The sequence below is a fragment of the Dama dama genome, chromosome 4, assembly GCF_033118175.1.
Source record: "Dama dama isolate Ldn47 chromosome 4, ASM3311817v1, whole genome shotgun sequence".
NCBI classification, from domain to species: Eukaryota; Metazoa; Chordata; class Mammalia; order Artiodactyla; family Cervidae; genus Dama; species Dama dama.
This window is the reverse complement of record NC_083684.1, coordinates 18402434-18688027: the sequence shown is the minus strand read 5'-3', so window position 1 is coordinate 18688027 and position 285594 is coordinate 18402434. Positions and strand designations below refer to the sequence as shown.

General features: G+C 51.1%; 4 protein-coding genes, 1 long non-coding RNA gene and 1 other non-coding gene across 8 annotated transcripts; 3 read left to right on the top strand and 3 right to left on the bottom strand.

The window, feature by feature from the left end:
- The first annotated feature begins 111292 nt into the window (after positions 1-111292).
- Positions 111293-111364, top strand: TRNAC-GCA (transfer RNA cysteine (anticodon GCA)). Its single transcript has one exon. It is a non-coding gene; the product is annotated as a tRNA-Cys (tRNA).
- Positions 111365-127500: 16136 nt separating this feature from the next.
- On the bottom strand, positions 127501-220946 carry FOXC2 (forkhead box C2). 2 transcript variants are annotated; one of them, XM_061134218.1, is made up of 2 exons: positions 218971-220946; positions 127501-127512 (listed from the first exon to the last, which is right to left on the bottom strand). In XM_061134218.1, the coding sequence occupies exon 1, from the start codon at positions 220654-220656 to the stop codon at positions 219148-219150; it is 1509 nt and encodes a 502-aa protein (XP_060990201.1). In that variant the 5' UTR covers positions 220657-220946; the 3' UTR covers positions 127501-127512; positions 218971-219147. The 2 variants fall into 2 exon arrangements, with proteins under 2 accessions (XP_060990201.1, XP_060990195.1); XM_061134212.1 differs by lacking the exon at positions 127501-127512 and adding an exon at positions 218382-218651.
- On the bottom strand, positions 206808-210122 carry FOXL1 (forkhead box L1). The gene has a single exon (XM_061134204.1). The coding sequence runs from the start codon at positions 209716-209718 to the stop codon at positions 208678-208680; it is 1041 nt and encodes a 346-aa protein (XP_060990187.1). The 5' UTR covers positions 209719-210122; the 3' UTR covers positions 206808-208677.
- On the top strand, positions 212195-212869 carry LOC133050073 (uncharacterized). The gene is made up of 2 exons (XR_009691531.1): positions 212195-212326; positions 212548-212869. It is a non-coding gene; the product is annotated as an uncharacterized LOC133050073 (long non-coding RNA).
- A 7151-nt stretch (positions 220947-228097) lies between the features above and the next one.
- Positions 228098-245924, top strand: MTHFSD (methenyltetrahydrofolate synthetase domain containing). 2 transcript variants are annotated; one of them, XM_061138329.1, is made up of 8 exons: positions 228098-228212; positions 231788-231891; positions 232611-232724; positions 234708-234821; positions 237485-237575; positions 239737-239849; positions 240105-240230; positions 245140-245924. In XM_061138329.1, the coding sequence occupies exons 1-8, from the start codon at positions 228197-228199 to the stop codon at positions 245620-245622; spliced, it is 1161 nt and encodes a 386-aa protein (XP_060994312.1). In that variant the 5' UTR covers positions 228098-228196; the 3' UTR covers positions 245623-245924. The 2 variants fall into 2 exon arrangements, with proteins under 2 accessions (XP_060994312.1, XP_060994313.1); XM_061138330.1 differs by lacking the exon at positions 232611-232724 and adding an exon at positions 232465-232578.
- Positions 245925-258056: 12132 nt separating this feature from the next.
- FOXF1 (forkhead box F1) lies at positions 258057-262045 on the bottom strand. The gene is made up of 2 exons (XM_061138328.1): positions 261058-262045; positions 258057-259621 (listed from the first exon to the last, which is right to left on the bottom strand). Exons 1-2 carry the CDS (start codon positions 262043-262045, stop codon positions 259461-259463), a joined length of 1149 nt encoding a protein of 382 aa, XP_060994311.1. The 3' UTR covers positions 258057-259460.
- Positions 262046-285594: the final 23549 nt, after the last annotated feature.

The following is a 285594-nucleotide window of genomic DNA, read 5'->3' as shown; positions in this document are numbered from 1 at the left end:
CAGGGGCTGCTCTTCCTTGCAGTCGGTGGGCTTCTCACTGCAGGGGCTTCTCTTGTTGTGGCTCACGGGCTCAGGTGGCTCATGGGCTTAGCTGCCCCATTGCACGTGGGGTCTTTCTGGACCAGGGATTGAACCCGTGTCCTCTGCATTGGCAGGCAGGTTCTTAACCACTGAGCCACCAGGGAAGACCTGACAGATAGTATAGCTACTCAGTAAATACTCCAGCGGATCAATGCATAACTTTGCAATGGTTAGTGAAATCACTGAGCAGACTGGTTATTGGAAGCACAGGGCCACTAAGAGAGATCAGCGTTCAGCACAGAGGACAAGCCGCCCGAGAGTCAGGCCACTGGGCGGCCTGCTACCTGTCCCTCTGCTTCCCTCTGTGGGACTCTGCCAGTTACTGAGCCTCACTCCACCTCAGCTAGCACAGAAGTAGAATGGGAACAACAGCAGGGCCACCTGGTGAGATGCTGGGAGAAGTAACTAGAAAGCTGCATGCAGGTTGGTTAGCACCTGGCACGTGGGCCACGCCGCCGATGCTGACAGTTGTTACAACCACTCTTTAGGCTGATGCTGGGCAGAGAGGGGAAGAGACACATCCTTCTGCCGGGTCCGCGTTGTCCTGTCCTCCAGTCGTAACCAGCATTGCTCTCTGTGTCTCCATCTGACTTGGAACCCAGGATGGACGCGTCCCTCACACCAGTGATGGCCACAGACGTCAGACCACGGCGCTTTTAGTCTGCTGCTTAGTCCATGAGCAACGTGGCTTCCATACTTGCTGCAGAGGCCCTCCACTACCCCATGCACCTGCCAGAGCGGGGCTCTGGCCTGGGTTCAGATCCCGAGACTCCGATATCCACGCACAGGCCTGTGTTGACAGAGCGCCCACTGCTTGCTCCATGGCTTGGTCCACCGTCCCCTGTTCCCGGGCGGCTTGGAGGAACCCCCGCCCTCTACCTGGCTGCATCTGGGACTCATTGGTGCCGTCACGACAGTTTGTTTATGTGTAATTTCTGGCTGAGACTTGAAAGTTGAACTACCGCTCCATTCTCTAAACAGCCACTACTGTTATACAAAAAGCAGGCCATCCCCTGGCTTGGATGTCGGACTGAAATATCTCCTCCTGGCACACCTCGTGAGGGAAATCAAAGGGCTCGTTTACTCCCAAGTGGAAACCATGAAGCTCAGGGTCCCACGGGGCTGGCTGGTCATGCAGAGAAGTTCGAGGGTCCACGGGTCTGTTTACAGAGACGTGCACCCCACTGGAAGTGCCAGGTTCTGGAAGCAGGGTCCTCCAGCAGGGGACGGGAACCTCGCGGAAGGCATTGGTCCGCAGTCTCCCATGCAGCGTCAGAGGCCATCCTCCTCCTCTGTCCCCTCGCCCCTTCCTCCAGGGAGGCGCCGGGCCTTCACAGAGAGTTTCCTTTGTTTCTCCCAGGCATGTTTCATGAGGCTGGGAGTTCTCCTGGCCTCTGGCTGCCTCGGTGGGTCGTCAGGTTTCAGGACAAAATTTGGACCGCTGAAGTGCTGATCAGTTCCGGCACAGGGGCGGGGCTGCGGCCCTCGCCCCTGGGAGGCTGGTGCTGCCCGCCCCCCGGCCCGCAGGCGCAGGCCCTGCAAGGCGGCCCCGCCATGGCTGGCTGTCTATCAGAACAGGTCCGGCTGGGGGAGCTCAGACGTGGCCCCCAGCTTGGAATTTGTGCAGTTGTGCCTCCAAGGAGGGGAAGGAAGGGAGGGCCTGGTGGCTGCAGGGCTTCTGTTCCTCCTCACTGGGGACAGGAGGGTCCAGAGGACTTCCATCTGACACCCTGGGGGCTGGGGGGGATGACGAGCACTGGGAAGCCTCACAATAATGTGCAGTCACTTCCGAAATGAGGTCAGGCACCCCTCAGTGCCACCAGCCTCCTGTCTGCTGTGCATCCATGCAGAGTCTAACCCTTCCTACAGGCTGGTGTAAGGTTGCCGCCCTAAGTAAGTGCCCCACACCTCTGGCTTCACACAGCAGAGGTTTAGTCTCTCAGTCTGGAGCCCAGAAGCCCAGGGTCAAGGTGTCGGCAGGCTGCACCCCCTCTGAGGGTCCAGAGGTGGACCCCCTCCCCGCCTTCCTGTGAGCCGGCGCCTGCAGACTCCTTGGCTCGTGCCTGTATCACTCCAGTCTCTCTCTGCCTCTGCTTCACGTGTGCATCTTCCCTGTGAGCCTGTGTCCAGATGGCCCCGTTTTTCAGGACACCAGCCATTGGCCCAATTTCCAGATAAAGTCACGCTCACAGCTTCTGGGGGTCAGGACATGAATGTACCTTTCCAGGGGGCACAGTTCAACTCAGAACAGAGCTAGTCTCTGCAGGGGCCCTTTTTGCTTTGATGTCTCAGTTTTCTCATCTGTAAAATGGGGACAATAGTCCCACCTTCTTCACTGGGCCCATGTGAGGATTCAGTTGATGAGATGGAGAGATGCAGAGTGCCGAGCACGGTGTTGACATGGCAATGAGATGTTAGGCATCCTGTTCCTACTCTGATCATCAGCCACGGGCTCCCAAAACCACCGTGGAAAGAGAGAGGGTCAGGGTCGGGCACGTCGCACACTGCAGTGGTCCCCAATCACTTTTAGAATACAGTCCCTGTGGCCCCCAGGCCTCATCCTGCTCACTGGCCCGGGTGTGTGGGCCTTGGCTTCCTCCCATGTCGCACTGACCACCACCTTGGGACCGTCTCACACCCATCATCCATCCTGCTGCCTGGAATGCCCTTCCCAAGCTCCCTCAGGGCTGGGCTCCTCCCCATCTCCCCGAACTCCCTGTCCAAAGCTGGCATCCCCTCCGGGATCATGCTCAGGCACAGCATCTTGTCATGTGGTTGCCACTTTGCTTTCTTCCCAACATTAGCACAGTCTGTCATTTTATGCAGGTTGTTACCTGAGTGCATCCAGGACACAAACCCCATGAGGGCAGGGACCTTGTTGCTCCCATGGTGTGGCTGGCTCTCCGCAGCCTTGAATGACCCGAGCCCCTTGTCGAAGTGGGTGTTTCATTGCTTGGGGGGGGTTTTCTCTCTGGGGGTCCATGATGAAAAGCGGACCATGAGAGAGCTTTGTGTGGCTCACTCAGGCTTGTGTTTCCTCTTCTGTTTATTTCTACTGAAGGCTTTATTTTGAAAAAATCGTTGGGGCTAGCCATAGAAAAATTGCCAGCTATTACAATGAACTTCCATATGCCCGTTACCCCCTGTCAATTTTTAGCATATTTGCTGTTTCACTGCTTTTCTTACGGTTAACATCATGATCGTTACTCACTTATTTTTGCTGAACTCTTTGAAAGTAACTTGTGGCGTTACTTTTTGTCCCTGAGTGCCACAACACTGGCCTTTAGGAACAGGGATATTATCCTACACACCCACGTGGTCACAGAGCCTTTGGAAACTTTCATGTTCAGATCTTGATCTCTTTAAGAATTTTCCATAGTTTGTTGTGATCCACATAGTCAAAGGCTTTAGCATAGTCAATGAGGCAGATGTTCTTTTGAAATTCTCTTGGTTTTTCTATGATCCAGCAGATGTTGGTAATTTGTTCTCTGGTTCCTCTGCCTTTTCTAAATCTGGCTTGTATATCTGGAAGTTCTCGGTTCACGTACTCTTGAAGCCTAGTGTGAATGATTTTGAGCATTACCTGCTAGCATGTAAAATGAGTGCAATTGTGCAGTAGTTTGAACATTCTTTGGCATTGCCCTTCTTTGGGATTGGAATGAAAGCTGACCTTTTCTAGTCCTGTGGCTACTGCTGAGTTTTCCAAATTTGTTGGCCTATTGAGTGTAGCACTTTAATAGCATCATCTTTCAGGATTTGAAATAGCTCCATGACTTTCACTAGCTTTGTTCTTAGTGTTGTTTTCTAAAGCCCACTTGACTTTACACCCTAGGATGTCTGACTCCAGGTGAGTGATCACATCATCATGGTGTGATGTTTGTATACTTTGCAGAAATACATAACTTATTGAATAAATGCAAAGTAACTGTTTTTCTTCTTCTATGCTAACTCTCTGACTTGGTCTCCATGGCAGTGTTTCTCCACCTTCTTAGATGAATGTCACCTTTGGAGAAACATGCCCCACTCATGGGCTGATTCCTGTGCCCACTCCCCCAAAGGCCTGTGAGACTGTGTTCTCATTAATAATCACAATCCCATCTGAAACTCCAAGACCTGAAGTGTCTTCTCACTGTATTTTCAAGTTCTGTGTAAAAAGCTTTCTACTCATAATTTTTTAATATTGCAAGATGGAGAGATCCTTTCTATTCTATATCACTACCATTGTCGTTTGTGGTTGCCACCCCCCAACAGGGGAGCAAAAGACACCTCTCCCCAGACCATTTCTGACTTAAAGCTTTAGGATGGAGACCCTATTGGGGAAGCACCTGGCCGCAGATGAGTCAACATTGTGGTCACTGTTCTGGAATCTTCACTAGGAGCCTGGTCTCAAGGCCTAAAGAAACCAGTCTCCTTGTAGGTAGGGCATGGCCCCAGATGTCCCGGTGGCTCTGAATCCCATGTCCTCTCCCATGGAAGCAATGCTGACCTGGGGAAAGGAAAAACAGAATACCGAGAGTGCCAGCCACAAAATATGCCCAACTTCAAAGGAAATCATGAGTGTTCTTAAAAAGCAAACAACACAAAAGGCATTTGGGGTGAACCGGGCTGTTTATCTCCATATCCACAATGTGTTTGCTGATAAAGATCTAACTTGGAAACTTTCTTTTGTAGAGATTAGGACTAATTTTCCAGTTAATAATTATAGGTATTAGAAAACTGTCAGCTGATCTGGCTACAAGACAACACAGAAAGTGTTTCCTCTTCATTTTTAGTCATAGTAATAACAGCATCAACCAATTTCAAGCAGGATCAAATAGAATAGCTGATTTGGATTATCCAACATAATGGTCCAATGTGCTAAATTAAGTGTGAAATCTTCTAATTTTATTCAGGCATACAAATAAAGTTTTTATGCCTAACTGCATTTAACAGCATGTTTTCAACTAGCTTTAAATAGCTTTTCAACCTAGTTAAGGAGAGTTTGGAATGCTCTCTTAACATACTCTGGGGCTAGATGCTTGGTTCAAATCTTGCCTTTGCCACTTCCTGCCTGGATCAGCCTCAAGTGTTACTCACTCTCTCTCTGCCCCAGTTTGCTCTACTGAACAAAGGGAATAATGATCATAGTACCCACAATATGGGTTGGGAGGCTAAGTGGGTTAATTTACAATATCTCTTAGTTCAGTTCTTGGCACATGAAAAATATATAGTGGAAGTTAGAGAAGGTGATGGTGGCGATGATGGTGATGGTGGTGATAGTGAAGATGATGGTGATGATAATGGAGGTGATGATGATGATGGTGATGATGGTGATGATGGTGGTGATGATGGTGATGTTGATAATGGTGATGATCATGGTGATGGTGGTGATAGTGAAGATGATGGTGATGATAATGGAGATGATGATGATGATGATGATGGTGATGATGGTGGTGATGATGGTGATGTTGATAATGGTGATGATCATGGTGATGGTGGTGATAGGATGATGGTGATGATAATGGAGATGATGATGGTGGTGATGATGATGGTAATGATGGTGGTGATGATGGTGATGTTGAGAATGGCGATGATCATGGTGATGGTGGTGATAGTGAAGATGATGGTGATGATAATGGAGATGATGATGATGGTGGTGATGATGATGGTAATGATGATGGTGATGTTAATAATGGTGATGATCATGGTGATGGTGGTGATAGTGAGGATGAGGGTGATGATAATGGAGATGATGATGATGGTGGTGATGATGATGGTAATGATGATGGTGATGATGGTGATGTTGATAATGGTGATGATCATGGTGATGGTGGTGATAGTGAAGATGATGCTGATAGTGGTGATGCTGATTTGATGATGGTAGTGATAATGGTGATGATGATGGTGATGATAGTGGTAATGATAAGGGTAATGATGATGGTGATTATGATGGTTATAATGGTGGTGATGATGATGATTCCATTAATGTACACTGAATACTTGACACCTCTGAGTGCCAGACTAGTATAATACATACAGATTTGGTTAATTCTCCTAGAACCGTTATTGTCCCTCTTTTCTGATGAAAATAGAAGAGGTTTAGGAAAGTTAAGAAACAGGGGAGACTCTGGACCCAGGCCTCCCAAATGAATGGGGGTGTGAAGATGGACAGGACATGTTTTCTGCCTCAAGGGGCCCATCCCTTCTCCTTACCATCTGACAAGCAGAAGAGTACACTGTTCTAACACTGACATTGGAGAACAGCAGATGTCATCTGACCCTCAGAGGCACCTGTTCCCTGGTTGGGGCGACACTGTCACATCCATATAGTTAAGGATAAATTGATACTCAGAGAGGTTACGTGGCTCATTCAAGGTCACACAACTGGACTTGAGAGGGCCTCCCGACTTTGATGTTGTGGCTAATGCTGTCCATGGAGCCATGTCTCTTCCTCCCCCGGCTTAGGGGAGCTGCACAGGCCCTGCTTAGCAGGACAATCACAATGACCCAAGAACACAGAGTTGGAATGGCTGCCATGCCTGGCTGAGTTAAGATGACAGCTGGACAACTGGCCCACTTGCTTGGCCTTTATGCAAACATAGTTAGCAGTTGTTTGAAATGGGGCAGAGACCAGACTACAAGCAGAAACAGAGGGGCAGTTACTGTGTAAAAAAAAGAATGCTGGATGGGGAGCTGGGACTGAAGCCAGGGATTCTCCCATTAAGTCGCATGCTGAGCTCAAGGGTCTTGCCCCAGACCACACAGCCAGACTGTGATGGGTCAGACTCATCACAGGCTCATCTGACGGCAAGGTTAATGCTCTGACTTTGAAGGAGACCCATGGCTTGAGGCAGAAAGTCCAGGAAATATATATAAAATGGTCTTATGACCTATGACTGTTAGATGCTGGTGGTTAACATTGGCTCTGGGACGACCAGCTCTATCTACATGTTTGTGTCCTAACTTAAGTCTGTCCACCCACTGATGATTCCCTATTTGGTTTACCTGAGAGGACCAGTTGTCAGCTATCACTTCTAGTCTCTGCTCAAAGCTTTGCTTATTTAACTGAGGGTTGCTGTCCTAAACAGTGGCTCTTAACACATTTTGCCTCCTAAGGCTAATTGTTATTAGTCTTCTCATAATGCCTTTGATTGTCCTATGTGTTCCTTATAAGATCATGTTTTTTTCTGTTATGTATGTGTCTATCCCCACCTCCTCCCTCTCTCTTTCCCTCTCTTCCCCATCCTTCTTCTGCAAAAATTTGGGAGACACTTGTTAAATAAACAAACCAATAGGTGCACATCCCTAGTCTGCAAAGGCGCCATCAACATTAGATTAGTCCTTGACATCTGAGACTCAGATCCACCCAGGTATTGCAGAACCCAATTGTGAAATTGGTTTTGTTTCTTCACTTGGAATGTAACCCATGCTTGTTAAATCAGTGAATCACTGATTCAGTTCTTTCAGAACTGATTCTGAAAGATTTTTGGCTATTCTAACATTCAAACCAACTTCTAAAAATAATAATTTGGTATCCTTAAAGATGATCAAGGATAGAGTTCACATATAAATATTTTTAAAGAGGCAACAAGCTGGCAGTGTTCAAAGACTCTTTGTAGAAGTACAGTGAGGACTCACAGAGCCGTCTGAGTGGTTAGATTCCCTCTTAAGGGCCAACAATTTAGTAACAATAATAATCAAGGGTATTTTTAAAACCATGATTTATTGAGAGTGCATTCTTCATATTTAGTCCATCATGACTTATACAGATCACCCACACTCCTCACAACAGCATACAGACAAGGAAACAGGTTGAAAGCATGCAGAAGTTTGCCCCAAATCAGGCAATCATTGAATGCTAGTGTCAGGATCTGAATGAAGGTGTGTCAGGCTCTGAAATCCAGGCCACATTCAATCTACACTCACATCTGTTATCTGACTGGATGTGTGTCCTCATGAGTGAGATGGTCAGGTGGGGAGGGGTGGTGAGAACACCAATGTGGCTGGAAGGTGGGGGTGCGGTGGGCATGGAGGGGCCAAGGGGAGGAGGTGGAAAGTTATAAAGAGGCCATGGTCTCTGTTCTGCTTATCAAGTCTTTGGGGGAGCCTTGAGAAATATAGGTAATGCAGTCCCACCCCAGATCACTTAACTTACAATATGTGGGGGTGGGACTCCCAAATAAATGTCAGTGTTTTTTCAAAAGTCCCCAAAGGGGTTCTAACGTGTGGCTGGGGGAGGATCCACTGGGGTAGATTGTGAAGGGCTGCACTGGCCACAGTTTTGAGGGTTCCTGACTTAGTCTGTCCTGAGATATGCTTTTGTTTATAACTCTGCTCCCAGGGAATTTCCTTTGTCCCATATCCAGGCTGGAAGCAGGGAGCTGCCACACAGGGTCCAGGCAGGGTGGAGGGCCGGGGGCTGAGTGACACCCGACAATGTCTTCCTGGTCAACTTGAGAAGCAGCATAAACAAACCATGAAACTTAGCTTCTCCTCCGCCTCGGGACTCTTGGTTGGCTGCCACGGAATTGTCAGCCTCTTAGAAAGTGTCTATCTGCTCTCAGAGGCCATGGGAACACAGAAGGCACTCACAGCTCCAGCCCAGAGCCTTCTCCCACTGGAGCCAGCAGCACAGAGCAGCCCACCCCTCGGCCACCTGGTCAACCAGCGGGGCTCTCTGGGAACCCTGGGCCCCAACCTGAAGGCTGCAGCAGGGCAGGGATGGGGTTTGGTCAGAGCTGCGTTAATTTCTTTATGAGTTTCCCTGGGGGTTACAATCAACACGCGAGGGGGAAACCCCACACTTCCAAAGCAGCTGGCTCCTAGACGCTAATCTCAGCAGTTTTCCCCCACAAGCGAACCCACGCCAGGGAGAAGCTCCCCTCTGACACTGAGATCCCCACGGAAATTCAGTTCCCTTAGAACAATAACCCCTTTCCTCTTCCCAGGAATCCCTTTTCCCTAGAAGAGGATTTTCACAGTAAGCCAAGGTGTTCGGGGATCTTGTTAAAGCGTAACTTCATCATTGGACTTGTGGGAAAGTAAAAAACATCCCCAAAATATAAATCTGATTACTAAATATTCACCGTAATGAAATTAAAGAAGCCCTCAAGTATCAGCTCTGTGCTTCCCACGTTAACCCCTGACATTCTACACACTGACATTCAGTGCTTATTTGATTGCAGTGAAACTAGAGCATTCACTGACTTTTGCACAACATGACGGTAAAGGCAGGGAAATACCAAGCATTGCAAGGAATGTTCGTTCCCTCTAGTCTACCAATTCCATCAGTAATATTTTATACCACAGGGAAGTAGCATCAGAATTTTAAACTCAAATGTTCAAGAATGTTGTCTGCATGGTTATCTAAGTGCCAATATCTGGAAAATATCTAAATATTCTAGAACAGGGGTTGGGGGTGCTTTTTCTTAAAGGACCAGATAGTGAATATTTTTGGCTCTGCAGGCCACACGCTTACGATGTCTGTCATAGCTCCTCAGTTCTGCCAGGGTGGCACAAAAATGGCCATAGGCCACACATAGACGAGTGAGTATGACCACGTTCCAAGGAAACTTGATTTACAAAATTGGGTAGCAGCTTCTGTGGTAAAGAACATGCTTATCCGATTCTGAAACAATAGAATACAATAGGCTATTTAACAGCTAAATGAAGAGCCTGTAGAAACTTGGGAACATGTAAATGATGGAATATTAATGTAAAAAGGCAGAAAAGCACATGTTCAGCTGCAATCATAAATACTGTGTGTACAGAAGGGAGAAGGCTGAAAGGAGATGCGTCAATGAAAAGGGAGTGGAGATGGGGGTGATGGGGACCTGTTTTGGCCCGTGTCTGCAGACGTGTCCTGAAATGCCAGGACAGAAGCCCAGGGTGCTGGCCTGTGACCAGCCGGCTTTCGCTTTAGCACATTCACCCACTGCCCTGGACAGATGCCATCACTCGTTCACTCAGCTGTTTGTGAATTTATGTAAAACTGTCTGCTCACAAACTGTGAACTGTCTACTAGTCAGAGTTTCTGACCTGGGAACACGTGAGCAGGTGTGACGAGGGCAGGTGGGCAGGGGCCAGCCTGGGGAGTCCTGCTGACGAGCCCGATCACCCCACTCCACAACTGTAGTCCCCGAAAAGCCATAGGTGGGTCTGAGAACAACCTTCCCGCTGTGCCTTGCAGGGGCTGCAGACCTGGAGGGAGGTGATGGTGGTCTGGGCCCACCTGGGACAAACGGGCCCAAATTAAGGGGGAGAGAGCTGGGCGTGGTCTCCGCCCACCCCACAGAAGGCTGGAGTCTCCGATGAGCACAGGGGGCCCATGATGCCACCTCCGTGCCACCAGCCACCCCTTCCAAGGGCCCCATCTTGCAGACTCTCAGGTTCAGGTCCAGATTCCGTTCAGGTTCAGGTTTACGTCTGAGAACAGGCCAAAGGGCTGCATGTAAAACTCCAGGTGTCCGCCCTGCAGATGTTTCCTGAGCAGTTTGGGAATTTGGGATCGCTCGGAATAGCATTTGCCTGTAAAACTGCCTAAAACCCTGTCCAAATGTCCATAAAGAGTAACCAAATAGCTGTGTGTTGTTAGCTAGTTCTTGTACTTTGAGCTTCCACTTTGGGCATGGATCTAGGGGTTCTGGTCACATTGGGGTGACCTCAGGGGTGCTTTTCGGTCACCTCGAGATCTGGTTTAACCTAAAGCCCACAGTCACTTGGCAGAGTGTCCCCTTCAGTCTTGACAGCTGACCAGGACACATGGGGGAAGCCCCGGGGGCCTTCCTTAGACATTTTCCTTTAGGTAAAGTCCTGAAAGTGTTTCTCAGGGTCCAAGCCGGCTCATAAAAGATTTGCCAAAAGACAGAACAAAGGAGCTTCAGGAGATGGTGCAGTCACCCCCAGGAAGCCTCCCCGGAGCCTGGACAGGCCTTGGTGCTGCTCCTGTTGCGGTAAAGCACACCCAGCACAGAGGCCCCCTCTCCTCCCGTGTGTTTGCTTCAGTGACCATCTCCCCTGATTCTTGGGGACATTTTCACGACTGTTGTTCAGTCGCTAAGTTGTGGGCTCTTTACGACCCCATGGACTGCAGCACACCAGGCTTCCCTGCCCTCCACTATCTCCCAGAGTTTGCTCAAATTCAGGCCCATTGACTTGGGGGTCGACATGCTCTATAGATGTTTCAGAGGCAGGGGTGAGGGTACCGGGGTGACAGGGTGGTCACAGGGAGCGGCCATGAGTGGGAGAAGCTCACCCTCAGGTCACTCGTCCCCTTCCTTGGGCCACTCTTTGGTCCGATTCTTACTGAGTTCCTGCCGTGTGCAGGGCACTGCTCTAGGCCCTGGACAAAATACATGGACATTCCTACCTCCCATAAGCCTGCAGCCTAGCAGAGGGAAGGCCCCACAGACCCATTAACAGGCCTTTTTGTTAATGCTGGCGGGGCAAGCACTCTAGGGAGACCCAGCGAGTGAGGAGGCAGGGCAGGGCAGTGGGCAGGGTGGACAGGGCAGGCCTCTCTGAGCAGTGACACTTGGCAGAGACCTGGGTGAATGGGATGGCCAGCCATACTCTTAAGAGGTGGCCCAGCACGTGCAGGGGTGCTGTGGCAGACAGGTCTCACGCCTCTGAGGACGAGGAGAAGGCCAGTGGGCCTGGAGTGGGGACAGAAGCGTGAGTGCCTCTGAGTTTGCAGCTTTCCAACCTTTTCATGGGTGTGTCCAACTCTTTTATTGTTCAGTTGCTCACTCATGTCCAACTCTGTGACCCATGGATGGCAGCACACCAGGCCTCCCTGTCCATCACCATCTCCTGGAGTTGGCTCAAACTCAAGTCCATTGAGTCGGTGATGCCATCCAACTATCTCATTCTCTTCACCTCCTTCTCCTCCTGCCCCCAATCTTTCCCAGTATTGGGATCTTTTCCAATGAGTCAGCTCTTCACATCAGGTGGACAAAGTATTGGAGCTTCAACTTCAGCATCAGTCATTCCAAAGAATATTCAGAGTTGGTTTCCTTTAGGATTGACTGGCTTGATCTCCTTGCTGTCCAGGGGACTCTGAAGAGTCTTCTCAAGCACCACAAGTCAAAAGCATCAATTCTTCAATGCTCAGCCTTCTTTATGGTCCAAATCTCACATCTGTACATGACTACTGGAAAAACTATAGCTCTGACTATATGGACCTTTGTCGGCAAATTGATGTCTCTGCTTTTAAATATGTTGTCTAGGTTTGTCATAGCTTTTCTTCCAAGGAGCGGGCATCTTTTAATTTCATGGCTGCAGTCACTGTCCGCAGTGATTTTTGAGCCCAAGAGAACAAAGTCTGTCACTATTTCCATTGTTTCCCCATCTATTTGCCATGAAGTGATGGGACTGGATGCCGTGATCTTCGTTTTTTTAAAGTTGAGTTTTAAGCCAACTTTTTCACACTCCTCTTTCCCCCTCATCCAGAGGCTCTTTAGTTCCTCTGTAGCCATGATTTAGTGTCTCTAGGGGAAACGGGGCTCCTCAGGGGCCTCAGTGTCCCCACGTGGAGGGTGGCACCAGGCGCCCCTCCCAGCCTGACTGTGGTCAGGGGGAGCTCCATGGCAACTCCCCTGCCGTGTGCTGAGCCCGTGCCTTCAGGCCGCTCAGGGGGCGCCTGTTCAGAAAGGGGAGCAGCTGCGGGGAAATTTGAGGCTACAATTGTGGGCTCATTTTTCACGGAGATCTGTGATGACAGTCATGGCTCAGGGTCGGGAGCCACAGCCAACGTCCCACCCACGGCTCGCAGCCTGTCTCCACCACTGGGAACCTGAGGATGAAGACGAGGGCACTCCTGGGGGTGGTCCGTGTGCTTGACAGAAGGACAGAGGGGGCCACATGATGGACAAGCCCCCCTTGTCCGTCGGCCCCTCTGCTGCATCCAAGTAGGAAGCAGGAACCCTTGACAGGAGAACCTGAAAGATGAGTCCCCACGGGACCATGCTGACAATCTGCTGGGGGCCTCTAACCCCCAGAAAAGGCCGCAGCCCGACAGGGGCCTCACCCCACGGGTCCCAGGGGCCCCGTCAATCAGGACAGAGGCCGGGGCACAGGGACGGGTCAGGCGGCTTTAGAGAAAGCCCCACATTGTTTTTGAAGGGCAACCTTTTGCATCCTGGGTTTCACCGGCTGTGTGGCCACCCGGCCAGTTTAGCGTTTGCTGGGAGCTAGGGAAGAGAGGAGGGAGGAACAGCCCTCCCGGGTGAAGGTAGCCTGCGGTCATGCCTTGGGGAGCCTAGGGAGGGGAGGGGGCACATTTTTATCCCATATTTGGTGATATGGTGGGCTTCAAGTTCTTCTCGCGCCCTCATTTGTCAGGACTTAATGAGAAACCCCAAAAGGATTTAGAAATTTCCCTTTCCCAAGGACAGGAAATAAATGGGAATGTTCTAGGGAATTAGGGGAAAACCCATCACAGGGAGAGACAGTAGCCTTTGTTGTCTGCTTTTGTGAGCATGTGAGTGTAAGAGTGTGAGTGTATGAGAGTCTGGCTGTAAGGGGGTGAGCGTGCGTAAGGGGTTTAGTGTGTGTAAGGGTGTGTGCGTGTGTAAGAGCAAGGCCCTCACCTCCAGGACTTGTGTGCTGGGCCTTGAGGCCATGAATTCCCTGTCCATCACCAACTCTCAGAGTTTACTCAAACTCATGTCCATTGACTTGGTGATGCCATCCAAACATCTCATTCTCTGTTGTCACCTTCTCCTCCTGCCTTCAGTCTTTCCCAGCATCAGGGTCTTTCCCAATGAGTCAGTTCTTCGCATCAGGTGGCCAAAGTATTGGAGTTTCAGCTTCAGCATCAGTCCTTCCAATGAATATTTAGGACTGATTTCCTTTAGGATGAACTGGTTGGATCTCCTTGCAGTCCAAGGGACTCTCAAGTCTTCTCCAACACCACAGTTCAAAAGCATCAATTGTTTGGCACTCAGCTTTCTTTACAGTCCAACTCTCACATCCATACATGACCACTGGAAAAACCATAGCCTTGACTAGATGGACCTTTGTTGGCAAAGTTATGTCTCTGCTTTTTAATATGCCATCTAGTTTGGTCATAACTTTTCTTCCAAGGAGCAAGCGCCTTTTAATTTCATGGCTGCAGTCACCATCTGCAGTGATTTTGGAGCCCAAAAAAGTGTGAGTGCAGACCAGAGGTGCAGGGGAGGCAGTGCCTCCAGAGGCTCATAGGTCAAGAAGGCTGGAATTCTTGTGTCCAGATCTACTTGGGTTTTCTAGGACCATTCCTGTTACTGGACTCAGATAGAGGACGGGGACACGGGCCCGGTGGGCCAGGTGGGTCCAGCCCTGCAGTGACCATGGCCTGGGCTGAGGGTCAGCTTGGATTTGCAGGTGGAGAGAGTGTCCCCCACCCCATGCAAGGCTGCCCAGTGCTAGAGAGGTGGGCAGGATGGATCCTAGGGGACACGGCTGGAGGGAGGTCAGGGAGAGGGCTGAGCCCTGCTGGGCTCAGACAGATGCTTGAGGGGATCCTGGGGTGGATGAGGAGGCCTGGTCCAGCCGTGGAGCAGGAAGTGGGCCAGCCGGCCTCTGGGGATCCCTGCTACTTCAGGGTCAGGCGTGGACACGGCAGCCTTGGAGGGAAGCTGGAGGGCAGGGAGGGAACCAGGATAGCATGGGGGACAGGCAAGACCACTCTTGCTCCGAGACCATCTGTGGGCCGCTCTGTGGGGACAGGGTGGGTTCACCCGTCCACCATTATGTCCCCAGAACACACAAGCACGTGCAAGGTGGCAGCAGCTTCTGCTGAGTGAGTTTCACGGGGCCGACGTGGCTGATGAGGCAGGAGCCCTCCAGGACGGTGGGCTGCCGAGTGCGCTTCTCCAGCCCACACAGCGGGGACTCGGCCATCCGCCACCCACCATACGTCTCGTGGAGAGAGGGAAGACGAGACGTGCCTCCATCTCCTGCAGATATGGCTCAGGGGCCGCCTCATGCGTCTCGTGGAGAGAGGGAAGACGAGACGTGCCTCCATCTCCTGCAGATATGGCTCAGGGGCCGCCTCCCCGGGACCTTCCGTGGCCGGGGGCGGGGGGGGGGCCCACTTTTGCTTTGCATGCGCTTTGCTTTCCCCTTTTTTAGCAAACTGTTTTTATGTTGTCATCAAAGAGACACAGTTGGCACTCCTGTGTCAATGCAGATAGAGCCCACCCTTAGATCCCATCTCAAGGCTGCAGTCATAGACCAGGACAAATTAACAAAGCAAAACGTGTCTGGCCCGATAGCTGACTGCATGTGCAGTGGAAAAAGCCAAAAATAAACCCTGAGAGTTGATGACCTCCATGCCATCCACGGGCATGGTGCCCAGACGGGGTGCAAGTGGGGGAAGGGGCCATGTCCACACCCTGCATGCAGGGCACTGGCGGGTCCCTGCAGCAGTGAGAAGTGGGTCCCAGAAACTGCCCTCCCTGGGCACCTTGGATCTTGGTGCCCAGGGCAGACTACACGCCTGTCACCAAGGCTTCCAAGTTCCCAGGGGATGCCCATTACCTGCTTCTGTCTGTGTGTCTGAGAACCAACCCATGCGGCAGCCTGCATCTCCCCATTTTATTTTTCTTTTCTTTTTTCCTCACTCAGACGCTCTGCAGGATGAGTTTTGAAATTGACTTTGATCTGGATGATAAGCAGTCACTGTGCCACTGGGTGCATAGGGCATCTGGTGGTTGAGAAGCTTTGTCCTAGTTTCAAGGGACCTAGGAAGGTTGGCACCAGGGAGCTGGCAGTGGCCCTTCCCTCCTGCACGCCTGGCGCCACCTCCCTCCCGACTGCATGGGGACTAACCCTCCTGTCATGTCTTCCGGGATTCCTTTCTTTCTTTTTTTTTTTTAAATTAAATCATGCTTTATCTTCATGAAACTGATGTCTGGAGATGTCAGAGCAGAAGTCAGCTGACTTATCTCTATTTTTTAATAATTTCATTTATTTATTTATGTATTTTTGGTCGTGTTGGGTCTTTTTTGCTGCACAGGCTTTTCTCCGGTTGCGGCGAGCGGGGGCTGCTCTCTAGTTGTGGTGTGCGGGCTTCTTCTTGTGGTGGCTCCTCTTGTTGGGGAGCATGGGCACCCCAGAGGGTGCACAGGCTTAGCCATTCCCCGGCATGTGGGATCTTGCCAGACCAGGAGTCCAACCTGCCCTCCCCTGCATTGGCAGGTGGATTCGTAACCACTTGACCACCAGGGAAGTCCCTTCCATCACTCTTTTGATGAACATTTCTTGGAATCGACTTGGAATTGACACCTTCCTCTTTACCTTTTTACTCACCTTCATCATAAACAATATAATTATTTGTGTTGGTTATGTACTTTTTTCTTAAAGTATATTATTACAAGGACAAACCAGTTAATATGTTGGAGGGCTGGTGGCAGGGGAGGTGGTCCTATTCTGCCCCCCGCCCCCCAGGGGACTCGCCCTGGGGGGTCTCTGCCAGACCTTCGTCTGGAATACGGACTGCCTGAGTGGGCTGAACACTTTGTGGACACACGACCCACACGCAGAAGAGAACCCAGAGCCCCCACCCATGTCCCCAGCGCCACGTGCGTCTCTGCCTGAGAGCTCCACGAGGACTGGGCTCTGGGTCTGTCTGCTCCCTGCAGCATCCTCAGTGACCAGCACGGTGCCTGGCAGGCAGTGGGTCCTCAGTGCGTATCTGCGGAGTGATGTGTGAGTGGGTGAGAGAAGGCGCGCACGGGGCCTCCCCTCCCTCCGGTCTGTCCCTCCCCAGGGCCCAGGCCACATGGCTGCCGTGCGGCGTGACCGTGTCCCCACTGCACAGAGCGTCTTTGTGACCCTTGCCGTCTTTACAGCGCCCTGTGATTGTGTCGCCCCCACCCCCGCCCCGTCCCATGCACCTCCGTCTATTGAAGCCTTGACCCCCACGGTGCTGGGATTTGCCAGTAATTCCACAGTAAGAGGCCAAGGCCCTCATGATGGGGTCAGTGACCTGAGAGAAGAGGAAGAGGACACAGAGAGGAGGCCACTGTCTGTCAACCAGGACGAGAGACCTCCCCAGGACCCAACCTCCAGAACCGTGAGACGCCCTCAGTCTGCAGTCCTTGGTCCTGGCAGCCTGAGCCAAGACCACGACCTCAGGACGGTCTTCAAGGTTGCAGGGCACCCCCACCGACCGTGAACCACACCTGCGCCTCCTTGCCCTTCCTGCTGGACCGTCCGCATCTCCCTGGATGCACCAAGTTCTCTCCTGTCGGCGTTTCCGCAGGCTGCTCCCTCTGCCAGGATGCTCTCCCTCCATTTGTCACCCAGCTCCTTCTGGGCTCAGTTTACCCCTCAGGTGCTCGAGGACGGCCTACTGACCCCATCTCTGCCCACCACCCTCCCCCACACCCCAGGGCACTGAGGGGTCTCCCATCTGTATCAGCAAGATGGGTCAGTGACATCTTAACCCCAGAACCTTGGTGATGTCACACAATGAAGGTTTACCTCTCACTGGCATTCAGAGAAGTTCCTTGGGGCCCTGTCTAGATCACCAGTTAGGGCCCCAGGAGGATGGTGGCTGCACCTGGGCTCAGCGAGCAGTGTCGGGAACTCAGTCCTGACCCAGAGTGCCAGAGATCACTGCTCATGGTCCACTGGCCAGAACTAGCCACCTGGGCTCAGCCTACATGGCAGGGGGAGAGAGGAACATACAAATCCCTCTTGTTGCTCAGAAAAAGAAAATATTAATACAACAGAGTGGTCTCTGCCGTTGCCCATCATAGAATGTTCCCCACGATGTGTAACTGCTGAGTTATTGTCTGCTCATTCCCTGCCTGAGACAGAAGTTCCTCTGGTCCCTGGCTTTCAGCTTTCCCCCTAGTTTTACCCTGGACACCTAGCAGGCCCCCCAGCCTGGAAGGACCGTGAAGGTTTGAGAAGGATCTAGTCAAGACTCGTGGCTGCTGCTCTAAGTGGACACCGGCATCCCCCAGGGACACCCTGATTTCTCAGATGTCCTGTGTTCTGTGCTGACTGCAGTGGGTCTTTTCCTCACTGTCTCCCCTTCGCTTCCCCATCAGTGGACGCTGTCGAGGACCTATGAAATATCCTAAACACATTCCGTCTGTCTTGTCTGTTTTCCATTTTGTGTTTGTGCTGTTTTTTGGTACAATAAACAAGGCAAAAGCAATGAAGTAAACAGCATGAGGTTTAAAGTGTTTTCAACAAGTGAACAATACCTAACTGTTCTGAGAATGTGAATCCTTAGTTTACACTGATAGCTGGAAAACAAAGTATTTGGATGGCAGCCAGTTTTCCAGGGTGAATAAACACCTCGAAAGGGACAAATATTTTTCACAGACTGTCAGTGAAACAGAGGCTCATATGTTTAAAAATAAATACCTAAAAAGGGAAGAAAGAAAATAAAGAGCAAAGAGACCCTGCTAACCTTCAGTTTCCAAATGAGCTAAAAAACAAGTTTTTATAGTTATATTTACTACAGCCAAAGAAACAAAACTCTTTTAACTCCTCTGTACCACTACTCTCAATGAGTTTTTCTAAAATATCACTCTTGATATTGAACAAGGGACTTCACTCTTTAGGTCTTAATTTCCTCATCTGTGAAATGGAGGTAATTATAATTCCTCAGTCACAGCATAATTATGAGAACTAAAGAGGTTAATGTATGCAGAAGGCTCAGACCAGGGCGTGGCATCTGTGACATCCATCCATATAAGTGTTAGTCATCACCATCACCACCACCATCATCTTATCATTATCATCACCATCACTATCGCCATCATTACCATCATCATCATCACCATCATCCCCACCATCATCACCACAATCAACATTCACTATCACCATCATCACCATAGTCATCATCACTATCACCTCATCACCATCACTGTCACCATCTTCACCATCATCCCCACCATCATAACCATCGAAACATTATCACCATCATCACCGTCACCACCATCATCATCATCATTATTACTGGTAGTTACAAACCTCATATGATGAAAGCAGTGAAAACAAGTGTCAGGAACCCATCCTCTGGTTGGTATTAGACAGTGGTCATCCAGTGGGATGCAAGCTCGACTGCTGAGCATAGATCTGAAATGTGAGTATATTGCAGTTTTTTTTGGCTATCACCCCAGTAAGTCACAGGCATACATGTCCACACACTTAATATACCCATGCACTTGACTCCTTTCTGAATATTCTCTGTACTAGTACTGTGAGGAAGGCGACATAAAGGCAGCTGCTTGACTGGATAGTTATCAAGAATTCACAAATTGGCAGAATGCTTCTTCTTGACCCACCATTGCCAGGGCTGCAGAAGCACATACTCCAGAATGTTAGCAGGGGTCACCCCTGGGAGCAGCATTAGAAGTAGGCTGCCTGCAGGTCCCTAGTTTGTGCCTGGTTTCCCCAAGTGTCATTGTTCGCAATGCCCCAGTTATGAAGTATATGATCACTGTCATTTTAGTGGTTTCTGATCTTCTTCTTGCTCATCTGTATTTTCTAAGCTTTCAAAAGGAAATTTTTGTTGTTGTTGTTCAGTCTCTGTCATGTCCAAGTCTTTGCAACCCCGTGGACTGCAGCATGCCAGGCTTCTCTGTTCTTTACCAACTCCTAGAGCTTGCTCAAACTTATGTCTGTTGAGTCAGTGATACCACTCAACCATCTCATCTTCTGCATTCCTTTCTCCTCCTGCCTTCAGTTTTTCCCAGCATCAGGAGCTTTTCTAACAAGTCAGCTCTTTGCATCAGGTGGCCAAAATATCGGAACTTCAGTTTCAGCATCAGTCTTTCCAATTCAGGATTGAGTTCCTTTAGGATTGATTGGTTTGATCTCCTTGCAGCCCAAGGGACTCTCAAGAGTCTTCTCCAACACCACAGTTCAAAAGCATCAATCCTTTGGCACTCAGCTTTCTTTATGGTCCAACTCTAACATCTGTACATGACTACTGGAAAACCATAGTTTTGACTAGATGGACCTTTGTTGGCAAAGTGATGTCTCTGCTTTTAAATATGTTGTCTAGGTTTGTCATAGCTTTTCTTCCAAGGAGCGGACATCTTTTAATTTCATGGCTGCAGTGATTTTGGAGCCCAAGAGAACAAAGTCTGTCACTATTTCCATTGTTTCCACATCTATTTGCCATGAAGTGATAGGACTAGATGCCATGATGTTCATTTTTTGAATGTTGAGTTTTAAGCCAGCTTTTTCACTCTCCTCTTTCACTTTCATCAAGAGGCTCTTTAGTTCTTCTTCGCTTTCTTCCATAAGGGTGGTATCCTCTGCATAGCTGAGGTTATTGATGTGTCTTCCAGCAATCTTGATTCCAGTTTGTGCTTCATCCAGCCCAGCATTTCATATGATGTACTCTTCTTATAAGTTAAATAAACAGGGTGGAAATATAGAGCCTTAACATACTCCTTTCCCAATTTGGAACCAGTCCATTGTTCCATGTCTGTTTATAACTTGCTTCTTGACCTGCATACAGGTTTCTCAGGAGGCAGGTAAGGTGGTCTGGTATTCCCATCTCTTTAAGAATTTTCCAGTTTGTTGTAATCCACACAGTCAGAGTCTTTAGCATAGTCAGTGAAGCAGAAGAAGATGTTTTTATGGAATTTTCTTGCTTTTTCTATGATCCAGTGGATGTTGGCAATTTGGTCTCTGGTTCCTCTTTTAACCAGAAAAGTCATTCCTGATTAGGAACTTCTGGTTCCTTCCCCTGCCTTTTCTAAATCCAGCTTGAACATCTGGAAGTTCTTACTTCACATACTGTTGAAGCCTAGCTTGGAGAATCTTGAACATTACTTTGCTAGTATGTGAGATGAGTGCAATTGTGGGGTAGTTTGAACATTCTCTGGTATTTCTTTTCTTTGGGGTTGGAATGAAAACTGACCTTTTCTAGTCCTGTGACCACTGCTGAGTTTTCCAAATTTGCTGACATATCGAGTGCAGCACTTTGACAGCATCATCTTTTAGGATTTGAAATAGCTCAACGTTTGTAATTAAAAAGTAGAACAGTACCAGTGACAAGGCACCAACAAGGTGCCACCTTCCCCAGAGATGGTTTCCTGCTCCCCTAGCATGAATCTCTCCAGGCAGAATCTTCTCCAGCCTGTCCATAGCAGGCTGGTGTTAAATATTAGCTACCAAGCAGGAAGCTGACCAGCCCCACCCCCAGCTCTTTGTGTAAAGATGATCCTACTAGTGTTGGTGGAAACTGAAGCACTCCTACGGTAGACATAACACAGAGACCTCCTCCAGATTGTGGTCCCCTTTGGTGGGGAGCGTAAGGCAGGGCTTGCACAGGAGAACTTGGGCTGGCTCCGTCAGCTTGGTGCTTCTACCCGGCAACATCTCTCTATATGGAAACGGAAAAATATTAACTCAGGAACCCATGCCCATTACTGAATCGCTGTGTCTGCAACTTTATGCTCATTAGAGTTTTAATAAACTCCTGCCTGTTTTTATAGGGATTTTTTTCCACCACCTTTGAACTACTTGAAAACAATAAAGTGCCCTCTTCACACAGGTTGGCCCAATGGGAAGACTGACCTTATTTCCACTCTCCTCCTGAGAGTGACGACGCAGCTCCACGAGCCAGGGACGCTGTGATCGGATGAGAGATGGACTTCAGCCTCTATGGTGACCCCCGGAAGAGGAAGCAACTGGACGTTTCCTCTGCACATTGTCTTTTGCAAAGATACAAGTAAGGAATATTTGTCCTGGATTGTTTTTCCTTCTTTGAATGCCAGAAAAACTTGCTAAGTTCAAGGGAAATAGAGGGGGGAAAAATACCTGCATTATTAAGTTTTAATGGATAATGGTGGGTCTTTGGTCAAAGACCCACGTCTTCCGTGGCCATGACTATTTTCACACCTAGAGGCCTGAGCACACTTTGGGGTACAGGTTTCAGATAAGCCGACTCTTGGGGCTGACACGTTGAGTGCTCCCCATTCCCTGGGTGCACCTGTGCATCACAAGTGCCCTCACTGTTGCCGGAACGCTCGTCCTGCCTCTTCCCTGAGGTTGGACTTCGTCAGGAACTTCTGGAGACACCTTCCCTGATCGCCCCGCGTGGCACTCTGTTTCATCACCTGCTTTTCCTGCTTGTTTACCTGTTGATTTTCTGTTTTCCCACCTGGAGTGTAAACCCCATGAGGGCACGGATTTGTCATTGTAGTTTTGTTTCTGAATGAAAGAAATGGTAGGTTATAGTGTAAAATGCTCCCATTCTTAAAGGCACAGTGTTCCATGCATTGCAGGGGACCAGGCTGGGTAGTCTCTAAGTCCCCTTCTGGTTTTGTGATCCCAACATTCAGGTCCCAGGTCTCATTGAAAACCTCTTTTCTCCCTCCTTCTGAACAGAATCCACAGTACTAGACTCAAATCCACCTCCCTCAGATAACCTCTCCTCACCCTCTCTGATCCTGCATCTGGTGCTCAAACATATATGGAGCACCACTGCGTGCCATGCTGGGCTGCAGGGTCTTCGTGAACAGTGTGGTCTCGACACACAGGCCGCCCCCGTGGAGCAAAGCACAGGTGTAGGGAGTGAGGGCCTCTCGGAGCAGTGTGGGTTAGGACTTCCCTCCCGTCACTGGCTCCTGTTCTAGACTGAGGGAGGGTCTTGTGAATGGTACCCAAACCATCCTGGTGCTCATTTCCCCAAGCCATCTCTGTGTTTAAGACACTGTCCTTCATTCCAACTGCAGCCCTACAGAGCATCTCCCAGGCCAGAAACTACTATGTGGGGCTTTCTCTGCTTCAGATAAAATCACGCTGCCCTATGACAATTCCATCCAGCACGGGGGTGAGGAAAATTGCTGAGTCACAGCTGCCTTCAGAGGGGGCTGACAAGCAGGCAAAAGGTAGATGTTTTGGAAGAAAGAGCCCTGTTAACAAAATGAGGGAGGAAACATCCCTGTTATTTATTTCTTAGATTCGTAGTCCTTGTCACCAAGGGTGCTAACAATATTGCATAGAAATATTAGATATTCTGAAATCAAGGCCTAATACCCTGCCAGACAGACCCAGCTTCTGACTAGTCCATCATGCACACTCACACACAAGCACTCACATACTCACACACACACTCCCACACTTATCCAAGCTGTTATACACACACACACACACACACGCACACACTCCAAGAGATATTATCAACCTAAGTCATCACCCCCCATCTTTTTTCAATCTCTGAAAAGCTGCATTTACCAAAATAAGCAAAACATGTGAGGTATGGAATCCACCTTGTTGAAGGCCTGGGTTTTATTGGTCACCCGGTAAATCAAAACACATGGAAAAGTGCTACATTTAGGAACACGCTGCGACTGTATTACCCCTCATCTTACTGGTTCATCTCTAATCGGAACCAGCTGGCAATAAAGACGCGAGTTCATGGGAATCCACCCTTTGTTGAAAGTGGGGCCGGGTGGATGCTGGAAGCCGATGAGCACAATGAAAACAGCTGTAATTGACTCTTGAGGTCAGGCCCTGGGTAGAACTCGGGGACAGAGGTGACGCTACAGCTGGTGCATAAAATGCTGGACTCCTGGTTACCTGTAACTGTGTATAGAGGATCCAGAGAGGATGGCCCCACTTAGGAGGCTCCCTGCCCCCCCACCCCTGCCAGTGTCTGCCCCCACCAACCTGGCTCAGGCAGCTCTGGTATCTCGTAGTTACTCTGGGCTGCTTGTTGACAGTGGTCACCATAGTGGTAATGATGGCGCTCATGATGGTGGTGATGATGATAACGATGATGGCAGTGGTGGGACGACCATGGTGGTGGTGACTATGGTGGGATGATGCTGTTAATGGTGATGATGGTGATGACGATGGTGGTGGTGGTGATGGTGACAATGGTGATGACAGTGATGGGATGACCATAGTGGTGGTGACTATGGTGGGATGATGCTGTTAATGGTGATGATGGTGATGATGATGGTGGTGATGGTGGGGTTGATGGTGGTGACAGTGATGGTGACAATGGTGATGACAGTGATGGTGGCACCAGTCAGGAACTGCAGACAGGCTGCCCAAAGCACGTGGAATATCTCCACATCAAAGCGCTGTAGTGTTAATTCTGTGAGCCTTGTAACCTTGACAGCACTAATCGAACTCTTTCCTTTTTTCCTTGTGATTTATCTGTTTTAAACACTCTTTCCCCCAAACAAGGAAACTGACTTCTGGATTCTAGAAATGGAACATGCACACGTGCGACCCCAACTCCCCTTCCTGTTGCTAATCAGCTCAGGGCTCCACCCTTTGGAAAATGGTGATGTATTAGGAGGGTCTGTAGGATATTTTTAGCACCTGACACCATCCTATCTCTTCCTCTCCCTGCAGGCTTGTGTGATGTGTACTGTTTAATCAACACACTTTAGTTAATTGTACAGACAGATTTTTTTGACAAGTCTGCTAATGCTTTGAGATCTGCAGGGGGTTTAGCATCAGGGTTGGGACTGTCCGTCTAGACCTAGACCAGGGCACACACCGTACACATGGGCTGCCCTTCCTCCTGGGCCCAGGGCAGGCCTCAGTGACAGTCTCACAAAAAAATCTGCATCTCATTTCTTGACACAGGATGTCTGGGATTCAGTACCAATTGCTGGAAGCTGGTGAGATGAAATTGATCTGTCATCCCTAGAGATGTTGTAATAAAAATAACACCAGGTCTTTTCATTTCATACTTAATCCCTTGGCTCCCACTGGCCCCATAGTGAAAGTCAGGGGCTGATTAGAATGCACCACATTTCTGCATCATGAACATAGGAGGATTTAACCGTTTTGGTGGTCAGCACTCTGAACCCTGCTCATTAAATCTGCCTAGGAGAACTACTGTTTGGGATCATACGTCAGACTCACTTCTCTCTGGTGGTAAAGATGGTGACACTGTTTGCACAGACTGGCCTTGAGGTCCCTACATGTGCCCTGCTCACAGCTCCTAGCCAAGGGAATGACCTCCCCAGAGCACTGCCCTTCCCTGGCACCGGCGACACTCTACTTTGCTGTTGGATGTGAGCTCTGCAAGGGCAGGGCCTTAGTCTGCCTGGCTCCCTGCCACACTGCCTTGCCTGGATAGTGCCAGGTGTGTAGAAGATGCTCAGTATTTTTATAGAATCAGTGAATGAATGACCTAGGCCAAAGGGTGGTGTTCCCTCAGGGAATGCATCCACCCGCAGTGTCCCCTGGCCGGCTCCCTGCATGTGGAAAGAAGAGCCAGGTGGAGAAGCCAGCCTATGTTTCTAGGAAGAGATGAGTGGTTTTTCTCTCATTTTCACCCTTGTGACCATGGGAGCCCCTTCTGATGAGCCGCCTGCTAATGGAGGCGGAGCCGCGGACACCAGGGCACCAAGGGACTACAGGAAGCCTTTCCCGTCACGTTTGCACTCTGCGTCCATGTTGAGGAGACCGGGGGCGGGAAGGGGGTGATGAGCATGTGCCTGGGGTCTGAGTTGCTCTTGTGGCATTTTCCTCCCTGCCGGGCTCAGTGATGACCGGGCTGGAACTCCTGTCTTTTCTGGTTCCACCTTTGGCACAGTCTCTGGACCCAACTCTGTGACAACCTGGAAAGGCACACATGGAGCGCTGCGTGTCCTGGAGGTGACACAGCAGGGACGTGGGGTCTGGGACCTGCGAGGGAAGAACACAGTCAGGTGCAGCCATGTCTCCAGCTGATGAACCACACTGGCCCTGCTTTACAATCTACTTGGAAAGACTCTCCAGGGAGCCTGAGAACAGAGTTTCCTTGATGAGTCTGGTGGGTCCCAAAACTGAACTTGGCTCGTTAAATGTTCTCTCAAGTGACGTGGACTGTATTCTCTCGACAAGGACATACTGGAGAATTTCCTTCGAGGAAATATCTTAGAGGACCCATGTCGCTGGGGGAGTTTAGAGAGAGAATGGGTCCCCCCAGGAGTTCTAATGAATGGAAACTGTCTTTCCCACACCTCCTACCTGAGCTTCCGGAGGCATCACATGAGTCACGACAAAGAACTCAGGCCACAGTTTTGGAATGAATTACAAGACTGAGATTTTTCTTGCCTTCATAAAAGACCCAACCTCTCTCCCCTTATGCCTGCGCTTCCCTCCAGATACATGCTTTAATACCATGGTCCCCAGAGGGATGGTGGGGCTGTGGTCCCAGCTCATGCAGGCCTTCTGTGGGGAAGGCAGGGTCATAATGAAGATAGTGCAAACCAAAGTCATGTTCTGGATATCCAAGGAGTCCCAACTCCCAACTACCTCCCTGCTTTCTTTCTAAGAGGACTTAAGATGCCCAGCTAAAAGACCACTGTATCCAGCTTCCCTTCACCACCCCGTTCACTAACAGTGAGTGTTCAGGGCTGATGGAGAGTGGGTGGTGCTAATGTAGCTCTGGAGTCAGTGTGGCTGCACCCACAGCTGAGGGTGTCTGCTGTGAAGCCTGCTTCCAATCTCAGCGCAGCCAGGAGGCAGAACTCAGGACAGGTTATTCTCAGGGCTTCAAAGTTTCCTTTCTGCCAAGTAGTAGAAGTTCCTAGCACAGCAGATCCAAAGGTCAGATGGTGATGATGATATCTTATTATCACCATGACTTATTATCACTATTATGGATAACAAAGCAACTTCATCTGCAGTCTGAATGTTTCTGGAAGTCACATAAGAGTGTGTCCTCACCTTAAATCGAGGAAGATGCTAAAGAGAAACCCATTGCCTGACCCCAATCTGTGCAGTCCAGGAAGCAAATGAAAAGAGTAGTCTGGTTGTTCCAGAAAGGAGGTGGGGCCCCGGGAGCTGTGAGAGATGCCAGGGCTTGGAAGTTGTGAGGCATCCCCATCTAACTGGGTTGATGCATCTTACCCAGCACATGATGTGCACACACCTGCCACCTGGCCGTCCTTTCTCCTGAAATGTCCTTTACCCTCTCTGCTGAATCACACTCCAGGGTTAAAGGAGGAACAAGGGCATCTAGCTGTCATCATGCCTAGACAGTGGTTTATTCAGTCCTCAAAATAACTCTACAAAGCAGCAAAGTGGGCACTGTTTCCTCCGTTTTATAGATGAAGAAAATAAAGGTCAGAGAAGGGAATTCTTTGCTCAAGGTTGTCCAACCAACCATCAGTAGCTACTACAGCTTCTTCTCATGGGCTCCTTGAGGCACCTCAGGGCTCCCTGGATCCCAGGTTGAAAACCACTGCCCGAGCCACTCTCTTGTGGGTCCTCCCAGTGAGCCGTGTGGTTATTTATACGACTCTGGTCACCCTTTGTGGTCCTGAGGTGGTGAGAAGTGGATGGAATTCAGCATGCGCTGTACCGGTGGGGCTCACCAGGTGCTTTGACAGCAAGATGTTTTCTTTCTTAACTCTGGAAATGGCTGGTCTCCCCAACAGGCACATTTTTGCCCACCCACGAAGGCTGAGGCCTAAAATTCTCCCGATTAACAAGCCCCTGCAGGCGCAGCACACAGCGGAGTGGGCAGCCGCTCGGAGCCTGATGAGCTCTTTCTGCTGGTGCGTCCAGAGGGGCAGCTTGGCTCGGAGTTCACCATGAGAGCATCAACAGGAAACAGAGCCGGGGCCCCTGCTGTCCTGGGTGGGACAGGTCCCTGCCTTCCTCCAGGTCTGGCTCGGCTTCACCAGTGGAATCAAAATGGAATGCGGAATATAATTACACTGGCCACGCTAGCAGCTGAGAAACTCATGGGTTTGCTTACATGTGCACAAAATGAAATCTCGGCTCACGAGCAGGAGTTTTATGATTATTAAATGTGAATTGGCGGAAGGTTTGGCAGCTCTCTGGTCTCAGGTGTGGAGCTAGAAGTTGACTCAGAGTCCCAAGTGGTGGCTCCTCACTTGTCCTTGTCTGTCACTGGTGTTGCCCGTCTGCCTGGAGGAAGAGGTCCCCTCCCGAGGCAGGAGGGTGCAGAGGAGATACTGGCAAGGAGCCAGTGGAGGTGGCGCTCAAGCTCCCCCTACGCCCAAGTGTAGGTGGAGCCAGGCGTTGACCAAACCAGAGACTTCAAAGCAGGGTCGCCCTAAGTCCTGGAGCTCCAGGAGAAGATGGGAAGATGCACACGCAGAAAGTAGCCAGACCCAACTTCCTGGTGTCCCCTAACTCTCCAAGCCCAAGCTTTGAGAGGGGAGGGAGGTAGGACAGATGGCATTTATCTGAACTGATGTCCCCTGACTCCCCAAGCCCATGCTTTGAGAGGGCAGGGTGGTGGGACAGATGGCATTTATCTGAACTGCCGTTGTATCAGGGCACCAGTTACCACACCTCCATGAGCTTGAGAAGCACCTGGGAAACTGTTTATAGAGCGTGTGTCCATCTCCCAGCTCTATACAGGTGAGCACCTCCCGCCCAGACTCCAAGTCATTTGCACTGAAAAGGGTCAGGAGTCCGTTCACAACACGTGGCCTTTCTGATGTGACTGTGGGTGAGTCACTGTGGGAGACAAATTCCAGAGCAGTAGTTCTCAGACCCCTGTCCCTCAGGATCCCTGAGGGAGGTCGTGTTAGAGCCCCGGCTGCCAGACCCTCCCTGCAGCTTCTGATGCGTGGTTCACGGCTGGAGCTCTAGAATCCGCTCCTCTAACAAGTTCCCTGGCAAGGCCCTGCTGCTGCTCCTGGGACTCCACTTTGAGAACTAGTCTTTTCCTGTCTTGGGGAAAAAAAAAAAAAAAACTCAGCTTGGTCATGTCAGTGGTCTAAGGAGAGGAAACCAAGCCTTGCTCATCTTTTCTTCCCCAGCACAGCAGGCTCACGCTTGGCTAATCAAATGCACCTGGAGATCTTTTAGAACGTTCCAGTGATGTTCTTTTTCTTTTTACTGAGATGCGTTTGGTGTACGATATTACAGAGTTTCAGATTGTACAACACAGTGATTCACAATACTTACGAATATACTCCACTTACAGTTATAAAACTTGACTATATTCCCTGCGCTGCACAACATGTCCTTGTAGCTTATTTACTTTGTACGTAGGCATGTCTATCTCAGTCTGCGCCCCGTATCTTGTCCCTCTCCTTTACCTCTCCCCACTTGTGACCACTTGTTTGTTCTCTATATCTGCAATGTCGTGGCCATCTAAGTCTGAGATGGAAAAGAATTTCCAGACACAGAGCATTTCAGAGGGGAGTGAGTTTATTAAGAGCAAGGAGCAGAGATAATGAAGGTGCTGCAAACACAGTGGGCCGACCTCCTGACAGACCAGGGAAAGTCAGTGCTTTTTGTGGGTTAGCAACGAATTTTTATAACCTCAAGACAAAGAAAAGTCCTGCTAGAAGGCTGGCATTAGGTGATTGGTTAGGGCACTATAGGATGACTACTGGAAAGTGCTTTTTTTGCCTAATTTAGGGTCAAGAAATCTGCTGGTGATGATCAAGGGGACTTTGGCAGTGGTTACAAAGGGGCTCAGTCAGCTTCGGTGACCTTGGTTCTGGGCTCCATGTCTGTGGCTTGGGGCAGGACTCCACATGCGGGTTTGTTTCTTTTTTGTTATATTCACTAGTTTGTTTTATTTTTTGAGATTTCACATACAAGTGGTAGCAAATGGTATGTGTTTTTCTCTTTCTGACTTACTTAGTGTGATCATCTCTAGTTGCATCCATGCTGCTGCAAATGGCATCCTTTTTTTCTTTTTTATGACTGAGTGGTACTTCATTGTGTATATGTAGCACGTCTTATTTATCCATTCATCTGTCATAGGGCCACACTTAGGTTTCCTTTTATTTTTATTGTGAACAGTGCTGCTGTGAATACATGCATTGGAGTGCACATATCTTTTTGAGTTAGTGTTTTTTTTTTTCTTCAGATAAATTACCTAGGAGTGGAATTGCTAGGTAGTTCTATTTTTAGTTTTTGGAGGAACCCTGACGATACTGCAATCTGGGGTGGGGTCCTGGCAAGTTGGCCTCCTCCAGGTGCAGCCAGGGCTTAGAACCCTCACCCCCGCTCCTTAGCACAGAGCAGGCAACCAGTTTCCATCTCCACATTAGTATCTGCTGAGCGCCCATAGCGTGCTTTCATTCAACAGTTACCAAGTGCCCGTTGTCTTCCAAATGCTGTGTCAGAGGCAGTGGGAACGAAAGAAAAAGGTATATCTGTCTGGTCTCCAGCAGCTCGCAGCCCACTGGAGGGGACAGACGTGAGTCACAGGCGTGCGTCATAGGCAGGAGCTACAGGCCACAAGGCAGAGAATCCTCTTCACTGGAGTTGGAGCAGGGCATGGAAACTTCCAAAGAGGGTAGACTCTAAGCCTGGTCCTGATACATGGCGAGGGAGAAGGCCAGCACGCTCACTCTGGCGGACGGGACAGTCTTCAGTGTCAGCTCCGGAGGCCGCACAGAGCCGTCAGGGAAGCCTGAACAGAGCGGCGTGGAAGGAGGACAGAGAACAAGAAACGAGGTCAGCTGAGGAGCATGGAGATTAGAAGTGAGCTGCCTTTGGAGCATCGGGCTGTAATTCATTGTCCCCCAGTGAGAGAAGGAGGTCTGGCCATCAGCCCCATGCTGCCATGTGGTGGGAGATGTTCTCTCGCATCCCAGTGGGAAGCACAGCCCTTTGAGTCTGCGCTCCTTTAAAAAGCACGGATTCTCATTTCTTCCCATGTGCTTTTGGTGCCAGGATTCCTGCTAGAGCCCCAGCGTCTGTCTCCTTCCAGGAGCAGGAAGGCAGGGTGGGAGATGGGCTGCTTGCTGGGAGAGGGGCCCCTGGACCAGCCTCTGCTGGTCATCCCTGGGTCCCTTCTCACTCTGCGCCTACAAAGTGATGGGTAGAAAATCCGAAGACCAGTCTAGCCCTGACTTTAGAAAGTTGTCTCCTGCCGAACAAGTGAGCCCGCGGAGAAGAACAGGAAGAACACCTGCAGAACCCCCTGGCTCCCTCTGATGCCTGCCTCCCTGCCTGCATTGTGCTCTCACCGAGCCCAGTCCCCGCATGTTTTGGGCCAAGCCCAGGACTCCACAGAGCAAGGTGCTGGCACTTCCCGCCAGGGCGCATTCCATCAGTCACCTCCCCAACCTCCAGCCAAGAGAGAGAGCACCCCAGGTCACCAGTCCCTGAAGAGAAATGGTTTATTCAACCGTGTTTCGGAAATTAAAACCAGGGCCTCACTCTTGTGTTTGGCACATCTGATGGGAAAAGTCAGACATGAAAGAAAGAACAGGAGCATCTTGGGTGTGGAGCTCTCAGGAGCGGCTGGGGATGGAACAGCTGAGCCAAGCCTTGCTGGTCTCCTCCGCTCCTGGACCCCGAATCCCAGAGCAGGGGTGCTGGGTGGTGCCCAGGCCAGCGCCCCCATCCTCCAGGTGGAGGTGCGGGAGTGGGCGGGGACGGGTACAGTGAAGGGAGTTGTGGTTTTGACTGTGGCTGCAATGACCGTGTGATGAATTGTCCAGACTGAAGAGGAGCTTGTGATGACTCCACTGGGACATGGGTGTGAACCAGAGCTGCCCAGGGCAAGCAGGACCCACCAGAAGGAGCGGAAGGAACCGGGGATGCTTAGGCAAAGAAAAGATAAAGTGGCGGAGGCATAAAGCCTGCATTTTACGGAGACTGAGCACCTGATATGAAATCCTGGCACCATCACTAACCACCTGTGTGACTTCAGACAATGCCGTAACTTCTCTGAGCCTTGCTTCACTGGGACAGTGGATGATGGTGCCTGCCCCTCTGGACTGCTGGCCAGAGGAGTTAGGATGCAAGAGGCCTGGTGTTTATTTGTTGCTCAGTCGGCTTGGTGCTCAGTAGGCAGTGGCCCTGGGCACCTCTCCCAACCCCACTAGTCCTCACTCTCCCCTGCTGTGGGGTGAGATGAACTTCCCTCCTGGTTAGTCCTCAGGGTAACTGGGACGAACAAATGAGACAACTGATGTGGAAGGCTTGGAAAACCATGGGTGAGCCAGGCTGTGTGAGGAGCAGACCCACAAGAAGGGAACCAGAATAAAATGCTCCTAGGACGTGTGGCCCCTCGAGGATAAACTTCACCTCTGAGGGGAGATGCAGATGACATAACCAGAGAGATAAACAACCAGTTGCCCCATTCTTTTGGTCGGGTGGCCATGCCATAAGTAAGCAAAGGACCCTCTGTCCCCCCAGCAATGATTATCTCCCATACTTCCCCTTTCAGCCTGTGATTTTGGGTGGGTTGACCCCCACCTCCTAGCTCCAGGCCTGGTCAATTAAAACATTCTGCTACTTGGGCTGTAGTCATTGGTGCAAATACTGGCCAGAGGTCCAAGCAGAGCAGCAAGACCCAGTTCCAGGGCTTCAGTTAGAGCTGTTGACAGAGGCCCCTCTTCCACCAAGGTGTCTGAGAAGAAGAGTCTCGGGCCTGCAGCCACCATCTGGCTCACCCTGAAAATGGAACCCACACAGAGGAAAGCAGGGCTGAGAGCTGACAAGGTCTGAGCGGGAGCCTGCTTCCTGTGTTTGCGTGCCTGGATCCAGCCCTACCTGAGTCTCAGAACTGGAGTTTGCCATTAGGCAAACCGATGTTCCTTTCCTCTTTAGGTAAGTTTCTGCCGCTTGCGATCGATGAAAACTAGATGCAGCTGATGAGAAGCAGAGATGTGCAGAAACAGTGAAGGCTTCCTGAGTAGAACGCTTCATCCACCTTCTGTCTGGTGGCCCTCGGGCTCATCCGGTGCCCTCCTCTGTCTCTGCTGCCTTGTCTCACGGGCTGGCCAGCATCTGCAGGCTGACTCCCAGCTGGCTCGGCCAACAACGGCCCTGGGAGACAATCAGAGACAGGGAGGGGGAAGCTGGGGGGAGTTGCCTCCTCCCTCCCTGCCTCAGGTAGCAGCTCCTCTCCCTCCTTCACCATCCCCGCTGTCTGCCGGGCACCCCATCCCTCAGGCCTTAGCCTTGGGATGCTGGAGGCTCCTGCTCTTGTTCATCCTTGGTGGCCTCACCATTCCCTGCTTGACTTCCTCCCAGTCCCTTGACTTGTATTAAGTTCTCTCTGTCTTTGGTATTCAGAGCTTCTGCTTCTCTCCTGCTTGGACCCTAAGTGACACTAATGGCAGATCTATCTCCTCTTGTGTCCTGGCAGTAGAGAGGACGGGGACATCCAAGGAACTGGAATAAGTTCAGAGCTACCGGAGGTGAGGGGTGAGGCTGGGCTGGATCCACAGGGCCTAGCGAACCATGTGGAGGGGCATGGCTGTGGGTGGGGCAGCAGGGGCCCCTGGTGCTTTTTAGGATGGATTAGGGTGGTGTGGTGTGCGGAGGCCGTCCCCGGGGGGGGAGGCATGGGACTCGCACGCCCCTGTGGACTCTAGGCCACATCCTGAGACGAGGATATGGCTTCTGCAGGCGAGCACGTGCCAGGGGCCCAGAGAAATGCGATCTGGGACTTCCAGGAGCTGCCGCTCCCTGCCCGCACATTTCAAAGGCTGATCTCTTCGGGGGCTCCTCTTGCCCAAGTGAAATGGAATACTGTATGAGGGCTTGGGCATAGAGGGGCGAGGACTCCAGGAGCCAGCAAGGCGGAGGGGCCGGGGGGCTTCAGCAAAGCCGACAACAAAGAGCCCAGTGACCCAGCGAAGCCTGAAGCAGCCCAGACATGAAAGGAATATGCTGGAAAAATTAACTCAGTGTTTGCTTTGGGAACCAGTCTGACGGCTCTTAATCCAGTGGGCGTGTGTGCACTGCAGCTCACGGGACGCCCCAGATCCCGGCGGGGTGACAAAGGGCCGTTTGTGAGGTTCGCGTCCACCCCTCGGAGGGTGCCTGCTGCCTGGTCCCCGCCCAGCCTCCAAGCAGCAGCCCTGCCGTCGGGGCCCAGCCTCCCCTGGCGGCCGCTCCAGGCTGGCCGCTCGCTGGTGTTTCCTTTTCTTGCCTCCTTGATGTTCCCGCTTTAGAAAGACGAATGGCGTGGAGTCGTCGCCAGGTCCCAAGGCTGGAATGCATGGAGGGTCTGTCTTCTTAACAGTGCATCTGTCTGATGGAGCAGACAAGAAAAAGTCGCCCTCGGCTCCTGGACGGAGGGTGTGGGGTGGAGAGGGGGCCGCCCCCTGCAGGGAGGGGTGACCCTCTTCCTGTGAAGGATGTCCAGGGGAGTCACATGTGCACACACGGGCAGACAGGTCTCGGACCAGAATTTGATTAGATGTGCTTGAAAAGAAATCCTGTTTTAAATTCCTTCCCTCTTGTTTTAACTAGACGAGCCCCAGGGAGAGGGAATCGGTGGCCAAAACTCAGACAAACCAACGAAGTGACTGCTGAGGTTCTTGAGCTCCCTAAGGCTTGGGTCCTGCCATCCCAGGGGGAGTTAAATGACCCTGGAGGGCCCTGCTGACCACGTGGTTTCACCTAAACCACTGGATTTAGAAGTGAGCCCGTGCTAGGTATTGACCCACAGGCACGCTGTCTGCAAAGCCGTCACCTAAGTGGTCCAGTCTCAAGACAGGCAGTCATCAGAGAAGCTGAGTCCAGCAACTAGAGCAAATTTACAAGTAACCCAAGGTTCTAACTCACTTATCAACCACAAGAAGGGCGTCCCTGGACCTACTCAATCGATTCTTACACCTCCTTTTGCTGTTCCCTCCTGTCCCTTCACGTCACTGCCACTCCCTGATTCTCTCCTAAAACAGAGACAAGACCCACCGCTCTTTGCTCTTGTGACTGAAGTGGCAGTCTGGGAAGTCGGGGTCCTCTTTAAGGGTGAGGCCGGCTGAGTGCAGAGCCCCTCTTCTTGGGTGATGGGTGTGGGGGGGCAGCTCTTGGGTGACGGTAATGACCACTCTGGAGTTTCTCTGTCATCGATTGTAAAAGAGGGTGTAGGTGGGCAGAGCCCCTGCCTGTGCTCCATTCCCCGGGGACACCCCTTTAGGCAGCCATCAGCCGAGGTGGACCCTCAACCCGCCCTTCAGTCTAACATCCTGTGTGACCCCCTTGGTCTCTTGTCTCCAGCCCAGCAGGACACTCCCTGGTCCCCCCTCTTGCCCACAGGTCCCCACACCCCAGAGCCCTCCTTCCATCCCCACCCCCCTCTGCCAGCACCAGCGTGCACACGTTCCAGCTCTTCCTTTCTTCTTAGAAGCCTGGATGTCAGTATCACAGAGTCACTGGACACTCCCTGGGCTTCCTTCTTGTGAAGAAAGAAGAACCTCTGTCTACTTAAGTCACTTTCATTTCAGGGCTTTATTACCAGCAGCTGCACACAATTCTAACTGAGAAGATCAGTTATGACTATTACCTTAATACAAAAATAATATTTGCAACAGCGCCTATCCCCCGTCTGTCCACGTGGTCCAAAGTGAGAGTGGCGGATGTGGCAGGCACTTACACACATCCCCTGTGCAGCCCCGTACCCCGTTCTACCTTCTGTTGGCATGACCCCAACTCCAGACCCCAATGCGCTCGTCGCCTGGTTCAGAGTGGTGTTCAGCCTGGCTTGGAGACTGAGCCCTGGCAGTGACCTGGTCCTCACGTGCACTTGGCTGCTATTGGACCAAGTGACCTTGCACCTGTTTTGGGACCTATTTGGACCTCCTTGTCACCCTTGAGGTTTCACAGTCAGAGAAAGTTGAGGTCACATCGTGACTGTGTCGTTCACTTGTTATTTGAACTTGGGGAAGCCACTTAACTTCTTTAGTTTCTGCGACCGCAAAAGCTTCTCTCCAGCCCAGCATTTGTAAAACAGAAATAGTGGAGGTGCCCAGACCTGGCGCCCTCCCCAGCCCTGGAGACCACAGTCTGAGACCCAGCTGTCAGCAGGGCCGGTCCCTTCGGGGTCAAGAGGGAGAGTGTGTTCCAGGCCTTTGTCCTGTCTTGTGGTGGTGTTCAACCTGTCTACACATCGTCTCCCCCATGCATGTCTATGAGTCCAAATTCCCCCTTTTTATAAGGACCCCTGCCAGGTTGAACTGGGGCCCACCTAGCAACTCCATCTGAACTTGATCATCCTCAAAGATGCTCTTTCCAAATAAGGTCACAGTCATTGGTGCAAAGGGCAAAGACTCCCAACATATTTGCAGACTCAGTTCAATCATGAGTTGACTGAGAAAATTCATGTTAAGAAAGCCCTTTCCTGCAGCATCTGCAAAGGCTCACTGTTAGCGTGCTCACGGTTGCTGGGTTGGGTTTTGTAGCTGTCTTTCTGTTTCATGAAGCACAGACCAGGTTCCCCCGGTTTACAGAGACTAGAATGGAAAGGCTGACCCATTCTGCTAATTCAGCTCTGGGCGTCTAATGGATGATGGTGGCAAACCCCATCAATGCGCTCAGGTCATCCTTGGATTTCAACTGGCAGACTGGGAGCCTGAGCTGACCTCCTCATGGCCACTAGCTGGACAGATAGGAGACCTAGCCAAGGGGCCAAAAGTTTCAAATCTCTCTGAATTCCTCCAGCCTTGAGATTGGATTTTACCACAGAATGAAATCCATTCAAAGGCATCTTCATTTTCCATATAACTTGCCAGCTGCAGAGAGGCAAGGCAGAAAGAGTGGCTGGAAATTTCAGCTCCGCCCTCCCACTCCTGCCTCTCTGGAAATGGGTCCCTCGTCTTCTCTTACTCTCCTCTCCTCCTATCTGTGAGCAAGAGATGAAAACAGTCACTGCTTCCAGCCATCCCCTCTGCTCTGAGGTTGGGCGCTGCCTGTGAGGGGACGCAGGATTCCCGGGAGTGGACGCAGCAGGTGGCTGTTCAGCTGCTGGTGGGTGAGTGGGCAACTGTCCTTGTACATGTGAGCAGAGAGGGGCCCTGAGAACAGGCTCACTCCAAGTCTAGCAGGCCAAACTTCTTCCAACATCCTCGATAAGGAAATCATCTTCCAATGAAGCAATCTCCAAATAGCTGAGCGGTGACCTAAAAAATTAGCACTCATAGGAAATGGGAAACACATCCGCCTCTGAGTAATTGGTTCTTTTTTCATATATGAGCTGAATCTGTGTGAAATTCCTTCCCCCCAATTATAAATAGAAACCAACGTGCTTTTCGGTTGGGCTTTTCTTTTTTTTTTTTTTTATGAGGTTTTTTCCCACAGACAAAAGGGATTTTCACTTTCAGGAGGAACGATTGCCAAGGGCAAGAGGCTTTTAGATAGAGGTGGGCCGGGGCCACCAGCCTCCGTCCTGTCCTCCGGTCTGACACCCTGGGCTGTTCCCTTCCTTAGACGGGAGCACCGATAGGCAGGAGGTGGAGGGTGGGATTCCAGCCGCGGCTCTCCCCGGCTGGCGGGGTGAGCCCACGGGCCGCCTTTGCCCACCTGTGCCAGTTTGCTCAGCTGACGCTGGTACTCTGAGTCAGGAGCGGCATGGCCTTTGCGCTCTGGATGCTGCGAGATACGCAGACAGGGAAAGCCATCCCGGCTCTCAGAAGCCTGGAGGGAAAAGGTCAGAGTTGAGAGGAGGAGACCGGAGGAGGCGCCTTGTCCTGGAGAGGCGCCGGGGGCTCTGCCACCACCAGGCAAGGGAGACCAACTTGAGGTAGCACGTTTCCTGGGATCTGCCCAAGAGACTGAAAACCCTCCCACACAGATCCTCTGCGTGGACGCCTCCCCTGCAGTTCCAATGCCAGAACCGAACAGTCTGAATTTGGAAAACCTCCACTGGCGACAGCATCTGCCCTTAAGTGACTGCTCAGTCATTCACAGGAGAACTGTTTGAAGATGCAGAGCAGCCCCAAACCTGTGGGGAGATAACAGGGTGTAGGGTGCAGTCACCCTATTAATCTTCCTGAGACCCACAAAGGTGCTGAGTTCTACATGCATCTTTCCCAGGGCTCCAAATCAGGGGCTGGGGACCTGAAATGATCTCATTTAGAATTGTCGCCAGCAGGCTGGTGTCCCCAGGAGACATGTCGGAGGCCACAGGCTGGTGGCCTCTGGGAAGCCCTGCTGGCGCATTTTGCTCAGTGACTTTAAACATCCGGTCTTCCCTGTGTCCTCCGTGGGGAGCAAAGTGACACCCGAGTCCCTCCTGTTTCTTTCCTCTGGGCCCCCTGCCTGCCTCCAGAGGCATTTGCGCTGACAACCTGCCAAATCAGCACCCTTGGAAGTGCTTGTAGGAAGAGCAGGAGCAGCCGAGCCAGGCTCCCCGGATTGCCGGCCCCACACCCACCCACCCACTCACTCATTCAACAAGCAGTGGCGGGGCCACGCTTGCTACCGCATGGATCAGTTAACAGCTGTGGTGAAGTGGCACATTCTCCAGAGAAACAGAACCGGTAGGAGAGTTTATGTAAAATATAAACATGTACACCTATGTATGTTAATCCTAGGAATTGGTTATGGAGGCCGAGAGGTCCTCTGGTCTGCTGTCTGCCAGCTGGGGACCCAGGAAATCCAGGGGTGTGATTCAGTTCGAGTCTGGAGGCCTGAGAATTGGGGGTTTCTGGGGTGGAGGCTGATGGTGTATTTCACCACCTGAGTCCAAAAGCCGGGGAACAGGGAGTGTCTGAGGGCAGGAGAGTTGGATGTCGCAGGTCGAACAGAGAGATGGAATTTGCCCTCTGCCTTGTTTATGTTCTGCTCCGGCCTCACCAGGTGAAAGGTGCCCCCCCCTTGGTGAAGCTGGCCTCTTCATTCAGCCCACGAGTCAAGTGCTGGTCTCACCTGGAAGCACCTCCCAGACACATCCTGACACAATGTGTTATAGCCCCCTGGGCATGCCTGAGCCCACATAGAACCAGCCGTCCCCGGGAGTGGGACCCTGGGGCATCTAAGGGCTCTGTAGCACTTGGCATCCGATCTTGTCCCTTAGCTGCGTTTCCCGAGCACTTTCTCTGGGGCTGGCCCTGGGTTATGTCTTCAGGTTCTCATGTAGTATCCAGAGTACCCAGGGGGTGGGGCACGATTATAGGACCCAGTTTACAGACTGGGAAGCTGAGACTCTGCTATGTCTCATCTCTTATCCCAGCGTCTGCAGCCAGAAAAGACAGAAAGTAGATTCCAAGTCACCACCTGTGACTGCCCCTGCCCAGTGTGGAGCAGAACAGTAATGCTCAAGGAGGTGACATCAGTGTTGCTCGATGTCCCCATGTAAGACCCCTGGGTGGCAGCACTGTCCTCTCCTGCCTGAGGGTATTCTTGTGGGAACTGTGTGAAAGGATGCCCAGGAAAGGCATTCCCAAGCAAGGCACAGATGGAAGGACCCATCAGTATTACCAATGTCGTTGCCATCGTTAATGATGGTGAAAGCATCCCCAATGTGGCTCCTTAAAACATGAACATAACGGTGACTGGGAACATCTCCAGACAGCCTTCAGGTACCCCAGCTATGAGTTCAGATGGGAAAATCTGAACTCCAGCTACGCGTCCATCTGATGAATCAGATTCTCAAGGCTCCTGTGGAAAAGCAGGTTTATACTCAGCACGTTGCCCCTGGATTCCATAGTGACGTCGGGCAAGATGCTTAAGCTCCTGCACTTTGGTGCGTCCCCCTGGGCACTTGAGAAGCATTTGGAGTAGATCATTCTTGAGTGCCCGGCCAGCTTCGATAATCTGTAATAGCTGATCCTGCAGCCCCGAGCTCTCCCCCGCTGTACCCCTGCCCCCTTGCTGAGCCCTCACCCCATCTCTGAAGCACCTGGGAATGCCTCACTCCCAGGAACTGACCTGTGAGGCTGAGCACTTGTCACCACCGTGGTCACCAAGGCGAACCAGCCTGTCCATCCTGCCCAAAGCAGCACAAAGGGCAAAAGCACACATTCTAAGTGGGACTCTTCCTCACGAAAGGGTTGCCAAGTCTCCGTAAATGCAGCTCCTTCTTTCCTGACCCTCTGCCCTTCTTCAAAAGAGCCTTTAAACCTTTAGAAAACATGCGGTTTCACTTTCAACTGTATCCGAGCTTAAAGCATGTTATTTTGGCTCCAGGACAGAGCTCCGGGTGGGAGGCGTCGACTTCATAGATTTGAGCCGGGGAATATTAATGAGCGGACGGGCTGCAGAGGGCCCCCACAACTGCCATCCCACCGTCAGAGCCTTGTTAGTTCAGCTGGAGTCCCTGACAGGCTCCGAGCCTGAGCTCGGCGGCCGGAGCATCACATCTCAGTCTGACCCCCAGTGACCTCTGGTTGGTCTGAAGTTACAGGTTTTCTGGGCTCCAACAGTATACAGTTTAGGGGTCCTTCTCTAAGAAAATTATTTCAAAATCTGAACACAAAGGCAGTTACAATAGTATTCAGAAAAGAAACGGCAGAGTTTAAAAAACCTGGAAAATGGACAGACTCCACTAAATACACAAATTAAAGTAATACTTTTACTAATTAGCTGCCTGAACCACATCTATAACACTTTCTTTCCCTGCGTTTTTTTTGGGGGGGGGAGGGGCTGCATATACTTTGATCTCCTTTTCGAATGACATGAATTTGGCCGCCTCAATTTCTATAGAGAGAACAGAAAGATAGCTTAGTGTTCCCTCTGACGTCTTTGATTGAGATTTGCTTTTGTGTGCATGTGCTTGTTGGTAGCTCAGGAAAAAAAGTCTTTCAGTTTCACAATACATAATTATGCTTCTACCTGGCCCATAGATACCAATTGCAACAGTTGTGTGTGGAAAATTTTTCAGCCTATGGTCAAATTTGGGGGAAAATTCTATTTAATTTCTTTCAGATAGGACCTGTTTTCACCATTTCAAGTTTTCTTGGAAAATTAGCACTGCTTTTATTTGTGAATTTCATGCTGTCTTCCTCAATGTCAATTGTTTTGTGTCAAACTATCCAGTAATTTAAATCTTTTTCCAATGTATTTACATGATTCGCTTCTCCATGTTTGTTAGGTTTTCAAACCATCCAAGTGCTTCTTCATTGCTTGTATCTGAAATTGACCCCTTCTTAATTAATTAGTATTTTATTATGATCTGGACATTTTCAGTTACAATTCACTTCCCAAGCCAGAATGTTTATCTCTTTCATTGCACATTCTGTTACTATCTTCTCACAATTTGTCTCTTGATTCTTTAATAATGAAATTTAAAGGTGACAAAAGAAGATACCTTTCAGATACATCCATAATTTCTCACTTGTTTCCTTGGAGTATTCCAAAGCACCTTTCTAAACTCCATTTATGATGGCATACTCAAACTCTATCAAATATGCCATTGCCACCAAAAATGGTTTAAAAATGATTTAAAAGGTGATAGCATGTACGTCACTACATGTGCTGCTCTTCACGGAAGTGGATTTCCATTTTGACCTTGAGTCTGAGAGAATCGAATCCGCCTTTTACAACTGCATGCAGTTTGGAGGAATTTTCCACAGACCAGCAGCTGGCTCCGTGCCTCCTGAACTCACAGTTCTCCATAGGCCTCACGGGCCATGTTCATCCCCCTGCACCTTCACATCGTGACATGGGACAGTCAGCACCGGAAGCAGTGCCCCCACCAGAACAGCTGAGTGTCCTGACTGTGCCAGAGCGACGGCTCCACAGCTGTCCATCCTCCACGAGCCAGCTGCCCTCAGCCACTCCAAGCCTGCGGACGCCGCCCAGCAGCAGCGAGAGCAAGAGGGCAAGCCAGAGGGAGGGAAGCAGAAGTCCTCGCCAATTACAATGAGAGTATCTTGCTTCTACAAATTTTCCCCTAACCCATGGTCTTGGGGACTCATTGGCAGAGTCCAATGCACGTTCAGGCCCCAAAGCTTAAACTGCAGCAGCATCATGATGAATCCACCTCTGTGTGGCCCTGGATCCCATGAGGTGCACACTCAGGGATCCGACTGGCAAGTGGGTTGTGCCCCAGGCCCGATTCCAAGTCACAGGGTCAAAGCCCTGCTTGATCCACATCTGAGTCTCTTGGACCTGCTTCATCCCTTCCTTTTGCAGTCACAGCCGGGCCACCGGTTCACGTCTCAACTCCTGTTACTAACTTGCCCTGACCACTGTCTAACAGGAACCCCTGTTCCCTGTTGTCAGATGAGGTCAGCCTTTTTCAAGTGCCACAACCACCACAGAGGCAACAGTAGCACCCCTGGAGTTATTCAGTGCCCAGCCTGTACAACCAGACATGGCACTCTTGCCCCTCTTCCCAACCTGTCCTCCCTTTTGTGGTTGGAGTGACCTTTCTGAGATAGAAACCAATCACACTACCTGCTTACAAAAGGCCGCCAGGCATCAACACTACCCTTGCCCTGAAGCCTAAACTTTGTATGGAGGAATCCAGGCCCTGACCTGCTAACAAGCCACATCTCTCACCACCCTCCCAATGCTACTCAAAGAGGCCCCTGCAGACCCTCACCCCCTGCCTCTTCTGACAGATTCCAGCTCATCCTGCAGCCCGTCACCTCCTCCAGGAAACCTTGCCCGACTTGCCCATCCCCCACACTTGGTTGACATCCCCTTTTGTTTGCTTCCCCTGGATCTGGACTTCTCTGAGAGACAGCTGACCAAACTGTCCTGTCATTTCATCTCTTTTGGCCTCAGCCATTCCCTTCCTGGTGAGGCTCTGAAAACAGGTGAACAGAACATGGGCCATGCCCTCATGGGGCTCTGGAGGTAAATAGAAGTCAGATTTATACACAACCAGCCACGAGGGGGACACAGCCATAGGCACAGTGTCCACATTGCAGGGACCCCTCCAAGGAGCCCCAGAACATGCTGGGTGGAGAGAGGAGCCAGGGCAGGTGGATCTGCAGCGGGGCGTGGGGGAATAGATCCCACACCAGCAGAGGTGGTGGGGGCTCCTCGTAGGGAGGCAGGGAGGCAGGAGGCTGCAAAGGTCACCTGGGTCAGCTGGACTAGACCCAGCCCAAAGAGTGCCCCTAAAAAATGCACAGCCAACTGGGGAGGTGGCAGGTCACATGTGCATGTTGGAAAGATGTCCCTGGCAGCACAGCGTGGTCTGGAGCGGGTGGGAGTGGAGGCTGGAGGGCCAGTTAGGAGGCTGTCAAAATATTGTAATTCCAAACTGATTTGTCACACGCTGAGCATAGAGGAATCTCATTAGAGAAAAGAAAAGGGACCTGAACCCGCCCCTGAGATTGCAAAAGCCCAAGTTCAACAGAACGGCTCCTCCCACACATTTCATCAGTTTTTACGATTTCATCTTTCCCCCCACCCTTTGTCTCTTCTAATTTCCATCCTTCTCTTGCTGTTCTATGCTTTCTCCTTGTTCTCTCTCTTGGGCTTTTTGGATATTCTTTGCATCTGTCGTTTTCTGTTTTTAATTTTTTTATTTTTCTCTGGAAGGTTAATGACTCAGCCTCCCTGAGGCTGGGCAGTGAGTGAAAGTCGCTCAGTTGTGTCCGACTCTTTGTGACCCCACGGACTATACAGTTCATGGAATTCTCCAGGCCAGAATACTAGAGTGGGTAGCCGTTCCCTCCTCCAGGGGTCTTCCCAACCCAGGGATCGAACCCAGGTCTCCCGCATTGCAGGCGGATGCTTTACCAGCTGAGCCACAAGAGGGAGGCTAGGCAAACTGGGGTCTAAACCCAGGCTCTACCCCTTGCTCCGCGGTGTCAGGGGTGCCCCGGCACATCCGAGAAAGGTGAGGAGAGCCATCCTGTGAGAGCGTGTGGTGAGGAGGTAGCACTGGGGGAACATTTAGGAGAATGTGCTGTGCTCGGTAGCTGGGACTGTGGTTTCTAACGTTTCCTTTAAAAAAAGAAAAAGAGGCTTGTTTTAGTGTTAGTTCTTTTAAACAACCCAGGCCAAGATGAAGTGCCAAACTAGCCAGCAGAGGAGAAACCGGGGCCGGGGGTGGGGGTAGCTCTGAGTTGCTTCCGGCAGAGGACGGCACCCCCAGGGCATGGTGACCCCGGCATCATGGGGTAAGAATGTGTGTTTTCCAAATGCTGCCCCATCTCTACTTTGCTGTTGAAGGGCACAGTTCTCCTGGACCACAAGACCCTACTCTCGTCCCCAAACGCAGCCACTGTGATGGTTTGAAACTCATGCAGTAGGAGAGCACTGAAAACGCAAATTAAAGTCTCACTATTTGGTGAAAATATCGGACCCCGCCCTGTGTACACCATCTCATCTCCCTTTGTCCAGCCTGGTTGAATGAAAACCGATTCTGTGAAACTTTGACCATCTTCTTTTCCACTTGTACTGTGATCATACACCTCATAGTTCTTCTTTAAATCAGGTCTTGTTTTGTTTTCACTTGATTTTGTTTTGCAAGAAGTTTGCACTGTGGCCGTTGGTGGAAAGGGTTATTTCTCCTCACCATTAGAAGCTAACATAAAGATAAATGCAATAAACCATAAGGGTGTCATTAAACTCTAGCTGGATGCTGGGGTGTGCCAAAGGCTTCAAGCCACAGCCCGTTGCAGCCTGTTGAAGGGGGTGACCTGCTGGGTGTGAGAGGCAGAGAGACGGCTCCATGGCCGGGGACCCCCTCCCCACACCATTGGGGTACCCAAAGGAGCATCACCAGGGGGTTTCCAGTGGCCCTGGAGTCCTCTCAGGTGGACCTTCTTCAGGGTGGGCCATGTCCCCGGTGGTAGTGGGGGCGGAGACCGGGGCGGGGGCGGGGGCCGGGGCCGGGGCCAGGGTGGGGGCGGGGCACGGGGCAGATGCCACCCTGCTCCGTTTTGTCAGCAGCTTTGGGTCCAGTGCAGAGAACGCTCTCACAGCCAAAAGAACGTCTGGTTCTGATCCTGTAAAAATGCATCCTGGAGTGCTGTTTGTAGAGGGGTTTGTTTCGGAAGGAGAATTTTGTTTTTCCTCCTTCTTTCGTAGAAGACACAGGAAAGGACCAAACCAGCCACCAGCCCGCCGTGCTGTGTGAGCCCCACCGCTGCCGCGTTCCCACACCCACTGCCCAGAGCCGGGGGCCCGGGAACAGGCGGGGCACTCGGGGCGAGCTGGTCTTGGCTCCTGCATGTGGCTTTGTTGGCAAAAAGCTAGCATTAGCGTCTTCGGGGCCGTGGCATCACTAATGAAGATGTAACTGTCCAGCCAGGAGATGATCCACGAACATCTATGGCAAAACGAAAACACATTCATTCGGGGGGCGGGGGGAAGTCAAAACCAGCAGATTGGCAGAAAGCCCTTCTCAGCTTGGAACTAGCTGCCGTGCTCAGCATCCCTGCTTTGCAACAGTCAGAGCCCTGTGACACGGGTTCCCTTGTCCCCATTCTCAGGGGGATGTCGAGACTCGCGGGTGAAGGGTCTGCGCCAGACACTCTCAGAGCATAGAGTCTGGACTGATGGCATAAATCCAATCGAATCCTGCCTCTCCCCTTCCCCACCGCTCCTCCCTTGCCTCTCCACTGCCCTGTGGCCAGTGCCCAGGGCCCACAGGCTGAGAAGAAGCTGGGAAGGCACCGGCTGTCTGCTCCCCTGCCATGGCCGTGAGAGCCCGGAATGGCCAGTGACAGGGGTGGAAGTGGTGTGTCTGGACACACATTTGCCTCCCTGGCTGTGAAGGTCCCCCTGGAACGTGCTCCCGCGCGAGACGCTGGGCCCTGCCGCTCATCAGGGGGCAGTGAGTGGACAGGCCTGGCCGGGCTGTGCTGCCATCCAGCTGGGGCCTGGGTGGTGGGGATTTATTTTGAAACTCCCAGAGGCTCAGTTTATTCATCCATGGGACACGCCACCTGTCGTGAGCCTTTGCCAGGTTGTGTCTTCTTAGCAACAACGCTGAGACAGGGCTCCCCTTTGTGCTGCCTCCTGAAGCCATTTCCCACCCTCCTCACAGGAAGGCTGGCGGTGGGAAGGCCCTGTCCAGTGGTGGCCCTCAGGTCGTGGCGTCCCCTCCCGGGGGCCTTGGCTGTGGGCTGAGTGTCACTCCTGGTGGCAGTGCCTCCTGTCTTGCCTGACTCTGGCCCAGAGAGTCTGGCCCAGAAATTCCCAAACGTTCCCTTTCTGCGTAAGCTCAGTATGCCTTGATTCACGTGCTGTCACAGGGGGTTGTCCTAAAAATTAAATGAGATAATAACTGCAGATTGCTTTGCACGATGCCCAGCACATAGTAGGTGCTCTGTCTGCAACTGGCATGAGTGAAAGAATGAGTTCACGGAAGCATGCGGTGCAAGCAATATTCTGCACCTAATGACTGAATGTGTTACCATAACCGTGACCTAGTTATTATAAAATAATAACAATGCAGCTTGGAGAATACCCACCGCCCATGTGCACATGGACAACCCCCACAATGAGAATAACTGTGGGGTGACCAGTGGGGCTGACCCCCAGCTTCCAGCCTGTGTGGACCTGCATCTCGCCGTGCCCTCAAGGTGAGGCCAGTTAAAGGCGTGCAGAGGTGACATACCTCCTTTCCTGAAACCCTTGCCTGAGCCTTGGCAAGGTCACACATGGATGGTGGTGAAGTCAGCATAAGAGAGCCCCCAGCCGGCACACGGGTGATCAGAATATCACGTGACAGAAACGAGGCTTTGTGTCTGAACCCCTCAGCTTTGTTACTGCAGCTGAGCCCGTCCATACTGGCTGATGGGAGGACAGAAATCACAAGCAAGCACGTGCTCAACACTTAGGAAGATTCTGTCTTTTGCTGGAAGGCACCCTTGAGGACCTTCAAGGTCACCTATGCCTCCCACATGATGTCTTGGGAAAGCATTTGCCTAAAATATGTCCAGGGATGGGGGCTCCCTCCCTGAAGGCGTCTCCAGCCTCAGGGATGCCCCCGTTGCTTTATATTCGACTAGAGTTCTCCTGTCTTTGATTCACTTGCTGGTCCCACTGTTGCCCTTAGAGCTCCAGGGTTGCAGACCCGTGGGGCGGCTCTGGGCCTGGGACAGGCCCCTCTCTGTCTTACACAGGGGGACCCTGAGGTGCCGGCTGCGAACTTGAGGTGAAGCCGTCTGGGTGGTAACTCAGTGTTCATTCTACTAAAATCTTAGAGGACAAGTTCAAAACCACACTCCTCCTATTCCCCAGGTGCTGGCACCACTGAAAAGTGGGGTCTAGGTGCAACTCTGGGCACACACACTCACTATACCCCACTGCCATCTGGCTCAGGGCCAGGCATGGGGCTGCAGAGATGAAAAGCACAGGCCCTACCCTCAGGGGTTCCCTAGCCTGGTTGGGGAGGTTAATGGGTGCGGAAGGCTTAGAGGGCTTCCTGGAGTCGGTGATAATGTCGGTCAATGTCTTCGACCTCGTCACCTGATGGATGGGCTAATGCTCCGTGCTTTCAACCAAGGGTTCCACTCCCTCTAGTATTTGCATGCAGTCTTCAGGACCTGATCTTCCTGCAGGTGGTCCTTGCCTTGGCATGAAGGTGGACTGAAACAGCAGCCTTCGGGATGATGAAATGTTCTCGCCGCAGGGAGCAGTGATGCCTACAGACTCTAGGAAGGTGCTAAAAACCATTGGTGGTGCACAATAAGTGGGTGAATGTTATACTATTTGAATTATATCTCAATAAAGATGTTTCAGAAAGAATCTCATCATGAGATTTTATCCACGACTCACCTTTGGTGCTCACCCACAAGACCGAGCCCCGTTCAGCCTGGGGACACCTGACTGGGAGGGCACACAGCTGCCCCACCCCAGCTGCAGCAGGGCCCCAGGCTCCGAGCTCTTCTCTCCCGGGTCAGCAGCAGCTTGAGCACGCCTCGTCCACAGAGGAGAAGCCACCCCACTTCTGTCAGCATCAAGGAGCGCTGGGGCGATGCTGGAGGCATCTGAACAACAGTCTGCTCAGCTCGTTACCCTCTGTGTGGTCTGCAGACCAGCCTCGTTGGCGTCCTCAGGAATATGTCAGAAATGCAGAGCCTCAGGCCCCGCCCGAGACTTACTCCGTTGGAGTCTGCACTTTAACCAGATCCCCATGGTCGTATCACACGTGAGAGTTGGAGAAGCATTAACCTAGAGCGCAGTTCTCACACTTGGCTGCGTCACTGACACCCGAGTTGCACCCCCAGAGTCGGATTCCCTTGCTTGGGTGCAGCTGGGTATGAGCAGGTGCCCTGAGGATTTATGACGTATATCACGGTTGAGAAGCCCAGGTCCTCTGCATGTAGAAGTTTTGTTTTGTGTGGTTATTCTATCCAGAGCTGAGCCGATTCACCAAGCCTCACTGTCTCTTGCCGTCAGACCAGCCTCCCAGCCCCTGCCGTGTCTCTCCCTGGCACACAATGCCAGCCGGCCACCTCATTTCACTCGGTTTCATCTTCACCGAGCAATCACTGCCATCTCTGTGGTCACTGTTCAACTTGGCCCCGACCACACCGGGCCTCTCAGCGATTGTCCAAACACTGGACTTCAAACAAACAAAGAGAAAATAACATTTGCTTATCCTTTGTGATAAGCCACCTTTATCAGCCTCTGTGGCTCTCAGCTGGCATCGGCTGTTCAGATGGTCTCTTTTACATGCTGTAAATAAACATCACCTGTTTGTCCAGGATGACACGGGGGCAGCTCCTGCTACTGGTGTTATCACGGAGGAAGCACTAGGTTGGGTGTGAGTGTTTGGATGTGACCCAAGAGAGGACAATAACAGCGGCCTTGGCCGAGCCCCAGGGTGACCAGACTGCAGCGTCGGGAGCTCTGCTGAGACCCGTGGGGCTATTGCTTCCTGGAAGGTGCAGCACCCAGAAGGGGACTTTCACTTCTTCCTGCCTCAGTGGCCACCTCTCCTGTGTCTAGACACGGCGCTCACAATGACCAGGGCCTTCCGGATTCCATTCTCTGTCTGCTGCCAGTTTCCAGAGCTGTGTATCTAAATTGGGATTTCCTGGATTCCCAGAGCCTTCTGGTTGGAGGGAAGCGAAGCCGACCCCTCTCTTTTTACAGCCAAAATGCAGAGAGAGAGGGCAGAGGTCACTTAACCACGAGGATGTGCCAAGCAAGAACCTTCTAGACCAAGCTACCCCTTCTGCCCTTGTGTCAGCAGGAACCTCCTATGCCCGGGAGCAGAAGCTGGGCCGGATACCAGGACACGTCCACAGGAGTCCTGGAACCGAGTCAGTGGCACCGGTTGGCCTCACCGGGCCACGTGCCATGAACCATCACTCGGGCAGGAGTGGGTGGCACTTTGATGGGCCAGACCCGAGTTGCTGGGACTAGGATCCAGGGTGGGGTCATCCCTCTTTCACTTAGGGTGGAAGAGAGTCCCCGACAAAACCTGGGCTCTGCTTGGAAGATGGGAATGGAAGCAGCGGAAGCACAGAAGACGCTCCCAGCAACACACACGGTCCCCCACGTGCCTGAGCCAAGCACGGCCACATGCCACAAAGGGTGGACGATGACCACAAGGCTTCCACCTGAGCCGCCAGCAGCAGCCGAGGTCATTGCCAGAGGCCTGTGGGTGGTGCTGGTGAGGGCTGGGTGCCTGGGAAGCAGCTGGAGGTCCACAGCTCATGGAGGAGCCAGCCCTCTCCTGAACCTGGGACTGCCTCCTATCCCTTTGGTTGGGACACCCCTCACCTGTCCCGGCATCCCCACTGATAGTCCAGTTATCCGCTGCTCACCGATCACGGCTTAGCTCAGTAGCGTGGAGCAGGAGCTGTCCAGGGTGGCCTCCATGCTGACCGTGGCTATCGCAGTCAGAACTCAGAAGTCGACTGGAGCTGCCTGACGGAAGGCTCAGCTGTCCTGGCCCCAGAGGGTCAGTATCCACCCTTGGCCTCTCATGTGGCCTGAGCTTCCCCCATTGTGGCAGCTGGTGCATCTCAAGTGAGAGGAAGACTGTTGTGCCCTGGGAAATACAACCAACCACACTTACCCGTCACCTCTTCCAGGAAGGCCTCCTTATCACCCCCCATCTTGGTGCACAGAAGGGTTTAGCTGATAGCTGTGGAGTCGGCATCTCTCAACTCTGGCTACGCAGCAGTGTCATCTGAAGCTTTCTCGAACTTCTGTGTCATGAAATTCCAACCTAACTGGCCTGTAGCGGGGAGGGCCGGGACGTATCTTGGAAGGTCCCCAGGTGGTTCTTCTGGCAGCTCTGTGCCAAATGAGTGAACTGACAAGTGATTCTGGCTAAACAGAACAAGAACAGCAATTTAGAAACTAAATATTTAGAAACTAAATATTGATGGAGCAGCATCACAAGGAAGAAAAAATCAGGACACAGGAAAAGAAGAGCGGTAAAAGGAAACGAAAATCCAGAAGAGCAGGGAGGAGGCAGCTCAGGGAAGGGCTGTATGGGGAGGTCTGCTCGTCGGTGGGAGGGGAGGCGAAGCCTCTGTGGGGTCTCCTCTGCATGAGGTGAAAAGTAAAGCGGGGAGACTGTCCCCAGCAGGAGGCTGTCGCAGGGTTACTCTTTCTCCCATAGCAGTGTCACTTAGGTTTCATAAACAGACAGGAAAAGATCCATGCCCAACGAAATCTTTTCTGTCTACTAAATGAGTAAATAATTTACAAATGCTTCAGGATGCTTCTCGTCCTGAATTGACCATGGAAAACTTGTGCTGTGTTTCTGTAGGTGAAATGTAGTGTGTACAGATGTGCACAGGTGAACGCATATGCACGAGCTTGGTTAGGATGTAAAGTTAATCTTACAGAAGTCTATAGGAACCTGCCACAGGGCTCTGCATTTAACATCGTCCTACTTACTATTTTTGGGGTTATTTTTTTTTTTTTTTTTTGGTTGTAAAAAGTACATACCTTAAAGTGTACCATTTACACTATTTTTAAGAGTGCAGTACAATAGTGTTAAGTATATGTACCTTGTTTGGGAGCAGATGTAATCACTATTTTTATAAATAATTGGCTGAAAGAAAAGCCATTTCATCCAACAGCAGAATTCCCAGAGCTCTGAAGTAATTCTCGTGAGACAAGTGAGAAAGTAGTGATTCAAGACAGTAGACAGTTATGCCCACTGCCTCTCTAAACAACTTAAACCCCACAGCTTCAGTCAGTTCAGTCGCTCAGTCGTGTCCGACTCTTTGCGACCCCATGAATCGCAGCACGCCAGGCCTCCCTGTCTATCACCAATTCCCAGAGTTTACTCAAACTCATGCCCATTGAGTCGGTGATGCCATCCAGCCATCTCATCCTCTGTTGTCCTCTTCTCCTCATGTCCCCAATCCCTCCCAGCATCAGGGTCTTTTCCAGTGAGTCAACTCTTCGCATGAGTTGGCTGAAGTATTGGAGTTTCAGCTTCAGCATCAGTCCTTCCAATGAACACCCAGGACTGATCTCCTTTAGGATGGACTGGTTGGATCTCCTTGTAGTCCAAGGCACTCTCAAGAGTCTTCTCCAACACCACAGTTCAAAAGCATCAATTCTTCAGTGCTCAGCTTTCTTCACAGTCCAACATTCATATTCACACATGACCCCTGGAAAAACCATAGCCTTGACTAGACGGACCTTTGTTGGCAAAGTAATGTCTCTGCTTTTTAATATACTATCTAGGTTCGTCATAACTTTACTTCCAAAGAGTAAGCGTCTTTTAATTTCATGGCTGCAATCACCATCTGCAGTGATTTTGGAGCCCCAAAAAATAAAGTCTGCCACTGTTTCCACTGTTTCCCCATCTATTTCCCATGAAGTGATGGGGCCAGATGCCATGATCTTAGTTTTCTGAATGTTGAGCTTTAAGCCAACTTTTTCACTCTCTTCTTTCACTTTCATCAAGAGGCTTTTTAGTTCCCCTTCACTTTCTGCCATAAGGGTGGTGTCATCTGCTTATCTGAGGTTATTGATATTTCTCCTGGCAATCTTGATTCCAGCTTGTGCTTCCTCCAGCCCAGCATTTCTCATGATGTACTCTGCATATAAGTTAAATAAGCAGGGTGATAATATACAGGCTTGATGTACTCCTTTTCCTATTTGGAACCAGTCTGTTGTTCCATGTCCAGTTCTTTTTTTTTTTGTTATTTATTTATTTATTTTTTTTATTAGTTGGAGGCCAATCACTTCACAACATTTCAGTGGGTTTTGTCATACATTGATATGAATCAGCCATGGATTTACACGTATTCCCCATCCCGATCCCCGCTCCCACCTCCCTCTCCACCCGATTCCCCCGGGTCCTCCCAGTGCACCAGGCTGGAGCACTTGTCTCATGCATCCCACCTGGGCTGGTGATCTGTTTCACCATAGATAGTATACATGCTGTTCTTTTGAAACATCCCACCCTCACCTTCTCCCACAGAGTTCAAAAGTCTGTTCTGTACATCTGTGTCTCTTTTCTGTTTTGCATATAGGGTTATCATTACCATCTTTCTAAATTCCATATATATGTGTTAGTATGCTGTAATGTTCTTTATCTTTCTGGCTTACTTCACTCTGTATAAGGGGCTCCAGTTTCATCCATCTCATTAGAACTGATTCAAATGAATTCTTTTTAATGGCTGAGTAATATTCCATGGTGTATATGTACCACAGCTTCCTTATCCATTCATCTGCTGATGGGCATCTAGGTTGCTTCCATGTCCTGGCTATTATAAACAGTGCTGCGATGAACATTGGGGTGCACGTGTCTCTTTCAGATCTGGTTTCCTCAGTGTGTATGCCCAGAAGTGGGATTGCTGGGTCATATGGCAGTTCTATTTCCAGTTTTTTAAGAAATCTCCACACTGTTTTCCATAGCGGCTGTACTAGTTTGCATTCCCACCAACAGTGTAAGAGGGTTCCCTTTTCTCCACACCCTCACCAGCATTTATTGCTTGTAGACTTTTGGATAGCAGCCATCCTGACTGGCGTGTAATGGTACCTCATTGTGGTTTTGATTTGCATTTCTCTAATAATGAGTGATGTTGAGCATCTTTTCATGTGTTTGTTAGCCATCTGTATGTCTTCTTTGGAGAAATGTCTGTTTAGTTCTTTGGCCCATTTTTTGATTGGGTCATTTATTTTTCTGGAATTGAGCTTCAGGAGTTGCTTGTATATTTTTGAGATTAATCCTTTGTCTGTTTCTTCATTTGCTATTATTTTCTCCCAATCTGAGGGCTGTCTTTTCACCTTACTTATAGTTTCCTTTGTAGTGCAAAAGCTTTTAAGTTTCATTAGGTCCCATTTGTTTAGTTTTGCTTTTATTTCCAATATTCTGGGAGGTGGGTCATAGAGGATCTTGCTGTGATTTATGTCGGAGAGTGTTTTGCCTATGTTCTCCTCTAGGAGTTTTATAGTTTCTGGTCTTACATTTAGATCTTTAATCCATTTTGAGTTTATTTTTGTGTATGGTGTTAGAAAGTGTTCTAGTTTCATTCTTTTACAAGTGGTTGACCAGTTTTCCCAGCACCACTTGTTAAAGAGGTTGTCTTTTTTCCATTGTATATCCTTGCCTCCTTTGTCAAAGATAAGGTGTCCATAGGTTCGTGGATTTATCTCTGGGCTTTCTATTCTGTTCCATTGATCTATATTTCTGTCTTTGTGCCAGTACCATACTGTCTTGATGACTGTGGCTTTGTAGTAGAGTCTGAAGTCAGGCAGGTTGATTCCTCCAGTTCCATTCTTCTTTCTCAAGATTACTTTGGCTATTCAAGGTTTTTTTGTATTTCCATACAAATTGTGAAATTCTTTGGTCTAGTTCTGTGAAAAATACCGTTGGTAGCTTGATAGGGATTGCATTGAATCTATAGACTGCTTTGGGTAGAATAGCCATTTTGACAATATTGATTCTTCCAATCCATGAACACGGTATGTTTCTCCATCTGTTTGTGTCCTCTTTGATTTCTTTCATCAGTGTTTTATAGTTTTCTATGTATAGGTCTTTTGTTTCTTTAGGTAGATATACTCCTAAGTATTTTATTCTTTTTGTTGCAATGGTGAATGGTATTGTTTCCTTAATTTCTCTTTCTGTTTTCTCATTGTTAGTATATAGGAATGCAAGGGATTTCTGTGTGTTAATTTTATATCCTGCAACTTTACTATATTCATTGATTAGCTCTAGTAATTTTCTGGAAGAGTCTTTAGGGTTTTCTATGTAGAAGATCATGTCATCTGCAAACAGTGAGAGTTTCACTTCTTCTTTTCCTATCTGGATTCCTTTTACTTCTTTTTCTGCTCTGATTGCTGTGGCCAGAACTTCCAACACTATGTTGAATAGTAGTGGTGAGAGTGGGCACCCTTGTCTTGTTCCTGATTTCAGGGGAAATGCTTTCAATTTTTCACCATTGAGGGTGATGCTTGCTGTGGGTTTGTCATATATAGCTTTTATTATGTTGAGGTATGTTCCTTCTATTCCTGCTTTTTGGAGAGTTTTAATCATAAATGAGTGTTGAATTTTGTCAAAGGCTTTCTCTGCATCTATTGAGATAATCATATGGTTTTTATCTTTCAATTTGTTAATGTGGTGTATTACATTGATTGATTTGCGGATATTAAAGAATCCTTGCATTCCTGGGATAAAGCCCACTTGGTCATGGTGTATGATTTTTTTAATATGTTGTTGGATTCTGTTTGCTAGAATTTTGTTAAGGATTTTTGCATCTATGTTCATCAGTGATATTGGCCTGTAGTTTTCTTTTTTTGTGGCATCTTTGTCTGGTTTTGGAATTAGGGTGATGGTGGCCTCATAGAATGAGTTTGGAAGCTTACCTTCATCTGCAATTTTCTGGAAGAGTTTGAGTAAGATAGGTGTTAGCTCTTCTCTAAATTTTTGGTAGAATTCAGCTGTGAAGCCATCTGGTCCTGGGCTTTTGTTTGCTGGAAGATTTTTGATTACAGTTTCTATTTCCTTGCTTGTGATGGGTCTGTTAAGATCTTCTATTTCTTCCTGGTTCAGTTTTGGAAAGTTATACTTTTCTAAGAATTTGTCCATTTCATCCAAGTTGTCCATTTTATTGGCATAGAGCTGCTGGTAGTAGTCTCTTATGATCCTTTGTATTTCAGTGTTGTCTGTTGTGATCTCTCCATTTTCATTTCTAATTTTGTTAATTTGGTTCTTCTCTCTTTGTTTCTTAATGAGTCTTGCTAATGGTTTGTCAATTTTGTTAATTTTTTCAAAAAACCAGCTTTTAGCTTTGTTGATTTTTGCTATGGTCTCTTTAGTTTCTTTTGCATTTATTTCTGCCCTGATTTTTAAGATTTCTTTCCTTCTGCTAACCCTGGGGTTCTTCATTTCTTCCTTCTCTAATTGCTTTAGGTGTAGAGTTAGGTTATTTATTTGGTTTTTTTCTTGTTTCTTGATGTAAGCCTGTAATGCTATGAACCTTCCCCTTAGCACTGCTTTTACAGTGTCCCATAGGTTTTGGGTTGTTGTGTTTTCATTTTCATTCATTTCTATACATATTTTGATTTCTTTTTTGATTTCTTCTATGATTTGTTGGTTATTCAGAAGCGTGTTATTTAGCCTCCATATGTTTGAAGTTTTAACAATTTTTTTCCTGTAATTGAGATCTAATCTTACTGCACTGTGGTCAGAAAAGATGACTGGAATGATTTCAGTTTTTTTGAATTTTCCAAGATCAGATTTATGGCCCAGGATGTGATCTATTCTGGAGAAGGTTCCGTGTGCACTTGAGAAAAAGGTGAAGTTGATTGTTTTGGGGTGAAATGTCCTATAGATATCAATTAGGTCTAGCTGGTCCATTGTGTCATTTAAGGTTTGTGTTTCCTTGTTAATTTTCTGTTTAGTTGATCTATCCATAGTTGTGAGTGGGGTATTAAAGTCTCCCACTATTATTGTGTTACTATTAATTTCCTCTTTCATACTCGTTAGTGTTTGCTGTACATATTGCGGTGCTCCTATGTTGGCTGCATATATATTTATAATTGTTATATCTTCTTCTTTGAGTGATCCTTTGATCATTATGTAGTGTCCTTCTTTGTCTCTTTTCACATCCTTTATTTGAAAGTCTATTTCATCTGATATGAGTATTGCGACTCCTGCTTTCTTTTGGTCTCCGTTTGCATGAAATATTTTTTTCCAGCCCTTCACTTTTAGTCTGTATATGTCTCTTGTTTTGAGGTGGGTCTCTTGTAGACAGCATATATAGGGGTCTTGTTTTTGTATCCATTCAGCCAATCTTTGTCTTTTGGTTGGGGCATTCAACCCATTTACATTTAGGGTAATTATTGATAGGTGTGGTCCCGTTGCCATTTACTTTGTTGTTTTGGGTTCACGTTTATACAACCTTTCTGCATTTCCTGTCTAGAGAAGATCCTTTAGCATTTGTTGAAGAGCTGGTTTGGTGGTGCTGAATTCTCTCAGCTTTTGCTTATCTGTAAAGCTTTTGAATTCTCCTTCATATCTGAATGAGATCCTTGCTGGATACAGTAATCTAGGTTGTAGGTTATTCTCTTTCATTACTTTCAGTACGTCCTGCCATTCCCTTCTGGCCTGGAGGGTTTCTATTGATAGATCAGCTGTTATCCTTATGGGAATCCCTTTGTGTGTTATTTGTTGTTTTTCCCTTGCTGCTTTTAATATTTGTTCTTTGTGTTTGATCTTTGTTAATTTGATTAATATGTGTCTTGGGGTGTTTTGCCTTGGGTTTATCCTGTTTAGGACTCTCTGGGTTTCTTGGACTTGGATGGCTATTTCCTTCCCCATTTTAGGGAAGTTTTCAGCTATTATCTCCTCGAGTATTTTCTCATGGCCTTTCTTTTTGTCTTCTTCTTCTGGAACTTCTATGATTCGAATGTTGGGGCGTTTCACAGTGTCCCAGAGGTCCCTGAGGTTGTCCTCATTTCTTTTGATCCTTTTTTCTTTTTTCCTCTCTGCTTCATTTATTTCCACCATTTTATCTTCTACCTCACTTATCCTATCTTCTGCCTCCGTTATTCTACTCTTGGTTCCCTCCAAAGTGTTTTTGATCTCATTCATTGCATTATTCATTTTTAATTGACTCTTTTTTATTTCTTCTAGGTCTTTATTAAACATTTCCATGTCCAGTTCTAACTGTTGCTTCCTGACCTGCATATAGGTTTCTCAAGAGGCAGGTCAGGTGGTCTGATATGCCCGTCTCTTTCAGAATTTTCCACAGTTTATTGTGATCCATACAGTCAAAGGCTTTGGCATAGTCAAGCAGAAATAGATGTTTTTCTGAAACTCTCTTGCTTTTTCGATGATCCAACGAATGTTGGCAATTTGATCTCTGGTTCCTCTGCCTTTTCTAAAACCAGCTTGAACATCTGGAAGTTCACGGTTCACGTACTGCTGAAGCCTGGCTTGGAGAATTTTGAGCATTACTTTACTAGCATGTGAGATAAGTGCAATTGTGCAGTAGTTTGAGCATTCTTTGGCATTGCCTTTCTTAGGGATTGGAATGAAAACTGACCTTTTCCAGTCCTGTGGCCACTGCTGAGTTTTCCAAATTTGTTGGCATATTGAGTGCAGCGCTTTCACAGCATCTTCTCTCAGGATTTGAAATAACTCATCTGGAATTCCATCACCTCCACTAGCTTTGTTCATAGTGATGCTTTCTAAGGCCCACTTGACTTCACATTCCAGGATGTCTGGCTCTAGGTGAATGTTCACACCATCGTGATTATCTGGGTCATGGAGATCTTTTTTGTACAGTTCTTCTGTGTATTCCTGCCACCTCTTCTTAATATCTTCTGCTTCTGTTAGGTCCATACCATTTCTGTCCTTTATAGAACCCATCTTTGCTTGAAATGTTCTCTTGGTATCTCTAATTTTCTTGAAGAGATCTCTAGTCTTTCCCATTCTGTTGTTTTCCTCTATTTCTTTGCATTGATCGCTGAGGAAGGCTTTCTTATCTCTCCTTGCTATTCTTTGGAACTCTGCATTCAAATGGGAATACCTTTCCCTTTCTCCTTTGCTTTTCGCTTCTCTTCTTTTCACAGCTATTTGTAAGTCCTCCTCAGACAACCATTTTGCCTTTTTGCATTTCTTTTCCATGGGGATGGTCTTGATCCCTGTCTCCTATACAATGTCACGAACCTCCGTCCATAGTTCATCAGGCACTCTGTCTATCAGATCTAGTCCCTTAAATCTATTTCTCACTTCCACTGTATAGTCATAAGAGATTTGATTTAGGTCATACCTGAATGGTCTAGTGGTTTTCCCTACTTTCTTCAATTTAAGTCTGAATTTGGCAATAAGGAGTTCATGATCTGAGCTATAGTCAGCTCCCGGTCTTGTTTTTGCTGACTGTATAGAACTTCTCCCGCATGACTTAGGCCCTGCCATTTAGAAGGTACTTTCATAAATGTTTATGAACTAAGTGAACTTTAGCAAGTTACAGTGAAGGGCTCAAAGTGATGACATTCAACAATATGTAAAATCCTTAGCTTAGATTTAAAATCCAAATGATCTAGAATCTAAAGTCCAGCTCAGTAAGAAAGAAATGTCTGTCCCTTTAAAAATTTGAAATGTGTCAAGCATACAGATGAATACAGAAGATAAAGTAACCAGTAACCATACACTTCCACCGGACTTACCAATGTTAACATTTCCCCTGTTTATTTGGATGTCATCTTTTGAAAGGAAACCCTACAGAGGTATTAGGGCCCCGCCCTGCACCCCACCTGGCCCTGCCGTCCCTCCTTCCTTGTCCAGGGTGGACCACTATCCTGATCTCGATTCCATCATTCCCGTGCATATTTTTATATTCTGGCCACATGTAGGTTCATCCATAATCAATGTGAAGAGTTGGTTAGCATTTTTTATGCCAAAATGGTTTCCTGTAAATGTTTTCCTACTGCGTATTTCATCCGGCAGATAGCTTTGCTGACTTTGCACGGTGTTTGCTGGTTCACCTATGGTGACATCATGGCTCTGTCCCTCTATTCTGCTGCTCAAGAGTGTGCTACTGAATGTGTGTGTGTGGAGGGGGGGCAGTCAGTGGCTCACTCATGTCTGGCTCTTTGTGACCTCATGGATCATAGCCCACCAGGCTCATCTCTTGCATCTCCTGCACAGGCAGGCGAATTCTTTACCACTCCACCACTTGGGAAGGCCATGCTATTGAATGCATCTACCCCAATTTTGTTATCCGGTCTACTGTGGATGAATGTCTGTGTTATTCCAGAGTTTTGGCTGCAACTTAGCAGCAAAGGGCTGTCCCACGTGTAGATGGGAGTTCCTCTCAGATGCACACACTGACGTGCCAGGCTGGTGGAGGGGTGCACAGACTGCATTTCGGCAGAGACAGTGTTGTTCTCAGAGCAGGCAGTGGTGCTGCCGCTTCTCGGTCTCACAGGGTCAACACCTCCACCGTTTCCTTCCTCTGAACCCATAAGTGGGGACCAAATGGTACCTCAGTTTGGCTTTAACTGGCATTTCCCTATTACTGGTCAGTAAGGTTTCCTCTTTTGTGCATCACTTGCTCATAACTTCGCTCCTTTATTCTCTACTATCTAGTTTTACATTTCTTATTGATTCATAAGTGTTCTTTATAAATATAGTTTGGATACCAATTCTTTGCCACATGTATGTGTTGCAAATATATTTCCAGAATACGGATCATCTCTTCACTTTATTTAGCTCATGGTAATGTTTACCAGCATGGTATTTAACAATATAGTTCCTCATGATTTGTGAATTTTCCATCCTGTTTAGAAAAGTCCTTCTCTATCTTAATATCATCAAGATAGTTGTGTACATTTTCTTCTAAAGGTTTTTAAACTTTGTTTTATCCTTTTTAGGTCTTTAACTGCCTAGAAATGATTTTTGTAAATGATCTGGTGACTTATTTCGAAGGTGGGGTTGATGGAATTTGCCGTTTGCTGGATGTGGAGGTGAAAAGGAGTCAAACCCAACCCCGCACTCTTATCTGGAATCTTGGGACTGACTTTTCCTGGCATGGGAAGCCCTGGGAGGGGCAGGTTTGGGGACAGAGAAATGCACAGCCTGGTTTGGACTGTCCAATCCTGGTGATCTGGCACAGCTGGTGTGTAAGAAAGCCTCAGCGACCGTCAGAAAGACGAGGGAATGAATGGCGCTGGTACTGGCAGAGCACGTTGGAGAAACAGCCAGTCGTCTGAGGTGGGGGGAGCCTGCTGTGGCCTGGGGACAAGCTCACCTCTGTCCCCTGCACCAGTGCCAGCTTCCGCAGGCAAGCGCCCCACGGGACCCTCTCCACTGAGGCTTAGAAGCCAGAGGCGGCTCTGTTTGTAGGTCCATCTCCATGTGGCTCTGGAGAAACTTTTTTATTATTTTGTTTGATTTGAAGATGGTTTTTGTCAAACAAGTGATTTGGTTGATTTGTTTCTCAGCAGCTGGAGCCGGCAAGTTGGTGACCCGAGCAATGGGTCATCCGGCTGGTTCTCCACCCTGGCTGCACATTAGCGTGACCAGGCGCTGTCAGCACACGCCAGTGCCCACACCCCAACCCCGGAGGGTCCAGCCCAGCATCTCCATGCTGAGGCCTGGGGTTCTGGGATGAGAGGGGCCGGGGTCGAGACTGCCACAGACCCTGTGACCACCTGCTTCCCGTGGAAGATGCTATTGCCACCTGCCGCCGTGGAGCTCTGGGGTGTGCACTGGGGCGGGAGCTGGGCTCAACCGTGTGATGGCCATTTGGCCTTTTGGGTGAGGAAAGGACCCGCTGGTCAGTTGTCCGGAGTGTCGTAGGCAAAGATTGATTGGGTGTCTGCGTTGGGTCCAGATGTCCTGGCCTCCTTGGGTGGGGGCAGCCTCCACTGGGACGAAGACAAAGAGCGAGAGGGCGGAGCAGCTGGGATGTGCACAAAGCTCCGCAGATGCCCCCCACCCCCGGCAAACAGGAGCCCTCACAAAGGCCAGAGCAGAGGTGGGCATTATGCCCTTGGAAATGTGTGCCGCTCTCAACAGCTTGCAAATAATTCTCTAGACTCTCATTTGGGTCTTTCACCCTGAGGACGGGGACAGGGAGGTCAGAATTCTTACACTCATTTTTCAAAGGAGCAGAACCAAACCTCGGTGTGAAGAGGGTCCAGCAATGTCACACAGTCAGCAAAGAGCAGATGAGGCCAAGAACTAAGTTGTCTGTTAAGTATCTGGCACACAGGACGTTTGACTCCATCTCCCTAAGCGACTTAGAAACCAGAGTTCCCTCCGGACTGACCACACCCCGGGTGCACTCTGGGCACAGCCTCACCTCGGGCCACCTCTCCTAGAGCAGCTCAGTGGGGGAAGAACAGAAACCACACAAGGAGAAAGACCCCCTTGGCTTGCTGAGCTATTCCCGTTGCCATTTCCATCAGGAGAGGGCCTGGGGAGAAATCCCGGTCATGGCCACAATGAAGTTTTATCATAGTTTCTCATCCTTTTCACATTTGAAGTCAGACTACTTGGGATAGCTATTGTTACTTGTAATATCTGTGAATTAAGAAAATATATTTCCTAACAACAATGCCTTCTGTGAATTTCTAATACTCTTTGTTGTTGTTGTTGTTCAGTCACTAAGTTGTGTCTGACTCCGCAACCCCATGAACGCCAGGCTTCCCTGTCCTTCACTATCTCCCAGAGTTTGCTCAAACTCATGTCCATTGAGTTGGTGATGCCATCCAACCATCTCATCCTCTGTTGTCCTCTTCTTCTCTTGCCTTCAATCTTTCCCAGCATCAGGGTCTTTTCCAATGAGTCACCTCTTCACATCAGGTGGCCATTGTATTGGAGCTTCAGCTTCAGCATCAGTCCTTCTAATGACTATTCAGGGTTTATTTCCTTTAGGATTGACTGGTTTGATCTCCTTGCTGTCCAAGAGACTCTCAAGAGTCTCCTCTAGCACCACAGTTTGAAAGCATCAATACTCAATTTTAGAAAATAGATCATTGCAATAACATGCACTTTAGAAATTACCATCCAATTCATATGGGCAGAGAGTATTTTTTCTCAAGATGCTTTTGCTATTATTAGAAAAAAATCTGTATTTTTAAAAAGATGCATGTTTAAGTAGGGAAAGAAAAGAAAGAAATGGCATGAACTCTGGGAAACATGGTAAAGCCTTACACTGATAAGATAGCTGGTAGGTGTGTGGGAGCTTATTAGACTTTCACCTATTTACATATTTAAATCTTCATGATAAAACCTTTAAATAAAAATACTACTTGGTCCAGTATGAATTCACATTGTTGTCCCTTAGAGCAATGTTGTCCCCTCCACATTCTAATCACCTATAGCCCACAGACTGGAACCAGTGGTCTGACAAAATGTGCTCCCACTGGAGAAGGTAATGGCAAACCACTTCAATATTCTTGCCTTGAGAACTCTATGAACAGTGAAAGTGAAAGTTGCTCAGTTGTGTCAGACTCTTTGCCACCTCTTGGACCATTCAGTCCAATGAATTCTCTAGGCCAGAATGTCGTTTGATCTCTCAATTTGATCTCTGATTCCTCTGCCTTTTCTAAATCCAGCTTGAACTTCTGAAAGTTCTCAGTTCATGTACTGTCAAAGCCTTGCTTGGAGAATTTTGAGCATTACTTTGCTAGCGTGTGAGATGAGTGCAGTTGTGTGGTAGTTTGAACATTCTTTGGCATTGCCTTTCTTTGGGATTGGAATGAAAACTAACCTTTTCTGGTCCTGTGGCCACTGCTGAGTTTTCCAAATTTGCCAGCATATTGAGTGCCGCATTTTCACAGCGTCATCTTTTAGGACTTGAAATGGTTCAGCTGGAATTCCATCACCCCCACTAGCTTTGTTCGTAGTGATGCTTTCTAAGGTCCACTTGACTTTGGACTCCAGGAGATCTGGCTGTAGGTGAGTGATCACACCATCTTGGTTATCTGGGTCATGAAGATCTTTTTTGTAGAGTTCTTCTGTATATTCTTGCCACCTCTTCTTAATATCTTCTGTTTCTGTTAGGTCCATCCCATTTCTGTCCTTTATTGTGCCCATCTTTGCATGAAAATTTCCCTTGGTATCTCTAATTTTCTTGAAGAGATTTCTAGTCTTTCCCATTTTATTGTTTTCCTCTGTTTCTTTGCATTGCTCACTGAGGAAGACTTTCTTGTCTCTCCTTGCTATTCTTTGGAACTCTGCATTCAGATGGGTATATCTTTTCTTTTCTCCTTTGTCTTTCACTTCTCTTCTTTTTTCAGCTATTTGTAAGGCCTCCTCAGACAACCATTTTGCCTTTTTTGCATTTCTTTTTCTTGGGGATGATCTTGATCACTGCCTCTTGTACTATGTCATGAACCTCTGTCCATAGTTCTTCAGGTTCTCTGTCTGTCAGATCTAATCCCTTGAATCTATTTGTCACTTGCACTCTATAATTTTAAGGGATTTGATTTAGGTCATACATACATGGTCTAGTGGTTTCCCCTTCTTTCTTCAATTTCAGTCTGAATTTGGCAATAAGGAGTTCATGGTCTGAGCCACAGTCAGCTCCTGGTCTTGTTTTTGCTGACTGTATAGAGTGTCTCCATCTTTGGCTGCAAAGAATATAACTCATCTGATTTCAGTATTGACCATCTGGTGATGTCCATGTGTAGAGTTGTCTCTTGTGTTGTTGGAAGAGGGTGTTTACTGTGACCAGTGTGTTCTCTTGGCAAAACTCTTTTAGCCTTTGCCCTGCTTCATTTTGTATTCCAGGGCCAAACTTGCCTGTTACTCCAGGTATCTCTTGACTTTCTACTTTTGCCTTCCAGTCCTCTATGATGAAAAGGGCATCCTTTTTTGGTATTAGTTCTTGAAGGTCTTTAGGTCACCATAGAACTGTTCAACTTTAGCTTCTTAGGCGTTAGTGGTTGGGGCATAGACTTGGATTACAGTGATATTGAATGGTTTGCCTTGGAAATTAACAGAGATCATTCTGTCATTTTTGAGATTGCATCCAAGTACTGCATTTCAGACTCTTTTGTTGACTATGAGGGCTACTGTACTTCTTCTAGGGATTGTTGCCCACAGTAGTAGATATAATGGTCATCTGAATTAAATTCACCCATTCCAGTTCATTTTAGTTCACTGATTCCTAAAATGTTGATGTTCACTCTTGCCGTCTCCTGTTTGGCCACTTCCAATTTACCTTAATTCATGGACCTACATTTCAGGTTCCTAGGCAATATTGTTCTTTACAGCATCAGACTTTACTTCCATCACCAGTCACATCCACAATTGGGTGTTGTTTTCACTTTGGCTCCATCTCTTCATTCTTTCTGGATTTATCTCTCCACTCTTCTCCAGTAGCATATTGAGGCCCTACCAGCCTTGGGAGTTAATCTTTCAGTGTCAGATCTTTTTGCCTTTTCATACTGTTCATGGTGTTCATGTTGGATCATAGAAAAAACAAGAGAGTTCCAGAAAAAAATCTACTTCTGCTTTATTGACTATGCCAAAGCCTTTGACTGTGTGGATCAAACAAACTGAAAAATTCTTAAAGAGATGGGATACCAGACCACCTTACCTGCCTCCTGAGAAATCTGTATGCAGGTTAAGAAGCAATAGTGAGAACTGGACACGGAACAACAGACTGGTTCCAAATTGGGAAAGGAGTACATCAAGACTGTATATTGTTATCCTGCTCATTTAACTTAGATGCAGAGTACATCATGTGAAATGCCAGGTTGGATGAAGCACAATTTAGAATCAAGATTGCCAGGAGAAATATCAATAACCCCAGATATGCAGGTGACACCATCCTTATGGCCGAAAGCAAAGAGGAACTGAAGAGCTTGATAAAGGTGAAAGAGGAGAGTGAAAAAGCTGGCTTAAAACTCAACATTCAAAAAACTAAGATCATGGCATCTGGTCCCATCACTTCATGGCAAATAGATGGGGAAACAATGGAAACAGTGACAGACTTTATTTTGGGGGGCTTCAAAATCACTGCAGATGGTGACTGCAGCCATGAAATTAAAAGATGCTTGCTCCTTGGAAGAAAAGCTATGACCAACCTAAGCAGTATATTAAAAAGCAGAGACATTGCTTTGCCAACAAAGGTCCATCTAGTCAAAGCTATAGTTTTTCCAGTAGTTATATATGGATGTGAGAGTTGGACCATGAAGAAAGCTGAGCACTGAAGAATTGATGCTTTTGAACTGTGGTGTTGGAGAAGACTCTTGAGAGTCCCTTGGACTGCAGGGAGATACACCCATTCCATCCTAAAGGAAATCAGTCCTGAATATTCATTGGAAGGACTGATGCTAAAGCTGAAACTCCAATACTTTGGCCACCTGAATGGAAAAATTGACTCATTGGAAAAGACCCCGATGCTGGGAAAGATTGAAAGCAGGAGGAGAAGGGGATAAGAGAGGATGAGGAGGTTGGATGGCATCACCAACTCAATGGACACGAGTTTGAGCAAACCCCGGGAGTAGTGGGTGATGGACAGGGAAGACTGGCATGCTGTAGTCCATGGGGTTCACAAAGAGTCAGACACAACTGAGTGGCTGAACTAACTGACTGACTGACTCGGCCCAGTATGAATTCACATTGTTGTCCCTTAGAGCAATGTTATCCCCTCAGCATTCTAACACCTGTAGCGCACAGACTGGAGCCAGTGGTTTTAGATTTATAGGTGAATACGTATCATCTAGGGTTTTCTGTTGTTTTTAATCTCTTGGGTCAAAATGTCACAGAGTGGTGTGTGTCCTCATTTACTTATAAACCCAGGTTTTTCCCATTCCGTTCTACACGGGACTGCTGACAGCCAGTCAATAAATACTGTTCTGTCTCCTACGAGGCACAAGGCTCTGGGATGGAGTTAATGAATCCAAAGTTTGGGGCCTGCCTCCCCAGGACACTCAGTCATGTGGGAGATGAGTGCTGAACATGTCACAAGAGAGGCTTAATAAAATCAACACAGATGCCAAGTTTTGGAGGGAGAAGGGCAGGTATTCCGTAAGAGCAGAGCGGGGGCTCCTCAGGCTGAGGCAGGAAGGCTTCCTGGAGGAAGGGACATCTTAGTTGAAACCTCAAAGGTCAGCAGAGGCTCCTCAAGCCAAGAGGGCCAGCCAACCACAGGGTCTTTGCTCAAATTCCAGAATCCCAGGCCCCAGCTCACATAATCAGATTCTGGCCAGAGCAGCAGGCTTCTCTCTCTCCCTACTGCCTTCCACCTTCCTTGTCAGCAGCTGGCCCTTAACAAGTGACTAATCTTCAGCGCTTTTGATATGGAATGGGCAGCGAAAATAATCACCTGTCAAGGATTCCATCTTCATGAAGGACATGGCAGCGATCGGGTTTCAGGATGCGTGGGCGCGTGAACCCTGGGGAGCTCACCCTTCAAACAGGACATTGATCTTCCCCTCTGTCACCCTGGATGGCCCACGTCGAGCCGCAGCTCATATTTCCTGGACCTTTAGGGGGAGATGAGTGCAAGGAGGCCAGCAATGGCTTAGAGATACGGGGGCCCCGCCCACTGTGAGGTGTGCAGGAAGCGGCCAAACGGTTACTATTCCTGAGTATTCCTCAGGTGCCAGGCACCACACTCAGCATGCTCACTGCACCAGCTGACTTCCTCCTTCAGATCCTTGGATTTGGAGATTTCTCATGTTCAAGCCTGAACTCTGGATCCCCCGCCCACCTGACCCCCTCCCAGTCCATCAACAAATCCACCTTAAACACCCAGCCATCTACCACCTGGGCTGGTGCCCGCTGACCCATAGGCTAGAATGGGTGGCATTCACTCATTCTGACAGACTGCCCCCAGGGCCCTAGAGCTGTCCAGCTTCCCGACCACTTCAAGACCCAGTTCTGGGACTCTCCTGTTCAGTCCCAGAACAGCTCAGGATTCCTTTTGTCTTGAGTTAGAAATGTTCTCACGGCAGTGACAAATCCCTAAGTGAAGGAGCTTTGTTTTCTTCCTTCCTGGTAGTATAACGCTAGTTAACAGGATTGTTTGAATGGCCCCAAATACAACAAAATCCTTTCCCTCTTAATGTGTCTGGATGAGCAGGGACAGCAATGCTTGGCATTCCCTTGGTGTGATTTTTCATCTCCTTCTATCTTCTCGCCTTCACTCATGGAGACAGGGAGAGGGAGATGGATGGGAATGATTCATTCTCCAGCTTAGCCTGGCTCCAGCCTCAATGGCAAATACGTGGATTTTGTCCAAAACTAGATGAACACGATGGCCTCATATTTGGGATGAAGCCAGCAACGCCCTTGGAACAGGGCTATTCTGTCACTGTCACAGGCTCCCAGGGAAATGACTGTTGTTTTTATTTTGCCGGGGGATGGTCACTAACCATGAAGGGTAGGGGGCCATGTGAAGGTCATTCCTTGTGCTATTTTGCTTTTGCAGTGCTAAATTAGTAATGGAAGAGCCTGACCAAAGAGTTTTTCCTCCCAGCATTTAATGAAAGGCACAGGTGTGGCTGAGGGGCACTCAGCCATGTGTGGCTTAGGGCAGCGGGAGAGTGGGTTCCAAGAGTTCCTATCTACGCGGAATCAGTCCTGTTCTGATTTAAGACGAGCTGGTTGCCAAGTAGAAAATACAAGGAACTCTTTTCTTTCCCAGTCTGGATGCTTTTTTTGGGCTGTGTGTGTGTGTTGCTTTTTAACGAAGGTCAAGCCGAACACTGGCTCCAAAACCTTTAGCCAAATCTAAGGAAAAGTGTTGAACTTGAGAAAAGAAAACGTGGGCATGGCTTACGCATCCCTGCACTCCAGTTAGGATGGCTGAAGTGTTATTTCCAAGGACGGAAGCAGATGAAGGCAGGGAGCTGGTGTAGCAACAGGGTTTAAGAAATCACCACCATCATCCCTGACACCGCTACCACCATCTTCATCATCGCTGTCACCAATTTTCTCACCACCACCATCATCATCTCCATTACCATCATCATCACCGTCATCATCACCACCACCATCATTACTGTCATCATCGTTGTCATCACATCACTAACTTAATTTGACCGCCTACTATGTGCCAGGCACCATGTTAAGCCCTCAATGTGCACCTCCCTCTTATTTTTCTCCCTACGCTCTGTTCCATTTTTCTTCTTGGCACTTAGCTCTAAGGGGCATTGCATCGTATCTTGGTTGGTATGCTGTTTCCTTTTTCCCTCCCTTCCCTGCTCGGAATGGAAACTCCACAAGGGCTTTATTAGCTGTATTGACACTAGAATTCCCAGGACCTAGCCCAGTGCCTGTGAGTGACCTAGTAGGTGACTGACAAATCGTATTAAATAGTTGAATGAAAGAGTATTATTAATGACAAATTAGATACTTTCACTGCTCTCACTGTGGAGATGGGAGGAGTGAAGCTCAGGATCTAAATAGCAATAGCTTGCCCAAGGCTGTTGGTCCCAGAGTCAGGACTCAGAGTGAGGTGGTTAACACCAATCTCAGACTTCAGCCTCTAGACAAAGCTGTGCCTTCGTCTTTGCTCCTGAGTTAACAAGCTACAGATGCTTCAAGACTTTTAAATCTCCACACCTCTGGTTATTTTTCTGAAGCAAATGGACTGCATCACTACTCTCCAAAAGGAGGGGAAAAAAAAGTCCCGTAAGAGTGAAAAACCACCCACATCTGCTTCTCTGCTTGACATGAAAACATGAGCTTGTGTCTCCAAAACTCTTAATTAATGACTTGCCAAAGTACGAACCATTTGCCCAGACCAAGGCAAGGATAAAGGTTGACTGACAAGGCTCTAATTAAACCCCAATTTATAATCTAACAGCCTGAGATCTTTCAGGTCAAAAAGGGCTTTGATCCTAGAAATTGTGCTAATATGCATTCCCCCACCCCCAGCTCCTCCATCTCTGTCTGGTGCACCTCCCCCCACTCCCCCACAACCCCCCCACACACCCCCCTACAGCCCTCAGAACCCCCAACCCCCTCCACCCTGGACCTCAGGATGGGTGCTGCAGTGGCAGGGCTGTAGCCCTGTTGAAAAGAAATTAGTTCCCTGCCGTGGCTGAATGAGCTGTCTTTAAAAATAACAACAAACCAACATGGGGTCTTGAGATAGCAATCTGGCCATGGACTCCCTCAGTGGGGATGTCCTTTGCATAGCAAGCAGGCCAGATGGTTCTGAGACAAATTCTAGTATCTGTGACGATGGGGGAGCTGGGCTGCCCAGGACAAGGGAGAGGCAGGGTGTGGGTGGAGGTTGAGTTGGGGGGGTGGGGGTGGTTGCCCTTGTGGGACTCTAGGGAACTGACTTTCTCTAATGATATGTGGGGAGGGGCATCCAACTTAAAAAACGAATAATGAAAGTGAAAGTCACTCAGTCGTTTCAGACTCTTTGTCACCCCATGGACTATATAGTCCATGGACTTCTCCAGGCCTGAATACTGGAGTGGGCAGCCTTTCCCTTCTCCAGGGGTTCTTCCCAACCCAGGAATCAAACCCAGGTCTTCTGCATTGCATGCGGATTCTTTACCAGCTGAGCCACAGTTCAGTTCAGTTCAGTTGCTCAGTCGTGTCCGACTCTTTGCGACCCCATGAATCACAGCACGCCAGGCCTCCCTGTTCATCACCAGCTCCTGGAGTCTACCCAAACCCATGTCCATCGAGTCGGTGATGCCATCCAGCCATCTCATCCTCTGTCGTCCCCTTCTCCTCCTGCCCCCAATCCTTCCCAGCATTAGGGTCTTTTCCAGTGAGTCAACTCTTCTCATGAGGTGGCCAAAGTATTGGAGTTTCAATTTCAGCATCAGTCCTTCCAATGAACACCCAGGACTGATCTCCTTTAGGATGGACTGGTTGGATCTCCTTGCAGTCCAAGGGACTCTCAACAGTCTTCTCCAACACCACAGTTCAAAAGCATCAATTCTTCTGTGCTCAGCTTTCTTTATAGTCCAACTCTCACATCCATACATGACTATTGGAAAAACCATAGCCTTGACTAGACAGACCTTTGTTGACAAAGTAATGTCTCTGATTTAAATATGCTACCTAGGTTGGTCATAACTTTCCTTCCAAGGAGTGAAACCCAAAAACGAATAATAGGCAATAATGTTTAGGAAATAATCAGGCCACACAAGTGGAGGAGTGGGTGTGTCTGTGATGGTTTGGGTGTGAGGCAGCCAGCAAGCTGAAGCCAGGAGCCTTTCTTTCCCTAGTCAGTTGGAGAGGCCAGATTGAGGGATTTAGACAATCTGGGAAATTTTAAAAATATTGGATGAGTGATAATAAAAAATATCGGATGAGTGACCCACTTTTACTGTGTCAATTAAGTACTTGAAAAATAACAAGCAAACAAATGGATCAACAAAAATAACATAACCATATTAGCTGCCCTTACAACCAATTAATTTATTTTAAAAAGATTATTTTAAACACACACCCAAAGTGGGGAGAACAGCATCCTAGATGAAGGGTGGGCATTCTCATGAAGGGGTAGTGGGTGTTGGTAGACGCATTTCTACACACTTACATTGTCCTGATTTTTCTCACTTATCCCTTGGTAAAAAGGTCAGTTCTAAATCAGCCAAGCTCAAGGTCCAACATTTGTAGGGTGACCATAAGTCCCTGTTGGGCTGGGACAGTTAAATTGAGGCAACTGTTAATTAATTAATGTCCACGAATGTGTTCTAATATCTCCTTTCATTCAAATGAGCCCTGGTTTAGACAATCAGTTATGTGGTCCCCTGAGCACTGGGGCACCTCTAGTGCAGCCGGTGCCCAAGACTTTGATTTTACGCCATGACCCTGCAGACGTATTTTTAGTGCTCTTTCAAAATGCTTTTGTTCTGATTTCAGTAGAAGGAAGTGGGCACGTGATGCTCTGAGATGGCTCTCCCTTTGCCATCAAGCTTCTCTCTTACACCCCACTCTTAATAGCTGTATTGAGAGATCATTGACATATCAAAATTGTGTGTATTTGAGGGGCATACATAACCTGACGTTTGGTATATGCATACGTGATGAAGGTCTTCTTTCATCCTTTCCTTGTGCTGCATGATGGTCTGAAGCGTCTTTGTGTAGAGGAGCAAGAAGTGGATCGAGATCAAAGATGCTATGTACGTGATTCTGTCAAAGTGTATCACATTGGCTCAGAAAATAGAGAGAGAAGTCCCAGTCTTCCCACCCCCAGCCCGAGCACCTTGCCGCAGCTTGTCTGCCTCCTTGGCTGGATTTTGCTGCTCATCGACTGCATCTTGCTTACAGAAGCACCTCATTCCAGCATCAGATTGTCACCTTGACTATCACGCTTCCCACATCATCTGTAAACCCTATGCATGCACTCATGTGCTAATGGAGATGGGACAAGGAATTGGATGCAAAGGGATGTTGTCAAGATGAAACATCCTTATTTCAGGCAACATAAAACACAACTTTACATTCACTGGGTGAGAGGCAGTGTGCTGTCTCTAGAAGGACCATCAACTCCTGAATGTTATTTCCAGCTAATGGTCCAAGAACGCTAGGTGGTGGTGACAATGATGATGACTACGACTATGATGAGAGCAACGGCCACCTGGGGGTCCGCTGGACACCCCAGCACCATCAGTGCTGACTTGTGTGCACCGGTGCTCCGCAGACTGTCCTAGGAAGTGGGGGCAGTAGGCATGGTTTGGTGACCCTTCCTCCAAGTCACCAACTTGCTGCTGAAGAGATTGGATTTAATAGGAACTTTCAAGATCTTCTGGTCCAATCCACCCCTTTTGCAGAGGAGAAAATACGCAAGGCCCAGAAGGAAAGCTCCATGTGTTAACATTTGTATTCCTACCCAAGGCTATAGGTACTCAGCACTTTTTTTAAACTATCAGGAGGGTGGTCCTTAGGTTTGGCCAAACAAATGAGCTCTTTAGTGATGTGGTCTTCATCCTCCTCTGAGCTATTCTGTCCTGCACTGCATTGGAGCTCCACACACCTGCCCAGAGCTGTGCTTTGCCAGAGCATTTTATGGGCCAGGCCTTCTGCCTTCTCTTCGATCAAGGACCCAGCTCCAGTGGCACCCCCATGGCCGCTGGGGAGTTGTTATGGGAGGGTGGAGTGTGCCCCTCCTCAAGAGGAACCTCTGGGCTTATAGGCCCGAGTTCTCATTTCTGAGCAACCAGATCATTGAACAAAAACAAATGCCTGCTTTGTGTGTATTTCTTTCCTTTTTTTTTTTTTTTTTGCGGGGGGGTTGTTCAGGAAGAATTGATGTCGGAGACACAGTCAGAGATGCTGCCAAAACAATCAGAAGCCCTCTGAAGGAAGCGAGAGCCAATGCCAGCATCCAAAGCGGCAGCCAAGATTTAGGAAGCTCAAATACCTCACCCGCCTTGATTTAGAGCCCTTCTCAGCTGACATTTAACATGCGACTTGCCTGGTGGGCAGGTTTCTTGCAGTGTTTGGGGAAGGCTAAGTGGATTGGAATAGCACTGACCTCATCGGCGTTGGCACTCTTGGGATCTGGCGCCATCACTGAGCTCAGAGCAGCTCCATCTGTATGACTCCACACCCGCTGTGGGACTTGGAAAGCCCAGTGCCTATCCCGGGAAGGAAAAGGTTGGTTTTGGTGTGGGGGTCCAGGCCCACCCAGGGAGAGCTATGCAGACCGTAGAGCAATCATCAGTTTTACTGTGAAAAGATGCATAGTAGAGTTTGGCCAACCAGAGGCCAACATCAGACTATAGAGTGGAAGTCCTGGGGAATTAGGTTCCATATGTTGATACAGTTTGTAATGATGAGAGCCATCCAGAATGGAATACCTTGATTAAAGATTCAGTCTGTCCACTATAGGAGTTGCTCAGAAAGTTTAGAGGACCACTTGGTTGAGGATGTTGAAGATTTTAAAACTCTGGGGAGGGTAGAGGTGAACTAAATTAAATCTCAGATCTGAGACTTGATCAGGCAGAAAGGATGGTGCCGTTACTGGCTTCTGGCATACAGGAACACCTCAGTTACCCGGGGTTTCAAGGGTCAGGCACTCTTAACTTGTTTCTGAAAAAGAACCAAAGGTGACAAGAAAATAGAAAATGGCTCTGAGAACCCTGAAGTGATGCTGTAGAGTTCATGAATTTTCTAAGTAGGAGAGCACCCAGGGTTCTCGTTTATGACCTAACAGCTCCTACTTCAGACACAGTTCTAACAGACTTGTGTGATCCCCCTGCTGGAGCTGCTAGAGAAAAGTACATTAAGGAAATTGGGGAAGAATATTATAATTTTTAATACATTAATAACAAGGAGTACATGTGGACAGTGGATCACTAAGGGGGAAACCAAAATAGCAAAATAGAGAAAAGTACTCGTAAGTATGGCAATTTGAGGCCATTTAATGAGAGGGCAAAGAGTTGTACAAACTTGAGGAGCATTTGAAGAAGGGCCAGGTTATGGTCACCAAGAAGAAGTTAAATATGTGCAGTGGTTTCTGTGAAATAAGACAGGATGATATACAATATGTCTTACAGAAATTTGTAATAAAAGATTGAAAGATAGACAATTACCTGGAAGTTTGCAATACATAGGGCAGATATATGATTAAGATTCATACTATAAAATCGTATCTATGTACCGGTATATAACATATAAACCACTGAAATAGAAAAATGGGCAAAGGGCAGGACAGAAACAGATATTTCTGAAAAGTACCGTATGTTGTCTTTGGCCAATTTACATGTAAAATATGCCCAACATTATTAGCCATCAAGTACAAGCACACATTTTTAAAATGAGACCTTATTTTTGTCTGTTGGATTGTCCAAGACTTTAAAAGAACCAAAATGTTCCAAGTTGGTCAGAAAGCCAGGAAGAAAGTCCTTTCAAACACGGCTGGTATGCGTTTTGGAGAAGGCAGTTAAACCCTTTGTGTCAAAGTGTCATTTACCCATTTGTCAAATTTATCCAGAAATTCCATTCCCAGCAACTGACCCCTTAAGAAAGAGAATGAAGATCTATGTCCAAGGGTATTCATTGAACTTAGAATTATAAAAAAAAAAAAAAAAGAAATAGTCCAAAGTACATTAATAGGGGATGAGAAAACATTATGGAATGTTCATGTGGTGAAGTATTATGGAAACTTCTAAAAATGAGATATCTTTGTAAATTGATGTGCTGTGAATAATATATTGTGAATGAAATATCCAGTTAAAGAGAAAAGGAAGTTGTAGTATTTAATGTGAAATATGATCCTTTTAAGGCATAAAGATGATGGTATTATTGTTTAAACCACATTCATACCAAACTGTAAAGTGACTCTCAGTTCTTAAAAAGCAGTTTTCACTGCAGAAACAAGGCCAGGTTAGGGAGGGTCTTTTAACTTTTTAAAAAAATAAAAAGCCTTGTTTACCCCACCAGTTGAACAAGCACTGTTTGCTGTTTTCACCTCTGTGTGACTGTGCAGCATTATTCCTTGCCGTTCTTTTCAGCTCATCTAGTTGTTTCCTCATTGCACACACTCTGTTGGGTCTTTACCAAGATTCTCTAATTTAATCTTCACTACCACCCTCAGGGGGCTTCCCTGGTAGCTCAGTGTAAAGAAACCGCCAGCCAATGCAGGAGATGCAGGTTAGATCCCTGGGTCGGGAAGATCCCCTGGGGAAGGAATGGCAACCCACTCCGGTATTCTTGCCTGGGAAATCCCAGGAGCAGAGGAGCCTGATGGGCTACAGTCCACGGGGTCTCAAAGAGTTGGACTCAACCCATACCACCCTCTGTGGCTCTCCTTCCTTCTATGAGACTCAGAGTTATTAAGTAACTTGCTTGAGGTCCCCGTAAATAAGTGGCTTAAACCAGGATTGGAATCCAGGTCCATCTGCCCTCAAAATCTGGATTCTGCAATTCAGTCATTCATTCACTTATCAGATACTTATTGAGGATTTTTTTTTTTTTTTTTTTGAGCCTTTGCTATACCATTTTGTTTGAAAACGTAAGGACTGAGGACGTTTTCAGCGTTTTGCTTCACCATTTTGTTTGAAAGCATGACTAAGGCTGGGAAGTGTGCACATAGAATCACATCCGGAGCACACAGGAAGGTGTCGGTCCCTCTGTGAGTACTTCACAAGGATAAAGGACGAAAACTCCGTTTCTCCAGTGTCAGACTTGGAATCCCCAAGCTGGAGCTGTTATGCCTCATGCTAACCATTTTACAATGGAGGAAAAGTCCTAGGAATAAAAACAATCAGGAAATGGAAACCCAAACTGGGGGGACCCAAGGGGACATTGGGATCAGTTAGAAGTAAGACAAGCGGAAATACAACAAGACAGATCTCGGAAGAATCATTGTCGATCAAGCCTGGGAGCCCAGGTAGGCGGGTGGGTCCAGGTCAGAAAGAAGTTTGGGGAGGTGAGGGAGAGGCATTGTCCCGGATGCAGGGACCCTCAGCCTTGGGGTGGGGGCTGATGAGGAGGGCAAGAAGAGAGTGAAGACAGGACCAGGAGGTCCGAATGACAGGACTGGGGTGGGTGACTCAGGTCTCTACTTGCAGACCTAGACCACAAGAGAGCCCACACTCTCCCCCAGGGCAGGGGCGTTGAATGCAGCGCCCGGAGACCACGGATGGACCCCTGGGGTGTGTGCAGGAGGCCCAGAGCAGCCCCTCGCTGAGGCTCTCTGAGCCACAGGTGGTTGCTCACCAGGCTCCACGGGGGCTCGGAGAAGGCCTGGCGCCCAAGGGCCCTCTCTAAGCCATGCTGATTGGGCCCGTCTGGGAGAGGCCCGGGACTCTTTCCTTCTTTACATCCTGTAAACATCTCCAGGTTAAATCTAAGGTGCATCCAGGGTAGAAATTCTGTACAAGCTCTTTTTAAATCTGATTTGCAAAAAAAAAAAATAATAATAAATCTGATTTGCACATTTCCTAGGAGTGCTGATTTCTTTGATCTTTGTAAGTGGGGTGCCCTGGGGAGCCCCCATGTGATGGTGAGGCTGGTGTCTGGGTCCTGGAGACGCCACCTGGGTTTGCTGTGTGGTCCTAGACGAGTCCTTTGGCTCTATGGCCCCCAGTTCCTTCTCGGGAGGACTGTCTAAATCCCCATCCCTGGTCTGCTGCCCACTGCCTGCTGCCCGCTGCCCACTGCCAGCCCAGTAGAAACAGACACTTATGGAGTGAGCACGTGAGCTGATGCAAGGGTCATTTCACACAACTAAGCTCAATCTCCACCTGTTCTAATCCTTTGTGGCTCTAGATTTCTTAGGAACTCACGTTTGACAGAGTGGTGGGGTTAGAACATGGGACTGTGCTGCAGCCGTATTTTAAAATTTTTATTTCATTTGCAAAAACCTGAATATTTACAACCCCTCAAAACCACCGTTTCATCATTGGCTTAGAACATGAACAACCCACCGACTCACCTTTAACCCATATTAAACCAGCCAGCAGGCATCTCCAAAATGTCAGCCTTCAGCTCAACTGACCCTTTTCTTTGTAGCAATTTTGCAAGAAGGGACCTGGGGCTTGACCAAGTCACAGACTGTCTGATTTGAGCTTTTCCCCACTAATTAAATTCAAACCATTAGTCAGATGAGAGAATGTTTTTTCTTGCCTTTGACCTCAAGTCGATTTGCTCTTCACATCTGTCACCTTGGAAACTTTACCCTCTGGGAGAGGGTTTGCTCCAGCTTTTGAAGTTGGCAGAGAAAAGATAAGCCCAAAGAGACCAGCAAAGGAACTGTGAGGGACTCCTGGAACGCCATCCACACAGACATGCTACTTCCGCAGCCAAAGAGATGGTGAAGTGTTGTTCCGGTTTTGTTTGTTTGCCAGTCAGTGAATGTTTTCATGTTGTGTGCCCAAGGAGGACGGTGATTTGTCTTTAAAAGCTTGTTACTCTTTAGTGGACTCCCTGGTCTTTCCTACTGGCATTGGTTTACAGCTGTTCTGCCTGCAAAACAAGAAAGTCCTGGACAGATTTCAGTAACTGTGTTACTCACTTAAAGATCGAGTTCTGCAAGGTAAACTGGAGGTGACAACTGAAAAATAAACACTGACCACATGCAGGTGGGCCTCGATTTTGCTGAAAGGTGACCTTGGCCCAAGGTGAAGTGGAGGTTAAGCCGTGTCCTACCATAAAGAGAAAAAAAAGCTAGAACAAAAGTCAGCCTCTGGGATTTGAACCTTGGGACTGGGGAGAGTTCAGGGCACAAGCCACTGCTCTGTAATGAGTCCCGGTGTCTGGTTTCCAGAATGTCATGGTTATCAGCCGTGGGGGCTTAGGTGGATTAACATCTGAATGCGTGGCTGCAGCCGGTCCTGTTTGCAGGCGGCTTTGTCTGCTCATGTATCACACCCTCTGCAGAACGAGGAGTTGTAGTTCCCAACCCAGGGGGATGTGCTTCCCTCCTAGGGCAGAGATGACGGCTCCAGGGAGCTTGCCCCATCTTCTAGGGTGATCAGACCCCACCATGGTTCTGCATCTTTTAAGTTCATATGGGTTTCAAAGTTTGAGCCTCTCTAAAGGGATATGCTGTTAGCTTTTTAAACCAGGTGACTGATGATTTTCTCCTAAGGAGAGCTTCACTCTGATAAACATGGTCAGTTTGGAAGTGGGGACATCGGCCGTAGCCCTTCCTTGGACAACATGCTGTCAGAGGTGCTGAAATGTGGTCCCTGACCTTAAGGGATCATCTCTAATTTACTCTTTTTTTTTTGGTCCTGAGTATCAAATGAGCAGAAACAAGTTTGGGACATTTTGAGGGAGAGATGCTCGTTGAATAAGAAGGTTTCACAGAAGTGCTCAGGCTTAAAGGACCATTGATATCACTGGGAGCTTTGTAAATATCCAGGTGCTGAGACCCCACCAGAGATTTGCATGCACCCACCCATTCATGCATCAGACTTGCATCAGCTTCACCGGGTGAACTGGAAGCAGAGCCAGCGCCAAGAGTCGTGTTTTCAGTCAAGGCCACCATAGAGCACAGTGTCCAGACCATGAAGGAAGGCATCTAGTAAATTCTGGTGGGTGGGAATGAATAAAAGCTACCTTGGAGAGGGACCAAGTACTGGTCCAGGGTGGATGGACCTCCCAACTGTAGAGCTGAAAGCATCCACAGAGTCAGGAGAAGACTCTTTACACTCTTAAAAACCCCACCTTGTGCTTTCATACCCACTTGTGCTTAGAGAGGGGCAAAAAGGGCCTCCCAGCACGAGGCATGGACTGGGAAAGGTCAGGAGCGAGGTGCTCCCTGGCCCAGCCAGAAGGCAACGGATGGACCACAGGCCTGTATTTTGCCTGACACCAGAGGGTACCCCTTCATGGTCACGGCATACAGAGAAGTCACTGTCATTTCCTGTGACTTTAGTCCGGAGTCGTCAACTGCTGCGGGACATCTCACATGTTAAATCCATATTGCCTGGTGCTCCCAATGAACTCAGAAGACCCGGCCACACCAGGCCGGTGTTCCCCTCCAGAACAGGAGCCCAGAGCCCCGCCGGGGCATCCACTTCGGGCAAGTTCTGGGCTCTTGGTTCGCCCCAGTCCCCACTGCCCCTCATAGCCTGCTGCATCCGCTTTACTGGGACACACTGCCTGCCTAGTCTCTGTAGGCCATTGGGTTTGCGATGTTTCAGACAGCGGGAGAATCACATCCTCTGTGATGTGTTCACACACTGTGTGGAAGCAAGTCATCTCCAGTCGGAATTCTTTGCCGGGAGACTGGATCAGGTCACCGATGGGGGAAGCCGATAGCCCGTCACAGGTTAACGAGCCCTGTGCTCCGGAGAGGATATATAAATATGCCCCAGAGAGGGTCTGAACTTCCCCCCACCTATCTGATCCAGCTCTAATTGTTACCAATTGGTATTCCCTTACGCCCATGCTTTCTTTGTAACAGAGACGGTTTCGGGTTCTCCTTCAGAGTGACCCCTTGTTCCAACTGCCCATCCACGGGGTCACTGACTTCCTGGGATAAGAATTTAGGGGTTTTGGTGTTTGAAACATCCTATTTTCTTTCTTCTCTAACCCAGTTCCGTTTATTTTAAAATCACCAGGTGTCCCCATACTTTCAAAAGCTGTTCTTACCGCGTCTGTATTGCTAAGCAAAGCCAACCCAATTTTACCCAAGTCCTGACACAGGCTTTTTATTTTATTTGTTTGTGCATTTGTAAGAAGTGAGCCCTGACAGGAGGACACATGTGTTGACAAGGTTCTGTCCTTGCTGGCCTTTTAACCCGCGTCATGGATAATTGTCCGTAGAATTGTGGGCTGGTGATTGGTTGAAATCCCACGCCGTGCCCTCTGGCCTCCGACACGGTAAGCAAACTGTGGGCCAGGGTGGATTCGCCACCCCCCACCCTGGACTGCCCTGCAGTCTGAGCTAGAATAAGCATCTGAAGCATGACTTCTTCCAGATAGGTGCTGGACACCTTGGTGCAAACCTGGCCCTGATCCGCTCGGATACGCTTGGCCGCAACACGATGAGCCACAGTGGAGGGTGGCATGGAAGAAAGATCCCTTCTCCCCTCCGTCTCCCCCAGCACCCAGCCTCTCAGCCGAGGGACATGAGCCGTGCCCTGGGAGGAGCAGGTGTGTTGGGGCTGGGGGCTGGGCAGTGACAGCCAATGAGCCCAGGGTCCTTTCAGGTGATGAGATTGCTCGGGCACTGGACCAGTGTGAAGGGTGCTCATCATTGTGAACATACTAGACATGTCTGAACTGTACAACCTTCAGTGGTTAGAAGGCTAATTTTGTTATGTGTATTTTACCACAATAACACAAATGGCAATGGGAAGGAAAGGGAGGTGATTCACTGGGAAGAAATTTTTAAATGAAAAATGACCATGGATAACCTCAGGGAGATAAGAGAAAGCATCATGTCAGAGGAGCAAGAGCATGGGTCTCTCACCTTCCTTGTGGGACGAATTATATGCACCTGTCTCACACGCAGGCACACACATGTACTTACCCCCCACACACACACAGACATGCACACCACATCTGTAGCCAGCATACTCGTTGTGGTGCCAACATCCCAGGGTGACCTGGGCCTGGCAATTTCTTCTCCTGCAAACGGAGACCAAGGTTCCCCAGGATGCAGTGAAAGCACCCCTTCAGGTCCAGGGATCCCAAACTTTGTGCTGCCTGAAGGGAAAGGGAGCTGTCATGTTGGAGCCATCTTGGTTTTCCAGAGGAACCCCAGACCAGATCAAACCCCAGGAACTCTCAGAGCGCCCCTAGCCGCCTTCCTATCATCAATTACCCAGTGTATTGATTCCTCCAGATACATAGTCTTGGACCCTAACTGAGTCCAGGTCTGGGTCCGACCCAGGCTGCCACAGCGCAGAGCCATGCACGGGATGCCTTTGATGTGCAGGCAGGGCTGCTGCTGGGGAAGATGGGACCAGGGTTTAGATGTAGGGAATGGGGAATTGCTGCCTGCCCACCATTTCCTTGGTGCAGTCGAACCCGAGGAGATCCAGCCAAACCCCATGTATTTGTTTGTGGGGCGTCACAACAAAGAACCTCAAACAGTGTGTCTTAAACTCTTGTCTGGCTGTCCTGGAATTCCGGAATCAAGGTGTTGGCCAGCTCCGCTCCCTCTGCAGCCTGTAGGGGTCCTTCCTTGACCCTTTGCGCCTCTGTCTTCTCATAAGGACACCAGCCGTATTTGGTTAGGGCCCGCCCTACTCCAGTGTGACCTCATCTCTAATTACATCTGCAATGACTCTTTCCAAGGAGGTCACATTCTGAAGTCCCGGGTATTAGGACACAATTCAGCCCATGACACCCAGCAGTCCCTCCTCACCCCAGCCCCTCTGGGGACCTCTGGGTGCCTCCCAAACTCCACGGCAACCCTTTTCTGCTGAGCATCATGGCTTTCCACAGCGACCTCTGCAAAGCCCCGGCTTTCACGGTTTAAAGGAAGCCTAACATTGCGGCCATGGTTTTAATTAAAGGTTGATGGGCCATGTCATGACATCATCAATAAAACCAGCAAAATAAAAGGAAATAACTTAATAAGAGGCGTGGGAGGGCAGCCCGGGATTTGTCATGAAATTGCATTATGTAGCAATAAAACGGCGTTTTAGAGAACACTGGCAGGGCTCAGGCTGCCCAGCGCTGTCCTTTGTTTACTAAGAAGTTCCACCCAGGCTCATCCACTCTCTGGGGCGCCTCTGGCCCAGACACTGCCCTCGAGTATAGAATCTGATTTGTTCCCGAGCTGGGTGAACTGAGCAGGTTAATTCCAAACCGCTGGGTCTGAGTCAAGTTCTTTTCTGGAAATCGTGCACTGAAATTACCGGCATCCTCGCGCAGTGGTGGTGGGGGGGGGGGGGAGCGTGGGGTGACGCCGTCTCCTGGAGCCAGCGTGTCACTCTGCCGCCCGCCTGGGCAAAGCAGCCCGAGGCTCCAGAGCGCAAGCCTAATGGGGGCTCCAGGGTTGGAACTAGGTTCAGCCTTAAAAGTGGGGTTGGGGACATCCCTGGCTGAATTCATCCAAGGCTATCATTTCCTTGAAGTTCATGGATAAACAGAAATCTTGTAATATTTTTCAACTCCTTATCTCCATATTTGTGGCTTAGAGAATCTACTTTCTTGGGAACTAGAAAGATTTGGGGAGTCACGTGACCTTCTGAGTGCTGCTGCTGAGGAAGAACGTTGACCAGCAGGGACAGGTGTGGCTGTCACGGGGGAGGCAGGTGGATGCCAGGCTGCCCCCACAGGGCTGAGCCCTGCTGTGGTTGTCACCAAAGCAGCAGGCCATGGGTTCTGGAGCCAGCTCAGGTGAGGCTGGCCGTGCTGTGAGCCCTGGGATGGCGCCTAGCAGAGCGGTGACTTTTTGCAGTTTGCCCGCCCAGAGCGGGTGTCTTGACCTAATTCGCACAGAGATGCCTTACAGACGAGCGTCACCCTGGTTGAAAGGATGTGACCGTGAGAGACAAAAGCAGGGTGGACACACCACTCTCCAATTGAGCTGATGCGCGCGTTCACTGCACAGTCATTCTGAGCATCTGCTCTGCACCGGGCGCCCTGCTGCCTGAAGGAAGGAGGCAGGAAGGAGCCAGGCCCTGCTGGGTCTCAGAGGACACCGTGAACCAGTGGGTGGACGTCACACGGAGGCTGATTGTGAGTGGAAAGCACACGGACCAGGGCGCCTCCTGCAGGGGCATTTGGAAGCGTCTTGCAAGTGGAAGTTGTGTACATTCCATTCCCTCTTGACTTCTCAGAGTCTGTTTTTTCGGATAAATGCGAATCATAGGCCCTCCAGGTGAGGCTGTCAAACAGCCCTGTGTGTAGCTGGGCCGTGCCAGCCTGGTGCAGGGAGGTGTGCATGGAGCACCTTTCACGGAGCAGCAGAGCTGGTTAAGGAGGGGACTGACCTTTATTTTGTTTTCTAATATGTCTTATTTATGTAGCTGTGTCACATTTTAACTGTGGCTCACGGGATCTTCACTGTGGCACCTGGGCTCCCTTGGGGCTCATGGGCTCAGTTGCCCTGTGACATGTGGGGTCTTAGTTCCCCGACCAGGGGTTGAACCCTTGTCCCCGGCATTGGGAGCACAGAGTCTTATCCACCGGACCACCAAGGAGGTCCCCCAGTTGATTTACTTTTAAACAGACCTTCACTGAGTGCCCGGCCGTGTGGTATGTATGATTCCAAAGAGGACTTGGGCAGAGACAGAGGCCGTCCCATCAGTGGGTAACACAGCTGGCCTGTGGAGTCCCAGCTCGGGTCCTTCCCTTCCCGCCCACCTGGCCTGTGAACTTCAGACCCATCAGCCAGCCCCACAGTCATTAAGCCAGTTCCCGGTTCCTTGCAGTAACCCCTTGCAAGCCCACATCTTCATACTGGTTCATGTGCTTATTAATCAGATCATTTTGGGCCCATCCTTTCCCTCCTGAACGGGAATAGTCACCTCAGGGAGAACTAAATGCGAAGAAGGGTGTAAAGTTCACCGACCCTGGCCATTTCCATAAAACAGTTCTCAATAAATGTTAGGTATTATCATCATGATTGTTGTTCATCATGCTAGTTTCTGAAGGATACTGTTGCTCTGGTGAGAAAAGGAGACGGAGGGGCTGTGCTGACGGTCCCCACTCCATCGCCACCTCCCTTCACACGACTGGAAGGAAGGAATAGTTGGGAAACCACAGCAAGAAGTAGGGGAATGGGGGACCAGGCATTATTTTGGAAGAAACTAGTTTTAACCGAGAGATCAGGTTGAAGATGCAAAGTCCCCTGAGAGGTGGACATGCAGACATATCTCTCCTTATTCAGCCAGGATATGTCTGCCTCCCCTACCCCCACAAGGTAACTTTGCTTCTTCTCCACCAGAAGCCAGGCTCCAGACCCCTCCTTCTGAGCCAGGCTGGGCCTGGTGACCCACCTGACTGGCGGAAGGCTGCAGAAGTGACCTGGAGTGAGCCACAGGACTGGCGGCTTCCTTCCTCCTGGGTCTCTCCGGTCACTCCCACTTGGGAGGCTCCTTCTGGTGACCCCCAGTGCCCTGCAGTGATAAGTCTGGCCACGGGGTGGGGCCGTGTGCAAGTGCCAGGGACTCCCAGCACCAGCTGCCAGCATGCCCCAGGTGCACACCATCTTGGATGTCCACTCAACATCCAGTTGAGAGCAACCCAGCTGAGCCCTTCCTGAATGTGCTGCCCCCAGAGGTGGAACTGATGTTGGGCGAGCCTGAAGAGGGCGGCCTGGTCAATGCTCGAGTGTAGTCTGGCTCCGCGGCTCCCTAGTCAAGGTCTCCAGGAAGGTTTATTTTCCACGTCTATTTACAGTTTCCTCATCTGTGAAATGGGATCAGGGCAGCAGCCATGTCTCACGGGGCTGCCCCGAGGAATGGATGGGGAAACGCGGACTGCACTCTCATCAGCTGGCAGCCTCCAGCAGTTGCGGACACAGGACAGACACGGGGGCCGGTGATGTGGCAGGAACGTCTGAGGCTGCTTCCTTGGCTCTTGGCACAGGGGAGGGCCTCTGGCCAGCCTGGTCAGGGCAGGCAGAGCTGTGACTCAGCGCGGCCTTCTCCTCTGCCTGGAAAGGGAAAGTGTGAGGCCGTTTCTGAGGCCGCTTCCAGACCTGGGCTGCCTTGTCCCTGTCTCCAGGAGGCAGAAGGGGAGGCAGGGGCCACAGCAGGTGGGAAGATCTGATGTCCCATTTGGGGCAAAGGGGCTTGGAGAGGAGGCAGGGCTATGTGGAAACACTCCTTTCTCGGGGGTCAGCCACACAGCTCCCTTGGGGCCCTGACATCCCAGGTGAACCTGCTTCCTGGACCAGCTCACAAGGTCTTGCACTGGGTGAGTCCCTTCTCCCCTGGAAGTCCTTCCTCATGAGGTAGACTCTCTCCTTCTGGCTGAGCCTGCTGCTCTAAGACATCCATCTTGTCAGAGACGCCAGCCAGGCCCCAACCACGGCACTCACATGGGGCAGTGCTCTACACAGACATACCCACAGTCCTGAGAAGCCCCCTGTCGTTAGCTGTCATTGTTGTGTTAGCTCCAAAATATCTTCTCTTGCTAATCCTTCATCCCACCTGAAATCTACTCATTTCAACCTTTGACGTTTTGAAGCATCTAGCATGATTGCACTCATCTCATGCGCTAGTAAAGTAATGTTCAAAATTCTCCAAGCCAGGCTTCAGCAATACGTGAACCGTGAACTTCCAGATGTTCAGGCTGGTTTTAGAAAAGGCAGAGGAACCAGAGATCAAATTGCCAACATCCGCTGGATCATCGAAAAAGCAAGAGAGTTCCAGAAAAACATCTATTTCTGCTTTATTGACTATGCCAAAGCCTTTGACTGTGTGGATCACAATAAACTGTGGAAAATTCTTAAAGAGGTGGGAATACCAGATCACCTGACCTGCCTCTTGAGAAACCTATATGCAGGTCAGGAAGCAACAGCTAGAACTGGACATGGAACAACAGACTGGTTCCAAATAGGAAAAGGAGTATGTCAAGGCTGTATATTGTCACCCTGCTTATTTAACTTATATGCAGAGTACGTCATGAGAAACGCTGGGCTGGAGGAAGCACAAGCTGGAATCAAGATTGCCGGGAGAAATATCAATAACTTCAGATAAGCAGATGACACCACCCTTAATGCAGAAAGTGAAGGGGAACTAAAAAATCTCTTGATGAAAGTGAAAGAAGAGAGTGAAAAACTTGGCTTAAAGCTCAACATTCAGACAACTAAGATCATGGCATCTGGCCTCATCACTTCATGGGAAATAGATGGGGAAACAGTGGAAACAGTGGCAGACTTTATTTTTGGGGGCTCCAAAATCACTGCAGATGGTGATTGCAGCCATGAAATTAAAAGACACTTACTCCTTGGAAGGAACGTTATGACCAACCTAGATAGCATATTAAAAAGCAGAGACATTACTTTGCCAACAAAGGTCCATCTAGTCAAGGCTATGGTTTTTCCAGTGGTCATGTATGGATGTGAGACTTGGACTGTGAAGAAAGCCGAGCGCCGAAGAATTGATGCTTTTGAACTGTGGTGTTGGAGAAGACTCTTGAGAGTGCTTTGGACTGCAAAGAGATCCAACCAGTCCATCCTAAAGGAGATCAGTCCCGCGTGTTCATTGGAAGGACTGATGCTGAAGCTGAAACTCCAGTACTTTGGCCACCTCATGCGAAGAGTTGACTCATTGGAGAAGACCCTGATGCTGGGAAGGATTGGGGGCAGGAGGAGAAGGGGACGACAGAGGATGAGATGGCTGGATGGCATCACCGACTCGATGGGCATGAGTTTGCGTAAGCTCCGGGAGTTGGTGATGGAGTGCTGCGATTCATGGGGTCGCAAAGAGTCAGACACGACTGAGTGACTGAACTGAACTGAAGTGAGTTAGAAGTAAACAGCCCCAGCTTCTCCTCTGGACGTAGGGAGGTCAAATAGGGTCTGGATCCTCCATCAGTCTGGGTCCCAGGAGCTGGACTCATGTTCAAAAGCAAAGAAAGAAATAGAGACGATGGCAGAGATGTCTGTCTCAGCACAGGCAGGAGCCCCAGGGGTCAGGTGAGATGCAGATGGCGGGGTGAACATAAAGTGGGCTGGACGCACCCTGTGTACTGAGGAGGCTTTCATATGTGCAGACTCCCTCTGGAAAGACCCTCCAGGGAGTGGTGGCTGTGCTCACCTCCTCCAGAGCAGGCTTGGTGGCTGGAGAAAGTGGTGGCTGTGGGGTTGTTTTCATTGAAAACACTTTTGTACCTGCTCTGAAAACCCTTGTACCTTGGGTGCATGTAGTAGCCATTTGGAATACATGTAAGTAGTCAACAATTTCTGTATATTGATCTTACATCCTGCTACCTTGCTGAATTCATTTAACTGTTCTGGTAGTTTTTACGTGGAGTCTTTAGGGTTTTCTATATATATTATCATATCTTCATATGATGACAATTTTTCCTCTTCCCTTCTTATTTGGAATTTTATTTCTTTTTCTTGTCTGATTGCTGTGGCTTGGGCTTCCAATACTATGTTGAAAAGAAGTAGTGAGGGTGGGAATCTTTGTCTTATTCCAGATTTTAGTGGGAAGGCTTTCAGCTTTTCACTGTTGAGTATTAAGTTGGCTGTGAGTTTGTCATAGATGCATCTTAATATGTTGAGATACATTCCCTCTATACCCACTTCAGTAACTGTTTTTATTGTGAATGGATGTTGAATTTTATCAAATGCTCTTTCTGCATCTGTTGAAGATGGTCATTTGACTTTGGGCTTTTGTTTATGTGGTGTATGTATTGATGTGGTGTGTACATTGACTTGCATATGTCGAACCATCTTTGTGAACTTGGTATGAATCCCATTTGGTCATGGTGTGATCTTTTTTATGTGTTTGCTAATATTTTGGTGAGAACTTTTGCATCTACATTCATCAAAGATATTGGCCTGAAATTTTCTTTTTTGGTGGTATCTCTGACCAATTTTGGTACTAAGGTGTAGACAACAAAATATTTTTAGGTAGACGCCAATGACAACCTCTCATGAGGTCCTACTCTATGGAGCCATGGCATTTCACAAGGATTTACTGTTTCATGGTGAGATCTGTAGTCATATAGAGCCTTGGGTCTAAAAAAGAATGTTAAAGGTCTGGCCCAATGCCCACATCATAGGGATTCAGAGAAGTTGGAGGTGCTTCTGAGGCCACACAGCTGGTTTGGAACACAAATGGGATTAACATCCAGGCCTTTTGTCAGCAACCTCTGTTCCTGGAAGATGCTCTAACAGGCTAGATGCTCTCCGTGGAATTTTCCATTTCTAAGTTTCTAGAATCCTCTAAAGAAAAAAGGTAACCCATGCAATGGCTTCCATACTTTCAGAAAGAAAAACAGATTTATAATCTGAGTGGGGTCTGTGGGCAAATTCTACTGCAAACATCTGGCAGACCACATGCCCTGATGGATGAGGTGGTGACGTCTGGGGCCATGTTCAGAGGATTTTATGCAAAATAGCTGACTAAGATTTAACATAGTAATTAATGGAATGAATGCAAAATGCTTTCGTAATTTATTCTTAGCGAGCCTTGCTTATGTAGCAATTACCTTGTGTCAAGTTTCCTTGTGTCTGAGCACATCACAAGAATTGATCTGTGTAATATGAGCACTGAATCAGGTACTTTCAAGCGGGAATTTCAAGTCGTGTAGACATGGACTTAAATACTGGTTCTGCCATTGTTATCAACTATGTGACCTCTCTGAGCCTCTGCTTTATTCATCCATAAAGTGGGGATGTTACCAACTGTCTCACAGACGTGCAAGAATGGAGGCAAGGACATAGTCTGAATTGTAAAAGAGTAGTGACTTTCAACCTGTTTTGATTCACAAAACTGGCAGTTTCATATGGTTCAAATATATAAAGAGCTTAGCCGAATGCCAGCACTTGGAAAGCACTCAATAAATAATAGGCTTATTTTTTTAACTTTAGCTTGAGAAAAGCTAAAATACAAGAGCCCTTTCTGCCTAGAAGACTCTGCATTACTATATTCATTTTCCCTAAGTGCTTTGACGGACCGTTTTGCCCCAAATTATTCTTCAGTAGGACTCACTAAAATAACTGAAAGGCTTTCACTGGGACCCAGCCTTTGAAAGAAAGAAAATTTTGATGGTGATTTTTGAGTCTCTGTAAGCTCTCGTTTCCAACAGCTTCAGCTCCGGTTGAATGAAGCTGCTCAGAGCAGGCGTCTGGTGGGCAGCTTAGGTCATGAATCAGGAACTCAGGAACGAACAGCCCCCACGGTGGGCCCCTGGTGATTCGAATTCCTCAGCCCCATGTTGCCCTTGCAAGGTGGGGGGTCCTATCACAGCCCTTTGACAGATGCTCAGCTCGTGGGCCAGGGAACCACAGGAGGTGAGATTCACATGGGCTAATTATATCAGAAGACAGATACCCTCCCCCAGAGGGGGACCCTTTCTAGTCCCTTTCCTGCCAAAACATCGTAGAAGCCAGCATGGAAATGCCATCCTGCCCCTCAGATGTCAGCGCCTTCCTCCAGAGGTGGGGTGGGGTGGGGGTGGGGGGGCAAGAGCAGATGTGTGTGCAGGTTGCGACCTCCTACCCGAATGGAGAGGTGGCCCACACGCCCAGGTCACACCGCTCACTTCGAGGGAAGAGTGTCAGAGAGCATTGACATTTGGGGGCTCAGGAGGGAACCACAATTATGGCCACCTGAATTCAGTGATCACTGGTCAGGAGTGAGATAAGAAGTCTTACAGTCCCGCAGGAAAGAACCATGGCCACGCTGTGAGTTCTCAGCACCATTACCAACACCGGCTGCATTTCCCCATGTGTTCAGAGTAGCGTCACGGGTCTAAATCATCATCACTAAATTGTATAACTATCCACTCAGTACATCACCCGTGTTGAGATGGTATGAAGAACAGTCTAATGGACAGAATTCCTAGGGGTTATATTTGAGAGTTCCATCTGCCAGCGCAGTCACCCTGGGTGATTGCATTGCTTTCTGATGCACTAATGGCTAAACACTGGGTGAAGTGACCTGGGCAACACACGTCGCATCAATCACAGAGAAACCTGAAGTGTCTGTGCACTCAGCCACGACCGCCCACAGCCCCGCTAGCCACTTGCTGACTCCAGCATTACATACCCGCAACCACAAGGTGCCCCCACCACGCAGCTGTCCTTACCTGCTTTATAAATTAGCATTATTGCTGTGAAAGGAAGTTGCCAGGAAAACGGAGACTGGACTGCATTTTAAAGATAGAGCATAAAATATGCATTCCACCAGTGATGACACAAAACATTTCATTTTTACCTTTTGGAAATAGAAATATCCTATACAATACTCTCCATGTGTAAGTAATCAGCATAACGTCAGAGAAGGTTGAAAGGAACCTGGTTCAAAGCTCCTTGAAGATCCGTTTCAAAGGCTGGGCTGGGAAAACACAAGATGAGCGTGGAGCATCTTGTAGTGCCAGAAATTAAGTATGTGTGTTTGTGTGTGTGTGTGTGTTTAAAAAAAAATAGATGGGCAATGTCAGAAGGACTCCGGAGTCAGTCCAAAAGATCCTCCAATGACCAAAGTGGAACAATCTGAATAACAAGATAAATAGCAGAGTATTGGGTTATTACCAAAGGAAAAAACAAATGTCCATGAGCCTGTCCTAGTATAAGTAGATGCTTGGATAAATGAACAAATGGAAGAGAAGGGACAAGTCCTTCCTGCAGAAGAACTCCAAATAGTAGACATACAAGAAGTGGAGCAATAAGAGATCCTTGTCAGTAAGAAGCGCTGTGGCAAGACCCACTGATGGTGCTAAAGTTAGTTGGTAGAACTTTAAGAAGAAGCAGAATAGCTGCAGGGCCGCGTAGTGTCTCCCCTCAAATACTTATCGATCACTGTTATGGTTGTACCGTACATCGACAAATTCTCCCATACTCTGCCCTCTAAGAGGTATGGCTAAATGTGGGCTGAACTTGGTGACCTAACCAGATAGAATATGGGAGGAGTGAATGGGTGGGGGAGTAGTTTCGGTGGAGGAAGCTGGCAGGCATCCCCCAAAGTGATCAAGGTCAACATTGCCCATGATAAGCTGTGCAGACAGCACATGCCTCCTGATGGGCGGGGTGAGAAGGGCACATCCGTTCTGTGATATTCTTCCCCTAAATCCATCACCTAGAGTCTAGTCATGAGCAAACATTAGACAAACCCAATTTAAGGAACGTTCTGCAGAAGATCTGACCCAGACTCTTCAGAGCATCATGGTCACTAAAGGGAAGGGACATCTAGGAAACTGTCACAGACTGGGTAGCCTAAGGAGACGTGACAGCTGGGTGTGACGTGGTCCCCGGATGGGATCCTGGAGCAGGAAGAGGGCCCCAGTGGGAAGCGGGGATTCCGGTGAGGTCGTGCCTTAGTTGGTGCTATAGTGGCGCTGGTTTGTCCTGACCAAGGTCCTCGGGTAGGGTGAGAGGTTGACTTTAGAGAGTCGACTTTATTCAGAAACTAATCTTGTGACTCTGAAAACCTAAAATTACTTTCAAATAGAAGGTTTTAAAAATGTACCCAGCTCACAAGTTTTCTTCCCCTCCATCGACTATCACTGTGCTGTGATGAGATTAGTTACTTTCATTAAAGAAAAGTGAGCTGGCACCCTCAGACGCTGCCAGTTCGGGGCTACCGCCTGCAAAAACCAGTTTGAGAAACAGTTTGGATAGAGCTGCTAGACCTAGTATGACCTGCCCTAGGATGCCATAATCCTACTCCTAAATATGTGCCCAGTGTCTTCAGGGGGAGGAGGGGTGCGGTTTCTATCAAAAAACACGTGCAAAAATGTCCATAGTAGATTCATCCACAGTGGCCCCAAACTGGAAACAGCACAAACATCCATCAACACAAGGATGGAGAAAAAAGCCATGACATGCTCGCACTCTGGAACAGTATCCACCAGAGGGTCTCAGAGTGGGGTCCAGGGACCCTGGGAATCCCCAAGACCCCTTTTATCAGAAAAGCTGAGAGAGCTTTTCACATTACCAAGTTCTCATCTGCTTTCTTACTCCCATCGCAAGACCGTGTGAAGAACTCCAGGAGCAGCTGACAAGACATCACAGCAGGCAAGCTGCAGGGGCAACGCAAGAGCCCAACTCTCTTTGTTGAGTGAGACACAGAGAGATTCATCAAAAAGGCAAAGCAAGGCACTCCACTCACTGCATATTTTGAAAATATAGTCTTTTTATTAAAACATGTTATTTATAATAACATGTAATGAATTTATTACTTTTCCAAATGAGCTCATAAATGGTGCTGGTTGCTCTGTTCTATCTGACTCTGTGACCCAGTAGACTATAGCCTGCCAGGCTCCTCTGTCCTTGGGATTCTCCAGGCCAGAATACTGGAGTGAGTTGCCATTTCCTCCTCCAGGGAAATCTTCCCAAACCAGGGATCAAACCCAGGTCTCCTGCATTGGCAGGAGGATCCTTTATTGTCTGAGCCACCAGAGAAGCCCAAGCTCAGAAATAAACATTTCTAAATTTCTCTGTTTTGTTAAATTTCAGTAAATATTCATAGACATAAAGACAGTGAAGGTGTGCTGAGGCCAAAGACTTTGAGAAGTGCTGTTTACAGTGGGAAGGTCTGGGCTGCGCTCTGTGGGCTGGACGGCATCACAGCTGTGTTTCTGAGAGAGAGAGAAACGCCACTGGAGGCCGTTCAGAAGCTCAGACATGGCCAGACCCTCTCCTGTGGGAGCGATCAGAACAGGGGGCCTCCTCAGTGGGTGGGGGGACGCCCGGGTGGGGCACAGGACGGCCTTGAGGTCTGGTGGGGGTCTGGCTCTCACACAGGCATGTCTGGTTTGCAGAATTTGTCAGACTTAAGATTTGTGCCCTTGGCCTTGCGTCTGTTCTCCTTCACTCAAAGGTTCCCCCAGAGTTGGAACAACGGTGCTTCTGGACAGTTAGCCCCACATCAAGCTTCGGGACCAGCTGGCCCGGAGTCCACTGACTAACCTAAGTCCCTGGCCAGGCCCCCGGGCTGGTGTGAGTGGAAGGGGTGGGTGGAGGGGCGACCCGGGAATAAAGTCATGCCCGCCACCCCCGACCTGGGATCCCCTGGTGGCTCAGACAGTAGAGTGTCTGCCTGCAATGTGGGAGACCTGGGTTTGATCCCTGAGTCAGGAAGATCTGGAGAAGGAAATGGCAACCCACTCTAGTACTCTTGCCTGGAAAATCCCATGGATGGAGGAGCTTGGTAGGTTACAGTCCATGGGGTCGCAAATAGACAAGACTGAGCGACTGCTCTTTCTTTCTTTCTTTCCCCCGACTTGGCTTCTTCCTTTCTTATGTGAGTGAGCATCTAGCCTGTGGATGTGCCTTGACTGAGGGCCCTGGCCCCCACTGCCCCCCATATCAAGGGCACCCTTGGCATCAATGGCCAAGAGTGTTCACTTACCACCCCCAGAAAACCGAGCCAACTCTCTGCCCCTAAACTTCATGGGACTCACTGGCCTGGGCCCCCCAAAACGCCCAAGCCCCTCATTTGTGAGTGTCGCTCAGGAGTTCGGGAAACATGTTGCTGGATCTTTCCTCTCCTGACAGGAGCGCCCCAACCTCTATGGGCCTCTCTGCGCTACCCCCCCGCCCCCACCCAGGACGAGTTATACCAGCTCATTAGCACACGACTGTCACTCCCCCTGCTCATCACAGCTGGGGCCATATTTCAAATAGTAATTAATTGGCTACAAATAGTAATTAATGGGCCACATTCCTCCTTTACTTAAGTGCACAGCCCATGCTCCTCAGGCTGGGGATGGCCCTCACTCTTGTTTTCTTTTAATCTGATTTGAAAGATGAGCCCTCTCCTGGGCGGCAGGGACAGAGCTGGTCCCCCGTGAGTTCATCGGTGTGGCATGCACGGCCCCCCTGGGCTCAGAGATGTGAAAAGTCAACTGTCACAGCGCTGCGGGGCCTCGGGGGTGTGGGTGAGGAGCCTAATGAGCTGTGCTCCCGATTTATTAAAAATCATAAATATTCTTGTTGGAGGCAGGGTGGAGTCGGAGAAGGAAGGAGGCAGCTTCTGGCTGATGTGTATGTGTGTGTGTGTGTACATGTGTGTGCAAGTACATGTGTGTGCATGTGTGTGTGTCTGTGGGGTTGTTTTCAACAAGTGTTACCAAGCAGGCAAACCTCACTTGGAAGCAGGGTTTGGGACGGGGTCCACGTTTAAGAGCCTGGCCAGCATGTCCATTAAGAAGTCCTCTCACCTTGCTTATGACTGTGTCACAGAGTAAATGCATGGTTCTTATCCCCTCAATCCGATATTTGCTTATCTTCTACTAGATTCTCAACCCTGTGCTCAGTGCTAGAAACAAAATGGGTCAGACATGGCCCTTTTCATCCAGGAGCTCGCAGTCTCCCTGGGGAGAATGACAGGGACATTTAATATTTGGGGACATAATGGTTATCTGCTAATCAGGTATCAATGATTACCTGCTAACGTAGTTGCTGCTGCTAAGTCACTTCAGTTGTGTCCGACTCTGTGCAACCCCATCCCTGGGATTCTCCAGGCAAGAACACTGGAGTGGGTTGCCATTTCCTTCTCCAGCGCATGAAAGTGAAAAGCGAAAGTGAAGTCGCTCAGTCGTGTCCGACTCTTAGCGACCTCACGGACTGCAGCCTACCAGGCTCCTCTGTCCATGGGATTTTCCAGGCAAGAGTACTGGAGTGGGGTGCCATTGCCTCCTCCGACTAATGTAGTAACAACCAGCATATTCAGCTCACCGAAGAGCATTGCAACAGTGATATAGTAATGTGAGCATTTCTTGACAGACACATTCAGTAACAAGCTGTCAGCCATCGTTCGGAATGAGGATAGACAGAATTTCAAGGTGTCCTCGACGACTGCAGTGTGACGTGAAAACACCTGATTTCTGCAGGGCAGAAGGTTCCCAGATGCTGTGGCATTGCTGTTTCTTGCTGTGGAAGCAAAAGCTGCGACTTAGTGAGAGGTTAGTGCAAAGAGTGGTAGAATGCTTTGCCATCCCAGCTCACGGGCCTCCTAGGTCCCCTGTGGTTCCCTGGGTGCAGGTCTCAAACCCCTGCTCGGGAGGGGCCTGGGTCTATGAGTCACCCTGTGGAGGGGAGGGGGAGGCAGGAGGTGGGAGGCGGGAGGGACCCTCCCGCTGGACTCCCCGGCTTAGCTTCTGAGTCCCCAGCTGCAGCAGAAGGGGGGGAGCTGCTCCGAATGTCTCAATACAGCCAGTTCCCAGTTTACACTCAGCCCTGCAGCCGGGGCTCGAGAGCTCTGCGGCATTCCAGATGGGTTAGTGTGTCACAGACTCCGTCTCAAGGGAGAAATAAAGGCATTGTATTAATATTTCCCAAGGCATGCAATTACTTGAAAAAGCCCCAAACAGACCAGGCTAATGAGCCTGTTTCTCTGTGAGCAGTCTGGAAATCTAACTTTAGATAGTGCAGCTGATATTGTTATGAATACAAAAGGGACGGCAGGAAGGGAAAACTGTGAATTTTCAGTGGAGCGCCATGAGTGTTCAGTGCGGTTTGAGATGCTTTCCACGGTCACTGACTCACTCTACACCATCTTGTTTAACTTCCCTGGTGGCTCAGAAGGTAAAGAATCTGCCTGCAATGCAGGAGACCAGGGTTCTATCCCTGGGTCGGGAAGATCCCCTGGAGAAGGGAATGTCTACACCCTCCAGTATTCTTGCCAGTATTCATGGTCAGAGGAGCCTGGCGAGCTACAGTCCACCGGGTCACAAAGAGTTGAACACAACTGAGTGACTAGCACTTTCACTTCCTTTCACTCTGATGCTGCCTCACCTCGGAAAGGCATGTCAACGGGTTAGAGTGCAAGCAGCACAGATCCAAAGTGATCTGAGCATTAATGTGGATTTCTGCACCCATAAAGCCGGAAAATCCTGAGACAGGGGGAGCTTCAGGCTCCGTTTGTTCCAGCAGTGGACAGGGTGGCTAGAGCTGTGTTTCAGAATGCCTTCTCTCGAGGTGGTTGGGTGGCTGCCAAATGTGCCAGATGGATACTTCCTTCTCCACCTACAGAAGAGTCAGGCTGTCTTCCCCGCCTCACCTAACTCAAGTCCTGAAACTTGCTCTGATCGGACAGGTTTATGTTTCAGCCCCTCCTTGAATCCACAGCAGTGTCAAAGCAGGTGGAGTATGCGATTGTCCCACCTGGGGCCTGCACGAACACCTGACTAGGAGGTTCAGGTTCCTCACAGGCAGGCAGGCAAGAAGGAAGAGGGATCACAGACTCTGAGAAGCAGTGAGTTACAACCACTGCAAAAAAAAAAAAAAGCTCACTATCAATAACAGCAAACCTCCTGTATCACACAGTGTGGGTCCAGCACTACAGGTGTGACCTATCCCATCCCATGTGTGTCTTGCAGGCATTCACCTTGCTTCAGTCTCAAAATCCCTGAACTGTAGACACCTAACCTCCCCATTTTGTAGATGAGCAAACCGGCACCCGTGAGGTGCAGCGCTCTAAGTGTCTAACAGCCAGGTCCAGCTCCTTCCCAAGTGCCGGGTGGGGAAGAAACTCCCCATCTCAGGCTGCCCTCGCCCCCTCCCTGCATTTTAGATGCGCTTATTCAGATGAGCCTCAGTGAACCAGTCACCCAACCAGGGGGCAACCAGGAGCAACCAACTGCAGCTGTTCTTTCTGAGAGATCCCCTGGGGCTTTCAGCGTGGCTGAGACGCCGTCCCACAGTGACTGGGTGGACACAACCAAGCTGGTGGACGAAATTTGAAAAGCGCACCCAGAGCCTGGAGACTCTGCTTTCACAGCCTTATAACCACCGAGGACCGGGACAGACCCTGGCTTAGCTGGCCATTTTCATGGGTCAGTCGTGGAAGAACTATAACACTGATTCTGTGCTGGAATGGGGACCCCTCCCAGGGTTCAAGAACGGACTCTTGTCTAACACTCAGAAATGAATTATCATAGGAGACACACATGCTGACAAAGCAAGAGACTTTACTGGGAAGGGGAGCCTGGGTGGATTGCAGTCTCGGATTTTATGGTGATGGGGTTAGTTTCTGGGTTGTCTCTGACCAATCATTCTGACTCGGGGCCCTTCCTGGTGGCATGTGCATCTCTCAGCCAAGAGGGATGCCAGTGAGAAGGTTTCAGAGAGGTCGGTAGGACATATGGACTGGTGTCTCCTCTCTCCTTCTGTCCTTTGCTAAGTTCTTCCAGTTGGTGGTAGCTTGTTGGTTCTGCGTTCCTTATTCGGACCTCCTGTTGTAAGACAACTCACGCGAGTGGCTACTTTCTTGCCTGGCCAAGGCGGGCAGTCTCAGTCTCTCCTAACATTTATACTTTAACAAGCACTCTTGTTTTTCAGTCTGACATCCAGATTTCGCTGAGCATCTTGTATCTCATCTAGAAATCTCACGGAGGCATTCAAGCTTCAGAAACCTAGACTAGAGTCTTCCAGCTGTGAAGGTTCATAAATACTTCTGTCCTCTAACTCATTCAACAAGCATTTACTGGCTACCTTCAGCATGTACATTTTCTTGCCCCCTGAAAAACACAATTGAGTCCTTGTAAGCCAAGAATCTATGTAATTCAGTCTCAGAAATCCACTGCAATCAAAATACAGAGTTTACCAATCAAAGAAACTTCAGCATAACTCCAGTCCTTTACTTATGTTTCTCCAAAACCACAAAGGGACTGGGCCCGCCGTCCCTCACAGCACTCCTGGGGAGACCCTCCTTGTCATCCTTTCCCTATGAGGCCAGACCCCGCTTCAGAGTTGTTCACACTGAAACCCCTTCTCAAACTCCCTTCTGAGCCCTCAGCCACTTCCCCTTCCCTTCAGCCCCTCAGCCCAGTATTGTGCTAGAGACCCAGCTGCTCATACACTGGAGACTTTCCTTTGGGAAGAGAAAGGTGGGATTGGGTGCTTTTAGAATATTCTGCTGTGACCCTAAGGGTCAGAAGAAACCCGAGAACATGCCTGTGTTTGGAATTTGTGTCCTGTTTCCTGAGCATTTGGAAACCTCCAAGAGAACTTAGCTCCTAAACAGGGCACGAGGTATGCCCAGTAAAACAAGCTGAAAATACAGCTGTGGAGCAGCAGAACTTAAGCCCTGGGGAAAAAAATACCTAAGGAATAAAACCAGAGGAAGAGGTCAAGGCAGTCTGGAGGAAAGACACACAGCAGGTTGGGAGGAGCAGCCTGGCTCCAGAGCTCACACTCCTGAGATGCCAATGCCAAATGGACCATGACCGCGGAGACAGTAACAGCCCAGAGTCAAGCAGAGGCAACCGGAGGGAGTCCACTGTAGCTGGCCTTTCCTGGATGAGCCCTTGGGCGCAGCTGGCCAGAGAGCAGGTGTTAGCCTCTAAACTCTTCATCCAATGGAGGCTTCGACCTCAGCTATTTGGAGGTTCCAGACAGGGAAGCCACACAGGCTCTGGTGGTCTGAAACACATGCTCAGGGATTTCTTGCCAGTTTCCCATTATTTCCTAGTTTATCCTGGACAGAAAACCCGTGAATGGGGGAGGTAGTGTGGAGGTAGCCCCCCACTGCCTGATCAAATCTGCAGGGCAGAAACCCAGTGGGAATTAGAGATGGCCAACCCCTCCTGGAATCTTCCATGGAACGGATTCAAGCTGCTTCTCATCTTACCCACGTCTTTCCACCCACTGCTGGTACAGAACACGACGTGTCACATTTTTGAACCATTCGACCCTATAATCTGTTGGTGATACATTTGATGATACATATGTGCTCCGTGCCGGCCTCACACGCCGGCTGGCCGGCCTTCTTCATCTTTCCCAGTGACAGAGGTACCGCCCAGCTGGCTGCTGCTGGTGGGGGAGGCGGGTATTTGTGGGGCCATCTCAAGGCGAGATGTGAACTCAGAAATCTCACAGGCTTTGTGTTCACACAGCTGCCTTCTTGTGAACTTGCAGCACACTTCTGTTCAGCTGACCCTAAAATTGCCTGCATCACAGGCCTGAAAGCTATGATGACAGCCCTGGGCCTCCAGCTACAGCGCAACACATCCAGGCTCAGAATCCTAAAGGGTTATGGGATGAGCAAGTAAAACTCAAAATTGTGCAGACAAGCTGGCACCCCCGTCCCTCTGGAGCGCGTGGGAATGAAGAATCAAGGTTTGAAAATGGCCTAAGAAAATGGCCATGAGGACATTCTGACGGAGCCTCCTGACTTGAGATGGTTCGTGTCAGTCCTGTTCGGAGTTCCAGCTGACGGGAACTAAGACATCTAGAGGATCATCATGCCTCGAACAGAGAGGACCCTGAAATGGTCTTTTCTGGGGGAGGGTCAGCAGGGCACCCAGGCAGGGAAGGGACTCCACATGCGGCACCCATTGCCTCAGCCCTGGAGTCGGTCTACACGATGAGGAAGTGATAACAGGGCACTAGGAGCCTGGGGAGAGCCCGAAAGCAGCTCACAGTGGACACTGTCCCCTTGTCACCATGTAAACCTGGGCCAGTCGCTTCCCCTCTCTGGGGCTGGGTTTGCTTGTCAATAATAGTCATAATAGCAACAACCCCAATAATAATAATTGCTGAATTTTATAACATTAGCAATCAGTGCCCTTGTCCCAGGACTTGACCGCATCATCTTCTTTGAACATCCCATCAATAGTTCTGTGAGGGAGGCATTAGAGCCCATCTGTTTTTATAGATGCGGAAACTCAGATTTTCATGTGCTTAAGAGTAATCTGCAGCATTTGTTTAAACAAATGTGGAGTCCCTTCCATTCATTGTGACAGGCGTTTAGGATTCCACTCAAACAGTCTAAGAGCTTCTGAGAAACGCCGCCAAAGGGAATCAGGAGACCTGCCCGTCCTGCCGGCCGGGCCCCCTCCCTAGGCCTGGGAAACACCACCTCTTCCCGCCCCCCACCCCGCCGCCCACCCCCCCTTCAGGCTGGGAAGCTGCAGACTCCTGTGAGACAATGTGGTCGCCATATGCAGGGCACCCAGCACAGGGACGCAGGGTAAATGTTATTACAACGATAACAATGATTCCACTTAGGATAACAGTGATGGAAATCTGCATTAAACGACTTTAAACCCCGATACCTGCCCCTTTCCCCACTCGCAGAGAAGAAAGGGATGCGAATTTGTCACTTGAACCGGCAGCTGTGGTTCATCTGGACTTCATCTTTTCTGCTATCATCTTTATTAGCAGGGTTTTTTTTTTTTTTAATGAGTAAGTTTCAAACTACCAGGTGTTTTGAATTTTTGTCTTGTTCACTTGCTTACAGGAGGAAATCCAAATAGAGAGCACTGTATTAATAAAAACCCAGCGGGAGAAAAGTGCAGCCTCTCACCCATGGGGAGGGCCCTCTGTTCTCCCTGCGGGTCCCCCAGTCTTGGCTGAAGTTCCCCAGCTCAGCCACTAGGAGTCGATCTTGGGGGGCATAATCTCTTTCCCCAGACACCCTGCTCCTTCAGGCTCTGAGTCCACTGTGAGCTCACACGGCCCCGGCGCCGCCCCCTTCCCGTTAATCCCCACTGACGGTAGACTCAGTGTGATCGCCCCACCGCGGGGCTGATCCCCAGCAAGGGGCGGGGTGGGGCACAGGCTCACAGACCCGTCCTGGTTGTTCCTGCAGAATATGATCCCCATGAAAGTTTGGGAGAGAAAAAAAGGTGCAGTCTCAAGTGGGACACCCAAAAAAGGCCTGAAACAACCCACCTCCCTGAGGAGTAAACGCGACCAGACATCTGCCCCACACGGGAGATGGTGGGCGGGTCTGCGAAGTCCTCGGGCCCACAGCATGGCCCTGGTCTCCCCAAACCAGCCAGACTCAGAAAACACCTGACCCAGGGAAGGGCGAGGCCCAAACGCCACATGTCCCTGCCCCACGTCCCATTGCTCGCCCATGTAGGTGCTTGTGTCAAAGGCCCAGCAACAGGCGTGGATGGCCCCTCTGCATGGCCTGGGAGAAAAGGGGAGGATGTGGGTCTTTCCCAGGGGAACTCTGTCCCCTCCCTGAGGCTTGGGGTCTAGTGGGGGCCTCTCAGTTCTCCTCTTTGTCTCTGAAAATCTGGGCAAGGACAAGAGGATGAAACAAAACCTGACTTTTTTTTTTTTTTTTTCGTCTCTTGCTGGTAGCTTTAGGGAAAGGGTCTGTACAGGAGGTTGAAATTAACTAAAATGAGGTGGGGATTACCTCGGGACCCCACTGACCTGGGAAATGAGGGCTGACTTCAGCTCGGCACAGCCAAGCCTCCTTTCTGGGGCAGAATTAGATTTAAGCAGTCACTTGCTGATAAGGGCTAATCCATGGCTAAACGGGACATACCAGAAGCAATTAACATTCCTTGACTCAGTTTCCCTTTGTCTGCAGAGTGCTCCCTCAGGAAACACAGGTCCCATTTGCTGCCATGAGGGCATCCACCCAGTCTCCCTTCCAACATTGTCTCCACGGGGTGGAGGCGTGCTGGGGCTGCCTTTAAGCTGCTGTGTCAGCCAAGTGGCCCCTTTCTCCCCAAGTCCTTGCCCTAAAACAGTGAATCCAAGCTGCCGAGAAAAGCCTGCAGGTCAGTAGAAGGCAGCGGCGGGGATTTGCTATAATCGTCTCCAAAGCAGGAGTGGAGTAAAGAAGCCATTTATGGACTAAGAGTCTGTGAGTGTTGAAAGAAAGACACTTTTGTCCCCCCCCCCATTTTTTTTGGCTTTTCTTTTTTACTGACACTCACCCCTCACTACTCCCAAAACAGACTCCAAATGTCTTATCTCATTGAGAAGAAACGAGAAGGCCAAAGAAGATTCCAGAATGCAAAACCCTCAGAACATTCAAGTAATGATGAATGAGGAGGAAAAACGAGTCAAAGAAAAAAGGGGGGGTCCTCGTGCAAGCCTTGGACAGAGACATGGTTTCAGCACCATTAGGGTTTTGCATCTGATTTTGTCTGGGAAAAGAGAACTGGGGATTGGAGGATGTTCTGGAAAATGCATTCTTAGTGGATTCAAAAAGTCAAGAAGGTGGGGAACCTTCTATTGTTATAGCTTATTACATATTATTTATAGATATTGCTCATTATTTGCTTATAATAGATTATTTATTGTGCTGTGCTTAGTCACTCAGTCGTGTCTGACTCTTTGTGACCCCATGAAGTCCACCAGGCTCCTCTGTCCACAGGGATTCTCCAGGCAAGAATACTGGAGTGGGTTGCCATGCCCTCCTTCAGGGTAAATTACTTATTTTTAAGCTCCTCCTTTAAGTGAATGCATCCTGTCACAGTGCCTGATTCCAGTTATCTTGGTGTTGTTTGGTTGCTCAGTCATGTCTGACTCTTTGCAACCCCATGAACCACAGCACACCATGCTTCTCTGTCCATCACCATCTCCCAGAGTTTGCTCAGATTCATGTCCATTGAGTCGGTGATGCCATTCAACCATCTCATCCTCTGTTGCCACCTTCTCCTCCTGCCCTCAATCTTTCCTGCATCAGGGTCTCTTCCAAGGTAGACTGTCTTCATCATTGTTCTGAGATATAGCAGGCTGAGACAGCCACCTTGGTCCCAATGACCCACAGTGGTTGTAACAACAGCCCCTGTCTGACCAACACCTGCCATTCTGCAGGCTGTGTCCTGCCCCCATGCTCCCTTCTCTGCCCACGCCTGAACACAATGTCTCCCACTGTCTGGCTGTGAAATTACCAATTGCCAGTATTTTCTCTGCCTGGTTCCGCCTGGCTTGCCACGTGGCCCTGTCACCATTTCCCCTAATAGCTGTTATGTGCAGAACTTCTTGATACCCAGCTTGAGTTTCCTTTGCCTCATTCATTCCATTCGTCTTCACCATGCTGCCCAGTACCACAGAGTAAGTAAGCTCCCACTTTCCTTGGAAGGAAAAGGTCCTTCTTTGTTCATCCATCCAGGGCACTCATTACATGTTAATTCCAGATGAGAAATGTCAACAAACAGAGGGCATTTCAGTGGCCACTGTGAGTCAGAGCTGAGAGACAAGTGGGGAGTCTGGTGTCCACTGAAACCAAAAGGTGAGGACCACAGTCCTAACAGCCAACACTGTGCCCCAGTCAAGGGGCTGGTGGCCTGGACACGCTTGTTCTTGCAGTGTGTTCACCACAGCCTTGTGAGGTTGGCATTACAGCACTGACATGTCACAGATGTGGAAACCAAAGCTCAGAGAGCTTGAGTAACCAAGGCTCAGAGAGCTTGGGTCGCACAACTCAGGGAGGAGCAAGCCTCTGGCAGCAGATCCTGCTCCAGAAGAGAACTGTGAGCTGCTCTCCTAGGTCAGGAAATAGCTGAAGTCATGTGTCCGTGTGCAAGGTCAACGTGAGAAAGCAGGCGCAGCACCAGCGGGCTCAGGAAGGCGTCCAGGACACCTTCAGAGCGGCAGGTTCTCTCCCAGAGTCCTGGGACCTGCTATTAAACCCACAGCCAGGCCCGTGCCCTGGACTCACCCTCAAGTTTCCTTTGAAACCTGGAACACTCCATAACAAAGTCAAGCCTGTTTCCTTCCCAGTCCTCATTTTTCTTCCACGCTTATACCACAAAGACCCTTTCAGAAAGCCCTGTCGGGCACAAACCCACCAGCCGTACCAAGAGGATTTGAGATAAGGTTGAAAAAGCCCATTCACTGAGCCACAGACTTTTTGCCATTTTCCACATCCCTGGCCCAGACTCTCAAACCTGTTGCTAAGCTGTAGTGTGAGCACCTCGTGCTATTGGGCGGGGAGGGTGAGCAGGCTGCAGGGCCCCAGGGGAGGAAGGAAGGGAGAAAGAGGAGGGGCTGCATAGAAACTGCATCTAAAATAGGTGTCAGAGCGGTCATGTTCATGGGGGCTGCCCTGAGCCAGACACCACACTAAAAGCATTCCACACATTATCTCTACCCCTGTTATTGCAATGATGTATGAATCAGTTAATGCTGTGGTAATGCTGCATAACAAACAGCCCCAGCCCCAAGATCACAGAGGCTTCCAATAACAAGTATGTGTTTCCCTCTCTCAGATTTGTAAGCTGGTGGCTTTGCTGTGGGCCAGGCTTAGATCTGCTGCACATGTTTCCTGTTCTGTGACCAGCAGCTTCATGGGCATGCTTTTCCCGTGACATTGGCAGAAATGCTAGAGGGTGAAGGGGAATCCTCTGTGGCTCTCCAGGTCTTGGTTCAGAAATCATACACAGTCACCCCTGCCCACATTTCCTGGGACAGAGCCATCACTAAGGAGGCAGAGAAGTACTCCCTAACCACAGTGATGCCCAGTAAGATACAGAGGAGAGACTGTTATGAGTGGACAGGTGCTGTCATTTATGCCCATGTTAGGAGGAGGAGCTGCAGGCTTCCAGAGGTGACCCCTGTTGAGCAGTGGTAGGGCCAGTGGACGGCTCCAGAGACCAGTGCCAGGGTTTACACTCTGAACTGGAGGGAGAGCTACTCCAGGAATCCAGGCGGAGGCCCTCACCACCTCAGGGTGGCCTTCTCCTAGACCAAAGCAGGTCCCTTTGTCACTGGAGGCAGCAGATTACCAAGCTTCAGCTGGAACCAGAGCAGAGGTCCACATTGCAGCCTCGCGTGGCCTCAGTTTCCTCATCTGTAAAATGGGAGCAACACTGCACCAACAGCACAGCATTCCTGTGACGATTAAAGGGGTTGGCACTTATGGAATGCCCAGAGGAGTGCCTGCCCCAGGAAGTAAGTGCTGCATGAATTTGTGGGATCTCACAGAATCAGTTAAAAACACATGGGTCACTGAAGACCGCACAGTGAGAGACAGGACACATGATCACCCAGGCTGCAGGCATCAGATGGAGGGATACTGGGGGCTCACCGAGCGCCTTCCAGGAAGCGTTCATAGGAGATCTTAAGGAGCATGAGACCCAGGCCCTATCTCATCCATCTACATGGGAATCCAGCCTAGAGGTTGAGAGTGCTGGCTTTTAGAGGCAGTCAGCCGAGGCTCTGGTGCTCTCGGCTGTGGCTTTGGACGGTGCCCACCTTTCCACCCTCGGACCTCCGCTTCCTCTTCTTCTGTGAGTTCCACGTCTGGTCAGCATCGCTGGGGGTGAAACAAGATGGTGAGCACTGGTCAGATTCAGGGGCAGTGTGGAGGCCCCACCACATCCTTGTCACACAGAGGATGCTCAAGGTGCAGACATGGAACAGCGTTTCATGAGAAGGTTATTTTTCATAAAACACGTTTTCATGTTAACATGAAATGGATGTATAACTTTTAAATGAATCAATAAATGATTTTTATATTACCTGGTTGTTTTTTGCAATGTGATAAAGTCAAGTCGCTCAGTCGGGTCTGACTGTTTGTGATCCCATGGACAGTAGCCTACCAGGCTTCTCTGTCCGTGGGATTTTCCAGGCAAGAGTACTGGAGTGGGTTGCCATTTCCTTCTCCAGGGGATTGACCCGACCCAGAGATTGAACCTGGGTCTCCCGCATTGCAGACAGATGCTTTACCCTCTGAGCCACCAGGGAAGCCAGTGTGATATATATGATAGGAAAAGTTCTTCAAGGTCCTGACTCAAAAGACCTACGGTATCGCTCAGGGGACTCCACTCAGTGCTCTGTGACGGCCTATACGGGAGAAGGGTCTGAAAAAGAATGAACATGTGTATGTGTAAAACTGAATCACTCTGCTGTGCTGTGTGCCTGAAACTAACACAATGCTGTGACTCAACTCCACCCCAATAAAACCTTAAATAATAGAAAAGACCTGAACCAGGTCAGGTGTGTCAAGCGCTCCTAGGATGAATGGTTTGAGACCTGCTTGCTCTGAGCATGGATCCTGAAGGCTGGTTCGCACACACTGGAGTCATCGGGGCCCTGCCCCAGGGCGTCTGATTCAGCGGGTCTGCAGTTCAGCTCAGGCAACAGAATCTTCAAAGCGTCAGGTGAGAGGCCAGACCCAGGGAACTTGAGACAAGATTTCAGGTTGGACATGCAGAGTCCTGAGCCCCACACCAGACCTTCAGGTGAGTGTCTGCCTTTGAACAAGAGCCCCAGGAAGACTGCCCCCAAGTGCAGTTCAGGAGGCGCTCCTTCAGATGGTCCCTCAGCTCCTCCCATGTGAAGACGGAGCTCCGATGGCTGCCGTCTGCTGTGAGCTCTCTGTTTTCTCCCACCACTGTTGCCGGGGTTCGTTTTTCCTCTCTGCAGCCAACACATGGGTTGTTTTAAAAAGAATACCAGGTTAGACCCTTCAGAATAAATAAATAGAAATGATTTTGTAGTTACAGATTGTATAGATTACCCACCACTGGTAAACTTCTCTCTCTTTACATTCTTGTAACTTAAACACAGTCCCAATATATTTACTCTTCAGCTGGGGGGAAAAAGAGAAAGGGCTGCTGGCTGGTTTTCAGGGTCCTCTCTCAGGAGAGCAAGTTCCTACCCCTGGGATCCTCAAGAGGAATGCTTCTTTCAACCTGGGCTGCGTGCCTTCATTTCAAAGATGTATCATCTCAGCAATATTTTTCCCAAGAACTTTTCATCATCCAAGGAGGTGACTCTATTTCAATGATAAGCACTGTTCTACATGAAAAAACACCCATTCACTCTCCAGCTGGTCCCCTTAGGAGTTGTGTGACCCTGCGCAACTCACATCACCTCTCTGAGCCTGTGTCCTCAGCTGTAAAATAGCACCAACCTCAAGTGTCTCACAAGCCAGGGATGGAAATGAAACAAGCTATCGAATCTAGATGTCTCAAGAGCAGAGTTGAACTGTAAAATATGATTTTAACTGTAAAATATGATTTCAGAGGGAATGCATGTTCCATATACAGACTCCAGGGGCAAAAACACAGAGAAGTACAAAGGATGGAACAGAATTTGCCAGAAATCCCATTCCTGTGTTAAAAATCTTGTCAGACCCGTGAGGGGGAGGAGAAGTGTTTACATATCACTCCATTAGGACTCCTGACTTCAGTGGCTCCACGTTCACAAACACACGTGCCCGTGGGTCTATGCGTGAGCTGGGTTAACACACCGTTGTACAAAGTGAGGACCTATTGAGCTCTTCTGTATAGTTGAATAAGTTCATTATTACAAACAAATTTTGAAAATTAGTCTGTTGATTTTGAATAACAATTTTTGTAAGTAGCAAAAAAAAAAAAAAAAAAAGACAGACAGCAGGCATTCTCTGTTCTTACTCTCTTAGACAACTCTGACCAAATCTCATGCAAGCTTTCTGTTCCTGTAGTGAATGTTTCTTGGGACTTCAGGTTTCAGGGATGGGGCTGCTGGTGACTTCAAAGGCTTGTCGGGCTCCTGGGAGCCTCCTCATTTGCCCGCTATTTCTTGCAGGGAATGAGTCTGAGATTTCTTGAGCCTAGGGAGGCAGGGACAAAACATGTGGGTGCCCCGGGGTGTTGGGGTGTCCCTTTCCTACGGGAGGTGGGTGACAGCGGCCGGAGGTCAGGGAGTCCCCAGCAGACATGAGGCACCAGGCTGGGCCGCGAAGCCCAGGGTCCATCACCTGCACGAAAGTTCGTGATGACGGATGTTGCTGCTTGGCTCACAGGTGATGTTTCAGCTTGTCCAGCTCAATAACTGGCCCAAGTTTGCAGTGAATTAGTGGTAAAGGGGGCAAGCTGGTCTTGAAGACAGTCTGCAGGCTCCAGAGGCCTGAGCGACACGTGACTCGGGCTGTGTCTCAAAGACTCACCTTGGGACTCTGCCTTTCTCACAGGGAGGCTTAAGCCCGACAGACGCACCTCCTGCCACCCCGCATGGCGATGCCCCGAGGGAAGGGACCGTTGCTCTGCATCTCTGCACTTACTCACCCCACCCACACGTGGGGCCCGTGATTCCCACGTTCCTCCTGGAGGAAGCTGCCTCTTTGGTGAGTAAGATTCCGGTCGGTTGGCATCACGTGGGGCGTTCCTGCCCTCTGCGTTCACATACACTTTAGTGTTGTGGTTCCTGCTGGTCTAGAGAAAAAGTTTCGGAGTAAAACACAGAACCTGGGACAGACCCAGACCCACAATTTTTAAAAGAAAAAGTGGTGAGAGAACTTGTTTTTCAAACTAGAAAATGCCGTACAAATAAAGAGAGGTGAACGCAGAACTGCTGGCTGTTGTATCACTTCCTGGGACATCCCAACACTGGAAGGGTGTGGTGAGTGTTTGGACGTTGGCTCTGCTGCATCTTGACTAGCTGGGAAAACTGTCCCTGAGGAACCATAAACAGGTCTGAGCGCGAACATCATGGGAGTCCTTGCTGTGAGCTTTTTGGTCTGGTGTCAGTGTCCCAAGGGACCACTCTGAATCAAGCGGAATGGCCAAGTCACCAGACCCAGACTTGTAAAACCACAGGGTCAGAGGGGCCATGGATGATGTAGCAGTCAGGAAGGGCCAAGCCAGGTTGAAGTAACAAACAACCCCCGAATTCTGAGGTTTGTGCTTTTATTTTTTACTTTTTTTAAATAAAGGCTTATTTCTCTTCATGTGGGAGGTCCATTGTAAGTTGGCAGGGGCCTCTGGTTGGTGACTCAGACTCAGGAAGTCGTGCCATCTTGATCATTCCAGTTGCCCTGTGAGGGTCTCATGGCAGCAATGAGCCACCCCAAGCCCAGAAGTGACCCATTTCTCACCGGCTCATGACTCATTGGCCTGAACTCGTCACCCAAAGGGGCAGGCAGTGCAATCCTACCAGCATCCTTGACAGGAAACTCCTGGAAATTATTGGCAAACACAGCACATGTAGGCATGCCTTCTGACCAGTGGCTAATGGCTCACAGTCAGCGGGGTTAAGAAGGGTTCAGAGGTCTGCCAGGCAGCGCGAGCTGACCAGTAAACCATGCCTGGCAGGGGTGCTGGCCAGAGGCATGTTCCAGGGAACTGCCACTCTGGCCAAGACCAGCACCCTCAACTTGCCAGTGAAAAACCTGGGGTCCCAGAGCGAAAGCAGCAGTCCTGGGTGACAGCGGGTTAGGAGCGGGGCCAGTGGAGTCCAGGGCTTGTTCCTCCTAGACCAGCCCTGCTTCAGCTTACATAGCAGGCCACTACTACTAGAACTTGGCCAAAAAATCAGATACCTCCTCCCTCTAAAACCTACCAAGGTTTCACTTGTTGAAAAGTTAAAAAGCAGGTCAATTTGTGACCCATTCCCCTCTCTTCTCAAATCTGGAGCCACTGACCTCCTTGGTGGGGTCGGCGGGGGGGGGGTCACATTGACTGTTGGGTGTAGAGCTGTTGATATAAATGAAAAAAAAACAAACAGAGGAAGAAGATCTGGCTGAGTCTCCACTGTTTGCTCACAAGAACCGAAACTACCCTGTCTTTATTTTTCAGTGGAGGGTCCTGTGGGTCAGCCGCACACTGGCATTTGGGTTTGTAATTCCCACCAAATGAGTCAGCAGAGAGAAGAACAGAGTTTTTTCAGCAGACATCTTTAAGCTGGTGCCCACTACCATTAGAGAAAAAAAGCCCTGTTTATAGAGTAACCATGTAATAAGCACAGAGCCCCGTACACCCCATACCCAGAGTCGTCAGTGTCCCTAGGGGCCTGACTCCCTCCCCTGTTGGGGGCAGATATGGCCGGCTTGTTCCAGCATGGGAACACTCACTCCTTCCTTCTCTGAGGGCAACCACGACAGCATTTCTCAGTGGTGGAATGCCCATAAAGACCTGTGGAAAATGTGACTTAAATTCCACCCTGGAATCCTGGAAGAGTGTGTGTGTGCACCTATACAGATGCATGCCCACGCACATGTGCCCAAGCGATGAGTATGTTGCTAGAAACACGTTTGCATCCACCTCAGGCAGGAGCAGCTTCAGCTACAGACAGAGCCAGCCCCAGGCCACCTGCCAGCTCTAGTGCTGAATAACAGGGGCTTAAATGCCACTTCCAGCCCAGAAAAGGAGCCCTTCCTTGGCTTATTCATACTAATTTGTAAATGACTGACACTGGTTTTATGGAACAAGTCTTGGTAGGGTGGGGTTGCCAAGGTCATAGAGGGTTAAAGGTATGTCAAAGGGGAGAGGGAGGTGCATTCAAACAAAGGAGAAAAAGCATAAACAGAAGGTGGTGTAGGACAGAAGCATAGACTTTCCTCCTATCAGACATTTGCTGAGAACCAGCATGGAGCTCATCGTAACTGTGATCTGTGCTGAAACCTGCCCGGTGTCTCCTCTGCTCTCCATGCTTGCTCGGCTGGAAAGTGGCCAGTTTGGGGCTGCACTGGTCCATGGGCTTGGGGCTCCGCGTTGTCCTCAGGTTTCTCTGTTTCTCAGACCACCCCCAAACCACACCTGCATCTCCCCATCTCAGTTCAGATCTGTCACTCAGTCATCTCTGACTCTTTATGACCCCATGGACTGCAGCAGGCCAGGCTTCCCAGTCCATCACCAACTCCTGGAGTTTACTCAAACTCGTGTCCATTGAGTCGGTGATGCCATCCACCCGTCTCATCCTCTGTTGTCCCTTCTCCTCCTGCTTTCAATCTTTCCCAGCATCAGGGTCTTTTCAAATGAGTCAGTTCTTCACATAACGTGGCCAAAGTATTGGAGCTTCAGCTTCAGCATCAGTCCATCCAATGAATATTCAGGACTTATTTCCTTTAGGATAGACTGGCTGGATCTCCTTGCAGTCCAAGGGACTCTCAAGAGTCTTCTCCAACACCACAGTTCAAAATCATCAGTTCTTCAGCTCGCAGCTTTCTTTATAGTCCAACTCTCACATCCATACATGACTACTGGAAAAACCATAGCTTTGACTAGATGGACCTTTGTTGGTAAAGTAATGTCTCTGCTTTTTAATATGCTGTCTAGGTTAGTCACAGCTTTTCTTTCAAGGAGAAAGCATCTTTTAATTTCATGGCTCCAGTCACCATGTGCAGTGATTTTGGAGTCCCCCAAAATAAGGTCTCTCAGTGTTTCTGTTGTTTCTCTATTTGCCATGAAGTAACGGGACCAGATGTCATGATCTTAGTTTTCTGAATGTTGAGTTTTAAGCCAACTTTTTCACTCTCCTCTTTCACTTTCATCAAGAGGCTCTTTAGTTCTTCTTCACTTTCTGCCATAAGGGTGGTGTAACCTGCATATCTGAGGTTATTGATATTTCTCCTGGCAATCTTGATTCCAGCTTGTGCTTCATCTAGCACAGCATTTTGCATGATGTACTCTGCATATAAGTTAAATTTAAAAAGTGAAAGTGAAATCACTCAGTCATGTCCGACTCTGCAATCCCATGAACTGTAGCCTATGAGGTTCCTCCATGTATGGAATTTTCCAGGCAAAAGTACTGGAGTGGGTTGCCATTTCCTTCTCCAGGGGATCTTCCCAACCCAGGGATTGAACCTGGGTCTCCTGCATTGCAAGTAGATGCTTTTACCATCTGAGCCACCAGGGAAGCTGAAGTTAAATAAGCAGGGTGATAATATACAGCCTTGACGTACTCTTTTCCCAATTTGGAACCAATCTGTTGTTCCATGTCCAGTTCTAATTGTTGCTTCTTGACCTGCATACAGATTTCTCAGGAGGCAGGTAAGGTGGTCTGGTATTCCCATCTCTTAAGAGAATTTCCCACAGTTTGTTGTGATCCACACAGTCAAAGGCTTTGGTGTAGTCAATAAAGCAGAAGTAGATGTTTTTTCTGGAACTCTCTTTCTTTTTTGATGATCCAGCGGGTGTTGGCAATTTGATCTCTGGTTCCTCTGCCTTTTCTAAACCCAGCTTGAACATCTGAAAACTCATGGTTCACATACTATTGAGGCCTGGCTTATAGAATTTTGAGCATCACTTTGCTAGCCTGTGAGATGAGTGCAATTATGAGGCAGTTTGAACATTTTTTGGCATTGCCTTTCTTTGGGATTGGAATGAAAATTGACCTTTTCCAGTCCCATGGTCACTGCTGAGTTTTCCAAATTTGCTGTCATATTGAGTGCAGCACTTTCACAGCATCTTCTTTTAGGATTTGAAATAGCTCAACTGGAATTCCATCACCTCCACTAGCTTTGTTCATAGTGTTGCTTCCTAAGATCCATTTGAACTTTCCAGGATGTCTGGATCTAGATGAGTGATCACACCATCACGGTTTTCTGGCTCATGAAGATCTTCTTTGTATATTCTTCTGTGTGTTCTCACCGCCTTTCCTTACTATCTTCTACTTCTGTTAGGTCCGTACCATTTCTGTCCTTTATTGTGCCCATCTTTGCATGAAATTTTCTCTTGCATGAAATTTTATCCCCATCTAGACATTGCTTTGCCAGCAACCAACCCAAACCTTCTTCTTTGAAGTAGCATGTTGAAGCAGCAGAGGGGTGTTGGGGGCAAGAGCAGGATGGGATGGGACAGACCAGATGCAGGACATGGGGGTGGGCATCCCGGGAAGGTGGGGAGGAGCCCACGGGAGGGTCCTGCCACAACCGCAGTCAGGGTTACTCGAGTCTCTGTGCCTTTTCCCCGAAGTGCAGCATCTCTCAAGGCTAAAAACATATCATGATTCTCAGGCATGGAAAAATAAAGTGAGCTAGTTTGGCTAATGTAACTCAGATGCAGTGCCTCTCCTCCTCTCTGCTGGAGCCACAAGGCGCGGCTGTATCTGATCTGGAAGAAAACCCATGTCTCAGGGGCTCTGATACACATCTCCGTTCAAGCCTGTGTGTGTGAGCGCCCCCAGCCGCCAGCTGGTGCCCAAACTCGTGCTTGGAGGGAGGAGAGGAGTTCTGGGGGGCAGCCCCAAGGGGTGAGCTACCCATTTAGATGGCCCAGGTTGGGTACAGGTGAGCCGGGCCACACTCTTGTCATCCGCCTCCGGTAGAAGCAGTCCCAGCAGCATTTCACCTCAGCCCTAGGTGGGGAGGTCTGCAGAGACCCTGCTCCGAAATAAAGTCCCAGGTCCCAGGGCTTGAACACATCTTTTTGAAGGACACTATGGAGCTCTCAGGGGCTTCCCTGGTGGCTCAGAGGTTAAAGCATCTGCCTGCAATGCGGGAGACCCAGGTTCGATCCCTGGGTAGGGAAGATCCCCTGGAGAAGGAAATGGCAACCCACTCCAGTATTCTTGCCTGGAGAATCCCATGGAGGGAGGAGCCTGGTAGGCTATAGTCCGCAGGGTCACAAAGAGTCAGACACGACTGAGCTACTTCACTTCACTTCATTTCCATGGAGCTCTCATAGATATTCAGTCAGTACTCAGAGAAGCCTGATGAGGTGGTTGCTGCTGTTACTTCTGTTAGACAGCTGAGGAAGAGAGGCTCAGAAAGGTTAAGTTCCTAACCCAAGATCATGCAGCATTCTAACACGCAGAGGTGGGACTTGAACCCTGGCAGCTTGCTCCAGATAGCTCGGGGCTGTTAAGAAAAGTACTGCTGTGCTCATCCATACACAGGACTTTGTATGGACACATGTTCTCTTGGGGTAACCTCTACAGATGGGTAGTCCTGGGCCATATGGTGAGTCTGTATTTAACTTTTTAAAAAAACATATCTATATAATTATTTGGCTGCGTCAGGTTTTAGTTAAGGCCCAGGGATCTTTCGTTGCAGTGTGAGGGCTCCAGAGCACGAGAGCTCAGATGATCAGAGGCACGTGGGGTCTTAGTTTCCCCAACCAGGGAGCAAACCTGAGTCCCCTGCATTGCAAGGTGGAGTCTTAACCCCCGGACCACCAGGGAAATCCTGTATTTAACCTTATAGGATAGGCCATCCTGTTTTCCTCACAACATGTGACACTTCTCACTGCTCATGTGTTTTGCCAGGATTTGGAATCATCTCTCTTCTCCACCTCAGTCATCCTTGTGGCCGCACGGGGATATTTCATTGTGGGTGTGATGTGCATAAAATAAGTGTACAAAAATAAGATGCAGAGTAACCAGAGAGAGAAAAAGAAACAGAAATCTGAAACACTGAGGTCAAGCTCCATAGCCAGGAGGAGTGCTGTGCAAATATTGAATCCTGACAGTCTCCTCTGTGATGAAGTGAGAGCTGTGAGAAGAAACAGCCAAGGGGGCAAGAGAACCAACAGGCCCTCACCGCCAGCATCCCCTGTGAACCCTTTCCCGCCTTTGCTCCCTCGAATCCTGGCCCCAGGTATAGAGGCTTACTTTTCAGTTCTAGCCACATCGTGGTCACAAAGTGGTCCCTCACCTTCAGAAGAACCTGCAGCCTCAGACAGCTGGAGAAATGGACCAGTTGGCCTCACAGTGCGCTCTGAGAATCCTCGACTCTCTGGTGGTCTTAGCTCTGTCCTGTCCCTGCCTCACTTGCCCCTACCAGGGGTGCTGGCCGGACCCACCTCCCACAAGAACAATGCACGAGTCCTCCTGTGGGGATTTGCTAACCTGGGCAAGCCAAAACCAAGTCAGGACCGACTGACCTCAAGAGAAAGGAATATTTGAAACGGAGCCATTCTGAACAGAAATCCACAACCTACGATCATAGTCAGAGAAGGTCCAGGATACAGGCAAATGAGCACGTAAAACCCCCTGGTGTCTCGTGGACACCAGCCACGCAGCCTCATATGGAGAAGTCACCAAACATAATGACGCGTCATACAGCCAAGCGTCCAAGCGTCCTGACATACAACACATTCTCACCCTCAGGAGGAAGTGGTAGCCTTCTCCACTGGGTGTCACTCGGACGGAAACTCTTATACTATCTGAATGGAGAGCCCCCCGGCCTGCCCTGGCCACCCACAAATCTCCACACAGCGTCTAGCGCCAGTGTCTAAAAATAGAAGCCCCCACCCCCAGCGCAGTGGGGGAACCACAGGAAGCAGTTCAAAACCACTTCCGGCGGCCACTCTGCGGCCGTTGTGAAGCGGGTCTGCTGCGGCATTCATAGGCCGTTCGCCGGGGCCGTTTGTCAAGATGGAGCCGTCCTACACCGCGACGAGCTGTGGGGGTGGACGCGCGTCCCACGGGCCTGGGCGCCGGGTCCATTCCCAGGCCTTCAGACCCTGAGCCGGCACAGGCAAAGCTCCGGAGCTCACGGGAAACAGACTTCGGCCTCCTCACGTCAGGCAGCAGCTCCACGGCGGGGCCCGCAGCCCACACCCCGGGTGGCAGCTCCAGGCAGAGTTCTTTCGGTCCTGGGCCTGACCTGCCCTCTCTCCGCCCCCCACAGCTGCTTTTACTGTTCTGCCTTTCACTGTATTTTACATGGAGAGAGCCTCAACAGCTGACCTCGGCAGCGTGGTTTCTTCTGTCGTGTGATTTTGTGTTGCAGCAGAACACTGCCGCAAACCTGCGGCTTGCCTCACACTTTGGCGAAGTTCTCAGCAGGCAGCCGAATAAGAAAATGCCACGTTTGTCAGCTCGCCCTGCTTATGGCGATAGTGACGTCCTCGGGGCAGCCAGCCGGGGGTTCCCAGCAGACCCCCACCCATCTGGGGCTGGAAGGCCGAGCTCAGGCCCCACCCCCACAGAAGATGCTGTGGCTTTGGCTTCCAAAGTGACAGGAGAAGCGAGCTCCTCACCACCCGCTGCTGCTTCTCTCAGGATAGAACGCAGAGGGAGGGAACATCTCATGGGCAAAAGCCACAGAATTAAAGCCCGAGTCCTCACCATGGCTGCTCCCCACAGTCTCATGGGCACCCCTCCCCACGTCAGCCGCCGCTTCCTGGAGTCCAGGCGCCAAGACGCTTCCGTGAGAATGACAGCTCAGGCCCCTTCTCTCCAGGACCTGATGTCTGGGGCGTGGCCAGGAGACCAGGAAGGCATGCATTAAACCACTCCTTAAATAAGCCTCAAAAGCAGCCATGCAATTAACCAGCTCAACCCAAACAAAACAAGCATCCCTCAGCGGGCTTCCCCTGGGTTGGCCGGGCTGGATCTCATGGTCTGTGAGGACCGAAGGCAGGGCTCTCATCTGTCCCAGAGCATATTCTGGATCCCTAGCCTGAACTGAGAAAGGGGGAGGTGAAAAGGGAGCAAAAGCATTTCCTGAAAACGGCGGCCAGTCCCCGTCCCCACGGCCCTGTCGCTGTGCGTGTTCCATTGCCGCCTCACATCTGGCCCTTTCCAGGTGGGAAGTTCGGGGCCCTTTCCTTCCATTTGTCCCAGAGGTGCTCCTCTGGGGGAGGAGCTGCCTCTAGCACATTCAGACCCGAGCTTATGGAATCGAGGCGTGGCCTCTGGCTCTGATGCGCAGGAGATGCACACCCCGGGTGCTGGGGGGAGAGGGAGGGTGGAGGACAGACCCTCTGAGGCCTGTCCTGGGCAGTGGGACCCGAGGCAGGTCCTGCAAGAGCAGTGAAGTCCTGGCCTCCCGCTCTCCGTGGGCAGTGCATACAGCAGGCACACACTGATACATCTGTTACTCACATAATGTGTGTCTGTATTTTCACCAAGACTTAAGTCATATTTGAAGTCTTAGCCCAGGTTTTCCACAGGGCAGTGGGCACTCAGGGACAAATTTAGCCTCCATTAAAGGAGCAAGTCTTCCGAAGCTGGATGTGCAGCCAGCATTGCCCAGCAGAGCGTGTGTAGCCAGACGGGAAGCCTTCTCAGTCTTTGCCGTGAGGTTTCCCATGTCAACTGCCTTTAATGATGTCCTTCCGATGTATGACCAAGCCCGTTTTATTTGTACCATTTGTCACAGATGCTGGGATGTGGTGTGGATTGGGAAGGCTAAATCTCCCCCCTGGTTCGGGGTTTTGGGGACCTTATCAGACTGGGACGGCTGGCTGCTCTCCACCCCTTGTCCAAGTACCCACAGGGGCCTGCAGGCGCATCAGAGTCAAGTGTAGCTCTTTTCTCCTCACACTCCCCCCTGCTGAGATATTTACAGTCAAGGAGGCTAGAGCCAGAATCCAGAGGGGGTATTTTGAAGACAGCAGACTCAGGAAAGGCCCTTCTCATTTTCTCCTTAAGATGCTCGAGGCGTGAGTTCTCAGACTGGTGGGTCAAGGTTAGTCGACTGGGCTGCAGCTCCTTACAGGTCAGTCCAGAGCTTAGCGTCCTGCCTCCTCCCAGCATCTCAGCAGGAAGTGGCTGGGGAGAATCTAAGGCACACCCAACAGGGTTATGACAGCGGGGGTGAGGCTGGAGCTGGTTTAGGGTCCCCAGACTGCGAGGGCCCCTGCAGTGTTGGCAGGACCCCTTGGGGAGGGCAGCCCTGGAGCTGGCAGCAGGGGGCTGGGAGCAGGACTTCGGGGTCCCTGCAAGCTGGCAGGACCCAGCGCTGGGCTGGAACTAGTCTGCAAGGAGGCCAAGGTTCCACAAAGATCCAGCCCCTGAGATGCAGGAGGAAGAAGCAGTGTCTGGGCTGACTCCAGCCTGGGGTTTCCCTTTTCAGTACAATTTTTGTTGTGTTGCATACAACTATATCCAATAAGTCCAACTACCAGTGCTTTTCTGTCGCCTGGTCTTCTAAAAGCTGACAGACCCTCTTACAACTGTGCTTCTGGCTCCTCCTCTTTGTCCTTTTGACAGATTTACGTCTTAGAAGAAGAGTAAGGTGTGGTAGAAGGCGTGAATGTTTATGGCAGTTACCGTAACTTCTTCCAGGAAAGTGAAGTGAAAGAAAGTCATTCATATCCAACTCTTTGCGACCCTATGGACTATAGTCCATGGAATTCTCCAGGCCAGAATACTGGAGTGGGTAGCCTTTTCCTTCTCCAAGGGATCTTCCAAACCCAGGGATTGAACCCAGGTCTCCTGCATTGCAGGCAGATTCTTTAGTCTCCTGCATTGCAGGCAGATTCTTTACCAGCTGAGCCACAAGGCTTTCTAAAGCTTCCTTGTGGGCTAAAGAGACCTGATGAACCTCCAGTGATGGCAGTCTCACTTCTACTTGGTCTAAATGTAACATTGTCATTCATTCAGAGGAGCCTGGGGGGCTGTCCTCAAATAGAAGAGACGTGCTGGGCACAGAGTAGGTTATGCAGGCAGCTAGTTGAATACACGAATGTTGCTGTGTTGTGAGTTGCTCCCAGTCGTGTCTGAGTCTTTGTGATCTTGTGGACCATGGCCTGCCTGGCATGCTTTCCTGAGCTCCCCACCGCCATCGGGACGGCTGGGTGGGCAGGGTGCAGAGCTCACATGGCAGCTGAGTAGATGCAGGCTGTCCTCGGGGGCAGGGGCCTTCCTCATATCTAATTGCCTGGTGATGACAGGACCACCCACCGTCCTAAATTACCCTCCACTTGCTGAGCCTGGCGTCCAGCCCTCCCATGAGGAACTCCACGTATTATGTATTAGCAGGTCTCTGGTCCACCCTGGACGCACACTCAAAGCTGACCCGCAGGGCTCCGGTCACACGGTGAATGACTAATGCCACACCCTCTGCCCCAGGAATCTCACTCAAGTTCTTGTGACAAAGCAGGCATCGGTGCCCCAGAGAAAGGTGCCAAGGGGTCCCCTGAAACCTCTCATGCAACAGCCCCAAACCCATAGATGCCTGAATCAGTGTTCTGCACCTGGACATGGTATACCACTGCCACTAGGGACCCTGTAGGTCAATGGGCAGCTGCCGGCTCGTGTGCAGACCTGATGGTCAACTTGACTGTGCTCGGGGTGCCCAGACAGTGGGCGAACACTCTTTCTGTCCAAGAGGGTATTTCTGTCTGGGAGGTTGTCTCCATCCGGGAGAGGGGGTCCCTGTCCAGGAGGTTGTCCCTGGGTGAGATGAGCGCTGAGATGTGACCCTCTGAGAGCAGGTGTCTCCCCACTTGCAGACATCACCAGTCACCTGAGGGTCTGGCCAGAATAGAAGGTCAGCGGAGGGCGAGTCTGCTCTCTCTGTTGAGTCAGGACACCCACGCCCTCCTGCTTCCCGATGTCAGAGTTTCTGCTTCTCGGGCTTTCGGATTCAGATGGAGGCTGACACCACAGCCCGCTTTCCCCTGCCTTCACTGAGCAAGTATCTGGCCACTGACGAGGCCGAACGGGCGCCTTTCGTCGTCCTAAGTTGTCACTTGTTGGATGTGTTGTCTTGTTTCTAATTTGTGGTCAATGGGTGATGCCAGAGACATGAACAGAAGCAGCGCCTAAGGCCCGCATTCCTCGCAGGTGCTCTCACATTCACGCCGGTACAAGGGGGGCTTGGGCACAGGGAGGTTCCACACATGACCAGGGCCCATCCATAGTCAATGGGCACGGGGCTCGGTCCCCTCCTGCCTGGCTGCAGAGGCCCGGCCTGAGGCTCTAACCATCTCACCCACTGCCGCAGTGCACCTGCACGTCAGGGTCTGCAGGGTCCTCGCACCGCCATGAATGACGAACAGGGACACTCTAACAATGGGCGGGCATGCACAGCTTCACTCCACTCCCAAATGGTGAAGGAGCTGGGTTTGAACCCACGTCCTGAAATCCCTCATCCGGAAGCAGTGAACCATCTCAGACGTGAGCCAAGGTTGCCGTGAGGGTGCCAAGAGCCTCAGAAATGTAGCTGTTCAGGGGAAAAGCTCAGACCCATCTGTTTCATTTTAATCGGTCATTCTCCCTATTTGCCTATCTAATCTCCAGAGGACCTGGACCATCCAGTCTGGACCCACCGAGAGGGCAAGACTTCCTCAAGCTCAATGTAGGAGCCACATGTACACCCAGCCTTCCAGGCCCCTCCTCCTTGCAATCCCGCTTCCAACTGCAGGAGGGGCTTTCAAAGGCTAAAGTTCTCCAAGTAACCCTCCTTCCCACGTCGTTATTCTTTAAGGGAAATGTCTACAGAAAATTAAAACCACTTGGAAGTGGCAGTTCTTGGAACAAAAGGCTGTGATCTGTGTGGGAAGCTGCCCAAGGTGGTTTTCCCTGAAGGGCCCGGCCTTTGGCATTCACATGGTCAGTGCCCTTCACCCTCACCCTCACTTCCCATAGAAGCCGTGCTCCGGGATGCCAGGACTTGGCCTGGAGGGACATGCACCCCTGGGAGACAGTTGGCTCCACGGGCACGGCTGGTCCCTCAGACGCCCATGGGCTCTGCAGACTCCTGTCTCTGCCCATCACTTGTCAGGTCCACTCGACTGGTTGTCTCCAACCTTCCAAGCCATCGTCCAACCGGGCCCAGCAGGTGCCTCCAGCCCCGGGACAGCTGTGCGGGCCTGAAGACTGGCCGCACTCCCTGGCCTGCTCTGCCCGTCCACTGGGCAGCCGGCCTTCCTTTTCACTGGAGCTGCTGGAGGCCTGCAGGCAGCTTACAGGAAGCGGCGCCTGGAGAAGCAAGAGGGCTTTGAAGCACAAGGTGAGCCGGCCTGGCTGTGGTTTGCATTCTTTGCCTTAATTTTAACAAGTATTTCAGCCCCTTGAACATGATCTCTCTAGAATAATAAACAGAGCCCACATTGAGTTGTGGGCTAGCCCACAGTGCTGGGCAGGAGGGGAGCTAAGCTCAGGGGGACATAACAGTAGCTGGCGAGTGCGTGCGTGCGCTGGGGAGGGGCAGAGGCCACTGCGGCTCAACCGGCCCTCATTCTGAAGGTATGGCAGGGTTGGTGCGAGGTTACTCGTAGCAAGGGAAACCGTATACAGATGATAGAGGCAGAGCATTTCGGAGGGAAGGGGCTGGTGTCCGCCTGTCCGGGCTGTTACTCGTCACACTGGCTGGTGCTTTCTGGGCTCCTTCCCTCCACGAGGTGCCTGGAGCTTGCAGAGGGCCTGAGGGTGAGAGAGAGGCAAGGGAGGGACCACGGGGAATCCATCCATTCTCTGGGTAGTTATTAAGCACCTACTGGGTGCTGACCCACGTTCTAGGCCATGGAGGTCCGCACTGAGAGAAACCCGAGCTGTGCCCTCCCATGCCTGGTTCACACCAGCAGCAGTAGAGTCCCCTGGGAACAGGCTAGAAATGCAGACTCCTCCCCCCACCCCACCCTCCAGCCCTTCAGTAAGGCCCCGGGCCACTGGGTGCATGATCAAGTTGAGGACTCTGCGCTGGAAGACAGAAGGCAGACACTGTTGGGAAACCCCACGTGGTCCTGGAAGAGGGGAGACCCACTCTGCGGCTGCTTGTGGGGCAGCAGGGTGAGCTCAGCCACCGACTGAATCATCAGCCCCACTTCCACACCTCGATGGTGGTGGCCCGGAGACACAGCCCTGCCCCTCATGAGGTAGGCAGAATAAGCCCCCATCCTGATCCCCAGAACCTGTGAACATGACCTTCCAGGGGGATGTGAACTCTATCAGCCTAACACTGTGGCTTCAGCCCTTAGCACAGAGCCTAGAACCTGGTAGGTGCTCATAGCTACTTGCTGGCTGTAGGCATCGACCCCGGTCCCCAGAACAGACAGCTTCTCAGAGAGCAGATAACCCAAGAAGTCTCCACCAGCCAAGCCAGACCTGAACCCCTGACCTAGCGGAATATTCCACTGCCCACATCCGCCTGCCTCCCTTGCCAGTAAAAGCCAATGTGTAAAATTACCCAGCAGCCAGGCAGACAAGCGCAGGGGGTGTTGGCCGCCCCTGTGTGCCAGCCCAGCGTGAAATACCTGTTTCTCAAGGATCCAGGAAGGGCTGGTCTCCTTGCCTCCTGCAGGTTTCTAAACAGCCCACTGGCCCGAGGCCGGGAAGGATTTTTTACGGAGATTAGTGGTGTCCTACCCCAGATGTGTGCTGTCCTCCTCTAGGTGTGAGCCTCCCTGCTGCCCAGCGGGCACCCTTAACCTTCAGAAAAGGACCTTTGCAAGAGCCTTTCCCCTTAGCAACAGAAACGCACTGAGGAGACTTGAGGCTTCCGGGCTCTAATGGACAGCAGTCTCGCCCTCCAAGCGACCTGAAGGCACGGCAGTGCGGGGTTAGGGGCCGCACAAAGACTTGGGGTGTAGGCTTGGCCCTGAGACGCAGAGCGCAGTGCCGGCACTCACACCCAGCCGTGCACGCCTGCCCTCCGCATCTCCACCACCACTCAGGCCCCGCCACGCTCCTGTCCCATTTCCAGATGCGGCTCAGAGAAGGAAACGAACATGCCCAGGGTTGCACAGCTCTCCAGCTGGTGGAACCAAACCCTAACCTCCAGGGTACTCTGACACTGTATGTTGTTGTTGAGTTGCTAAGTCGTGTCTGATTCTTTGCAACCCTGTTTCCTGCCACACTCCAGGATTCCCTGTCCTTCGCTGTCTCCTGGAATTTGCTCAAACTCATGTCCATTGAGTCAGTGACACCATCCAACCATCTCATCCTCTGTCCCCCCCTCCTCCTGCCCTCAATCTTTCTCAGCATCAGGGTCCTTTCCAATGAGTCGGCTCTTCACATCAGGTGGCCAAGTATTGGAGCTTCAGCTTCAGCATCAGTCCTTCCAATGGCTATTCAGGGTTCATTTCCTTTAGGATGGACTGGTTTGATCTCCAGTCTTCTCCAGCACCACGGTTCAAATGCATCAATTCTTCGGTACTCAGCCTTCTTTATGATCCAACTCTCACATCCATACATGACTACTGGAAAAACCATAGCTTTGATATATGCTTTGACACCGTACAGCCAGACCCTCAATCTCTGGTGTGTAGTTTAGTGGTGGTATCAGCTCTGTGGGGATTTGTTGAAAGCAAGGGTGTTGAGCACCATCTGGCCCTTCCTCAGTCATCAACAGAGATTAGTGTTGACAATATTGTTTCTAGAACAGAGGGCTCCCAAACTTTTAAATCTCAGGACTGCTTTACATTCTTAAAACTTGTTGAAAATCCCAAAGAGCTTTGCTTTTGTGGCTCATATCTACTGGTATTTACAGAATTTGATAGTAAATTGATAAACATTTAAAAATATTTTATTCATTAAGTCTTTTAAATGAGAACAACCCTTTGCATGTTAACACAAATAATTTGTTTAAGAAAAATTATGTTTTGCAAAATAGTAGTGAGAAGATTCACATTATTTTACATTTTTGCAAGCCTGTATGAGGTCTGGCTTAATAGGAAACAGCTGGGTTCTCTTATCTGCTTCTGCCTTCAATCTGGTGCATATGAAAAAAGCCTGGCCACACGCAATTATGCATTTGGAAATTCAGAGGTAACTTAATAGTCTTTTTGGATAATTTTGGGCATTATTCTTTAATACTACACCAAAACTCGGCAAGAGGGAGTTCCTTAAAGATTAGCTGCAATGTGGAATCTGAAACCAAATCAGTGAACTTTTTGTACCTACTGTATTCAATTGCATTGATCTGTCCTGAAAGTTGAATGGGTCTTCTACCCATGCACAATCCTGTAACATTCCAAACCATCTTGACTGCCCGGAAAGACGTCAGGGTCTAAGACCACAGTGTATAACTGCTGGACTGGGTTAAAAGCTCTGGAATGGGGTTTACCTCTGTCTTCTTGGGCTCTGTGTTTCCTGAAGAGAGGAAGTAGGGGAGGGAGGGAAGGAAGGAGGGAGGTAGGGACAGGAGGGGAGGGAGGGTGCTAGTTAGTGATACAATAGCCTGAACTCTGACTGAACTCTCAAGAGCAGCCCTGAGACCTCAGACGCCCTCCCAGTCTGAGGGGAGCCCACCAAATGAGCTCTGCTGTCTGCAGACATCCACAACGGCATGAGTAGCCCAGGCCTCTGGTCACTTTTCCCGGATGCTTCATCCCTTTGGTGTGAGATCTCCAGAGGATTGCCAAGCTGTACAGACTACATGTTGTCCTCACCTTGAATCTTGATGTCAGCATTCCTGTGGTCTGATGGTCTGCCCCTGTGTCCATCACAGCCCCACCAGGAAAGCAGCCTCTCCCAGAGGTAACTGAAGAACGTGTGGGGGGGTGAGTATTTACAGACAAGGGTGGGGAAGCAGCTCTCCTCTGCTGGCGGTCTCCCCCACCTCCCTCTGACCCCCATGGACACCCAGGCCATGCTCTGTTGGTCTCTCCTGCACCGTGACTCTCCACCGTCGGCCCCTTATGGACCGAGCACTGCGTCAGGTGAGCCTGCTGTGTGTCATAGGGAACCAGAAGTCAGAGAGGCAGGGCCTTGGGGGATAAGGGCACAGCAGTGCACGGTAGAGGCTACTTGCCAAAGCCTTGTCCAGTGTGAGGAGGCCAGAGGACACTGCACTGAGCCCACAGAGCCCAAGATTCAGGCTCCAGCCTTGGGCAGTGTTGCCCACCTTCCTGGGCAGCTGCTTGTCTATGAAGCCGAGAGCCTGTCTGGTGATGATGCTAAGGCTTCTCCCAGCTCTAACCATACCCGGGCCCGGTGGGTGTTGTGGACCCTGTGCCTTTGTCTTCTAGATCTGAACGAGCCCCCAGAAACACATTGGTGCGCTAAGGTTTGGTGGACCAACAGCCCACTTCTCCATGGCCCCACACGCTTTCGGGGTCAGCAGATGTAAAATCCGACATTGTGCTCAGCAGACTTCCTCCATCTGGATTTCTGCCGCCCACAGGGGGACCACTTGCCAAATACATGTTTACAGAGCTCGGCCCACTTCATGGTGACTCGTGGAACTGACAAAACCCACCTTTGCCCTGGCCCCATGCATCCTGCCCACGTGTGCTTTCTGGCTGGGGAGAGATGCAAGACCACCTGGGTGGAGGGGTCCTTGGCCGCATGTACCACGTGGGCTGTGCTGATGCCAGGGCGATGGGTGGCACAGGACACACAGGCCAGGCCTCACTCAAAGTGTAGACATGATTCAACTCGTAACGGAAAGTCACTCATTTCTAGCGTCAGGCCAACGGGTGCTGTTAGGAGGAGTGTTTACAGATGTGTCCCTGTATTGCTGCTCACTTTTCCAGGTGACACTCAAGAGAATCGGAGACAGCCACACTGGTGTGGCTAATGAATTTTGTAAGGCTTCAGAGAGACCAGAGTAATGACAGATGTAAACACTGCTGCAAAGCTTCTCCATACAAGAGATTAAAATGCTGACTTCTCTAAAATGCAAGTTTTAAAAAAATTGTTTATTTTCCTAATGTGGTAAAATAGACCTGACATAAAATTTACTGGTTTAACCATTTTAAGTGTACTGTTCTGTGGCATTAAGTACATTCACATTGTTGTTCAACTATCAACACCCAGAACTTCTCTAGAGCTTTCTCGTCTTCCTAACTGAACACTGACCCACCCCGTCCCTCAGTCCCTGGCCCCCACCATCCTGCTTTCTATCTCTATGAATTGGACTCCTCTTGTACTTCATAGACCTGGAAGCCTACAGTACTTGTCTTTTTGTGACTGGCATGTTTGACTCCACTTACTGTCTTCAAGGTTTATTCGTGTCGTACATGTCAGTATGACATGATTCCTTTTTAAGGCTGAATAATATTCTGCTGTGTGGATGGGTCACATTTTGTTTATGCAGCTAGACGCTGATGGACGCTTGGGCTTCTTCCACCTCTTGGCTGTTAAGACTAGCGCTGCTGTGGCCATCTTTGCTATAATGGTGGTGGTTTAGTCACTAAGTTGTATCTGACTCTTGCAATGCCATGGACTGTGGCCTACCAGGCTCCTCTGTCCATGGGATTCTCCAGGCAACAATTCCAGGGGATCTTCCCGACCCAGAAATCAAAACTGGGTCTACCACATTGCAGGCAGATTCTTTACCAACTGAGCTACAAGGGAAGCCCATCCTTGCTATAAACAACCTTTAAAATAGGTGTCTCTAAGCTGGCTGAACAATTGGTAGTCCACTAAATTGCTTGGCACAACTGACCTCGACCTGAAAGGAGGGATCAAGGTATCATGGAAAATTCATGGGCTTTGAAGCCAAAATATACTGAGTTTCAAGTGCCTGCAGCTTTGGGCAATTTAATCTGCCCAAGCCTCACTTTGTCCATCTGTAAAATGGGACTTGTGGTGGACACCACTGGTTGTCCAGCATCCACACTACCTTCCTGGCTCCTGAAAAAGTCTTGAATATTTTCAACATTTTACTCCTCCCAGGTAATCAGCACATGCTGAGAACTCCTGCATCTCAGGGATGCATGCGCAGGATTAGATAGGTGGGCACAGCAAGCCCCTCCCCCTGGCCAGTGGTTGATTTGAGACCCAAGCTTCTGGCAGTCAGCTCCTGGCAGTCCCCTGGCAACTGTTGCTAGGGTTGGGGTGGGCTCCTACCAGAGTGGTCCAGTCAGGCAGAGGGAGGACTTAAGTACAGGTAGAGGTGGTGCTGCCTCCCCAGGGAACCAGCAGGGAAGCTGGTGTCCCAGTTGCTACTGACAACCATCCTGCCTCCACCAGCAGCCAGCATGAGGACGGAACCCAGGCCAGGGGAAGGCAGAGAGGTGGAACTAGGTCCATATACCCCTCCCTAGCACACATGTGCACATGCGCACAGACACACACGTGCACAGGCTCTCAGACACACATGTGCACAGGCTCTCAGACACACAGCACACTCGGTGTATCAGTGGACTCAGAATGTTAAAACACCCCTTTAAATAACAAGGCAGTTTTGCTGAAAGTCGACAGGTGATGGGCGAGGCTGCAGAGGACTGAATTGACTTGCCCAGAGTCAAGCAGGAGGGCTGTATAAATTCAAGACCACCACCCAGATACCCTAACTCAACTGCCTCTGTATTATTCTCTGTTCACACACACATGTACACATGCTTTCCACAAAACACACACACAATTAGTTTCATGAGTTGTCACTAAACCGAAGCAGTGATAATTCATGGCTCTGAAACACGTGGCCTGCTGGCTACTCATTTCGGTGTTGTTTGAAACAGATTTATTACAGAAAGAGAAGCCTGTGCAAAATCGTTCCTGTTGTCAGCATGACTACTGTTCTGACATAAGACATCATTAGAAGCAAGCGAAAATGAAAAATGATGCGGGCGGGGGTTGTGGGGACAGAGAAGCAGAGGAGGGCAGGAGCCATCTGGAGATGGCACATGTCTTCTACAGCCCGTAGCGCCATCACTTTCAACAAAGCAAGAGCCTTCTTGTAACTAGAGTCTGAATAAGATCTGTAGATTGGCTGAGAGTTGCGTCAATTTTAGTTGGTTAATTTTGATCATTGTACTGTGGTTATAGAAGAGGATCCCTCGTTTTTAGGAAACGTATGTGATAGTGTTTGGTGGAAAGGCAAGTCTTAGCCACAGCTTCCTCTGTGTGTGTGTGAGAGAGAGAGGGCACAGCAAATAAGGTGAATATTCACATTTGTAGAATCTCAGGCAAGGGTATTTTGAGAATTCTGTGCTCTTCTTCCATTTGTTGAAAATCATGTCAAGGGAAAAAAAAGAGGCTCTGTGGTCTCCAAAGGACCCCTGTGGAGAAAGCAGACAGCTGATTCAAGAGCAGGGATGGGGGGAGAGGCTTGGTGGAGGCGGTGGGGGGACGAGTCACCACAGCAGCCTAAAGTCCTGGAGAGGTGGCAGCTGGACACTGGCCCCGTGACTGGGTTCTCCCGGACCCACTGAAAGTGTTGTGGTTGGAATCATCAAAGCCATCTCTCCCACCTCTGTGGCATCTGCAACAACCCCTGGAACAGCCCCCAGCCCCCACACGTGGTGATGGATTGGAAAGTGTCTAAGTGTGGAGCATTTTTTGTGCTGACGACATGACACATACAGAGATGGATTGTGATTCAAGAGCACACACATCCCAGTGCTTCATGGATTATACACAGTCGTCATGGGTGAAACACTTCTGAGACTGGCTGCCCCACCCCGTGTTTTTTTAACATGAAGCATGTTATGTGATACAGCTGCAGCAACCCCCCCACCCCGCACTGCACTGTTCAGTTCAGTTCAGTTGCTCAGTTATGTCCGAATCTTTGCGACCCCACAGACTGCAGCACACCAGGCTTCCCTGTCCATCACCAACTCCCAGAGCTTACTCAAACTCATGTCCATCGTGTCGGCGATGCCATCCAACCATCTCATCCTCTGTCATCCCCTTCTCCCCAGAACTGTACACAACGTCATCTCCCCGCCTCCTCGCTGGACTCAGAGCTTCTCGCTTGCTGGCCACAGACCAGGTGGGTCTATAGGGATAAAGAATGTGCACGCCAGACATGGTGTTCATTTTCTGATAATCATTGGATTTTATACATCTGCCCAAAGTTACGAACGGGCGATATGACATATAGTTAGTTGGCAACTAAATTTCATCTCGCTCATCAGTGCTGGTGGACAGGAAGTGGATGCAGGTAGCCTGTGTGGAGAGAAACGTGGGGCTGGCCCTGGCATCTGCAGGAAGAGCGAGGTGGTGGACCAGCAGGGTCCACCCTGGGGCCCAGACAGGTCAGCAGCCATAGTTTCCTATTCCCGATACCTGCAGCAGAGGGACCTCCCACCGGCTTGCTCCTACTCACCCCCTCCCCAGCCCAGCCTCTCTGGGATGATGCAAAGCTGAGCCTCTCTGAGAGCAGCCTGCACCCAAGTCACCGGGTCACCGGGTGTGTGGCTGAGATGCAGGTGCTAGGGCAGTGTGTGGGTGGGGCTGAGATCCTGGGTTTCCAACCAGCTCCTAGGTGGTGTCTGGGCACCACATGGGGTAGCGAGGATCTACAGGAAATGAATGAAGAGACCCTGACTCACAGCCCATCACCTTCTAAGGACAAAGTGGCACCATTGCCCCCTTGCTACTGAGAGCTGGAGCAACTCAGGGCCCCGTCACCGCCTCCAACAGCCTGTCTGGAAAAACCCCTTCCTGCGTGATGCTGCTGGGTCTTGCCTAATCCCCTGCAGCCTGTATTGAGGTGCTGGATGCCTCCATGCAGCCCTCCCCCAACTTTCTGTCTTTTCCTCCCTCTTAACCTGGGCACTGGTCTCGTGGTCTGAGTCAGTGGTCCCTGCCCTCTGGCTTCTGGCTGGGGTCAGCCAGTGGAAGCCACAGCTGGAGCCTGGAGTGGGAGTCAGTGAGACCTCTCCTCCTGGGTGATGCACTCATCTTCTGGGGCGTGTCCATGGTATGTGGGGAGCAGAGCACCAGTCCATGGGAGGGCCCCAGGAGGGCGAGCTGAGCGCTGTCCTAACTCTGTGTTAGTTTAGTTTACTTGCTCGTATGATATTTTACTTGTTCTTTCTATTAAACCTGTCACGTTCTAACTCAAGTCCCTCCTTCACGAAGCCCTCCTGGATTACTTGAACCTTCAATAATATCCTTCTTTCAACTCACTCAGTGAATAGCGTAGCCCCTGATTTTGAGCTGTCTTCTCTCTTGTTGTCCAGTTGCTCCTAAGGTCTAGCCTCCACAACTGGACAAGAGACTTAAGTTCACGTCCGGGCTTGAATGTGTCCCATCTCCACAGCAACTGGCACGCGCCGGGGTCTCACTGCTGACCTCAGCAAGACCTCTCCTCTGACGGCAAACACATCTGGAACTCAAAGAATGCAAATAAATACTTTGAGAAAAATGCATTTTTACATGTGTTTTCTGTTTTCATAGTAAATGAATTTCGGGGGAAATAGCTAAAAACAATAAAACCTCTTTAAAAAGTCAACTTTAAAAAATCACTTTATAGGGATGTAATTTGCCTAATACACCGGTTCGCCCACTTCAAGTGTGAATTTCAGTGGTGTTTGGTATCTTCACAGCGTTGAGCAACCGTCAGCACCGTGTCTTATTGGCTCAAAAGGAAGACCCATCCCCTTTGACAGCCCCTCCCTTTATCCTGCTCTCTGGTTCTGAGTATAGATTTAAAACACAGAGCCTGAGAGGGGGATCACACGCGTCAGTGCCTCTATGTATGTTTCTGTCTGCGTTGCCTGTGACTCTGATCACCGTTTTTGCTGTCTGTGTTTCAGGAGAACTGGATTCAGATGCCGTGAAAATTAACCTGGTTTTGCCGAGTGTCCCGGTCACCTGCCTCCACGCACACCTGAGTTCAGGAGCTGCGTCCCTCCACTAGGGGGCGGGCATCGTAGACGCCGGCTGTGCCACCTGGGCTGTCGCGTGTGTTCCGGCCTCAGCCCTGGAGAAGGCAAGAGCTGGTGCCTGCCGGTCTTGAGCGCTCTGCCCGCTGTGTCGCAACCATTCGAGAGCCGGGAAGGGAGCTTTCACTCAAGAGCCAGCCGCTGGCTTGATCGATGCAGAAGGCGAGGTATGGACACAAAGAAGACACTGTGTGCTGGTGACCATGCTGGCAGAGTAATACAGTCCTTTACGGGACATTCGCAGTATGCCGGGCACGATGCTAAGAACATTACACGGGTATCTTATTCAGTCCTCCCAGCAGCCTTCTGAGATGGACCCATTGTTCTGCCCAATTTGCTGGTAAGGAAGCTTAGAGAAGGAGCTTTCAGGGCTCACCCAGAGGACCCTTCCTGACCTCAAGGTCGGTGGAGCGATCTGTTTGGTGAGAGGGCGTGGCTGGTCTGAACTGGATGACCTTCCGAAGGCTTCGGAGTGTGAGAATTCTGACTTCTACAAAACCCGAATCGTAGACCATCCCTTCAGTAAAAGTACTGGACCCTTTTAAACCAAACCCACGGGAGAGGTGTGCTGAGGAGCTGTTCTTCGGTCCCCGGTTGTGTCTGACTCTTCGCGACCCCATGGACTGTGGCCCACCTTGATCCTCTGTCCATGGGCTTCCCAGACAAGAATACTGGAGTGGGTTGCCATTTCCTTCTCCAAGCAGAAAGAGCCTATTTTCTATGTAAGTCATAAGCATGTGACAGTGTGTGTGTCTAAATGAGAACTTTGCGCCTCCTCTCCTGATCCACCTGGATGGATCTGACTCCAGTCACGGCCAAGTCCTTAAGGTCTTATGTTCCAACAGGATGGTGTCCACCCAGGGTTCCCCACTGTCCCCGTATGTCCTGCCCCCTACTGCAGCATAGGACCCAGGAAGCAGCCAGCAGCCCTCCATTTCTGGCCCAGCTCCCTTCACTATAGAGTTCATGTTATTAATTTTAGAGATGTTGATGTGGTTAGTGGCAACATCCTATGTGGCCTGTAACAACCTCCATTCCAAGCTCCCAAGGGCCAGGAGGTAGGACTCCAGAGGCAGAGATGAGGGGGAGAGGGACTCCTTCTCACTGTTAAATGCGGTGTACCTCATTCCCACAGCAGTGATGCCAGCTGACTGCAGAGCCTCTGCTGGAGTTGGGGCCTTGCAGTCTACACAAACCCCCGTGAGCCCTGTGAGCCGACCTCCAGAGTGGGCCTTCACACCCCACCTCCCACTTCTTCATAGAACCTCTGTCCTTTATGACGTCCCTCCCCCAAGATGTCCCAACCACCTCAGAGTATGTGGCCACTTCTGGAGTCCAGGAGCACCCCAGATGGTACAGTCAACTGTGGCCCATCTTCATACCACCTTCCAGTGCTAGGCAGTGCTAGGTAATGTGGTGTGTGCTCAGTCGTGTCCAACTCTTTGTGACCCCATGGACTGTAGCTCACCAAGCTCCTCTATCCATGTAATTCTCCAGGTAAGAACACTAGAATGGGTTGCCATTTCCTTCTCCAAGGGATCTTCACAACCCAGGGATCAAACCCAAGCCTCTTACGTCTCTTGAATTGATAGATGGATTCTTTATCACTGTGCCACCTAGGAAACCCTAGGTAACATTATTTATCTTCAGGGGAAAAAAAAACCTGAAAGTAGGGCTTCCCTGGTGGTGCAGACAGTGAAGAATCCACTTGCAATGCAGGATATGTGGGTTCAATTGGGAAGATCCCCTGGAGTAGGAAATGGCAACCCACTCCAGTATTCTTGCCTGGAGAATTACATGGATAGAGGAGTCTAGCAGGCTACAGTCCATGGGGTCACAAAGAGTCAGGTGCAACTGAGTGGCTGACACTTTCCCTTTTTTTTCACAGCAGATGAGCGCTGCCAACAACTTATAGGCTAGGAATAAACAGAAGAGGAAAAACTCATCACTGAAGAGAACTTCTTGGGAACGTAAAATGGGGCCACCTTTGGAAAACAGCCCAGCAGTTCCTCACACTGTGAAACCTGGAGTGACCACAGGCCCCAGCTGCTCCAGCCGTGGGGTTCCTCTCTCTGGTCTGGCCCCTGGGCACTGGCTCATTCCATCCCTGCTCAGCAGTCATTCTGTCCACAATACTTTAATCAGCACTGAATTATCCCATTGGACACAGAACACAGTTGTGGTTCCTTCTGGCTTCAGGACCTGTTGCTGTCCACTGGAAGGTCATCCGTCCCCCAAGTCAAGGAGACCCTGGCCCGGGCCTCAGCCCATCCTCCTGGGGGTCGCAGTGTGCCAGCGTCCTCAGCCCTGGGGTCTTTCCATCAGCCTGTGGCTGCTGGTCCAGCCGCCAATGCCAAGAGCTAACAACCACAGTGGACGCAAGAAGGCTCCCGCTTCAGTGACCTGGCAGGTGTGTGTGTGTGTGTGTGAATGGGCAGGTGTGTGTGTGTGTGTGTTTGTGAGAAACAGGCAGGTGTGTATGTGTGTGAAATGGGCAGAGGTGTGTGTGTATGTGTGAAATACGAAGGTGTGTGTGTATGTGAAATGGGCAGGTGAGTGTGCAATGGGCAGGTATGTGTGTGTGAATGGAAAGGTATGTGTATTAAATGGGCAAGGAAGTGTGAAATGGGCAGGTATGTGTATGAAATGGGCAGGTGCGTGTGTGTGTGAATGGGCAGGTGTGTGTGTGTGAATGGGCGGGTATGTGTATGTGTATGTGAACAGGCAGGTGTGTGTGTGTGTGAATTGGGTAGGGGTGTGTGTATGTGTGTGAAATGGGCAGGTGTGTGTATGTGTGAAATGGGAAGGTGTCTGTGTATGTGAAATGGGCAGGTGAGTGTGCAATGGGCAGGTGTGTGTGTGTGTATGAATGGGCTGGTATGTGTGTGTGAAATGGACAAGGCTGTGTATATATGAAATGGGCAGGTGTGTATGTGTGTGTGAATGGGCAGGGATGAGTGTGTGTATGTGTGTGAGAAACGGGCAGGGGTGTTGCTGCAGAGATGAAATCTGACCTACGAGTGCTCCACAGCAGCTCCTCTCCCGCGTTCCCCCACCCATGGACGCCGGGGCCCTGCAGCATGACCGCCCATCGCAGACCACCAGCAAGTGGGCCGAGTGAAGGACGTCATTATCACAGCGAGAGGCTAACTGCTGGGCACCCCACGACGCCTGAGACCCGTCTCCACGGTGGGAACCCTGCCAGGCGTGTGGCACCCTGGGGTCCCAGGCTCGGGGGCAGGCAGTGAACAGGGTACAGTTACCCCAGGGAAAGCAGCTGGGGAGGGGCCACTGGCATCAGGAATCCCTGGGCCTCAGACACGACCGCATGGCTGTGGGGCACTGACCATTCACATAACCTCTCTGAGCTTCAGATGTCCCAACTGCAAACCGGGGTTTCTGCTGCTTGCTTTAAAGAGCTGTTGTGAGTGTTGAGCGAGCAAATGCCTAGTTAGCAAATCAATGTAGGAACGATGCTGATCGCACCTGTGTGTGCTGCATGCCAGGCTCCATGTTGGGAGATCACACACCCTCGCGCACACAGACGCACATGCTCTGGATGTTCATTAAGCTCCTGCTCTGTGCATGGGGTCCCCCTGGTGATACAAAAGTGTCACCTGCCCTCATGTAGGTGACAGTCAACTGCAAGAGACAGGAAACAGGCAAACAAAATAAACAAGGAAAGAGATGAGCTGTGTATTTTCAGTAGTGGCAACCACTGCAGAGAAGAATAAACATAACAAATCTGGGTAAGGAGATGGAGGGCAATCCACTTGAGGAGGCTCTGTTTTTAAATTTAGGGGGTCAGGGAAGGCCTCCCGCCAGAAGTAGGTGCTGCCCAGGCCCAGACCTGACCAGCAGGGAGAAAGCAGCCACCTTGGGCTCTGGAGGCCGGGCCTCCCATGAGCACCAGCCCCTACTTCCCAGCTCTGATGCAGGTGCTGGGCTTGGAGACCTGCCTGGCCCCCTCTGGCCCTGGGGACAGGACGGCCGGGCCAGCACCTGCTGTGCTTTCTCCCTGGTGGTAGTTGGCAGGGGGTCGGGGCGGGGGCGGGGAAATGAAATAAAGCTTCAGAGCCCGGCTGTGCTGCGTCGACGCCTTCGTGGCCCAGGGCTGGGGCTGAGAGCGGATGCTCTCAGCACCGTGTCCTCTCATTAAATCAAATTCCTGGGTACAGTGGGGTTACTAGGCGTCCAGAGAGCCGTGTTCCCCCACTGGCAGTGAATAGCCTGTCTTGTTTCCCTTCAAAAAATTTTTTTTAAATGTCTCAACAGAAGCACCTCTCTCTTCTGGGATTTCCAAAGTTAGCAAAAATTGAGCTCCAAGCAGCAGAAAGCTAAATTGGTGTGTAGCTTGTGTTTTCCATTTCCTTTGCTTCCATCTTCCTGCCCCGCTGGAAGGTCAGGGGAGGCAGCTGACATGCCGGGGGAGGCGCTCCCCCGAGCAGGCAGGCCTGTGCTGCCCTGGCCTCTGTCTCCTGGGCAGCGCGTCCCCACCGCTCCCCAGCCCAGCTCGCACAGGAGGAGCCCTCGTGGGCCTTGTCGCTTCCATTCCCTTTGCTCTCTGGCCATCTTTCGGGATTCCCCCTCTGCTGTTGCAGGTTGTCAACAGTGCACTCCGGGGAGGTTTTCTCCCAGGAGCCGAGCCTGCCAAGGGCCCAGGGTGAGCCGGGCATTCCGAGGTGACGGCTCTGGGCCAGGTCGTCAGCTGTTTCCATGTGTGAGGAGTCTTTCAGTCCAGCGCGGCCCTGATTCTGCCGCCTTCCTCCTCGGGCCTTTGATACTGACCTTATCGGGGAAGGGGCGAGGAGGGGCGGCCAGGGAGGGGTTTGTCTTCCTCTGTCTACCCCCCAGACCATGGAGAGCAGGAAACAGGAATTCAGAGCAGATATCAAAGGCCACAAGGTTCTCAACATCATGAGAGAAGCAAGGCCCAAACTGGTCTTTGAGTGTGACCCCCGGGTGAACCTGGCAGAAAGGAGGCAATGGACGGCACCTTGGGAGCAGGGCTGCCGGGGGAGCAGCTGAGCCAGAGCAGGGGATCCCATTCTTTCTCGTCAAGACTGCTTGCTTCCACCTGATTCCCCAGCATTCTCCCCCAGACGACCCCCCGACTTTCCATCCTGAACGCGTTGCAGCTCCGTGATGGACTGTCTGAGCTCTGCCCTCAGCCCAGAACCCCCTTCTCTAGCTCACTTCTGGTCCTCCTTGAGCCTCTGTGTGGACCTCACCACCCCTCCCCAGTTCCATCCCTGTTTTCCCTCCCAGCACTTACTCCACAGAGCTAGTTCACACCCGATCGTAGTCACCCATTTCTCTGTCTCTTGCACTGGACTGTGGGCCCAGAAACTACGAGATGGCCCTTCTTCACTGCGGCCCTCCGTGTGATACTCAGGACGTCTCGTCCTCATGTGTCTTTCCTTGTGGCTGCAAGATGGCGGTGGCAGCTCCAAGCATCTTACCCTCTCCTGATAGTGTACTGAGAAAGAGAGGGAGAAAGAGACCTCTCTTTAAATGTCTCTCCCTTACATAAGGGGTGAACATATTCCCCAGGAGCAGACTTCTTGTATCTCATTGGCCATAACTGGGTCAAATGGCTACCTTAACATGGAAAAGGTGGGCAGAAGGAGGGGGAATTGGGCGGGTGGGGGTAAGAAGAATTGATGAAAGCATGGAAGGAAGGAAGGATAAAGTGATGGATGGGCAAGGGGAAGGATGGGAGTTTGAAAGTGTGGATGGATGGAGGATGGATGGATGGGTGGGTTTTTTCCTTAATTGCTCTTCATGCATGCTTTGTTGTGGTTATATTTGCAAGTTTTATGGGATTTGTGACCAAAAAAAAAAAAAAAAATAGCAAATGGGAAACCTGGATTCCAGTTCTGGTCTTGACCTGATAAAACACTGTCAGAAAAGCAGAAAGTCTGCCTCAGACCAGCCCTACCTTTCCACTTCCTTGCATGGCCCTGGGGTCCAGCCAGTCTCCCACCTAGAAGCCTCTCACAGCAGGTGGTACGAGTCGTCTAAGCAAAGTCAGACGTTCCCCCTTGTGTGCTGGCAAGTCCATCTCCCACGGTGGAGGCTATTTATGCTAGGTGCTCTTTTCCAGGCTCTCCTGTAGTTAGGGAGGGTCTTTTGACCCAGTTCCCACCAAGAAGACACGAGAGAGAGTCTGCCTCCTGGGAGATGCAAGAAGAGCCCCGCTTCCCCGAATCTGCTTAGGATGCCGTCATGAGACAGGAGGTGATGCCTGCGTCTGGGGCTGCCGTCTTGTAGCCCAAAGACACAACGCTGACAGGCTGAGGATGGCCATGCCTGGGCCTTGATAACATCAGTAAGCCGCTGAACCAACCTGGAGCTCACTGTGTGCTTCTCTAGACAGGGATAATTACCCAGCTTGTTTGTATGGCTGTTAGTCAGATGCCTGCTCACCTGCAGCCCAGACACCACGCTGAACCTCCCTGTGGACATGGCAGTGACGTTGGCAGTCACGACCTTCACAGAGACTTGGGAATCAGCATGGCTGGTGGGAGAAGCTGGGCTTCGTGAAGATGGGTCAATAAGAAATGCCAATTTTCTATTGCTAATTAAAGATTATTTGCTTTCTGCCTGGCCTTCTGAAATTTCATAGGACCCAGATCAGGGGTCCTCAGTGTGTTTCTTTCGGCTGTGGGTTAAGAGTAAGAGGATAGCGAAGTAAAGTATGAGATTAACTAAAAGACATGGGACGTGCAGGAGGCATGGATGGAATCATTTGCCCTTTCTGTTCCAGATAATCGGTCTGAAACCCACTATGTCAGCTCCCTGAAGATTGGTTGTATCTTTCATGACATTTAATAAGATTTTGTTTAATAAGATGTTGTTGAGCACACACAAAAAAAACTACAAGATGTGGTCACAGGTGCTGGGGATACAGCAATGAGGAAAAAGACATGGACCCTGTCCTCTAGCAGTGTCCATCCAGGGATACAGCTAGACAAGCACATGACCAGTGAAATAGAACATGACCAGGAAAAAAGCATCTTTAGAGAAGCCTGGCAGACACCACCTTAACCACAAGATCCTGTCACTGTCATCACCAGTAATAAGACACGTGTGCATCATGTACCTGCCTCCCCCCACCCCCTGCCCCCCACATAGGATACTCTGAGAAGGATGGGACGTCACTTCCAGGGTTCACTTGCCAAGACTGCAGGGCAGGAAGCTAATTGTGAGCACACTTCAGAAGGACACAGGTGGAAGAGCGTTTGACGAAATGCATGACCCTTGCTCTTCAAAAATGCTGGGGAGCACTTGACTCTGGGGTGTTTGTCCTGCAGCTGAGGAAGCTCTAAGTGTCGACTGCCAATCAAAACACAGTGGATGAGAAGTGACTGCTGAGTGCAGACTGGTAATTCAGGCTGACAGGTGTTAATGGAGCTCATTACAGCAGCTAAAGATGGGAGATCCATCTAAAGATGGGAGAGGAAAGAAAGGGAACATTCCCAGGACTGACTTAGCTGAAGTTCCCCCCAAGTCACACTTTGTTGTCTTCCCATCCATTTGTCCAACTCTGAACTGAGCCATGGTTCATTCCCTCCTGGAACATCTATGTCAGGACCTGCCCTGATCTAGGCAGTGGAGCCACTTGAATGTATCAGTTGGCTAGTGCTGTGTAACAATCCACCTGAAAACTTATTCAGTTCACAACGCTGCAAGGAGGCTGGGTGGTTCCCCTGGCTTGGGATGGGCAGTTGCTATCTGCTGGCTCTCTCCTGCTGTGTGGTCAGCTGGGAGCTAGATGAAGCAACAAGTCTTCATTCATGTCTCGGCCTCCTGTGGCCCTCAGTCTCCAGCGGCTGGCCCAGGCTCGTTCATGTGAGTTCTCAGCGTCCCAAGAGCAGCCAGGGGTGGAGCCCCATGCCCAAGCACTCCCAGAATGTCTGCTAATGGCCCCATGGCCACGGCATGTCACATGGCCAAGCCCTGGTTCCAGGGCTGAGAAACAAACTGCAGTCTCAGTGGGAGGGAAGAATGAGTGACCACTTCTCAGACGCAGTGGAAAGAACGGACACCAGGCACTCTGAGATAGCCATGACCTTGATTGCAGGGACCATGGGAGAGTTCAGAGAGGAGTTTATGCTTGAGCCCCGGACCTGAAAGATGAACTCAAGTTCATCTGGGAGAGTCGAGTTCAGGCATGTCATTCATGCAGCAAGCACCATGAAGGAAAAGAAACCAGGACGTGGTCATCAATGAGCTGGGCTGTCAGGTGGCAGGGGTGTGGTGAAGGGAGAGGATTGGAAATAGGAAGAAGATTCACAGAAGAAGAAGAAGAAGGAAAGCTGACGTGAATGGCAGTGTGCTGCAAGCAGTGGGAGACAGAACTGCGCAGCTGGGTGAGCTTTCGCATGTTACTCAAACCTCCCGGGCTTCAGACTCTTCGTCTGTGAGATGATGACAATGATAAGCGTCTCACAGGGTTTTTGTTTTTTGGCTTTAAAAGAACCGATAGCATAAAAAAGTTATTACAGTACAAACACTCAGTAAACTGTAGTGATTTACCCGGCATTCACCACGCGCCTGCTTTTTGAAGGCATGATCTGATGTGATGTTCACAACAGCATCACAGACAGATGCAGAGATGAGTAAAAAGACACCCAAGGTCATGGAGGTTGGAGCGGGGTATCCCCTAGTCTGACGGGAGTCAGCACCATAACCTCGTGGGGGCTTCAGTCCCAGACTTGGCGGGAGTGACCTGCCATTGGGGAGCCTCCCCTCTGGAATTGGGTTGTTTCAGGTCCACTTTTTTTCCAGGATGCTCCTGCACATGAAGAGGGAGCATTTTAATCACAAATCTTTCCATGCATCTCCCGGGTCCCCAGATGTGCTGGAGGGAAGGGAGCCCTTATGCGCGCACATGAAAGGCTGTGTTGGGGTTTCCTATAAAACTGATGTTTTCTCTGCACTGGGGAGATGTGCCCTGACTTGACTGTCTTTGGCAGGAGGCAGAACATTCTGGTAGCAGACTAACCCAAAAGGCAATGTCTGCCTCAAGCCAAGGACGTTTGCAGCTGACTCTCCGAGGTCCTCGCTCATGGCTGACGTGCGCTCGTGGCAGACACGGGCCGTGTGACTGCAGGCAGCACCGCGCCCGCCTGGTAAAAAGGCGCATCCATCGAGCGCAGGGGAACGGGGAGGAGCCAGCCGCTCTGCTGGTTCCAGTCCAAGCTAGAATGGCATTCAGAGCAAAGAGAGTTTATTTAAAGAACCCAAAAGGTTAAACCACTCAGCGTTCTGCAGAGTTAAATCAGAGGCGTTTTTAAGCAGTCTAGGCAAGTATGACCTGGGCCGTGTGGATCTCATAATTTATTCTACACTCGGGTGTCGCTTGATTCCAGAGTACACAGCGAAATGCTGAGCAGGGAGGGGAGACCATGAACCTGCAGCACTGGGTCCGCGTGCAGCTCCCTGACCTCCCAGAACTGTCCCTCCCGCACAGGTGGGGAAACTGAGGCACAGGAGGGTGAGCCGGTGGCCACCAGCCTCACAGTGGCAGGGGCGGAGGGAGGTTCTGGGGCCAGGCTATGACCCCAGCAGCCGCCTGGCCTCCAGCCAGCACTCACGACAGGTCTGCATCTGCATCTCCAGCGCAGCTCGCTCTTGCCCCATCCTCCCTCTGGACCTCCTTAGATACCCCCGTTCCTGCAGACTTGGAGGGTTTCAAACGGAGCCTGACCTGCACCGTGGAGGGACAACCCACTCGTCCTACTCAGGGGGCACTGAGATCAGACGGGTGACAGGCTTCACCTGAGACTCTGACCACTCCTCCTGAGCTGTGTCCCCGGAATGCCTCCTGGAGCCTGTGACCCACCCCAACGCACGGCCACTTTCAAACCCCTGCTGATTGGAGTCACCAAGGTGAGGCATGCCCCCCCGGTGACCCCCGCCTCTCCATCCCCACATTTCCATATTGGGACGTCCACTTGCTCTACCAATCAATTGAGCCGACCAGGCGGCACACGCTGGCCTTTTGCCATCCTTGGGGGGCTCACCCGGTTGGCCGACTGGGCATCCGCGGACTACACTGACCAAGGACCGGAGCTCTGCATTATCATGTGAGCAGTGGGGGTGTCCATCGGGGGCGCGGGGTCAGTGTTTGCAGCTGGCAGGCCACGTCTGGGAGGCGCAGGCCAGGCTCGCCAGCCGCAAAGTGGGCTCGGGTGCCTCCGCAGTCCAACTCTCTGCTCTTCTCTGCCCTAGAGGGGAGGTGACGTGGTCACTGAGAGTCCTCTCCAGCCCCAGACGGCTCTAGCAGGAGAGATGGACTCCAGCCATGACTTTGGTTTTCCTGCTTCTGCACGAGGCCCGCTTCTCCTTCCACAAACTGTGCCCCACTTCCCCACCCCCACAACAAATTATGTCACCTCTTCTCTCGGACAGAATGCAGAGGCTGTCCCACCCCCACACACATTCTGATGAAGCACTCTAGGGAGCGCTCATTCAGAGACTCGTTCAGCCTCGCGCAGCTCCGTCTGCCCCTGCACCCTCACGGCCAGTCCCGGCCTGAGCCTCGCCACCCTGCCTGGACGCCCCAGTGCCACCTCCCTGCCACCCCCAGTCCACACCCACTGCGCCACCTGAGACACGACCCTGAGCTGTGGAACTACTGCCTCTTCTTGGCCATCCCAGGGCTCCTTGTGGTCCTCAAGCAGAGACCCAGACAAACCGGGGTGACTGCAAGGACTTCGAGGCTGCTTGAGCTCCCTTGCCATCCCCCTCCACCTCTCTCCCCATGCTCCCACTTCAGGGAGGGGGCATGCGTCCCTCCCACACCCGGGTCCCCTCACCTCCGGCCCCTGCTGCCCCCCTCTCCTGATGCCGACCCCTGACAGAGACCAGCAGAAGGTGTTCTTTTCTGCCTGCCCCTCCTTAAAGGAAGAGACCATCACGTTTGCAGAGAAGGCATCAAGTTTGCTCACACAGCATGCTTTCAGACACTTGGTTTTTTTTTTCTTCTTTGGACTCAAGCACCCCAGACTTGGGGGAGTTGATTCTCCGTCTTCATTTGTTTTCCTGGAACGAGAGTCAGATTCCACGGGCACACTATGTGCCTCCTGCCTGGGGCTGCCTGGGCCACCATCGGAACCTCGCGTTCCTGGCCAGGCCATTCCTGTGGCGTCTAGCTGGTTAGTTGGTTAACCGGGACCCAGGGCTTCTGCCGCTGCTGGGGACGAGGCGTGCCTTCCCATCTGAGCCCTCTCGACTTTCCTGGGATTTACCAGTTACTAGTCACCGTCCCTGGGGAGGTCCCGCCGCCTTTTCACACACCAGCCAGGTGGAATATGATAAGTGGCAATCACTGGCCCCAGCGTGCTGTCTGCACGCCTGTCTCTGGGCCCCGCCCCACGTCTGCTTTGAAGTGCGGCTGAACCCCTGGTAGCTTTCAGATGACACTTGGGTTACACCTCTTCTGCATTCTTATCTCCATCAGCGCCTCTGAGCGGAGACGCGTTGACACATTGGCAGCTCGGTGGCCCCTCTGCAGGATCATGTCCCCTGGGTGACCTCTTGGCACCTGGGCCTCGATGGATGAGAGCTGGGTGGGGACCCCCTGTGCTGGGTGCCCCAGGCACAGCCCCCCACACCCCTGGTCAACTCTAGGGGCCCCTTTCATCACTGGTCCTTCGGGGGGCTCCCAATCTTCTCACTCTGGGGCCCCCAAGCAGTGAGGGAGGCGCCCCTCATGGCTGCAACTGCTGTCAGATGTTGCCTTTAATTGTGGTAAACTGCACAGTCCGACCCTGTGACCCCATGGACTATAGCCCCCCAGGCCCCTCTGTCCATGGGGTTCTCCAGGCAAGAGTACTAGAGTGGGTAGCCATTCCCTTCTCCAGGGCATCCACCCAACCCAGGGATCAAACCTGGGTCTCTTGCATTACAGGTGGATTCTTTACCATCTGAGCCACCAGGGAAGCCCAGTTATGGTAAAACAAACATCAAATTTATCATTTGATAAAGTTTGTCCACAAGCGCCCCTGCCCACCCTTCCAGCCCAGTACCCACTCACCCTTCCCATCAAGCCTTCTCAATCAATGGGACATTTCAAAATATCACGGGCAAAGACTGCTTTTAGTGACATACACAATGCAGCTGATGGTCGGGGGCCGGGGAGGGGGCTTCTCTAACACAGGCAATGGAGTTCTCAATTGTCTCCACCTTTCTTAAGGCTTCCCAGGTGGCGCAGTGGTAAAGAATCCACCTGCCATTCAGGAGACGCAGGATCGATCCTTGGGTCAGAAAGATCTATCCCCTGGAGGAGGAAATGACAGCCCACTCTGGTATTCTTGCCTGGAGAATCCCATGGACAGAGGAGCCAGGTGGGCTGCAGTCCAAGGGGTTGCAAGAGTTGGACACGACTGAGCTACTGAACAGCACTAGCAACAGCCCACCTTTCTTGTAAGAACAACAGGTGTCTGCATTTAAGATGTGCAGACCTTTGTGGGACAACATCGTAGGAATTTGTCCCCAGTAAGGATTCAGACTAGACTGACAAGGTGTGGCGTGCAAAGGTGTCTTATCAAATGCTGTCAATAACAGCAAAATTAAATAAACAAACTACATGTCTCTGTCCAGCAGTAGACACTTGGTTTTTTAAAACTGATGATCTATCCATGTGACATATGATGAAATATTATACCCTTAACTTCAGGTGTACTGACAAGGAAAATGAGCATAAAGTAATGTGCTGCTACAAAAGCACGTAACAGTGTGACTCTATGTTTGGATAAATATATATATATATATGTAAATTATATATATAATGCACAGACACCCATACATACATAGACAAGGAAAACATGTATTTATGTATCTATATATATACCTATATACTTATGTCTTCTACCTCAAGATGTATATATATATATATGCTTTCTACTTCAAGCTATAACCACTGTCTTGGCAATGAATACCACCCATCCCCTTCTGCGCAGCCCTGATCTAAGCTGGAAAAACCCTGCCAACCACGAGGAATCCTTAGTCAGTGGTGCCGTCAAAGTGGTCTTTCAATAGCACATTCACTCTGCACCCTCGAGTTCAGCCAGGAAAGGGAGGGGGGGAGGGAGAGAAGAAAAAGTAAACGCTGAGTGTTTGTGTCAGCATCTTGAAGCCTCTGAGCTCAACGAGGCAGGTGTGCTGCGGGCTGCTTCAAGACCGCAGGGGCGAACGAGGCCACCATCAGGGCCCCAGTTAAAATGTGCCAAATAGCCGCACTCCCTCACATCTGGCTGCAGAAACCCAGAGGTCAGAGTGCTTAAGGATGCATAAAATGCGGATTTTTCCATAATTATTTAAATATGTGTTAATGAGTGCTGCGAACAGAGTCCGAGTATGTCCATTAAAGGATTACAGATAAAGGAAAATGGGGACGCAATAGCTTGAACAGTGGGGAACACAGTCAGGTAGGGATCAAAATCAGTTTTGGCTCCCGTCCTACTGCTTAGAGTAAGAGCACGCAGCCTCACTGGGGCTCCGTTTTCTCATCTGAAAATGGACGGCACAGGGGAATAGATGGATGAATCCCCAGCTACAGAACCCCCCATCCTCAGACCTGCCAGTCTCCTGAATTTAGTGAAATTGGAGAATAAGAATTGCCCAGGGAAACAGAGCTTGCAAGATTATGGAACTTTGTGTGTTTTCTTAGCAATGTAAGCAGAGAAAAGGCCCTGTTTTTTAACCAAAGGAATTGAGAATACAAATAAGCCATTCAGAAAACTCAGAGAAAAATCTGATGGCGGGTGGGGGGGTGTGCATCAAACGCTTGTGCCATTAGGCAACCCCCGCCCCCAATCCTCTTGTCCTGCCTCCGCCCCGAGGGAACAGCCATGAAAGCGTCAGCTTAGTCTAGAGACCCTTTAGGGAGGGAGGCATTTACACCACTTGCCAGAGGAGTGGAGGAAACACAGGAATGACAGTTCCATCATTTTTCTTCCCCGAGCAAGGAAGGAAAAAAAGAGAAAGAAAGAAAGAGCCCCAGTGCAAGACTGCTACATTCCATGCCGTTGACACCTAGCCTTTTATTGGAACTGCTACTTCCAAAATAAAGAAAGTAGTGATTTCTGGGTGTATTTTTGCCTACGTTTTTGAGGATGTTTTGGGTCTTTCATCTCCTTTGAAGGCATGTCACCTAATTACGCCGCTTTCATCCGTGTATTCCCCAGTCGGAACATGCCAGTCCCCTGCACGGCAATTGATCCTGACGGACGGGCTTCCACTCTCCAGCTGGTGCGGAGCCTGGGTATTTGTGAATACCTGAATAAACTCCTTTAATCCAAAAACAAACTCCTCCTGAAAGAAGCAGGCTGAAAAGGCCTTTCATGGAGTGTTTTCCAACTCACCGGTTCATGGTTTCTTTGGATTTTGCCGTGCTTCCTGTACTAATGGTCTCTGAACACCTTCCCGACTGCGGCTTACTGGCCCGCCGAGGTCCCTGCCGAGGTCCTGAGCGTCTCAGGGGAAGAAGGGAACAGGTAACACAGGAGATGCTCATAGAGCTGCCAGGACTGGACGGGTGCAAACTGGGAGGACATACGTGTGGGTGAGAGTGCCGTGTTCTTTCTACAGCATTCTTAAAGACCTGCTTCTCCTGGTCATGTTCAAAACAAAGTTAGAGTCACACACAGTGCTCGTGTGGGGTTAATCTGTATTAAAAGTAGACCACTCAATTCAGCTTTGAAAGTTCATCAGTGCATACTTGGACACGACTTACTGCACAGTTGCACTCATCTCACATGCTAGTAAAGTAATGTTCAAAATTCTCCAAGCCAGGCTTCAACAATACATGAACTGTGAACTTCTAGATGTTCAAGCTGGTTTTAGAAAAAGCAGAGGAACCAGAGATCAAATTGCCAACATCGGTTGGATCATCGAAAAAGCAAGAGCGTTCCAGAAAAACATCTATTTCTGCTTTATTGACTATGCCAAAGCCTTTGACTGTGTGGATCACAATAAACTGGAAAATTCTGAAAGAGATGCGAATACCAGACACCTGACCTGCCTCTTGAGAAATCTGTATGTAGGTCAGGAAGCAACAATTAGAACTGGACATGGAACAATAGACTGGTTCCAAATAGGAAAAGGAGTACATCAAGCCTGTATATTGTCACCCTGCTTATTTAACTTATATGCAGAGTACATCATGAGAAATGCTGGGCTGGATGAAGCACAAGCTGGAATCAAGATTACTGGGAGAAATATCAATAACCTCAGATATGCATATGACACCACCCTTAAGCAGAAAGTGAAGAAGAACTTAAGAGCCTCTTGATGAAAGTGAAAGAGGAGAGTGAAAAAGTTGGCTTAAAGCTCAACATTCAGAAAACTAAGATCATGGCATCCGGTCCCATCACTTCATGACAAATAAATGGAGAAACAATGGAAACAGTGGCTGACTTTATTTTTGGGGGCTCCAAAATCACTGCAGATGGTGACTGCAGCCATGAAATTAAAAGACACTTACTCCTTGGAAGGAAAGTTACGACCAACCTAGACAGCATATTAAAAAACAGAGACATTACTTTGTCAACAAAGGTCCATCTATTCAAGGCTGTGGCTGTTCCAGTAGTCATGTATGGATGTGAGAGTTGGACTATAAAGAAAGCTGAGTGCCAAAGAATTGATGCTTTTGAACTGTGGTGTTGGAGAAGACTCTTGAGAGTTTCTTGGACTGCAAGGAGATCCAACCAGTCTATCCTAAAGGAGATCAGTCCTGAATATTCATTGGAAGGACTGATGTTGAAGCTGAAACTCCAATACTTTGGCCACCTGATGTGAAGAACTGACTCATTTGAAAAGACCCTGATGCTGGGAAAGATTGAAGGCAGGAGGAGAAGGAGACGACAGAGGATGAGATGGCTGGATGGCATCACTGACTCAATGGGCACGAGTTTGAGTAAACTCCAGGAGTTGGTGATGGACAGGGAGGCCTGGTGTGCTGCAGTCCATGGAGTCCCAAAGAGTCAGGCGCGACTGAGCAACTGAACTGAACTAAACGAGCGACTGAACCGTGTTCCACTGGGTAAGTCTTAGCATATGTGCATGGCATGTGCAGCCCTCACCATAATCAAGGAATGTGCATCTCATCCCCTAAGTGTTCCCCATGCTCCCATACGATCCCTCCCTCCTCCTCCCACCCAGCAACACCCTTGACCCCTGGCAGGGATCCATCTGCTTCCTGTCCCTGTTTCGTATATTTCACGTATATGGAAATTTCAGGTATATGAATGTCAAATTTCACGTATATGGTCAAAAACTTTGTACTCTTTCTTGTGTAGCTTCTTTCATTTGGCAGTTCTTTTGAGATTCATCTATATTATTCATCTATATATAGCATGTTTCAATCATTTTTTTAAGTTATTGAGGTACAGTTAATATACAGAAGCACGGATCAATAGTTTGTTTTGTTTTATGACTAAAATTCCATTATCTGGATATAGCACAATTTTGTCCATCCGTTCATGTGCTAATAGACATTTCAGTTGTTTCCTGTTTGAGGTTATTTTAAACAAAACTGCTACTGACGTTTGCCTTCCATTTTTCTTGGGTAAATACATAGGAATGGACTGGCCAGATCATACGACAATTATATGTTTAACCCTTCAAGACATTGCCAAACTGTTTTCCAAAGTGCTTGTCCTGACTTTCAGTTTCAGCTCTGATGTGTAAAAAGCTTGGGATCACACCCATTCTCACCACAAGAAAAGTGCTGAACAACGCGAAGACTGATTACTCTCCATGGACACATCAGAGAACTGGGATCCAAGGGCAAACCATCAGAAGGTCACAAATAAGATCTACTTCCTTGGAGCAGGAGCTGCTAGAGCCATAATCTGGAGCTTTTTTCTTAAATGACGACTTGCTGGAGGCTGAGTGCAGGCTGGCGTGAGCGTGAGAAATGCCCAGGCCTGAAGGCTCAGGGCATGTCCACAGGCTCATGGCTCACCAGGTTTTGACAGAAAGTGGCTGAGAAAGACCCCTACCCAGGTGTGGTTCCTCTTTTATTTCTGACTGCCCTCCTAGGTGTGTGGTTATCTCACTGTGGTTTGTATGTGCATTTCCCAAATGACTAATGATGTGAAACATTTTCCTGTAGTTGCTTGCCATCCACAGAATCTTCTTGGGTGACGTTCCTGTCCCAGTCTTTTGCCCCTGTTTCTATCAGGTTGTTCATTTTCTTATGATTGTTTTGTTATGTTTCGTTGTTTTTTGGCCGCACCAAGTCTTAGTTGGCAGCACACACGATCTTTGTTTCCTTGTACAGGGTATTTAGTTGAGGTATGGGAACTCTTAGACATGGCATGTGGGTCTAAGTTCCTGACCAGGGACTGAAGGTGGGCCCTGCGTGGGGAGCGTGGAGTCTTTACCACTGGATCACCAGTGAAGTTCCTATGAATGAGTGTTGAGAGTTCTTTGTATATTCTGAATCTAAGTTATCAGATATATGATTTTTCATTTTCTCTCATTATAGAGCTTGTCTTTTAATTCTCTTAACTGTCCTTTGAAAGCAGAAGTTTTGAATTTTGATGCAATTCAAAATTTCAAACTGTTGATGTGTAGATCATGCGTATGTAAAAGATACAGATTATGACAAGCCTAAGAAATCTTTGCCTAACACGTGGTCACAAATATTTGATCCGTTTATAGTTTTTGGTTTTATATTTAGGTCTGTGATCCATTTTGAGTTAACTAAATATGTGATGAGATGGTGACAATTTGTATTTTTCAAGGGAAGGAAGTTTCCTTCTATTCATTGTTTTCTAAGTTTTTTTTTTTTAATCAGGAATAGGTATTAGATTTTTTCAAACATTTTCCCTACCTTTATTGAAATGATTATATGATTTTCTTTTTTCGTTTGTTAATGTGACAAATTACATTGACCATCTAATCAATTAATCTTGCCTTTCTGAGTGGGGCAAACCTCACTTAGTCATGATGCAGTCTCCTGTCTTTGTATCACTAGATCTGATGTCAGAGATTTTGTTTAGCCTTTTTGCTTCTATGTTGCTGAGGGATAGTGGTCTGTAGTTCTCTTTTCTTAAAATGTATTTGTCTGGATTTGGCATAAAGGTAATGCTGATTCATTAAATGAGTCCTTTTCAGTGTTTTAGAAAGTGAAAGTGTTAGTGGCTCAGTTGTGTCTGACTCTTTGCAACCCCACGGACTGTAGCCTGCCAGGCTCCTCCGTCCATGGGATTTCCCAGACAAGAATACTGGTGTGGGTTGCCATTTCCTTCTCCAGGGGATCTTCCTGACCCAGGGATCAAACCTGGGTCTCCTGCATTCCAGGCAAATTCTTTACCATCTGAGTCACCAGGGAAGTCACAAAATTTGGGTAAAATTGGAATAATTATTCTCCTTAAGTGTTTGAAAAGAATTCACTAGTGAAGCCTTATGGGCCTAGAGTATTCTTTGTGGAAGGTTTCTAACTGCAAATATAATTTTATTATTGATAATAGAGAGTACTCTTGCCTATCTAATTGTCTGTTTCTTTCAGAATCAGCTTTGGTAAGTTTGTGTCTCTCAGGCAATTCATCCACTTTTCCAAGTTGTCTGTAAGATCTGTGGTGGTGTCAGTATTCTCATTTCTGATATTGGTAATTCGTGTCTTTTCTCCTTTTCCTGACCCAGATGTTTATGATTTTTTTTTTTTTGTATTTGAGTTTTGTGTTTTTAGTTTGACACTGCTTTTTAAATCTTTACTGAAGCATGGTTGAGTTACAGCGTTGTGTTCATTTCTGCTGTACGGCAAAGTGACTCAGTGTTTTATGTATATATATTCTTTTTCATATTCTTTTCCATTATGGTTTATCATAGGATGTGGAATATGGTCCCCTGTGCTTTACGGTAGGACCTTGTTGTTTATCTGATGTTTATCATTTTTATTGATCTTCTCAAGGAACCAGTTTTGGGGGTCATTGGTCTTCTCTGTCATTCCCTGTTTAGAATCTCCCTCCCCTAGAGGAGTCCTTCCTTTTCCTACTTTCTCTGTGCCTCAGGAGCCCCTCAGACAGCACCTCACCTGGTTTGGGGCTGGACTCCTCCAGGGCAGAGTAATCTACTAGCTCCCCATTTTCTCAACCCCCTCAGCCCCAGTGCCTCCAAGTTTCACATGAAAATTTGTTCAAAGGTGGAGCATTCCAGTCAGATACTTCAGAAAAAACCCATGTGTGGATTTGGAAGTACTCTGGCCCCTCACACAACAGCCCGAATGACAGGGGTGTTCATTCCCTGACTCTGCCCTTTGCTAACTCATGACCACAAATGACGAGCCATCTCTAAGCCTCAGTTTCCCTCTCTCTAAAATGGGAATAATAATAATAGGGTTGTTTAAGGGGCCAGTGAGATGATGAATGCAAAGAGCTTAGCACAGCCTCGTACTGAGCAAGCATTCCGTGAGCAGTTGCTATTAAAACATGACAGCGAGCATTATGGTCCGGGGCTCTGTTCCCTTTACTACTGGAAAGGAAGGATTTATGGTCTTCCTTTTCTTGTGTTGATGTTGGAGCTAATGTTTATTGGTTGTAAATGTTACAAATATAAACCTGTGGTACAAGTCCACAGACGGTGCCGTTTGTCCCATTAGGGACGCGTCCATGGCCACACCTGGTGAAACACTGGAGTTGATATTCCCAGCACCCAAAATACATTTCAGCTATAAAAGCCTCGCTTTGGGAGCTTGACGGCTCTGTGGCCGCATCCAAGCAGAGCTCAGGTCACGGGTGTCTGTCTGAAAACCATCACAGATCTTTCTCTGGGGTGCAGTTGTGCTCACGTGGCCGAGGGGAACTGAGGGGCAGGGGTGGGGGCACCAGGCTGCCGTGCAGCAGCCCCGCTCCCCAGCAGGAATGTCATCGCTGGTGTCCTCAGGGCGGGATGTGATCCTGTGGCCGGACGGCTGGGGAGCGAGTGGAGGGAGGGGGACCCTAGGGAAGAGGGCTCTGTGTGGGAGAGCCGGAGGGGCTGGGACGGCGGTCAGGTCGGGGAGGATGTGAAACCTGCCGGCTCCCCTGATGGTCTCGAGGGTGCCACATCCTGAATAGCACATGACAGATGTGGCTCTGTGTGACCCGCCGCCCCCCAGGCCGGATAGACTCCACTGGTCTGTCTTGGGACTCTGTCTCCAGGGATCTTTGACGGACACGTAAGCCACTCAGATGTCCAGTCACCCTACGGCCAACGTGTAGATGGCATAGGATCGGGGAGGGCAAGGGGAGACACACTGGGAGGTGGGAGCCCCCGACCAGCCCCCGTCCACATGCACCTGCATGAGAGACCCTGCTTGAGCTGCTGGCCAAGGTCTGTGAGGACACAGACAGATAGAATAGGTGCTGAGCTATTCTATCACTGCTGGGGGCAGCTTGGCACACAGCTGGCATCCGTAGTGGCTTACAGGTCACGGCTGACATGAGCCTCTGAGCTTCTGAGGGCCTCGGGGTTTTCCATCCAGAGAGTGAGAGTCATAAGGTGGCCTCTGAGCCGTCTTCCTGGGAGAACAGAGTGCTGCCTGTGTCTCTGCATGGCCGCCTTCCCTGGGCCCTTCACCTCCCCTTCAGTCTCTTACAAGGACACCTACCATCTCAAGATCCCTGATTACATCTGCAAAGTCCCTTATTCCAAGTAACGTCCCGCTCATCGGTACCAGAGACAGGACGTGGGCATGACTTTGGGCACGCTGCCCCCATGGCACGCTTCACCTCAGGGCAGTGCCTTGCAGGAAATAGGGAGACACCGTCAGCGCAGGTGTGCGTCTTGGCTCTGCCATTTCTGGTGGGGTGGCCCGCGCCTCTCTGAGCCTCCGTCTCTCCATCTGTATCGCCCACAGCATTGCCATAAGGACTGCCTTGGATGGCACATAGGCCAGCCCTTGGTGCTACCCTTGACCACACAGTGTGGCCTTGGTACTGGGCAGCCCAGCGCAGTTCTGACCTGGCAGTTAGTGGTCAACCATACTCCACCCACCAGACAGCAACGTCCCAGTCCGGGCCTGTGAGCAGGGGCCATGTGGCCTTTCCTTTGTGGGAGACGGGGCTGACCAGAGCGGGGCAAGGAGGGGCTCTGGATGGACAGGACGCCCGCTTTCACCCTTCCCAGCCCCCAGCGGGGCAGGCGGGGCCTTCCCTTGGGCCCTCCCATCTTGCTCTGTGTTTGCCTGGATTTGAGCACCGGCCCCGGACCACGTTCCCAGGGAGTCAGCCAAGGGCGAGCCTCCCCCGCACTCCCGGAAGATGGGACTCTGGAAGGCGCTCACTGGCATCTTGAATACCCACGGCGGTCTGCCAGAGCACAGATGCCCCCAATGTCTGCCTCCTGACCAGCCCCCCTCCCCGGCCTCCCCACCCTCCACCCACTCTCAGGCCCCCCAGCAGGGCCAGCAGCAAATGACTGAACAGGGCGACCTCCGTGTGCCCCCGGCGGCGCCAGCACCAGCCCAGGGCAGGGGCCTTCAACAGGCTTGGATTAGAGGTTTGGGGTTTGGAACATCCACACTGGGATAAAATCAGAATTTTTTTTTTTTAAAGACAATTTCAGAGACACAGTCTGAAAAACAAAACAGCGTTTTAGCTCTTTCTCTGAAATGACATCAGCGGCCACCACAAAGCCCGAGTCGGCCCCGTTGCTCTCGGCCATGGGGATGTATCATTTCCCCTCCAAAATACCATCCGCATTGTCCGGATCCCAGCCGACTTGGAGCCGCTCCCTCGGTGGGAAGCGGCCTCGCTTTCCCACCCATGCTCCAGAAGGGCCTTATAATTGGAAAAGTGCAAGTTGCAGATGAACTGGGAGCCCGGGCCAGGAAACGGGTTTTCATGGCGCTGTGTTTGTCCTTGTCTTACACCCACCCCAGTGGTGCGGGCCACGTGGGCATTCGCATCCTGGGATTCCGGGAACAGCCTTGCCCAGGACAGCTGCACCCTGTCCCTCCTGCCCCCACCCTCCAGCCCCATCCAGACCCGCGCCCCTGGGGTTTTCAAATTGTATGAAAACTGGAGGATATTTTCAAGATGGATTTTTGTTTAATTGAAACAGCAACCCAATTTCACTGAAATTTGTTTATCGCCACATAAAGATAGACATATAAAAAGAGACCAGAAAGAAATACAATGACATATTAACAGTCTGGTTGTCTGGGGCTGATGGGTTATTTTTTTTTTTTTCTTTTAATTCCTACTACTTCTGTAAATTTTCTCAATTTTACTTTTATAACACAAAAAAACATTATTTATTAAAAACCACCAACTGGATCTTGTCACAGGGCCAAAATGAGCTACTTAAGAGAGTGGAAAGTCAGGCTTTATGGAGAGCCAGCAGCCCCCGGGGACTTATTTCTTTGAAGAGACACTTTTTAAAAACTCAGAAATAATCTGCATAGTTGAAACTTCTGTTCCTCTGGGATTGTTATTCCTTCATTAGTTAAAGTGATTTACTGAGTCACAGGAAATTTCGCTGCTGGCCCAAAAAGTGATCCCATTTCCCAAGCATTCACTGAGTGTTTGCCCTGATAAAGCCGCTGCGTTCCTGCCCTGGGCGGGCGCACAGTCTAGCAGAGACTGCTGGAGACCCGTCTCTTGTTACTTCAGTTGGCAAACACGTATGAAACCTGCTATGTGCTAGGTGCCATTTAGGGGGTGCTGGGACATGGCAGTCCACAAACAAGATGAAACCCCCTGTTCTCATGGAGTTTAAATTCATGGCAAATGTAGACAAAGGGGAATGTAAAACTCACTCAGGAAGTTCAGAGGAAGGGGTCATCAGTGATGGTGGTGATGGGAGGAGGGATGTCCACGTGAGGGAGGGTGTTATGGGTTGAATTGTGTCTCCCCCAAATTTGTGTGGTGGAAGTCCTAACCCCCAGGGCCTTGGAGGTGACGGTGTTCGGAAATGGGCTTGCTGCAGACGTAATTAGTTGACATGGTCTTTAGCGTGGGCTCTAATCCCATGGGACTGGTACCTTGTTAAATGGAGGGGTTTGGACACAGAGCTCTCCTGCTCTCTCCATGTCAGACACATTCTGATTCACATGGACATGTGTGTGAGGCTGGAGGGGGAGACCTCAGGGCACCTAGAGGCCCCTTCCCTTCCTGGAGCCCGCCATTGGCCTTTGGGAGCGAGCTGAGGGAAGCAGGGCCCCGTGTTTGCTCACTCATCGAGCATCACTGAGCTGCTACGAGCCAGATGCTGCCCTAGGACCAGACACAGATCCCTGTCCTCATGGACCAGAGATTTCCCTGAACACCTACTATGTGCAGAGATCGCGCTCGGTGATTGAGACCCAGAGTCAAATGAGACAAGGTCCCTGTCCCCTTCCATCCTTCTGTCCGTCCATCCGTTCATCCATCCATTCCCTGTTTCTGCTCATCTGCTATCTGTCAGGGAGTCTGCTAGATAGTGTGGGAAACTAAAAAGAAAGAGTTACCATAACAGTCTGATCAGGAAAACAGGTGAGTTTAAAAAAAAGAAAACTCTAAACAATACGAGAGGAGAAGGAATGGCACCCAACTCCAGTACTCTTGCCTGGAAAATCCCACGGATGGAGGAGCCTGGTAGGCTGCAGTCCATGGGGTCGCCAAGAGTCAGACACGACTGAGTGGCTTCACTTTCACTTTTCACTTTCATGCATTGGAGAAGGAAATGGCAACCCACTCCAGTGTTCTTGCCTGCAGAATCCCAGGGACGGGGGAGCCTGGTGGGCTGCCGTCTATGGGGTCACACAGAGTCGGACACAACTGAAGCGACTTAGCAGCAGCAGCAGCAGCAAGCAATACGATACATTCTCCAATAAATAGAAGCACAGAGTGCTTTAGAAATGCACAAGAGGGAGAGACAAATGGCCTGGGTTTGAAGATTTAGAGGAATGTCTGCAAAGGATATGGGTTTTGAAGGAAGAACAGGAGCTCACCAGGGAAAGAGAAGGTTCACCTGTGCAGAAGCACAGAGGCATGCATGAGAGCTGTGTTTCTGGTGGTCAGTGTGAGGAGAAGGCGAGGTCGTGAGGTTCCAGATGAAGCTGGGGAGCTGCAGGAACCACGACTTTAAAGACCCTGATATTCACCCATTTATTCCACAGCTTTTTATTGAGCCCCTGCTGTGTGCAGGCGAGGAAACCTCTGCCTTGAGGGAGCTTATTTCCAGCAGAGGAGACAAGAAACGTCCATGTAAGAGGGAGAAAGGTGATGGAGGTAGGGAAGGAGAGGGGAGAGGGTGGTCAGGGAGGGTCTCGCCAAGAAGACCCAAAGAAGGGGGCCAGTGGGGTAGGTGACCCCCCGCCCCGGGGAAGACACTGCACCAAGGGGTGGTGCCCAGCACCTTGGACCTGGGACAGGAGACAGAGCCGGGGGAGGGCAGTGTGATGGGGGTGGGGGTGCTGCTGAGCGCCACACGGCCGAGGAATCACGCGGACACGGACTCAGGGGGTTAGGCGGGGGGTTGGCCTGAGCTGGATGTGAGGGATCACTCTGGCTCCAGGCTAGGAGCAGACCCTAGGTGGGGAGTGAGCAAGGGCGGGGACGCCTGAGCTGATGGCCCCAGCAGAGTTTCGGCAGGTTCTGGTGGCTCAGAAATGATTGGATGGATGGATGGACAGACAGACAGTGCAGCCTCCGGGCGCTGGAGGCCCACGTGGAACCTGAGACACAGCCCAGGGAGGAGGCTTGTCACCCCCATTAGTAATGTAACTGCAGCATCCGGCACTGTGTCCACTTTTGGGGCTGCTGCTGCAAATGACCACAAACTGGGTGGCTTCAAACAGCACACATGGTTCTCTCAGAGTCTGGAGGTCAGAAGCCTGACGTGGGTCTCAAGGGGTCAAGTCCAGGCGTCTCGGGGCCTCTGGGTCCCTCTGGAGGCCCCAGGGGAGAGTCCTTCCTTCACTGTTTCCAGCTCCTAGGATCGCCTGCGTCCCGTGGCTCGGAGCCACGCACCCCTCCCATCTCCTCTTCCGTCATCGCATCTCCTCCTCTGACTCTGACTCCTGCCTCCCTCTTCTAATACCCTTTCTGTTTCTACCTGGCTGGATAACCCAGCATCCTCTCCCATCTCAAGGTGGGGCCATTATCCAGCCGACCTAGGAGCCTCTGCCAGGCTGTGCAAGCCCCTTACCATCCTTGGTCTCCAGGTCCTCACAGTCACCCAGGGAGGAGCTGCTTCCAGTGAGGAAACTGGGGCTCAGAGAGGGTGACTTTCCCAGGTCACACCCCTGGGTCCTAGATGTGCTCCAGGAGCCAGTCACCCCCGTCCACCTGCTCTGTTGCTGATGGCCCGCAGTCACTATGTGGAATCCCCAGGGCCTGTCACCTTCATAACAAAGGGCCTCCCAGGAGAGGCACAGACAAGCCCCTCGAAGAAACCCTGGACGCTCACAGGGGTCACCTTGGAAAACCACCTCACCTCCGAGAAAGACGCACCCCAGCCTCATCCCTGTTGCCCTGCAAGAAAGCCAGTCACCCGCTCTTGAGAACCAAGTGCCTTTCAAGCTCCCGGGGTTCCTCTGAGGAGTCCCTGCGGAGGACAGTCTCTCTGTGACAAGCCGGCTGGCGGGGGGCTCGGCCGAGCAGTGGGGTGAGCCCGTGTGTCAAGCAGAGACGAGCCAGAGCCCCTTCTGACACTGGGCACGGGGGGAGCGGGCGCTCACGCCAAAAGAGGCGTGCAGCCTTGTTTATTTTCATTTTTGCGATTGAAAATGCTCACTTCCTAGGCCCCTCGGCTCGGTATGGCTGTTCCTTTAAAGAGAAAAAGGAAGTGTGGTCCTGGCAGAGTGAACCGAAGCAATAAAAAATAAATCTTGGTAATTGTTGTGGAGACAGAAAGCAAAACAAACCGGACTTAAGTACATTGTAAGAAAATGTCAGCGTCGGAGGCCGGGCCATTAGCGTGCGAAATCACTCCTCTCCCCGGAGGAGCCGCTGGCCAGGGACCAGCCTGTTTGATTTTCTGCATTCCTCATTCTGGGGTTTCTTGGAACGTCAGACTACTGCATTTTTTTCTTTTTCCTGAAAAGGACGGGTGGCTTCAGAGATGTCGATTGGAGAAACGTCAGGAAGGAGCCTGAAGGGAGACAGCCGTCAGCAAGCCGTCCCGCTCAGCAGTGGTTCCCGGGGCCCGGGGCCCGCAGGTGAGGGTGGTGGGCAGGGTCAGTGGCCAGGGTATCCTGGAAACACCCCTCCACCAATGTCCCTGACAGCAGCGACTCCCCTTCAGCATCACCAGAGCACCCAGGATTGCGTCTGCAACGCGGACATAAAGTAGGATGTTTCTCTATCCCAGGGTGACTCACCTGTGTTTTCAGAAATGATAGCAACCTCCCCCACCACCACCTTTCTGCGCCATTTGTCACAGGAACAAACTTCAGTGATGTGAGTGGGTGTCCAAAAGGACCGCGGCTTGGGGGCGGGAGTGCAGAACCCGGGGAGACATTCCTGGAGTGCATCCCAGGAGCAGATTCCCAAACAGCACTTGTTTGCTGGGAGAGGGTCCTCACCCATGTCTGATGCCTCTGATGGAACCCCTCACCTTCGGGACATTCTGGTTGGGATGACTGAGTGATGTTGGGGGTCTGAGATCACCCACCTCCCAGATGGGGAAACTGAGGCTCAGAGCGTGACAGAGGTGGCCCGAGTCCTGATACAGGCCCAGCTGGGATTCCAGCCCAGTAGCTCTTCATCCCAGTCACCCCCTTACATGGAAGGCAGTTCGGAGATCCTGTGTGGGCGCCAGCAAACCGCAGACATGGCCACTCGGCTCCCATTCCCAGCGTCCACTGTGGCCAGCATAAACCAGATTTTCTTTGAGAAGGACCTCATTTCTATCCTGAACTTTCTGCAGAGCTGAAGACCCAAAGATAAGCCACTTGCTTAACTTGAAGAGGTCCAAATTGTTTTCCTATCAGCAACTTCTGGCCAACAAAGGTCCATCTAGTCAAAGCTATGGTTTTTCCAGTAGTCACGTGTGGATGTGAGAGTTGGACCATAAAGAAGGCTGAGTGCTGAGAAATTGATGCTTTCAAACTGTGGTGCTGGAGAAGATTCTTCAGGGTCCCTTGGACTGAAAGGAGATCAAACCAGTCAATCCTAAAGGAAATAAACCCTGAATAGTCATTCGGGAGACTGATGCTGAAGCTGAAGCTCTAATACTTTGGTCACCTGATGCGAAGAGCTGACTCACTGGAAAAGACCCTGATGCTAGGAAAGATTGAGGGCAGGAGGAGAAGTGGGCAGCAGATGAGATGGTTGGATGGCATCACCGACTCAATGGACATGAATTTGAGCAAACTCTGGGAGATGGTGAAGGACGGGGGCACCTGGCGTGCTGCAGTCCATGGGGTCGCAAAGAATCAGACATGACTTAGTGACTAAACAACAACCTTCTGGCCAGCAGGAATGCCTATCCTGGGCTGTGTCTTATCTTTGGGATTCTGAGTTTACGTGATGATGGTCAGCACTGCCCCGGGAGCTAGTGGGAGAGCAGAGAGAAACCTTCTCTGAGATCTTCCCCAGACAAGCTGGAGAGATTTCCTCCCCTCCCACCTGAAATCGTGTTCTGAGGCCCGCTGCCTCGGGGGCCTTCCTCGCTGGCTCTGGTCAGGGAGACCCCGAGGGGGCTGTGCTGGGCTTTTCCCACTAAATCAGAAGTCTGGACACTAAGTGTGCAGAGGAGGGAGCCCGGCCTCTCCTCTGTGAGCTGAAGCAAGGCCCATTAACTGGCTGGGAATGACACATGGCCAGGGATTAGCGGGTTTACGGACTCTAAACAGCTGTAAGAGCCAGGGGAAGTGCCGCAGCTGCCCAGGGGGAAGGAGACCGGCACTGGGGCGGAGGGGGAGGCCCCTGGCCCTTGCGCTCACCAGCTGTGCGACACACGCAGCAGGCTTGCCCCCCTAAATCCTCTGTCTCTTGTGTGTCCCGACACACCTGCCTTCCCTGCAGGGGCCTCTCTCTGACTCCAGACAGCAGGAGCACATCTGACCCTATTCTTTCTGGATGGCACAGAGGCTTCCACATTTGGGGAGGCACCTGGGTATCTTCCAGATTGCAGAGGAGGCCTCAGTTTCCATGCAAGACAGGTCGTCCTACAGCACACCTCCACTAATGGGCAACAGCGACGCTCAGGCATCAGCCGCCATCAACTTGCTGTGCCTGCCTGGGGTTTCTGAGGCTCCACCCAGACCAGGGAGAAGGGTGAGGCCATCGACAGGTGATGTTTGCTGCGGACGAGGTGGAGTGTGTGCCTGGATACACCACGCCCGACCTAGAGCTTGGGCTGAAAGAGGGAAGAACTCAACACACACGTGTATGTGTCTGGAGGCATCTTGGCCACAACAGCCAGTGTTTCAAGACTTCAGCATGTTTGGTCTTTCATCAGACCCCCGCAAGAATCGGTCCATGTTTTACGGGAAGGACTGAGGGGAGGAGAGACTGAGTTCTGTGCTCAGAAAAAGGCAAAATAAGGCGGATCCTGAACCTTTAACCACTCACCTCCTGGACCTCTGGGAGGGGAGGAAAGGCTGATGGCTCTGAATGGACAAGACTGGGTTCATTTCTCAAAGCGGCTGTTTATCAGAGGGGTAAGTGGGCTCTCAGAAGACAGCCTGGTCTGGCTTTGGGTGCTGGCAGATCCAGTATTTCCATTGTATCATCTGACGTTCAGAGAAGGAAAAGCACCCCTCCAAGCTCACACAGCTTGGAAGAGAGGAAACCTGGACACTTATGCAGGGCTGGTCTGCCCTGACCGGTGCTCTTTCCTCTACGTCAGATGAGAAGGTAGCTCTTATCCCCTGAGACCAGGAACACGAAATCAGAACAAGTCCCGAGAATGAGCCAGAACACCCAGCAACGTGCCCCTTCTAATTTCACACAGCCGCAGGTTCCTGACGTGTCCTCCTTGGGTCCTTAGACTCACACGCTCTCCAGAGGCCATCAGGATGGACGCAGACACCTTGGGCCACACCAGGGCAGCTGTCTCATGGCATTCCCAGCCCAGCTGGGAAAACGAATTAGCACAAACCTCAAGAGAGCACTGTTCTCATGGAATCCACAGTCTGGTTGGGCTGCTCAGAGTGGGAAGGGAAGCTCACGTTCTCTTATCTCCTGACTCGCTTGAGCCCCGTCTTTGGAGAGCCTTCAGCCCCATGAGAGAGGATCTGGCGGGAAAAGGGAGACCGCAAACCCGGGACTGAACAAAAGCTGAGCTCCAGGAGTCCATCACCGTGACCTCCTGACCCGTCTACTGGCGGCCACGACCAGACTCTTTGCTGAGGAACATAGCTGCCAGGGGTCCCCAAGGAGCCATCTCCTGCAGCCCAGGGAGAGTGTCTTGTGAAGCTGCTAGGCCCCGGATGGTTTCCTGTTTTTCCCAAGCACCCTCACATCTGAGTGCTGGGAATCTTTCGTGGCACGTGGCCACCCCAGGAGCACACCGCTGGCCTCCGCTGCAGCAACCCACGCCCTCAGCAACCAGAGACCGTGTCGGAACCTCTGTGCTGGGGCTTCCCTCAGAGCAATGCCAGCCACACATGTGCGTGGTGAGTTGCACGATCCCTCGTGCGATGTGGGAGACCTGGGTTCAATCCCTGGCTTGGGAAGATCCCCTGGAGAAGGGAAAGGCTACTCACTTGAATATTCTGGCCTGGAGAATTCCATGGGCCCGTGGGGTCTGACTCACAAAGAGTCAGACACGACTGGGCCACTTTCACTGTCTGTGCCAAAGTGGCCACTGCCAAGGGGCCCACATGAGCGAGCGTGCACACTGCCTTCCCGTCATCTCCCCCATCCTCATGGATTTAACTTTTTAAATAGGGAAAATATTAGCATTAACTTAGTTCCAAAAATCAAAACTCTTCAAATTTGGAAGTTCCGCTCCCTCCCCTAATCCTTCACCCATCTCACTCTCTATACTTATTCAGTTTCCTTAATAATTGTTGGCCTGTCTATCCTGCATGTCTTTGAGAGGGAAAATGTTTAACACACACACCTGATATATATGAGAGACACACGAGAAATAAATGTTCGTTACATGCAAAAATAAGGCATATTGTACATTTGGTTTTGCACTCGGGGCAACGTAGGGGACCCCTACATTGCTCCCTGAGTATCATCTCATGTCACTCTCGACCAGACCTTCCCACTTCTTTTTACCACCGTATCAGCCTCCACTGTGTGGATGGGCCAGTTTATTTAACCAGATCTCCTAGGTGTGGGCATTTTGGTATTTCCAATATTTTGCAGTGGCAAATCATGTTGCAGTGACCTCCACATGTATGCCTTCTCATCATCAAGAGAAGTATTTTCCATGCAGTGCAAGCCTGTGTGTTTTTGCATAGTTGAACATTGCCTGTGGTGGAGCATGGACTCTGGATCTTCTCTGCTTTGGCTGCGGCTCCTCCCTCATGAGCAGGCTGACTTGTCCTTAACAGACCACCTGCCGTCTCCTCTTTCATAAACAGGGATGATATTACACATACTATTCTCTCCACGGGACTGTCGTGTGGACTGCCTGAGCTGGTGAGCACAGAGATGCTTAGAATGTGCCTGCCACATAGGGGACCCTCAGACCCGCGCGCGGGGTGTGTCCGTACGAGACATTGTCAGAGGTCCCCCAGGACTGGTAAACAGTTAACGACAGGCTCTCCAGAAAGATGTCCTGGATTATAGCATCTGCCGATCCCCGTGGTGTAAATACTCCCATGTGGCCGTCACTCGGCTTGGCGTGGGGAAACACACAGTTGCCTCTTCTGATGCAGTGCCAGCTGTCCCAGCATCTCCCCCACGTGCCCTCTGACCTCCTGACTGCCTGTCGGCAGCGCTGCCTGCCCAGCAGCTGACCCTGGTGGTTGAGGCCTTGCCCGAAGCTCACCCCGGCCTGGCTTCCTTCCTTTCCCACTCCCACTTCCTCCCTCCTCCTCTACCTGTCTTTCCTGAGAACTTGCCTAATCAACTCCTTTCACACGCACTCTTGCCCCAGGGCCTGCTTATCAGGAACCCGCCCCAGACCACATCTCAAGATACATTTTCCCCAGAAGGCACTGAGGTTTGGGACTCAATAATACTCCACAAACTCACAAGCCCTCCTTTCCACCAGCCCCGCTGCAGCCTTCTCCGGGGCTTCCTCTGCGTCTGTGCGCCAAGGTGTGTCTGTCTTGGTCCTGACTCACGGGGCAAGGACCTCTCCTGTGACTCAGCAGTGCCATTTCCTGCCCACAACCTTCTAGAGCTCTTGCACTTTTGACACAATGGAGACCAGCCCACCCCTGATTCACCAGCTCAATTTTCTGTCACATCCTGTACTTTCCCTGAGGATTTTTCTGTTCTCCTCCTCACCAGGGCCAACGCCAAGCAGCCCACAAGCAGCAGAGAACAGAAACTCCGCCAGGCAGACTCCAAGACGGTTCAGAAAAATAGAGGCAAACACGGCAGGTCAGGAGGTCCTTGGCTCTTCTCTCGTTGGGCTCGAATTCACTGTGTTGAAACATACATCGTCTCTGAGTTTCCTTCCTCACTTCCCCCAAGAAGGCCTTGGCAGGGGGGCAGCATGGCGCTCCATGTGGCAGAAAGGCGAGAGAGTCACTTGCCAGCAAGTGTAATCGCTCTGGAAAGCATTCAGAATATTTGTGCGTTCTGTACTTTTTCCCCAAGTAAATAAGGTGGAAAAGCATCAGAAAAGTCAAAGTTGTCCTCAGGAATCCAGACCACGGGGAGAAAAATGACAAGTTGTCGTGGCTCACCCTTGCGAGTCACGAGTCTCTCCGTGAACCTAGAGTGGCACCAGTGCCTACAGAGGAAGGGACACCTTCATATCTGAGCTTGGCTTCCACGCTGAGTGGAACCAGAGGAGCTGCCAAAAAACTGGCCACTTTGAAATCTAGTGAAAGCAGCTAAGTCAACAAAGGAACAACAGGATCCCAGGTTGCAAAACAAGTTGGAAAAACTTTTCCAAGCGCTGTCTTCTTGGTGACCGCATGACACAGATCCTTTGCTTTGCCTCCAGAAGCATTTAGCTCAGGGTTGCTTCTCGAATTAACCTACAGGCAGAGGAACGTGCTCTTAGTGTGAAACTTCACTGTTGCTCTTGCTTTCCACAGACCTCACTGTAAGATATTTTAAATGTCCAACACTAAAGGGCATTTTCACGTCAGTCGTGAAACCATTCCAGAACTCCGTCCAACGACAGATGAGAACGATTGTGCAGCTAAAACATTGGGGTTTTCCTTCCTTTAGAACTCCATTAGCAACACAGAACTAGGCTCACCAGGATATTTTGAGTCATAATCTGAATTTAAATCGATTGTCTCCTATTAGGATAATTTATAAATGAAACGAAAACAACAAAAACAACAAGAAATGTCAAATACCTTGCCTGTCTACAAAAGACGCAACGGAGGACCCGAGATTCGGCGGCAACTATGAGCATGGCTCACGTCTAATCTGGAACACATGGGTCCAAAACTAGCCTATTACATTCAAATTGGTGAATAGGAGATGCATTCTCAGTTTCGTTTTCTTCCGAAGAGCCTTCCAGATTTATGAATAAAGGGCAGTGATGAAGAGCATATATTTTGGACCCAAAACCTTGAGTTTCTTCAGTCTTCAGCTGGCTACTTACAGATGCGTTGTGTATAAAATGCAAATCCCTTCCCCTCGCTCAGCCGGGGCTGTAGCATCTCTCAGGGTTGCTGGGGAGGTGAGAAGACATGAGGCATAGAGAAGTGGTCACCATGTTAACATCTGTTCTTAGAGCACAAGCTCAATTCTGCAACTACTCTTGTCTTCTTCATTTATCCCCTATTGAAAGAGATTAGTTATTTAAAACATAGTCTCTGTCTCCATAGCTTTATAATAATGCAAATAATTCTACTTGATGCACACAGGGGCATGTGCAACACAGATACATGCACGTGCCTCTAGGAAGATAATTTTCTCCAAACCACATTTTAAGGGCCTGTGTGATTCAGGCAGGGGTGCTAGCTGTTGCTTTCCTAGCAAATAACGTTTGTCCAAATCTGTTTACTCTCAAATTTATATGACAAGCTTCATTAGCAACAACTGTGGGCTAAATAGTGGCCACATGGCACACAGCAACAGTCTTCGGATGTTGGTTTACCCAGTTTTGCAGAGTGATTTGTTTTTAATGAATTATGCACACTGATCATAGGCTCTGCTCAAAGCCTCATTTACTCTGGAAATTCCTAAAATTGCTCTTCATTTTTCCATGTTCGTTCCCTTTTTTCCCCCACTTTAAAGTTCACAAACACTTTCTGAGAAAGAAAAGAATTAACACACATCTTTTTGTAGATTAGGAAACACAGATGATTTGATAGAAAGCAGGCTCAGGTGAAATATTCAGGGTAATGAATCAGCTCTCTGGCTTTCTTTAAAAAAAAAAAAAAAAAAAAAAATTCTATGGAAACCCTGACAGCAAAGAAACTCTGATTAAATAAATTCAGAGTAGGATTCAAGGACTGGGGTCTTAAACTTCTCTAGAATAAGTCAGGGTGCTAAGAACATGGTAGAGACCCAATGAATATGTGCAAGCAAATTAATAAAATCACATTTCCAAACATGTTCTTCAAGAAGTCGAGCAAGAAACTGTCCCTTTTCTCAGGCATCCTGTCCGTGGAGCTGCCCGTCTGGTGGCTCAGATCCACTCTGCACCCGAGTGCGCTAGGAGCTCGGCTTCCCTTCCCAGTGGACGGGACAGTAACAGGGTGTCTGGGCTGTGTCTTCTGCACAAGTTGCAGCTGGGAGATGTTGCATTAAGTGTGTAGACGGGTCAGGTTCTGTGTTAAGTAGCTTTCACAGAGGGAATAGAAAAAACAATCCCATACCAAGGGATTTTAACGCTCCAGAGAATTAAAAAGTCCATTCACAGGACTTCAAATTCAACACTGCAACTAACCTTTACGAAACTGACAGTTGTTGAATTTTGGTGTCGTATTGAGGAAGAAGAGTAGGCAGTGATGTGGAAAAGCTTATCAAAATGCTCCTCTCATCTCCAACTGTCTGCATGAGGTGAATTTTCTTCTTATACTTCAGTCAAAGCATATTACAACAGACAAGTCAGAAGCAGACTAAAAATTGACTTGACTTCTCTTATAACAGGTATTGAAGAGATTTGCAAAAACGCTAAAACAGTGCTACTCTTCTGATTTTTTTTTTTTTTTTTTTTTTTTTGGTTTGGGAACATATTGTTATTTTTCATTAAAAGTAAACTATTTAGGTTATGGCTTTATTATTGTTATTTTAAAATATATTAAATGTTCTAAATATTTCTTCTAATACAGTGAATAATAATATATATAACCCACAGACACCAAACTCTTTGAGGCTCTCCGTATTTTTGAAGATTGTAGAAGGATTCTGAGACCAAAAAGTTGAGAACCACTCCTCAAACTAAGTACTTCCTGAAAGCTTCCCCCACCACACCCACCCCGAATTGAACTCCATGCAGGACTGGCTCCCACGATATTAGAGAAGTTTAGAGGCATGATCCACTTGAGTTCCTAGGGAAGAGGTGACTACAGGTCCCTTCTCATGCTATAAGGATCTCAATTTCCTGTGTATTTCACAGTCATATTGAAATCATTTGCAGAGATTTTTAGAGTTATATGAAGTGGCAAGGCAAAGTGGGCCCATTATTCAGACGGGAAAAATAAAGGTAAAAAGTTGAGATGATGCAGAAGAGCAGATCCTGGGTGGATGCACCCTGTTATGGGGGAGGAAGACCCCCATTCTCCAGCTCCCCAGGAGCCCCCACAGCTCAGGAAACCGCACGGGGCCTGGCTTTCTCATGACACACCCCTGGTTTGGCCTGTGGTCTCAGCTGCAGCCACCATGGGAATAGCCTTTAGTATCCTGGCCCCTGTTCACTTCCGTCACCACTGAAAGCAGGAATTATCCAAGTGGGCGGAAAAAGAAAATGTGAACAATCTAAGTAGCACGACGACAAACCAGAGCCTGGCTGCCCTCCTGTTTGCCTCTCCCCAAATCTGTTTTCAGCGTGGTGCTGCTTATCCGAGGAGTGATTGATACCCAGGCCCCAAAACCCAGGGCTGATTTAAAGCGACAGTCGGGGCCCGTTTCACTGCGGTCTGCAGTCTCCAGACTCCCTGAACCGACCCGGTTACAGCCTCAGCTCAATTTCCCACACACGGCCCTGAAAAATGATTCCGAACACCAGACCGCAAGGGGCTTTTTATCTTAGCTGTCAGCCTGAAATACATTCAGAACTCAAAGCAATTATGGAAACATTTGGGTCTCCTGAACTTTTCGCTGCTGGGTTTCTCTACCAAATAAAATGAAATGAAGCTTAGTTCTTTGGGGATTAATATAAACAAAGATCATAAAGACATCCAGTGAACGGGGCTGGTGGGGGGGTATAGATCACAGGCTGTGAATGACCAGCTTCACTTGCATTCAACGCAGGAGCATCTTGCTTCGTGGGGACGTAGGGGCCCAAGGAGAGGACCTGGCCATGAATACAGTGGATTCTTCTAAACAGAACCAGGGAAAAATGTTGTTTCAGCTCCACCACCTCCCCCCTACTCTGCCAATCTGCATCTCCAAGGTCCTGAATAGTACCAAATGCAAATATGCCTCTTTTTTTTTTTTAAGGAAAAAAAAAAAGAGGTGGTCAGAGGGTCTAGAGGGAAGAAGGGATTTTTGAAGTATGCAGTAAGTCAACAGACCCGTGAGCAGTGGGACAGTAAAATTTCACAGCCAAGCTTTGATCTGGATTTCAGAAAAATGAAGCCATAAATGCAGAATGTTTTATGAACCCCAAAATAAGAAACTCTTTGTCTTTTATCTAAAATGTCTACTGAGAAAAATCAGAGGATAATCTAAACGTCAAGCTCATTATATTTTATTTGTGGCAGGGTAAGGAGAGATCACAAAAATATTTACCAAGGTTTATTTTAACTCAAACTAAATGGCGTTTAAAAAATATATATATATATATAATATATATATATATATATTTCCCCCCCGCCCCCCGCATGGATTTCAGTGGACAAATCCATCAACCTAAATAGGCAGAAATGAATGCCTTTTCTTGCTGAGTTGGAAATTTCCCCTCTGAGGCTGCCCTGACCTCCATGGAGGTTTCATTCTGTTGTCAGCTCTACAGGTGAGAATCCTCTCACCACCCTCTGCCTCCCTCCAGCTAGGCTTCTTGGCCTTGTTGGCCAATGTTTCTGGAATCCTGTTGCCTTCCTCTGCACGCTGGGGGCTGAGCAAATGGACTTGTGCTCCTCTCCGCCTGAGGGTTCTGTGCCGCCAGACTCCTTTTAGAGGGGGAGTAGGGGACAGAGACGCGTCTAAACCAAGTGCCTAGGAGAGACCTTTCCCCTTAGAGAAGAAGGTAGCCCTCCCTCCCACCCACCCCCCCACAGAGATGGGGAGGGGATGCTACCTGCCTTCTTAGCCCTGTCTCATCTCACCTAACCCACTCCAGTATTCTTGGGCTTCCCTTGTGGCTCAGCTGGTAAAGAATCCGCCTGCAATGCAGGAGACCTGGGTTTCATCCCTGGCTTTGGAAGATCCCCTAGAGAAGGGAATGGCTACCCACTCCAGTATTCTGGCCTGGAGAGTTCCGTGGACTGTATAGTGTGTGGGGTTGCAGAGTCGGACACGACTGAGCAGCTTTCACTTCACCTGAACTGTGAGGCGCACCCCCAGGGCGCCCACAGCGGGTTTCAGGGCTGGAGAGGCCGCTTCCTCTCCCAGGCCTCTGCCTCCTGCCCCGAGGACCAAACCCCGCAGGTGCAAGGTGTTCCTGTGGCCACAGGTGAGACGGCAGAGGTGGCGGTGCCTGGAGCCCAGGGGTGCGCACAGCGAGGGGGACGGAACCCCTGCTGAGACCCCCGCCCCTGGCCAGGTGCCCTCAGTCCCTTGTGAGGGGCCAGTCGGCTTCCATTTAGCCCAGTTGGGGAAATGTGCCTCTTAAACTGAGCCTGCTCTTCTCAGAAAGCAAAGCCGCTGTAGGTGAGCTTGCTCAGAGAACCGGGGGCCTCCTCCCATCCTGAAAACCCAGTAGACGGCCCCAGCTCCTGCCCAACCTGCTTTCCCACCACCCAGAGCTGCATTCCTGGAGGATGACTCTGTGCCAAGATGTTTTTTAACAGAAGTGACCCCGTCATCCGCACCCACCCTGCGATACAGACGGGCCACCGGGAGCAGCTTGTGTGTAAGCCTGCCCGGCTCTTACCCAGCCACGTCTCAAGTGCACATCCTGGGATCTCAGCACTCATTTCAAAACCCTCACCGTGATTCCTTGCGTCCTTGTTGTAATATCTTAACCTAATATCCTTTCTACATCATGTGATAGTATCAGAAATTGGAAGCAGTCACTGTGATGTTTTTCTTTTAAGTTAAATGTTCGTAATAAAAAGGAACCACCAATGAGAATCCTTTGCAAGATAGTAACTACTTTCACTGCAAAAAATGTTTATATTTCCGCCCCTTGTGTTAAGAAGGGCAATGTCCAATATTCTATCATTTACTCTCCAGGTCTTCAAGGAGCCTATGACCCCATGATGATGAGAAAAGCCACACCGTGACTGGTGACATCACAACCCCAAAACCAGCCAGACCCCTCATGAGCGCCCTACAGATAGCACCACTTTCAGGCTCTCTGGCCCTGAGGCTGACTTAAGACTTGCCGCACAATAGAGCCACCTAAGTCTCTTCGCTGCTGTCTCTTGACAAGTGCCAACGCACCCACTTTACAGGTGAGCAGACTGAGGACAAGAAGGTCCTCTAACCTCCTCAGGGCCATGCAGCCGTATTTAGACCCAAAGGACTCTTTCCTTTGATGCCACTGTTGCCTGTCAAGTTAACCAAGAGCAAAAGAGAGGTGGGAGAAGACTCAAAGAAGAAGAAAATCCCCCAGAAAACAGAAAGCAGAGAACCCAGAGGGGGCAGGCCTTGTTATCCCCGACACGTGAGCTTGAGCCTACAGAGGTGCCAGCATGGCTGGAGAGTGGACAGGTGCATCCCCGGGCGCTCGGATGCTTTGATGCTACTGGATGCCAAGTTCCTGCCTGTCCTGTTGTGAACTCAGCTCTGCAGGGTCCTGCGGACCGGCGTCTGCTGACTCCAGCCACCAGCCCCCAGCGCCCCTGTCCTCCTAGCTGTTTGCATTAGTGCATGTCTGTCCCAACTGCCAAGGAGGGTGCTTCCTGCCACCTTTGCTCACAAAGTGCCTTGCTCAAGGGCCCCTGAGCAAAGGTCTTGCCTTGTCTCCAGATGCCCTAGTCTTGCCGGGTATAACCTGTCAGTGGGTCATGAGCTCAGAGGGAGGAGCGATATCCATTTTCTTCCATATTTAAACTTTTTATTTTGTATTTGGGGTATAGCCAGATAACAGTGTTGTGATAGCTTCAGGTGAAAAGAAAAGGGACTCAGTCATACATACATGTGCCCACTCTCCCCCAAACCTCCCTCCCATCCAGGCTGCTGCATAATATTGAGCAGAGTTCCATGTGCTGTACAATAGGTCCTTGCTGGGTATCCATTTTAAATACAGCGGTGTGTACATGACCTCCCCCAAATCCCTAACTACAAAGTAGAACAAAGAAGAACAGAATAGAAAAGATGAGCGCTCATTTCACGTGGTAAAAAGAGGTATTGTTTCTGGAGCGTTTGTGTTGCTGTGCATGTGTGTTTGCGTGAGTGTGCACGTGTGTGAGTGCGTTGTCAAGGCTACAGTGTGCTGCTGCAATAAAGGGACACACGATACCCTGCCTCCACAAGGTAGAAGTCTGCTTCCCTGTCCTGGACCCGGTCAGAGGTGGGCAGGGGCCAGGTCAGCAGTGGGATCTGAGCCTGGATCCTCCCTGGGTGCCCACCTCCCCGGGTGTGATCCTCAGTAGCCTGCCCTCAGTGCACCACATCACCCACCAGAGAGGGTGGAGAGGAGGCAGAAGGCAGGTGCTGTCCTCTCCTGAGGGCCCGAACTGAGCGGGACACACACTTCCTCCCACACCCGCTGGCCAGAACTTAGACTCAGGCCCCACCCACTGCTGGGAGAGAAGTGCAGTCTTCCAGCCAAGCCGCCAGAGCCCACCCAGACTTGGGGCTTGTAGCACTAAACGCAGGAAAGGGAGACCGGGGGCCAGGGAGCATCCCACACTGCCCTAGAGACCCAGGGAGAATGACTGGTTACTAGGGAAGTGCTGAAAAATGTTTGAAAGCCAGTGCCTCATGGGCACTCCTGGTCCCTTATGAAAACCCTCAGTACCCCCTGATCTAGTGAAAAGGGCATGACCTGAGCTTCAGGATAGCTGGATGCAGTCAAGGTTAGCACTCACTGCTTACCTGTGCTTACACAAGACCCTCAGCCGCTTGCTCCTCAGTAGTTTGCCAGTGAGATGGGGCGTGGGACCCTGCCCCCTGATTCATGGGAAGCGTGACGTGAGATCAGGAATGCGAAGCATCTCAGCACACTGACGGATACGCTAAGAGATGCGAAGGTCCTCTTAGAGTCCCAGTCCGCTTGCTCATCAACCGCGTACACTTGAGTGACTTTCTTCCCCTCTGGATCTCAGCTTTCACTTTTTTTGTTTTGTTTTCTTGTTTTTGAACCTGATTTTTTTTCCAGTTTTCACTTTTTTTTGGGGGGGGGGGTCCAGCTTTCACTTTTAACACAGGATAGAATCAGATTTGGTGATCTTTACTGTCTGACATGGCAGAATCTGCTTTTCCTATCGGCAGGCCATGTCTTCTGTATGTGGTCCAAAGCCATTTAACTGTAAGTTCAAGCAGATGAGCTACAGTATTATCAAAATGCTGACATTTTTGCATGAATGCAGATGACAGTGTGAAACGTTAATGAGAGAAATGTTTATGTTTCAACAAGATTGTGATAAGACATGGATTGTGGCTGAGTTTACTGATGTGAATCACTGAGGGGAAAAAAACTGCAACTTTTTAAAAAATTTTGCATTAGGTGAATGTGTGGGAAGAACTAATTTTTAGCACCGCAACCTCAGATGGAAAGGGTAGAGATGGAAGTAGGGTGACTTTTTAGAAAGGAGGATCATGTGTTAAGAATGCTTCCTTGGCAACCCCTCTATACACATCTCCTGAAACTAGCCCAAAGCCACTTAAGCAAAGAGTCATCATCAACCAACGTTTTCAACAAAATGTTGGACTTTGGTTCCTATGCCGTATCATTGTAACTTGAAACCGAGTACTTGACGTGCTATGCTTGAAATGCAACTTTCAGCTAATTAGAAGGCTAAAAAATGCAACTTAATGAATTCAAGACTTGTTTATGCTAACCTGCCAAGGCGTTTGGCAATGAAAAAGTGTGATTTGGTGAACATCTGATTACAAGCCGTGTGGAATTCCATGTGCAGAGAGTCTAAGTTGGGTCAGATTTTTATTGAAGTGTTCTCTAGTATGTGAACTAATTTCCGACTACTTCATAAGGGCTCCTAAGTAGGGTTGACAAAGGATTTATCATAATTATCGCTCTGGCCAGGACCATGATTATAAGTGATACGTGTGTAAATTGTGTTTATAAAGTTTCCGAGTCACAATTAAAACATGCTGTAATTTTTCTCCGTTTTCCCTTTTTTCCTTCCTAATGATGACTTGCTTTAAAAAAACTTCCTTTTTTCTCCCTCAAATTAATACCTGCCAGAGATTTCCTTTGGACAGAACAGACTCCCAACACATACCCATACACAGTCTCAAGGAGCTTTTGATCTGCCATTTTTTTCAAACCCACCCCCTGAGAAAGTGGTTTAGCCATCAATACTTTACACAACCTTTCTTTCAAAGCCACAAACTGAAAGTAATTTGCAAATGCCATTCAATGCTCCTTCTTTTTCTTGCTTAGCACAAGCCATTTTAAAATCATAGAGTGCACTGTCTGAAAAAAAGAACAGAATGGGGTTCAGAGGGGTGATCTAAAGGAAGATGGGGGAGGGGATGAAGATGTGTTAGGAGTCGGGGTTGAAAAACCACTGTATTGTTTGTTGGGCATAAAGTTCTATGTGCTTCTACTAGAGCAAATTTAGTTATGTGTTACTGTCCACATATATATTATCTTTGTCTGTCTGAGCTCTCAGGGTCTAAAACGGTGTATTCAAAAACCTCCAACCAGTGAGCACTTGATGACTTTTCGTTTCTCCCGAGAATGTTCTCTAATGTGGATTTATTGGCAGAACCGTTATTTCTCATTGAAGTCATAATTTCTCACTGTCTTCGTTTGAAGGCAGCAAATAACTTAAAACCTATAAGAAGAGCAAGTCCCAGGGAGAGGAGGCGCTCTTCCTAGGCTCAGGCGGCACACCTGAGTCCCTAAGGGCAGCAGCGACGGGCAGGACTGTGCCGTGTTCTGTGCCCCAGGGCCCCCTGGCCCCTCTGCTGGTTGGTGGCCGCCCTCAGATCCAGAGCAGCCCATCCAGGCTTTCTGGTAGCTAATGACTTGACACCAGCAGATGGGCTGGACCAACCGCAGACTGTCTCAGAAATGTGGACAAGGATAAACCCCGCAGAAGGCATCAGCAGAGGGCACTGCTTCGCAAGGGGGCAGCAGGGAGGGCCGGGCCCCTGACCCCAGAAGCCTCCTCCTGGTCCCAAATCTGCATGGGCTGGACTGTGCTCCCTTCACGTGGAATTGCCTGATTGGTTTAAGTGCTCATGTTAGACATCCCAAGGTGCATGGAAACCCAAAGCCATGAAGACTCAAACCCCGAGGCGAAGAAGAGCTCCTCTCAAGAGAAGCTGGAGGAATTCGGGGACAGAAAGGCACCAGGGGCCGGACTTCCCCACACCACCGAGACCCGGAGAGAGCCCCAAAGCTGCAGGGCTGGCCGGCTTGGCTTCCCCGCCTGCTCCCTCCCCTGTGTTGGCCCTGTGACAAGCAGCCATATGGGGCCCCTCTTTCCATGAGTGTTCCCCAGGAACCTCTGCTCCTACACCAGCGAGCTGAACCTACTCACAGATGGCTTGTGCAACCCAATGTGGGGGCCCCGCCTTCCCCACACCTCTCCTGGCCCCGGCGACACCCCAGGGTGTGACGTTACGCAGAGAGGCAGAGACCAGAGTTACGTCAAATACAGCTTTTAGCCTGAAGTGTGAAAGTCACTCAGTCCTGTCCGACTTTTTGAGACCCCATGGACTATACAGTCCATGGAATTCTCCAGGCCAGAATATTGGAGTGGGTAGCCTTTCCCTTCTCTGGGGGATCTTCCCAACCCAAGGATGGAACCCAGGTCTCCTGCATTGCAGGCGGATTCTTTGCCAGCTGAGCCACCAGGGAAGCCTAAAATGACATCTACCCTAAGATGTCTAGTAACATGGGCAAAGGCGTCCTGAAAGCTGTGAGACCCCATCCTGAAAGGCACCCTTCACCATCCCTCCCCCCGGCCCTGCCCCGGACTAAACTCCAACGTTTGTTCAGCCCTCACTGTGTGTGGGGCACACGAACTTGCATTTGGGAAAGAATCGGTTTGAGAAACATCTTATTTATTTATTTTTCTTTGAGAAGTGTGCCTCAGTCTCCTCCCAGCTTTATTTAGAAATAATTGGTGCATAACTCTGTGTAAGCTTAAGGTATGCAGCATGCCCAGACCTTTTCACATATCGAGATGATCACCAGCTCAGCAGCAGCTAATAGTGCCCACAGCCCAGAACTCAGTCACCACTTCTTTTTGTGGTGGGAACATTTGCAGACTACCCTCTCAGCGACCCTGGGAGGACTGACGCTGAAGCTGAAGCTCCAGTACTTTGGCCACCTGATGCGAAGAGCCGACTCATTGGAAAGGACCCTGATGCTGGGAAAGACCAAAGGCCAAAGGAGAAGGGACGGCAGAGGATGAGATGGCTAGACAGCGTCACCGACTCAGTGGACATGAGTTTGAGCAAACTCCAGTGGTGGACGAAGGAACCTGGTGTGCTGCCGTCCATGGGGCACAAAGGGTCAAACAGGACTTAGCGACTTAGGACTTAGAACAACAACTCTCAGCGACATTCGAGTACATGATACAGTGTTATCAGCTGTGATCCCACGCTGTACGTTAGCTCCCTGGATGCATGCATTTGTTTGCACACCCTGACTGCCTCTCCGAGTCTCTCTCTGGCTGAGGAGAATTTTGAGCCTCCAGGAGGGAGTGTAGCGCTCAGTGTTTCTGCACATGTGCTTGGCCCCGGAACTGGACTTTTCTGGAGTATCTCTTAGAGGGATTACTCCATCAGGCATGCTTTGGAGGATGAGCTAAACCTGGAGGCATCTCGGAAAATGTTCCATGGCTCTGTCCTGAGGAGCTGGTGTCTCCCAGGGGGCCAATCAGGAGCCGAGCTCACACCCTGGTGGTCAGCACTGGCCCTGGAACACAGGCACACTCTGTGAGCGCTTGGACCTGGGATGAGACAAGGACAGGCCTGCAAACCCCAAGACTTTCCATTTTAATGGTAAAAAGGGGGTGTGGCTCATCCTTTGGGTTTTGTAATTAGAAGTCAACACTTCCCCAAGAGAGTGAGCTTGGAGCCCGATTGCCTGAGTTCAGATCCAGCTCCAGGATCCAACCTGAGTGACCTCAGCACAGTCCCTGAACCTCTCTGAGCTTCCCTCTCCTTTTCAGCAAGACAGAGACCCAGATAGTGCCGCTTTCATGGGTGCCGTGGGATTCAGTGGAGAAGCCACCGAAGCATTTAGTCTGGCGCCTGACACCTAATGAAGCACTCTGGGAATATTAGCTATTCCAGATGATTTTTCTCCATTAGATATTCCTGAGACTCAGGATGAAGCTGAGGCTGCATGGCCTGGGGGTGGGGGTTGGGGGGGCGGTTCTCATATGAATTTCTGAGCCAACCCAACCTGATTCGAGACAGGCTGTGACTTTCTCCAAGGTGCCACGCCACCTGCGTCTCTGTGCCCGGCTCCCAGCCCCATGCTGGCCTGCGATCAGGCACCCAGGGGAAACTCAGCCCTAACAGAGAACTTTCCCCAAGGGTCCTGGGACCCTGGCTGTGCCTGTTAGCAGAGGACTTGCACCCGGCACACTCAGCATCAGAGCTGAGGCCCTGGACGAGTGGGGTACTTGGCCCCCCTGTAGCTGCTGAGCGAGCAGCTCGTCCTCAGACAAAAGCCCCCGAGGCTGATCCAGGGAAGTTGGAGCAGCGGGAGGAGATGGGCCTGACCTTTCCTCCAGATGGCCTGCCATCCGTGCAAGGTCTGAGAAGTCAGGACACAGCGTTTCCCTCTGGGACCTCAATGGACCTGGGCTCTGGCCCTGCTTCCCTGTGGGTGCGGGCAAGTTCTCACTGGCAGTGGGGGACCCTCCTGGACAGGTCCCGTCCACTGCTGTTGTGTCCTTCTGCTCCTTGGGATGAGCCCAGGGCACCATAAGTGTGGAAGGGGGCTTAGCCACAGAGAACTTGCCTGAGCTCGCCCAGAGTCGTCGGCAAGCAGCATCACACATGCCACCGGCTTCCTGAGGACTTTCTCGACCTCTATTCAGGACAGGTCGGACAGGCCATGGGCCGGTGCCCCCCGGAGCACCCCAGGGACTGGGAGCTGTGGATATATCCCCCTTCTGGGCCCTCAGAGGACTCTGCCCCTGCCCACATGCCCACAGCAGGGAAACCATGGCAAAGGGACGCTTGCTGCCTCTGTCCCTTCCCTCCATCACCCCCAGCACAGCAGTGCACAAGCCGCACGCCAGGCTCTGCTCCAGGGAGGCCTGGGCTCAGGCCGACCCGCAGCCCCTGCGAGTATGTTCTCTGCACCCAGCTCTGATTCAAGGTTCCTCTCTGTCCTCAGCAGCGGCCCCGGCAGTGAGGTCTTTACTCACACTGCTTCCTTCGCACCATGGGGGTAGTGACGTACCTCCCTCCTGGCATCGGCCTCAGGACTGGCCCAGTCCGGCTGGAAGCCTGTGTGTCCAGGGGGCACACAGCGCATGCAGGGCATGCAGTGCAGTTTCTCGGCCAGTTGGAGCCTCAGTTTGCACATCTGTGAACTCAGAGAGTAATCCGTGACAGAAGCCAATACGGGGCTTACTGAGAACCTGCGCAGAAGGGGACTCAATAAACCTGAGCTGCTGTAAGCACGCTATTGACAAGGATCACCTTCCACAACTGACCGGACAGAGCAGGGCCCAAGATGCTGGCTGAGTGACGGAGGAGGGGCTGACATGCCAGATCTAGAGGAGCTGCTGCGGAGGTGAGTGTGGGGCACAGACTCAGTGACCCCACAGCCACGAGCAACATTCCCCCTACACAGCTCCTCGTCAGATCGCAGAACGGAGGGGGCGACACTCTGATAAAAATCGCTAAAATAACATCCAACGGCTAGAGTTCAAAATATTCATCTTCAGTTTAACTGTTTGCTTCGTCCTTCGACAGGGCCGTCCCGGCAACACTTGGATGGCGCGGCCGCAGGGCCGCTGCTTCCAACACGGAGGAGAATAGCCCTACGTGGGCCAGACGCTGAGCAGCGCTCCGCCGACACGGGCTCGGTGAGTCCTGGCCTGCTGCCAGATGGGTGCAAGCAGGCGCACTGCACAGATATGGAAACTGAGGCCCAGAGAGGTGGAGTCACTCACCGCCAGCCAGGCACGAGCAAGGCAGGGGCTGAATCTGATCTGAGAACCAGGGAGGACGGGGCTGGAAGCACTGGGGAGGCTCAGACGGAGGGCGCTGAGCTGGAAAGGGAGCTGTACCTCATCAACTAGGGCTCCCCGGGGGGCAGGGCTACACCAGAGCCGGGGTGCTGGGCCCCAGGCAGTGTCTGCAGAGAGGAGCAGGGATGGGCTCTGGGGGCAGCCCACTACCTACCGCAGAAACAGAACCCCCTTCTCCCAGGGCAGGCAGAGGTCTCGGGGGACACCCTCCCTTCCTCTCCATCTCTGGGGTAGGTCGCTCTGCCTCTTCCAGGTTCCTCTGCACCACCCCCCCCCCCCACAGCAAAGCTGGCAACTCCCCTCTGTGAAATAGAAAGGGAAAGCATGAAGACATTGGGCGGCTCCACGGAATTAAATACCTTATCAAGTTTCCATGAGATTCGTCCCACCACTTCCTGCTCAGTCACTCCCTTCTCTTACGAAGTTCTTCCCAGGAAGATGAAAACAAGGGCTCCCAGCCACATAAAAATCTGTACAGTAACCCCCCCACCCCCAGAGCATGCCACTAAGGCCACACGGGCGCCCAGACGGGCCCCCACCCCACCCAGAAGGCGTGGGCGGGCACCCAGGGAGGGGGGTCCAGCACCCTGAGCACCCACTGCCGCCCTCCCCCATCTCTGCCAAGCTTGGAAGCTGACCTCCCCAGATGGGGTTCCAACTTCTATACATTTTTATCAGCTTTTAAAAAATGGAAGTTAAACGTCTAATGGGATTGCTGAGTAAAGACTGAATGGTTCCAGGGAAGGAAGTGATACAGGATAAAAAAGAGAGGGTTGAGTTTCAAAGGCTGCTAACAGGACGCTGGCGAAAGCTCGCAGAGAAAGCACTTGTCCTCAGAGTGCCAGGTTTCATCACAGATACCTGGCCAGAGGAAGAAGTGAGACTGTCAAGTAGAAAAGAAATGAGGGTGACCAAGGACTTTGGTGGTGGGAGGAAATGTCTAACTACGTGCATTATTCATTTCTCTTTGACTCAAATGCCAGGGGCTTTAGCTCACGCTGTGGGGGCTGGCGGTAATGTCCAGGCAAGGGGGTGCAGTTCAGCTTCTCCTTTTTGTAATCTCAGTTAAACAGTTCTGGTCCTTGGGGGTTTTCTGGCTGAGAGCAAGGATTCTGTCTCCTCTAGGCAAACGGTGCCCTTTTGCTTGGCAGGAGAATGGGAATGGTAACCTAATAGAGCGTGCGTTCCTCTGGTTACCAGGACTGTGTGAGCCTTTAATCTCCGTTGAACTACCCCATCCCCCGGGATTGGGTGGGAGGTCTTTGAGTCAGTGAGAAGTTCACTGTGGTTTTGACACGGGCCTGCTATTTCTTGCGTCTCCAGCGGGGACTCTGTGAGTGAACCGCTCTGGAAGTCACACAGAAATAAATGCCTTACTTTTTCTTCCTGACTCTGACATACAACAGTGATCTCTCTTCTTTTTTGATGTGTTCCAAAATACCGTAGTTGCTGCAGACTATTTCCTTAATTGATCTGGAATGCAGACTCATTCCTGTGCCCCAAGTCGGCTCATGGGTCCCAAATTTGGAAATCATTTCATACATTTGAGACCAGCCTTGTTAGGACTGCAGTTTAGAGTTGTGTTTAATAAACAGACTCCCCCCGAAACAGTGGAAGGTTATGATCTCTGATCCTATTCTTCTAAATGTTTTTATTTTTAATTCTACAAACATTGTGGTAATAATCATACATGCGTGAGTGCAAAGTCACTCAGTCATGTCCTCCTCTGTGTGTGACCCATGGACTGTACCCCGCCAGGCTCCTCTGGCCTTGGGATTCTCCAGGCAGGAATATTGGAGAGGGTTGCCATGCCCTCCTCTAGGGGATCTCCCTGACCCATGGATTGAACCTGAGTCTCCTCTGTCTCCTGCACTGGCAGGCGGGTTCTCTCCCATGGTCGCCACCTGGGAAGCCCCAGTAATAATCATAATGATAACAAAAACAGAAGTAAACATTTATGATACACTACCTGCCAGGCACAGTCCTGAGGGTCTTATGTACGCAGTGCCCTGGGTTCTCCTGATGGTCTGTGTGAGAGGCACTGACACTCACGAACAAGTTCCCAGATGGGCACAGAAGTGGTGCAGCTTGCTCAAGTCGACACAGACAGGAAGGGGAGACCCCAGGATAAAGTTCCCTGGTGAATTCACTGTTGTCTGAGTCATTCACAGGTGTAGAATTTATGGGTTTCTTATAATCACTGATGCCACAGCTTTGACCCAAGGGACCACCACACCAAAAGCTTCTAGTCCAGTAAAGAGTAAGAGACATAAAGAAGTCATTGCCTTCTTCTCTTGGATGCATCCTGGAGACCTGGTCCATGGCTTAATTTAGACATTGTCTACATCATTTGCATTCGTATCCCACTGGCCATAAGTTAATCATGTGACCACGCATGGGAGGCTGGAAATGTCATCCTTGCCTGGGCAGCCACATCCCCAGCTGAAGTCCTAGGATTCTGTTTCCAAGGGAAGGGTGACAGTAGCTCTGTCTGCCACAGTCTGGTCACCATTGTGTCCCCAGCAACTGTCCCATCTCCAGCATGTAAGTCTTAAATAAATAAACACACCTGTCAGAGGTTGCCAACCTCTGATAAGAACCCATACCATCATTCCAGCATTGGAAAAAAAAAAGAAAGTCAAGATCCTGTTATCTGCATAGATTAGGCAAATGTTGCTAACATCTATGCTCCCCCACTTCCTTACCAAGAGAACCCTGATTTTATCCAGGGCGACCATAAGGCCATCACTCTTCCTTCCAGGAGAATCCTAAGTAATCTACGTGGATGCTTTCTGCTGTAGGGGGTGGAGCCTCACCCACCCTTGAATATGAGCTGAACTTGTGCCTTGCTTCCAAAGGACAGAGACTAACAGTGGCCTCAGAGTGAAGAAGCCTGGCCGACACTGTGTTAATCAGGTGACCAAGGTCACGTCACAGTGGTAAGTCATGGGGCTATGTTGCCCCTGCCCCAGTATCTCTCTGCCTGTGACTGTAGTCCAGGTGTGAGAAAAGCCCAGCTGACAAACTAGCTCAACTCTGGGGACATTCTGCAAAACACCCACCATTCCTCTCTGAAACTGTCAAGGTCATGAAAACAAGGAAAACCTCAGAAATGGTCACATCCCAGCAGAGGCTACGGAGACGTGGTGACTAAGTGCAATGTGGGACCCTGAATGGGACCCTGGGACACAAAACGACCTCCGTGGAAGGACTGGCGAAATCCAAATAGAGCCTGGGGTTTGGTCAACAGGAACGTATCAGTGCTGCATCTCACTTCTGAAAATGTGCCCTCAGAAACATGTGCTCTTCAGTAACAGAAGGGGAAATTGGACGTAGTATGTGTGGGAACCCTCAACATCTGAAACTGCTCCCAAGTAAAACATCATCAAAATAAAGAAGTACCCAGCATCCTTTGCAGTTAGAGGTGGCAGCCTGACCCCATTCTGGACAATGAGATGTGAACACATGTCTATCCACAGAGGTGGGTTTCTAGGAAAACTATGTGTGTGCGTGTTTTATCTTAAATAACATCTTGGCACATACCTCTTCTCTTCTCTTATCACTTCCTCGGTGCCTGAAGTGCAGGCTTAGTGCCTGTATGTAGGCCCCAGGGCAGTCAGCCAGGAGGAGATCCTGTTCTTAACAAGCCCCTCGGCCACTTGCAATGTGCTGGACTGTGTGTCATTGGAATCCTCTTTACCCAGGAAAATCAAGCTTCTTAGCCTGACTTCACCTGGTGAAACACTGGTTAAGTCTCTATGATATGCAGAGACCACTCTGATTGACATTAGGAGGAACCATAGGAAGGGGCCAATAGTTGACTTGGGGACTTGCGAAAAATGTCACTTTTACAAAGTGTGACCTGCCATGGGTAATTTTTTCCCCAAATGTCATTAAAACATCTTCATCAACTATAAATCTAAATAATAAGCAGTGGCAAACTGCCGCTCTCCATTGTTTCTGGAGCAAGCATTTGGCTTCTTAAGAACCGTAAGAATAGGCCTGAAATGTGGTGCTTTACCTGGGATGCTGCCACTTCTTGATGCTTCAGATGACTCAGTGAGAGAGAGTCTTGGCCTCTCACTACTGCATGCATTAGATGGCACTGTTGGTGTTTTAAAAAGATACTTATCTTCCCAGCCGTTTCACTCTGAGAAATATGCTCCCAAAGAATGGAAACCCAAGAGACTTGAGCAAATACTTGAATGTTCACAATTCAAAATAGTCAAAAATCATCCAGAAACCAATGAATGGATAAAGCCAAATGTGGTCCATCATACACTGGAATATTATGCAGTCAGAGAAAAGAATGAAATTGTAATGCAGGCAGGCTAAAACATAGATGAACCCTGAAAACATTATGCTCAGTGGAAGAAGCCAGACACAGGAGACCCTGGATGATTCCATTTGTATGAAATGTCCAGAACAGATAAATCGATAGAGACAGTGGAGGTTGGCGATTCCAGGGACTGGAGGGGCAGAGTGCGAGGCAACTGCTTGGTGAATACAGAGCATCACCTTGGGGGTGATGAAAATGTTTTGGAACTTGATTGAGATGGTGGTTGCAAAATATTGTGAAAGTACTAAATGGCACTGAGTGAGCACCTTAAAATGATTACTTTTATGTTCTGTGAACTTCACACTTGATTTAAAAACAAACATTTTTCTTCAAAGTGTTTAAGTACATGATAGAACCAAAATGATAATCCAACAAAATGACTTCAAACTGAGATAGAAGAAAATAAGACCAAGACAGCCAAGGCCAGAAAGTACACTGAGTTTGCACCTCCAGTGCGCCTATCTCTTGCTGCAGAGTGAACCACTCCAAGATGCCGTGGCTTAAAACAACAACATATTTTTAAATATAATTTTTATTATTTTTTGGTCAAACCGTGTGGCAGGCAGGATTTTCATTCCCCAATTAGGGATTGAGGCCATGCCACCTGCAGTAGAAGCTCAAAATCTGAACCACCAGACCACCAGGGAAGTCCCCAGTGATGACATTTGTCTTGCTTACAAATCTCTGCACCATGCAGGGTTTAGGAGGGGTTGCTCACCTCCGCTCAGCATTGCGGTTCTCACCAGGATTGCTCAGGTGAAGGTTAGAATCATCCGGAGGTCCTCTGGTTCACCTGCTAGTGGTCCATGCTGGTGGGAAACCCCAGATGGGTTGGGAACAGGGTGCCCACACATGGTTCTTACAGGGGGCTTATGGCAACCGGGTGCCAAGCCCGAGCGTCCCCGGAGGTCCAGGTGGACGCAGCAACACCTTTCATGTCTGTACTTCTGCTGGACAGCGTGCCTCACACCACAGTCATTGGTCTGGGCAGATGCAAGAAGAGGGAGGGGGTCAGTGTCCCAGGGGCTGCGGTGGGGTGCAGCCATCCTGGGCAGTGCAACCTGGATCAACCGTCGTCTTGTGGGTGTTTATGCACTTGCAAATGAAGGACTGAAGTGAGAAGGACCAGGAAGAAGCCTAGTTAATAACACATAACTTGGAATCTAACAGTAGTTTGGGGCTGGTGATGGAACTCGTCTCCAGGTTTTCACCAGAGAGCTTAGAAGCCAGCCTGGCACTCTCGCTGATATTAAAGGATCATGTGGAAACAGTCAGCAAACGTCCCACACCACTGAGTTCCGTCATCCCAATGTTGAAAATCTTTCTCATTAGCGGCCTCCCATTCACTGCTGTAATGAACAACTTCTGGGCTAGTTATTGCCCAGAGATATTTAGTTAACTCCACATATACTGTGAACTGACTTAAAATATTAAACACATCTGTGTTTACCCAATCAATAACTTCCCTCTTCCCAAAAAGAGAGAAAAGGAGAGTAAGAAAGAAAAAAATAATTGATCCAGAGTTGTTTGGCTTAAACACCAGCATTTTCGTCGTAGGGATGAAAACCACCTCCTCCAAAGGCCAGACTTCTTATAACACGTGCTGAGGGTGAGCTGGGAAATGCTTAGCGGGAAGAGACACCCAGGGGCTCAGTCACCCTGTGATTCCACGTCCTTCCAAGGCACCCGTACAGAGGGATGGACCCACTCCTTCCTCAGGATCCCCCAGGGTTCTGTCCTCACAAGTGGATCCCAGAAATCACCGGGAAGCCTGAATAAGGGAAGAGGTGGAGGGTCGTATGGTGGCACTGTGATGCACCTTGAAAACACTGAGCTCGCGGTCAACCCTACCCCACCCAGAGGCTGTGGGCTCCTCTCCCCACTAGAACCTGTGAGTGTGTATTTCTCTTAGAGGGCCTGCTGCAGGCCGACATGTGCCCGAGGAGAGAGGGGCAAAAGGCTTCTGCTCTCGAAAGTTCCTATCAAGGAAAACACCCTCCACTTTGTACTGTTTGCTGGAAGGTGATAGGTCCAACAGGGCTCTGACCTCCAGGCCCACCTGGCCAGCCCCCTCCCCCTGACAGTGAAGACACAGATCTGCAGTCTGTCTCGATGGAAGTCGGCCTTGCAGAAGCGCCATCGTTAAAGCCGTCAACAGTGAAGTGAAGACCCGGATGCCCAGTCTGTTGGCAATTATTGTCTTGAGAGTCTCTAATATTCGCTGGAGAGGTGTTTTCCAAATCCGTGAGAGCACAGCTTGCCGGAGTTGCAGGAAGACTACAGCACTGCACTGGCCTTGCTGCATGTCCCCAGGCCCCCGCCAGGTGGGGGTGACTGCTGACTACAGGAGCGCCTGCCAACCGTTGTCTGAAGCCGCTAAGTTAGGGGCTGTTTGTTACAAGGCAGTGATGACCAGAGAAAGGGTGTGCTCAGATGCTTCTCCCAGAGTCGGTTTCTGGGGAACCCCCGCCATCAGCTGCGAGGGTCACAGACGCACGGGTGCCTGGAGTCTGCCCGTCCCGCCCCCACCTGTCAGGCTGGGCCCTGTCGCGCGTCAGCGTCACACACGGGTCACAGCCCGTGAGCTCCGACAACATCTGTCGGGGCCGAAAGGGCTGGAGGCATGGGCAGTCTGGAGGGCGTGGGTGAGTGGAGACGAGGGGGCCAATTAGGCCCCGAGGATGCTCAGAGCTTCTCCAGGACCCGAGGCAGTAATTCAGATGTCACCAGAGGCACATATTATCCACATAAAGTGATGCTTTGTGAAGGTCACAGCAAATCGACATGCCCTGGCAAGAGGACCCAGGGGCCCTGGGAAGGCGCCTGTCCCCAGGACCACGGGACAGGGCTCCTGCTCAGCCCTCAACCCCAGTCGCACGGCCTCTGCAGAAGTGAGCAGCAGACGTGGGGAGTGAGGGCCCCACGCCTTTAAATGAGGCCGAGACGTCAGGCTTCCAACCCAGAGCGGACAGACGCGCAGCAGGGCACCGCTGGGGACACAGAGGGATCTGGTTCAGATCAAAGAAGCCTCGGACACCCTGGGGACCTCAGCCTGGGAATATAGGCTTGCTCTCCGGCATCTCCCACCCAGACCAGCCTCTCAGCCCCAGGCTTTGGAGGGCAGCCTGGGGGCTGGAATTTTCTTGCTCCGTAACTGACTCTCCCTGGATCCCTCAGGAGGCCCAGGACAGCACTTCCTGTCGCCCAATGGCTGCAGTCACACAAGGCTTGTGCCTGGTGCCCCAGAGGAGGACCACACGGCACCCCCAGTATAACCCATGGGCTGGCCTCCAAAGAGGGGAGACTGCCCTTTGGGAAGAATCGTGGGATCCTAGTAGTGGTGGTGCAGGTGACCTGCAGTCAGCTCACCACCCCCTCCCCAGCCACTAATTAATCTGCTGGCTGACCTTTCACCTCCAGGGGACTTAGCCTGATCACTCTCCCAGTCCAGGACCCCAGCACAGCTTGGCATAACCACATCTCACTCTTGGGGATCACCTGTCTGTACCACAGGTGTGATGAGAAACATGATTTACAGCTCAGCCTGGCATAGCCAGAGCTGTGTTCCTGCTATGGTCTGAAATTTTCTATTCTATTCTAGTCTTGTCCTTTTTTTTAATTGAGGGATAGTTGATTTACAATGTTGTGTTAATTTCAGTTATGCATCTATATTCTTGTTCATATTCTTTTTCTGTTTGGTTTATCACAGGATGTTGAATATAGTTCCCTGCACTGTACAGTAGGACCTTGTTGTTTTCCATTCTCCATGTAATAGTTTACATCCACTAACCCCAACCTCCCAATCCATCCCTCTCCCACCCCCTCCCCCATGGCACAGGTCTGTTCTCTATGTCTGTGAGTCTGTTTCTGGTCTGTAGATAAGTTCATTTGTGCCATATTTTAGATTCCATGTGTTAAGTGATACCATGTGGTACTGGTCTTTCTCTTTCTGACTTACTTCACTTAGTATGATCATCTCTAGGTCCATCTGTGTTGCTGCAAGTGGCATTATTCCATTATTTTTAATGGCCAAGTAATATTCCATCACACACACACACACACATTTTTGGAACACTTGGGGCTAATGAATTATGAAAATCAATTGGATGGCTCATAAGCAGTATTTCTTTAATGAAGTAGAATAGAATAGACACGCTTACTGTTGGTGGGAATGTCAATTGGTGCAGCCACTATGGAAAACAGGATGGAGGATCCTCAAACACTAAAAATACAACTACCATATGATCCAGCAATCCCACTCCTGGGCATACATCTGGACAAAAGTCTAATGCAAAAAGATATATGCACTGCTATGCTCACAACAGCACTATTCACAAAAGCCAAACATGGGAACAACCTAAATATCCACTGGCAGAAGAATAGACACAGAAGTTGTGTCCTCTATAATGGAATATTACTTGGCCAGAAGAAAGAACGGAATGATACCATTTGCAGCAGACTGTATTGGGGGTAGCAAGAACATGGTTCTGGCTATGCCAGGCTGAGGTGTAAAGCATGTTCCCCAAAGTTAACATTTTCTTACTGCTAAACCCTCATTTCCCTAAATTTGAATCTTGTGGTCAAGGCTTTGTTCTTGTCAAGCTGACCAGGAGGAGAGGATATATAGGAACGTCCTGTAGCTAATGAAGCCAAGTTCAGGACAACAGCCCTGAGAAGGGAGAATCGCCTTTTTGTTGTGACTTTTTTCATCTGCTCATCAATAAATACAAATGTTATTTATACTGAAGAAAGAGTCCTTCACCCCAAAGAGATATGCTAAGGACCACCTCATTCTCAGAAGTCAAACTCAGCAGAGATTCTGAACGAGACTTCTCAGTTCCTTGGAGCTGCCTGAAGGGTTTTAACCACCCCAGTGCACAGGTTGCAGCCAACTCAGGCAGAACTGGGGGTGCGGTAGGTGGGCAGGAGCACTGACTGTGGCTAAGTGTGATTCCAATGCCCAAGGTGATAGGGAAAAATACTGTTTTCAAAACAATGGGGTCTGGGTGGAGCCTGAGACTCTGCATTTTATAAGCTCCTGGGTGGTACTGCTTATCCAGGGACCCCACTTGGAATATCAAGTTTTATACCCTGGCTGAACACAGACATCACCTGAGGGGCTTTGGACCCAGCTCATGCAAAATGAATGTGTTTCCAAGACCCAGAGGCATCCCATATTTTTCCAAAGCTCTGCCCCTGATCCTAATGTGCTTGGGTCAAGGGCTGCAAACACCTGGGGCTGTGGGGCCGGGGATGAATTCCGTTGTTCTCCAAACCTCAGTTTCTCTATCTGTAACATAGGGATGGTGTTGTGTCCTGGGGGCCTTGAATGGGACTCAGACTTGGCCAGGTGGTCTGGTGGGCAAGTGACCCCCAGTTTTTATTCACCTGGACTGCCATGCATGAGGAAGCATCCTGAGAAAGTGCTGTTGTTACAGTAGCTGGAGTTCATTCTGGAGAGGGGGAGAGAGAGGAATCAGTGAAACAGGAGGACCACTCTGGGACTGGGCCTAAGACAGTCCTTGTCCCCATAGCATCCTTGGGGTTCCTACCAGACTCTGCCCCCGGCTCTGCCCTTCTCGTGTCCCTGGTGTCCCAGGGCCTTGCCATCCAGGAAGAAATAGGTCTGTTGGACAATCAGTTGCTTCCAACCTTTGGAATCTTGGAAAAGACGTAGGCTAGAGCCCAATCCCTGCTGTGTGGCCTTGGCGCAAGTGACTTAACCTCTCTGGGTTCCTTTCTTCATCTGTGTAAAACAGGAATGATAAGGATCCCTCTAAGATCATTGTGAGGATGAGAATAGGCATTATGTGCGCATGATATATATTATTTTTATTATACTGGCTTGAATGAGATAGGTATTAAGAAATGAGAAGGACTGGGGGGTCAGGTTGAAAAATGGAGAAATTAAAAAGAAAACGATTTTCAACATTTCAGATAACATCCGAATGTTGCCAGTGGAAATCTGTTTCAACTGTGACAGCCCCGCCCTCAGGCTTCCAGACTCAGCAGGAAAGGGCCGCCTTCTGGAGCCATGGGCCCTGGAAACAGCACCCAGGGTTGTCAGAGCCCCGACAGCTGTGAGCCTCTGGGAAGCCGGGCTCAATCCAGTCTGACCAGACCCAGGGTGTTTGCTTGGGTGCTGGGGATCGTCTAGACATGGCCTGGCCATGTCTGAGCATGAGAGACTACACCACGGGGCCTGACAGCTCCGTTTGGCAGTGGGCTGGGCCACGCGTTGGCGCCAGGACTGGGAGGATGACAGAGTGCTGAAATCTGCCCGAGACGGAGCTGTATCAGATTGTGCGGCTGCCAGCTCCACGCTCCATGCTCGGCGAGCACATCCTCGGTGACCGATGGGGAGATAGGAGGGCAGGCCTGACAGCCGTCAGCCGGGGAGCTGGCCAGACGCAGCGGGGGGCTGAGAAGTCATCACCTCCCAGGTGAGCTCACGTAGGAAACCACACTGGACCTGGAAGGAGGCCCCCAATTCTCTCTGTGTCACCAACCAGGCGATGAGAGAATTGGCCACGTGGGGAAGAGGGGGAATCCAGATGCCAAGTGCGTGCGCGGGCCCTCATGCACCCTGACTCGGATGCATGGATGCAGATAGATGATGGATAAACAGATCACAGAGACAGAGGTAGATGATAGATGAACAGCTGGATGGATGATAGAGAGTAGATAGATAGTGGATAGATAGAAAGATGGTGGGTACATTAACAAATTGAAAGAAAAAAACCATATGATTATCTCAATAGATGCAGAAAAAGCCTTTGACAAAATTCAACACCCATTTATGATTAAAACTCTCCAGAAAGCAGGAATAGAAGGAACATACCTCAATGTAATAAAAGCTATATATGACAAACCCACAGCAAGCATTACCCTCAATGGTGAAAAATTGAAAGAATTTCCCCTAAAATCAGGAACAAGACAAGGGTGCCCACTCTCATCACTACTATTCAACATAGTTTTGGAAGTTTTGGCCACAGCAATCAGAACAGAAAAAGAAGTAAAAGGAATCCAGATAGGAAAAGAAGAAGTGAAACTCTCTCTGTTTGCAGATGACATGATCCTCTACATAGAAAACCCTAAAGACTCTACCAGAAAATTACTAGAGCTAATCAACAAATATAGTAAAGTTGCAGGATATAAAATTAACACACAGAAATCCCTTGCATTCCTATACACTAACAATGAGAAAACAGAAAGAGAAATTAAGGAAACAATACCATTCACCATTGCAACAAAAAGAATAAAATACTTAGGAGTGTATCTTCCTAAAGAAACAAAAGACCTATACATAGAAAACTATAAAACACTGATGAAAGAAATTAAAGAGGACACAAACAGATGGAGAAATATACCGTGTTCATGGATTGGAAGAATCAATATTGTCAAAATGGCTATACTACCCAAAGCAGTCTATAGATTCAATGCAATCCCTATCAAGCTACCAACGGTATTTTTCACAGAACTAGAACGAATAATTTCACAATTTGTATGGAAATACAAAAAACCTCGAATAGCCAAAGTGATCTTGAGAAAGAAAAATGGAACTGGAGGAATCAACCTGCCTGACTTCAGACTATACTACAAAGCCACAGTCATCAAGACAGTATGGTACTGGCACAAAGACAGAAATATAGATCAATAGAACAGAATAGAAAGCCCAGAGATGAATCCACAAATCTATGGACACCTTATCTTCGACAACTCAACTCCAGAAAAATAAATGACTCAATCAAGAAATGGGCCAAAGAACTAAACAGACATTTCTCCAAAGAAGACATACAGATGGCTAACAAACACATGAATAGATGCTCAACATCACTCATTATCAGAGAAATGCAAATCAAAACCACAATGAGGTACCATTACACGCCATCAGGATGGCTGCTATCCAAAAGTCTACAAGCAATAAATGCTGGAGAGGGTGTGGAGAAAAGGGAACCCTCTTACACTGTTGGTGGGAATGCAAACTAGTACAGCTGCTCTGGAAAACAGTGTGGAGATTTCTTAAAAAACTGGAAATAGAACTGCCATATGACCCAGCAACCCACTTCTGGGCATACACACCGAGGAAACCAGATCTGAAAGAGACACGTGCACCCCAATGTTCATCGTAGCACTGTTTATAACAGCCAGGACATGGAAGCAACCTAGATGCCCATCAGCAGATGAATGGATAAGGAGGCTGTGGTACATATACACCATAGAATATTATTCAGCCGTTAAAAAGAATTCATTTGAACCAGTCCTAATGAGATGGATGAAACTGGAGCCCATTATACAGAGTGAAGTAAGCCAGAAAGATAAAGACCATTACAGTATACTAACACATATATATGGAATTTAGAAAGATGGTAATGATAACCCTATATGCAAAACAGAAAAAGAGACACAGATGTACAGAACAGACTTTTGGATTCTGTGGGAGAAGGCAAGGGTGGGATGTTTCAAGAGAACAGCATTGAAACATTTATGTTATCTAGGATGAAACAGATCACCAGCCCAGGTTGGATGCATGAGACAAGTGCTCAGGCCTGGTGCACTGGGAAGACCCAGAGGAATCAGGTGGAGAGGGAGGTGGGAGGGGGGATCGGGATGGGGAATACATGTAAATCCATGGCTAATTCAAGTCAATGTATGACAAAAACCACTACAATATTGTAAAGTAATTAGCCTCCAACTAATAAAAATAAATGAAAAAAAAAAAAAAGAAAGATGGTGGGTAGATAATAGATAGATAATAGGGTAACTAGATGGGGATAACAGATTATATGGACATATGTATATATGGCAATTGGGATGGTTTGAGCCATCATTGGATATTTGATTATTTTGAAGAATTATTCATTTTTCAGGTGTGAAAATGGTTCTCTCCAGAGAGCAGACCTATGGCCAGGCCTGGCCAGTCGAGTTCCTTCATGAATTGTATGTATGCTGAGGAGAGAGTGGCTTCCATTTACTTCTTGGATCTCCAAGATCCCCCCCCAAAAAAAATAGCAGGAGAGAGAAAAACAAAACGAGACCTTTGTGCAATGCAGGTTTGTTATCCGCCAGTCACTGCCCTCGGTACAGAGAAATAGATGAACAAGGAGGCAGGGGCTGGCGGGCAAGGGTCCCACCGTGCCACGGACATGGAGCCCCCCCACCCCCACACCAGCCACGTGTGGCTGTTTACATTTAAGTCACTGAAACCCGATGACGTTGAAGATTCAGTTCCTCAGTTACTCCAGCCCCCTGTCCATGCTCTTAGGAGCCACACGTGTCCACCACCTGGGATAGCGAGGTTCTAGAAGCTTCCGTCATAGCAGAACGTTCTCCTGGACAGCCTGTGTCAGGGAGCCCGAGAACAGGTACAGCTCCGGTCAGGGCAGTGAGCTGGGAGGTGCGGCCATGCAGAGCGGGAGTGGGGTGAGGAGGGCTGTGTGTGGTGGGCTCGGGGGCGGGTCAGTCTCCATCCCACAGGGGGCTTGTGGGAGAGCCCCGGGGCCCAGCCCCCCTGTCCTGTCTACAGAGGAGCATTAGTCAGCCACTCACTCTATTCCTCCACCTCGAAGGCAGCAAGCATCTTACCGTTTCCTGGCTTCCTGGTTAGGGTGACGACATGCAGGCACTCCTGGTCTGCATCTGGCATTTCCTCTTCACGTGTCAGTGTGTGTCCCAGTGTCTCTCCCCATGTCTCCACCCCCAGCTGCCCCATCTCTGTGCCCGGTGTGCAAAGCAGGCTGGCGATACCACTGGTTCCCCACTGGGGGCTGACCACCACAAACGGCCTGAGCTCAGCCTGACTCTGGCCCATCGCTGACCCCTCCCCCAGGCCTGTCCCCCAACCTGCTTGGACAGAGCCCTGACTCCCACGATCTGCTTCCACCCATGATCAAAATCTTCCCAAACCACCTTGTCATTCTAGTGACAGAAGGCCCCAAGAAAGGCCCTTCCTACCAGGAGCCACTGCGATGCCTGAGCTGAAACAGCCGGTCTGGAGCTGAGGTGGGTCCCTGCCAGGGGAAGGGCGCCTTTCTTCCAGGGGGACTCAGTGCCCACGTCCTGGGTTTCAGGTCACTCTCACGTCTTTTTAAATTTGAAGTAGTATTGTATCTTGGCTAAACGTTTATTCTAGAACTGATGGAAGTTGCCTGTCTGCACTGACTTCTAAGGCGTCTGGGCTCCAAATGGCTGTGGGATCTTAGTTCCCTGACCAGGGATCAAACCGAGGCGCCCTGCGTTGCAAGGTAGATTCTTAACCACTGGGCCACCAGGCAAGTCCCCAGGTCACTTGTGTTACAAGTGCAGAAACTGAAACCCAGATTCAGATAGTGACTCAAGACTATCCAAGGGCCCAACGAGGCCAAGTGTCACTTCCCTCCTCTCATTTGAGTCATCTAGTAAGTCCAAATCAAAAATGTTTATTTTCATGTCAAGTACGACACTAGTCTAGGAAACAATTTTAAGTCATTAAAAACCCACACAAACAAACAAAGAACCATTAAGAATGGTAAAAGAAAAACAAATAAGTAGTTATTCCTGTAAATAACCCATTAGAATTGATTTTTCAATGGATTCAACCACCTGCCTTTTAAATAACACGGTGCTTGGTTTCTTTTAATTATTATTACTCCCAGGTGGCTCAGTGGTAAAGAACCCACCTGCCAATGCGGGAGACATGGGTTCCATCCCTGGCTAGGGAAGATCTCCTGGAGGAGGGAATGGCAACCCACTCCAGTATTCTTGCCTGGAGAATTCCATGGACAGAGGAGCCTGATGGGCTACAGTCCATGGGGTCGCAAAGAGTCAGACACCACTCAACTAATACTTTCACACTTCCATTCCCAAGTTAAGCCATATTTTGCATCTGATTAAGATGCATAGATTCTTGGTAGGACTGTAAAGGGAGCGTTGATGAAAACGTCTGTAAGAGCCAAGAGATGGAAGCCAGGGCTCGTCCTGAGACCCACAGAGCATGTCTGTCTTCTCCGGGTTGGTCACTGAGGGATAAATCCCTTCCTGATAAGAGGACTTTACTGGGTGATTTTTTTTTTTCCAATCTCTGTGGGAGCACATTCACCCCGTGAATGTTTGGGGCAGAGGAGTAATTATTTCTTAGAAGACTTTTTCCTCCTTAAGCCATTCTGAAAACTAATATCCAGGCTCTGACCACCTGGGAGTCCAGGGGATGCCCCACTGGGAGGTGGTGAGGCACATGATGGGACACAGCGTCTGTGGCCCCTGCAACGAGAGTTTCAAAAAGAGCAAATAACAGCCTTGAAGGAAAGCAATATGTTTTTCCTCAACATAAGGTTTCCTCCCCCAAAACAGCGTCAGAGACTGTCGGAAGCTGGGCACCCTTCCAAAGGTTAGAGACGGGGCCAAAACATATCATTTTAGCCTTTTCCGTCTCGGAAATGTAGATGCCGTCTCACCACAGTTGCCAAAGCCCATTGCTTGAATGCAGCCCAGTGGGTGAGCTTCTGGGAACCAGGGCTGGGAGGCGGAGAGGAGCGCTCGCTTGTGCCAATTGGAGCTGGCGGTGCAGCCTGAAGGGTCCAGTGAAGGCCCAGAGGCTGGGGAGGAGCAAGCTGGGTGGAAAGGCCTGAGCAGTTGGCCCATATCTGCCGGCTTGCGGATAAGTGTATCTGCGGTCTTTTCCTGTCTTCAGTATGTATCATTTTCCTTGCATGGAAAGGCTTCCCTGGTGGCTCAGCTCGTGAAGAATCCGCCTGCAATGAGGGAGACCTGGGTTCGATCCCTGGGTTGGGGAGACCCCTGGGGAAGGGAACGGCCACCCACTCCAGTAGTCTATTATCCTGGCCTGGAGAATTCCATGGACTGTGTAGTTGCAAAGGGTCAGACAGGACTGAGCGGCTTTCACTTCACTTGTGTGGGAAATCCCGTCTCTCTTTCAAAGCATCAGGCGCTTGCCCACTGAGGGGGCTGAAGCACCGTGGAAGTTCGTGGCAGGAGGGCACCCGACTGCGGGGGGTCTGGACTAAGCAGGGCTCTTCTCCAGCCTCTGGGATTGAGCAGCTTTCTGGCAGGCCAGCGACCACCTCTACTGCAGCAGAAGCTGCCAGCGCCCTGCCTAAACACACAACAGCTTCCCAGGGCAAGCTCCCAAGGCCAGCCCGAGGGCGTTCCTGGCCACAGCCCTCCTCTCCCAGCTCATATAAGGCCCACCCTTCGTACCTCTAATGGCCACTCTGGCAACTTGTTTGAAACTACTCACTCCTCCTACCAACCCCGGAGGCAAGCTGTGTGATTCCCACTTTCCAACTGGGGCGGAGGGGACTCGACCAGGGTCACACAGCTGGGAAATGACAGAGCTGTGGCATCAACCCAGGTCCCCAGCTCCAGACCCAGCGCTCCGCCACTCCGCCCAAACCCCAGCAGGGCCTGACCCTAGGGCCTCGCGGGCCTTGTCGCTGTGACCTGCAACATATGTGACTGAGTCAGGAGAGGGAACGTTTATCTGTGTCTGTCCTACAGTCACATCAGCTGCCTTGTCTTCAGGCAGTGGCTGTACCATCTGAGTAGACACAACAACTTTTAATAACTCTACACAACTCTCAACCAGAAGTATATTTTTACTCTTGTGAGTCAGCCATTTATTTGTCAATAAAGGCCAGTAAAGGAAAAGACCCGGGGGCATTTATAAACAGTCCGTAGCCCCTAGAGACATCCCGGGGGAAGCCGAGCTGTCTAGAAGTTCTCTGGGCCCTGAAAACCATTCCACGGGAACAGACGGGCACAGGAGCCATCTGGGAAATGGGCTGCAGGACTACCAGAGGTGGAGGAGGTGTTCGGAGGAGACAATGTGGTGACAGCCCACAGGCCTTGGGCAGACCTGCCTTCCAGCCCCACTTAGGAAGCTTGGGACAGAGTGAATAGCTCGCTGGGCCTCAGCTTCCTCGTCTGCCAACCCTTCAGGGCTCCGTGGAGATTAGACATCAGGTTCATGACAGGCGGTGCTTGAATGTCCCTTGTGATGGGGATCAGGGCGCTGGCGGTGACTGTGATGGCAGGGTGATGGGAACCGGGATTGATCAGTATTCATTCTCCAAAACTGAGCTGAATTAGCTGAATACCTGTTGCATACTGGGGCTAGCCATGTATTGGGAAAGGAGGAGGAGAAAGAGAGTGTAAACGCGCCCCCTCTGAAAAGAGCAAGACATGGAGGATCAAGAGTTCTGTCTCACTGGGATACTGTCCGGCAGGACAAACCTCCAAGAACACAGAACCCATAAGCAGCAGTTCCTTTTCCGGAGTGTCTCCAGTCGAATGGAGGATTCTGTTCTACAAGAAGGCATGTGCAAGCCCACTCATAGCAGCATTACTCCCAATAGTCAGGAACTGCCAACAGCCCAGGCTCCTGCCAGCAGAGAATGAAGAGGTCGTGGTCTCTTCATCTAGGAGAATATTACTTGGCAGTGAAGACAGACCAGCCACTGCCACGCACAACCACGTGGGTGAGCTTCCATCATAACACAAGGGAAAGAAGGCAAACACGAGCACATGCTGTGTAGGGCATCTATACGACAGTCGGGAACAGATAAAGCTAACTGATGATGGCAGAAGTCAAAGGATCAGTTACCTCTAGGGTGGGGGAGTACTGACTGGGAAAGGGCACAAGGGAACTTTCTGGTGATGGAAGTGTTCCAAATCATGACCCCAGAGGTGACCCAGAGAGCGTCCACATGTCTAAAATGTTATGGATGTTGTGCCTCTATACCTACGTATATTGTAGTTGTTCAGTCATTAAGTCATGTCTGACTCTTTGCGACCCCATGGACTGCAGCACGCCAGGCTTCTCTGCCCTTCACCATCTCCCGGAGTTTGCTCAAATTCATATCATTGAGTCAGTGATGCCATCCAGCCATTTCATCCTCTGCCAGCCCCTTTTCCTGCCTTCAGTCTTTCCCAGCATCAGGGTCTTTTCCGATGAGTCAAATCTTCTCATCAGGTGGCCAAAGTACTGGAGATCCAGCTCCAGCATCAATCCTTCTAATGAATATTCAGGGTTGATTTCCTTTAGGATTGACTGGTTTGATCTCCTTGCTGTCCAGAGGACTCTCAAGAGGCTTCTCCAGCATCGTGGCTCAAAAGCAAAAATTCTTTGGTGCTTAGCCTTCTTTATGGTCCAACTCACATCCATATGGGCTTCTCTTGTGGTTCAGCTGGTAAAGAATCTGCCTGCAATGTGGGAGACCTGGGTTCGATCCCTGGGTTAGGAAGGTCCCCTGAAGAAGGGAACAGCTACTCACTCCAGTATTCTGACCTGGAGAATTCCATGGACTGTATAGTCAATAGGGTCACAAAGAGTCGGACATGACTGAGTGACTCACTTTTACTCACATCCATAATGACTACTGGAAAAACCATAGCTTTGACTATACAGACCTTTGTTGGCAAAGTGAGGTCTCTGCTTTTTAATATGCTGTCTAGGTTTGTCATAGCTTTTCTTCCAATGAGCAAGCATCTTTTAATTTCATGGCTGCAGTCACCATCCAATACGTGCTTTTAAATGTAATTTTAACAGATGCATTTCATTAGGACTCTTTTGTTTGAAGATGACCAAAACACAACACACCCTGGCTTAAGTAAACTCGCTTAAGAATTGATCAGCTCCTCTAATCAGATGTCTGGGGCAGGGAGAGCCTCAGAGACTCAAGTACTGTTCTCTGCCCGCCCCACCCCCCATCTTCTCTTTTTTCTTCCAAGAAGAAGTGTGTGTTTAGTCGGACACGCAGTTGTGTCCGACTCTTTGTGACCCCATGGACTGAAGCCCGCCAGGCTCCTCTGTCCATGGGATTCTCCAGGCAAGAATATTGGAGTGAGCTGCCATTCCCCTCTCCATCCAAGAAAAAAGAAACAGCCAAACTGACACTGTCCTTCTTGATACAGTCAGATGGTGTGGGAGAGAACTGAAAAAGGAGAAACTTGTCCCTGGGTGACTTTTGGGTCAGCTCCCTCCAACCACCGAAGGCAGGAACCACAGCCACAGGCATCTCCAAGCTCCCATGTTTCTCAAGAAAACAGCACTTTCCCCTCAGCACCAGTGAGTGAGACCCTGTGGTGGACTCTGATTGGCCCAACAGGAATCACGTGTCTAAGGCTGGGCCCAATCACTGTGGCCCAGAGGTGGAGCCCGATCCACTTGCAACCCCTGAAAAAATCCCAGGTTGCCAGTCCCGGTTTTTTCTGGTCCCTCCAACAAGGATTTGTGGTTTTCTTTTTAGTCTCTCCCCAAACACCTGCTGTTACCTCCTGTTATAGCTACGGAAGGATGATGAGTTAGTGGGGACATCAAGAAGGGTAAAGACTGTTGAAGAAGGGGAAGACTCAGAGGGAAGAAATGGTGTCTGGAGGGCTGCAAAAGAGACAATTAGATTATGCGTAATAATTATTGTTTACAAGGCATCACAGTCCTCATCTCTCTGTTCCTCCATCAAAACCCTGAGAGATGAGGAGGGGGTTCAGGGTAGGGATTATGTCCCACTCAACAGGGGAGACAGACATAGGGGAGGTGAAGTGCCTGCCTGTACTCACTGCTTAGATTATGAAGAAGAGGAGGGAAAGGACCCAGACTTTCTTGCTGCCTCCCCCAGTCTCCCTCCTCCCTCCTCCCCTGCTTGCCAAAGCATCAGCCAGCGGGGAAGTGTGAGGGTTACCAAAGCACAGACTACCGCTTCATGATCTCATTAATATTCTCCTCTAGGTTGACTCTGGTTTTTACTTTAATAATTTTTAAAAGTGAACTTTGAAGGATTGCTGACGATGGACTATCAGTACCTCTTTGATATATAGATTATAACCAAAAGCAGATACAAGAAAGGGAAAACAGTGTTACTCAGCCCTAGCTAGACGATGTTACCTGCCCACAGCTCCACCTCCACGCCCAGGCCTTGGTCTGCTTTCCTTACATGAGAAGATCCGCAGGTGTTAGAGGGAGTGAAAGATGGTCCGACCTTGATGCCTTTGGATGGAGTGGAGGAGAATGGGAAGGGGCATTTCTCACTTTCTCACCGGGTGACTCATGATATGTAACACTCAAAATCAAATACGGGAAAGCATGTTTATTATGGTTGTGTGTTCATTTTCAGAGTATCTCTGCTTTTTCCTGCCCCCTCATTCCTTCTGGGTCTTAGTACATGATGGAACAAGGGCCTGCCACTGCAACATTTGATATCTTGTAACTGTGGTGCCAAGTAAGTAAAAAAGTGTGTGTGGGGTTGGGGGGGAGGGAGAGAGAGATTGGAGGGGGAATTAATACTCAGAGAATAGAGTTAAATATAGGGCCACAGGGGATATTTTAAGGTACAAAAAAGGAAATAGTAAGGCTATCAAAATGTAAAATAAATTGTTTTACTAGAATTGACTCTATGAAGTTTTTAAGAAGATACATAAACCCTAAGAAATTGCATTTTTTAGGGGAAGAGAAACTTGTTAACTATAAGAATGTAATCATAAAAATCCAAAATGTGGGAAATCCCACATGATAAATGACATTTCTTCAACAAATAAATTGCCGAAAGAAAAAAAAAAGAGAAATTAAAGGACTAAAAGTTACCCAATGTATAGCTTCATTTAGATCCTGATTCAAAGAACCCGGTTTTTAAAAATTATGAGAAAATGGGGGAAAATGACTCAGGAATTTTATGACATTGAGGAATTTATTGCCAATTTGTAATCAGGGTATTGTGGACCTTTAAAGAGTCTTCCCTCATGTTTTAGAGCTATGGACAGAAATATAGAAGAATGAAATGATAGAAAATCCAGCCTTCCTCTCAGAGGCAAAGTTGATATGGAACTGATAACTGCTGAAGTCTGGTAAGTAGGACATGAGGACATTTTCTACTCTTCTATGTATTTTAAAGGTTCTATGATAAAAAGTTTAAAATAAATCAGACTTTGTAAACATGTTGGAAGCCCCTCCTAAGTTCCATTCTCCTAAGTGTGTGGAGCCCAGTCCTCAAAACCATCTTCCAGGTGCTGAAGTAAGAAGATGCATCATTCTTGTCCATCGCCGGGCCAACAGCATGGCTCCTGGACACAGAGGCGGGGGGCCCTGGTCCTGGATTTGGGGAAGGGGGTCCTGATGGGGCTTCAAAGGGGGCAGGTTTTGCCCATTTCACAGCCCACTGAGAATTCACAGTTCTCTAATTGTGAACCAAACATGAACTTTTTTTTCAGCTAGGGAACTCATTTATGCTTGGCAAACGGCAACATCTCATTTCAAAGCCAGGAAGGGAGAACTTTAAAAGATTTAAAACCCAACTCCAAAAGTTCCTTGGACATCAAATAGCTTTTTCAAAACAAGGTTTTGATGAGTTAAGAGCAAATGAATCAGAAACATATGGATTAAATTCCCCTTAAAATCCACATGGGTTTAAAAAATGAAGGGGAATGGAGGTTGGCAAATATCTTTTTTGGTTTTATCAGACCCCAAGCATTTTAAAAACAGTGCGAGACGGTTGGCAAACCCAACATGCAGCTGAATTCATCCTGTGATAATAGCGGGTCTCGAGAAGGACCCACTGCACAAGTTGGGGATGCCACGCAGGGCTGCTGTTAGCGTCCCATCCCCCGGCGAGCAAAGACCTCCCCGCCACACACCAGAGCTCTGTGAGCAGAGAACTCACGCGGACGGCTCCATAAAGGGATTCTGGTCGGTGTAGCCACCCGCGCTTCTTGATAACTGTGTGGCAGGAGATTAAGAGCGACTGCAAAGGGCAGCATTTCCATTCTGTTCAGGTGTGCGTGCTCCGTCGTATCCAACTCTTTGTGGCTCCATGACCTGCAGCTCACCAGGCTCCTCTGTCCATAGAATTGCTGGACAAGGACACTTGAGCAAGTTGCCAGTTCAGGTCCCGCCTCCGATTAGAGATGCCCTCCAAGTCTCCCTCCCCACCCCCGCCGAAGCCCCCTTTGGGGGAACTCCGATGGCTCTCAGCTAAAGAAAATAGTGCAATCTTGGCTCTGGGCTGAGATGGGCCTGCTGCAGGCACGGGACAAAAACCCAGCGCGTGTTCTGTAAGAAGGTCCCTGCAGAGGGAGGCCTGTGGCCAGGCGTATACGTGGGGGTCTGTCTGAGCTCAGACGCAGACCCCAGGCATGTGAGATCAGGGCAGCCCCCCACCCAGCCCCAGAGAACTACTTCTGTTGCCGGTGAGGAGACAGTGCCAAGGGCACAGGGCCGCCGGGGTCACCTGTCAAGACACACAGCAGAGATGCCGGGGGTGGGAGCTGAGCTTCCCAATCCCCAGGTCACACTCAGGCTGCATCTCAGAGCACGTGTTGCACAACCAGGAACCATTCTGGAGCACGACTGACAACGAGCGTCCTCAAGGATGGCGTCCCAGGAGAGGCACAGAAACACATCCATCGGTGGCCCCCTGCTCCCAGAGTAAGCCCCAGTTCTCATCTTGCGTGTCTGCAGGGGGCACCCCATCCACCCTGTCCACAGAGGACCCGCCAAAGAGGCGGATGGGATGGGAAGAGCGGTGAGAGGACGGAAGCAGGGCCAGCCCGCCCCCCAGCTCCACCACTCAGAGCCAGAGCCTTGCGGTGCTGAGCAAACTGCCAGGGACCCTGTGGCCCAGCTGGCTTGCCTGTAAAACGAGGATGCTAATCGCTCCCATCCGAGCGCCGTTGGAGGGACTGTGTGAGTTTCTCCACGTGAGGCTGTCGGCGTCGGTCAGGCCCGGGGACCCGCCATGCATGCCCACGGTGCTGACGGTGACACTGTGCCAGCCGCTGCAGATAAATGACCTCACCCCACTCCATCCTCACCACCGCCTTGATGTCGTCACCCCCACTTGAGGGCTGAGAAATCTGAGGCTCCAGGAGGCTGAGTAACTTGCTAATGAGCTGCACAGACAGATTTCCATTCCAGATAGGGCCGGCTCCCGAGCCGCCTGCACCCCGAAGGCGACGCCACTCCAAGGGGCATGGGCTGGGTGTTCAGCCTGGGCTCAGCCCCCTCGACCAGCTCTGCGCCATGGACCAGCTGTGTGACCAGTCGCCACAGGCCTGTCTGAATCCAAGGCTATCCACTCTCTTTAGGAGAGGAGACCATCCACTCTCACCGAGGAGAGGCCGAGGGGCGAAGGAGAGACACCCCGCCACCTTCAGTGCAGAGCCCAAGCCCAGCCCGCCACCCCCCTCCCCACTGGGTAACCCCAAGAAGATTCGCTCACTGAGTCTCAGTCCCCTCATCTGTAAGATGGGCCTGTCATTGGTATTTACATCATAAGGCTGGGAAAAATAAATGACAGAAGGCCTGTGCTTCTCTCACTGGGCAGAGTTCCCAGCATGGCTAATTGCCCGATAATTATGGAGGCTCAGGCCTGCGTTGTCCCCCACCCTCCAGCCTCCGCCTCCAGGAGGACGGGGTGTCTCCACAACAGAGTCCTTCACAGGCAACAGCGTCCTTTCCGTAGCCCAGCCTTGTGCCTCCCAGAACCTGTCTAGGGTCCAGATACAGAAAAGCAACGACATGCCGGGGCTCCCTATGTCTGTCTCCACTGACACTCTGAGGTTGGCCTGCCTGGCTGTTCTGCCTGTGAACATGCAACTGGCTGTATCTCGTCATGCTTCAAAGTCCGATACCAACCAAGTCACTACAATTCTAAGATGCCACCAAAGACGGGGTCCTACAGATGGGGCACCTGATGGGTATGGACTCAGCCTCCCCCCACCATGGTTTTCCCATCTGTAAAACAGAGCCAGTAACACCTGCTTCTACGGGGCAGTACCCAAAACACAACAAGTGCTCCGTAAATGATCCACCTGCCATGGGAGACTCTAATCCTCCATCCAGTTTCACACCAAGCGCCAAGAAAACTGTAGATCAAACCATACCCCAAAAGTGCAGGGATGAGCCTGGCCTTAGGCTTGCTTCAGATGAAAAGAGCTTGCTTTTGCTATGTCAAGATCACAAACCTATTACACTTTTAAAACCCAAAGAGGAGACTCGGGCCCTTTGAAGCCAACATAAATACAACTGTTTAACAGTTTATTTTAACTATCCAATGGGAACCCAGTTGCTTAAATGCATTCACGTTGCCAGCATTCTCTCTCTGCGACATGATATTTGTTAGAAATCAGGATTTCACTTCACAAACCGTCCTGCGGTCGCCTCCGCTTTGTCTCTTAACAGGGCTGTCTTTATGTGAGTTTTCTTTGGCTTCCCAATAGAAGAGTAACAGATTCCTTTTGAAGTTTTTTTATTGATGAATGAGCCGCTATAAATAACCCTCCATGGCAGCCGCCCGATCTCTGAAGTTTACTCTGGAATAATAGTAGCAGTGGGAATGAAGGGCAGTTCACAGCAGCGTGTCATGAAATACTTTAATGGGCTTCATACTGTTTAACTTAATCTTTACAGATGTAAAAACAGAAATACAATTATTTTAACAACTATTATTACATATTGCTTTGCTAATGAAAACAAAGTCCTGAGAAGCACTGGGAGACACTGAGGGGATCCTTATGACCCTCACGGAACTATGCTGGGTGCTGGCGGGGATGGGATCTGGGGACAGAGGGAGAGTCAGGGACGGAGTATCTTGGCTCTCCCACAGGTCTCTTTCTGCCTCCCAGCTTTGACACACACACACACACGCACGCACGCACACACACACACATGCAACCATACAACACATCCTAATGATGCTGTCATACCAAGTGCAGCTTCTCGGAGCTGATTTCAGGCTCAGCTCTGCGGTATGAATTATGGGGCCCATGGAGAATTTCTGTTGCTGGGAAAGACAACCGCTCGCTCTTAATGGAGCTCGAAGGACTTTTCCTGTTTCTCACAGTCCCCGGCTGCCACCCCGCCTTCTTGATCCCAGCCCTCCCGCCCCCGCCCCCGCCCCCTCAACTCCAGCTTCCAAGGAGCATCCTCTCGCCAGAGGGGACTGGGATACAGCTCACTCGCAAACCCATAAATCCAGAGGTCGCGCCTGCAGTCTGAACCTTCTCCCTGCCCCTCTGGGAAGTCGCAGAGATTAAATATGGAACCCCTGGGTCTCGTCCACTGCGCTGTGAAGACCGCCCTCCCCTTTGATTCTTCGGGGAGGTCTCTGCCTGCAGAGGCGCGTCCAGAGTCCAGACATGCCTTTTTCTCATGAGCTGTGGCCTAACCCCCCTCCTGCACTCCAGATTGGGAGCTGGGGGCCCCCATGCAACCCTCTACTGGGTAATTCTGTGCCTTCTCCTCCCTGCTTCTTGGAGCGGTCCTTGCCAGTGAAACTAGGAGCTTGCCTGAACCCTGAACCCTTCGGGAAATGACAGGATTGGGAAGGGAGATGTCAAAAATATGTATTTTGAAGGCTCAACTGGAGACAGGGGCTTGTACCCACGGCAAGCAGCAGATTTGCCCAGTAGTCAGCGGCTGCTCTGGATTCTCACAGCCCCAACCCTGTGGACTGGGGGCAGTGGGCAGATCCTTGAGAGCAAAACAGAGGGCAGCTCACTCCCAGGGAAAAAGAGCCAGACTGGGACCCCGGATGCCTGTCTAGGTCTGCCCAGGTTTACCCATCGGATGAGTCCCACCACCCGCCCGCCCTGGGCCGAGCAAGTAAAGGGGTGAGCAGCCTTGTGTGGAGAAAAGCACCAGGAGTCAGACAAGCGCTCTCCTGGGATCGTTCTACAAATATTCACTGTCTGCTCTGCACCAAGCGTTGGATCACAAGCTGAGGGACGCTCACTCTGGCAGGAGACCCAGGCGTGGAGAAATGCAATCCTGTAACAAACATTTTTGGAGGTCTGCTAAGTGGCAGGCTCTAGGCTGGACATGATAGGAAAAAAAGGGCACAACAGAGAATGATGTGACCTTTGCCCTCAAGAGCGCATTGCATCGTGGGGAGGGACAGATGCAAAACTCATTACTGGGCAAGTAATTACTTAATTGCAGTTGGGATAAGTACTCTAAAGAGCTGCAGAATCCTCTTAAAGTGTGTGAAAGGGCTAGCGAAGAGAATCAAGCTGTGCGTCCCTCGGGCTGAGGCAGAGTGCGTGAAATGCGGCTCGTCTAAACTAAGATGTGTGGTTAGCGCAGGATACACACTGGACTTCCAAGACTTGGTGCCAAAAAGATATAAAGCACGTCAATAATTTTTATATTAAACCACATGCTGAAGTGGGATCGAATCCAGGTCTCCTGCCATTGCAGGCAGATTCTATACTCTCTGAGCCACCAGGGAAGCCCAGTACCTTGGATAGGTGGGGTTAAATAAAACAGACCCCTGAAATGAACTGTACTTGTTTCTTTTCACTTTTCCTTTTGTAAGGTGGCTCCTAAAAATTGTCAAATCACTCCTCTTCGGCTCGCTGGGCTGGAAGATCCAAAAATGCATCCCTGAGCAAGAGGCTTTCTATGGCCCTTTAGCTTGAAAATCCCAGAGAGATGGGAAGGAGATAGAAATGTGCCCTATGCCACTAGCTCTGTTCTTCGGGTGTGGAGATCACACAGAGGGACTCTCTGGGGTTTTTCAAACCTCAGGGCTGTAGAGTCAGATAATTCCCCACTGTGAGGGGCTGTCCGGTGCTCTATAGGATGGTCATGGCGTGTCTGACCTCAACCCCCTAGATGCCGCTAGCACCCCTCCCCTGGTTATGACAACCTAAAACGCCTCTGGACACTGCCAACTGGCCCAGGGGTAAGACTGCACTGGTGAGAACCATCCTGCTCGACCAGTTGTGGGACCAGGTGAACATTCTGCATTAGAATCCCCAGCGTCTCTGGTAGAGGGGTCTGGGCAGCACATTTTGTTAAGCTCGCTGGGAGGTTCTGACGTGCAGGCCCCACTGAAGGCCTCGTGGAGGATGCTGTCTGCTAGGGGGTGTGTCCCCTGCCTGTCTCTTCCACTCCAGGAGGTGAGGAGGTGTTCGCCCTGTAGGCTCCCTGCTTTCACGCTTGGTCGGGTGAGACAAAAGAGTGGCTAGAGCTTTAAAGACAGGAATGCTTGCCTGGGCGTGGTGCTTTGCCAAGGATCTGCTTTGCAACCTGGGGGAGAGGGGTGGGTACTGGTAAAATATCAGTAATAAAATGGACACACTGCTCCCCAGCTCCCAAGTTCGCCTCAAGATGAAAGAGATTGTGCACACAAGACCTCAGGATAAATCCTGACGATGAAGGAGGGTGCCACAGAGCCGGAGAGCCTGGAGCCAAACCCAGCTCTGCCACGCATGGGTCACGGGACCCTGGGAAGTGACTAAGCTCTCTGAACCTGCTACCCAACCTGTAAAAGAGGGGAAACTACTGTCCCTAGCTCTCAAACCCAGGAAGAGTAAACGAGTGATAATACACATAGAGTCCTTAGATCCCAGCAGAGACTGAGTGCTCCGCAAACACTGCAGTGATGACTAGCCCTCAGAGATCTTATCACTCTTTTGTTAGCTTAAGTTTTTACTGCAAACGCTCCTTCAATTATACAGGGAGAATTTGCAAGCCACTCACAGGATCTTTGCAAAGGCTACAGCCGTGGATCCCAAGCCTCCAGGACCACAGAGCTGGCCACCGCAGAGGCCACTGCCTCCAGCAGGACCCGAGAGCTTCAAATCCTGGGTGGTTCTCACAGCTCCGGGTCCCTGGACCACTCCTGTGGTCCACAGCATCCAAGCAGGTACACAACCCCGCCTCCTGGCCCCCCTGGCTCCCAAGGTCACACCTGTACATCTGGTGGTGGGCCCTGGCCTAGCACACAGGTGAGCAAGGGGCGCCTTCTCTTCTTTCAGTATTTGAAAGAATAGATGGAAAGAATGGGAATCTATCAGGAATTGGAAAGCATTGAAAAGATTTGGAGTAATCATAAATATCAAAAAGGCCCTCACTGGTGCCTGTCAATATACTTCGCTAGTCTCCCCAGGTGAATATAAGCCCCTGAAGGACAGGACCCAGGTCTGGGCTGTTTATGTATGACTAAGGTGTGCCACAGGCCTGGCACTTAATAACTATTTGGTGGATGGAGAATATCAAACTATTCTGATGACAAAGGCACTTGGAACAAGTTCCTGATTGTGGAAAAATAGAAACGTTTTTACTCCTTTCTGGGAATCCCTAAACATATGTGCATCCTTTACCCCGAGCTGAGCACGGGTTGGTACTGGTGAGGCACTAGCTCAGGCAGCAAAGATGGTGTGAAAGAGAACAGGCACTTTAGGACCCAGTGGCCTTGATTCGTCCTCCATCACATGGGGAGACTATTTTGATCAAGTGGAAATTGAGTACAAATGTGGATAAATAAGAAGAAAGAGTAAGAGGTGAACAACCCCTTAGCACGATTCCTTCCTCCCCTGGAGATGTGCCTGAGGGCCTTGGTACCTCGCTATGTGGCTCACGCTCCTGGCTGCAGAGCAGACCCTCCTGAGGAGCTTTCAGAAACATGCCATCTGGTCCCACCACAGGCCAGTGGGGTGGGAGCCCCTGGGAGCAGGAGGCAAGCACTGGGTGGTCATCCTCTATCAGAGAGGTGAACACATGTCCCCTGGGTTTGTTCTCACCCCACATGGAAAGCCAATGAACCCCTGGAACAAAGAGCAGAGATAAGAAATGAAACACACTGGAAATAGATGTATTTCTCCTGAATCCCATCTTTCTTATGTGACTGAGTGGCCCTTACTCGGATGCTGCGCTGTCCCTAAGGTAACAGTGTCTCCCACACCCACCCCACCCCCTAGAGCCCATGCCCAAGGAAGGGAAGGAGCCTTCATTGCGGAGGTGTTCCGGGCACCAGCAAGAGCCCAGCATGAATTATTCATCACTGCCTCCTCCCCCCCATCATGCTCTCAAGATGGAGCCCGCAGGGCCGACACAAAGTCCAAAAATGTGGGAAAGTTTATTTATTTCTCCAAAACATTCCTGATTTGTAATGTGCTTTCTAAAAATGTTCTAGCTGACCCAGCCCCTGCTATATTTAGCCACAGCATTTAAAGAAATGTTCCTTACCCTTTATAAGGCGGGCCATGAAACATGAATTTAGGAAAAGCGGCTCCCCAGTCTGGTCCCTTTGTCCCTGGGAGAGGGGTGGAGCCTCTCCTTGACCTAGAGGCGCGTGGTCCTGGTGCTCCGGGGAGGGGCGGCAGGGGGAGGGGGCAAAAATAAAGAGTTGCATTCATTCCCAAGGCCCTTGAGTTCACAATGCCTGGACGGCCAGCCCTGGGAAGCCCCTTCTAAGCTCTCAGGCAAAGAAGGAAACACCAAAGGACTGGCTCTCCTCTGTCTGTGAAATCGCTCTCCTGTGGTTTCCGAGGATCCCCTGACGGGTATGGCAGCTTTTTTTTTTTTTTTTTTTTGCTTTTGGTTTCGTGTTCGAACGGTTGGATCATCTCAAGAGCTATCAGACTGCAAGGAAGAGATGAAATGGCTGCCAGCCTGCCCCGGAGGAAGAGCTGAAGAAGTCCGCCCAGGAGGCTCCCGCGACCTCGGAATTATGGAACGCAAGCAGGACTGTGGGTTCATGATTTTGTTACGAAACCGAGACATCACAAATGCACTCGTAAAACAAAAGTGTTTAGATTAGAGGCTATGCCTGTATACAGAGATGAGACCTCCCATTTACCGAATGCTTCCTGCACGCCAGATATTTTATGTATATATATATATAAACTGTTTTGGGCTTCCTTGATGGCTCAGATGGTAAGGAATCCTCCTGTAATGCAGGAGACAAAGGTTCAATCCCTGGGTCAGGAAGATCCCCTGGAGGGGGCATCGCAACCCACTCCAGTATTCTTGCCTGCAGAGTCCCATGGTCAGGGGAGCCTGGCAGCTACAGTCCATGGGGTCACCAGTTTAGTTCTGACAGCTGCCCGATGCTGAAGGCTTTAGTACTAGTCCATTTTGCTGGTGAGAACTAGGAACTTAGACCCATCATAAAATTTACTCCTTACAACAGCTTGACGAGGCGGTTACTAACATTGCCCCCATCTGTACAGATGAGAAAGCTGAGGCACAGAAGGGATGAGTCATTTTGCTGATGTCACACAGCGACTGGGTTATTAGCAGAGCTGGGTTATTAGCCTCTGTCTGGTGGGCACAGTCTTGATGAGGTTAACACACTCCTCCCCTCCTTCACCTGAACCTTGAATCACTGAATGGTAACGAGTCTTAAGACATTAACGGGAGGGTTTTCTTCACAGTAGGTGTGTCTGGAGAGACCTGGGAACGTGTGGAGCAGGAGAAGGTGACCACCGCCTGGGAAAGAAGTGTGATCCCGGGAGGAGGGTATGCGCAGTGTTCACTTTGCACAAGATGGGTCCTGAGTCCAGCTGTAAGCTAGGTGTTGTCCAGGGTGACATGGGCTTGTGAGCAGCAGAGGGCCACCCCCCCTTTCCAGAGGCCCGACCTCGCCGCTGCCGGGCTGGGACACTTTCTGGAAGAGTTAGACAGCATCTGTCATGTTCTGCCTACTACCCAGGAAGGAACAGCTTTGTTTTAAATGCTCAACAAACACAAACGGATACGAACTATGTGCAGTCATCCCAGGCCCCAACAACTCAGCAAGACATTCTGGTCTCGGCCCTTGGATGCCAACAGTGTGGTCCGGGCCCCAGAGGAAGGAACCCCTCCTCCACTGTCCTGGCCACACTTGGTTTGAATTGTCCCCACCGTGGCGTGTTCTGTGCCCCTCTCTGCCCATGGACTGCTGTTACCTGGGCTCCCTGTAAGGCTGGACTTCTGGTGGATTTGGCCATTGGAAGCACCTTGGTAAGGGTGGAAGGCAGAAGAGGAGTTGGGTGTTTCTGCTCAGCTCCTGTCAGTGCTCTGGTGGCATCTACACTCATTCCGCCCACTCCCCTGAAAATAGTCCCTCTCCCCCAGTCTTCTTCCAGTGGCTCATCTAAGTCAGGTTCTGTTTCCTCCCGGAACCCTGATCTTCACACTGATAGAAAAGGAAAGTTGTGACAAATCTTTGCCCAGGCCCCACCACTCACTGTGACTCTCTCTAGGTCACTGTACCATCTATGGGGATCTGTCTGACTCTGCAGAACCCTGAGTCTGAGGCCTCTGGATAAAGACAAATGTAGATGAGAACTTGCCACTTGGGTATTCAGGCACACAGATTGCTTGAAATGTGGATTTTAAAAAAAGCTTTTACTTTTCCAACAAACTCATGCTCTTCAATTTTAATAATGAAGCTGGATTATTATCATGTGTATTTTTGACTGTATGAAGCAGCCCCTGCTTCGTGGAAATAAGATTCCAGCCACTGTGAAGCACACCGAGTCATAGCACTCACACGGTGCATTCCTGGCAGACGGGCTCCGGCCTTCAGCTGCAACAATAAAATCCAGTGCGGCTGATTCATTAACCCACACGTGGACAGACACCGAGCACTCTTAGTGAAACGGCAGAGACTGCAGGTAGGCGCCTTTCCAGAGAGGTGCGGTTGTACTGGAAAATGGCAGGACACATCCTGTTCCTCCGGTTCTGGAAAACCTCATGGGGCATGTGAGAACCAGGAGGCCATCAGCTTCCACAGGAGCCAGGAAATACCCAAGAGCGGACAACACAAAGGCCTTTGCAGAGTCCCCGCACCCTTGCAAAAGTCTGCGAAGTAAGGGTCTCAGGGGGGTATGTCTTCCAAGACTCTTTTATAATGTCTTTGTTGGTTTCACTATAATAGTGCAAGAAACTAAATTATTCCGTGTTCAAATTCTATAGCGAAACAAAATCTTTCCAAAAGTGCCAGTACTTGGGTTATTCTAAAAGAAATCAGCACTTGATCTGAGTCTATCTGCCTCAACTACGCAAAAAAGATGAATTTCTGACCATCTGTGTGTGTAGAAAATATATATGCATGTATATATACACATACACAGATATGTACATGTGTACATACATACATATACACTTACTAATCATTGTACATACACCTGCCACATCCCCCATTATGATCAGTGTATTCGTGTGTGTGTGTTTGTGTGTGTACACGAGATAAAGATCACCTACAGGAAACGGAATCTGTTCCTTTTGTGTAGATGAGAACACAGAGACATACTTTACATTGCCCAAGAACAGGACAATATGGTTGCTTCCGGTTTACTCAAATTCTAGGTGATTTTGCTTTTATCAAGAGGGGAAACCTTTCCTTGGTCTCATTGATCTATAACCAGGAGCACATGACTAAAACTGGGACATTGGAACAGCTATTTGGACAACCAAGTCCCAAAGCCCCTCTTCGTCCTTAGCAGGGTGTGGCGCACATGGGATTGTATAGAATCCACAGAAAACGACCCTGCTGTTCATTTCTGTTTGCTTTCCTCAATCAGATGAATGTGGGGCTGAGGTAAGAGAATTCTTCCTTATGTATGTATAAACACTAACAGAGTGACACATACTCCTGCCTTTTTCCTTCTGTGCCAGAAACGTAATGTTTGTACTATACTTTTTGGAATTGTAACTCTAAAATGCCATCCTTTTTAAATGACAGTATTAGAATATTTGCTTCTCCAGAAATGAGCCATCATAAGTTAACAAAAGAGAGCAAATCAAACATAAAGAGAAAACATTAAAAGCATATCCCGCTCAGCAGAATCTTCATCTTATTGGGGACACTCAGGCAACACCCTCCAGTCCTGGGGTTTTCTGTCCTGCCCTCCAGTCCACGCAGGAGCCCTCCTCCCTCAGAAGCCAGAGCCCGAGAAACACTGCTGGGGTTCCCAGATATGATCCCAGTCTCCCCTTTTCTGTTACACTCTTTGTTCCCCCCAGTAATCCACTGAACCAGTCCCTGAGAAGTTAATGAAAAAAACAACTTTATTCACAGAGGTTGAGACTTCGGGATAACAACAGCCAACAAACGGCCCTTGATCCTGGGTCTCAACACGGTTCATCAGAGTTCTTAACATCAAGGACGCTGAAGCTCACCCACAGTGTTCCCACCAGCCTGGGCAGAACTTGGACATGGACGCTCCTGGGGGTCAGTAGCAAATGGCCTTCAGCACGAATTCTCAGTCACCTCTGTGTTTGCTAATTCGTAAATTATTCTGTTTGTCTGAAATATCCTTTCCAACATATTGACCAACAGGCTCTCAGATGTGATGTTTGTGTTCACTTTTATATAAGTTCTGGAAACTGCTTTAATCTGCTTTAAAAAATTATCTCAAAGACCCATCTCTGCCTCCCTCCAGAACTACTGACTTACTGTGCTTTTCCCACATTTGATAAAATTAAAGTAGCTGGGAGGTTCAGGAAATCGAGTCTCAGAACCACCACCACAACCCAAAGAGATACCGTGAGAGCTTAGATGCATTCCCCCAAAGTTCCCAGCTGAAGTGGGCTGTGAAAATCTCAATTTCCATAACCACATCTTTGTCTCAGCCCCCTGCCCTCCCGCCCACTCCTCGCCCCAGACTTGCAGTCACCTCCATAAGGTGTTTGTTTAGCTGCAGGCTCTGGGCCTGCCTGGCTGGCGCTTGGAGGGAGGAGGAGGCTACAGTTGGCCAGGGAGCCTCCCACCAAGCCTCCTGTTCCTGGGGGCCGGGAGAGCTGACCACCCCCAGACCCCAGGGGACTCCCTTGCTCTTCTGAGCGCTCACCCATCCTTGCCTCCACTTGCTTTCCATGTGCTTATTTCACCCAACTCTTCAGATTAAAAATAGTCCTTCACCACACAGTTCTGGAAAATGTGGCAACAATCAAGCTTCCCTAATCCTCGTGCACTTCCGGTGTCCCTAGAAATGTTTTGACCCCTTAAACAATAAAGCTAAGAGATAGGAGGATGTCTGTGGTTGGTAACAGGCGTCGGAGAGCATGTGTATTGACTAAGGAGCTATCGAGCTATCTATTGTAATGCAACAAAATGCTAAGTTACACAGAGTGCACTTTTTAAATAGAGGTTGTTAATACAGATGTTCACAGGGCAACCCTTATAGTAAAAAGAATCAAGCTTTTAGCCAAAGAATATAGCGTGTTCCTTTTACTATCTAAAAGGAAAAGAGAGAAAATTTCTCTATTTACAATGAAAGTGTGGTCTCTCAGCTTCCGCCTGAACATTGGTCTTAAGTCCTCACCAAGCCCTAGGATCTGCTAAAGAACCTAAAAAACAGGTTGCCCCTGGTGTCCCCACAACTGGACCTTAGCTTCAAACCCAGCTGTGAACACCCATCACTCCGTGGAGCCCAAAGCCAAGGCCTGGGCCACAGTGACAGCCGAGCTGGCGATGGTCAGATCGTGGCTCTTAGACAGAAAGGACCACACTGCGGCCATCTGCCTGCCCTCCGATTGTCTGCGCCCTCCCCCACTCCCTCCGGACGCGCAGGACCTGTCTGGGTGCTAGTGGAAAATCATGCCATCAGACTGACCTAAGGTTCAAGGAATTTTCCTGCGCCTGCGGTAGGAGGTCTGAGATGCCCAAGTCGCAGCGTGGGCATGGTCTTTTAAATCTCCGAAGCTGTTCCAGTTCTGGGAAGGTTCATCTTGCAGGAGGCAGGGAAGTGTGCCCACTCGTGCAGCTGAGGATGCTAATACTTCCCACGATCCATATGCAGGCAGAGGAAATCATTTATTTTAAAACGCGACTACTTTCTCAGCGGTGGGAGCCCTGCTCGCTCACACGGAGCTCAGACCAGGGCGAGGGAAAGGAGCCGCCGTCTGTTTTACTGGAAATGAAGCACCGCTTCCGGGAGCTGCAGGGGGAAATAGGAGAGAAAGGGGATCCCGAGCTGGTAGAAGCCGCCCTGGACGTGCGGGTCGAGCATCAGGGAAGCGTTGAAAGGCGGACGGAGGCTGGAGGAGGTGGCCAGAAGCGAGGCGCCCAGACAGCCGCCGGGCCCCTGCTTGGCGCACCCCAGGAGCTCGCCCCCTCCAGCCGGCTTCTGCCCCTGCCGTCGGGCCAGGATGCTGTCTATGCTGAAGCTCTTGGACTTGTCCGAGCTCTTCGGAGAGCTGCGGGAGGCGGGGCGCGGAGGAGTCTCCGGGCCTTCCACCGTGCGCTCAGGCTGGCCGACAGCCACCGCCTCTGCGCCCTGGAGCGCGTCGCCCGCGTCCCCCTCTGGGGACCCGGGCCCGGGCCAGGGGAGGGACGCTGGCGGCGGAGAGGAGGCTTCCCGAAGGGGCGAGGGGCGCGCGGGCGCTCTTTCCTGGATGGGGGTCGCGGGGCGGGGGCGCCCTCCCGCGCTCCGCACCTCCGGCGGCGCCTCTGAGCCGCGCTCCTGCGTCTCGGCGCGGACCCGCTTGGCCTCCGGGCCCCCCGGGCCGGGCTTGGGCTTCCTCTTCCGGCGCCGGTAGTTGCCGTTCTCGAACATATCCAGGCAGCGAGGGTCCAGCGTCCAGTAGCTGCCCTTGCCGGGTCGCCCTTTCTCGCGGGGCACCTTGACGAAGCAGTCGTTGAGTGAGAGGTTGTGGCGGATGCTGTTCTGCCAGCCCTGCCGGTTGTCGTGGTAGAAGGGGAAGCGGTCCATGATGAACTGGTAGATGCCGTTGAGTGTGACCCTCTGCTCGGGCGCATCCTGGATCGCCATGGCGATGAGCGCGATGTAGCTGTAGGGCGGCTTCTGGGGGGGCTCCACCCGGCCCGAGGCCGCCAGCGCGCTCGCGGGGGCGAAAGCCAGAGGCAGCCCGGGTCTCTCGGGGCCGTACAGATAGAGCATGGGCGAGGCGGCCAGAGCAGGCAGCCGGGGGCTGAAGAGGTGGCTCATGGCGAGCGGGAGCCCGTGCGGCGCTCCCGGCGATGCCTGAAACCCGGGTGGCTTAGGGACTGCGCCCCGCGCCGCAAGGGCCCTCCCGGGGAGCCTTCCCTGCGTCTGCCTCCCGCTCTGCCGCTCTCCCCAGCCGCTCCGCGCTCTGTCCCTTCTTCATGGCTTTAAAAAATGTTAAATAATTGTTGTAAGTTTGCTATTATATGTTGACTTAGCGCTGGAAAATAAATTGTCTATGATAAACAGTCGCTGTGTTCTCAGCCCACCCACATTAATTAAAATTTCATTGCTGAAAAACTCCAAGCTTTTCCCTCCACGTGTCTTTTTGATACCAGCCAATCGGTTTCAGGGTTATTCCTTCATTTGTTTATAGAATTAGTCTGTTGATAAGTCCGCCCACCCAAGTTGAATCAAGCTGTGTTTATTTGGAAAAATTTCCGGGCACCCAATATATAAACGCACTGATCTGATGTTTGAAATATCACGTCCACCCCTTGACGCTGTAAGCACACACAGTCAGTCAGGCAGGATGTGGATCGAGGTGGCTCGGGAGCAGGGTCTGCCCCGCCAGGAAGAAGAGGTGGAGCTGGGAGGGGCGCAGGGGTGAGTTTTACCTCTGGCCTGGGGGAGCCCCGAAATCCCATGGCCTCCCACAAAAGACCTTTTCTTCTCCCAGGCTTAGTAGGAGATGGAGAGATGACACACTCTCATAAATGCCTTCTGAGGTCTTGGAGAGCTCTCAGATATTTTAGCAGGGGAGAGGAGATAGATGAACGCCTGATTAGAAGAGGATGCAGCCCTCCTCTGAGACATCCTCGGGATGCCCTGGAGGAATTGGTCTGCCGGGTGGTGGGGGTGTACTCCCTAGGGGCCTCACATCCCAAAATGGGCAGGCCTGCCCCCCTAGGGCTCCCTGGGGATCCAAGAAGAAGATCCCAGAAGCCCAGCTTTTCTGATGCCAATGGCACGGGGCACTGAGAGTTGGCGAAGGCGTGCAGTAGCGGGTCCACAGCTTGGTTGGGGGCAAGTTTCAAAAACCCCTTTTGGAGAGTCGAGGGGGAGAAGCTACGGTCTTTCTGACAGGGCTGAGATTGCAAGGAGGAACACCATAAAAGGGGAATTTGGCAGCTGGCGCGGGAGAGCTGGTATTTGTGAATGCGGGTCTCTTGCTTTATATTCTGCGCTTTCCTGTTTATAACAAGGAGGGGGTTATAACAACTTTACAAGTGCACGCAGCTGGCCCGTGATTACATTAAGCATTTGGGAAGCCTGCTCGATTCCCCCCCACCACCCCACCCACTCACCCTGGGGTGTAAGCACTCCCCACCCTGACTCATTTTACATTTAGCCACGTCCTGGTTTGAATCAAAAACCTTGATGATGCTGATTTAGAAGGAGGTGTCTCCCCTACTCTGCCGCCTTTGGGGAGGGGGGTGGATTGGCACTTAACGTGACTAGTTCCTGTTTATGATCTTTGCTGGATATATTTTAAAAGAAAGAAAAAGCTCAGGATAACTGAATTAACATCTCATTGAGTAAACCATGTGGATGCCCAAGAAGAAGAGGGCGGGGTGAAGATGGAACGTGGTGGTAGCTTGAGGAAGGGCACTAAAGGTACCTTAAGGCAGCTTGCTGCTTAACCCCTTAGGGCTGTTCCACTGTCACAGAGGCAACACCTTGCCGGGGACCGGCCACTGGGGCTCAGGTCATCTCTTAACGTGGAAAAGCAGGGAGAATCCCAACTCTAAAATGGAGGATCCAGAAGGTAAAGCCTGTGTTTGGGGGTTCTGGAGAGACCACAGGGACGTTTATCTAAAAGGAAATCGCTCACAGGGTCGAAAAACCGGTTTGGGTGCAGGCAGGGCTTGAGGGAGTGTCAGGTCAGGCCCCGGGACACATTCAGGCCTCTGTCCCCAGCGCTGCTTTTCTAACTTAAGCCCAATGTCCCGCTGGTCTCCGCCTGGGTCTCGAGGATGGCCCTCTAGCCAAGAGGGGGCGGGCCGCTGTATTCTTTCTGGATCCCTGGCTTTCATCGGAGCACCCCCTTCAATCCTGGGATGGAAAAAGAACCTCAATGTCGGCCCTTCTGCAGCCCACGGGCTCCACGGGCTCCAGAGTCACCCCAGCCCTCCAGATCAGCGCGCTTCCTGCAAGCTCAAGTTTGCATCCGGCCTTGGTGCCGGCTCCAGCAGACCCAGAGCGAGAGACACACCGGTGTTACTCCGCGGTCCCTCGCCCCCCACCTCCTCACCCGAGCCCTCCCTGGAGTTTCCCGGACACCCAGCGTCCAGCACGCAAAGCCCTGCCTGAGGCGCGCCACCGCGGCGCTCCTTCTAAACTAGGAGGCAAATCTGAGCTTGAATTCGTACAATGATAAACACCGCCCAATTTGGGCATGGGCGGGACGCAGGCGGAGACACGCGCGGCTGGTGGGCAGGGCACTGATAGTAAAGAAAAAACAACCCCAGTTCCAGCGGCCGTCTGGAGAGGCGCGTCCCGCTCCACGTGCTGGCAGCAGCTAGCAACCTCTCTGGGAGGTTCTGGCCACAGAACTCCGGCACGGCGCCCCGACCCGGCTCCGGCGAGGGGTCGGATCCTGGGTTCCCAGGTGAAGTGTGTAACTGAAGCCGAGGACGCCGCGGGCAGGAGCCCCGAGTGGGGGCTTATTTCCGGGGAGCGCCGGGCACAGGCGCCGAGAGCCGAGTGTGGATGCGCCCTCGTGCGGAAGCTCTGTGGGGAGACTCACTGGGGGACCGGCCGAGCCTGGGAGACGGCGGGGAGACAGGGTGACTCAGAGAGCCAGATGGAGACACTGACCGTTCCCTGCAGGTTCAGAAGTCTTCAGATCCCGGAAAAGCACATTCATCTGTGAAGTCAGTGGGCGCGGGTCTCCCAGAAATCATGCTTCCGGAAGGACCGCGGCAGTTCCAACTCCGGAGCCCAAGAACAAATTGAGTTCAGCGTGGGACGCGAACCATTCCCAGCGCCCTGGCAGGAAGCCTGCTCCTGGGGCTGGTCAGGCAACCAGCCGGGACCACAGAGGCCCCACAGAGAAAGGCTTGGGGGGGGGGGGGACAGCAGCTGCTCTTGTGCCCCACCCCCACACGCCCTTCTTCTGTTTCACCGGTAAATAAAGAAGGCTGACATTCAAGTGAACCATGATCTGCGTCGTGTTCCTGAATATCCGCCTCACTTTTCTAAGTGTGAAGACAGTTAACACGTTGTGTGTGTGTGTGTGTGTGTGTGTGTGTGTAGAGGTAGGGTGAATGAATGATTCTTCCTTAAGTCTGAGAAGAGTAGCCCTATAAAGATGCAAGATCGCTTTACTGACAATCTAAAATGTTGAGGAGAATGATAGTAATAAGGATAACATTAATAGCTAAATCTGTCTTGAATTACTGTGCGCTGGCACTCAGAATTCTAAGTGCTTTCCTTGTATTAAGTCACTTCTTTCTCACAGTAATCCTCAGAAACAGAACTTTTAAAAAAATCATTCCCATTCTGCAGGCCAGGAAACTGAGGCCAGGAATTTGACTTGCCTCAGGTCTCCAAGAGGAAGTGTTCCAAAGACAGGAAAACAATCACATTATAATAGCTACTGTGTGTGGATGCCAAGGACCCTGTGGAAATTCTGTTGAGAACCCTGCCACCATCTACAGAAGATGGGAGGATGGATTTGCCCATTTTACAGATGAGGAGACTGAGGCCAGGCAGACAGCACCAGAAAACAATGAAGGTAGTAAATAGCACAGGTTGGAATCCACATGGTTTCCTCCAAAGGTGGGTTTACTGCAGTCCGACACCCTCAGTTGAGCACAGAAGCTGAGAGGTGTGTCTGGGGTAATCAAGGTGGGGGGGAAGGGGAACCCTCTGGAGAGGAGAGGTTGTGTGCCGTTCCACCCCCCAGAGCTGGGAGATTTCGGGCATCATAAGTAGGAGACCCAGAGTCCTCACTTGCACCCTTCCAAAACCGGGGAGACTCTGTCCTCCCCTGCCCTCCTCTCCCACTTGGAAAGGATGGGGACTAGTGTCGTCTGCTTCTCTCAGGGGACGTGAGCCACGAAGGTAAGGGCTGGATGGTCAGCTGATGCTGATTTATTCCCAGAGAGCAGGGGCAGTCGGGCCCGGGCACTGCCCTGCCCAAGCGCATCAGCATGTAGCTTGATGTACGCAGCTAATTGAGATCCAAGGATCCTTTCTCTTCTGTTGTCCAGGTACATCCTAATAGCAACGTTTGGAAGCACTTTCCACACGGGTGTTGGGTTCCTTAGTCCTCACGATAGCCCTGTTCGATGATCCTGCCACTTTTTCAGTTGAGAAAGGGGCTCAGAGAGCTTGAGGTAACATGGCCCAGGTGCGTGAACCCTCAGCTGGCCTGTGTGCGCAGGACTTGAGTTGGTGCCTGTGGGTTCTGGTTAGAGAAAAAACTTCCTCTGGGGAGACCATCTGGAAAAACAATGTGAGGGCACAGAGAGTGTCCAGAGGGGCTGCTGGAAAGGTAGGGGCCAAGGTCAAGGGCCACTGAGCCTCCCTGAGGTCAGAGCAGTCTCTCAGGCCTCCGTGACCTCCCAGCCTGGGTGGGCATATGGACAGAGCACAAAGAGCTCCCCAATTCCATCCCCCTCCAAGGGACCATGGATGCCAGCAAGCCTGTCAAGCTGCCACCCACCCCCTTCCTGCGTTTCAGCCTCCACACACTCACAGCCCCAGAATAAAGCCCCACAGACCTGCTACAGCAAAAACCGTAGCACCAGTAAGACACCTTCGAGAACCGAACTTCACACAAGCGCCGTCCTTCTGCTGCAGAGCAGAAACGCTGCAGCAGCGGAGAGGGGAAGCCTTGCATGAGTTGAGGTCCCAGCCTTCCCAGCTGCCTGAAGCTTTCGCCCCCTTCCTCACATGCCTCTGTCAAAAAGCAACATCTCAGATGCCTTGGTGAGCTGAGACCATGCAAGACAGAGGCCGGCAGGGAATGCTTCTCAAGATTTGGGAAAGCATTTCAAATATGTGGTACCAGCAGGCACACTGGCTGGCTCTGACCAGTGTGTCCTACTCACCTGGAGTCTGGTCTCCCAGCACCCCTGGCCTGGCCGCACCTACAGGCTCCGAACCTCAGAGCTCTACTTGTCCACTGACCCCACACCCCGAGCGCAGGAGCCCAGGGTCCTGACAATGCAGGTTGTCACATCCCCTGAGATGCCCTGAACAGGCTCCGAGCCCCCAGTGCCTCTGTTCATTCTTCAGGGGAGTCTTCTCCTGGTGGCTCATCTGCAAAGAATCTGCCTGCCAATGCAAGAGATGGAAGAGATGCAGGTTCTACCCCTGGGTAGGGAAGCTTCTCTAGAAAAGGAAATGGCAACCCACTCTAGGATCCTTTCCTGGAAAATCCCACGGACAGAGGAGCCTGGCGGACTACAGTCCATAGGGTTGCAAAGAGTTGGATACGACTGAGCCACTGGGCACATACATTCCCATTGGCCAAAACCCTTGTCCAGTTTTCTGGATGGGGGCTGCGGAAGAGGATGGAGGTGAGGTCGGAGGCAGTGAACACTCAGCCTCCAAGGACCTGGGAACTCTGCTCTGTACTTCGGGTTAAGCTCACCAACCTCTCACGGTCTCAGAGGCAATCTTCCAGGCAGTCTTGGGTAACTGGGAGGAGATGGACCCCCAAAGATCTATGAGCCAAATGCTGACGTTCCTGGGACCCTGCATTTTCTTCTCCCTCTAACTTCTGGTCGTCACCTCTTACGAGCAGCAGAGCAGAGGAGCGAGGATAAGTCTGGGCCCATCGCAGGAGCCGGGGATGAAGGAAAAAGCACACTGGACAGCCAGCACTGCCCTTGCACTCACCTGCTCATTTTACAGATGAGAAAACTGAGGCCAGGAAGGAAAAGCCCCTGTTCACACAGCGAGATGTGGTCCTACGACCCCCTGGCCCATTGCTCCAGCAATTGGAGAGTGCATTTGGACACCGATTTTGGCGTCCTCCAGGACAAGCCACTTGAACCAGGGCAGTGAGGGCCGCTGGGCCGCACACCCAAATCTGGCTGCAGGAGAGAGGCCCAGCTCTCAGCCTTGGGTGAAAGTAGAGAACTTGAGTTTCTCTGAGTCTCACAAGAAGCAGAGGCTACTCCAGTTGCGGGCCCTCGAGGGCTGAGAACCAGGGTGCTCAAAGCCCACTGGGTCTCACTGGCGGCCTTTATCTGTCAAAACCGGACCCTGGGGAGAGACACAGTACACCCAACCAAGACCAGTGAGGGACGCAGGGTTATGTCTATGGGAAACGGTCTCTGTCATGGTGCTCGGGTTGCTTCTGTTTTATTTGCAGTATCTTTGAGACCTGCCCGGCTGTATCTTACTGGGTCAGGAAGAAACATGGCTATCACACGTGCCTTCATGCAAACTGCGTCTGTGGACCGCAGAGCCGCCCAAGCAAGGAGTCCCGGCAGCCTGAGTCCGGCATTCCGGCCCTTCCAGCCCCGGCCTCCTTTCCCCAGTTCCTCCAAGGCCCCGAGCCTCCCGAGGAGAGCGGTGGGGGAAGGAGCTGCATGTGGATGGATCCGTGGAGCCAGGACGTCCCCCGCCCTGGGTCCCCCGAGCCGTGTCGCGCGCTGTCTGTGCGCGCCGGCGGCAGAAGCGAAGACCAGCAAGGCCGCCCGCGGTGCCTGGGCTCCGCGCTCAGCCTCATCGGCTTGCCCTTACCACTCCGCGGAGCGACAGACGCCCCAGGCCGCGGAGCCTGGCTGCCGCGCAGGCTACGGAAGGCCAAAAGCCGGAGCTGGGCCGGGCTCCGAGAGCCGCGCCGGGCCCCGCACGCGCCGGCCTCCGCGCGCCCCAGGCCTCGACTCGCTTCCACCCCGCCGCCTCCAGAGGCCCCGGGTGAAGCTCCCAACACAGTCCCCAGGTGCCCAGGTTCCCAGGGGACTGGAAAGGGCCCTTGCCTTGGACTTCATGGCCTTCTGGAGCCACCCCGACAGGTGAGCGGCCCACGCACAGCGGGGACTTCTCTAAGAGACTTTCGCAAAGGTAGGACACCCCAGGTATCAGGGCAGATCGGGTCTCAGACCGGTGGGTTCCACTTCTATCTCCGTTGTTTTCCCTGTGTCTCTGAGACCTCCTCTGAGTTCCAGATCTTAAGGTGAGAGCAGGCTTTCAGGGAGAACTCTTTAAAACATCTGGGGAAGAAGAACCCGCCAGAACCCTCTCCTCGAGGGGAGCAAAGTGAAACCCCAGTGCCCTGAGCCGCAAGCAGCGATCTGCGGCCTCATTCTGCTGCTCAGAGAATGGTCTCCGGGGTCTCTCCCTCTCTGTCTCTGGTCCTTCCCACTCACTGAGCACCAAGCACCTTGGCTCACCCCTCCTGCGGTCACGAAAAGGAATAAAATGCAGCCCTCATGTCTTAACCAGGTGCCACCTCTGGGGCCATAGATTGAAAGAATCTGTGTTGCACATATGGGGGAAATTATTATGCTCAAACTTCCCCAGTGCTATTTCAGCATAATACAGAGACAAAATGGCATGTTAAAAACAACAGAATACCCAGGTTACATTCAAGGCCACCATATCCAGGAAAATCATTATCTCCTGAAGTGTTAAGTTCAGGAGAGCTGCACTCCAGGGAAGGTTAGAGCTCACCTGCTGGGGTGGGAAACGCATTCCCAGTTTGGAACTCTGGACCCCAAAGTCACACACAGAGAGACCAGGAGGGGAGCTATGTTTCGGCTAGTGAAACAGTAAAGTCATTTTCCCCCGCAGCTGTACCTCATAGAGGCTGTGTTGCTATTTAAAATTTTAAGGATGAGATATCAAAATTGAAAAGTCATGTGTCACTTAAAATCCTGGAAAAGTTGACAAATTTAAAACTCTAAAAGCATTGTAAATTATTTTTGAAGTGCTACGAGGCTTTAAAGTTTTTCACTGCAATAGGGTAAAGATTTAGAAATCAAATCCAGAAGTAGAGAGGTCTAAAATTCACCTCTGATCTGGCCACTCCCAGGGACAGTCATTAAATGGTACAGAATCAATCCCCTTTGGATTTTCAAAATCCTGGTTCAGATCCTTTTCTGGAGTACTATTAAAGTGGGGAAGGAAGTCCGCATTTTAGGAAATTGAGGAAAAGCAGGACTCCCCCTGGTTTGCTGGTAGCTAATGGAAGATGTTTATCTTCCCCTCCCTCACCTCCTAAATTGGAGCTGGTTGGACATTGGGATGGAATGGTAGTGTTTGTTTTGACTATTGGCCTGTTTTTCTGCGTTTAACAAAATGCATTACAGCAACTGTCATTACGGCTCACAGCCCTTCAGGCAGCTACATCCAACCAGGACTGGTTCTCAATTGCCAGGGTCAGGGTGGGATTCTGAATTACTCAAAAGCCTTTTCTGACACTAGCAGGACAATAGGGGAGTTCCCTCAGTCCTCTGTGCTCATCTGTAGATGTCTACACATTTACCCACCTGTGTAACAAAAATAATCAAAACAGGTGGATTGGTGAACACACCTCATTTTTTAAAATTCGAGAATACAAACACACTGTCCGGACTTTGGGCAGAAAAACAACATGGGTTTATTTTAAGGCAAGTACAACAATTAAGACCACATAAGACAAACACAGGTGAAGTTAAATTTTTAGTGTTTTTTTTTTTTTCTTTTAGGAATGCTGGGGGAGGAATCTACTATACAACACCATCACGCTTTGTAAATAAAAAGTATCAGATACTTGACTTCTTTATCCGCCAACAACAACAAAAAAATAAATTATTTTCTTGTTTTGTAAAAGACCTACAACTGGGAAAAGAATTATGTCTCATAATTGTACAGGGGAAGGAGGAAACCCCACATAGATTTCTTGAATTTTTCACTTTGGCAGTTAGAAATGGTCGGGCAAGATGAGAAATTATCCAGTGAACTCAACTTTAAATATTATATTAATGGCTCTGAAAAACAACAAAAAATAGCCTGATTACAAATCCACACATTTGTACAGCACGGTTAGAGAAATTTAAAATTACACACAGCACATACATAATCTATAGAGACCCCCATAGACCTATGGGGGTCTCTACAGAGAGTCATTACTGGGTCGCTATGGGATTTGGTCCATAAGTTATAATTTTTGAAACCCCAAATGGAGCAGTGAGCACAGCCATCCTGGAAGGGGAGGGGGATTTTTAAATCATTATTCATTTCGTTGGGCCGCGTCCCTGTACTGGGGCTTCTTGGGATCTCAGAAACGGGGCGGCGAGTTAAAGTTACCTGCAGCTTCGCAGAGGGCGGAGGCTGGCACGCGCGCGCTCTCTGCTCCCGGGTCTGCGGAAAAAGCGGCGGGCAAGTTTTGGTTCTTTTTGCGTCTCTGCAGCCTGAACTGTCTGAGAGGGTCGCGTCTGGGAGGCGAAGCCGGAGCGAGCCAGGGCAGAGGAGGGCCAGGGCAGGTCAGTATTTCGTGCAGTCATAGGAGTACGGAGCCGCGTGGCGGTAGAGGGATGGCGTGGATCTGTAGGGCAGCTGACAGCTCGCGTTGCTGCTCACCTGGGGTTCCCCGAGGGTCGAGTTCTCAATCCCCAGCCGGTGGGAGTTGAACATCTCCCTGACGTTAGGGAAAGTCTGCTGCTGGGCCGCGAACGTGTGGCCGGAAAGGTGGTTCAGGTCCCCGCTGTGGTTGAGATACCAGGAGGCCGCCTGGGCCGCGGCAGCCCCGGGCTGCGGCGCCGGCTGCGGCTGGGGAGCCGGCGGGGGCGGCGGCGCCTGCGGGTGGTGGTGGCCGTGATGCTGGTGGTGGTGGCCAGCGGCGGCGGCGAGCGCGCCCTCCTGGCCGGCGGCGAGGTTGAGGGCGCTCAGGGGAGATGTGGGGCCGCTCGGGTGGTCCGAGAGGGCCTCGTCCAGAGCGGGCGGGACGCACATGTGCGCCGGCCGCTCGGCCCCGGTGTACAGGCTCATGGCGCGCATGCTGCACTGGTAGCCCCCGGCGCCCGCAGCCTCCAGGCCCTGCGCGCACGGCTGGCCATAGGCGGCGGGCGGCGCGGCGGCGTAGGGCAGCGCCAGCGGCGGCACCACCAGGCCCGCGCGCCCGGCCGCGGGGCTCAGCTCGCCGCCCGGCGGCGACGTTCGCAGCGTCATGATATTCTCCACGCTGAAGCCGGGCAGCCCGTTGGGAGCGCCCGCGTGGTGCTCCGGCAGCGAGCCGTCAGGGGAGCCGGCGGGCGTGGAGGCCGCGCTGCGCGGGCTACCCTGCAGCGCGCTCTCGGGACTCAGTGTCTCCACCTTGGTGATGACCGGCAGCGCCGGCGACGCCGCCTCGCTCTTGATCACCACCTTCTTCTCGGCCTCCTTGGGGGTGTCCGCTAGAGGGGGGCCGGCCGGAGCGCCCTTCGACGCCGCCGGGGGCGGCTCCTTAAGGTGGGCGCGCTCCTCCTTCTCCTTGGGCACGTCTTTCTTCTTGAAGCGCCGCCGGCGCCGCAGGAAGCTGCCGTTCTCGAACATGTTGTAGGAGTCCGGGTCCAGGGTCCAGTAGCTGCCCTTGCCAGGTTTCTTGTCGTCGCGGGGCACCTTGACGAAGCACTCGTTGAGCGAGAGATTGTGGCGGATGCTGTTCTGCCAGCCCTGCTTGTTCTCCCGGTAGAAGGGGAAACGGTCCATGATGAACTGGTAGATGCCGTTCAGGGTGATCTTCTTCTCGGGCGCGTTCTGGATGGCCATGGTGATGAGCGCGATGTAGCTGTAGGGCGGTTTCACCAGGTCCTTGGGCGCCGCGGGCTGGTGGTGGTGATACGGCGCGTAGGAGCGGCCCATGCCCGCGCCGTACTGCTCCGGGTGGCCCGAGTAGACGCCCATGGGGCTGGTCATGCCTCCGTAGCTGCCCGCCGCGCGGTAGTAATTCTGCTCGCTCAAGTAGGGCACCACTCCCAGGGCGTTGGGGTCGGACACAGAGTAGCGCGCCTGCATGCTGCGTCCGAGACGGCTAGCCACCGCCTGCGCGCACGGACCGCGAGGAAGGCCCTACGAGAGCGAGCGCGAGCGAGAGAGGGAAGAAGGGAGCCGGTGGGGGGAGCCCCGGGCGCCTGGAAGCCTCAGGGGTGAGCTGGAGGAGGCGCCGGCGCGGGGCGCCCGCCTTCGGACCGTGAAGGGGCGCTCGCTTTCAGCGGACCGGGCGGAGCAGCATCTTGGAAGGCGCGCCCCGGCGAACGCAGCGCCGGCCCCGGCTCACTCCTCGCTCGCTCTCGGGACTCGGCGGGCGGCCGGGGACCGAGAGGAGACGCCGCGCGCGCGGTGCACCAACGCTGGCCGCTCGGTCCGCGTCAGGAAAGGGAAGGCGGCTCTCCAAGCCCCCCCACTCAGCAAATCGGCAGCCCTGAGGGTCGGCGAGCCGGGGTCCAGGGTGCTGCCCTGCCGAGCCCGGAAAAAGAGGCAAAGTCCCTTTTAGGGAATGGGAAAAGTTTCAAAAGTCTTCTTGCTGAAAGCGAGGTTTTACTTTCCCCCGGCCACGCCCCCTCCGGGAACTTTGGACCAATAAGGCGGCCTCTGTGGGGACTTGGCACCAATCAGGACGACGAGCGCCGGAATCCGTCGGCTCTAAGACCCAGCCGCGCAGAACCAGACTTTCCTGCAGCCCAGTCTTGACTTGAAAAGATTTTTTTTTTCTTAAAAAGAGTTATATCTTATTAAAATTTATTTTATTATCACATTTTGGTTAATGGGCCCACGTGCCCAGAGCAAAAAAAAAAAAACAAAAAAACTAGCGCTCCTTTGCAGATAAAAGTGAGTTTGAGATATAAAACCGAATTGATTAATGTAGTCCAATATCTCCCCAAAGACCTTGTAAGTAGCAAAGAACCTGGGACTATTTTTCTTATTAATGAGTGATGAGGCGAATAATTAGATTTCCTAATTGTGGGGGCCCAGGTGTAATGGATTCCAAGTAAATGTGCTGAATTGGAATGGAGAGGCCTCCTCTGGATTTGGTCATTATTTAAGCAAATAATTAATAATCAACGGGGAGTTTCCAGGTTCAGGGCCGTCAAGAATAACCTATAAATGTTTAAGAGGCGAATTATAGAAACCGAGTGCCCCTCACCCCCATCTGAGGAGGGAGGCCCAGGCGTCTATAGGGGATAGGCAGATAGCGAAGCGGGGAACGTAGCGATGCCTCCAGAATATAATCCTCTAAACTCGCCGTGGATTCGGTAAAGCATCCCCGACATCGGTTGCGGTGTTGTGGGGTTTGGGGAAGAGAGGGAAATAATTCAGCTCATCTCCCCCTCTGCCCTCCCGCGTAGACGCTCGCAGCCCACCAACCCCAGACTCGCCGCGTAGCTCCGTTTTCCCAGAGATAAATTCCCTTTGACAGGCTGACTCCCGCGCTCCCCGAAGCCGGGAACAATGCACCAGCCACCCGGCCCTGCGGCACAGCCGGGCTCCCCTGCCCGCGAGGAGAAACCCGAGCCGCAGTCGGCGGGGGCTTCGCCGGGGACGCGCATCCGTAGCGCGGGCTCCCGACCGCGGCCCCGCCGGCAGGAACCCGCAGCCCCGCGCGCAGCCCCCGCCTCCCGCTCCTGGCGAAGCCCCTTAGGGAGTCCCCGCGTTGATTTTCTGTATTTTAGTCTTTTTTGTTTGGCTGCGGTTTGATAAGGTGGTCTGGGCACCCGGGCTCCGTGTGAGGATGGGATAAGCGATTGCAAATGGTTCAAGACACCTCGGGAGACGGTATTATTCTGGATACGAACCTGGAGCGACTCGGAGGTCTTAGCCCTTCAGAGCTTTCTCCTTCTCTCGAGGAATCCCGGGAAGTTTGTTTATTTGTGCACTGAGTATTTATTTCTTCAACACCTCGAATAATCAGGTCCCCCTTCGCTCGCTTCCCCGAAGGGGCAGGACACTCTGTGACGGGCTAAACGCTGGTCAGAATTCTTCTGAAGTTGTCTATCCGGTTGGGTAGGGAAGACCTCGGATAAAACTTTTGTATTTCAGGATTCCTTTCCCCCTCCTCAATGTCCCCGTCAGTTGTTTATTAGGTTCCCAAGAAAAGGGTTTTCGAGAATCTACTGTCAGCCTTAGCTTTTGAAGAGGTGAATAAAACACGCTGGGGACACTTCATTCATTTTCAAAAACGGAACAACAACAACAAAAAAAACTTATGTTCGTTACCGATGAATGGTATTATGTCCTGATAAATTAAAAATCAAAGGGAAAGCATTTAGTACAAAATAAGTTCCTATTACCTAGAATATTCTGCTTCTGAAACATTCACTCCATTTTTTTATGGGCGCCCCGGGTTCTTTCTCTAATTTGAATTTTAGGGGGGCAACGAAGTAAAATGAGGCTGCCCACTCTTCAGCTCACAGGTGAATGGTTTGAACTCCCACCCCTCAGCTTCCATTACAACCTTATTATTTTTTCATACCTCTAGTATTTTCACATCCATTAAAAAAAAAAACACCTTTAGCAAAAAGTGTCTTTCTCCTCGACTACGTGACAGGCAGCCCGAGTTCTCACAATTTTACTGGAAATGCAAACTATTGATCAGGAAACACCCCTCAATCTGTAGACTTCCTGCAGGAATATTATTTACTCTGCTTTTATGAGGTGCGTTTAAAAAAATTTTTTAAAGCCTTATCACATCACAGGGAAAAAACCAAAATAGCTAAGGACCACGGAAAATAAATCCCCAAATGGCAGTTTCTGCCTGAGTTTCTATTTACAAGGGTGTCCAGGTTTAAACCGATGACATCTGAAAAGAACTAGGCTGAACTGCCTAAATTATCCCCCCAATGCAAAAAAAAAAAAAAAAAAAGTGGGGTGGGAGGGAAAAATTCCTTATAATCAAGACAGAAGAGGTGAGAGAGACATTTTCCTTTGCCCCTGGAATTAAGTTTCTTCTCCGCTCAGTAGGACTCCGGGAGAGATGTTTGTTCAGGTTATTAAAACAACACCTTCCACACACCTGGACTTTGCAAAAACCATGTTTCCGATCTTTTCTTTTTCCTGCCAAAGTATTTTGGATTGGAGGCTGCTGATTTCTTCCTTTCTTGACCTTGCTGTCAGTGAGCTGAAAGCCTAATCGGGCCCCAGAGGGCCCCGTGCATCACTAGAATAATAAGCGACGATAACGGCAGAAGATACCGAAGTCAATCCCCCGCCACCCGGCTTGGAGCCCTAGTCTGGGCGCCTCGGGCTCCTGCACCTGGAGGCAGCTGGGGCGGCCCCGTGGTGTCGGCGCCACCTTGAGGCCTACTAGGGAACTACCCTTAAAATAGTTGAGGGGAGGTGTGTGTGTGTTGGGCGGAGGGGGAGTCAACCGTTTTGGTTACAATGGAGGTGCTGACACCTTATGGAGGCACCTTAGCATTGCATGGCAGGAATAAAGTAGAGAGGCTAAATAAACTGTGCCGAGCGTGGATCAAGAAAAAACAAAACATTTTCCATAGTTTTGCAATGTGTCAAGAACATGATGTGTTGGAAAACAGAAATGTCTTTGAAACTGCTTGGGGAGCAAGAAATCCTCTCTAGGGAGACTTGCTGAGGTTTTAAGCAAATAAAACCTGCTCCTCTTAGGTGTCTACAAGTCTGGCAATATTTTTTCCAGGGCTGTTAACAAATTGCTCTCCTCCGTGTCTCCCCGCGGCAGCTGTCTTTCTGCCCCATGTGTAGCGTGAGTTTCAGGGAATTCATCAAAAATGTTTTTGCTGCATGTGTGTGCCTGACATTGGCAGTAACAACCCATAACCTTAACCAAAGTTAAAAGAGACTTAAACATCTCTGCAACCACTTCTGCTTTTGAGGCACAACAGAGAACTCAAAGACTGGACAAGTGAAAGGAGTTTTGTGTCTCTTCTCACTATTTTCAGTACATTTTTCTCTTGGACTCTCGAGGTTTTAGGGAAAGGGTCCAGGAATGAGAGCAGTCTCGGGCTTCCAAAAGCTACCTGGGATCTGATGAACCCTTGGGTTCATCACAGTCAATGCTGTTTCTTAAAAATCCACTGCAGTCCAGCACCTAGAAATGTTTTCCAGGGCAAAAAGTGGGTCACTGCTAGAAACTTTTCCAAACCACCGTTCATAAAAGGTAGAACCATGAACAACAAAATAACAGGGGTAAAGACTATTCTTCACTAAAATATTAAAGAAACTTGACAACTGAGTGCAGTACTTAATCCTAGATGGAGGAAATTTTAAAAAACACTAATACAGGATAGGTTTGCGAATACCTGGAGAAATTTTAATCTGGCGTCATATTCAGTAGTAGTCTTACATCAAGGTTAAAATTCTTGAGTGTGATAATTATATGTGATCAAGTAAGAGCATGTCTTGTTTTTAAAAGATGCGTGTCAAAATATTTAGAGCTGACATTAGTCATCTCTGCAACTTTTAAAAGATTCAACTAAGAGGGAGGGTGTGTATAGAGAGGAGATGGAAAGAGAAATTTATCTAAAATGAGGCCAATTGCTGGACCCATGGTATGTGGGTATTCATTGTTTATTGATTTTGCAATTTTTCTCTAACTTTGAGAATTCTCAAAATTAAAAACAAATGGGAGGAAACCACCTTTGTTATTTTGGAAATTAAAAAGGGATGTGACACAGAGCAAACATCTTTCCATGGAAGGAAATTAGGGTTTCCATATTGCAAACACTACTGTGGGGGCCCAACTGGCCCCAGTGTCTCTTCTCCTTGTGTTCTCCAAGTTTCTGAAAAACAATCTTGAACAACCATGGATTTTATCACGTTAACTTGTGGTTGTTCTGTTTGTTTGTGTGTTTGTTTGTTTTTTTTAAAGCTGACTGTCTAAGGAGCCTTGTTGTTGTTCGGTCACTAAGTGTGTCTGACTTTTTGGCAGCCTATGGACTGTAGCACACCAGGCTTCGCTGTCCTCCACTATCTCCCGGAGTTTGCTCAAATTCATGTCCATTCAGTCAGTGAGGCTTCCTAACTGTCTCATCCTCTGCCGCCCCCTTCTCCTTTTGCCTTCAATCCTTCCCAGCATCAGGGTCTTTTCCAATGAGTTGGATCTTTCCATCAGGTGACCAAAGTATTGGAGCTTCAGCTTCAGCATCAGTCATTCCAGTGAATATTCAGGGTTGATTACCTTTAGGATCCACTGATTTGACCTCAAAAATATAGTCATGTCCAACTCTTTTCAACCCCATAGACTGCAACCCACCAGGCTCCTCAAGCCATGAAATTCTCCAGGCAAGAATACTGGAATGGGTCGCCATTACCTTCTCCAAGGGATCTTCCCGGTCCAGGGATCGAATCTGGATCTCCTGCATTGCAGGCAGATTCTTTAGCATCTGAGTCACCAGGGGAGCCCCTAAGGAGTTTATCTATCTTTATAATTCAAGAACTGCCCCAATTAGCACAATCAACATTGGAGAAATCTAATAGAGTACTGTAGATGTTTCCAAAACAGAGTACTAAAGATATACATATGCTCTTCTTGTTGTTGTTCCATCACTCAGTCATGTCTGACTCTTTGTGACCCCATGGACTGCAGCATACTGGGCTTCCCTGTCCTTCACTATCTCCCAGTTTGCTCAGAGTCATGTCCACTGAGTCGGTGATGCCATCCAACCATCTTGTCCTCTATCATCTCCTTCTCCTCCTGCCTTCAATCTTTCCAAGCACCAGGGTTTCTTCTTAAAGAGAGCTAAATGCATGCCAGTCCTTTATAGTTGGCCTTTTCCTTGTTGCTGTATAGTCGGTTTGCTTACACAGTGTATCAGTCAGTTGAGGCTGGTATATGCTACAGTGATAACCCAAGTCTCACTGACTTCATAATCTTGAGCCAACAGCAGGGTGTCACTCAGGAGCCTGGGTTTTCAAAGGCTGCCTTTCCTGTCACCTCGGCAGGGGCAAGAGAGAGAGAGTCTGCCCTGGGAATTAACTGTCCAAGTGACACGTCTCTTCCATTTGCAACTCACTGAGCTGATCACACGGCCCCAACACAGCCCAGGGACGGGAAGTTCAGTCTTCCCTGGGCCCAGGGAGATGATGAGCTGACTTTTGTTCAGCAACCTCATGTCTGCTACACAAGTACTACCTCTCCAGGCAGTGGCAACTCTGTCTTGTTTCTCTGCAGCCCTAATGCCTTGTAGGGTACCTTGGAGCCGGTGGACAGGAAGTGTTTATTGTATGAATGTATGACTTTTCCAAGACTTTTCTCCCTAATAAATAAAGAGAAAATATAATGCATGCCCACTATGTACCAAGATGTTCTGCCTGTGACATCTCATTTAATCCTCTTTTGGGGTAGGTACTGTTAATATCACCATTTTAAAGGTGAGGAAACGTAGGTCTAGAGATTTTAAGTAACCCCAAATTTTCAGCTACAAGTGAGGGAATTGGGATCTCTTAACTCATTACTTTGTTGCCTCTTTAAGATTAGGGTTAGTGTCTTGGAAATTAGAGACAACTTAAAAAGTTAAAATACAAACTTCTATGTAAATAGTCTATGTGGAAACATACATTTATATAATTTCATGACTATATATATACACAGTCAAGAGTGTATGCGTGAAGGCATGACTTCTGAACACATGACTCAATGTCTATGACATTTTAGTTTTTTATACCACCAACTTACAAGCCTGTAATTAACCCTGTGGGGTAAAAGGATTCATTATCAGAGCCCAGAAAAAGCAGACTGCTCCCTGGGAGGTGCAGACAGGGCTTTGATTGTTGGACAGGGCAGGGAAAGAAAGAAGTGAGGAAGCTGTTTTTCACCGAGTCTGCAGACTGTGGGTTGGGTATTCTGAGCTCCAGGAAATACATCAGGCTTAGAATCACCACTCTCCCTCAAAGTGACCACTGGGTCTCACGGTGACCATAAGAGAGGGAGATCCTAGGGGCCTACAAAGGACTAAACGAATCAGAGTGACTCACTCCCCAGGGGGAAGGGAATCTAGCTTCTCGGGAGCTAGCTTCTGTTGTTATTAGAATTATTTATTATTCTATTTATTTACTTTTTAGCACTTCAGGAGGTGTTTGTGTGAAGATGATGCGGAGAGAAGAGAGGGAGCAGAAAACAGACCGTGCCATTTAACATCTGTAGAGTCTCACAAGAGAGGAATTGAGTCATGGAGGAGCAATCCCGGTCGGCTTCCCGGAGTAGGGGGCCTCTGGGGACTAAAAGTGGAGGTGGGTGTGTTTGAACTGGCAGTGGGCTCGGACAGGCTACGGGTGTTCACTCGGTTGCCCCCTCTTCTGCCCACCCAGCTCCTGGCAAATGACCGTCACACCTAGCGCTCAGTGCCGGCCTTTGATTGAGAATAAACCTTCAAGAGCCACACGCACCGCCCTCCTCCCGGCGCGCGGAGTCGCACGCGCATGCGTGCAGCGGGGCGTTCCCACCAGGCCTCTGCGGCGAGGCCACCGTGCCCCAACCCACCCCGGTCCAGACCAGTGCGCAGGCGCGGGAGGTGCGCGCACCGGTGACGTCACTTCGTGCGGGACTCCGCCGAGGGAGGCGTCGCGGACTGACAACGTCGCCATGGAGCCGAGGGCGGGTGAGGGGCCGCCCCGGGCACCACCTGAGAAACGCGCGGGGGATACGGAGGGGCCTCATGAGAGTCGGGCAGGGAACGCTGAAGGCTACCTGAGAGACGGGCCAGGGAAGGCTGAGGGGCCACCTGGGTGTCGGGCGGGGGACGCGGAGGGGCCGCCTGAGAGACCGACCGGGGGTCGCGAAGGGGCCGCCTGAGAGACGGACCGGGGGTCACGGAGGGGCCGCCTGAGAGACTAACCGGGGGTCACGGAGGGGCCACGTGAGGGACGGGCAAGGGGTCGCGGAGGAGTCCCCGGGGATTGGGCAGAGAAACCGCCAGAGACAGAAGGGGGAACATGGACGGGCGGGGTCTCCGAACGTTCTGAGCGGGGTTGGGACGCTGTCGGTGGAGTAGGTAGAAGAAGAAGTGGGACTGCCTTCTGGGTAGGTGGTGGTCTCAGTTTCCGGACCCCTTTCCCCACCGTAAGAGCTGCCTCCTGTGTCGTCTGCCCCAGGCCCTGAGGAGGCTAGCCCCCAGAGCCCCTGAGCTTCGGTGATTGATTGCAGCATTGCCTGGCAAAGATGGTACTGAGGCTCTCGCTGCCCCACGGTCTATTAAAGCCGAGTTCGAGAAATGTGAATAAATCCCCTCCTCCGTTACTGCCCGGGCAGTATGGAAACAGCACAGGAAACAGGTGCTGGTAGCTCAGTGGAATAGTAACAAAGACCTTTGGAGACGCCTGCCAAGTGCCAGGGCTGCGCTCCGGGCTAGAGGTAGAAGGAGGAGGGAGACCCAGGCTGACCTGACAGGCAGTTACAGAACAGGGTTCATGCATTTCTCACATTAATATATGTCACCTTTTATTATCCTAATTATTTCCCATGTTTTGGTAACTTTCCAAGGGCAGAGACCTGCCCTTTTATTCTCTCCCTCCCCTTGCAATTAGCCCACTGCTTTCTAAATGGGAGTCACTCAGATGTGATGATTAATTGACTCTGGAGCAAGGGCCACAATTCCTACAATTCCTGGGTCCCACACAGCGTCCTGCACAGTGCTGGGGGATATTGTTAGACCTCTGAGTTGTTAGGGAAAGTAATGTCATAGCTTTTAAAAAAAAATTGTATATTTATTTGGCTGTGCTGGGTCTTCGTTGTTTGCAGGGGTTTTTCTCTAGTTGTGCCAAGTAGGGGCAACTCTCTAGTTGCAGGACACAGGCCTAAGGCTGCTTTCCTTGTAGTGCACAGGCTGCAGAACGTTCAGGCTTCAGTAGTTGTGGCTCCCCCGCTCTAGAGCACAGACTCAATAGTTGTGGCTCCTGGACTTAGTTGTCTCTCGGCATGTGGGATCTTCATGGACGGGGAATCGAACCTGTGTCTCCTGCATTGGCAGGCAGATTCTTTACCAGTGCGCCACCAGGGAATTTGTTTTAATGGTTTCTGTTTTGAAAAAAAAAACAAAAACTGAGGGTGTTTGGGGTTCCTCAAGAATCAAGGGTCCCAAAGGAGGAATGTCTGTCTCAGCTAGCCCTGACAGGAGAGGAGGGGTAAACCGGAGAAGGGAGGAGAGGAGGTACAAAGACCCAAAAAAGACAGGGGTACAGAGTGTGTGGGGCCAGGGACCAACATTGGGCCACTTTTTAAATTCATGGTGGGGGGTGACAGGAGATGAGGCTGAAGTGGACAGCAGGGCTTTGCAGTTCATTCCACACTCTGTGTCCAGGGATCCTCGGAGCACTGGAGCAGCATGGGGGGAGACTTCCTGGAGGGGGTGCTGAAGCTGGGCCTTGAAGAGTCAGGGTTTGACTGACAGACAGGGAGTAGAACAGACTTCCAGCAGAGACCAGAAAATGCAGAGCTCCCAGTAGGAAAGAAACAAGCTAAGTCCTGGAAACTGCCTGCATGGCCTTAACCAGGCTGACAGCACTATAGTCCTGCATCCTCGGAGATGCTTGTTCCCTAAATACGCGTGAATCTGCAGTCTTGATTTCTGCTGTGGTTCAGAAGCACAGCTAGGGTCAAGAGGCACCAGAGTGTTTGCAGTGGGCTCCAGGACGCTCTGGGGTCTACCTGTGAAGGGCCTGGTATGAGTGGTATTCCTAGGGGATCTGTGTCTAGCCTGAGGGCATAAGCACTGGAAACCTTTGGCTCTGGCCCTTAACATGGTAAAACTACACATAAAAGTTTAACAAATCATTATAAAATTGGTGAGGTCTGTAAAGGTATACGTCAGTAGCAAGGTTGGAAACCCCCCTGCCATCAGTCAAGGACTGCTTGAGTAAAATTTGACCTGCCTGCATCGTGGAATACTATGCAACTGCAGAAAAGTATGAGGGTACTTTTTATATACCATATGGGCCAATCTGCAGGATAATAAGTAAACAGCAACAGAACTCAAAGCAGTATCTGTAGCTGCTTGTCTCGGGTACCCTTTTAGGGAAAGAGGATGAGGGACAAGAGTGGAGGGTCTCCTGTGAGAAGCCTGAGATGCGTGGGGAAAAATTCATCAGAACAAATGGATACAACTGACTATCTGAGGGGAAGGGACCTGGTACTCAGTAGACAGTGAGGCTCTTCATTATATAGATGCCTTTGTGTGTTTTAAAAGTACATTTACCAAAAAGTTATTTATAATTTATTCACAAGATTTAAAGTCACATAATTCATAAATGTTTATGGTGAGAAGCCAGCCACCAGTCACATCCCACTGCCCGGGTTGGTGGCTCCAGGTCTCTGCTGTGGGACTGCTGCCCTGTGTCACTTTTGAGCAGCCTTTGCTCACTCAGGGGAGACTGAGGACCTGAGAGGGTGAAGCTGCCTCTCTTTCCCGCCCAGGTGTTGAGAGGTGCCATGTCACAGCAGAGTGATTTGGCACAAACTTCTGCATAGGTGCAAAGATAGCCTTTTGGACTAAGAAAAACAAAACTCCATATAAATGCATTTATATGAATGTGCCACTTTTTTTTCCCACTCAACTGGAAACTGCTTTTTGTAGTTCTCCATTTCAAGAGGAGCACGTGGTTAATGCAGGGTTTCTAAGGGCTTTCCCTAATCAAATAATGAAGGAGTATTTGTTGCCTGAAAATTCATTTCCAAAGTGAGATCTAGAATAAAGAGTCTTGCAATAAAGTGGATTGTAGTAAGTAATCCAAAGTAGCAGCTGGCTTACACGTCACTCAGGCAAGCAAACAGGTCTTGCAAAAGGAGAGAAGTAGTCATAGCTGTCTCAAGACTGACAGACTGAGAGTGAGAATACAGAGCCTTGCCTGAGCAGAACTCGTGTCTCCAAAAAAAGGACTTAGGAATGCTTGGGTCTGTGGCTTGAGTGGTGTTTGTGCTGCCCCTACAGGTTCATAGAATAGGCTTCATTAAGCACTTTGGGTTATGTTAAATGTACACTGTGTTTGGACTATAACAATTTGTTGAGGTGTAGGACGTCACCGACCTTGGTTTTTCGACATAGGGGTCAGGAGCCCTAGATTCTGTCTGGCATGGCAGAGCTGAGGGTGCAGTGGGAGCAGGCAGGCTCTGGGCCCTGAGACTGCTGCACTGTGGGGTTCCTGTCTGTGTGTTTATCAATCACACCCTTTATTGCCATAGGTGTTTCCAAACAGGACATTCGAGAGCAGATTTGGGACTACATGGAGTCACAAAATTTAGCTGATTTTCCCCGGCCTGTTCATCACAGGATTCCCAACTTCAAGGTACTGAAGCATTCCTGGAGCATTCACAAGGAAACTGGGATATCCCTGAATGAGTAACAGTAGTAAGACAGTTACCACCCCGCTTCACGGTGAATTTGAACTCGGTGAACAGTGAGTGGTGTGAAATCTGAACCAGCTGGCCAGGATGTCTCTATTCTTAGAGATGTCCTTCATCATGTTATTAATACTTAACACTTACTCTCAAGTGCCTCTTGCCTTTCTGTGCAGAATTGGTGGTTGGGTTGCATCTTGCCCTGAGGTGGTACTGAGGCTACTGCTTCCCATTTGCTACAGAGTGGAATATTTCTCCCGGCTGGAAGCCTTGATCCTTGTGGTGCCTTTTCACACAGCTGGCTCCTAAGGGCCAACGTACTCTGAGAAGGAGCCCCAGCCAGTGGGGCTGGCTTCTAAGACCTTTGTACCCTGGCTGCCCCCTTAGACATGTCTCGGGTGACCCCAGACCTGGTCTCAGAACTGGCCCCCGCGCTTGTGAGGGGGTGGTGCTGGAGCGTCAGGCTGCAGGTGGCTCAGGGCAGTGGCCTTTTGGTAACCTGCACTTGCATTTAAAAACAGGGTGCTTCTCGGGCCGCCGAACATTTCCCAGGTTTGCAGGCGTTCAAAATGGCCAGAACCATTAAAGTCAACCCTGATGCTCCCCAGAAAAATGCCCGTTTCTTCGTCCTTGAAGTAAGTGCACCTCTGTCTTTGTACCTAACCAGGGCTCTTATCTGGCTTGCCAAAACATCAGAGACCTCGAGGTTTTTGCCAGAACGCAGGAACTTAAAGTGGACCCTGATAAACCACTGGAAGGCGTCCGGTTGCTGGCGCTACAGGTAATCCCATTCCGTGAGCCAGAGCCCTGGCTGCTGGCCAGCCTGCCCTCTTCAGGTAGCTGGCGAGTGGGCACCATCCTGCATTTGGAGGGAGGGTTCTGACTCCCTCCATGCAGAATGTGTCCGTGGAGTTGTTTTTCCCAGGACATTCAGAACTTTTTCGTTGTCAGTCAGTCAGAAGTCCTGAACGTGTCTGAATTCAAAGAGAAAAGGCGTTGATGTACCTCTCCAGAAGAGAACGATTTCAATATGTATATTTCTTCTACTACATTTGTGATACTATAATTCTTTGAAACTTGATGACTTACGAGTTGAAAATCTGATAAATGAGTCCCTCGAACACATGATTTAGAGCAGTGTTTCTTAACTTAGATATTATAGGCCCCTTTTCAAGAAGAAAAATTCTCCCCGGGGTTGCCTTAATTTATAATTTCATTTAATAGCATAAATATAAAACTTGGAATAAATTTTAATTTCGTACCTCCAGTGTGATTATAAAATCAAAATACACATGTAAATATAAACAAAACTATAAAAGCAGTAACATTCAGGTGACAGCCTTTATTTCATGTGATGGTTGATGTTGGGGCAGTGTGGGGGTCTGTGGGATCCTGCTGTATGCTGCTGGGCTTCAGGTGCTTCAAGACATCTTGAAGCTCAGTTTCCCTACTTCCCTTCTCAGTTTCCCTGAGAAGCCTTGCTCTGCAGGCACCTTCCGTCCTTGGTGGGTGGGTGCATACTCGATCAGGCTAGGATGGTGATGCACACGGCCGCAGAGCATGCCTGGGGGCACAGCTTCCCAGGCTCAACCCCAGATCCTCATCTGGTGCTATTACTAGAAATTGGTCATAGTAAACTCACTGGTGAAGCTATGAGATCTCCAGGTCTGAGCTCCTTATCTGTAAGTTAGCACCTGCCGGGGAGCTTTGAAAGACTGTTGCTGATGTCCAGGTCTGAGTCAGGCTTAAGTGGACCCGGACTTTGGTGAGCCTCAGAGCTCCCCAAGGACCTCTAGTTTACAACCAGTGGGTTAGCAGAGTGTCAGGCAGTACACCAGAGTCTGGAGACTACAAACAAAGTCACCCACCTCTGTCGTTACTTCTGTTGAAATACTCTTCTTGGGGTTGAAAACCGTTATTTAAGAAAGCCAAACTGTAATTTTATAGGACTTTTATTGGTCTTAGGCTGTCATCTCCTGCTCAAAAAGTAAAATATGCTATTTTTTACATAAAAGAGCTTATAAATTTCATAATTGCCTCATGGCCCACCCCTGTATAATCTGCAGCAGTGTCCTTGGCCGTGATTCTCAAACTTAACCCTGTGCATCAGGAATACTGACTAGGCCTATTACACCAGGCTGCTGGACCCCACCCCACAGCTTCTAGTCATGTCAAACAGTGCCCAGGGACCCTCACTCTGAAAACCTCTGCTCTAGGTCTTGCAATAAACATTTGAGAATTAAATAGAAGAAAACGGCTATTGACACAAGTCAGTATAAAATATTGATTGTAATGAGTACTGATCTCTCAGACTGATTTACTGAGCAGCAAACTAGATATAAGTGCTTGATGTGGTAATGTCTTAACGTGGCTTCAAAATAAAACATCATTGTACCTGGATAGGGCTTAATGCCAGGAGCGTAAGGCACAGCAAGGTATGGTTGGAATTTTCTTCAGGACAGACTTCTTTTGGATTTGCATCATCATTTTCACTCAGAACAATTTTGAATGGCAAGTAGAATAGAATCAGCCAGTTTTACAAACCCTCACCCCTTTATTCTGAGTCAGGGTAGTATAACTGCTCTTAAGTAAAATCGTGGCCAAGTATTATTCAGTTGAGTTTGCAAAGCAGCTCATCTTCTTGACACATACCCCAAAATAGAGGTAATAGTAGCTTGCTTCTGTTCCTGAAATGTTAAAATGATACATAAGAAAGTTCCCATGTTAAATTTTGTAATTTATTCACTGTCTTTTCTTTTAAAAGAGCAAAAAAACATTATTGGTTCCAACACCGCGACTGAGAACGGGGTTGTTTAATAAGATCACTCCACCCCCTGGGGCAACTAAAGACATCTTGAGAAAATGTGCCACCTCTCAGGTGAGTTTGAGAAGCAGCGCCAGCCGCAGGGAAGAACCACTCTCAGCCGTGCCCTCTGGTGAGTTAGAACAGTGTGACTCTGCCACAGGGTTGAAGTCTGGTTTAGCAAAACCAAATGAAGAGTGGTGTGAGGTATTCAGCAATCTTGTTGTTACAGGAGCCCAGCAGAAAAGCTGCCAAGCACTTGGTTTTTCTTTTGCACCAAGGTGACAAATAGTAAATTCCCAGTAAGAGAGAAGGAAAAGCGAATTCTCTGGTACTCTGGCGCCCTCTAGAGTTACTTTTTGATGCTGTTCAGTGTCCTAGAGCATTTTCTCAGATGCCACCAGAAACGGTGGCAGAATTTCCAAAATATGTTCAATTGGAAATTGTCTCACCAAGTACTGAAGCAATAAAGGCTTTAGTAATTTAGCAATATGTTTTCTTTTAACTGCCTCCTAATGCCATGAAACCAGTATACTGTAAACATTACATTAGGGTGCCCTATAATGAAATTTGTCTGGTATTTTATAGACAAAGAAATAGAATTTGGTGACTTTTTTCAGAGTTCTAGAGTTGACCCCAGGTCATTTGATTCCTAATCTGGTGGAAAGGAGAAATGGAACATTAAGAAATACCTTTCTAAAAGGGATTTTCCACTTAAGTCTAGTGTATGACAAGTGAATGCTTTATTGTCATTTATTGATAACCTGTCTTATTGCAAAAACAGAATTTGGCATGACATACAAAAATACATACAATAAAGGAAGATAACAAAACATGTGGGGAAAAAAATAAAGGGATAACAAGTGTGAGAATATAAAAGATGACCCTGATGCTGGTCAGTGTTCAAAGTGCCCACCATATGCTCCCCTGCAGTTGGTGGACGTGGCCACAGACCCAAGCCCACACTTCTGAGGGCCGGCAGGGAATCTTGTCAGTTATAATCATGGGTTCTGGACAGTAAGAGCAGTCCTTTTCCTCATACTGAAGTCCAGGTCAGATGTGGCTGTGTCCCCCTTCACAGCATCCCCCTCCACAGCATCCCCCTCCCCTTTGAAAGGTGACCAACACTCGGCTCGTTCCCAGGAGGCTCTGTGACGCGCCAGCACTGGCCGGTCTCTCACAGGCACTCCTGAAAGTATGGCCTGGCCAGAGTAAAGCCAGGCCAGCTCTCACAACTGAGCTTAAGTGCAAATTGGACAGTGTTTGGGCTCTTTTATATCATGAGATACTGGCTAGAAATCAGAGATCCAGGGTCATGAACCTCAAAGAGAGTGTTGTTTTCTCTGTGGTAGAGGAAAATGGCAAATAGTCATAAAGACACGTCTAATGCAGATGCAGATTTAGTATGATTATTTAGGTGGCCAAAGCTTAGTGGTGAAATGCTGCCACCGTGCATATCACTTGAGGAGACTGTGATGTCACCTCACTTCATGGCAGGCAAGTCTCTGAGTTTGTGCCTCAGCCTCCTGCCACTGTCATGCCCCAGCCACCTGTGTCTGCCCTCATTGTCTCTGCATTTACTCTTAGACTCAGGAGTGTTCTGGGAACCACTCCAGGGGGAAGGCAGAAGTGTCTGTTAACTGCCTAAGTCCGTCTGCCCCTCCGGTGACTCTTGGTTAAATAGAACAGGACTTTGGCCTGTCAGGGAGACTCCTGGTTGCTCATGCTCTGTCTGGTCAGACTGAGCAGGTGAGGCTGACCACTGAGAGAAGGGGGGCCTGACAGACGGCTTACAGCACAGAAAACCTGATGCCGGTGTCTGCTCCCCAAGGCTGCCAGGCGCCAAGCCCCCTGAAACAGGCTTGAAGATGCCAGCCATGGGCGAGAAACGCCTGGCTGCCTGGGTGTGGTGAGCTTAAGGAAAGACAGGCTTTCCCCCAGTGGGGGCACCTGGGGCCAATGACTGTGGTTTGACTGTTGGGAGGCCCCAAGCTAATCATAGTACTGGTCCTTGGACCATTCACTTGTCGTGGACTTGTCGTTTGCCCGGTGACCACTCCTGCAGGGTACTGGGCCACGCAGTGTCTGACTGTAGTTCCCTAGATTTCCCCCGTGCCTGTCATCAGAGTCATGGCCGCAGTGGCCTCCCTGTGCCCCCACTCAGGCCTCGTTAGGATAACTGGGTGTGCTTTGGGTGGTCTTTGGTTGAATAATTGGCTGTTCATGCAGAGAGGCCTCCAGTGTTCACGGTGAGCTAAAATGTCCCACATGCTTAATGGCTGTGTCTTACATGCTGGACGCTTTGCCTGCGCTCTGTCGTCTCATTCCAGTGTGCAGGGCGAGGCAGGACTGTTGTCCCTGTGTCATGGAGGAAGAGACTGATGTTCAGAGAGCTTCCTTTGCTGAGGCCACAGAGGAGGGGTCTGGACCCGTTTCTGTGACTCCCGACCCTGGGTTCTAATCACTGCGCTCTCCTGCCTCCTGGGGGAAAATGATTTGCTGAATATTATGAAATGAATATCCTATTCATTTTGCTGTCAGTTCCCCCTGGTGAAGGATTGTGGGAACTGCCTTAAAATGGTTCTGATACATGGTTTCCTGAGCTACTGCTTCCGCGGTGCTGTGTCGTTTGCTGTGGGGTGGCCCACTTGCTTCCCGCAGGAGGTTGAGACCCTGATCGCGCATCTCTGTGGGTTTTGAGGCAGGCAGGAGCTCTCAGGACGCGTGTCTGTTCACAGGGCGTGAGGAACTACAGCACTCCCGTGGGCTTGGACTCCAAGGTCCTTGTGGACTTAGTTGTGGTGGGGTCCGTTGCTGTTTCTGAAAAAGGTAAGATTAAGAACAGAAACTCTGAGATGTGACCACTGACTCTGCAGCCTGCTGTTCCCCCAGCGCTCCGGTTGCCTTAGAGATGTTGACAGTGAGTAATTTCAGCTTTCTGGATGCATGCCTGGCTTCGAAACCACTGCATCTATCACTCATGTTGAAGAATTAACTCAGTCCCTCCCACTCTTATCCCCACTCAACACCTTTACAGCATTTCCACTTTTTCTTAACAGGAGAAAGGACATGAGGTCATCTCTTTTCAGGTGGTGAAAGATTTCCTCTCTGTTCTTAAGTTAACTGGAACTGGGGCTGGATTTATTTGCAGTGTGTCAGTAAATAGTTAGTGTTGGAGAGCCTCCAGTAAACGGAGAAACACTGGGTTCTGAACCTCTTTTTTCTTGTGCAGCAATAGCCTCATGGTCAGTGTGGGGTGTCCTGAGCCTGCCTGTGGGGCCTGAGGCTTCTCCCCACCAGCCTGTGTGCTGGGCTGAGCTGCCCTCGGACTCGTCCCTGGGGTTCCTTGGGGTTCCCTGGGGCCTCTTCCCCTCTACCCTGCCCACTCCAGGCTTGGCTTGGTGCTGTCTGGGAACAAGCTGCTGCTTTTGGAGTGGGGTCAGCACATTGCAGACTTGAACCTGTGTGTACCATTGGGGCCCCTGCCACCAGGAAAGCCATCTCTTTCTTCTTTCCCGCCAAGAGAATGTCCAGAGATGCTCACCCCCAAATCTCTCTTTGGAAGTTAGTCAGCCAAAGCCTCTTCCTTCAGCAGGTTCCCAGTAAGTCGTTGGTGAGAAGTGCTCCAGGTCTCCTTCCCGGGCCTGAGCATTGTGTTTCTCAGTGTCAGCCTTTAATATTATCACCCTAAATTTACTCTCTTCCCTGCTCCTGCTCCGAGCTACTGTGTGAGATGCTTAGGGGTGGATGTTAAAATTGTGGGTTCCTTGTTTTCCAGGTGTTCCTGTTACAGATGCTTTACCTGTGTCCTCAGGGTACCCTCTGTGTGCAGACACACATAGGGTGTGGTGTAGTCATGTCCTGTGGTGTAGGGGAGCCTTTGAGGACTATCTGTGGGATGACTTCTTGGAGAGGAATTACCGGACCAATGGGTGGTTGTTTTTTTTTTTTCCAGTGGGTTTTTAAATCCTGATGTCGCCAAGTTACACTGTAGCAGGGGTGCCCACCTCACATCCTCGCACACCATCTGCCTTGCCTCTCTCCCTCTTCCCCTGTTGATAACTAGGATTATCCCACCTCACTTTTTGTGTCTGATAGTGAGCAATGGTATTTTGAGTTGCCTCTTGATTTACATCTGCTTTGGGTGAGCTTGATGAACACTGTCACCTGTCTCTCTGGTCTGTTCGTACCCTTTGCTGCTTTGCTATTGAACTGTCTTTCACTTCTTTGCATGTATGATTGAAGACTTCTCATTGTAAAAGTAGCACAGTCAGGTCTGACTCTTAGAAGGATGCCTGAGTGATGGTGCTTCCGAGCTCGGTAATGGTGCTGATCAGAACTCCTGGCTGGCCTGGGCGTCCTACTGAGAGGAGTGACTGGACTTGGCTGGGAGCTCACAGCACGCTCACGTCCACTGTCTTGCGTCCTTTCCCCCTGCTTAGTTTGTCCTTGAGCTTCAGATAACAGATCCTTTTCTTGTGCCGCATATGTGAATTTGCAACATAGCCCTGCTTAAACCGCCTCCTTCCAAGTTGTGGGGCTGTGATCTTAGTTCCCTGACTAGGGCCTGAACCGGCGCCCCCCGCAGTGGATACGCAGAGTCCTAAGCACCGGACCACCATGGAGGTCCCTCCTTAGTGCCTTACAGGCAAGGCTGAGCCAACTCACATCCGGGTCCCTGATGCAGACTTCCTGCTTTCCCTGCACAATGACAAAGATTTGCCTTTAGTAAGAACTTGTTTTTAGTGCTTTAAAAACTACTCTTTCATCCCTTTTAAATATGAATCTGTTAACATAAAGCTCATGTAAGTGCTAGCTCCACTTCCTTTGTAAAGGTGCACAGGGTGCCAAGTTCCTTGACTGTGTGTTAACTGCGGTACCCGTCCCGCTTGGTGCTTCCCCTTGAACTCCTCCAAGTCCACGATGAGAAGTGTGCTCCTGCCTGATTCCCCAGAACCCACACGTGCTGCTTCTCTGCATTGCCTCTTAGGCTGGAGAATTGGGAAGGGAGAAGGCTATGCCGACCTTGAATACGCCATGATGGTGTCGATGGGAGCAGTCAGCCAGGGGACGCCAGTGGTCACCATCGTCCATGACTGCCAGGTGCTTCCTGGGAACAGGCCAAGCAGAGCCACCACTGGGCATGGAGCGTGGGGGCCGGGGCGGGGTAGCTGGGTCTCTGCCTTCACTCTGCGCCACGTCGGGTGTGGCTCGGCCGGGCTGGATGCGCTTGGTGGTGCAGCAGCTTGGCCTTGAGCAGGACAGGTTTGGGGGACATCGTCCTTCCATCAAGCGGTGCGGCGAACGTGGCCGGGGCTGTATCCCCTCTAGCTCCCTCACCTGCTTCTGTTCAACCAGGTTGTTGACATACCTGAAGCACTCCTTGAGGACCACGACCTCACTGTGGACTATATCCTTACTCCAACTCGAGTCATCACCACAGGGTGTGAGCGCCCCAAGCCAGCGGGAATCGCATGGTCCAAGGTGGGTCACCGTGATGTGGAGGGAGGCCACATGCTGGCCCGTGGCTCACAGACACTTCCTCTCTCCCTGTGTTGTCTGTCTGCCAGGACTGCTGTCCCCAGGCCTGCGTGGCTGTGTGTTAGAGCCACCCGTGAGCTTTTGAACAATTCAGCTTCTGAATCAGTCTCCAGGTGTGGCCTGGAGAACATACTTAAGGAGCCCACCAGTTCCTACAAGCAGGCAGGAGCCAAGGTCTGCACATGACACCAGCGGTGGTGGCAGGGGGCGACCAGCTCCACCAGGAGAGCTCATGCCTTGACTCTACTTGCCAGCTGGTTTTTGTCTCTAAGAGCTGTCCTCTGCCATCCCAGCCACACGTGGTCCTAATCAACAGGCTTTCCTTTTGTAAGCCCAGATTTTCTCAGTGCCATCTGCATTCCGTGCAGAACTGAATAGGGTAGGAGGCAGTACCCACAGCTTCACATGCTGATGCCATGGTGACTTTATCTCCAGAGTAGGCAGTAGCATGTATCACAGACTGGTCTGCAATAGAAGTTTGACGCTAGAAGCCAGCCTCTAGGTATGATGCTGTCTGCTGGAAAATAGCCAGAGTTACTGAGAAAGCTGGAGAAGTTGTGCTCCAATTGGATTGAAACTCTTGGTCAAATTAGCACGTTTGTCCATGTTTCACATTCCTTACACTTGAGCCATCCAGGGCTGGAAGGCTGCTCTCCTCTGGGCGTGGGAATCAGCAGTGTCCACCGCCACGGATGGCCCAGAGGGGACAGCCTGTGCTCTCGCCCCGCCCCGAGGGCCTCCCTGCAGAACACCTGCGCCCCTGCTGGACCCACCCCTGGTGAGAGCAGGGAGAAGGTGCAGCATCCTTCATGACTGTTGAAACATTGCTCAGGGTGTTTAGAACTCAGGGTTGTTCCTTGGGATCCGGGCCCACAGGCTCCCTTTAAATGAGTGGTGGCCGAGACAGTGGCCGTGGGAGCGCGGTGGCTGTGCTCAGAGCTGAGCGTGCGGTCTGGGAGGATGCGCCAGCGGGGCGGCTCTTCATAGCTGAGGGCCAGCTGCAGTGTGGGGAGGGCGGGTTCTGGGGGCCTCGCCAGGGAGAGGAGATGGTTGCCTCGGAGAATACCCGTAATTTAGTAAGAAAAATATGAAAACAGGAACAAGTTAGGTTATCTGTTGTGTTAGATGAATATAATCCCTCTTAGATGAGAGAGAAACAGTCCAGCCAGTTTCCTGAGACCCCCTCAGCCACACCAACGCCTGCTTGCCGGGACCTGGGCTCACTCACCGTCTTCCTGGGGGGTGCTAGTCGTCAATGAGGCCATGGCGAGAACCCCTCACCGTGGGTCCTGAGTTCTCAGTTCTGCCACCAGCTAGTCATCCCTCTGTGTGGGCGGGTCCTGTGAGGGTGGGGACTCTCTGGCCCCCGGAGTCTTGCCCTGGCCTTGCAGTGAGTGCAGCCAGGGCACCTTGGGGACGGGGAGGTGGTGGGGGCAGCTCAGTGCTGCTTGTAGTGCTATTTCGGGTTGGCTGCTGGGCACATACAGATAGATCCTGATCCTTCTGTGATGCTCCCCACATAGACTCACGTGACCCCAGTGTGGGCCGAGGGTGAGGTTAGAGCCAGTGTCGTCTTGGGTTGGCAGCAGATGCCTCGAGAGTGAGATTTCTGATTGTGTTGGGCTTAGCATGCATTTCTAGGGGACAGGTTTTAAAGTTAATCCCTAAAGTGAACATGCATTAATAAATGACCGCCATCTGCATGCTTCAGCAAGAAGTGATTGGGACATACAAAAAAAAAAACAATTTTGCTTTATACCAGCTTTTTAAATGGAATGATTCATTACAGAAGGCATAATTTTTTTTTCCTGTTTAATTAACAAGCACAATCTTTTATTTCACATGGCAAATTGACAAAAAACCTAACAAATGTTCCTAATTGCCAGCCAGGAAAAATAACACCCCTGCGGGTCCCCATGTGGGAATCTAGCCTGTCTACTGGGCTCTCAGAAGCCATCCGCTCTGGGCCTCCATCAGCCCACATGTGCCATTCTGCAAGGAGCACAGTGCAGGCAGAGGGCTTGGGACGGGAAGTAGCAGAGGCCCCTGCGTCAGAGAGGCTTTGCCTTTAGAACTCGTGGGGCGTGGGGCAGCAGGGCTGCAGAGAGGGCACTAACGCTGAGCTTTGCTGTCCTAAAGAACACAGCGCTCTCAAAATGAGCAGTTTTACATTAAAGGCTCGCATTTCTGCACTTCCCTTCCCAAGACCCCTTAGTGTGTGCCAGCATCGCGATGCTGTGGACTCGGTCGGTTTGCAGTGTGCTGGAGGGCATTCCTTGTCCTGCCGCTGATTGCAGTCTGTCCGAGTGCCAGCTCGGGTCAGGGAGTTCCGGGGACGTGCACAGAAGGATGCGTGTGTGCTTCACACACGTTCTAGGATGGATATCTGCTGTGTGAGTGTGGAGCCTTGCCCCACGGGGCCAGGCTTCTTGAGAACGTGCATGTCTACCTGAGGCAGCCCTGTGGATCCACTGGGCAGAAATCACGGGAGTTTCAGCACTTAAGGGGCAGTCTTCCAGCCGAGACGGCCCCACAGCGGGCCCAGTGGCTACACGGCATTTACCAGGAGGTGTGGCCTTGGTGGCTCCCACTGCTGGTGCAGGGACTGGGGCAACGTTTCGTTCTTCCATACAAGGACATAGACACACTTTTCATCTGACTGTGATTACTGTTTTAAATTTGATCATCCTTTCTAAATGATCCAGTAACTTAAAAAATCCTTCAGACTCTAAATATGACCAGTTTAAATTTGCTGCTAAACACTTTGAAAGAATGCAAGAATTTGAACTCCTTAAGAACGCAGACCAGGGATGTGGGAGGGAGTGAGTTGGCCAGACTAAGGATGTCTTTGGGATTCTTTGGGACTCAGAGCCTCTAGTGGAGGAAAATGCCCTTTGATCAGGAAGCATAGCCCCATCTTATGGGTGTCTTCATGGCATAGACATGGTTTTTGTTTTCTTTTTGCATCTCAGCAGTGGGACTTCCCTGATAGCTCAGTTGGTAAAGAATCCACCTACAATGCAGGAGACCCCAGTTCGATTCCTGGGTCAGGAAGATCCGCTGGAGAAGGGATAGTTTACCCACTCCAATATTCTTGGGCTTCCCTGTGGCTCAACTGGTAAAGAATCCACCTGTTTTGTGGAAGACCTGGGTTTGATCCCTGGGTTGGTAAGATCTCCTGGAGAAGGGAAAGGCTACCCACTCCAGTATTCTGGCCTGGGGAATTCCAAGGACTGTATAGTCCATGGGGTCCCAAAGAGTTGGACACAGCTGAGCAACTTTCACTTCACTTCACTTCAATGGGAAGTGTGAGGAGGAGGGAGTTTTTCTCTGTGCTCTGTTCTGAAGACTCGCATGGCTCCTGACTCAGCTGTGCCAGCGACAAGGACAGCGTCTGGCTGGGGAGGCGCTAATCCCCCGGGAGGCTCTGCTGCGGTGTAGTCACCTACCTGCATAGCAGTGGGAGTGGGAGCCAGTGGGGACCAGAAGCCTCTAGGTCTCTGGGAGGGCGTTTGACAAGCTTGGGTGTTCTCGTTTCTTCTCGCTCTTACCCTAATCCATTGATTCTCAACCTGGAGCCTGTGTGCCTCTTGCAGTTTGGAGGTCCATGCACGGGTGTTGGGAGACTGTCCACAGCTGTAGGGGTTCCTCTGTGGGAGGGAACCTCAGCTTCTCTCCAGGGTCTCTGACACCCTGCCAGGGATAAGAACCATTGCCCTAAGTCACATGTGATTCTGAATATACTGAGAACTCTGGTACTATTTGAACTATTTATTTTTGTAGAAAAATTAGACCTGTTCATCTTGTGTGCTGATCCGTGATGAGGTACTCATGTCTGTTGGAAGCCTGCATTTGAACCATTGCTTGCCTCTTGGTGACTGAATTTTTTTTTTTTTTTTTTGCGGGATCTTAGTTCCCTGACCAGGAATTGACCCTGCACCCTCAGCAATGAGCGAGGAGTCCTAACTACAGAACCACCAGGGAATTCCCTTGGTGACTGATTGTTTACGTGCTCTGTGCCCACAGAGGCCAGAATGCACCTCTAAAGAATGGTTTTTCAAAAAGACCTGAGCATATCTTTCTGTTCCTTCTCTGCCGTGTGGTTCCTTAAGACCCATGAGACCAGTTCTGCCTCTGCTCAGCCCCAGTGTCCCCGGCGCACAGCACAGGGCCTCCGCCTCGAGTATTGGGGCTCTTCTGTCACCTCCGTTGCTACAAGTGCTCTTTGATCAACTTAGTCAAAAAGCCGAAAGTGTCCTTTGTATGAAAGTCCTACTGGCTGAGATATAACATTGTGTGTGCAATCTGTTGTTTTGTAGCCTGATGACCCATTGCTAGAAAGTGTTCTCAGTGTAGCATTCTGTTCCACATTTGCCTTGATTGTGCTTTTTCACTGACTCCTAGATGGGTTTGGCCCCTGGGGGAGGGGGAGGAGGAAGAGATCCCTACAGCCCTGTTAAAGACCTCACCCCACCCAAGGTGTAGGTCAGGGGAGGGGACAGATATGGAGGTAGAAAGTGCCCTGTAATCCTGTGGCATTGCCAGGGCAGTTGCCATTTACAACCCTGTAACCCTCATACCAGTGATCTTAGCTCCACTTTTGCGTAGGACGCCTCATTGTCTGCCTTCTGGGCCCCCAGGAAAATGGAGAAAGCCATCCAGCTCCTACCAGGTGCCGTGTCCTGTTGGGCAGACGCAGAGTGGCAGAGGGAGACGGCTGGCCTGAGGGTGCTGAGTCTTCTGCGAGCACGTGTGGCAGAGGCCACTGCATGACTGATGCTTCTTCCCTGTGACCGACCCGTGGTCCCTCCTGGATGCCCTAAGAATAGCTGGAACTGCTTTGCTTTTTCAGATCAGCTGTGAGATGATGGAGAAGATACCTATCCTCAGAAGCCTGCGCCACCGAGAGGAGCAGACTGGGAAGGACGTCACCCTCCGGGATGGTCCCCGGAGCCCTCCAGGCTCCCAGGCCGCCCCCAGCACCGCCAGAAGCCCTCAGGACCCGGCCCCACCAGAATCGGTCTCCGTGCCTCCCAGCTCTGTTGAGATTGGGAACCTCCCCCGGGATGTCAGGGTGAGCCAGCTAAAGCGGGCCCTCAGCGCACTGGGCGTGGTGCCCTCACGGCTCACCTGGCAGGGGCCGCAGCACAGGGCCTTCCTCCACTACCGGGACCCGGCCGAGGCCCAGCAGGCCATCGCCTGCCTGCAGGGCTTCCGCCTGGGCGCCAGCACAGTGAGGGTGGTGCTGGCCAGGCAGCAGAGGGCCAGTGACCTTGGGGGCGGCCACACCGCAGAGCCACTCCCTGACCATCGACCGGCCGTTGCTGGCCCATGACGACGTCCCGCTATGATCCCCAGCGAACTTCCGCCCAGCACAGCAGGGCACGGTGGAGCCGTTGCTGCCTGAGCTGCTGTTGAGTTTGGTCCTTTCTGGGAAGTCAGAGCTTCAGTTGCTGCCCAGTGTCTCCTGGGGGCAGGAAGTCAGCCCGTGAGGCACTTGAAGTCTCTTGGGAGGTAGGAAGTTCATATTCAGGCTTCTGCGCATCCTGGTCCTTCAGCCTGTGGAATGTCACAGCCCTGCTGGTTTCTTGGTTGAGGGGACTGAGTGGGCAATAAACGAGCAGGAGTAAATTCTGACAGCAGTCTAGGGGGTCTGTGTTCTGAACTTGAGAGGCATGGGGGATTAAGAGGAGGTGGACGGAAGAGTCTGCCAGGAGAGGCCTTGTCAGGGACCAGTGCAGAGGCACAGCAGGGTGGAACCAAAAGTGACCCTTGTGTTCCTAGCTTCTTGGCCTCGCACTGCTGGAGGGGAAAAGGTGCTGTCAACCCAGAGAAGCAGGGGGTTCAGTCCAGGCGCTGGGCCACAGTCTGCGCGTCTCATCTCAGCCCTGGTGCTGGAGGTGGCGGCCAGTCCGGCGGGGCCCCCTGGCCCTGTGTTCTCACCTCTGTCCCCTCCTCACCGTCGCAGCCAGGATCCTCCCTCTGGGTGAACAACCCCCCGCCCCACCCCTGCTGTCGGCCAGCTGCCCCCACACAGCAGGAAGCTCTGCCTCTAGGAGATCCTGGCTTTGAAAAGTGAGTGGTCCCGGCCTGTGTCACAGACGAGGCCAAACAGATGCTCTCACACTCATTTGCCCACTGCTGTGTGTTCTCTGCATCTTTCCCTCCATTTCTCTGTTCCTAAAAATCATGTTGGACTTTGGCTGAACTGTGCTTTGTAAACAGAAGCGCTTCTGCAGTTGATCCTGGGTGAAAAGTCAAGATAAGCATTTAAGTGGAGATTTTTTTTTTTTTAAATGTATATTCATTGGAAGTGTTTATTTTTTCACCAGAAGGTCTCACTGAGCATGGTTTGAACCCATCATTACGCCTCAAGGGGGCAGGCCTTGCCCGCACTTTGAAGAAAATGTTCTCAAGGCACTGAGTCTCTCTTTGAAAAAGCCTTTTCTCATTGGTGGAGACTTTGGGAAGAGAATTGACCCTTAGATTTGCTCGTTAAATGCCGCCTCTTTCCACACTTTCGTGGACAAAATCAGGGAGTAGAATATCTTAACGCAGGCCAGGCTATCAAGCGTCTGGGCTCACCTTTCTCTGCCTGACCCTACGCCCCTGTCCCTCAGCTGGTTTCATTGGGTCACTTGTGTTCAGCTTGGCCATTCTAGACCAGCTGACCGCCCAATCCAGAGTAGGGGCCTGGTATCTGAACTCCTCACTGCCCTTGAGCTTCCCCCTTTTCCCAGAACACCTCTTGTGTTTGACATGCTCAGTTTTTGTTGATGTTTTTATTGTTGGTTTGCCACCATTGGAACAGCGCCCTGGGAGGATAGGAAGTGAGCCTGTCCCTGCCTGTACTCTCCGCCACCCATCAGTCAGAGCCGAGGGGCAGGCTGTGTCCACATCTCACTCCTGGGGTCGGGTGTCTGGTGAGCCTGGAGCCAGCTCCTCAGACTGCTGATCTTTGCATGTCAGGGATGACCCCTGTGGGCTGGGCCGGGTTGCTGGGCTTCCTGTCACTTTTAGCCAGAAGAACCCAGGTGTGTTGATACACAGATAATGTATTCATCGTCTTCATATCTGAGACAGTAGGTTAGTAGGTGGGAGACAGGACCAGGGGCCTGAAATAGCAGCCCCCCAGATGTGTCATGTGCGTGCCTCCCCTCCATCTGCCTCAGGCAGCCCTGGAGTCAGAGTTCTCAGCCCTGCCAGGAGGGGCACCAGGGACCCGGTTTTTGTTGCTAGGGTTCTTGAGTATTTGTCAGCGTCATTATTGTGTAATTCACGTAATAAGAGAATAAGGGAAAATGAGCACTTGACAAGTTGCTGAGACTGCATGAACCTTTTTAAGTGGCTCTGCCGTGACTCCTGGGTCCCATCCTGTTTCCCGAGCAGCGGTGCAGCTCTGCCTGCAATGCGAGGAGACTCGACCACGCCCGGAGCAGCACCCCTCCAGAAACCCAGCCTCAGCTCTGCATGGGGGCCAGGTCCTGGGGCTGTGCCGTCTCCGCTCTCAGTTCCTATGATGTGGCCGCATCGTGGAGCCTCTCTGGGCATTTGTGTCCTCGGCTTTATAGCGAGAGGGTCAAGTGTGTTGTTTCTAAGGCCCAGCCAGTTCTAACATTCTGTTTCTTTTGAGGTTCACTGCTCACCATCACTTAGATTTTTCCATTCTGGAAGTCTGGGGCTGTCAGAAGTATTGTACAAAGGGTGTCATCCCTCACCCCACCGCATAAGCAGCCTTGACACTGCCTCTTATTTACCTCTGGTCTTTCCCCTGCACAGTGTTAAAACACAGCTAGCATTAACACGTGTGCTTCAGAACTACACAGATTCGGCCAAGAGCATCCATGTTACCGCTGCCAGGTACCTCCTCTCAGCTTCCACGGGCTCAGCGGTGAATGGACATAGTGACGGGATCGCCTCTAGATTTGTTGTTTTGAAGGGTGACACAAAGCAGCTTGGATTTCTAAATCATTGTTGTTCAGTCACTAAGTCGTGTCCAACTCTTTGTGATCCCATGGACTGCAGCACACCAGGCTTCCCTGCCCTTCACTGTCTTCCGGAGTTTGCTCAAATTCATGTGCATTATGTCGGTTATGCTAAATCATGCCACGTGTAAAAATAAATTCCAGGCTAATTAAATATCTAAACATAAAAATAAATGTAAAGGAATTTGGAGATAATAGAAAAGAATGTTTTCTAATGTTGGGTTAGGAAGGGATGGACAAGACCTTGAATTTAAGGGAGAGTTTATTCCTTCATCCCCCTTGGAATCCATACGAGCCCTCCAGGATGAGCTGTCTTCTGGGCGCTTCTCCAGGCTAACCCTTGTGTTTTCTGCATTGTGATTTCTATATGTTTTCTCTAAAATCTGTCACTACGCATGGACGGTTTTATTTAGTATTACTTACATCATTTTTGGAGTGTTACAGCGTGTGTCTCCTGTGTCTAAAACCGGCTTCTGGGCTGCTCAGGGTAGCGCTTAATGGCCCCTCGGTACGTGCAGGTGAGCGTGGCCATCCTGGTTCTTGGAGTCTGGCCCCCAGCACAGACAAGTACACGTGTCCCGTGTTCTCTGTGGGCCCAGGCCCCAGCAGACACTGTCTCAGCTGTGGAGCAGTGCACAGCTTTCTACCCATTTTTGCACGAGAAGAGTAGGGCCACCTGGGGGCAGTGGTCCCCCCACCTGGCCCCACAGCCAGTTCTGGCGGCGCTGAGCCTGGGACAGATGGTCACTTCAGGTCTCTGCCCACTTCTGCCCCTGTCTCACACCTGGGTCGTCTGGACTGGGGGCTCCCCGAGGCCAGGACTACACATCCCAGCAGACGACAGCTCCACCTTTTGAGAGTGCCTTACCTGCACTAGCAGATGGGCGACTTACAGATGAAACGGGGCTCTCAGAAGGCGTGACCGGCTTGTTCAAGGCTCCAGACCCAGGCAGAGGTGAAGTGGTCACTGGGACCCCAGTCTCTGCTCCTAGAACCCTGCCGGCTTCCTGAATTATGGGTTGGCCATCCACACCTGCTGATTCCTCACCATCCCTGGGTTCAACCAACTGAGAATTTTGACTACAGGATGCATCACCCATCGGTACAGAAGGCCGACTGTATGACACAATTTCATACAAGGGACTTGTGCGTCAGTGGGTTTTGGTGTCTACAGCAGCTCCTGGAAACAGTCACACAGATACCAGGGGATGACTGTACCTTACCTCCAGCAAAGGAGCCAAGATGACGCTGTTCACACCACACCCTCCCCAACCCAGCCCCCAGCCCCTGAGCTGCCAGGAAGTGGGGGAGCCAACCCCCTAGACTCTGAGGGGAGGGATCCTGCCACAGCTTCTGTAGGTTGGCCCTGCTGTCGTCCTTCAGCCATCATTTGGCCGCCCTGGTTCCCCTCCAGTGACACACACAGACCTGCTCTCAGGTGCCGCAGAGGGGGAAAGAAACATGATGACCCAGGCTGCAAGCAGGAAAGGATGAGGGTCAGCTCCCCAGGAAAAGAACCTGTGTGGCTGAAACCGTAACAGCTTACATTTGGTGAAGAGGGATATTGGTGAGAAGATAAAATGTCAGAGGAGAGCAGCATTTAGAAAACCATAATCAGGTCCAGGGGATAGTAAAAATGGGGCAAATCCAGCTCCCCATTCACACCCACACCCACCGCAGACATCAGTCATAGATCCCAGCACTCCTGCTGGCCAGGCTTGAGAAAATTGCACTGGGTTTTAAGGAACCAGGGCCGGATATGAGATACCAGTATGAGATAATGATGCTTTTTGTATTTTGGCCAAAGGAGCAAAACAGGGTCCTTCCCTGCACCTCTTCTTTTTATTCCTCAAGAGCATGGCCACACATTGCCATCTGCCCTCCCCCACAGGCTCCTGCTCTTGCAAACCACTCTGCTCTGGCTTGCAGAGGACGCGTCCAGATATTCAGTCCTCACACCCCCTGCACTCAGCAGAAATAACCGAGTGGGGATTGCTACACTCCCATCCCCTGTATCTGGATCTAACCTGCCAGTGTTCCAAATACAACAGGTACTATGGACTCTCTGCTCATTTTCAAAGTGGATTTTTTGAGGGGTAGGGCTACCCTGGGGAGGTCTGTCTTCAAAATAAATCTTACACAAAACTCCATACTTGAAAGCAGGAAGAAGAGGTCAGTGTGTGGGTGAACAAACAATCACTTTCCACAGTATGCCATAGAGGGCACTGCCTACCTGACCCCTCCCCCATCCTGGAGCTGGAAGTGGGGTGACATCCTCTGCTGGTATCTTGTGTCTTCCCTTCTGAGAAGAATGCCTCTAACTTATTGAGCTTTTTTAAGTGCTATGGAAGTTGTAGGATGCTACCCAAAGTTCTTCAACAGCCCCATTGAGAGAGGAGATCTGTGCAGATCCCCTTGAATCTGGGCTCTGGGACAGGTGGGTGAACACTGTTGAACACCTTGCCTGAGAACGCTATGGAACTGGCACTTGTTCTTAGAGCCCAGCCCCCAAACAGAGAGGAAGCCCAAGCTGCCCATGGAGAGGGCTCACAGAGCGGAACCAGCACTGCCAGCCCGCCAGCCTCATGGGTGTGCCATCTTGGAAGTGGGTCCCCAGCCCCGGAAGAGCTGTCTTAGCTGATGCCTGTTGGAGCAGACACGAGTTGGTTCCACTGAACTTTGCCCAGATTGCATTCAGGAGTGAAGTGGGTGATTTTTGCTGCTTTCGTTTTGGAGGGTAATTTGTTCTTCATTAATGATCAGTAGCACAGTTTCATTTATATTATAATGATGTTAATGTATAACATATTTACAAATACACATACATTACTGAAGATGTAATTTAGAAATACAAGTTAAATAGATAAAGCAAATGCATTATTTCACCTGATCCTCATAGGCACTTTCGAGGGACATTGCTATTCACAGACTGGTAACTTGCCTATAGTCACCCAGCTTTGTTAGTGAAGCCAGGAGTCAGGATGTAGCTGATCATAGACTGAACCAGAATTATCTATGTATCTTCTATCCCATCCCTGTGGGTCACCGTCACCTGACCACCTGAGGTAGAAAGAAGCAGAAAAAAACGGGTCATTTTCTAGAAGAAGGATTGGTGGGTGGGGGGATTCCCCCAGGGCGCGCCTGCTAGTGGCAGACACACCCTTGGGACTGGGGTCTGCTCAGTTTGGGAGCATGCAGGGGAGTCTCCCGGCAGCGGGCGGAGAGTTTTGTCCACTCCCCGCATCAAGTCCATCCTGTCAGTTCTGATGTGCATGTCCATGTTGGAAGCCCTGCTCCTTATGGAAGCCCACCATCTGCCGGTCACCAGGCCAGCCTCTCCTCTTGCTAGAAACAGACCCGTATGTTACTGCATGGATAGGTGAGGAAACTCAGGCACTGAGCTGCGCTGGCTTGTTCCCTGGTGTGAGGCAGTTCCCCTTGTCCCCCGGTGTGAGGCAGTTCCCCTTGTCCCCCCTCCCCACCACGCCCTTCCCTCTGTGTTCCCATCGCCTCCTCAATCCCTGTCATCATCCAGGGTTTTCACTGGAGACTGCCTGGGCAATCTTTCAAACATGCAGAGACTTCTAAATAGTGGAACCCACACTCCTGTTCCTCCAGTGGGGCAGGATTTCTTCCTGTGAATGGAATTCTTTATTTTCAACGTCCATAAATCCACAAAGGTTATGATGGGAGCTGACATGTGACCATGTAATGTGGACATTTTGGACTTCGGATGGTTTGGAAGCAGTAAACTTAGACCCTGAAGTGCTGAGTTGTGAGCAAACTAAAACATCCCTCCCTGCCTCTGAGGGTGGATTCTCTCACTTAACCCTTAGAAGAAACCCACAGAGCAGGCCTTGTCATCCCTACTCTCTAGGGGCAGAAGGTGCAGCTCCCAGAGGTCATCCGGCTTGATGAGGTCACACGGCAGAGCTGGGCTTCAGTCCCAGGGCCTCTCCCCACCATCAAGGGAGAAGCCTGTCCTCTAGGGAGGCATGGAGCCATTGCCTCTCAACCACCAGCAGGCCTCCTGGGGGAGCTGGGAGACACGGTGGCCTGTGGGGACAGCAGAGGTGGTTGATTTGGTGGTGGAGGTACATGGTGTGGGAGCCATATACACCAGGGTTTGCAGTGAATCCCGCTTCCACGGGCCCTCGCTGTGTCCTCAGGCAGAGTGCTTGCCCTCTCTTGGTTTCTTCACCTGTGAGCCCTTCAGATTCTCTGATTCACTGAATGCTTTGAGAGAATTGCTCCTACCATGACCCCCGTCTTACAGACGGGGAATCTGAGGTGTAGAGGAGGCTGAGCATCACAACCGCCCGAGCTCACAGCTGGGAGCAGTGGAGTCAGGACTCGGACTCAGGCCCTCTGATTCCCAGGGTCTCCACCATTGGGCTTGTCATCCTTCGCCAGGGACAGCAGGGTCTCTGTGTGCAAGGCGACGTCTCCTGGGGTTGACGTGCTGTCTCCAGGGGTGGGTGTGAAGCCGTGTTTGCTTTCTTCCATTCACTTTTCTACGGTTTATTAATTTTGAATAAGCCCCCTCATTTGTATAATTAGGAAAAGAGTCAATTCATTTAGTTTGACCAGCTGCCCCTCAACAAAAGTCCAAGGTCCTCACACCTCCGAATCGGGTTCCCGGGCACAGCTTCTGTCCAGTTCGTGTGAGATCCGTTTTCCCCGGAGGGCCCCTGCTGTTGTCCCGGCGCAAACTGCGAGGTGGACAGCAGGTGGCGCTGCCGCCCCAGAAGCAGCCCGCGGCGGACTTCCCGGCGCTCAGACGCGCGGCCTCTCCCTAGGAGGGTCCCTGCCCCGCTCACCGCGCCCCACCCCGGATCTCGCCCCCAGGGAAGGACTCGCTGACCCTCGCACCATTTGGGCAGAGATGGCCCGCCCTCCCTGCTCACCTGAGTTGTGACCGTGAGAAGGTGTTACTGCAGGATCCAGAAACGCGGGCCTGCTGAACTCTGGGGCTTGGTTAGGGGGAAACTTCCAGATACAGAAACATTGTACCCTCTTCCAGGGGACATCCGAGGGTCTGGCGTGCCCTGTGGTGGTAAGTCCTAGACACGGTAGGACTCTCGGGTTCCGGGCCTCCTCCCTGGTTTTAGTAAGACAAGCCTGGGGAAGCACATCACCACTGTTACTCCTCAGCCGCTGTCCAGCCGCAGTGCTTCTCCTGGGCCTCCTGACACACGGCACTGCAGGAAATTAGCCGCAGGGCACGGCCGCCACCTGCCCCCAGCAGCTCCGTCCTCTCGACAGGCTCGCCCTGTCCACGTCCTCACACAGCCTGCTCTGTAAGTCAGAGGGGACCTTGGTGACCGTGCCAATGTGCATGTGCGCCCAGCTGATCGGTCGTGTCCAACTGTTTGTGACCCCATGGACTGTACCCCACCCAGGCTCCTGTGTCCTTGTGATTCTCCAAGGGATCTTCCCTATCCAGGGATCAAACTCGAGTCTCGAGTCTTGAGTCTTCTGCGTTGGCAGTCAGATTCTTTACCACTGTGCCCACTTGGGAAGCCCAGACATCCAACATCAGGGTCTTAAACAGTGCCAGCTTTCTGCTTCTACTCAGGGCTTGGGCGCCTTGGCCTTGGTGCACGTCACCTCTTCGGGGTGTTGGCATGACCGACCCCGAGTATCCTGGTGCTGGAAGCAGTGTGCTGGTCTGTGGATCCGTGATAGCAGTGGTGTGTCAGCCGCTGAATCCTGTCTGATCCAGTGGCAGAGGGTAGTGGGTGCTCAGTATTCTGAATGAGTGAATTTGTGCCAGCTCGTCCTCTACCCGTGTTTCTTGACAAAACAGTATTCCACATTTGCAGACTCAAGTGTCCCTCTCCCCTGCCCATCCCCGAGGCCCAGAAGTCAATGTGGCCGTGGTTTGTCATGGTCCCACAGTAAGTCAATGTCCCATCATAGCTTGCCAGCGGGAGATGCTAAACAAGCCCCTCCCTCCTTAAAACAGCTCAGAACTCTGAGCCATTGATGGCCGAAAGATGCCAGAAGCAGAGTAGGAGGCTGTAGCCACACATCCTGCCCCAACTGGCCTCTCTTGCCTTGCGCTTCAACTTTTGTTTGAGTTTTTCTCCACTGGACTAGGGGGAGTTGAGGAAGTGAAGGGATCTCTCAAGGAGGGCTATGGTGGGAACCCATGGAAACCAGGTTCATTGTCCCAGAGAGGAGGTGAATGTCAGGGGTCTGAGCTGGGGCTGCTCGGGGAGCTTCCCCACCCCATCCAAAGGCCAGCAAGGAGATCAGAGAGACCCCAGTCCCCTGTGCAGACCCTGCCCATCATAATTTCCTCAGCACAGGTAGGAAGCTGGACCATGGACCAGACTTCGACTTCTCCCTTTTTTCACTAGGCTTCATGGCTGGAGGAAAATGGGTGTCCAGGAGCCATGTGGTATTAATACAGTGGCTGGAGACATGGGCTTTGCATTCAGTTCCACCTCTTACCAGGACTGTCTAGATAAAGTCCCCTAACCTTCTCGAGCTGGTTTCTGCATCTGGAAGCGGTAGCAGTGAGTTATAGGATCTGTACAGGAGGGCCGCTGAGGAGGTAAATGGAGGTGCCATGTAAAGAGGACAGCCACAGGCCAGCCCGGGCACCTCCTGAATGTGAGTGAGCCCTGTGTCTGCTCGCCCTGGCTCCAGGCACCCTGCGCCAGCTTCTTCTCCATTAGCATCACAAGCCGGCTGGGCCGCTGGACGGGAGGGGGCAGCAGAGGCCACAGTGAGGCATCTTCTCCCAGGTTTTCTCAGGAGCCCAGAGAACTTCGGAGGAGAGACTCTAAACTTGGCGCCCATCAGGACCCCCTGGAAGTCTGTGGGCCTGAGGATTCCTGGGTCCCTCCTCCAGAGATTCTAATGCAGTGACTCTCAGCACACACACACACACCCCACCTGCAGTAGTGAGGGCAGTCCCTGAGTCACACTCTCAGAAGGGAAGCCCTTGAGCTCAGGGGTCTCCTGACCAGAGGTTAGGAGGTCCCGGGGTGGGTCCTTATCGGAACCCCTGATCCAACCCCATGTCAGAATTCCATCTCTTGAGCCAAATGGGATGATGTCTTCCTCCTCCTCCCTGGGAAGGGAGGGAACGAATGTCCAGGTGCATCATATTGGAGGATGGGGACCCCAGCAGTCCCCAAGCTGGATGCTCAAGTCCTGAGGGGGTGGCCTTGTAAAATACAAGTTCTTGCTTCTTGTTTGGCACCCATCCCAACAATGAAGGGGAGAAGGATAAGAAATGCCTGGATCTCATGGCCTTTCCCATTTGGACACCCTGAGAGCTAGACCGTCCTCTTGCTCCCAACAGGCATCACCTTACTGACCACCATGCCCATAGGTCTACATGACGTTACTACGTGAGGAAAAGCGAGGCTCAGAGGTGACGTGGCTTGCCCAGGTCAAGCCTTTCGGGGCTGGGGCTCCAGCCCCATCTTTGCACTACCTCCAGGAGTGCTGCCGGCAGGGAGCCAGGCTTTCAGTACCTCACCCTCCCCACCACTACCCCTTTGGTTTCCCCTCCAAGAGCCAAGAAAACAGCAGGACCGGGCGGGCACTTTCCCTTCCTTCTGAAGCGCACACCCTGAGTGCAGACTGGCCGCCGGGCCTGCAGATCTCCTCCACCAGGGGCCGGGGAGCCAGGACACAGCGCCAAGGCGCTGCTGCAGCTGCTGCCTGGGGCCGCCATGGCCTGCAGCCGAGGCGCGGCTGTGTCCAGGGCGTCGGCCCCTCGCAGAGAGCTGCAGGGAGCTGCAGCCTTGGCGGGATGTGTCACCCTCTTATAGAAACCCTATCAAGTTCTGTCCTGGCCGCTTCCCCACCCCCTGGCCTGTTACTTTGGGGGGTATTCATACCTTTAGGGTATCTCATTTGCATTGTTCCAGATCAAACACCCTAAAGGTATGCACAGGACTTTTGAATTAATTCTCTCGAAGGTGTTCCTAAGCTAGAAGGATACGCACCCAGGGAAGGGTGTGTGACCACCTTAGAAGTGCGTTTGCATTTTAGGCTGGTAACTTGCATGAACAGTGCACACTTTTGTGTTGGCACCTGGCAGTAGGAGCTTCATCCCGCGGTCCTGGTGGGAGCCGGACCAAAATGGGCCTTGGGTCGGCCTCCGCGACAGCGAATGCAGTCCTGTGAAGCAGGCCTTGTGAAATCTTGGTCGTGGATGTGGACGCAGTTACGCCTGTAGAATCTGGCCCTTCCAGGTTTGCCTGGAGCCAGACTTTCCTCTCTGCAGGGAAGGCTGGCCTTTTCTCTCTTCCCCAGGCCCCAGGTCAGGCCCATCCCTGATCCCTGGGCTCCCCAGGGCCGGTTTTCCTGCCCCAGTCCCTCTGGGTGCCTCCCATCCAGCCTGGCGGGGATGTGAGCGCGCTGGGAGATACCTCCGAAATGAAGGCGCAGGGGAGACGAACAGGAAACCGGGGTTCACTGCCGCCCCAGACTCTGGTCCAGTGGCGCCGGAGCCCTGCATCACCAGGGTGCGCAGAGGCCTCCGGCGCGCCAAGGAGCCAAGGGAGTGGGCACGGGGTCTGGAGACGCCTCAGCAGAAGACCGGGGCACGCGCAGACTGGGTCGGCATTGGGTTTCTCCTAATCAGCCCCACTTCCCCACAGCCTCCGTCCTAATTGGGGCGCAGGCTCCAACGGAGGAAGGAGGGGGCCCCCTCCCGCCTGCCTGCCGAGGTTGTCTGGATCCCCAGCGCAGCGGTTCCTGCGATGGAGGCCTGAGGGCTTTTCTCTGGCCGGTTCTCCAGGGCATCGGTGGGGGCAGGGGATAAGGAGAGGTGGCCTCCGCCCCAAAGACAGGGCCTCCTCCGCTCTCGGTGAAGCTGCTCCCCGCGCTGCCCACTGCTCGGCCGCCTGAGACCTGAGGGACAAAGTCGCCGGCTTCTTCCTGTCCCCTTTATCTCCGTTTTATAGACAGCTGTTAGTTGGGGCATTAATTGCCAGGGCGAGTTTATTGATAATTTTGATGTAACAGAGCACCGGAGAAATTGCCCTCACGTCCAAAATGTCACATTTGAGAAGAACCAGGTTCAGAGGCTCATGACCCCACGATGCGGAGAAACTGTGGTGGGTCTTAGAAGGGCTGCACCGGCAATGTGACTTTATTGTGTTTGTTTTCCTAGGTAGCTGGGAATTGGAATAGAAAGAGGGTCAGTAGGGGAGACAGACTTTTTAAAATGGATTTCCCCCTAATGATTTAGGGGGAAACGTGCCTATCACCTTGCTCTGCCACCAACAGCCTTTTTCTTGTTCAAAGTTTACTTACTTCTCCATTGGGGAAAACCAAGTGTAGGGCACCAAAAAAAAAAAAAAAAAATCCTATGAAAAAATAAAACCTTAGAAGATGCTCCATGATTTATAACAGTTGGAAACAGTAAAGTTTGAAACTCAAAATACAATTCTCATTGGTCCTGGAGTGACCAAAAAGAAAGTGTAAAATATTTCATATATATATATATGCATGCACACACACACATATATATGCATGTTTTTCCCTGGGGGAGAGAAAACTACAGTTTTTTTTAAGTTTGATTATTTTTTTAAAAACAAGAAATGACATTTAGAGGGGCAAAGGTTCTTCTTAAAAAACAGAAGCCAAGAAAAATAGTTACTCTTGTCCAGATTTCACTTCAATGTGAAATGAGTGAAAAAAGAAGGATTAGCCAACAAATAAAAAGGGGGAAAAAGGATTAAGAATCATCCATACTTTAAATATGAAAAAGAAAAAAAAAAAAGACTGGTGATCCCAGGCCGGTTACCGTCTATATTTTGAAGATATTCTGCAATCCCAATAAAATACTCATGCAATTTTATTTCTAGTTGATACAATATAAGGCCATATACAAATGTTATACATTTTTATTTTTGTTCTTTTTTAGGAAAAATACACAAAAGGCAAAAACATCCTCAAATTGTCATTTTTATACAGTGCAGAAGGAAATTTAAAATACGTGTCACAAACGCTGCACCTCAGCAGCCAAAATACTAAAAAAAAAAGGGGGGGAGTCCTTCATTTTATATATATATATATTTATATAAAACATATGGAAATTTGTCTTTACACAGATCGGACTTAGTTTCAAATTTACAATGGATATCTAAAAAAAAAATTCTACGCGGCAAATATTGCCAACAAAGTTACACCATTAATACTGATAAACGGAGGAGCCTATGCGGTGTTTCGGTTATTAGGGAAAGAAAGTAGAATAAATAACAGGATGAGCCTTGCTATCGTTTTTTTTTTAAAAAGTGCCTTAACCTTTCTGCGTCACCGCAATCCTGACTCAGGGCGCTCGGCGGGCCTTCCCCATCCCCACGGTGCCCGGCCTGCCTCACGCTCCCAACAGAGGGCTTACAGTAGAGATCGGAGACCCACCAAACAAGTCAAAACGAAGTTCGAAATCAAACCAAAAAAGCCTGAAGAGAAGGAAGGAGAGGAAGGCGGAGGAGGACGGTAGCAGAGGCCGGGAGAGCCGCCTGCTTCTGGGCTCCTGGTTTCTTTGCTAAGATGAGCAGTGGCTTCAGAAATGCAAGTTACTCGCACAAGGATCCACCTGTGGCAGACGGGAGGACTTCTGAGGTGGGGAGGGAGAGGGCGATTTCTTGTTGCCTCCTCCTTTCCCTACAAGAGACGGCTCTAAAAAGGAGACGCGTATTCCAAGACATTCTTTCAAAAAAAATTAAAAATAAAACGATAAATACTCAACCAAAAAATAAAAGTATTTGATAATGACGGTTTCACACGTTCGCCTTTCTCCTAAAAACCTTCCCCGACATTCGCCGTGGATAGGGGAGAGGGGGAGAGACCGCAGCAGAAATGCGTGTTCAGATGTTGAGAGTTCTTCCCCAACACAGCACCTTCTCAGCTGGTTTCAGTCCGATCAAAAATAGATACTTATTTATCAACAGCTGCAGTCAGATCAGGCCCCCACCATCACCATTAAAAAAAAAAAATGTTGAGGGAGTGGTGGTGGGGGGAGGTGCCGACCTCGCTGGGTCTTTGCCTCGTGGGATCCCTTTCCCAATAATCCGGTTGGGGAGGGGTCAAACCCTTTTTTTCTGCCGATGGTTATACCTCAAAAAAAAAAAAAAAAAAAAGCAGTTTCTGGTAACGGGTTCCAAAGTCCCTGCGCCCGGCCCCTGCCCGGAGGGACCCCGGAGCTGTGGCCTCACATGACGCAGGGCTTGATGTCTTGGTAGGTGACCTGCTGGTGGTAGTAGGAGCCGCCGCCGGCCGAGTGCATGGACGAGGATGCCATGGTGTTGAAAGAGAAGACGAACTCCTTTCGGTCACACATGCTGGGCGACTGCGAGTGATACCGCGGGATGCCTGTGGGGGCGAGGCGACAGGAAAGGGGGCGTTAAAGGGTGGCCTCCAGAACCCCGGGCTCCAGGTGGAGAAGCACCGTTACCGTGGGTCGCGCCCCAGGGGCAGGTCTGCCTGGCTCCGCGCTGGGCCAATGCCTCCCCAAGTCCCAGTTCGCGATTTCAGGTCTCAGCTGGGCCGGCGCCCAGAGGGAAGAGTCCCCAGACACGGACAAGGATCCCTGCAACCCTGGGTGCCCGCTGCCCCAGCCTCTCCCTCCGCAGACACCGAGCCTGGCCTGGGGGGCTTCTGGTGGCTGACGGGGAAGTGGTCAGAGGGGCCAGCAGGGAAGATCCAGCGGCCTCCACTTCCAGGGCAGCCTGAGGCCTGGGCCTGGCGCCGGGCAGCCACCTTCCAGCCCCCAGAGATGGCAGTGTCCCTAAAGCAATGAGCCAGGCCGGCAGGGGCCAATACAGGGGCAAAGAGGGCTTCTTCAGAGGAAGAGTCTTTGGGGAGCCAAGCCTGCGGGACTGCTGAAGCCCCGGCTGGAGTTTGAAGCAGCCCCAGCTGGGCGACCCCCATGAAGACAGCCCTCCAGCCTCCAGGCCCAGCTCCTGCCTCCCGCCGGCTGCTGACAGCTGACTCCTGACAGGCCCCTGCTTGGATCCCTCCAAGCTCTTTCAAGAACCAGACCCAGAAGGTTGCTAGCGTGTGCTGAGACAGAGGATCCAGAGGGGAAGATGGCTGTACATCTTTTTTCCTCAGGGGGGACTGCAGGCGGAGCGGTACCTGTGGGCCTGGAAACCTGGATCCTGAGAAACTGAATCTGTTGGGGCCCGAAGCTCAGACCTTCTATCTGGGCCCCTCTCAGCCTCTGTCGCCACAAAATGCCCCCTATTCAACGTCCGCATGCCCCAGGCCTGGTTCAAGAAAGGCCGGGCTCTGAGCGCCAGCACAGAGCCCCGCCGGCTTTGGGCCTAACTCTTCCGTCCTGCCCGGCTCAGAGCAGAGGCCGCTCTCCCGAAGCAGGGAGAGCGAGCCAGCTGCCCCGGGGATGGGCCAGCTCCGTCCTGGGAACTCGCCCAGGTGTCAGGGGGTTAAGGGACCTGAGGGGACTTAGAATATTGCAGTCTAAGTCTTTGAGGTGAGGATGGGGCCTACCTGGCCAGGCTGGGGCAGCCTGGGCATTGAAACAGAAAGGAAAATGGAATGTTAGTCTATGGGGGGACTCCAGGCTGCACTCAGCCCTCAGACGGGGAGAGGTGGACAGAGAGACACCTTGGGGAGCTGAGGCCTCCATGGTGCAGCTTAGGGACTGGCACCCCATGAACGTGGTGGCCACAGGCTCCAGACCAGGGAGCCAGCAGTCTGGGGGATAGGTCTGTAGTGCACTCACAGAGGTCCGCCACACCCCCCCCCCACCCCCCAGTCCTGGGGACAGCTCGGGGCTCCCCACTCACCTTGCAGCTCAGCAGGGGCGTTGTGACTGTTCTGGTGCAGATACGGCTGGTCCAGGGAGTGTGTGGAGAGGCTGCCGGACAGGGGGTTGGCCGCGGGGTTGCAGGGGGACAGGGGCTGCTGCTTAATGTAGGAGGCGCTGCTGTTGAGCGCCGCCGAGGCAGAGGGAGGCCAAGCGGCCGCTGAGCCCGAGTAGACGGCGTGGGGCTCCATGACCCCGCCAGCCGCCGCAGGCAGCAGCGGGGAGGCGGGAACCGAGCCGTCGTGGTGCGGGTACTCCCCGGCCGCCGTGCCGCCGCAGCTGCCCATGTACGAGTGGCCGCCGTTGGCAGGCAGGTGGGGGACCGAGTGGCTGGGCAAAGCCATGCCGTCCACGTTGCCCGGCAAGTGGCCGTTCATCATGCCCAGACCTCCCTCCAGCGCCAGGCTGTTGGGCGGGCACGAGAGGCCGCCGGCAGAGCCCTGGAAGCTGTAGGTGTCCGGGAGGTGGTTGAAGCCGAGCCCGTTCATCATGCTGTACATGGGCTTGAGCGCCTGGCATTTCCTTCGGAAGCCGCGCGGCCGCCGCCGAAAGGAGCCCTCCTCGAACATGAACTCGCTGGCCGGGTCGATGGTCCAGTAGTGGCCCTTGCCCGGCCGCCCGAGGCCCTTGGGCAGCTTGATGAAGCACTCGTTGAGCGAGAGGTTGTGGCGCACGGAGTTCTTCCAGCCCTGGTAGGAGCCGCGGAAGAAGGGGAAGCGGCTCTGCAGGAACTGGTAGATCTCGCTGAGCGTCAGGCGCTTGGTGGGCGAGCTCTGGATGGCCATGACGATGAGCGCGATGTACGAGTAGGGCGGCTTCTCCGGGCGCCGGATGCCGGCGTTCGTCTTCTTGGCCTTGGACGGGCCGGACGACGCGGGGTCCATGGCCGCGCCGCCGCCGCCGCCGCCGCCGCCGCCGCCGCCGCCGCCGCCGTGCGGTGGCTGCTGCTTCTCGGGCGCCGAAGACATCGGGTGGCTGCTGCCGCCGCCGCCGCTGCCGCTGCTGCTCTGCGCGGCCGACGAGCCGGGAGGAGGAGGAGGAGGAGGAGGAGGAAGGGGAGGGGGAGGGGGAGGGGGCCGAGGGGGAGGGGGCTGCGCGCGCGGGGCTGGCTGCACCTCTGCCGTCATCGGCGGCCGCTTCTCCGGAGCGAGCCTCGGCGCACCCTCCCCCGCCCGCTCGTCCTCCCCGAGGAGCGGCCGGGTCCGCGGGCGGTTGGCGCAGAGCCCCCCGCTCTCCCTCCCGCTCCCTCCTCCCCCCCTACACTCCTCCCTCTTTCCCTCCCGCCCTCCCACAAGGGAAGGAGCCGAGCGAAGGCTGAGAGCAGCCTCTTTGCAGCCTGGGCGGAGGCCGCGAGGAAGCCCCCACCACACACACACACCGGTTTTTTGGGGGGTAGGCACCCCCTCTCGGGCCTGTGGCCGTGCGCCCCGGCGGGGAGCAGCGCTCGGTCCTCGCCACCCGCGGCGCTCGGCTCCACGAGTCCAGCCGAGGCCGCCCGCTTCGTGTCGTCTCTCGGCGGCGGCGTCTCGCGCGGGCCGGCGTAAGACCCTCCAGGAGTTCCCTCCCCTCCCCTCCCAGCCCCCCTCCGGCACCCCGCGGTGGTGGGCGCTTAAAGGGCCCCCACCTTCGCCTCCCGGCGGCCGCCGGCGGAACCCGCCCCGCCTCCACCAACCTGGCGAGCAAGTGTTAATGCGCCCTGGGCCCGGGGTTCAGCCCAGCTGCGCGCTGGCCACCCACCCCCCCCGCCCCCCACCCCGCCTTCCCTACCCGGGCCGCGCGGAGGAAAACGCAGCCGGAGTCCCGGGCCTTCCCCGACGCGTACTGCCCGGTGGCGAATCGCAACAGCAGTGGCGGCTGTGGCCGCCGGGTCGTGGCCATCGCGGGCACAGCCGGCTCGGCTACGAATCCCCGCGGCCGGCGGGCGGGTGTTCCAGCGAAGGACCGCCTACCCTCTCTCCCCGCCCCGGGAAGGACTGCGCCGCGCCCGGGACTTTTCGGACTCGCCCAGCAGCGCGCAAGCAGGCGGGCAGCCGCTGGAGCCGAGCGCGGGCGGAAAACGAAAGCGCAGGGCGGATCGCTGCAGCTTTGTCTCTGGCGCCGCGGGTCGTTCGGGGAGCGAGTGAGAACCTCTGGCCCTGCGGGGAACCAGGACCCCACGGGCTCCTTCAACAAGTGGCGGGGCGCATTCACTAACTTGTGCACTCGTGCGTACACCGATGCACAGGCAAACGCGGTAAATTTCGCAGACTCAGACCTGCAACCAACCGCGTTCGTTCCCACTCACGCACACACGGCGCTCAGGCATGTGCGTGCCCACTCATGCGCTCGCTCACGCACACACAAAAGGCCCACAGGAGCTTCAGTTCGCACCTACTCTCACTCGTGTGTACACCAGCCACGCTCTGATCTGAGCCCACACATAGCTCAGCTGACACCCCCACCCCCAACAAACACGCTGAAAACCCGCCTATTTGGCCCCGCGATGCTTGTGTCCCCGCTTCGCAAGAGCAGGTTCCGATTTCTCGCAGATGGTAAAGGCCCTGGCAGGAAGTTTATACGGCTCAACGTAAACACGTTCTGGGGGATTCTTTAATAATAATAATAGAATTCCGCGTGCGCGGGGGGGAGTTGGCCTAATGCCCCTGTGGGCTCGGCCTACCGCCGCCGCGGGGGCCTCTGACACTGCGCGCCAGGCCAGGTTCCGGAAGGCAGTCTGCGCGGGCGATGAGCGCAGGCCCGGGCGGCCCTCGCGCGCCAGGCTGCCCGCAGCAGGGGGCTCGCACGCAGCCTTCCCCCCGCCACCCTCCCGGCGCTGGGGTGCGGGCTAGGACGAGGTGGGGGACAGAGGCGCCGGGCGCAGGACGGCGCAGGAGCCGGGCGCGACGTCGCACGCGGGGAGCCAGGTGAGTGCAGTTCGCTCAGCAGACTTCCGAGGAAGGAGGCGAGGGGTATTTTCGCGGGTCATCTCGAGGAGCCAGGACGCCGTGCCCCGGCGCGAGCAGGGACGAGAGGCGTGTGCCGGGCTCGGAGTGTGGCACCGCGGCGCTTTTCAAAGCCCACCGGCCTCCCTGGTTTCTCTGGCCTCCTTGTCACCCGCTGACCCACCCCTCCCTCGCTCCGACGCCTGCTGCCTCGGCGGTAGACTCCTCGTCGCCTTCGGGGCGCCTGGCACGTCCGTGCGAGGAGCTGGGCGTCTTGGCGGCGTAGCCTGCCCGGGCGGAGCGCGCTCTAGGCAAAGCCACCTTCTCTGCGCCGCCTTTCCGCTCGGCTCTCCCGGGGTCTCGGCTCCGCACGCTGGCAGGGGCCGGCTGGGGAAGGGAGGAGTGAGAGACGTGACCGTGTAGTGTGTGGTTGTGTCTTGGCGCAGGTAGACGCGCGCTGGCAGACCCATCTCCGCTTGACACAGCCCGGCCGGCACCCGCCGAACGCAGGCATCCTGAGCACGGCGCACGGCCTCCATCCGTCTTTCCAGAGAACACCCCTCACACGGCTCAGGCGCCCCAGCCCCCGCACGAGCGCTCAGGCCTTGCCTGCCCGCTGAGGACACACTTTCGGTTACGTGCGAACACTCCTGCCCGGCACGTTCGCCCACGCACAGCCGGCCGCACCAGCACAGCAGCTCCACTCGCGCGCGCACACGGCCACGCACACGCACTCTCATATTCTCTCTCTCCGTCACTTTTTTTTTTCCCTTCCACCAAACGGCAGCTGCAGGGTAGGAGACCCCGCGGCGCCTGGAGGGAAGTTCCCGCGAAGGGGTCGCTACCGCCCGCTGCTGGGAACCCGTCTGACCTTTATAGAAGAGAAGCTAGCCAGGGAGATGGCCCTCTCCCAAGGCAGCGAGGGGCGAAGGCTCCCAGAAAGTGATAATGACCCCTCCCTTTCTCTCGCTCCTCCCCCACTGACAGCTCGCCTCCAAACTGAGGGGACTGTATGGAGCGTGAAGATGGGGGGCCTTTTCCCAGCAACCTCCTTCCCTCTAGGCCCTCTCTTAGGTGGGGAGAGGGCTGCAGAGTCCATCCTTGGGCTAACCCCAGATCAGTTTTCCTAGCTCCTGCACATCACTGTTTCTCACCGACTCCCTGTGGGGGCTCCTGTGGGTTGGGGAAAAGCTTTGGCGTTCCTGGAAGGAAGTGTGGAGCTGGGCCCCAGCTGGCCTCCATTTACCCCTGAGGTCTAGCAGTAGAACAGACTTTGCAGGGGGAAGGCCAGGAGTTACTCTGCCCAGAGAGGGGCTGAATAGCCTCGGAGCCTCTTGGAGCCAGACTGGAGGCTCTCCCTGCCCCCACATCTCCACCCGGGCAGCAGGTAAAGGGGGAGGAAATGTGCTCCAGTTCTGTGATCCGGAGGCCCCCCATTCTGGCGAGAACCACAGGCGTGGCAAGGAGGGCTTTCCAGGTGCCCTAGACCAAGCTTTAGGCTCTTCAGATGCTCCCGAGAGTTCGCGCCGATCGTTCGTTTTGGGAATGGAGAAACTGAGGCCCTGGCCTGGCTCCACTGGTGCTGCCGAGCAAATACCTCTCCATGGTTCTTCTCCACCTCCAAAGGCTGGCTGTTGGAATTTTACCCTCCCAGATGCCTCCTCACAGGCCTGGGGTGGAGAGAGTGAGTTTTAGAAATGCTTCTTTGCCCCCACCCCCATCCCTGGCTTTCCAGGCTCAATGGTACTGAGACCCATTGGAGAACTGGTGGCGATAGAATAATAGACACCACAGGCACATGGTAATAATAGAACTTATCGACTGTTGGCCATGCAGCCAATGTTGAGCTTCGCCTTATGAACACCTCTCAGACGTTTTTAACCTTTCTCTGGGCTGTGATTCCCTTTGATAAGCTGTTGAAATCTACAACCTAACACACACCCCTTCCAAAGGACATATACCTGTGACATTTGTAGAATGATTTTCAAGGTTTCACCAAATTCGTGTGGAGCCCACACGTGAATCCACAACCTCGCATCCATGAACTGAACCCAAGACTCTGGCTAACACCCCCAAAGGTACTTTTCTAACCTTCACAGATGGTCCTACCAGGTCAATACTGTCCCTCCCTTTACAGATGGATTCTGTGACGTTACCTGGTGTCTTACTTCACCCTGCAGAACTAGGATACAGCCCCCGAGTACAGGGCAGAGACCCTCTACCTGTAGATCCACAATCGGATGTGATCTGGCTTTGAATCCAGCCTTCACTGTGGAGGAATGTTGCATAAGCCATTTGTGCATTTGTTTCTCCTGGGTTTTTTTTTTTTTTTTTTTGGCAGGGAGCCCGCAGGAGTTGTTGATTTATTTTTCAGCAGTTGACTCAGTGGGTAAATTTCAGGTGTGCAGTTGATTTGATACATGTATATGTTGCAAAAATGACCCCATCCTGTCACATAGTTACCATTTCTTTTTCTGCGGTGGGAAAGTTTAAGATCTCTCAGGACCATTCAAGTATATGATACAGTGTTATTAGCTGTGATTCCCCATGCTGTGACCTGGTGTCTTCATCTGAAAAAAAAAAAAAAAAATGGGACTGAATAACGGCATCTTTTTCTACAAGACTGCCCAGAAAGCCAGGCTATCCAAACAGACAGAAACAAACAAAACCCCCAGGGGCCCAGCTCCAGGGACGGTCGGAGAAAATACAGACGGGGGATTCCGGCTGCTTTCTGCTCTCGTGTAAAGATCCATCAAGAACCCCCTGCCACCCCAAATCAAATCTGCGCTCCAGCGCCAGCCCCAGGAATCCCCAAATGGGGAGGGGGCTGTAAAAACAGACACGCCTGCCTTGTCTCCCACTCCCCAAGCCCGAGGTATTTTTACTGGCTAATTGCTTAAGTGAAGCCGCCCGGGCCGAGAGCGCGCCGTAACCCGAGCAGGGAACCAGATCCAGCTCGGATTGTGCCCGGGCCGGCAGCGCGGGCGGGGGCGGGGGCGGCCGCCGACCACCCACCGTGAGGGCAGCCGCCCCGCCCGCCGCCGCCCCTGCTCTGCATTACCGCCGGCCCGCGCTGCCCTCGTCCCCGCTCCCTCGAACCCCTTCCCGGGCGACGTCCAAAGGCGACACAAGGTAGTGCGGGCGGACCCCAGACCAACGTGGGCGCCGGGCAGTAAACGAAGCCGCCTGGCTTGGGGGCCTCGGTGGGCGTCGGGGGTGGGATATTTGTGGTGAGAATGTAGCTCCGGGTCGGGAGACTGTGCGGGGAAAGTCAAGGTCAGGAGGAGAGCGGGTGTCCTCCCCACAAGAGTAGGATGATCTGTACACAAAGTGGGGTGTTTTTCTCTGCAAACTCTAAAGGTGCACAGGGATGGTGAGCGCCAATGTGCAGAATATTGTCCAGAGGGCAAGAAGTGTAGAAGTAGAGGGGCACCCCGTACAGCCCCGGGAGCGTAAGCGTGATTGTGTCAGGTCGGTGCACGGCATCAGGCCGGTGTGCAGAGAATGGCACGAGGTGTGCAAACATGACTGTATTTTATGCTGAATGTTACTAACGTGGGTACACGCGTGATGAATATTTTGAGATGGAAACGATGTAACACATTGTGTGTGTGGAATGCTGGAGTGTACACCAGATATTATAGAGTGGGTTTAGTGTACATGGGGTTGCACACACAGCGTAGTCAGGGGCGTGTACCGTGTCACGTATTCTGGGCAGACTGTCACAGGCTCTGTGGACCGTATGGTGTAGAGCTGTGTGCATAGTTGTCAGGTGTGTATCTGATGTTGGACACGATATAGCAGTCTTACACGTGGTGCATGCCTGTGCACTCGGAACGCCCTGGGCTGCATATTGCAGGGAGAGGGGTCTGCACGGGGACGCCGCGTCTACCCAGAGCATCAGGCGGTGTGTTTGCAGTGGGGTGTGGTGATGTGAGTAGGAGACTGCACGCAACCAAACACCCGAAGGCAAAATGCAGAGATCACACAGTTAACGGTCATGGAGGCCCGGCTCTGCACCCTCGCTAGGCACCTCAAGGCCCACTCTAGCTGAGAACCCCTCACCCTAACCTGGGAGGCAGGTTCTGTTTGGATCTCGGGGTTCTCCTACTCAATCTGCAGCGACAGAGCAGCTTTCCTGCCCTGAGATGTGCTGGGGATGGGGCACGGCTTGGAGGACCATCTGCCTTCTGTGCGGGTCTTTGCGGGGCTGTGACCGCAGAACCATGCGAGCCTCTGTCTGCAAAGTCGCAGAGATGAGAAATGCAGGTCGAGTGAGCACTAGATGGGGGCCCATTGGGAAGCATCCCGCTCCGTGCTGCACTTGCGCCCGCTGCTGCCAACCAGACTCCAAACCTAGGCAGCCCGCTGTCTTCTCTTGTCAAGGGCCAGCCAGATTCTGGGGCCCTCTGAGAGTCTTCCTGGGGTACCCCAGGCGAGGAGGAGAGAGCCACACCCTCTGGCCGCACTGGCCTGGCCACACCCCCTCGGCTCAGATAGGGCTCCGAAACCCACCTGTGGGGACCCCCCAGGGCCATGCTTTGGGGGCAGCTGTGGTGGGGGCCATCTGTGACCCAGGCCTGGCAGTTAATCTCCCCTGTCAGTTGTACATTACGGAGAAGTTCATATTTTGGTCAAGGAAAAAAAAAAAGAGAGAAACTCGGATTTGTGCTGCTGCAGTCCTGAGCTTGCCCCTGCACTTGGCCTTTTACCCAAAAGCACGCATTTTCCATGACGTTCTTCAATGAAATATTTGACAGTGCTGCAACCCAGGAATTTACAGCCCTCTTCCCCGCGAGATTTTTGGGAGTTTTCTGGCCTTAGCGGCGCATCCTGCTCTGAGGAACAGAGAGCGCTCCAGGGACAGTGCGCGTCCTGGGGCTCCCACCCCGGATGCCTGGCCCGCGGCTGTGCTCCTTCCCACGGGCGGGCTCCAGAGCAGCTGAGGTCTCTTCATCCCTGCTGCCTGGACGGCTGCGCTCAGAAAGATGGGGAAAAGACGACGTTCATCCCAACGTGGGGGGTGGGGAGTGAGGATGTGTGTGCCAGAGGGAGTACCTCCCAGATCTTGTTTTTGAGCAAGGGATCCACACGGAGGGAGAGAAAGGCATTTCCCAAAAGGTGCAGCAAAGAGAAAGGGGCCAGTCCTCAACGCTGGCTCGCAGGGTGGGGCAACCAATGGAAAGAAGTGCTTTGGAGGCTGGGGGAGTGGACAGTGAAGACCGAGAAGGTGAAAATGACTGAGTTAAAAAAAAAAAAAAAAGAAGAAGGAAAATATAAATTAAAATTTAAACATCAGGTATTTTCTGTTTCTCAGGTTTGAGCGGGAGATACAGTTTGTGGGGAAGAAGGGGTTGGCAGAGAGTGAGACTGGGGAAGCGAGAGCCAGGCCAAGCAAGGCCAAGGTGGGGTGGATGCTCAGATTTGTTTCTTCATGAAAAGTCGCAATTTGCTCCCAGAAACCTGCCAGTGTGCGCATTCAAAGTGTGCCTGTTGGTCTTCACTGACAGCTTGCAAAGCTCTGTCTATCCTCACTTAGAGGGTATTGAAAACACAAGAACAAGTGCTGTTTCTAGGGAGCAAACAGAATGGGAGCAGCCCAACGGGGCTAAGGAAGGGAGAGGCCCTACCTGCCTGAGGGCGGTCCACAGCCCCCTGGTCTGCTGAGGAAATGGAGGTGATGCCCCCTCCCTATGCCTCCCCGACTAGGTCAGGTTTGGGTCCTTCTGACCCAGCAGGGTTGTATCCAGGCAGCCCCAGGACTTGCACATGGGCGTGTGGGCTTGCACAGCCTTGCCAGTGTGTTTTTGCACTTTCCGTGGGGGAGCCAGCTCTGTGTGTGTGATGCGGGAAGACAACACAGCGTCCTTCAGAGCTGAGTGGTGCAGGGCAGCCCGCCCTGTGCACCCAGGAACGGGTGGCCAGAGACAGGGAGACCCTTCTGCACCCCAGAGAGGTCACCAGAGCCCAGAGACTCCGGGAGAAGCAGAGGCTCCCACAGAGGGGCGCAGGGGGTTTGCTTGAGGACAGAGTGGATGTCTAAGGAGGAAGAGACGGATTCAGGGGATGTGCATGTGTGTGTGTGTCTGGACGCATGGCCCCAGTTGAGCACAAACTGGACACCTCTCTCTGCGGCTCCAGGCATTGGGCAGGCAGTGGCTACTCTGATATGGAAGTTTCTCTGTATCCCATTTTCAGAGGAGCATGTCCCAGACCTCATCTGCGTTAGTCCTGGGGTGGGCTTTCCCAGGAGAGCCTGTGAGGCCTTCTCCAGTGTCCCCAGGCCCAAGAGGGAGGAAAGCAGGACGAGGAGGGCAGGGCAGCATGGAGCCAGGAGAGCCTTCCCAACTGACTTCACCTCTGGGTGCCTCCGGATTTCCTTATCTTAAAGTGGGGGGTAAAGTCAGTATCCATTCACAGCCTGAGAACCAGAGAAGAAATGGGGAAGAGCTCTGACCAGGGTCTGAGAGGGGGCTAAAGGTGGGGGGAGCAGCCACATCCATGCAAACCAGGGCAGAATTCTTAAATAAAACTAGAGAGACTTGGCTTCCACTGCTCATTGTGTGACCTGGGGCTGGTGGCCTCACCTCTCTGTGCCTCAGCTGGAGATCAGAACAGGGACAGTACCTCCTTCTCAGCAGTAGTTATCCAACTGTGAGTAAGGCTTGATCTGGTTGTTATCACTGGGGGTGCTTCCTCATTCTTGGTGTTTGGGGGTGTGGGGTGAGGTCCTGTGGATCTCACCTTGATGGACTGAGCTTTGGCGATGTGAACTCAAATAGAGGATCAGCTCACGTGAGACTTCGGACAGGTCCCCTCCCCTGGACACCCTATTTTGCCCCCACCCCTAGTGGTTGTGGCACCTACTTCAGAGAGCAGGGTGTCATCGGTGGGTCGGTGGAGGAGAGCCTCCGCTGGCCTGTGATAAGTCAGAGCTGACGTGCTGACACCCGGCAGGTTGATGAAGTCTCAGGTGTGCCCCCGCACCGGCCAGGCTTGGTCCCCAGTCACCCTCTGCAGTCAACAGAGCCCCTTGAGGGCTCCCATCCCTGGTGGGGAGGGGGCTCTGGGGCGGGGGCCCAGCCACCAAATACCTGGGTTAGAATCCTGTCCCCCTTCCCTTTTCTGTCCTAGCTGCTGGGCGGTCTGCTTGGCTTCCAGATCTCTCTGAGTCCCTCTTCTCATTTGCATGGTGGTGAAAATACAGATACTGCCACCCTGGGGCCCCCGTGAAGACCAAATGAGAACAGCGCTGCCTTTAGGGAACCACTGGGCACCTGCGTGTAGCCGTGCTGGGCTGAGGAGCTGCTGTCGCTGACAAGAGCGAAAGGCCCAGAGTGAGGGCTCCAGTTTCAGACACTTCCCACCTCCTCGAAAGGGCACTAGTGGGGGGTCCCCACTCGGCCACCTCCAGGGAGAAGAGGGGAGGCTCTGCTTCACGTCCCCCGCAGCTTTCCACCTCAAATAACAACAAAAGAGTAGCCTCCAGCCTGTAACCCTTGCCCCATGGGACAAAGGGGCTCAGGATCATGCCCCCCCACCCCGCTCCCCAAGAGTCAGTTTCCCAGAAACGCCAGGGACAGTGAGTGATGGGGCCTGACCTGAACATCCCCGCTCTGAACAGGGCATCTGTTTTGCTAGGAGTGGGGGCTCATTAAGACCCTCGACTGTCCTCCCCCAGGGTGTTGCCCTGGCAAGAGGGTATTGCCACTCTTTTCTGAGGACTTAAATGGGTGCAGAAAGATTTGGGGAAATACAGACATTGGAGCTCACTGGCTCCTTGGGGGCCTGTGGACCCCTGTCTCCCCCAAGAGCAAACCTCCAGTGGGATCCCTTGCTGGGTGGGGTGGGGAGGGGTCCTGACCAGCCCAGGCACTGGGTCTCCACTTGAGGCAACTGCAGAGCTGGCCCTGTGAGGCTCCTTGCCTGTAAAACTGCTCCGTGTCCCTTGATACTATTCTTATTTTTGCATCTGAGCCAATGCCCACCTACCTATCAGCCATCCGCTTCACACCCCCGTAGAATTTAAAATTTTACAAAACAGCAGCATAAACATAAAGTAGTCACACTTTCTGGTTCTTTTATTTTGAAACATACTTTCTCAATGCTTGAGCTACGCCAAAGCTTGGAGCAGTTTGATCACACACGGCTCCTCGAGGGGGTTCGTTTGAAAAACTTATTTCCTGGGGGCACTTGGTTTTCATGTAAATACTTCATTCCTGTCCTCCAGCACCAATTAATTTTATCCCAGGTGTTTTTCTTAATAATCAGAAATTAATTACATGCAAAAATTCTATCCCCGACATGGGAAGACCTGCTATTTTAAAAAACGCAAACCTCAAAATATTTTAAACATTTTGTTATATCTTAGGGGTAAGATCGATCTTTTTATCTCCGTTCTCCTCCCACCTCCCTTTCCCCTGTTAAAGTTTAAGAATGAGTTGGATTCACGTGGCAGCTGCAGGCTAAGCTTCCGCGGGGTCATCCCCACCCCACCCCTAAATTGGGCTAAGACCCATGTAATTCACCATGAAAACTAACTCAATTAGGAGTCAAATTTGCCCTTTGTGGGAGACCAGTAGTGAGTATCCTAACACCCCTTCGCGATCACCCCCACGCTTTCTCCGCGTTTTGTGCAAAGCAGCGTTTTCTGAAGGACTTAGCTTCAGTCTCTCCGTCTGCCCCTTCGCCGGCCGCCTACCTGCCCCTAACTTCTTTCTCGCTCTCTCTCTCCTTTTTAAGCAGCCAAGACTCACTCTAGCTTTGCGAGTCTGACTCGAGCCTTCTTTAGTCGCCTCCCAGAAAATAATTGTGGAGGGCTGGCGTTCGGCCGAAACGGTGGCTTCTGACTCGCGCAGGAAGCTCAGAACTCGTCTCTCTCCGCGGGGACCCAGGCCCACCGGGGTTCCGCGCTGCGCGCGCCACCCCTCGGGGTCGGGGCCGGCCTGGCTGCGACGTGATTCGGCGTCCACCGAGGCCCCGGCGGCGGCGGCGGCGGCGGCGACAGGGTCCGGGCAGACCCGGCTGGTTACTGCCCCTCTCCTTCTGCGACGAAGCAATTATTTTAACCGTGGTTTGGGCTAATGATGGGTTCTGCTTGCTTGAACGCGGTGTTTATTTTACCTCGACCATCCCCGGGGAGGGGGCGTGCGCCGGATGCTGGAGTTGCAAATTCGAAAATTCTCGGGCTGGGGCAAGGTCTTAGGAGATGGGGGCAGTGAGATCCCCCTTCTTACTCGCTTGGTCCTGCCTGGGTGGGAGCCGAGGAGGGCGGATTCAGCCTTCTCCTGCGGGCGTATGAGCGGAAGGGCCGGGTTCTGGCCAGGCGCACCCAGAACTCTCGCTCCTGGAGAGGCGCCTTCTGGAAGTCAAGGACGAGCGCATCTCCGGCCCCGTCGCTCCCCTTCAACCGTGGTGGGACTGCCTAGTCTCGGATACGGCGGGCGCTGGACGCACGAGGGGAGACGGGTGGATAGGAAGGGTCTCCGCTGGACTCTGGATGCAGCCTAGGTTACCGCTAGAGGGTGAGACGCCTAGTCAGACGCTAAGATTCAGGAAGCCCGGGTGCCTCCAAGTGTTGTTTTCTCCTCTTTTCTGCAAAACCAGAAAATTCACATGAAGTGCAAAATTGCTGGGGATGTGTCTATATGGGTAACGGGAAATAGCGGAGACCAGAAATTAGGTAGCAACCGTTAAGAGGAAAAAAATCGTCAAAAGTCTCTTCCTTGGACGTTTTGGGGGGCCTGAATTGGGGAATCGGCTCTGTTCTTGACCTGCCTGTGCCCGTGGGGAGACGCAGTCTGGACCCGGGGCCTGGACCAGGCGGGCTCATTTCCCATTGTGGTCTCCAAAACTCTCTCGATTTTTAATTCGTGCGTGTGTGGGTCCCGAAATGAGGGGTCCAGAGTGGGGTGGAAGAGAGCGAAGCTCAGACCCGCCGCTCTGGGCTGAGCTCTGGTTTGGGGCGGGGCGCGCTGTGGGAGAGCCCCGTCGGCGCAAGGATCGAGCGCATATCGGTGCGCGAGGGTAGAGGCCAGGCCTGCGTGGACGCGGACGCGGGAGACCGGCGCTCCAAGGAGAGCCGCCAGACGGTCACCGCGTCCGTTCACGTGGACCGTAGAGACCACCCCGCAATTATTGCTCTTCCTTCACCAAAAGCCCACCCCAGGCCGGAGGTCCCAGGCCGCGTGGACCCCCTCCCCTCCCACCCCGGCTTCTTCCTCCATCCTTCCAGGCGTCCAGCTGAACGAAGCCCCCGCGGGTTCCAACCCAATTAGCTCGCCGCACGGCCGCCGCCTGCCACCAGCTCCTGCTGCAATTAGGACCGCGCCGGCGAGGGCGGGGGTCGGGCAGGTAAAGAGGGACCAATTTGCCCTGAGGCTTTATCAACAAGTGGCTTAACTAGGAATTTACGTTGACAACTCAGCACCTCCGTCGGGGCTCGGTGGCGACCGGCAGGGATGACAGGCTGAACTGTGGGGGGGCGGCCCGAGACCCGAGAGGCCTCAAGCCCCAAAGCCACACAAAGGCGGCCTCCGCCTGGGCCCCGCGCGCCGCTTGGATCGCGTGGACCCAGGCGCCCCGGGGCGCGCCGCGAGGGCAGGGGTCCCGGCCGGCGGGGGCCGGTGGGCGCTGGGCCGTCGTTCCCGGCAAAGTAGGTGGCCCTGTATATTTTTGTTCAAGTGGTGTTTATGTTAATGAAAAAAGGATGGAATTACAAACAGCCCGCCGATGGAGCTTCAGCCTCAGGCCCTCGCGGTGCTCACCTCCCAGGTCCAATCAAAAGGCGCGCACCCCGGGTCGCTGGGACTCTCCGCAGAACCTTCTAACTGGGTGAAATGATCATGCGTCCTCCCTCCACAGAGTGGGGACTCTGTTTGCTATCACCCACCCCAACCACCACCGCCACCCTCAGTAGCACAGTCAGGTTTCTGGGTAGGAAAAATCCCGATTCAAGTCCTGCGGCGTCCCTAAGAGCACCCAGACAGTTCCTTTGGGACCGCCCGCTGGGGCAGATGCAGCTTCAAGCCTTCCCTTGTTGCCAGCCTTTCCCATGTCTCTTTTCTTTTAAAATAATATAATTACCCCAAGCTTTGACGTTTGCTTTCTGCCCTGATGACTCTTTTGCTGGGGAAAAGCCGTTGGCTTTCCAAAGGCCACCCCAGTTCACTCAGATCAAGAGACTGTTTTCTCCTTTTCTCTACACCCATAGCCCTCTTTTCCTCCGTTGATTCTCAGCATGGCCTGTGATGGCTTTCGCCTCCTTTTCCTTTAACTGAATGAGAACCAGAACAGGAAAAGCAGGACCCTGTGGAGAGATGCCGGGAGGGCTCCCGCCGCATTCGGGAGGTGTGCTGGGCCGAGACAGTGATGCTGACTCAGGGATCACAACCACATGCTTCCTCTCGGAAACTCACCCCCAGCTCTTCTCCAAACACTGTGCCCTGGGAGCCTGGCAGCTGTTTGGTCAAGTGGGGCCTTGTCTAATCTCCTGGAGGGCCGGGCTGGGAGATCCCAGCTGCCGGGTACATTTCTAGAGCTCTTCATCATGCTCTGCTTGCATGGATGCTGTTCCCACCTTCTGGATCCATTCTGCCCCTCCCAGCTCTGTGTACAGGGTGCCCAGAGAATAGGTCACCTGGGCTTTCAGCTTGGGGAATTGGAGCTACTAGCAGCATCTGGGCACAACAATTCGGGTTCTCAGTTTCTGCTCCCGGGTGCTACAAAGTCCACAGACGGGGCTGAGATAGGCTTTGCTGGTCAGACTCAGCCCGACTCAGCAATCAGACTAGAACCCAGGCAGTAAAGAGGTCGTGGGACCCAAAGAGAGAAAACTTTTTCCAGGAAGAGAAAAATAGGGAGTTGTCCCTTGGCCATAGAGTTCTGCAGGTGGACTCTTTCCAGACTGGAGGGAGCACTGACTACAGGTTTAGGTATCCAGTGGGCAGGGGTGGGGAGGACTCACTCCAGGAGAGGAGGTAACTTGAGGGCTGTGCCCACTCCCTCTCTCTGCCACTTCAGGGCTCCACGCCAACCCCCGGGAGCTGACCTGGGACCCCTCTGTTGGGTCTGGGAGGTTGGATCCTGGCATGCTTCCCGGGGCTTAGGTAATAGAGGCAGTCGAGCTGTTGTGGGGGGTGGGTGGGTATGGGTGTTCTTAACTCAAGACCAAAGGATCTTGAGGTCGGAGGTGCATTGGGGAAAAAGCATTCCAGTAGCTTTCACTGCTATGCAGAGTCCCTTTCTTACACACTCTCTCTCAAATAAGAACCACCAAAATGGAATAAACTGGGCCCAAGTCAGGGTTATTGGGCACTCCTTTCTTTCAAACTGTTTTCATTTGTCAAAGCCCTCTGCTCAACTGACACTCCCTTGATGGCTTTTGTAGCCTTGACATTGAGCAGCGGAGAGAAAAATCCAAGAGGGTGACCCCGTGTAGCCTCCGCGGCCGCAGGCTGAAATCCACCCCTCTCCTCCGGGGGCGCTGAGGTCACAGGCCACGTTTTTCACGCAGAAGTCGCGGGGTCGACGGCCCAGAGGCGGGTAGCTCCGCGGATCCCGTCGCAAGTTTCCTCCCGGGCTGTGGTCCGAGTCAACAAGTGGTCCGCCTGCGCGCATTTCTCCCTCTCCGTAGCCTTCAACAGGTGCCGGGCGCTGGTGTCCCAGCTGCCCTCTCTCCCCTCGCCCTCTCTAGCCGTCTGTGCTGGGAACGCTTCAAACCGGTATTTAGTCTGTTGCGGTTGGTGGCTACGCGCATCCCGAGCTGAATGCCCAGCTAGCCGGCCTTGCCTTCTGCCAAGGGGAAGGGGAGCGGTGGGAGGGTAGCAGGGGCGTTTTTCTGAGGGGCTTTGGAAAGCACGGCCCAGGCAGAAAGAGGGAGTTAGTCGCCAGAGGGCCACTCTCCATGATCCAGCAGCCGCCCAGATCCACGCACACCCGAGGGTTCCGGGCGGCGCTGACATGGACCGCATGGCTGCACTTGGCTCCTGAGTCTTCACCCTCCTCGGCGGACCAGGCGCCGCGGGAGCCTCTTTCTCCGCCACACCACTTTCTCCAGGGCTGGTGGATGCCAGATGCCGAGCCCTGAACTTGCCTGCGAGCTGGCGGGGCCCCTTCTGCGCGTCCCAGCCATTTATTCCATCCTGCAATTAAACCCGAGGTCAAATATCTCCTTAACAACGCTATCAGGCCAGCGGCTCATTATGGCGTATATTTAGCCATAAACTAGGGGTTGTAGCAAGGAGGAGATGAAAATTATTGTGTTCTGGGAAAGAATCCTTTTAGCAGAAACCAGAGCTGTTATTTACCAGGGAGAACTAAGTACAGGCTCCGGCTTCTAGGCGACCCCAGGCAGGACAAGCTGCGCTGCCCGCCCTTGCCGCCTTCGCCCCTCGCCCCTGCCCCAGGCCCCCACCGGCTTCCCAGGACCCAGAAGGCTCCACCTCAGGGCGCAGGGAGCCGCACTGCAGCGGAGCGACATGAATGTGCCTGCGGAATGGTCTGGAGTTGTGGGGGTGTGTGCAGTGTCAGAGCATGTGGCTTCTAGAGTGATTCTCTTTCTCCCGTGCAGCCTTAGGTGGGTGACCTAATTTCTCTGCACCTCAGTCGCCTCATCTGTAAGATGGGAGAGAAGCAATACCTTCTCCCTCACAGCTCAGGAGAATAACTCTGATCCAGAAGGAAGTTTAGTAACTGATGGCCCAAAGAAAAATCATGAGGACGCTGATAAAAAAAAACAAAAAAAACGCAACTTCATAGGGTGCTAGAATGAATGAGTGAATGAATACAAGTACTTATGTAAGGCTGTGGGAGACTTGGAGTCCGGGGTTGGATGAGCCCAGTTTGAATGAGGCCCAGACCATCACCAGCCGTGCTTCCATACACACTGGAGATGCTCAGGTTGGCCTCTGCAGAGCTGAGGGGACAGAGTGTGTGGGTTGAAGCCACCCCAAATTGAGCCTCTCAGGAAATGACCAAGTGACCCACAGGCTACAAATATTTGGACAAATGAAACAAGGGAGTCCCCAGTCTAAATGTTTGCCCAGGGCCTCCTACCGAGGAGATTAATCACAAGGCTGGTGGGCCCTCCCCCAACCCAGGCCGGGCAGGTGTGTCCTAGGGAAAAGTGGCCGTGGCCCCTCACCCACACTGGCCAAGGCCCAACTCCCCTGGCCTCCGGGCTGGGCAGGACACCAAAATCCCATCCCTTCCCTCAGGGACATCTTGCCCAGAGATTCTGGGAGCTCTTGCCGGATGGATGTGGGTTGTGTTGGGGCGGGAGCGGATCCCTGGACCTTCCGATTGAACACACACACGATACGTGCATACACACACGCGCACATATACATGCACACACATGTATGCACACACGCACACGTGCACACACACACATCCAGCAGCCAGGTCGCCCACTCTGCCTGCCCTCTGCAGGCCCTCACTGCCCCGGGTGCAGTCCTGTCAGCTCAGCCACCTCCCTGCTCCCATGCTGCTCATTTGCAGTGAGACAGTAGCCAGTCCTGGGGGCCCCCCTGAACTTCCTGGAAAGGGGAGGGGCACCAGCACTCTCAAGTCGTGGCCACTTCTGAAGGGGGTTGCAGTTCTGAGACAGAAGTGCTGGGTGCTGGGCTGCGCTCTCTGTCACAGCTCTGTGATCATGGCCAGGTGCCACCCATCTCTGAGCCTGTTTCTCCTTCCGGGCAACGCAGATCCTGTGTTAGCACTCAAGAGGCCAGGCCTGCTACCTCTCACATTGGATGTCAGGCCCTGCTTCTCCGTTTGATTGGCTCTCTCTCTCTGAGGCACCAGCCCATCACCCTGCCCATCACCTTTAGGACACACACACCAGGCACTGTATAGACATTTACCCCCAGGTGATGTGGATCCAGGCTTTTCCAGTGGCACAGGGAGAAATTCATTACTTAATCACGGGCTTCCCTGGTTGGCCAGGGGTTAAGAATCTACCTTGCAATGCAAGAGGTCCCTGGTCCCAGAAGATCCCTCAGGCCAAGGAGCTGCCTACCCCCAGGCAGCACAACTATCTGAGTCTGCGCTCTCAGAGCCTGAGAGCCAGAACTACTGAAGCCCTCCCACCCAGAGCCCGCGCCCTGCAACAGGAGAGGCCACTCAGAAGCCTGTGCCCTGCAAAGAAGAGGAGCCCCGACTCGCCACAACTAGAGAAAGCCCGCACACAGCAACAAAGACCCAGCACAGCCAAAAAAATTAATAAACCTTAAACTTAATCCTATGGAGTTCTGATTAAATATCACAAGATGTAACTTTTGTTGGCCAATTAATATAAATATATGTATGGTTTATTGCTAGGAATCAATGTGCTTTAAGACGCTGAGCGTCTCTGGGCTGCACCCTGAATTACTTGGAAACTCCATGGGGCAGAGATGGCAAAGAATGACACAGGCGGTGAAGGCAGACACGCATCCCCAGATGTGTCCACTCACAGTCACTGGCCTCAGGTGGGTCCCGAGGCAACAGCTTAGACGGGCTGGGGTTGCGTTGGAGACAGGCTCACAGCGCAGAGCTGGGCTCCGTGCTGCCATTTAGGTTGTGTTGCTGGGAGGGTCTCCATCCAACATGTCAAATGCACTCAGCCCGGCGTGGAGACGCTGCCGCCCAAAACTTTTTATTTCTTTAGAAGCATGTTTACTGTCCGGCGGGCCGCCTGCTCGGGTGAAGAGCCCGGCCTACGGTATACAATCCTCCAGTTGTGCCCTCCAGGCCTTTGAAATGGTGGCTTCTGCACAAACGAAGTTCGTTCCGTTCAGAAGAGTGTTTCTATGCTTTATTCCCCTGCAAGAGTTGAGATTGAATGCCTGCCTTGTGTCAGGCTCACTCAAGCGGTGGAGGAAATAGCAGAAGATCCAGAAGGATTAGGCTAATGAGACAACATTTTCCCTCTGGGATCATATTTTGGTCTGTTCTCTCTCGGGTTAGCCCGGGTTTCTACGGCTGACCTGCAGGGAGACGGGCGCTGTGCACAGACCGACACCGGCCACCAGGAGCCGTCATCTCAGTTAGGACACCAGACACCAGCAAGATGGCCCCAGGACAGCGGTGTTCGTGGAGCACTTCCTGTGCATCGGGCGCCACGCGGAGTGTTCTGTTACTTCCTTCAATCCCCCAGACAGCCTTCTGAGAGCAACTCCGAGAGGACTGCTCCCATCCTGCAGATGGGGTTGTGGAACCCAGAGAAGGCCTGGCTCGTCACGTCACACGTTTCCAAATGACAGAGTATCTGGCTCCAGAGCCTTAGTCCGCAGGGTCCTGGCTGTCCACTCACCACCACTGACGCAGACCCTGAGATGCGGGGTGAGGAGCTGTAGGTGGTGGTGTGGGAAGTTGGGGCCTGGCATGGGTAGGTATTCAAAGAAACAGCCCGCTCTCCATACTGTGTTCAGAGTTTTCTGAGCACAGTGGACTTTGGACCATCCTAGAATCACTCCTAAAGTTCTAAAAATTGCTTTCTAAAAAACTGAGTGTGAGCGCGGATGTTCTTGTGTGTGATAACTGAGTGTGAGTGTGGATATTCTTACTGATGTCTCAGATGTCTGTGAGGCATCTGGAACATGTGTTCTTGATGAGGGGACTTTTCCAAACTGGAAAGAGGTGACCCAAATTCGAAGACAGCTTTGGGAGGCAAAATGCTTCGTCTGAGCAGCAGTTCGTCACCGTCTAAACCAGCTCTGTCCTTGTCTTTTAAAGATGTCAGTGAGTGAGTGAGTGGAAGTCGCTCAGTTGTGTCTGACTCTTTGCAACCCCCTGGACCATAGAGTCCATGGAGTTCTCCAGGCCAGAATACTGGAGTGGGTAGCCTTTCCCTTCTCCAGGGGCTCTTCCCAATCCAGGGATTGAACCCAGGTCTCCCACCTTGCAGGCAGATTCTTTACCAGTTGAGCCACAAGGAAAGCCCCTTTTAAAGATACTGAGAGAGATAGGTAGCGATGGGGTGCGCTTCAGAGTAACCAAGGGCTTGGGGGCAGGGTGGGGGGTGGTGGTGGAGATGAAGCAGGATTGGTCAGCAGTTGGTAAACTGTGGGCAGTGGGCAGACGGGGCTGGGCAGAGCATTTTCTTCACTCTTCTGTACTTGATGATTTCTACAGTAAAAAAATTTTTTTTTAATTAAAAGTCACCTTGTCCTCATAGGAACCAACATGGTGGGGTGGGGAGTGGGGGCAGGGAGTGATGCAGAGCTCAGTGGTGATAAGGGTGGGTTGTTTGCACACAAACCACATACGCACACCACATACACATATCACATACACACACTGCACACACACACCACACACGCACACCACATACACATACCACACACACACCACACACACACAAACACACACACACACACACCGCACACACATACCACACACACACACCACACACCACACACACACATCACACAAACACACCACACGCACACCACATACACATACCACATACACACACCATACACCACACACACACACCACACACACCACACACCACACACCCCATACACACATCACACACACACACCGCACACACACACCACACACCACACACACACACCACACACACACACACCACACACTGCATAAACACACTGCACACACACACACCACACACACACCACACACACACACCACACACCACACATACACACCACACACACACACACACCACACACTGTATACACACACTGCACACACACACACCACACACACCACACACACACCATACACCATACACACTACACACACCACACACCACACATACACACCACACACCACACACACACACCACACCGCATACACACACTGCACACACACACACCACACACACCACACACACACCACACACACACACACACCACACACACACACCGCACACACACACACACACACACACCACACCGTGCACACACACCGCACACACACACCACATACACATACCACATACACACACTGCACACACACACCATACACGCACACCACACAAACACATATCACATATGCACACCACATACACACACCACACACACCCACTGCACAAATACACACCACATACACACACTGAGCACATACCACATACACACACTGCACACACACACTATACACGCACACCACACAAACACATATCACATACGCACACTGCACACATACCACATACATAACCACATAGGCACACCACATATGCACACCACATACACACACCACACACACCCACCGCACAAATACACACCACATACACACACTGCACACATACCACATACACACATTACACACACACACCATATACACACACCACAAACACATACCACATATACACACCACACACACACCCCACATACACACTCACATACATGCACAGAGAGAGATGAACAGAAAGGAATCCTAGACATTTAAAGCTAGAAGGGTACTTGACATGGTTTCCTTTCCTTCTCCCATTTTACAGTGAGACATAGGGAGCCCAGAGAGGGTAGGAGGCTCATCCAGGCTGGCACAGCAGGCTCAGTGGCGATGCCAGGACCAGATCACATGTGACGCAGATTTCTGCCTCTCCCCCATTAAAAAAAAGTCAAAAAAGACATGTCATATAGCATAAGAAAAGGATTTCATATTTGCTGTTGTACAGTGGTCAGAGTGGCCAGTCAACCAGGTCTCATACTAAACACTTGGGTAGGTAGATGAGCAGTGGACTCTGGACATTCCGAACATCTGCCTACTTCCTGGTCTTGTGCCCAGTTTCCATGAGGTGGCCTGGGGCCTCCCATGTTTCTCAGGATGTTTTGAAATCTGCTGAGCCATCTGTATAAATGTGGAGGCCGTACACTGTACTGTCATAGCCTTTTCGTCTGTTTACACATCCCAGCCATGACGACTGACATGACGATACCCTCCAAGCATTTTACATAGAATGGGGCTAAACACAGGGGATCTGGGCCTCCAAAATGACCAGACAGCCTAGAAGAATGCATTCTAGTGGGGCCTCTAGGACCGACATTCCGAGAGCCTCATCCTCAGCTCAGACGGGAGGCAGGGGATTGCCACTGGCTCTTCCGAATTCAAGGATGGCTGTGTCTACTGTCTAGGATCAGATTGGGAAGCTGCACCCATTGCCTCCCACCCCCATCTTCTCACCCCCACCCCTTGGGCTGAAGGTGGGCAACTGGATGCTGGGAGCTGCCACACCTGCAGAGCCCAGCAGGAGCCAGATCTGCTCCAGGCTGCCTCCTCTCCACCTCTGGCTACATCTCATTGGCTGAATCTCATTCACAGCTAGCACTTAGGATGCAAGGGAGTCTGGGAAATGTAGTTCTTGACTCTCTGGATCAGGAAGATGCATGTGAAAAGACGCGTGGGTGCCGGCAGCCAGCAACACAGGTCCCTCCCTCTGTGTCCAGAGAGGGCTCTGTTCATAGTTCCGCATTACCACTCCACCCGCTAGCTACCCATCTATTCATTCAAGAGATGTCTACCAGGTGCCAGACGTCACGGAGGTGGTGAACATGGAGCTTCCATTCTGGTGGGCAGGCAGTTAGTAGCAAGAAAGGACACCCCAAACAGAAAAGCTAGTTTCAGATGGAATGAAGAGCAATGAAGACGGAAAACCGGGCAGTGAAATGGACTGATGGGAGAGGAGGGCTCAGCTGAAGTCAGTGGAGCCGGATGACCAGGAGGCAGTCCTCAGAGGCCCTGACGTGCTGCTGGGGTATGACTGCAAGGGTCCTCCCCAGGAGGCCGGGTGCCTGGAGTCGGGGAAGAGGGAAGCAGAGAAGGCTGGGAAAGAAGAATGAGAGGAGAAAAAGCGGGCAGGGGCCAGAGGGATCCTACCCATCTAGTGGGACTCGGAAAGTGTGGGTTTTGTCCTGAATATGGTTCAGTTCAGTCCAGTTCAGTTCAGTCGCTCAGTTGTGTCCAACTCTTTGCGACCCCATGGACTGCAGCATGTCAGGCCTCCCTATCCATCACCAGCTCCCGGAACTTACTCAAACTCATGTCCATTGAGTCCGTGATGCCATCCAACTATCTCATCCTCTGTCATCCCCTTCTCCTCCTGCCTTCAATCTTTCCCAGCATCAGGGTCTTTTCCAGTGAAGTTCTTTGCATCAAGTGGCCAAAGTATTGGAGTTTCAGCTTCAGCATCAGTCCTTCCAATGAATATTCAGGACTGATTTCCTTTAGGATTGATGGTTGGATCTCCTTGCAGTCCAAGGGACTCTCAAGAGTCTTCTCCAACACCACAGTTCAAAAGCATCAATTCTTCAGTGCTCTGCTTTCTTTATAGTCCAACTCTCACTTCCATACATGACTACTGGAAAAAGTATAGCTTTGACTAGACAGACCTTTGTTGGCAAAGTAATGTCTCTGAGTTTTAATATACTGTCTAGGTTGGTCATAGCTTTTCTTCCAAGGAGCAAGCGTCTTTTAATATTATTCCTGCAGTCATCATCTGCAGTGATTTTGGAACCCCCCCAAAATAAAGTCAGCCACTGTTTCCCCATCTATTTGCCATGAAGTGATGGGAATGGATGCCATGATCTTAGTTTCCTTAATGTTGAGCTTTAAGCCAACTTTTTCACTCTCCTCTTTCACTTTCATCAAGAGGCTCTTTAATTCTTCTTCTTTCTGAATATGGCAGTTGACTGTTGAAGGTTTTTGGCAAAGAGAATGATGGTTTTAAAGCATATCTGAAAATTCTTCACTCCCCATTCTCCCAGAAGGGATGGAAGTCTGGATGCCCCTCCCTGGATGTTGGGCAGGACGTTGAGGCCACCTCAAAGATAAAATGTGGTGGAAGTGAGGTGGGTGATGTCCAGGTAGGGGAGCAAGGGGCCAGCTTGTATGGCCCCCTCAGGACACATGCCTTTCAGCTTCAAGTGGCCTTGACGGGAGTCGGCTCCTCAGAAGCCCTGTGCTGGAGACTCTGCGTGGAGAGGTCCCATGGAGACAGGAGGCCCTGGAGCCCCCGCAGCTCCAGCCCCCATGGTTCCAGGCTCCCAGCCCAGGTGCAGACGTGTGACTGAAGGAGCCGGCAGATGACCTCGCCTGGCCCCCACGGAGCCCCGACCACATGAGAGCGCCCGGCCAGAGCCACCCGGCCTGCTCCGCTTGGCCTTCCCACCCACGGACGCTGAGAGAAATAGTAAAGCCACTGCACTTTGGCACGACCTGCTGCTCAGCTGTAGATTACCCGGAAAAAGTCTCATTTACATTTTTCAAGTAAACTTTGTATTGAAATAAAACCTCCACACAGAGAAGTCCACAAATCAGCTGGACGAGTTTTCTCAAAGGCAACCTGCCCCCAGAGGCCCCTTGTGCCCCTTCCAGTCTCCCCCCATCCCTGACACACACACAGTGGCCTGGGAGTCTGTGCCCCCAGGTTCCTTACCCCCAGGGTGATGATTCAGGAGGCGGGGGCTGTGGGAGGTGATGAGTCCACTCGCCCTGCACCTCGGGGGTAACTGGGACACCCCGTGTGTACGCATGGTGGGCCACGAGGCAGCAGAGAGAGCCTGCCTCGTGCGAACGCTGCATGAAGGGGCCACACGGCACGGGGTGTGCCCCTCTGACCCGGCGTCTGTCTGCCCTCCGCGCTGTGTGTC

Excerpts from the sequence above, each read along its gene's own strand:
- FOXL1 (XM_061134204.1), bottom strand. The coding sequence starts at position 209,718 with ATGAGCCACCTCTTCAGCCCCCGGCTGCCTGCTCTGGCCGCCTCGCCC.
- FOXC2 (XM_061134218.1), bottom strand. The coding sequence starts at position 220,656 with ATGCAGGCGCGCTACTCTGTGTCCGACCCCAACGCCCTGGGAGTGGTG.
- MTHFSD (XM_061138329.1), top strand. Across the intron at positions 231,892-232,610 it reads ACAGGATTCCCAACTTCAAG|GGCTCTTATCTGGCTTGCCA; the intron begins GTACTGAAGCAT and ends GTACCTAACCAG. Across the intron at positions 234,822-237,484 it reads GAAAATGTGCCACCTCTCAG|GGCGTGAGGAACTACAGCAC; the intron begins GTGAGTTTGAGA and ends GTCTGTTCACAG.
- FOXF1 (XM_061138328.1), bottom strand. The coding sequence starts at position 262,045 with ATGTCTTCGGCGCCCGAGAAGCAGCAGCCACCGCACGGCGGCGGCGGC. Across the intron at positions 259,622-261,057 it reads CGCCCCTGCTGAGCTGCAAG|GCATCCCGCGGTATCACTCG; the intron begins GTGAGTGGGGAG and ends TCGCCCCCACAG.